General features: G+C 49.7%; 4 protein-coding genes across 7 annotated transcripts in view; all 4 read left to right on the top strand.

Moving 5' to 3' along the window:
- The window catches only part of LOC137447765 (myosin-1B-like), a 23220-nt gene extending 15359 nt beyond the window's left edge, over window positions 1–7861 (top strand). Inside the window, exons 21-38 of the mRNA XM_068151640.1 lie at window positions 490–732; window positions 837–1013; window positions 1099–1244; window positions 1332–1422; window positions 1511–1900; window positions 2016–2142; window positions 2298–2416; window positions 2729–2925; window positions 3343–3526; window positions 3613–3778; window positions 3948–4072; window positions 4328–4636; window positions 4780–4983; window positions 6170–6295; window positions 6391–6561; window positions 6651–6755; window positions 6995–7090; window positions 7608–7861. Coding sequence (XP_068007741.1) covers window positions 490–732; window positions 837–1013; window positions 1099–1244; window positions 1332–1422; window positions 1511–1900; window positions 2016–2142; window positions 2298–2416; window positions 2729–2925; window positions 3343–3526; window positions 3613–3778; window positions 3948–4072; window positions 4328–4636; window positions 4780–4983; window positions 6170–6295; window positions 6391–6561; window positions 6651–6755; window positions 6995–7090; window positions 7608–7760 — 3129 coding nt within the window. The 3' untranslated portion in view covers window positions 7761–7861. The remainder of the gene's footprint in view (window positions 1–489; window positions 733–836; window positions 1014–1098; window positions 1245–1331; window positions 1423–1510; window positions 1901–2015; window positions 2143–2297; window positions 2417–2728; window positions 2926–3342; window positions 3527–3612; window positions 3779–3947; window positions 4073–4327; window positions 4637–4779; window positions 4984–6169; window positions 6296–6390; window positions 6562–6650; window positions 6756–6994; window positions 7091–7607) is intronic.
- A 16170-nt stretch (window positions 7862–24031) lies between these two features.
- On the top strand, window positions 24032–44920 carry LOC137447761 (myosin-1B). The gene is made up of 38 exons (XM_068151635.1): window positions 24032–24250; window positions 24342–24485; window positions 24814–24970; window positions 25533–25560; window positions 25659–25776; window positions 25857–25949; window positions 26063–26126; window positions 26208–26306; window positions 26410–26513; window positions 26590–26728; window positions 26950–27068; window positions 27166–27315; window positions 27946–28116; window positions 28786–29095; window positions 30134–30207; window positions 30498–30585; window positions 30672–30789; window positions 31596–31719; window positions 31805–31941; window positions 32214–32469; window positions 34405–34647; window positions 34755–34931; window positions 35017–35162; window positions 35250–35340; window positions 35429–35818; window positions 36431–36557; window positions 37294–37412; window positions 37738–37934; window positions 38228–38411; window positions 38498–38663; window positions 38842–38966; window positions 39161–39469; window positions 39571–39774; window positions 42963–43088; window positions 43184–43354; window positions 43444–43548; window positions 43829–43924; window positions 44634–44920. The coding sequence occupies exons 1-38, from the start codon at window positions 24047–24049 to the stop codon at window positions 44787–44789; spliced, it is 5829 nt and encodes a 1942-aa protein (XP_068007736.1). The 5' UTR covers window positions 24032–24046; the 3' UTR covers window positions 44790–44920.
- Window positions 44921–68654: 23734 nt separating this feature from the next.
- On the top strand, window positions 68655–104175 carry LOC137447756 (myosin-1B-like). The gene is made up of 40 exons (XM_068151631.1): window positions 68655–68703; window positions 71014–71228; window positions 71326–71469; window positions 71562–71718; window positions 72221–72248; window positions 72339–72450; window positions 75520–75612; window positions 75704–75767; window positions 75857–75955; window positions 76027–76130; window positions 76273–76411; window positions 76812–76930; window positions 77022–77171; window positions 77253–77423; window positions 78153–78462; window positions 79363–79436; window positions 79967–80054; window positions 82692–82809; window positions 84433–84556; window positions 85377–85513; window positions 85838–86093; window positions 86825–87067; window positions 88082–88258; window positions 90144–90289; window positions 90376–90466; window positions 91900–92289; window positions 92382–92508; window positions 92914–93032; window positions 93760–93956; window positions 94639–94822; window positions 95681–95846; window positions 96601–96725; window positions 98512–98820; window positions 98907–99110; window positions 99195–99320; window positions 100368–100538; window positions 102000–102104; window positions 102185–102280; window positions 102730–102864; window positions 103992–104175. Exons 2-40 carry the CDS (start codon window positions 71025–71027, stop codon window positions 104004–104006), a joined length of 5817 nt encoding a protein of 1938 aa, XP_068007732.1. The 5' UTR covers window positions 68655–68703; window positions 71014–71024; the 3' UTR covers window positions 104007–104175.
- A 23675-nt stretch (window positions 104176–127850) lies between these two features.
- On the top strand, window positions 127851–269848 carry GAS7 (growth arrest specific 7). Of its 4 annotated transcripts, none has more exons than XM_068151629.1 (14): window positions 127851–128167; window positions 182716–182839; window positions 216147–216218; window positions 218882–218934; window positions 222005–222058; window positions 232246–232335; window positions 235769–235884; window positions 244753–244827; window positions 249054–249132; window positions 255806–255934; window positions 257803–257926; window positions 258555–258634; window positions 260863–260961; window positions 262346–269848. In XM_068151629.1, the coding sequence occupies exons 1-14, from the start codon at window positions 127985–127987 to the stop codon at window positions 262406–262408; spliced, it is 1341 nt and encodes a 446-aa protein (XP_068007730.1). In that variant the 5' UTR covers window positions 127851–127984; the 3' UTR covers window positions 262409–269848. The 4 variants fall into 4 exon arrangements, with proteins under 4 accessions (XP_068007730.1, XP_068007729.1, XP_068007728.1 ...); XM_068151628.1 differs by having other exon boundaries at window positions 127855–128167; window positions 182719–182839; window positions 262342–269848; XM_068151627.1 differs by having other exon boundaries at window positions 127855–128167; window positions 262342–269848.
- Window positions 269849–282775: the final 12927 nt, after the last annotated feature.

Raw genomic sequence — 282775 nt, 5'->3', positions numbered from 1 at the left:
TGAAAATCTTTCAGAGGGGTAAAGCAGAAGTGCATCATCATATTCAGTTGTTAAAATTCAGGGAAAGGATTAAAACATTTTATTAGAAATGTATTTTTTAAAAAATAATAATGAATCTTATCTAAATATATAACACAAGAGAGAACACTTGAGGAGACTTAAAAATTACACAGCATAAAATCAAACTCTATTTCTCTCCCCCAGGGAAGCACAAAACAGTAATTCCATGGTGTTACCTTTGGGGACACTTTCCTTTGGTTTGTGTCTGTGGTTTGTAGGCAAAAAATATTTTTTTTTTTTCTACTTAGCTTTGTCTAAGAATTAAGATAAGATTTCAAACCTGCATGAAGAGGGACAGCGCAAGCGAGAGTAGTAGGAACTGTCCCTGCCTATAGAATCAGGGTTGGAACTCCATGATCATTAGAGTCCCTTCCAACTCAAACCATTCTGTGACTCTTTGATTAGCAAACAAAACTGTTTCTCTAACAGGAAGCTGATGCTTTGGCTGATGCTGAGGAGAGGTGTGACCAGCTCATCAAAACCAAAATCCAGCTGGAAGCCAAAATTAAAGAGGTGACTGAAAGGGCTGAGGATGAGGAGGAAATTAATGCTGAGCTGACAGCCAAGAAGAGAAAACTGGAGGATGAGTGCTCAGAGCTCAAGAAAGATATTGATGACCTGGAGTTAACACTGGCCAAGGTGGAGAAGGAAAAGCATGCCACTGAGAACAAGGTATGAGGCAGGAGCAGTCACTCACAACTCAGCAAAGAACACTCTGCTCTTCCAGGGCTCCTGTACTGCCTTCCTTTATTCACACCTCTCCCTTCTTCTCAAAGGTGAAAAACCTGACAGAGGAGATGGCAGCCCTGGACGAGACCATTGCCAAGCTGACAAAAGAGAAGAAAGCTCTCCAAGAGGCTCATCAGCAGACACTGGATGACCTGCAGGCAGAGGAGGACAAAGTCAACACTCTGACCAAAGCTAAAACCAAGCTGGAGCAGCAAGTGGATGATGTAAGCAGCCAGGCAAAGAGCAAGAAGAGGACAGGTGTGGAATTGGAGCTGTGTGGCAGAGCACTGATGGCCTTCTTGTCTTTAGCTGGAAGGGTCCCTGGAGCAAGAGAAGAAACTGCGCATGGACCTGGAGAGAGCCAAGAGGAAACTGGAAGGAGACCTGAAGATGAACCAGGATTCCATCATGGATTTGGAAAATGATAAGCAGCAGCTGGATGAGAAACTGAAGAAGTAAGTGAGGCTGTGGGGCAGCTGAGCACTCTGCTGCTGAACTTGTCTGTTTCCTTTGGGCTCTAATATGGTTTGCTTTGCCCAAAGGAAAGACTTTGAGATCAGCCAGATCCAGGGCAAGATTGAGGATGAACAAGCCCTGGGCATGCAATTGCAGAAGAAGATCAAGGAGCTGCAGGCAAGTCTCTGTTGCTTCCTCTCTTTCACCTAGACTCAGGTCAGGCAGGAGAAGGCCGTGGGTGTGAAGGGTCTCTCGTGTTCCCCAGGCTCGCATTGAGGAGCTGGAGGAGGAAATTGAGGCCGAGCGAACCTCTCGGGCAAAAGCAGAGAAGCATCGAGCTGACCTCTCCCGGGAGCTGGAGGAGATCAGTGAGCGCCTGGAAGAGGCAGGAGGAGCTACATCAGCTCAGATTGAGATGAACAAGAAGCGTGAGGCAGAGTTCCAGAAGATGCGTCGGGACCTGGAGGAGGCCACGCTGCAGCACGAGGCCACGGCTGCCGCCCTGCGGAAGAAGCACGCGGACAGCACCGCTGAGCTTGGGGAGCAGATCGACAACCTGCAGAGGGTGAAGCAGAAGCTGGAGAAGGAGAAGAGTGAGCTGAAGATGGAGATTGACGACCTGGCCAGTAACATGGAGTCTGTCTCCAAAGCCAAGGTACACAAATACCTTACGGGCTCATTGACCCCATGGAGCCCGACACAAACTCCTGTACCTGCTATCATTAAGAGTGTGGCCAATAACTTCTCTCCTTCTGTTTGTTGACTCCCAGGCAAACCTGGAGAAGATGTGTCGCACCCTGGAAGATCAGCTGAGCGAGATCAAGACAAAGGAAGAAGAACATCAGCGCATGATCAATGACCTCAATGCTCAGAGAGCTCGTCTGCAAACAGAGTCAGGTGAGACATGGACAGCTCTGATGTGCAAACGGGAAATGCATGAGATGAGATCACAAAGTTCTGCAGGCTCTGCAGACTCTGTGGTTTTACAGCCTGAGTGTCGCCCCTCCTGTCCCCCATGGCACTCAAGGCTGTGTGTCTGCCAACTCTCCCAGGTGAATATTCACGCCAGGTGGAGGAGAAGGATGCTTTGGTTTCTCAGCTATCAAGAGGCAAGCAGGCATTCACCCAGCAGATTGAGGAACTCAAGAGGCACCTGGAGGAAGAGATCAAGGTGAGAAGGCTTTCCAAATTTCATAGTATCCATTGGATTCCTGCTGTCAAGGAGGAGCTTCAGAAACAACTGAAATTACAGAGCCAACAAGATGAGAACCACGCTGGCAATGCAGCAGAGGACTTCCCACACTGCCTTTGGTGACCCTTACATGCAGCCTGTTGATGACTACTTCTGCTGCTTCCTGCCTCTTCCTTTCCCACTCAGGAACTTGCCATCTTTCTCAGAGAAGAATGATCCAGTGTCTGTCAGCATTCCACTCAGCACATTTCCCAGGGTATCTCCATTCCCTCTTGCACTATTTCCCCTCAGGCCAAGAACGCCCTGGCCCACGCCCTGCAGTCTGCTCGCCACGACTGTGACTTGCTCCGGGAACAATATGAGGAGGAGCAGGAGGCCAAGGGGGAGCTGCAGCGAGCCCTGTCCAAGGCCAACAGTGAAGTGGCTCAGTGGAGAACCAAATACGAGACGGACGCCATTCAGCGCACGGAGGAGCTGGAGGAGGCCAAGTAGGTGGTGTCAGGGTGTGAGGAAGCTGACAGGGGGAAGGCGGAGTAGGCTGGTAGGGGCCAAGAATGGAAACTTGAGGAGACCACGGGGATGTTGTCAGGAAGAAGTCAATATTCTGCTTTGGGGTGTGGTACCAGGAAGAGAAAATGTAACTGAGAGCAGGGATGAAAAGGGAAAGGCAGAAGCAGCAAAGATTTTCAGAAACATAACAGTAGAGAGAGCCCTGTGTGTGCAGCACAGTGCTCATGAAGGCCTGGGGCCAGGCACAGAAATGCAGTGGCTGGCTGGGAGACATCCTGCACTTCTATGCAAACAGTCACCACATGCAGCTAGGCAGCTAAGGGCACTCTTCTGAAAAACATACTGGCTACAGACACTTTTGCCTTCTCACCTGGAACTCTGCTCACCACCCACAGGAAGAAGCTGGCACAGCGCCTGCAGGATGCAGAGGAACATGTTGAAGCTGTCAATGCCAAATGTGCCTCCCTGGAAAAGACAAAGCAGAGGCTGCAGAATGAAGTGGAGGACCTGATGATTGACGTGGAGAGATCAAATGCTGCCTGTGCAGCTCTGGACAAGAAGCAGAAGAACTTTGACAAGGTCTTTTGGGCTCCAGTCCCAGGGTTCCAGGGCAGAGCATGTCCTCCTCACCAGCACAGCCGTACTCACATCCCATTTCTCTTCAGATCCTGGCAGAATGGAAGCAGAAGTATGAGGAAACGCAGGCTGAGCTGGAAGCCTCCCAGAAGGAGTCTCGCTCTCTCAGCACAGAGCTGTTCAAGATGAAGAATGCCTATGAGGAGTCCTTGGACCACCTGGAAACGCTCAAGCGGGAGAACAAGAACTTGCAGCGTAAGTGCCTGGCCCTCTGCTCCTGGAGGGGCTTCCTTGCCATCCACCACCCTACTGCTCCACCTGGCTGTGTGCCTGCAGGTGACCAAGGTGGCTGTCAGGTTGGTGTGGCAGGGCCCTTGCCATGCTGCTCTGTGCCTGCCCCTGCCATTGGTCTTTGCTCCCACAGAGGAGATTTCTGACCTGACGGAGCAGATTGCTGAGGGAGGAAAGGCAATTCATGAGCTGGAGAAGGTCAAGAAGCAGGTTGAGCAGGAGAAATCTGAAATCCAGGCTGCTCTGGAGGAAGCTGAGGTACAGTCTTATTTTCACAATTGTTAACTTACAACTCAGTTTAGTGTATCAGAAACCACTTACGGAATCATGCATGTTGTGGACAAACTCCAGGCACAGGAAGCATCGCACACATGTATCTTGGGATACACAGCAATACTTTTTTCCCCTTTTCTGAAATCTCAGACCTCATGCTGTAAATTATTATTCAAGGCAATATTTCATGTGAAGTTACTGATAATATTTATATAATTAACTATTGTTTTACTTTTTTAGGCTTCCTTAGAACATGAAGAGGGGAAGATCCTACGCCTCCAGCTTGAGCTCAACCAGGTGAAGTCTGAGATTGACAGGAAGATAGCAGAGAAAGATGAGGAGATCGACCAGATGAAGAGAAACCATCTCCGAGTGGTGGAGTCCATGCAGAGCACCCTGGATGCTGAGATCAGGAGCAGGAATGAAGCCCTGAGGCTGAAGAAGAAGATGGAAGGAGACCTGAATGAAATGGAGATCCAGCTGAGCCATGCTAACCGCCAGGCTGCAGATGCACAGAAGAACTTGAGGAACACACAGGGAGTGCTCAAGGTATGCCAAAACTAAGCATGTGCTGGCTGTTTGCTGGCACCACTGAAAATTCTCCACTTTTACAATTCTATCAGTTCTGTACTGATGTGAAAAGAAGAAATAGGAAAAAGGCACCTCATGATCTGTTTGGTGTCTCTTTCCAGGATACTCAGATACACTTGGACGATGCTGTCCGAGCACAGGAGGACCTGAAGGAGCAGGTGGCCATGGTGGAGCGCAGAGCAAACCTGCTGCAGGCTGAAGTTGAGGAGCTCCGGGCAGCCCTAGAGCAAACAGAGCGTTCGAGGAAATTGGCTGAGCAGGAGCTTCTGGATGCCAGTGAACGTGTGCAGCTGCTCCATACACAGGTTAGTGTGGAATGCCTTGAGTACTGTGTCCACTTCTGGGCCCCTCAGTTTAGGAAGGATGTTGACTTGCTGGAACGTGTCCAGAGAGAGGCAACAAAGTTGGTGAGGGGTTTGGAACACAAGCCCTGTGAGGAGAGACTGAGGGAGCTGGGGTTGCTTAGCCTGGAGAGGAGGATACTCAGGGGTAACCTTATTGCTCTCCACATCTACCTTAAGGGAGGTTGTAGCCAGGTGGGGGTTGGTATCTTCTCCCAGGCAACCAGCACCAGAACAAGAGGACACAGTCCCAAGATGCGCCAGGGGAGGTTTAGCCGCTATGTTAGGAAGAAGTTCTACACAGAGAGAGTGATTGCCCATTGGGATGGGCTCCCCGGAGGCACCATTGGAGGTGCTCAGGAGGAGACTTGATAGGATGCTTGTTTGCATGGTTTAGTTGATTAGGTGGTGTTCGATGATAGGTTGGATGTGATGATCTTGAAGGTCTCTTCCAACCTGGTCTGGTCTGGTCTGGTCTGGTCTGGTCTGGTCTATTCTATTCTATTCTATTCTATTCTATTCTATTCTATTCTATTCTATTCATACTTCTCCCTGCAGAGAAACAAATGACGATTGGCTGAAACATAACCATGTTTCCTTAAATGCATTGTAATTTTCACAGTATTGCTAACAAATATTCAATGACTTCTCAGCTGCAGGTATAGTGTGAATTTCACTAGACTCTGATCCAGAGGGGTGTGTGAGTTTGTTAGTCTACAATTTGAGTTCAGCAACTTTCACATTGACATTTGAGATATGAATTCAAACTTAGGCTGATCATTAGCAAAACAGGAATTCACTAATAACTGTCATTAACACAATTAAGAATGTAATTTTCAGTATTCTGTAGCACCATTTACAATTTTTACTGTCACTAGATTGGAAATTACCTTTTGTTCTCTAAAAGTCTAAGTTCCTTCTCTGTTCATCAAGAAACATTTTGGTGAGGAATGTGAGGAATCCCTTTACACTAAAAACTAAAACACTTTCCATCTGTAAGACTAAGAGCTGCCACAGCAACTCCAGTGGAGCAGAATCCCATGTGACCTCATTGCACCATTTGTAGTAAACCCCAACATTTCTGTAATGTTCTTGACAGGATGTTGCAAGCTAACAAAACAAACATTGTGACAATGATGCTTTTCTACAGAACACCAGCTTGATCAACACCAAGAAGAAGCTGGAAACAGACATTGCCCAAATCCAGGGAGAAATGGAGGATACCATCCAGGAAGCCAGAAACGCTGAAGAGAAGGCCAAGAAGGCCATCACTGATGTGAGTTGGGGACTCCTTTTGGTGCTGGTTGTGGATGAATTCTGACCCAAAGTGTCTCCAGCACCAAAATGGCTTTGACCCTTTGCTCACCTCAGGCAGCCATGATGGCAGAAGAGCTAAAAAAGGAGCAGGACACCAGTGCCCACCTGGAGAGGATGAAGAAGAACCTGGACCAGACGGTGAAGGACCTGCAGCACCGTCTGGATGAGGCTGAGCAGCTGGCCCTGAAGGGAGGCAAGAAGCAAATCCAGAAGCTGGAGGCCAGAGTACGTAGTAGGGCTGGGATTGGTGTGTGAGTGAGGAGATCCCTTGGAGAGGTGTGAGGGAAGCTGCAAAGTTGGGCTTGTCTTTGCAGGTGCGAGAGCTGGAAGGGGAGGTGGATGCTGAGCAGAAGCGCAGCGCTGAAGCCGTGAAGGGTGTGCGCAAGTACGAGAGGAGGGTGAAGGAGCTGACCTACCAGGTAAGGCAGCAGGTTTCTTGGTGTTGACGTGCTCTTTATCCTGGAAGTCAAAATGTTGGCACATTGCTCTCCAGAGGGATTTTTTTGTCTCACATAGGCAGTGGCACAGTTAATAGGATTTTTCTTCTGTCTTTCTGGACAGCAGTGCTCCATAATGGATGTTACTGCCTCTGTTTCACATTTATGAAGTTCAGAGGAAGAGGCAAACAAAGATTTCTTTTGCTTGCTGTTCTCTATAGTCTGAGGAAGATCGGAAGAATGTTCTCAGGCTCCAAGATCTTGTGGACAAGCTGCAAATGAAAGTGAAGTCCTACAAGAGGCAAGCTGAGGAGGCTGTAAGTACCATTTTGACCAAGGCCAATTTTCTTTCTGGTGGAACTGGAATCCTGTGTTGCTGTATTCTTCTGTCCAGCTTTTGGAAACTGACTGCTTTGATGCATTTGTTGCTACCAGACAATAGGAAATGTAAGAGTAAGAATTGTTGGTTTGGGAGGAGCTACACTTCTCCAGCTCTGTGTTTTGCTCTCAGCCTCATCTCTTGCCTGTTTCTTTATTCCTATCCTATCCTTGGTGTCAGAAGCAACTGCTAGTCTCTCTAATCAAGACATTGCCATGAACTCTGCTTAGACAGAATCACAGGGGCTGGAAGGGACCTTAAAAGACCATCTTTGTGTAATGTGGCCATGGCCTTATTGACACTGATGTTCTTTCCTGGCACACTTAACACCCTGAGTAGCCTCTTAGCTTGGTTTTGAACCTGCCCTGCTTGCCCAGTTGTGGCATTTTTGTGTGCCCAGTTTGCTGATTGTCCACATGCTGCCTCTTTTTTCACAACTCCCTCTCTCCGCACAGGAGGAGCTGTCCAACGTCAACCTCTCCAAGTTCCGCAAGATCCAGCACGAGCTGGAGGAAGCCGAGGAGAGAGCTGACATTGCAGAGTCGCAGGTCAACAAGCTCCGGACCAAGAGCCGCGAGTTCCAGAAGAAAGCAGAAGAGGAGGAATGAGCATCCCATGGCTAAAAAGTCACCAGAGGCTTGCATAAAATGTAAATCTCTGTGTCACTTTCTTCTGTAATAATCATTTCTGTCTAGGTAATAAAGTCTGTAGAGGCATTTGCATATGAACAGTGGTGAGCAGACTTACTTATTGTGGTGTTCATTACCTGGGAACACACACACAGAGTTCAAGTTCACATCGAGAAGGGCATTAAACTGCAACAACTTTTTACACTGACGTCCTTAAAGATGCGTGAGGAATAACGACGATGACATGGATTCACCATTCATCTCGCAATGAGAAGTATGCCTTTCTTTGATAGATTAAGATCATACTGGTCTAAGTTATTTCATTAATCTTTAGGCAAAACAAAAAAAAAAAGGAAAAGTGATTCCTGCAGTTTTATTTCATTTTGGTTTTTTAACTATGTATTATTTTTATTAAATGAAAACTGCTTCTTATTTGGTTAGGCCTAAGGGTGCAAGAAATTCTGAATCAGTCTGATGGTTTGACCTTTAACTGGAGTTTAAAAGCTCAAATGATAACATATTGAGAATTCCTCCCCTCCTGCCCCCAACTCCATTTCCCTAGTAAGGAAAGGGAAAGAAAAAGGGAAAAAGGAAAAAAAAAAGTGTAGGGAAAAAGGAAGGAGATAAATCTATGAAAGAAATAGTCTAGAATTGGTGGAAGTAGAAGTACATTTTTTAACAAAAAATAGATATAGCAATAACAAGGAGGGTTCACAAGGGTAAGGGATAAGGATAAAATAGGAAAATAAACAAAACCAAGCCTGGATGGCCTTGCATTTCCCTGGATGTGAGTGGATTCAAGTCCTTGGAGAGCGTGGATGCAGTGGTGAGAGAGAACCAGGCCCAACCATGTGGACAGGACAGGAAACCAGCAGCAGCAGCTGATGTTCTTCCAAGCAGGCGATGCAAGAAGAAAAGCAACAGCATCCAATGTCCCCCTTTTTCCAGGCTTGCTGGACAGGAAGGGGGGATAGTATAGCTCACCTTTGACCCAGGGCACCCCTCCTCCTGGGAGAGGGAAAACCAAGTCCTTCTCTGCCCACCTGGATCAAGTTTCTTTCGTTCTCCTGGGGGGCTGGGTTCTTTCAGCCCCCACCCAGGGTGGGTGTAACCCAGCACAGTCAGGATACTGAAATCACTTACTTCATGACAGCCAGTTTTGAGACATAGCAAGACTTTAAATCCCTACCCCCAAGACCCCTCCTCACTAATTTTGGGGAGGGGGTTGTAAGTAATTTTTCAATGTTTCCCAATGCTTCACATAGGGAATTGATTCGCTCCCGCCTAAAGGCGGTCACTCCATCAATGGCAAGTACAACAATGCTTTGTCAGTCAAGTAATGCTTAAGTGGGCAGAGTTTAGAGTGTGTCACAAAGTTCCTTATCGTCACAGATCTAGACGTGTGGCCACAGGTGGTACTGCAAGTGAATTCCCATTCACTTCAATGGGAGCTCACTAGCGCCCCCTGGGTGTCATGCATCACAAAGTGGCTGGTGACATTATATAGCCACTTACTTCGTGACAGCTGGTTTCAAGACACCATAAGACTTTAAAAACCCCACCCCAAGACCCCCTCCCCACCAATTTTTGGGGAAGGGGTTGTAAGTCGTTGGACAACACTTGAAAAATTACATATATACTGGCCACTTCATTCACTTGCAGTACCACTTGTGGCCACACGTCTAGAGCTGTGATGATAAGGAACTTCGTGACACTCTCTTTATGTGGAGCTCCTTTGTTTCACACATAGCACAGGGTAGCTCATCCAAAGATAGGGAGAGTGATGAGAACTCAGAGTTAAAAGAGTACAGAAGAAATAATAGCTAAGGCTGCAGATTCCTGGACATAAGTAAGGCAGAATATTTGATGGACAACTGAAAGATAATTGCACTTATACACAGAAGGAGACTCCACAACCTCTCTGGGCAGCCTGTTCCAGTGCTCTGTGACCCTCACAATAAGAAATTCCTCCTCAAATTGAGGTGGAACCACCTGTGCTGTAGTTTATATCCATTGCCCCTTGTCCTTTCACAGAATGCAACTGAGCAGAGCCTGTCCCCTCCCTCCTGTCACCCAGCCCACAGATACTTATAAACATTTATTAAATCTCCTCTCAGAATTCTAGCCAGACAAAGGCAGCAGGGTGCTTTTTTCCTTGTAGATGCAATACAATGTAAAGAAGTAACATCATAGGTAAAAAGAACAAGTTTAAGAGAAAGTAACGTTGAGGAACACTGAAATTGCTTCCACTGAGGTACTAGTGAGGTATGATGAAAATCTGTTGCATTTATCAGAGATTGGATTTGACTATGGATAGGTATTTTTGTATCACAAAAAGACATAAATAATTATGGAAATGGTATTCTCATGCTGACTTCCCTCACACAGACTGAAAATCAAACATGATTGAGGGCTTCTCTATTTCCCCAGCAAGCTGTTTGTGAAAGATGAGGTCACAATCTACCATTGGTTTTGCTAAGCAGCAGTACTAGAAGCAAATATTAATTACAATAAGTACAATAAGTAAGTAAGAGTCTACTTATATCATCTTTTTAGAGAGAAAGGAAGCTTTTTAACATAAAAAGTGATGGACAGAAAAATTTGGAATATAAGAGGTGCAACAGCTCTCAAGAGTGGTTGGAGATCTTTTGCTGCTGTTGATGTACTTATATTAAAAAGCTGCCTTCTGATGAAATCCACACCCCGAATGAGATTCAACTCTCATGTTCTGATGCAGAGAAGACTTCTAGCAAAGAACTGATGATGTCGCTATTTCATTTCTCTATTTCCAGTACGTGTGTTTGCTGCAGAGAGACCTGCAAAAGTCTCTGTGACATTAAAAGACACTTGGATGAGGTGCTCGGGTACATGGTCTAACAGTTGTGCACAGGGTGATGTTAGGCTATGGTTGCACTCAATCCTAAGCTCTTTTCCAATCAGGTGATTCTATGACTCTACGATTCTACAAGCAAAAATATTCCTCAAGGTTTTCTATATTTTCTTCATTCTGTTGTGGAAAGTAGGAGGAGTGAAGGACTATCTGCTTCTCCTGCAGGAGCAGGATGAAGAGAAGGAAGTGCTATACTAGAAGAAGGAGTTCTTGAAGAAAGATGCCCTGTGGAAATGAAAGGAAGATAAACCAGATCTTCCCTGACACATAGAGCCCAGTCAGACACTGTTCCATGCAGCAGGCCTGGAGGAAGATGGGCTGTTAGGTGCAGAATACTTCTTTCCATCTAGTAGTAAAGGAGAGAGATCAGTCACACATCCACTTCAATCTTTATGGGTCTAAATCTTGGGAAGGGTCCTGTGGTCAGAAAGACTGTAAGAGATGTCCTTCAGTGAGATCCTCAAAAACATTAACAATTCCCAAATACAATGATGTGAGGAAACCAAAGGAAGCTGCATCTGAACACATTCAGATTGGATATAAGACAAAGTTCTTTACTGACAGAGTGTCTGTCTGGGAATGGGCTTCCTAGGGAACTGGTCATGGCACCAAGCATGTCAGAGGTCAAGGAGTAGACAACAGTCAGCTATATGGTTTAGTTTCAGGTAGTCCTAGGTTTCTGAGGAGGCCAAAGGCAGCTCTTCTGAAGTCGAGGGTTTCAAGCTTGCTGAGTGCCACACCCCCATGCTCATGCCCACACACCCACACCCCCCACTCCCAACCCCCACCCTTCTTTGTTGCCCTGAGGATCTTAAACTCCACCATCTCATGGTTACTGCATGGCTGCTCCTGAGATTCACATTTTCCACCAGCCCCTCCCTGTGGGTGACTAAAAAGTCAAACATTTCTCTCCAAGTGATGTCAGGCTGGTTAAAGTGCCCCACAAGGACCATGGCGTGTGTCAGAAGAGGAAGGTACAGGAGGGATTCTTAGGAACACATGCCAGCCAAGCAGGTTGGCTCTGTCAGATCTAGTGTCATTGTCGTATTACACAGGTTGCTGCTATCTTGCATATAACAATCTCCAGGCCTGGGAACCTCTCATCTGGGCAGCTGCTTTAAAATTTTAGTTCTGTTTGCTGAATGATTAAGGCAACACCTTGACACCAGATGGAAGGAGTCTGTGCTCATTATCGTAAGTGGTCAGCTAAGGCCAGCTCTGCGGCTAAATGTGCCATGCTGTAAGAACTGTTGGACTTGCAGCCATCCATAAGAAATCAGTGAGAAGGGGATGGTGCTTTCATTAACCCCATAGCAATTAAAGGAGGCTGCTGCACTACACCAAGATCCTCAATGAGCAAAATGAGCTGACCTTTTACTCAGCCCAAGAGCCCACTTCAAGTCTTGGGCCTACTTAGGTGCACCAACTCTCCTGCCTTCTGCCCCCCCTCATCTGTTCACTACTTCTGCTCATTTTCCTCTATCCACAAGCTACTCTCCACATATAGAATCTGTTTACTTTCCTAAAAAAAGATTGTCAGCACCTAACACAATATTTCACTTTAAACTGAACTAGATATGCAACATTTACATGTGGGTTGCAAATGTAATATTAGTCTAGCACTGAGTGTATGGTGTCGAACTACTGATCACACTTTACAGGTGGGTAAACAAATCAGATGGTTGGGGAATGCATTCAATGCTTCTGAGGGCTCTGGTGAAATAGAAGTGAAGCTGTATAGGACCTCCTATTACTTCTAAACACATTTAGTTTTCGTCAAGCCACAGAGAAAGAGAGATTGATTCAATTGGTATTTTTGGCATATGTGACAAGATTTAGCAGCTACCTCAAACCTGCTGTTTATTTAAAGCAGGTGCTCAAGATCTTTGGCCATCCTGCCAGAATTGTCAATCCCTATCTGACCTTCACACGTCCTTCATGTGCCTTTTCTAATCCTCCAGCTAGCCTTCAAGTGCTGTAAAAATACACCTTCATATGCTAAGGGATCTTAACAAAGTATGTAAATAACATTTAGGCAGCAGAAGACAGCTGGAATTAGGAAGGGACACTGCTCTGCTGTCCTAGTTTTGAGCCAAGAGCTGCCCAGGGCAAAAGGACAGGACAGATCTTGTACCCCTTCCCAAGGAGGACAATTCAAATGCTCCACACTGGGCTGGCAGTTCAAATGGAAATTCTGTTTACAAATATATACAAAAGGTGTTCAGGTAAAAGGAAGACATTCATGAGTTAAGCTCAGTTCTTCACCTAGGCCTACCTGGCCAAAACCTTCCAGAGCCTTCCAGAAACCTCCACCCCCCTCAGCCTCAGCAGCCCAGGAGCAGCCACACTGCCCCCCCCCAACCCCAGCCCCACCTAGACCCAGGCCTGCCGCAGGCTTCCCCAGGCCCTGTGGCGAAGCTGGAAACTCACTGCCAGCCAAGGCCTGGGGAAAGCCTCTCCCCCACACACCATAAGATATCAGCACAGGGCCCAAGACGGAGAGAGGAGACAGAGCTTTGGCTGTGCACTGCCTTAACTGAGAGAGACAGGAAAATGGAATAGAATAACAGATGGCAATATCCTGGAATGAGCTGCCTGACCCCCTGGGGCTCTCTAGGCTCTGGAGGACTTTTCTGTGTGGTTATACCAATGAACTCCTGCTTGCCCTTAATCTGCAACATTCATCCATTGTAGAAATGGTTGCCTAAGGTCCTCCATAGCTGAGCACCTCTGATGATCTCAGTGCCCCCTTGAGCCCTTTGGGTTACTGTGGTGGCCTTTGTATGAGCAGCACCTCTTCTCCCCGTGGCACTGGTAGTGCAGGAGGCAGCATGGCCCATGGCAGGGTCTGGAAGTGTGCTAGGATGCACCCTGCTGTTGTAAGGATTTGTCAGAGACCTGCATTAATACATCACACACAGTTTTCCCTGCCAGGCACATTTCAGCAAGGAAGGCAGGAGGTGAACAAGCTGTGCTGCTAATGCACTTAGCCCTTTGGCCATGCACCAGCAGAGATCATTGTTATTTCACCCTGAGCTGCTCACCTACATCCAGCTTCTCTACCACTAAAGCAGGGCACAGGAGAGCAGTGGGAGGCAGCTGATGGTCGAGTGCAGCAGGAGGCAGACAGAAAGCCTTCATGAATGCATCATCTGCTCTCTTCTGTGGGGCAGTGGCCACTACCATGGCTGGCTGGTGAGGGCAGGGGCCCTGACAAAGGAAGTGTGCAGATGGGGGAGGTCAGTGAGCTCCAGCTAGGAGCTGGTTTTAAAGCCCTTCCCATAGTTTGTCAGCTCTTGGGAATTTCACCAGTTCCCTTTTGCTTGTTACTGCTTTTTCAGCCTCAGGCACCCAGCACTGTGCCCCAATGCCTCACACCCAGCCTTGCCTGAGCCCCAGTCCTGTCTCCTTACCTATGGCACAGGCTGCCGCATGCCTGGGCAGGGTGAGGGCCCCCTGGCCTGCTCAGACCCACTCTCTTTGTGGCAGTGGTGCACAGCAGCACAGAAGCTGCTCACACTGCTGGAGCCCCATAGGCTGTCCACATTGCATCTCCTGCCTCTGGGGTCTTCTACTTAGCTATGATGCCCAACCAGGTTGGCTGCAGCCTCTGCATCAGAGCAGCAGAAGCAGGGATGGGAGCATGGGGTGAGCCTGTCAGAGGTAGGAGATGAAGTAAAACATTGTGGCATGACGACACTTACTTCGTCCTTCCTCCTACCAGTCAGATTGCCTAAGTAGTGATGATAGATGGGAAAGTATCAATAACAGCAGCAGACACCCAGACAGCTTCTGGAGTATGCCTAAAATGGGACATCATTTATTTTGTCCCCTGGAAGCAATTATTCTTTTTTTCTGAACTACATCATATATAAACTGGGCTTTATGCCCTTTCACTTTGGAGGGGTTTGTTTAGTCGATATCCAACAGCAACCAGGTGCAATTGCTCTCTGCCTGACATTTACCAGTGATTAAAAACAATCATTGTTAACTTACTGGGAAGCTGCATTGTTAGCCCAGGCTGAACATGTTACAAAGGTAGGGCATGAACTAGTTACAATACAAAGAGAGAAACCTCTGTTGGGATTGGTTTTGCCATTATGCCAATAAGCAAAACTTGTCCTTTGTAAGTGCCTCCGACATTTTCCTTGTGAACAAGCCATCCTTTTCCAAAGGTCTGAGAGCTGCCTGAAGACAAGTTCAAAAGTCAGTTTCCATTTCACTGCAGCCTCTCTAGAAGGATTTATAGGTTGCTCTGTGCTCAGACAGCTGCTGCTCCCCCTTTCTCAAGCAGCAGTGCAGTAATTTTAGCTTCAGTAACTGTTGCCAGGACACCCTCAGAATGGATAAAGGGGGCTCAATGAGACAGAACTGGACACAAAGAGAGAGGACTTTCAGTGATGGATGGATGTGCCAGTGCTCAGTTTGGGTTTGTAAATGTGTGGGTGAGATTCAATTCCAAACTCAAATACCTACACTCTGTCATCTTCATGCCTGATGGATATGTAGGTGAGTGACATGAATGCCAAAACTCCCATTGCAGACACAACTGTTGGAGTCATGCAAAGGTTTCAGTTCCCTCTAAGGTAGGCACATTAGAGCAACTGAATCACTCTCCAGGCCCTATCAAGCTCAAGTTCAATAATCATAATGGAAGCTCATAGATCTAGCTCACAGGTATAAGACTACATGTGCATATAGTTGGCTGTGAAGGGTTGTTGTTGATGGGAAACTGGAGTAAATGGGGAGTGCATGCATACAGTATCCTGCAGCTATGGGATCTTGGGACCATGGAGTGGCTTGAGTTGGAAGGGATCTTAAAAGATCATCTTGCTCCTACCTCCCTCACCACGGAAAGGGACACCTTCACTACAGCAGGATGCTTAAAGCCTCATCCAGCCTGGCCTTGAACACTTCCAGGGATGAGACATCCACAGCTTCTCTGGGCAGGCTGTTCCAGTTTCTCACCAGCCTCATAGTAAAGAACTTCCTCATGTCCAATCTAAACCTACCCTGCTCTGGATTCAAGCCATTGCCCCTTGTCCTATTGTTACAGCCCTCTTAAGCCACTGGAAGGCTGTTCTACAATCTTCCCAGAGCCTTGTCCTCTCAAGACTGAACAGCCACAACTCTCTCAGCCTGTCCAGAGGTGTGCCAGCCCTCTGAACATCGTTGTGGCCCTCCTGGGGACCCTCTCTGACAGATTTGTGTCAGTAGTAGGAGGGAGTTGCAGTAGATGTGGTAGAGAAGAGGAAGTCCTGAGAGAATATTATAGTTGGGGGAAAAAAAATTCTGAGATGCTTTTTCTGAAAGGCTGTGAAAACTTGTGGCTGTTTGTATTCTAATGGATTTAAACCAAACTCTTCTGTTACTGCAAAGGATTTCCTAATATTTTAGAGGATAAAAAGCTTGCATTTTGTGTGAGGGACCACAATGAATTATTCTGACTAATTTTCTTTCTCAATCAAAGGTAGTAACAAGGTGCCCTGGAGGCCAAGAGAGCCAAAGGGATCCTGGGGTGCAGCAGGCAAAGTGTGGCCAGCAGGGCCAGGGAGGTTCTGCTCCCCCTCTGCTCTGCTGAGACCACAGCTGCAATCCTGTGTCCAGTTTTGGGCTCCCCAGTTCAAGAGAGACAGAGACCTGCTGGAGAGAGTCCAACAGAGAGCCACAAGGATGAGTAGGAGACTTGAGCATTTTCCCTGTGAAGAGAGGCTGAGAGCCCTGGGGCTATTTAGTCTGGAGAAGAGAAGGCTGAGATGGATCTGATCAATGTCTATCAATATCTGAGGGGTGGGGGTCAAGGGGAGGGGGCCAAGCTCTTTTGGGTGGTGCACAGCAATAAGCCAAGGAACAATGGACACAAACTTCAACAGAGAAGGTTTCAGCTCAACATGAGGAGAAACTTCTTTACAGTGATGGTGCCAGAGCCCTGGAGCAGGCTGCCTGAGGGGGTTGTGGAATCTCCTTCTCTGGAGACTTTCCAACCCCACCTGGATGCATTCCTGTGCAGACTGCCCTGGGTGATGCTGCTCTGGCAGGGGGTTGGACTGGATGAGCTCTGGAGCTCCCTTCCAAGCTCTAATATACTGTGATACTGTGGTATCAAAATTAATTATACACAAGGCTGAATCCCCACATTTTTATTGACCTTCAGATTTTATTTCTCTGTGTTTTTTTGTTTTTCCATTTCAGAAACTCATAAATCCAGTTTTCCATTGACAGCTACAGATTATTTTTTCCACATTAAGAAAATTTCCCTCCTAAGATGATAAAAAGGAAAAAGCCAAAGTGAGAATAAGCACAGATAGAAAACCCGAGCCATGCTGTATTCTGGTATATTGGCTGGCAACTTAAATAGCAACTGGAGCAAGGGGGAAATGTTAGTGAAAAGAGGCTAAAGGAAATGTTACAGGTTGTGAAAATGTTCCATTTCTATTGTAATCTTCAAAAATACTTGGAAAAAATGAGTCTTTGAAAAGTGGCACCCAAAGCAGGGCTGCCAGCAGAGCCAGAGAGGTGATTCTGACTCTTTGCTGAGACCTCACCCGGAGAACTGTGTGCAGGTCTGGAGCCCTCAGTATAGGAAGGACCTGCACCTGATGGAGAGGGTCCAGAGGAGGCCACAAAAATGGTCAGGGGGTTGGAGCACCTCTGCTATGAGGACAGGCTGAGGGAGCTGGGGGTGCTCTGCCTAGAGAAGAGAAGGCTCCAGGGAGACCTAATAGCAGCCTGCAAGTACCTGAAGGGGGTTAAAAGAAGGATGGAGAGAGACTGTTTGCAAAGGCCTGCAGGGACAGGGTGAGGGACAATGACTTTAAGCTGGAGAAGGGCAGATTTAGACTGGATATCAGGAAGTAGTTCTTCACTATGAGGGTGGGGGAACACTGGAACAGGTTGCCCAGGAAGGCAGCTGTGGCCCCTTTCCTGAAGATATTTAAGATGAAGCTCGATGAGGTCCTGGGCAACCTGATCTAGTCGGGAATGTCCCTGCTGAGTGCAGGGAGGATGGACTGGATGACCTTTGGAGGTCCCTTCTGGCCCAGACCATTCTATGAGTCTATGATTCCATGATTCTTTTTTTTGTTTGCCAGTATTACAAAGGACTGAGGGGAAACCATCAGTTTGGGTTATTGTGGGTTTTTTTTTGTGTGTGTAGCCAGTTTGACTCCAGGTCAAAACACACCATGAGACAACAGTCAGTCACTGAATTACCTGAAATCCCAGTTCGTAGTGAATCCCAGTTCAGGGAATCCCAGTGAATCCCAGTGAATCTGAGCGACTCCCAGTTCTTAGGCAATGTAATTGCATAAAAGGCATGAAAGAAGTTTTGCTTTATACTCAGGTGAGAACGTAGCCATCAGGGTTAAATCATAGGTCTCAGTCTCATTCTTCACTGTGAATTTACTCCAAATGTGAAGCTGCCCTCTGCCAATTTCCTCCCCACCCCCAGGATTGCAGTGCCACCGCAGAGACATGGTCAGCTGAGAGAAGAGGAGGAAAGAATTTCCTCACTTTCTCATCCAGACCTCTGAGTAGGTGATGCCAAGAGGGAGTGGAGCACAACAGGTGCTGCAAGTGGGGAGGCAGTTTGCTGTGGGATCAGGTGAAGCTGCTGAGATGTGATTTGGTTCAGATTGCCTTGATTTGGTTCAAATTGCCTTGTTTGCTGCAAGGGACTGTTGTTTAGAAAGTGAAGATCAATACATTGAAAAAACAAACAAACACCCCCACCCCCTCCAAACCCACAAATGTAGATCTTTGCATGAGGATGAAACTGTTTTTCAGTAAAGGGCTGCACTGCCCTCTTCACCACCCTCCCTCTTTGTGCTGCTGCAGGAATGTGTAATCCTCTCCTTAATCTGGGTGGGCAACTCCCCAGGAATCAGAGCAATAGATTGGTTTGTTTTCACAAACTAGCATGGGGTTCACTTCCTTTCTTCCAGACTAGCACAGAACACGACTGTTTCTCTTCTAAAGGATGTAATTAAGTGACTCTTTCCTTTCCATCTAGCACACAAAAATATTGCTGAATCGTATCCCCATGTGAGATAACATCTACTGCTGCTTCCAGTGGGATACATGTCTTAAACTCACTGCAACAGCTCTATGGTCCTGTTCATATGACATTTGAAAGCCTCCATCCCTGGAAACAAGAGCTGGATCTCTATGCCTTTCCTCTGGGACCAAACTCATAGACTTCAGTCTTAGGGACTTCTGTCTTTAACTCTAGACATCACTTGTTTTGTCCTTTCATTGGTCCTTGTGTCCATGGTACACTCAGAATCACCCCCCCTATTGACTTTCTCTCCCTTACCCTACCTCCAGACTCATCCTTCCTCCCCTTCTGTTGCTTTGGTCCATTTCAATATTGGGTCATTCATATCATGCCTCAGTTCTCATTCCTATGACTTCTGTTCCTATTCAGATGCTTCCCTTTGCAATGAGATTCCTTCCCTCTAACAATGACTCTGCATGTCAGCAGAAACCCCTCATGCTTTTCCATACTGAACAGTCAGAGCATTTGTAGCACAGGACCCTGTGCCTCCTCTCCATCCCTACATGTTTCCTACTACAATACTCTGTCTCTTACTCTTCACTTTCTCTGCTTGAGTCAGAGTCTGAAGGATTACAGTCCCAGTGTAGCCCCTTTCATCTCCTCTAGCACACCCTCCTGCTTCTCCCCCTTCTCAGGCTCTCTTGTCAAATTATTTATAGGAGATTGATTCACAGACCTGTTATGTCTAATTATATCCATTCACTTCTAATATGAATGGCAATTCTGCTAGGAGTTAAGATTACCAAAAATGTTTTGACCTAAGAAAGAAGAGGTGGTGGCTACGTATGCAGCTCGGACCCTATAAAAGTACCCTGGGATCAGTGTGTCTTGTGCTTCCTCAGAAATCTCTAAGGTAAGAATGTCAGAGACTTTGGACTGGGGAGTTGGGGGATGAGGGGGAGCTGGCCTTGAATTCCAGCAGCACCAGTGCATTCCTACAGACTCGCACATTCATTCAGTGGGGTACTGCCAGTGTCAGCTGGGATTTTCAGTCTGCTTTCAAGGCATCCACATGTTTCCTGTCCATAACACTCCTCTGGAATTCTGTGCAGCAGTAAGAAGGGCTAATTCTAGTTTACAATACTGACCAACTTCTAGTCTGCAAGCCATTCACCTTTGTCTCACAAAAGGTAAGATCTTGATTTATTTACTCTTTAGGGACAGACAGAGCTGCTTTAAGGTAGGATTTCTACACAGCTGTGTTGGCAATCCCTGTATTCCTCATATTTTTGTCCACTGCATAATTACAGCATGAGAGTAGAGCTGGACTGCTGGTATCTTTGCCAAAATAGTCTCAAAGACAATGGTCTTAAAAGTACTGATCAGTGCTGCATTGCCTGCATCCTCCCTGAGATACTTCTGAAGAGAGCAGTTTCCTACATGGACAGATATTAAGGTCAAAGCTTAGGAGAAACAAATTGTCCTAAGAAGGGGGAAAAAAAAAAAATATCAGCAAGTAGTTTCCACTTTCTTGTCCCTAAATTAAATATATTCTTGAAGCAATTCTTAGGTTCTGGGGATTTTGTTTTTCATTTACCTTGAACACCCAGGGGCACTGATGCTGGGAAGCAACAGAAAAAGGCAAATGTATTTAAATAGAAATATTGTCCTTTTTTTTTTTGTTTTCACAGAGAAGCTTGGGGACTGGGGTTAGAATATTGTGTGTCAACATCCCAGGGCTAAAAGGAAGCACTGCCCAAACCTCCTTATGAGAGTGCTCGTGCCTCGGAAAATATTGCAGCTAAGCAAATAAGAATAATCACAGGGAGACGAAGGCAGGAGGAGACCTACTAGAGGGAGATGCAACAGCACTTCAATTGGAAGTTTTAAGTATTTGCATGCAGGCACATGAACTGCTCAGTTTTACTTTTGTACATTAATTTATGTTACCTTTGTCAAATATTCTCGGTGGAATATATGCCTCAAAATTACAAAGTGTTGAGAAGCTATGGTCTAGGTAGAATATATAACTAGCAGGACCTACAAAGAATACAGAAGTAGCATGATCTAGATAGAATACATAGCCAGCATGATGTGTATAGAATATACAACTAGCATCATCTGTGCAGAATACATAACTAGCATGATGTATATAGAATATATAACTAGCATCATGTGTATAGAATATATAACCAGCAGAACCTATAAAGAATACAGAAGTAGCATGATCTAGATAGAATACATAGCCAGCATGATCTATATGGAATATATAACTAGCATCATGTGTATAGAATACACAACCAGCATGATGTATATAGAATATGCAACTAGCATCATCTGTGCAGAATACATAACTAGCATGATGTATATAGAATATATAACTAGCATCACGTGTATAGAATACATAACCAGCAGAACCTATAAAGAATACAGAAGTAGCATGATCTAGATAGAATACATAGCCAGCATGATCTATATAGAATATATAACTAGCATCATCTGTACAGAATACATAACCAGCATGATCTATATAGAATATACAACTAGCATCACCTGTATAGAATATATACCTAGCATCACCTGTATAGAATATATAACTAGCATCACCTCTATAGAATACATAACTAGCATGATGTACATAAAATATGTAACTAGCATGATCTAGATAGAATACATAACTAGCATGCTTTGAATAAATAGAGGAGAGTTAGCATAGCAGTGATTTCAAGAAAACCCCTGTAAACAATTCAAAATAGTGATCTGTGGTGTGTTGAAATTACCCCCCAAGTAATTTGGAGAAAACTATCCCCAAAACAAATTGGCAGACCAGCTCAGTCTGGGATGGAAGCAAATGAAGCTGTATTTACAAACAAACTGAAATCTAGACATTTGAAATGCAGTGACTGTGTGCAGAATATTCAATCCATGTACAATATCAATACATTTACAATTTATAAACAACACAGAAACTCCTCACACCCCCTGGATGGATCCAGGGGATCGTTCACCTACTCCCCACTCCCCCTCCTTCCCACTATCTCACACAGTAGTCAAAACAGAGATACCCCTGGCAAGGCCACAGGAGAGAGAGAGAAGTTTCAAGCAGAAGCAACAGAAGAAAAAAGACAGAACTGTTTATGCCTCTGCTCTACATCCCATTAGCAATCCAATGAATTCTATAGGAATGGGCTGCCCAGGGAGGTGGTGGAGTTGTCATTGTCAGGGGTGTTTAGGAGGAGACTTGATGGGGTACTTGGTGCCATGGTTTAGTTGATTAGATGGTGTTGGATGATGGGTTGGATGCGATGATCTTGAAGGTCTCTTCCAACCTGGTTTATTCTATTCTATGCTGTTCTATTCTATTCTATTCTATTCTATTCTATTCTATTCTATTCTATTCTATTCTACTCTACTCTACTCTACTCTGTTCTGTTCTGTTATTTTACTTCTGTATCCAATGGTAATTTATTTCACTTTCAGTCTTTGCAGTCAGGGACTAGGCTAACATTCCCCCTTCAAACTGTAACATCATCAAATACTTCAAAAAGGCAGTCTAAACATCCTAATATAGGATGTTATCACAATGGGGACTAATCTGCTAGATCTGCTAGATCTACTCTATCTACTGTACATTGTAATATCAAGAAGATATATTACAATTATAGCCTACAATACCTATACAAAAATGCAATATACAATCTGCATTGTACCTGATGTACACTACTGTACTATAGTGATTCTATATGCTAACAGAGCATATCTTAACATATATAACACCCTGGTATTATTCTTCTAATGAACCTTGTTAAGAAAATGTGAGATATCCCAGGTAAATCACTAGATAAAACTGCTGGTGTAAGGCTGGGGCCATTTCACAGCCTTATGTAATTGTTTTGTTAGATGGTTTTGTTTGACCAATAGCACTTTGAGGAAGGGGATAATCATTTAGTTAGAAACAGAACTTCAGTCAGGGGATCGGTCCCAGGCATCTGAAATGATAACACCAAGTCATGGCATCAATGACATGCCCAATACCAGCACAAGGGGCAATGGTGGAAGTTGAGGCATAGGAAGTTCCATGAGGAAAAATGTTTTCACTGTGAGGGTGACAGAACCCTGGAACAGGCTGCCCAGTGGGGCTGTGGAATCTCCGTCTCTGGAGATATTCAAAACCTGCCTGAATGTGTTCCTGTGTGGTCTGCTCTAGGGGATCCTGCTCTGGCAGGGGGGGGTCAAGGTCATTTCCAGCCCCTAACATTCTGTAATCGTGATTGCGTCTGCTGGCTGAAAAGGCAAAGCAGATTTGTTCCCATGTAAGCAATGTGATGAGTTTTCTAATGCACAGAAACAACATCAGGCTGACCATGCTGCAACAGTGCGGCTGCAAAAGGGCTCAGAAAGGATCAAACTATCTTCCCTGGAATAAAGGTGAAACTGTTCTGAAGGAAAAGTTGACCAGTTACCTGATTTCCACCTAGAGGCCTGCCATAGGTGAAAGTATTGATAGGAGCTTCTAAACTGATTATAAAAAGCTATTCAACATCCAAATTGCAGGTGATGAGCCCAGATGAATTTAGGCTAAAAAAATACAATTAAAAAATGGGTAAGTTTGGAGCAGTATTAATTCTGGAACAACACATCTGAATTCCAGCTTCACCACTGCATGGAAGCTTTCACTCAAGACAGTTGTTTGGCAATAGCAAACAGAGTTACTGACCCAATATATCTTTACACAGTAGTGGCTGAATGCAAGTGGCACAGTTCCTGTTAGGAAAAAAAGATCAAAGCAGAGAATATCAGCTTTGTTTGCTAGCAGATGGATCTGTGGAATAGTTGAAATACTTGACAACTTGGACTGTTTTACCCCAAGGGAATGTCTTTAATGAGAAGTGCTAATAATATCATCTTTTCTCATAGCCAGTGCAGTCTGCCTCTGCCAGGGCTTTATTGGAAACACATCTCATAGTCTGAAAGGTGCTAAACAAAAAAGACATGAGAGGCCTTCCAAAGTTTCAAAATTGGGAATATCTTGTGAGGGCAGTGCTTGCAGCCTTGGAAAGCATCTGTGTATTCAACAAACAAGTTAATTCAACAAACAAGTGGGGAAAAAAACACAGAAAGCATTCCTTTGGAGTCATTCCATAAGCCTAGGGATCTGACTACATCAAACAGAAATTAAGGGAAGAAAATGATAGAACAGAGCTCTGAATGAGCAAAAAACTGGAAGATCCAACTCAGTTGGTTCATACACAGAGCAGAGCACCAACTAATCCACTGTGCTGGGGAGCTGTCCTTTCATCATGCACTACCGTAATGTATTTTCTACCCTCACAGGTACTTCTTGTACTACCCCTAGTGAAGGGAAAGCAAACAGCAGCCATGTCGTCAGACGCTGATATGGCCATCTTTGGGGAGGCTGCTCCTTACCTCCGCAAGTCAGAGAAGGAGAGGATCGAGGCCCAGAACAAGCCCTTTGATGCCAAGTCATCTGTCTTCGTGGTGCATGCAAAGGAGTCCTATGTGAAAAGCACAATCCAGAGTAAAGAGGCAGGAAAGGTCACGGTCAAGACCGAAGGTGGAGAAGTGAGTAAAAAATCCCCAAACAACACTTAAGAATGCAATCTAATCCTACTGTGGGCTTTTAGATGGCAAATATCTCTCCTGTCTTTGTCAGACGCTGACTGTGAAGGATGATCAAATCTTCTCCATGAACCCTCCCAAGTACGATAAGATCGAGGACATGGCCATGATGACCCACCTGCACGAACCCGCGGTGCTGTACAACCTCAAAGAGCGTTATGCAGCCTGGATGATCTACGTAAGTAGCAGCAGCAGGAGAAGGTTCTTGCTTTTGAGGAGCTGAAGACATCTGTCCATCTCTCCAAAGATCTTCCTGATTTCTTGCCTTCTTTTCTCCTCATTTATCTATTTCTCCTTTCTTTCTTGAATGTTTTCCTCCTCTCCCTTTTCTCCACATTTTTACCTTTTTTGCTCCTGTGCTATATGTTAGCCATACTCTGACAGGTCATTCCTCCACTTTGTGTTCTCTTACTATCCTAGTCTCCCCAGAACATTATTCACCTTTGCCTTATCTGTCAACTCTCCTCAGCTTTCCAAAACTAGCATCATGTTCCCCTTCCCCACAGACCTACTCGGGTCTCTTCTGTGTCACTGTCAACCCCTACAAGTGGCTGCCGGTGTACAACCCGGAGGTGGTGTTGGCCTACCGAGGCAAGAAGCGCCAGGAGGCTCCTCCACACATCTTCTCCATCTCAGACAACGCCTATCAGTTCATGCTGACTGGTGAGTCCTTGACATCCCTCACAGCAATCTAAACCCAGAAACCTCACTGATCTCCCTGGAGCATGTGACAAGCCAGCTACAAACATCACTGAGATGTTTGTCTGAGAAACTGATTGAGTTATGCAGGAATTAATTTGCAGTGAAACTGACCCAGAAGCTTGCCTGGGCTCAGCACTGTGTCTTGTTTGCACTTTATTGCATGAAACCCTACACTCTGCACTGCACAAACATTATCTGACTGCGACATTTTGCACTGAGAAGAACTGCAATTCCATATAACCTCTTCTTCAACACAGGTAGGCAGCTGGGCTAGATTTCTTGCTGAGAACTGTGCGAAGGGCAGGTGGGCATAGAGCTTGTGTGAGGACTACTCTACACATAGTTGTCAAATTATGCTGTCTACTGTTGGTAACTGGAAGGGAATAAGGTAGTCCCCAATTATTAACTACTTGGACTACTACTCATGGACTTTTTAGAAGAATCCCCAACTTACATTTACAGCTGTATTTCTTGTTCAGCTTAGGACAACTGCTAACAGTCTCTGTGTTTCTGCCTCTCACAGATCGGGAGAACCAGTCCATCCTGATCACGTAGGTACCCTCCCTGCTTGGGTCCCTGCGGGGCTGCCTGGTGCCAGGGGACCTCCTGCCTGACCCCAGGCTCTCTGCTTCTCCCTTTGCTTTGGCAGTGGAGAATCCGGTGCAGGCAAGACTGTCAACACCAAGCGTGTCATCCAGTACTTTGCAACAATTGCAGCCAGTGGGGACAAGAAGAAGGAGGAGCAGCAGCCAACAGGCAAGATGCAGGTGAGGTTCTATGCGTAGGAACCTGCACCTGTCAGACTGATCTGTGAGCTCTATCATGACATTAAGATTTCTATTTTAAGGGGACACTTGAAGATCAAATCATCAGTGCCAACCCACTGCTGGAGGCCTTTGGCAATGCCAAGACCGTGAGGAATGACAACTCCTCTCGCTTTGTAAGTTGTGGCCTGGCACAAAACAATTTCTTTCCTGTCAGCACGCTGCCTCCAATATTCTTGCAGTCAGGACTGCCACAAGAGACCTCCACTGACTTTTCTGCTCCTCTCAGGGTAAATTCATCAGAATCCATTTTGGTGCCACGGGAAAACTGGCTTCTGCTGACATTGAAACCTGTAAGTGACCATCCTGATCTGGCTCTTTCCTTTCCAGCCTTCCTTGGGTCTTTGCTAACTCACTCCTACCTTCCTTGCCAGATCTGCTGGAGAAGTCCAGAGTCACTTTCCAGCTCAAGGCAGAAAGAAGCTACCACATCTTCTACCAGATCATGTCCAACAAGAAGCCAGAGCTAATTGGTAGGAAAGATCACAAAGTGCTCCAGTCAAGGTCAGGGGACAGCACTGCATTCCGTTATGAGGCACTTACATTTGAGCTGTTGGTGTTTTGTCTGCCTTGCAGAGATGTTACTGATCACCACCAACCCATATGACTACCTGTATGTGAGTCAAGGTGAGATCACAGTTCCCAGCATCAACGACCAGGAAGAGCTGATGGCCACAGATGTAAGTATCACACAGAAGCTTTCCTTGGTGGACTCTCACCTCTAACAGGCACTTACCCAAGTGACTCTTTTGGCAGAGTGCCATTGACATCCTGGGCTTCACTCCTGATGAGAAGACAGCCATCTACAAGCTGACAGGGGCTGTCATGCACTACGGGAACCTGAAGTTCAAGCAGAAGCAGCGTGAGGAGCAGGCAGAGCCGGATGGCACAGAAGGTACCAGCAATGCCTGTTCAATAGAGTGCAGGTTACACCAAACCCTTCCTGCTCCAAGCAGTAACTCAGGCTCAGAACCCTGCCCTCAGCCTGCTCCTCTGCCCAGGTGCTGCTGCTGCAGAGCAGCAGCGTGTCCTAACCAGCGGACCTGGCAGGGAGAGCACAGCTCAGTGGAAGAAGCAGAGCTAATATTTGATCCTGCTTTATGCTTACATCCTTAGTTGCTGACAAGGCTGCCTACCTGATGGGTCTGAACTCAGCAGACCTGCTCAAGGCCCTCTGCTACCCTCGAGTCAAGGTTGGCAATGAATATGTGACCAAGGGTCAAACTGTGCAGCAGGTAAGTAACAAGTGATGATAGAAAACAGATGCCATGAATAAAAACCTGAATTTTCTCATGCCTCTGATGGGAACTTTTTTCTTTTTTCTTTTTTTAGGTATACAATTCAGTTGGTGCCTTGGCTAAATCTGTCTTTGAGAAGATGTTCCTCTGGATGGTTGTCCGCATCAACCAGCAGCTGGACACCAAGCAGCCCAGGCAGTACTTCATTGGTGTGCTGGACATTGCTGGCTTCGAGATCTTTGATGTAAGAGGAGGACCTTCACAGAACTTTCCTCAAACAGGCATTAAGAAACTGCAGTAGTTTGGGTTTGATATTTAATTATTTTGTAAAATATACTCTTCTTTTACATTGTGGATTGTTTTTATTTATTGGATCATCCTGGCATTCCTGTAGGAATGGCACTCTTTTCCTTCTCATAATCTGCATTGTCCCTCAAGGGCTGCAGATTTTTAGAGATATTTATTGTTGCATGCAGAAGTTAAAATTGCAGTGAAAACAAACACAGAAATGTTGGACAACTGACAGGTAATAGCAGAATGAGATTTTTGAGGAAGGTAAAATAAGCCACTGTGAAGGAACATTTTGTTGACGGTGAAGCCAGATACCCTCTGACTTCTTGAGAACAGACTGGCAGTGCAGACAATTTGAAGCAGATGAAAAGATGTGCTTAGACTAAGCTCTGAAACTCCTTTCAGAGCTCAGAAATATGTTGAGACCCAGCAAAAGTATAGGATGAGGCTGTCCAGTCCTGTGACTAAAAATTCAGGATCCCAGTCAGGGAGATATTAATGGGTTGGAAATCAAGCCTATTGGAATCTGGCAAGTGTTTCTGAAACTGAACTGTACCAGTAATTAAATCTCTGCATTCTGCAGTTCAACAGCCTGGAGCAGCTGTGCATCAACTTCACCAACGAGAAACTGCAACAGTTCTTCAACCACCACATGTTCGTGCTGGAGCAGGAGGAGTACAAGAAGGAAGGCATTGAGTGGGAGTTCATTGACTTTGGCATGGACCTGGCTGCCTGCATCGAGCTCATTGAGAAGGTTCTTGAACCCTACACATTTAATAGTTTTCCAGATGTAAAATGCAAAAGAAATCTTCTATGCTCAAATTAGATCACTCCAATGTGTAGCATTCACACTTAACACATCACATAATATTAGTTTTTTCTGGGCTCCAATATTTCACATTCATTTTTGTTTGCTTGTTACTTGACTGCCTGTGGGATCCTGTGACATAGTCCATACAATTTACATAGGACAAAAAGGCCTAGTCACTCTTCTGGAGATCCTACTCAAACACAGGTACTTTGAGAGAGCATAGTGAGTGAGGAGATACACTGAGTGACTCCTGGTTTAATGTGTTTAAAGACATTGTCTTTCTTGTTTCCTGAAAAAATCATCTAGGAAGTGTAACATCATCTTTACATCTGAATGCTACTGATGTCACTCATTTTGCTTTCCATCTTCAGCTAATAAGCAAACAGTAAATGTGCTAAATCTTTATTGCATCTCAGCCTTGAAACCTACATTTGAGTTTGTTTTCATATGACTGATGGCACATCCACAATGCGTGGAAAATTCTACAGAACCAAGAGCAGGCATTCTGAGGAAGGGCTTTTGCATAATTTTTGTCTTCAGCTTCTGTCTCATATACATTTTCTCTGCTTCTCACTTTGACACTGTCCTATCACATGTTCCTATTTCTCCCAGCCCATGGGCATCTTCTCCATCCTGGAAGAGGAGTGCATGTTCCCCAAGGCAACTGACACCTCTTTCAAGAACAAGCTCTATGACCAGCATCTGGGCAAGTCCAACAACTTCCAGAAGCCTAAACCTGGCAAAGGCAAGGCTGAGGCTCACTTCTCCCTGGTGCACTATGCTGGCACTGTGGACTACAACATCACTGGCTGGCTGGAGAAGAACAAGGACCCTCTGAATGAAACTGTTGTGGGGCTGTACCAGAAATCATCCCTGAAGACACTGGCCTTGCTCTTTGCCTCTGTTGGTGGGGCAGAAGCAGGTGATTACTTTGAAGTTACTTCTACTATAATTTACAGGGCAAATATTATTTACATTGCAAAAATTAAACTCCCAAAAGTTCATCTGCTTTTTGGAACTTGTTCACTCTGTTCCCTAGAGACCTTAACTACATCTGTAGGGTTGAAGGCTGGTACCACAGTGACACAGGCTGGTTGTCAAACAACATTTCTGCAAGATGGGGCACTCCCAAACACTTCAGAGAATGCAATGCAATGCTACAATTATGCATACCTTTAGGTGTCAAGATATATAAAGGCTGCATTTGATGTGCTAACTAGCTATTTATTTAATTACAACAGCACCAAAAAGCATAGGAAATACCAAATCCATAGTCTACCTTGGCCACGCTACCCAAACCTCACACACACCCCCCCCCCCCAAAACAGGCCTCAAAATCCCAGGCCTGCATGCCCTCCTCCTCTGTCCCATACCTCCCTAACCAGACCCAAATGATGCAGTGAAAATTAGCTTGCCCAAGGCTAGGGCCAGGCTGCAAACCTCCTCCACACAGCCAGAGATAAGGCCTTGCAAGTACAGGAGATCAGAGTGTGAGGGGAAAAAAAAGGCAGAACCAAGAGAAATGCCCAATTTTTATAGAGATGCAGGACTTACAGCATTGAAATAGCAAAAGATTACAGCTTCCAGTGCACCTCTGGAGTCTCTAGTCACATCTGGAGGTCCTCAACTCTGTGGCTCTTAAAGGCATCCAGCTTTAAAACCACAACACTTACTATACCACAGTTTTATTTCTTGTTTGCATTTTCTTAATTTCAGCTGGAAGCCATTTTGCTATCATCTGAAAAAAATCAGGTCTCAGGTTGTAACTTTAAACACTGTATGCATTGGGCAGTTCTGACCATGTTATTGCATTTCTTCTGTTAGGATGAACACACAATTTTTTTTTCAGATTCTAACCAGGTACTCCTGTTGTTTCTTCCTTTCTTGTGTTTTTTGTTTGTGTGTTTGTTTGTTTTGCTGTTGTTGTTGTTTGTTTTGTTTTGTTTTAATTATTGTTTAGAGAGCGGAGGCGGTGGCAAAAAGGGTGCCAAGAAGAAGGGTTCCTCTTTCCAGACTGTCTCAGCTCTTTTCCGGGTACTGTCAAATAATCATCATAAATTTTACTGGAGAGCTATACAGCAAATTCAGTTCAGTTTAGATTGATCTAATACACAAAATCCTTGGGTGGGGAAAGGCTAAAGGCTTGTGCCTCTTAGTAAAAAAGGTTTCACTTTGCATCCTTGGAAGTATTCTTCCATAAGTGCCTGAAAGTTCTGTAAAAAAACCCAACTGATGATGGACTTATTGCAGTGGTTTTATTCCATCTAACACTGGGGTTGTCTAAGTGACATTTTGAAACCCACGTCTTTGCTTTTGCTCTTAAGGAAAATTTAAACAAGTTGATGAGCAACCTGCGAAGCACACACCCCCACTTTGTGCGATGCCTCATTCCTAATGAAACAAAAACACCTGGTAAGTTGTTCAGATTCAAAGGTGCGGTAAATCAGCTCTCCTCTGTGCAGTACAGTGAAGTAGCAACTCATGACGTAATCTCTTAGGTGCCATGGAGCACGAGCTGGTGCTGCACCAGCTGCGTTGTAACGGCGTGCTGGAAGGGATCCGCATCTGCAGGAAGGGATTCCCCAGCAGAATCCTCTATGCTGACTTCAAACAGAGGTCAGATTCTGTGTCATCCATCCTCCATAACATCCATCAATGCTGAATAATTTGCATTTCCATGTTTTCTAACTGCTGTGGGAGCTATGGGAGGGATTCACTGTACTTACCTTTAGATATATTAAGACCAGTTGCCCAAGTTAGTCACACAATTTCTTCCTATTGCTGACCAGAATAACAGACATTTTCAAGGGGCAATTACTCATTTCTGTCCTTGATTCATATTCTTGTACGAGATAAAGCATTTTTTAAGTGACTGTCCAGAAATACAGTTGACTAGCTTAGACTTGATTACATCCTGGGTGGCAAAGTAAGATGACTTGTAGCCATCAGCAGAGAAATGTGAATAAAGAAACTAGAGGATATTCTAGGCTAACAAAAAGACTAACAAAACAAATGAAACAAAAAGATCTTGTTGCTAGTTCTGTGTGAGCTGGAAACTATTTAGTATGTACTGCCACGACTGGGAGTGAAGGATTACTTCTCCTCTCCATGTATTTTGTTCTTGCATGTAAAGTTCTTATTTGGAAACAAGGCATTAGATAACAGGATATGTGAGATACATCAGCACTTGCACATGGAAGTAAGTACTCACTCTGTCTTAAGAATTCTGGGACTAAAGAAAGTGCAAGTTTTTTCCTAAAACCATATTTCCCCATGAAAATGTGATTTCTGAAACAATAGAACAGAGCTCAGGCTCATTCACTTCTCTTCCACCTTCAGGGAATCTCAACAATGGTAGTAGTTAGGAGGAGTTTGATGAAGTTTTCAGGAATCTGACCTTCATACTCTACTTCCTCCCACAGATACAAGGTGCTGAATGCCAGTGCCATCCCAGAGGGACAGTTCATTGACAGCAAGAAGGCTTCTGAGAAGCTCCTTGGGTCAATCGATGTGGACCACACCCAGTACAAATTTGGCCACACCAAGGTACAAACCCTCCTTGACTCACTCTTTGTGTGCCTGTGCTGCGCTCTGCCTGGCAGTCAGGTGCTTCAATGTTCTCTTTCTCAAGGTGTTCTTCAAAGCTGGGCTGCTGGGGCTCCTGGAGGAGATGAGGGATGAGAAGCTGGCACAGCTCATCACCCGCACACAGGCCATGTGCAGAGGTTACCTGATGAGAGTGGAGTTCAAGAAAATGATGGAGAGGAGGTAGGTAATTATTTTGCCTGCTAGGCCAATCCTCATGAGGTTACAAAGACATTAATTAATTTCAGCTTCTGGAGGTGTTCCTTTTCTTTTACCATGAAATGGAACCAACCATCTGGACTTCAAAACTGTCCATGGAGTGTTTATATACAGAGGGACCAGACTAGAGCTATACAATATTATATGTAGAGCTTCATGTTATCCATATGAATGTATGCAGCTAAATACATCTTATAAATTTAAAAATATGTAGCATCTCTTTTATTACCCTGCAGGGAGTCCATCTTCTGCATCCAGTACAACGTTAGGGCCTTCATGAACGTCAAGCACTGGCCCTGGATGAAGCTCTTCTTCAAGATCAAGCCCTTGCTGAAGAGTGCAGAGTCTGAGAAGGAGATGGCCAACATGAAGGAGGAGTTTGAGAAAACCAAGGAAGAGCTTGCAAAATCTGAGGCCAAGAGGAAGGAGCTGGAGGAGAAAATGGTGGCCCTGCTGCAAGAGAAAAATGATCTGCAGCTGCAAGTGCAGGCTGTGAGTATTGCTAACGTTTTGTAATGTCCTGTGCAAAAGGTAAAGGAACAGACACATTACCCCCAAACAGTAAATACTTTAAAAATATACACATCCTTTATGAAACAGGAAGGAAAATCACAAAGAAGATTTAAGCTGAAATCTACAAATATTACTAAATCTGTGATGTATCATTGCACTTTTAAATCAAGAGAGAAGTAAGCAGTTTCTGCTTCCTAAATATTACCATTAGCAGCAAGACCCTTCCAAATCACAAAGGGCAACTTCCAGCAGCAATTTTCATCTCTTTGTAAAATTGTATTTGTTACATAAATTTTGATATCACCTGGTAAATGAAGTTGAGATTTGGAGAATCAAGTGGATTCAGGTGGAGTAGGAGGGGCTGAGAGTGTCAGGCATTTCTCCCTCCTCTGTGTCTCTGCAGGACAAACACTGATGAAAGTGGAAGTGAGGTCCTCCTCTTTTCCCCTAGAAATAAAAAAAGTAACCACAATAATCCCCTTAATTTTTTTTTACCACTAATGATCAGAATTAATGTAACACCATTCTGATGTCTAAAGGGCAGAAGTCTGCATCTGAGCCAGCAGTCTCAGGTTTTATTTATCTTTGCCAATAAGACATTCATTTGCTGAGAGCATGATGCAAGTTATCCACTAGCGTACATGTTTTTGGCTGAATGGACTGCAGTGTGATACCCTGACAGACTTTGAAATCTACATGAGGCAAACTCCAGCCTAGCTTTCTCACTGAGCTATAAAAAGTCTTCTTCCTGGATGGTGTTCATAGGATCCCAGGATGTTAGGGGTTGGAAGGGACCTCTGGAGGTCTTCCAGTCCAACTTCCCTGCCAGAGCAGGACACACAGGAACACATCTAGACAAGGCTTGGAAGTCTCTAGAGAAGGAGACTCCACAACCTCTCTGGGGAGCCTGTTCCAGTGCTCTGTGACCCTCACGGTAAGGAAGTTCTTCCTCATGTTGAGGTAGAGCCTCTGTGCTATAGTTTCCATCCATTGCTCCTAGTGCTAACTCAGGCCACGAGTGAGCAGAGGCTGTCCCTGTCCCTTCCTGCCTGAGCCCCAGTCCTCAGATATTGATAGACTTTGATCAGATCCCTCTCAGTCTTCTCTCCAGACTGCACACCCTCAGGTCTCCCAGCCTTTCCTCACCAGGCAGTGCTCCAGTCCCTTCACCATTCTAGTAGCCCTCCCTAGGACTCTCTCCAGCAGATCCCTGTCCCTCCTGAACTGTGGATCCCAAAACTGGATGCAGCTCCTCAGTAGAGCAAAGACAAAAAGAACAAGCAATATGTAGAAAATGAAGATTACTTCTTAGTAACTTGCACCTTAGAATGCAGGCCAGCTCAGGGATTGAGACTGCCCTGGTTGAAGCCAGCCTCCCTTCCAAACAATTCTTGACCACAAAGACTACAAAAATGTCTGATGCTGCCTTGGGGATTGTGATCTTATCACAGAATTTTGCCAAAAATAAATACTAAATTCCTACTCAGTAAATATATTTGGGAGAGTTGCAATAAGATTTTCTCAGCTGGATATTGGAGATTTTAGCATTCCAGCTTTAAACAGGACATGCTTAAAAATCTGCCTGCATGGTTCTCTCAGTAGCACTACAATGCCAGCTTCCAGGCCAATCAAATGCAATATAAATAAAATTATTTTAAGATACAAGGCAGATACCTGATTTCAGGCTCTGACTTCAAATTAATGTTGGAGTTGCATGAGCAATTAATAAGCTCTTTAAAAAAATGCTCAGAGCCTGTATTTTCAGCTGGAGGCAGCCCAAGGCAGAGAGATGTAGTTACTGAAGTTTAAAAAAGAAGGATATTGCAAAGCTGTTTTGAAAAATAATAACCACATGTTTGAAATAAGAGAAAGTAATTCTTTGAAAATTCTTCTGTTCAAATGATTCACATCTAGGAAGCTGATGCTTTGGCTGATGCTGAGGAGAGGTGTGACCAGCTCATCAAAACCAAAATCCAGCTGGAAGCCAAAATTAAGGAGCTGACAGAGAGAGCAGAAGATGAAGAAGAACTCAATGCTGAGCTGACAGCCAAGAAGAGGAAACTGGAGGATGAATGCTCAGAGCTGAAGAAAGATATTGATGACCTGGAGTTAACACTGGCCAAGGTGGAGAAGGAAAAGCATGCCACTGAGAACAAGGTATGAGGCAGGAGCTGTCACTCACAACTCAGCAAAGAACACTCTGCTCTTCCAGGACTCCTGTACTTTATACTTCCTTTATTCACACCTCTCCCTTCTTCTCAAAGGTGAAAAACCTGACAGAGGAGATGGCAGCCCTGGACGAGACCATTGCCAAGCTGACAAAAGAGAAGAAAGCTCTCCAAGAGGCTCATCAGCAGACACTGGATGACCTGCAGGCAGAGGAGGACAAAGTCAACACTCTGACCAAAGCTAAAACCAAGCTGGAGCAGCAAGTGGATGATGTAAGCACCCAGGCAAAGAGCAAGAAGAGGACAGGTGTGGAGTTGGAGCTGTGTGGCAGAGCACTGATGGCCTTCTTGTCTTTAGCTGGAAGGGTCCCTGGAGCAAGAGAAGAAACTGCGCATGGACCTGGAGAGAGCCAAGAGGAAACTGGAAGGAGACCTGAAGATGAACCAGGATTCCATCATGGATCTGGAAAATGATAAGCAGCAGCTGGAGGAGAAACTGAAGAAGTAAGTGAGGCTGTAGGGCAGCTGAGCACTGTGCTGCTGAACTTGTCTCTTTCCTTTGAGTTCTAACATGGTTTGCTTTGCTCAAAGGAAAGACTTTGAGATCAGCCAGATCCAGGGCAAGATTGAGGATGAACAAGCCCTGGGCATGCAATTGCAGAAGAAGATCAAGGAGCTGCAGGCAAGTCTCTGTTGCTTCCTCTCTTTCACCTAGACTCAGGTCAGGCAGGAGAAGGCCATGGGTGTGAAGGGTCTCTTGTGTTCCCCAGGCTCGCATTGAGGAGCTGGAGGAGGAAATTGAGGCCGAGCGAACCTCTCGGGCAAAAGCAGAGAAGCATCGAGCTGACCTCTCCCGGGAGCTGGAGGAGATCAGTGAGCGCCTGGAAGAGGCAGGAGGGGCTACAGCAGCTCAGATTGAGATGAACAAGAAGCGTGAGGCAGAGTTCCAGAAGATGCGTCGGGACCTGGAGGAGGCCACGCTGCAGCACGAGGCCACGGCTGCCGCCCTGCGGAAGAAGCACGCGGACAGCACCGCTGAGCTTGGGGAGCAGATTGACAACCTGCAGAGGGTGAAGCAGAAGCTGGAGAAGGAGAAGAGTGAGCTGAAGATGGAGATTGATGACCTGGCCAGTAACATGGAGTCTGTCACGAAAGCCAAGGTACTACTTCATAGTAATTTGAACTTAGTGAACTACTCATAGTTTAACATAGAGATTTGAGTTACTCTTACTTTAACATAAATACTTGCAATTTACAATTAACGTACTTTATTTTGACATTGGCATAATAAGATATTTCATCCTTAAGATGATAACTAAAACATCTCACCTGAAGCACTTAATCTAAGAAACTGTATGGTCTCATTGCTTGGTTCAGAACATTGTGATGGTGAAATGAAAGACACTGATCAGTCCTTTAGTTTCTTCTAAAGTGTAAATTACTCCTCCCATTCTCTGCCCTTTTTATTTCTGTTTGAGTTCTCTTCCCTTAACTAATGCAATGACAAAACCACTAAGAACCCACCAGAAAATTACATTAATTCCTCATATCAGTGTCCCATCGTTCTTCTTGGCCATTGAAAATGTGGAGGCACATTGATAAATGATACAGGTGTTGGAACTGGGGATGCACACTTCAGAGGAAGATTCAGCAGATGATACACTTTGGTCTTACTTCTAAGTTAATGGCTTCTTTTCTGCCATTTCTGAAACTTCAGGTTCTCAGTAATTACATTTTAAACTCTCAATCATTTTCCTTCTCCCTGCACACAGGCAAACCTGGAGAAGATGTGTCGCTCCCTAGAAGATCAGCTGAGTGAAATTAAGACAAAGGAGGAGGAACAGCAGCGCACAATTAACGACCTCAGTACTCAGAGAGCTCGGCTGCAAACAGAATCTGGTAAGACATTTCTGTTTTTTAAGGGAGCAGTGCCTATAACCTGGGTTTTAAAATGAAAGGTCAAAATGGCCTGGCGGTCTTGCTGGAAACTAAAGCTGAATATGAGCCAAAAATGTGCTGTGGCAGTGCTAGGCTCCTCAGTATGAGACAGATTTGGACAGCCTGGAGCAGGGCCAGTAACATATTAAAGGGGCTGAACAACCAGTCATGGGAATAACCTCTCCAGGAGAGTGGTAGAGTCTCCACCACTGGAGCTTTCAAAGACACAACTGGATGGAGTAGCAATCTCATCTAGGAGCCATTCCCATGAAAGGTGGAACAAGATGATCTTCTGAGGTTCCTTGCAACCCGCACTATTCTGATTCAAAGAAGAGATTATACATCCCATGACTGAGACTCCACTCTTCTGCTTCCCAGGAGACACTAAGCAGAGATCAGTGATACACCTGGTTGCATACATGATGCAACACTTGTTCTGTAAGCTTAAGGCTTAAAGTGACCACTGGACTTAGCGCAAACTTCCAGTGAGGCTGTTCAGATGTTGGAGAAGGGGGCATCATGTATCTCACTTCTTGCATGTAAGATCAATTGTTTGCATACTTAGAAATGTGGATAGGTCTCAGTGACTAGGATTCCAGGAAAGGGAAAAGAATGCTTTATGTGCATTTTAATTATCAAGATTAACACTTTTAAATAAGCCATTAAAAGATTCTTTTACTCATCTGAACTCTCCCAGGTGAATATTCACGCCAGGTGGAGGAGAAAGATACTCTGATTTCTCAGCTGTCAAGAGGCAAGCAGGCATTCACCCAGCAGATTGAGGAACTCAAGAGGCACCTGGAGGAAGAGATCAAGGTGAGAAGGATTTCCAAATTTCAAAGTATCCATTGGATTCCTTCTGTTAAGGAGGAGCTTCAGAAACAACTGAAATTACAGAGCCAACAAGATGAGAGGGACTAAAATGAACCACGTGGGCAATGCAGCACAGGACTTCCCACACTGCCTTTGGTGACCCTTACATGCAGTCTGTCCATGATGACTTCTGCTGCTTCCTGCCTCTTCCTTTCCCACTCAGGAACTTGCCATCTTTCTCAGAGAAGAATGATCCAGTGTCTGTCAGCATTCCACTCAGCACATTTCCCAGGGTATCTCCATTCCCTCTTGCACTATTTCCCCTCAGGCCAAGAACGCCCTGGCCCACGCCCTGCAGTCTGCTCGCCACGACTGTGACTTGCTCCGGGAACAATATGAGGAGGAGCAGGAGGCCAAGGGGGAGCTGCAGCGAGCCCTGTCCAAGGCCAACAGTGAAGTGGCTCAGTGGAGAACCAAATATGAGACGGACGCCATTCAGCGCACGGAGGAGCTGGAGGAGGCCAAGTACGTGGTGTCAGGGTGTGAGGAAGCCAAGGGAGACTCAAAGGCAATGTTGAAAGAGACACAGCCAGACACTCCAGAGAATAAGTCATGGATTTGATTGAGGAAGGGTAACAGAGATGGGGAATCTTATCCTGTACAAAGTTGAGTGACTTAGTAAAGGCAAATGCAGAGGACAGGATGAGTTAAAGCCTTCACTCTGTGTGACTGCACACTTCAAAACAGTTAAGGTTGCTCTGATGAAAACCACAATGATTCCTCTGTGCTAACTCTGAGCTGTGCTTATCTCCCCCCAGGAAGAAGCTGGCACAGCGCCTGCAGGAGGCAGAGGAACATGTTGAAGCTGTCAATGCCAAATGTGCCTCTCTGGAAAAGACAAAGCAGAGGCTGCAGAATGAAGTGGAGGATCTGATGATTGATGTGGAGAGATCAAATGCTGCCTGTGCAGCTCTGGACAAGAAGCAGAAGAACTTTGACAAGGTCTTTTGGGCTCAAGCCCTGGGGTTCCAGGGTAGAGCATGTCCTCCTGACCAGCACAGCCATACTCACATCCCATTTCTCTTCAGATCCTGGCAGAATGGAAGCAGAAGTATGAGGAAACGCAGGCTGAGCTGGAAGCCTCCCAGAAGGAGTCTCGCTCTCTCAGCACAGAGCTGTTCAAGATGAAGAATGCCTATGAGGAGTCCTTGGACCACCTGGAAACGCTCAAGCGGGAGAACAAGAACTTGCAGCGTAAGTGCCTGGCCCTCTGCTCCTGGAGGGGCTTCCTTGCCATCCACCAATCCCCCACATACACTGCTCCACCTGGCTGTGTGCCTGCAGGTGACCAAGGTGGCTGTCAGGTTGGTGTGGCAGGGCCCTTGCCATGCTGCTCTGTGCCTGCCCCTTCCATTGGTCTTTGCTCCCACAGAGGAGATTTCCGACCTGACGGAGCAGATTGCCGAGGGAGGAAAGGCAATTCATGAGCTGGAGAAGGTCAAGAAGCAGGTTGAGCAGGAGAAATCTGAAATCCAGGCTGCTCTGGAGGAAGCTGAGGTACAGAAGGATTATTTATTGCTGGTTTACACATCTTGTATCTCATTATAAGCACTGTGAAGTCATTCCCAGACAGAAAAGTAAGCGTATTTCTATAAAAGTGTAGAGATACTATCTAAACATGTCTTCCCTTTCTACTCAGAGCTTCAGGTTCATAATTTCTCACTTAAGTATTCCAATTTATTCTTGTCCAGGCCTCCCTGGAACATGAAGAGGGGAAGATCCTGCGCCTCCAGCTTGAGCTCAACCAGGTGAAGGCTGAGGTTGACAGGAAGATAGCAGAGAAGGATGAGGAGATCGACCAGCTGAAGAGAAGCCATCTCCGAGTGGTGGAGTCCATGCAGAGCACCCTGGATGCTGAGATCAGGAGCAGGAATGAAGCCCTGAGGCTGAAGAAGAAAATGGAAGGAGACCTGAATGAAATAGAGATCCAGCTGAGCCATGCCAACCGCCAGGCTGCAGAGGCACAGAAGAACCTGAGGAACACTCAGGGAGTGCTGAAGGTCCATTGAACATAAGTTGCTGACTGATAAATGTCTTAGCTGGTACTTTCAGTGCCAAACACTTCTGAATCTTCTTACACTTTCTTTCAATGGCTCTGCAGGATACTCAGATCCATCTGGATGATGCTCTCAGAACACAAGAGGACCTGAAGGAGCAGGTGGCCATGGTGGAGCGCAGAGCAAACCTGCTGCAGGCTGAAATTGAGGAGCTACGAGCAGCCCTGGAGCAAACTGAGAGATGCAGAAAGGTAGCTGAGCAGGAACTGATGGATGCAAGTGAGCGTGTGCAGCTCCTCCACAGCCAGGTGAGTGCAGCTGGTGAGAAGTTACATTCTTGGTAATAGGGCAACACTTGTAAGCTTTATTCCAGTCACCACTGGAGGCTCAACTTTGAAGACAAGAGTTAGTGTTTCTGAAATATCCACCACAATCACACACACAACCACACAGAATGCATCAGGTTGGAAGGGACAACCCATTCCAGTGTCTCAGCATCTTCATAGTAAAGAAATTCTCCCTAATCTTCAGCCTAAGTCTACCTTGCCCTACTTTCAAATCATTGTCCCTTCTCCTATCATCACAGGCCCTTCTAAATAGTCCCTCCCCAGCCTTTCTGTAGGACCACTTCAGATATTGAAATATAGCTATAAGGTCTCCCTGGAGATTCCTCTTCTCCAGGCCAAACAGCCCCAGTTCCCTCAGCCTGTCCTTGTAGGAGAGCTGCTCCAGCCCTCTGGTCATCTTTATGGTCCTATTCTGGAGCTGCTCCATGTCCTTATGTAAAAAGCCCCAGAGCTGGACAGAGCATTGCAGGTGAAGTCTCAGCAGAGCAGAGCAGAGCAGAGGGGCAGGATCCACTCTCTCCACCCACTGGCTACATTTCTTTTGGTGCAGCCCAGGCTGCCATTGGCCTTCTGGGCAGCACTAATATGATACTCCAATGGTACTGGTAAGATGATGATACTAACAGGGGAATGACAGATCTTTGCTCAAAAAGTGTGTACATTGCCTGTGGTTGTGTTTGATGAAACCCATGCTGTCACATTCTCTGCATCTTAACCCCCAGAGGGCAGACACTTAGTCACAGGTACCATATATTTTTTTAGTTACACATGCCAAATGATTTTCCATTGTAGCAGTCAGGGGCTGAAACTGAGACTACAGCAACATTCATTCCTTACACGGCTGAAATGTCACACCAGGGGATCCTCATAGACTTGCAAAAATCTGCTGGTTCACTCTAGCAAGAAACTTGGGATGAACTGCTTGGCTAGGATGTAGCCCATGTCAAGTAGACTTTGACATGAGCAATGTATCACAGCAGTCACCCAGCAGGCAAGTGTTGAAACCTATGGAGTATGCCCAGCCAACATGGATTTAGGAGGGGCAGGTCCTGCCTCTCCAACCTGATCTCCTTCTATGATCAGGTGACCCACCTGGTGGATGTGGGGAGGCCTGTGGATGTGGTCTACCTGGGCTTCAGCAAGGCCTTTGACACCGTCCCCCACAGTAAACTGCTGGCTAAGCTGTAAGCTCATGGCTTGCACCGCAACACTCTGTGCTGGGTTGGGGACTGGCTGGAGGGCCGAGCCCAGAGAGTGGTGGTGAATGGTGCCACATCCAGCTGGCAGCCAGGCACCAGTGGCATCCCCCAGGGATCAGTGCTGGGCCCCATCCTGTTCAATATCTTCATTGATGAAAAGGGGTTCTTGTATAACTAATGTGTTTTAAAAGGCATCTGAAGAAAGGAAAGGAAAGCAGTGGTGGAACAAATGCAGTAGAGACCCTAAATACAAGGACTAATGTGGATGCATGATGGCATAAAGTGTGAGAATAGGTAGTTCTGAGGGTCAGACAGAAAGATGGTGCTATGAAGAAAGGCTGAGAGCATTGGAGTTGTTCAGCCTGGAACAGAGAAAGCTCTGTGGAGACCTTATTGGGGCCTTCAGTAATTAAAAGGGGCCTGTAAGAAAGATGGGGTGGTCTTTTCATCAAGGCATGTTCTGACAGGGCAAGGGGTAATAGTTTTAAAATAAAAATGTGGCTCAGTTGGTAGTGCATAAGACCCTTAATGGGAAGGTCATGAGTTCAAGCCTGCAGTGGGCAGTAGTGTCCTCCCTACTCTAGTCATGAGGTCTGTGGTGACAGGTTGGACTTGATGATCTTTGAGGTCTCTTCCAACCTTAGTGATACTGAATACTGAATACTGAATAGATGATCTGGATGAGGGGATTGAGACAGTCATCAGCAAATTGGCAGATGACACCAAGTTGGGAGCAGATGTTGGTCAGTCAGAGGGCAGAAGGGCTCTGCAGAGGGGCCTCAACAGACTGGACAGATGGGCAGAGGCCAACAGGATGGAATTTAACAAGTCCAAGTGCCAGGTGCTGCACTTTGGCCACGGCAACCCCAGGCAGAGCTACAGGCTGGGGTCGGAGTGGCTGAGAGCTGCCAAACAGAGAAGGACCTGGGGGTGCTGATTGACAGCCGCCTAAACATGAGCCAGCAGTGTGCCCAGGTGGCCAAGAAGGTCAATGGCATCCTGGCCTGCATTAGGAATAGTGTGGCCAGCAGGAGCAGGGAAGTCATTGTGCCCCTGTGCTCAGCACTGCTTAGGCCACACCTTGAGTCCTGTGTCCAGTTCTGGGCCCCTCAGTTTAGGAAGGACATCGAAACACTTGAATGTGTCCAGAGAAGGGCAACAAGGCTGGGGAGAGGCCCTGAGCACAGCCCTGTGAGGAGAGGCTGAGGGAGCTGGGATTGTTTAGCCTGGAGAAGAGGAGGCTCAGGGGTGACCTCACTGCTCTCTACAACTATCTGAAAGGTGGTTGTAGCCAGGAAGGGATTGGTCTCTTCTCCCAGGCAATCAACACCAGAACAAGAGGACACAGTCTCAAGCTGTGCCAGGGGAAGTTTAGGCTGGAGGTGAGGAGAAAGTTCTTCACCGAGAGAGTCATTCGTCATTGGAACGGGCTGCCCAGGGAGGTGGTGGAGTCCCCATCCCTGGAGGTGTTCAAGAGGGGATTGGATGTGGCACTTGGTGCCATGGTCTAGTCATGAGGTCTGTGGTGACAGGTTGGACTTGATGATCTTTGAGGTCTTTTCCAACCTTGGTAATACTGTGATACTGTGATGTCTAGTTTCAAATACTAAATGTTTCCCCTCTTTCCAGTCAGTATAACTGGATTTCCTTTTCCTAATTATGTTGAAAAGGAGGCATTTTGCTGTCTTCAGTCCATTTTTATTACTTCCCTGTGCCAGACATGGTGGATAAGATGTAGCACAGATCATACTTCTATGTACTCCTTTTCAAATGAATAAATTAATTGTTGGATTAACAAAGGACATTGTTCTGCAGTGACAAGAAATGTTGCAGAAAAACCTGCAGTAATGACTTCTCACAGAATGATGTCTGAAAAGATTCAAAATGCTGGAATGTCCTTGATTTGAAATAATGAGCTTGCAAAAACAAACCTCTGATGTTTCTCTGCAGAACACCAGCTTGATCAACACCAAGAAGAAGCTGGAAACAGACATTGCCCAAATCCAGGGAGAAATGGAGGATACCATCCAGGAAGCCAGAAACGCTGAAGAGAAGGCCAAGAAGGCCATCACTGATGTGAGCTGGGGACTCCTTTTGGTGCTGGTTGTGGATGAATTCTGCCCCAAAGTGTCTCCAGCACCAAAATGGCTTTGACCCTTTGCTCTACTCAGGCAGCCATGATGGCAGAAGAGCTGAAGAAGGAGCAGGACACCAGTGCCCACCTGGAGAGGATGAAGAAGAACCTGGACCAGATGGTGAAGGACCTGCAGCACCGTCTGGATGAGGCTGAGCAGCTGGCCCTGAAGGGAGGCAAGAAGCAAATCCAGAAGCTGGAGGCCAGAGTGCGTAGTAGGGCTGGGATTGGTGTGTGAGTGAGGAGATCCCTTGGAGAGGTGTGAGGGAAGCTGCAAAGTTGGGCTTGTCCTTGCAGGTGCGAGAGCTGGAAGGGGAGGTGGATGCTGAGCAGAAGCGCAGCGCTGAAGCCGTGAAGGGTGTGCGCAAGTACGAGAGGAGGGTGAAGGAGCTGACCTACCAGGTAAGGCAGGAGACACAGCCGGCCTGACAGATCCTTCTTGCAGGAAGCCAATATGTAGCCCTTAGGGAATTCTTTCTGTCCCAAATCACAAAGTTAAAAAGGAGAAGACTGAAGATCAGAAGAAATCCTCTTTCTGCTCACATTAGGAAGGCCTGGGCTATCAGCTTTGTCCTACCGGACAGCAGTGGCCGACAAGCAGAGTTACTTTCTGTTTCACATAAAGGGCATTCAAAAAGGAGGGGTAATAAAGGTGCTTCACTCTCTTGTCCTTCTCTTTAAGTCTGAAGAAGACAGGAAGAATGTTCTCAGGCTTCAGGATCTGGTGGACAAGCTCCAAACAAAGGTGAAATCCTACAAGAGACAAGCAGAGGAGGCTGTAAGTATAGCTCTGTGCAGTCAGTCCCCACCCAGGTAGAGGCAGAATTCTGTGCTGCTGCTTTTCTCTGCACAACTGCTCAAATGTTTAACTTTTTTTGTTTTTCTCTTTGCACACTCTGGAAGGAACAGCTGAGCTGTTCTGGCTGAAGGCCTCATAGGTCTAGAGGGCTGTAAAATACAGTGTCTATGAGCAGTACTGTAGCACAAACAGCAGCAAAGGCTCAGATTAGAACCATGGGAGTAGATCTCTGTTTCCTTTCACCATATTTATTCCATGTTTCTGCTTCTCAGGGAAAAAAAAAAAACCTTACAAAATGTAATACATTCTTTTATAGCAGTAAATAAATGATGAGTGGAAATATTGATATATGGAATGGAAACAACTGCAATTAGATGTAATTATTCAAACAGCCCAGTGTGCATTAGCACAGAGATCCTGCTTCAAAAGGAACTGGACAAATTGATCTCTAGAGATCTATTCCATCCCCTAATATTCTGTGACTCTGTGAGTCATTCTGTTCCTTTGGACTCCCCAGCTTCACCAGCGACAATGACACATCACAATCTGCTTTATTTTATGTTTTTAATTTTCCACTATGTAATGGCAAATCACCAAGGCATGCCCAGTGCAGTGCTGCAGTAGGAACATTATTAAAGCATTTTAAACCCTACTTTCTCTCTCTCTCTCTCTCCTTCTCCCCATACAGGAGGAGCTGTCCAATGTCAACCTCTCCAAGTTCCGCAAGATCCAGCACGAGCTGGAGGAAGCCGAGGAGAGAGCTGACATTGCAGAGTCGCAGGTCAACAAGCTCCGCGCCAAGAGCCGCGAGTTCCAAGGCAAGAAGGCAGAAGGTGAAGAGTGAATGCCTCCAGTGGTGCAAAGTGAGAGGACTGCACACAATGTGAAGTTCTGTCACTCTGATTTTGCAGTCGCTGCCTAGTCCTTCAGCAGTCTCTAGCTAATCAATGCCTAGACAATAAAAATCGTAGCGCTTTTCCCATGGAAACAATTTGAAGTTCGTTGCTGTATTTTAGTTATTATCCTGAATTCTTACAACTTTACATTTTCCCTTATTGAAATGCATTCAGTTAAAATTTTTGCTTCAGGTATTTTCAAAATGTTTCAAGCAGGGAAGTCATTCTGCCCTGTACCCTGCACTGGTTAGGCCACACCTTGAGTCCTGTGTCCAGTTCTGGGCCCCTCAGTTTAAGAAGGACATTGAGACACTTGAAGGTGTCCAGAGAAGGGCAACAAGGCTGGGGAGAGGCCTTGAGCACAGCCCTGTGAGGAGAGGCTGAGGGAGCTGGGATTGTTTAGCCTGGAGAAGAGGAGGCTCAGGGGTGACCTCATTGCCCTCTACAACTCCCTGAAAGGTGGTTGTAGCCAGGAAGGGGTTGGTCTCTTCTCTCAGGCAACCAGCACCAGAACAAGGGGACACAGTCTCAAGCTGCGCCAGGGGAAGTTTAGGCTCAAGGTGAGGAGAAAGTTCTTCACCGAGCGAGTCATTCGTCATTGGGATGTGCTGCCCAGGGAGGTGGTGGAGTCACCGTCCCTGGAGGTGTTCAAGAGGGGATTGGATGTGGCACTTGGTGCCATGGTCTAGTCATGAGGTCTGTGGTGACAGGTTGGACTCGATGATCCTCGAGGTCTCTTCCAACCTTAGTGATGATACTGTGATACTGTAAAGTGATCAAAGCAGACATCCTGCTTCAGCCTGCCCACGGAATGCCATTTCAGATTTACTTAAGGGAGAAAATGATTCTCTCTGTGCAGCAGAAAGTAATAAACCTGCAAAAATTCTGCTTCAGGAACACAACAAATTTTAAACCAAAGGCTCTGCCCATAGAATAAGAATTTATTGCATCTTCTGCTGACCCAATCCAATAATTGATTATTCTGTTCAATCATATCTGTGATTTGCAAGAGGTTTGTGGGTTTTTTAGGGTAAACCTTCAAACCACTTTGAACATTTAGGACATCAGAAGGTAGAGGACATTTAAGCTTAAACTGAGGTCTGCTTTTAACTCTCTTCATGAAAGTGATGCACAAACCAACATTCCAAGAGTAGCACAACCAGCTACAGGCATTCATTGTCTGTATTATGTTCTCAGAAGTCCCCTGGACCTTCTAAAGCAGTCAGGCAGCCACTTAGCTTCTATTTAGTCACCTGGGCAACCCAGATGACTTTGCCTCACATTGCCTTTGCCTCACTTAGAATGTGGATTTTCATTCATTGTAGACATCAGCATACATCAGCGAATCCATGGTCACCTCTTTGAATACAAGGAGAAATTGCTGTCACTTTCCCTGTCACAATCTAATAGTTAGGGCCCAGCCTGAAGGGACTTCACCCACTGATGTTGTCTCGTGATTGTGTCATATTCCCCCTGGAAATAAGATAACTGGAGAAGTCAAATCAATCATTCCTGTTGAAGATCTTCTGCTGTGCCTTCTTCAGGAATGAAAAAAATAATAATAATGTGCAATAAGAATGCCCAAATGGTCTCTGTGGAGTCACAGAGAATAGACTCATCCTGGAGAAGACTAACTGCACTTTACAGACCCAGCAGCACTATTCAGTGGCTGGCATAGTGTAGCATAGGCCTGTCCAAGTCCGTTGTTGACTGGCATGATGAACCTGACAACTTGTCAGAGTTTTCAAGCAGTAAGTAAATTCAATCATCTTAATTTTGATTAGGGCTATACCCAAAATCTTCCTTCCTTATCTCTCCTGTCTGCTCAGGACTCATATCCTCTTCTTTTCATACACCAGTGTCAACTGGGCACTGAGGCTCTGGTGCTGTCTGCTGTGTTTTGAAGAAGTCCAGCGATATGATGAACAGCACAGTGTAGATGCTTTCCTCACAGCAAGCTTCTGTTTGTAGTTTCTTCATTTGTCTTCTACTGAGTAATCTAGCCCTTAATGCACCTACTGTTTTGGCACTGAGCTGCCACTGTTTCAGACCAACTTTACTGCCATTGTACTTACAGAATTCTACAATCATGGAATCATCTAAGTTGTTAGACACTTCAGATCACTGAGTCCAACCCAGCACTGCCAAGTCCACCACTAAACTATGTCACTAACCACCACACTTCTGCGTCAATTAAATCCCTCCAGTGATGGTGACTCTACCCCTGCCTTGGGCAGCTTGATCTAGTGCTTCTTAAACATTTTGGTGAAGAATTTTTCCTAATGTCCAACTTAAACTTCACTTGGTGCAACTTGAGGACATTTCTTCCTGTCCTATCACCTATTAGCTGGGAGGCCAATCTGCACCTTGCTCCAACCTCCTTTCAGGTAGTTGTAGAGAGCAATGAGGTCTCCCCTCAGACTCCTTTTTTCCAGGCTAAACTAGCCCAGTTCCCTCAGCTGCTCTTTATATGACCTATTCTACAGACCCTTCACCAGCTTCATCACTATTCTTTAGATATGCTTCAAGATCTCAGTGTCCTTTTTGTAGTGAGGGAGCCAAAACTTGGTGCAATATTCCAAGTGTGGCCTCATCAGTGCCATGTACAGAGAAAAGATCACTCACTGCCTTAGTCCTGCTGGCCACGCTGTTGTTGGTGCAGGTCAGGATGCTGTTGGTCTTCTTGGCCACCTGAGCACATGCTGGCTAATGTGCCTACCCTCAGCTGTCACAGGGAGTTTGTAAGCCCACAAGCAGGAGCAGGTAAGACTGTTCCTGTGGGAAAGCCAACACCTCACTGTCCATGGACATGAGCTGGCGTGGTCACAGGGCTGTGCAATGCTGTGGCAGGCACAGCAAACCTCTTTTGGCTGCAGGTCATATGTACACTTCATCTGTGTCTAACAGGGTGACTGTGAGGAGTTAAACCCTGAAGAAGAGGCTGAGCAATAGCTTCTCCCTCTCTTTGCTAGGCTGCCACACGTTGCAAACACTGCAGACTATGCCAACAGAAGGGCTGCAACAGGTCTGCTCCTTTCAGGTTCTGGACATTAAATGACACCACCAGCACCAGAAAAAAAAATATGAAAGCTGTCAGCAAGCCCTATCTGGCACCACAACATTCACAAATGGCACAACAACAGGTTGATGAGGTCCCAGACATTTTGCTAATACCACTAAGAACATCAAGCTTGACTCTTTCTGCTTCCCCTCTAAGTGCATCTGAGACTTACCCCACCTGGATGTGTCCCACATCTGTGTGATCATGCCACAGCTGTGTGTTAGCAGCCCTGCTCTCATCTCCTTGCCTCATGCTTGCTCACACTCTGTGTTCGCAAAGCAGCACTACCAAGCATCTGCACCCCATCAGCCCAGTTCTGCCTTCCACACACCAGAGGCAGTCTGGAGGGGAACACTGCCTAGTACCTGCCAAGGAGACCCTTGCAGTGCCAGACTATGCCCATTACAAAGCAGTGCCTTGAAGCCAAGCCTTAAAGCAGAACAGCAAACATTTCCAACAACGAGCATTAAACAGCTACAACTATTCACTCACAACCATCCTGCCGCAGCTACACCTGAAGGGAAGCAAAAGCAGTAAGGGAACAGCTCAGTCCTACAAATGCTGTTATAGAAAGAAGAAAATAAGCCTTTGGTTCAGCCATGACTCTGCCTTGCTGACTTCTGCTGAACCTCTTCAGGGTATGTTGTGGTAGGCTGTACAGAGTGGGACTGACAGAAAAGCTGATCCCACGCCTGGAACAGCTGACACCAGCAAATTCTTGAAGCAGAACAGGCACAGGAATGAAACCCAAAACATCACAAAAGACCTGGGTGTATGCCTCAAGGTGTTTCTTCCACCTCCTATTGCAGATGCCACACTGTTTCCACAGAGGCAGCCCAGCTAGCATGCAGGCAGCATCTGAGCCACCTGTGTTAGGATTTGTGATTAAAACTTGTCTGCACGCCCACAAAGCAGCACCAAGACAACGGTGGCATGTGCCTGCTGGGAATACATCTGCAGCCTTGGCACTGGCAGGACCTGAGGGCATGGAGCTGCAGCAGCCCTGCCATTCTCAGACTATCACATCCAGCCTGTTCTCTTCAAAACTCCTGGGCTTGCTGTCACAGAACACCCCAGCATTTCCTCAAACAGCTTCAGCTGGGAAGAAGGGTAAGGGAGCTGGAAGGAGTTGCTGAACGGTCTTCCCTGTTACATATGGAAGGAAAGGGCAATAGAATTTGTTTTGTCTGTTTTAAAAACCAGAGAATCACAGCACATTTCACAAATGCCACTGTCCCTACAGCCTTCCTCCCAGATATTTTCATAGTCAGAAGTGCTTGAGGGAGCTGGATTCAGAGGTCTCAGAGAGCAGTTTCAAATTGGTTGGCTGGCCAGGTAGTGCTGAGTTGCCACAAGAAGAGCAGGCCCCTGAGGTCAGCCCAGTGACCTGTGCAGCTGTGCAGCTGCCCAGGCATGAGGAACAGGAGTGCAATAGAGAACAGCACTCATGACTCTGTCAGGAAGTCACTTCTCCACTCTTTACTGCTGACTTTGAATAGCAAAGCATAATGCTGATGTTTCAGACTGTGGCAGCTTAGGCTGGGTGCCTTTAGAAAGAACCACAGATTTGAGACCTCCAGTGTCCAGTGGGTGGACACAGGCAATAGTGCATTTCTTCCCATAAATCCTGCATCCCTATAAAGCTGGCTGAGAAACCAGTTTCTTTCTCTCTTTCTTCCCTCTCTTCTCCCATGGGAGACACCTTTTTTATCATTTTTTACAGTGCAATAATGGCCTAGACATGGGGTGGTAGTGCAGCCCTAATGGGCCTCGGGAGAGAAACAAGGAGGGACAGTTCAGATCTGGCCAACTTGAACCAGCCTAGCAATGTGGGGAGGAAGAAAGAGGCCTGGGGCTGGGGCTTATGGTAAACTCCAGGTGGGGGAAGAAAGAGCACTGAGGTTTTGGTCTGAAGTGGCTGGCCTGGTGTAAAGGGAGATTTGTGTAAAGCTTCAGCTTAATAAGCTTGTGTGTTAACCCTAGACTGTGGATTTCTTGTGTATTTTATATGCTTTGCTACACTCACCACTATGTAACTGTAGCTCTGTAGGTTTGTGGATAGCCTTTCCATGCAAACTTTCCATCACTATCCAATCCTTTGTGAGAGTGTTATTCTTTTGCCCCTTTTGGAGCAATAAACTGTCTTCTTATTAAACCACGACACAGATGTAGCAGATACTTTACAAAAGAGCATCAGAGTCCTTAGCAATAGGCAAGCTCTTTCTGACATCCTGGTTATCCTTACTCAGTACATTAGTGATTTTAAATAATGATAGCTGTTTCATAACCTGCCAGTAGCTCTATGAAGAAGGATCACAAGGGTATATGGGACATGACTTAGGAGGGGTGTGAGGTTACACAAGCAGTGTGAGGACATGAGACCTGTTGAGGCAGGGCTGAAGGGCTCTGCTGGGCACTCAGAGACCATCCCCAGGGACACTCATATGTCTGCAGCAATGATTAGCCCTCTCAGAACTCTCTCATATAACAACTTATAACACTGAACTTCTTGAAGAAAGGTGATACATCTTCTCACATGGCTTCTTGATACTCATTAAGGCAATACCAGCTGCTTTTCCCACCTATTTATGATTCTTCTCTAGGCTCTGGGATACCATTTCCCTTTACAAATGTGCTTTCTCTAGGCATATTATACACACCAGTGTGGCCTCAAATTCTACTCCTTGGCAGCTTCTACTTTTTTCCCCAGCACAGACACCAGGTTTACTCTGACACAGTTACCTGCAACACTTTTGAACGCTTAGCATTCTACTAGACAGCTTCCAGGTCTCCAAAAGTCAGGCACTTTCAGTAATTGCTCACACTCCAGAATTAATAGTTCCACTGCTGGAACTCTTTGGAAATCTTGTGTAAATCCCAGGCAGTCCCAGCCACTTGTTACTATTCATTTTGCCTTTGGTAACAAGGAGAATGTGCAAGTGTTTTACCAGCTGAACAGCTGTGGCACAGAAATCCAAGTTGGTTTATTCCCAACACCACTTTTTTCTCTGCTTCTACTAGATAGCATCCCAAACAAGCAACAGAATTTGCTCTTGTACCAAGAAAAGAGACAGGTGTGAGACCAGATCTAGGTGGGAGCAAAGAATCCGTATTATTTCAGTTGCTCCTGCCTCTATCTCTGCCTTTGCAGTCAGAATTGCCTTGGACAAAAGTGATTTGTTGCCTTCACAATGCCAAGGGACAAATGATGGCCTAGTAATTAATTGCTTTACAGTTTGGATGCCCCAGGAAGGGCAGAAGGAAGTAAGAAGACCTGCCCCAAAGTACACAGGGTAACAGATAGCTCTGGTCAGTAACTTGCTCAGAATATGGATTGCTGCCTGTGGCAGTTTTAGGTCAATGGTTACAAAATCTTCCACAGAGTTGAGTAGAATGAGGTAGAATGAAAATAAATTACCGTCAGGTGCAAAAGAAAAATAATGATAAAGTCTAACTAATCCCATTGGTCTGATAACTAACATTAAGTTACTAGTACAAACTAACTTTCTCTCTTTTCAGCTTCTTTGCTCTAGCAGATACCAGCTCTTTGCTTCTGCTGGCTGTTGCTGACCTTGGCTGCATTCTTCTTGTGGCTAAGTACTAACAACTACTGTTTTTCACAGTCTCACAGTATCACCAAGGTTGGAAGAGACCTCGAGGATCATCGAGTCCAACCTGTCACCACAGACCTCATGACTAGACCAGGACACCAAGTGCCACATCCAATCTCCTCTTGAACACCTCCAGGGACGGTGACTCCACCACCTCCCTGGGCAGCACATTCCAATGACGAATGACTCGCTCGGTGAAGAACTTTCTCCTCACCTCCAGCCTAAACCTCCCCTGGCACAGCTTGAGACTGTGTCCTCTTGTTCTGCTGCTGGTTGCCTGAGAGAAGAGACCAACCCCTTCCTGGCTACAACCACCTTTCAGGTAGTTGTAGAGGGCAATGAAGTCACCCCTGAGCCTCCTCTTCTCCAGGCTAAACAACCCCAGCTCCCTCAGCCTCTCCTCACAGGGCTGTGCTCAAGGCCTCTCCCCAGCCTTGTTGCCCTTCTCTGGACACGTTCAAGTGTCTCAATGTCCTTCTTAAACTGAGGGGCCCAGAACTGGACACAGGACTCAAGGTGTGGCCTAACCAATGCAGAGTACAGGGGCACAATGACTTCCCTGCTCCTGCTGGTCACATTATTCCTAATGCAGGCCAGGATGCCCTCTTGGCCACCTGGGCACACTGCTGGCTCATGTTTAGGCAGCTGTCAATCAGCACCCCCAGGTCCCTCTCTGTTTGGCAGCTCTCAGCCACTCTGACCCCAGCCTGTAGCTCTGCATGCGGTTGCTGTGGCCAAAGTGCAGCACCCGGCACTTGGACTTGTTAAATGTCATCCCATCTCTCCCTTTCCCTTGTACAAGGGAGGGGGAAGGGAGCAGAGAGAGGGAAGCTGTTGGTAATCCCCTGGTTTTGTGCAGAGGGGGGTTCTTGTGCTGTTTATAGATTGTAAATACCTGTAAATATTGTCTATTTTGATCATAGTCATTGCTTTTCATATTTGTAGATTGTAGTTCTGTTTGTAAATAGAGCTTCATTTACTTTCCAACTGAGCTGGTCTGCCAACTTTTATTGGGGGTTAATTTCAACCCACCACACTGTCAAATTACAACTGCTGAGACAATCTGAAGATCATACAATCAACTAGGTTTGAAGAAACCTTCAAGATCATCCAGTCCAACCTACCACCCAGCCCTATCCAATCCACTAGACCATGGCAGTAAGTGCCTCATCCAGGCTTTCCTTGAAGATCTCCAGGGATGGTGACTCCACCACCTCCCTGGGCAGCACATTCCAATGTGCTCTCTCTCTCTCTCTCTGTGAAGAGCTTCTTCCTAACATTCAGCCTGAACCTCCCTGGGCACAACTTGAGACTGTGTCCCCTCATTCTGTTGCTGGTTGCCTGGGATATTATCATATCCCAGCTTTGTGCTGGGGAAAAAAGAGGGGAAAAAAAAACCAACAAGCAAGCAACCAAAAACACACAAAACCCCCTGAATAAATTTAGGATAGTGGTCACCTTTCCCCCAAAATACACAAGATACATCAGTGAGCATTTTGCAGTGTTCAGTAGTTAAGCAAAAGACATCTTCAGAGCCCATGTTCCAGTATTGCCACAGATGCTCTCCTAGAGCTGTGAGGAAAAAAAAAAGCTTGGAAATATATTTTTAGAAAGGAATTCCTCAAAGATTAGCAATAACTCTCTTTGGCGTTGGAGCAGTCTGAAACGCATGCTCAGCAATGCAGAAATCAGCATGTAGTGTCATCCTTTAGACAAGGTTAGATTAGCTTTCTGCTCCCATTACAGAAGTTCTCTTCCACCTTTCATTAGCTAAGTGTCACGTAAAGGCAGGCTGAGAAGAATTTCAAGCCCATATTTCCAAATCTGAACACATTTGTTTCCATTAAATGCAAGAATGTTTGCTGAGTTCAAAAGCATGTTTGAAGATATGACTGTGCATTTATTCTGCCTTCACTGATCAGCTGTGCCTAAAACTCATTCTGCCTAACCTGAGAAGAGCTATGGAGGAATTCTCACTCTTCTGCCCATGGATTAGGAGACCATATGCCAAATAGCTTTCAACTATGACATTATGAAATGAAGCTGTAGGGTTACCATGGCATTAAATTGCAGTGCGTCACGCCATGGTTTTAAGCCTTGTGGGGGGTGGTTTTATTCCTACTTACCTCCAGAACTAGTCCCGCAGAACATTGCAAACGCAGCAGTGTCTGCACAGGGAACAGGCTTTATCCCATAATAGGTTAGGGAGGCTCTACAGAGGGACTTGGGTAGATTGGATCAATGGCCAACATTACCAGGAGGAGCTTCAACAAGGCCAAATACCAGGTCCTGCACTTGGGTCACAAGAACCCCAAGCAATACAGGGGTTGGGGCAGTGTGGTGGGAAAGCTGCTACAGAAAGGGACCTGGGGTTCTAATGGGCAAGAAGCTGAATAGAAGCCAGCAGTGCCCAGATGGCCAAGAGAGCCGAAGGCATCCTGGCTGGGATCAGCAATGCTGTGTCCAGCAGAAGCAGGAAGGTGATTGATTGTCCCCTGGGACTCAGCTCTGGTGAGGTGACACCTCAGTGTTGTGTTCTGGTTTGGATACCTCAATACAAGAGAGATGTGGAGGTGCTGGAGCCAGTGCAGAGCAAGGCAAGGAAGCTGGGAAGGGCCTGGAGAATAAATCTGATGAAGCAACTGCAGGAGCTGGGGATGGTTAGTTTGGAAAAGGGGAGGCTGAGGGGAGACCTCATTGTTGTCTACAGATACCTGAAAGGAGGTTGTGGAGAGGTTGGTGCTGGTCTCTTCTCACAGGTAATTAGTGACAGAACAAGAGGGAATGGCCTCAAGCTGCCACTGGACAGGTTTAGACTGGACAGTAGGAAACATTTTTTCCAGCAAGAGTGGTCAGGGATGGGGATGTGCTGCCCAGGGAGGTGGGGGAGTCACCATCCCTGGATGTGTTTCAAGGTGGTTTGGATGTGGTGCTTGGGGATAAGGTTTAGGGGTGACCCTTGTACGGTTCTGGGTTGGACTTGGTGATACTGAGGGTCTTTTCCAACCTGACTGTTTCTGTGACTCTATGATAATGCACATTAACAATGCCTATGGTTGAGTATCTTTGGGGCTTTCAGAGACCTCCACAAACCGTTAAGGATACAGTCCAAACTTAGAGAATTACCAGTGCAGACTAAAGATCCTAAAGCCCAGGCAACCTTTCATCACTGAAGATGCAGTGGAAGATTCCTACATGAAGCCTAAAGCCCCAACAGATTCTATTTCCCAAATCTGTTTAAATTAAAGAATTCAGCTGCCTTTCTTCTCTCAGTCCTCCTGCATCAGGAACAGTGTGGCCAGCAGGAGCAGGGAGGTGATTCTCCCCCTGTACGATGCACTGGTTAGGCCACACCTTGAGTCCTGTGTCCAGTTCTGGGCCACTCAGTTTAGGAAGGAGGTTGACTTGCTGGAAGGTGCCCAGAGAAGGGCAACGAAGCTGGTGAGGGGTTTGGAACAGAAGCCCTATGAGGAGAGGCTGAGGGAGCTGGGGTTGCTTAGCCTGGAGAAGAGGAGACTCAGGGGTGACCTTATTGCTCTCTACAACTACCTTAAGGGAGGTTGTAGACAGGCAGATGTTGGTCTCTTCTCCCAGTCAGCCAGCACCGGAACAAGAGGACACAGTCTCAAGCTGTGCCAGGGGAAGTTTAGGCTGGAGGTGAGGAGAAAGTTCTTCACTGAGAGAGTCATTCGTCATTGGAATGTGCTGCCCGGGGAGGTGGTGGAGTCCCCATCCCTGGAGGTGTTAAGGAGGAGACTTGATGGGGTGCTTGGTGCCATGGTTTAATTGATTAGGTGGTGTTGGATTAGTTGATAGGTTGGACGCAATAATCCTGAAGGTCTCTTCCAACCTGGTTAATTCTATTCTATTCTATTCTATTCTATTCTATTCTATTCTATTCTATTCTATTCTATTCTATTCTATTCTATTCTATCCTATCCTATCCTATCCTGTCCTATTCTATTCTCCTGCACTGCAACAACATCAGCATAATAACTTGTTAAGATGAACTGATAAAAAGTCTGGGGGGTGGATGGTAAGAGGCACAAATATGTGTCTGCCTAAAGGCCTAGGAAAAGGGAGTTGGTTATGAAAGACAAGCACAGCTACACTACTTCAGAGCAAAATGTCCATCTGTCCCAATGCTGTCAGACAGAGGCAGATATAGCAACTTGCCAATTAGTGGTTTGGAGGCTTGGTAGAGGCAGGCTCACTTCACTGGACACTCGGAGTATGAATTTTATCTCTTCCTTAGCACCCAATGGAAAAGATACTGGGTGATAGTAACAGGATCCAAGCTATTTAGTGCCAGGAACAGGTGTGGTGCTGCACCCCTCACCAAACTGAGGAGTCCTGCCAGAAGCACATGAACAGAGAAAACAAACATTATTTATCCATACAGAGCAGAGAATGTCTAAGATGCACTGATTTTACTGGCTGTGCTTTGCATGTTATCTAACCTTTTGGCTACCAAGGCAGGCTTACATTTACATTTTATGTATTCTTTGACAAAGTCAGAGATATAAAAACTCCTGAAGACATTGTCTGTGTGTGGTGATGCCTTGGTGGATCATCCTATGTAACCAGCAGAATCTGATGAAACAGCAGAAGTTACAGGAATGATGCAGATGAGTCAGCTGGTACCACACATTGACAAATGGTGTAGGCTAAGGGCAATCAAGAGTTCATGAAGGCTTTCTGTCTGCCTGCTGCTGCTCTCCACCATCAGCTGCCTCCCACTGCTCTCCTGTGCCCTGCTTTAGTGGTAGAGAAGCTGGATGTAGGTGAGCAGCTCAGGGTGAAATAACAATGATCTCTGCTGGTGCATGGCCAAAGAGCTAAGTGCAATAGCAGCACAGCTTGTTCACCTCCTGCCTTCCTTGCTGAAATGTGCCTGGCAGGGAAAACTGTGTGTGATGTATTAATGCAGGTCTCTGACAAATCCTTACAACAGCAGGGTGCATCCTAGCACACTTCCAGACCCTGCCATGGGCCATGCTGCCTCCTGCACTACCAGTGCCACGGGGAGAAGAGGTGCTGCTCATACAAAGGCCACCACAGTAACCCAAAGGGCTCAGGGGGCACTGAGATCATCAGAGGTGCTCAGCTATGGAGGACCTTAGGCAACCATTTCTACAATGGATGAATGTTGCAGATTAAGGGCAAGCAGGAGTTCATTGGTATAACCACACAGAAAAGTCCTCCAGAGCCTAGAGAGCCCCAGGGGGTCAGGCAGTTCATCCCAGGATATTGTCATCTGTTATTCTATTCCATTTTCCTGTCTCTCTCCAGTTAAGGCAGTGCACAGCCAAACCTCTGTCTCCTCTCTCTGTCTCGGACCCTGTGCTGACATCTTATGGTGTGTAGGGGAGAGGCTTTCCCCAGGCCTTGGCTGGCAGTGAGTTTCCAGCTACGCCACAGGGCCTGGGGAAGCCTGCGGCAGGCCTGGGTCTAGGTGGGGCTGGGCTTGTGGGGGGGCAGTGTGGCTGCTCCTGGGCTGCTGAGGCTGAGGGGGGTGGAGGTTTCTGGAAGGCTCTGGGAGGTTTTGGCCTGGTAGGCCCAGGTGAAGAACTGAGCCTAACTCATGGATGTTTTCCTTTTACCTGAATCCCTTTTGTATATATTTGTAAACAGAATTTCCATTTGAACTGCCAGCCCAGTGTGGAGCATTTGAATTGTCCTCCTTGGGAAGGGGTACAAGATCTGTCCTGTCCTTTTGCCCTGGGCAGCTCCTGGCTCAACACTAGGATAACAAACTGACACAACATGTGTGCAGCACTTCTCTTGATAGACAAATTACTGCAAAAGACTCCAGACACAGTTCTGGCCTTGCTGAATTCACATCTGCCTCTATCAGGTGAAAAAAAAGTAATATGAACACCACCGCATCGGTCAAGATGGACAGCAGACTAATCACATCAATACCAGGGGAAGTTTAGGCTCGAGGTGAGGAGAAAGTTCTTCACCGAGCGAGTCGTTCGTCATTGGCACGGGCTGCCCAGGGAGGTGGTTGAGTCATCGACCCTGGAGGCGTTCAAGAGGAGATTGGACGTGGCACTTGGTGCCATGGTCTAGTCATGGGGTCTGTGTTGATAGGTTGGACTCGATGATCCTCGAGGTCCTTTCCAACCTAAGTGATACTGTGATACTGTGATACCTTTCCCTGCATGGATATAAACAGTGCCTCTGGAACTTTCCTGGGGTGTTTACCTGAACTGACTTTAAATGTGCTTTCAGCAAATCCTCCTGGAATATGACATTGGGGTTGCCCAGGGAGGTGGTGGAAGCCTCATCCCTGGAGGGTTTTAAGGCCAGGCTGGATGTGGCTGTGAGCAACCTGATGCAGTGTGGGGTATCCCTGCCCATGGCAGAGGGGTTGGAACTGGATGACCCTTGAGGTCCCTTCCAACCCTGACAGTTCTGTGATCTTCTGAATCTTTACATGCTGCCCACTTGGTTGATGGGTTTTTTCCTTTTTTTCAACTTAAATAAACTTTGAAGGCTCAGTGTACCCATCTTGGCCACAAGAGAAGTAGTCTTTGGAACCTCATTTGTGCAAAGGAGCAATGATTCTTGAAATCTTGGGTAAAGCCCAGAGCCAGGGAATAAATTGAAATTCTATAAATACCATCAATGTTGGTACCATAACAGAGTTGTAAATAACAGATGAATCAGATGGATGTCATTTGAGGTAAACACCAGATATGCCAAACTAAATACATGTGCTGTCTTTTGGAGGTAGCTTAAACTACATTGATATTGATCAGTTTGTACACTTGTATCACAGAATGATAGATAAGTTTGGGATAGAATGGTTCGGATTGAATGAAGGTATCTCCAAAGGTCAACTCCCATTGGCTAGTCCAACTCCCCTGCAGTCAGCAGGGACAATCTCAACTAGATCAGGTTGCTCAGAGCCCTGTCAAGCTCCACCTTGAATATCTCCAGGGATGGGGCCTCAAACACCTCTCTGGGCAACCTGTTCCAGTATTCCACCACTCTCATAGTGCAGAACTTACTCCTAACATCCAATTTAAATCTGCTCTTCTTTCATTTCAAACCATTGCCCCTTGTCCTATCATCACAGGCCTTTGCAAACAGTCTTGTAGCCCCTTTCAGGTACTGGAAGGTCTCTGTTACACCCCCATGGAGCCTCCTCTTCTCCAGGCTGAACACACCCAGCTCCTTCATCCTGGCCTCATCGCAGAGGTGCTCCACACCCCTGATCATTTTTGTGGCCCTCCTCTGGACCCTCTCCACCAGGTCTGTGTCCTTCCTGTATTGAGGGCTCCAGAGATGGATGCAGTGATCCAGGTGAGGTCTCAGCAGAGCAGAGGGGCAGGATCCCCTCTCTCCATTGGCCTTCTGGGCTGCAAGCCCCCATTGGTGGCTGTGATAAAGGCACCATATGCACAGAATTATGCCCCAGATATGAGAAATCTGTCCCAGCATGTTTGGCCACATACCCACTTCCACCCTCCTTTCCAGAGTGGGTACTCAGTCCAGAGCTCAGGGGGACAAAGGTCCAGGCACCAGCCAGACAGCATAAACAACCCCAACCTGCCTTCTAAGGGGCAAACAACTACATGCACCCATTGCATGGGATGCTTATGCTACTGCCAAGTAAGGGCATAATTCTATAGGCTAAAGCTACCTGTTTACGAGAGTGCCCACTGGCCAAACCCAGCTTCAAGAAACTTACAAGTATTACCCCAACTTGTAAACAAGGAACTCTCTCTTTGCCCGAGCTCTGTAAGCTTGTTGCCTTTGTGCTTAAGCTCCTTGCTATTGCTTCTGTCAAGCTCTGCTGGCAAGCAGACTATCTGCCTCTGTAATCCGGAGAAGAAGCCAGATGGCAAAGGTCTGTTGAGCCTCTATTTACCCTGAGAAATCTGCAAAGGAGGGTCCCCCACTGGTTGTATGGCCAGCCCCACTGGTTGGACCTTGTCTTCAAGAGGACTGGACCCCCAAGGGTAAGACTGCCCGAGCTGATGGGGAGACACGCCCGGCCCAAACTTGGCTGTCCAGATATCTGCTATAGCTATGAGCAGCAGATGGCAAGCCGCATGACACTGTGAGTGCTAAAGCAGGAACAGCACCCAGCTGTCCCTGTGTGACCCTGCTCTGTTCACAGGAGCTAGAGGGAGACGCTCATTCTGCCGCTCCACACCCTGTAAATGCCAGGGGAACTCAAAACCAGGACCACTCCATGAGGGTCCTGCCCGCTCCTTCAAGCCAAGTGAAGGACTGCCTCATAACCTTAAATGGGAAAGCAGTCACCAAGAATCGGCATCACTCAGTCCCTTGAACTAAGCAAGAGGAAGCCACCTCTCCGTGCAGCTGCGCTCCTTTCCCGGGGCCACTCGTGCTGGCCCTGGAGCCCCTGCAGTACAGGCTGACCTCAGAAGAGCCTGTCACCACAGGGCCAACACCAAAGGGTCCAGCCCCACTTGCTGCAGTGAGGATTTGTAACATCTGAGCCCACCCACCAGGAACTGATGGCCTGCCCTAGCATGCAGGCCGACTCTGTGAGAGCTGACCCTGTCCAGGAACCAGCTCCTGGCAGCCACTCCATGCCACCCTCTCCACTCCCAAGCAGCAGCTCTAGGAGGGACCGCCAGCCTCCAGCCCGGGCCGGATTGCTGGGAGCCAGAGCCTGAGCCCTGCTAAGGGGGACCTGCTGACTGTCTAGCCTACACTTTGCCCCCTCCCCACCACTGTGGGAAGGAGAAGGAAAGCCACTGTCACCATCTGGAGGGGGCCCCCCCAAAAATGGACCAGCCCAGGGGCCAGGCCTGCCAGCCCCTGGCAACAGCAGCCTGCTACAGCCTAGCAGCTAACAAGGACACAGTGTATCTGCCACATGCTTTGCACTCACTAATATTCAGTTTAAAGCACCTGCAGTTAGCAGCATGACATTTCTGGCCTTTGCTTAGATATGAAACCAGTTATGGGATGTATTTCACAATTGTGCACTAGAATCTGTGTATAAAATAGTGATTAATCAGTTACGAATAATGTTATCATTAATAAGATTTAATTTTCATAATTCATATCTCATATTCATCAATTAATAACCTCTTGGTCTCATTGTGGTACAGCAAGCAGGGTGCATAGAAGTGAAATATTTTCCTAACTCAAGGTACAAAATTACAGCTCCAGACTTGGAGTGGGCAAAACGAAATTGCAAAAATCCAGAGGTGATTTTTGCAAAGCTAAGTGAATCCAGCAGCGAACACGCTGTCCTGATGGCATCTTGCATCATACAGATGCCAGAGGAAATCAACATTTTTGATCAAAAGGTTTTTCAATTGGAAAAGGAACTGTCAGAGGCACAGAGCCACAGACTCCATGATTTATTTGAGCTGCACATAAAAGAAACCTTCAAGGCACAATGGCAACCAAATGCTACCCTCAAAGTATCCAGGGTAGGTGATCTGCCAGAGCAAGATTCTCCCATTCTGCTTGATCAAACTGACAAGAGCCCAGCTGATCTAAATTCAGCTCACACAGCATCCCAGCAAGGGAACTCAGCATGATCTTAAAAACACAGGGAGCACCATGTCAGGCTCATATTCCGGATGCGGTTCTAGCCCACAGCATTGCCACAAACCACAGAAAAGCCAAGTTGCAACAGAAAACAACAAGGCTACACCCAGCAGCAGCCCAAGAGGAAAGCCCTGGGGAAAAGCTGTGAATGCCAAGCTCGAGAAAGTCCCCAACAGGGACAAACGCCAGCACACACTGCCAGCCATAAAGCAACACCACATGGCTAGAGAAGGGAAGAGCAACACTCTCAAGCATCCCCTTCCACCAGCCTGGGCTTAAGCCTCTGCTTGAATAGCCTCTGATGCATTCTAACATTCTCTGTATATAGGTAAGCAGCTGCAGTGTCTTGTCGCATCACCATCTGGTAAACAAGTGGCAGAATTGCACCCTTCATTCCTTTAATTGACATTAGTTATGTAAATATTCCAGTTGGGTTCAAATTGTACATACAAAACCAGTTATGGGATGTATTTCACAATTGTGCACTAGAATCTGTATATAAAATAGTCATTAATTAGTTATTAATAATTTTTAATAATTGATTGTCCCAGGTTGAAGCAGATCCTCTCTTGCCTCCCACTGGGGCAGAAAATAAATGAGACCCACACAAACGGATTGCAGAAGTGATGGAAAGTGTAAATGGAAAAGCAGTGAGTGTTTTACAGAGAGCTACAAGTGCATTAACAAAAAGGATCCCAAAGGATACAGAGTCCCTTGCAGCACATCCAGAAGCATCCCAACATTTCCCTTCTCCCTACCTGAGGGTAATACCCTAAGTCCCCAGGGCACTTTCTTCCCCTGCCCCTCCCCCTCCCCCCATTAAGATAATCTCAGCTGGCCAGATCTGAGATTGCCCTTCCCCCTTCTCCTCCTGGCATTAGGCAGCTAAGGTGTCGTAGTTTGGGCTGGGTGCCCTCTGCTACAGGGGTGTTTCCTGTGTCCAGAAGTCCAGCCCAGTGGGTGGACGCAGAAAATTAGGTTATTTCCTACCATGATCCCTTGCACCACTATAAGTTTCACGGCGGGGTCTGGCACTTCCTCTTTCCTTCCTCTCTGCCACCTGGTAACTGGGGGAGAGATCTCCTGGCCATGGGCCTGGTTAGGCCCATCCCTTGGGCCACGGGGGGATGGGCAGTCTCAGATCTGGCCAGCTGAGAGTAGCCTAGCAGTGGGGTGGGAAGGAGGAGCCCTGGAGGTTTTGGGTGCACCCTGAGGTGGGGATGGGATCTTTCTGGGTCTGTTTTGGGGTTCTTCTTGTCACTGTCTCTCTAGTTCTTTGCAGGCACTCACTGCTCTTTATTTAAACTTTCCATCACTTTTGCAATCTGTTTGTCTGAGTCGTTATTTCTGCACGTGGTGGGAAGAGGGGTCTGCCCCAACCCATTACACGTAGCCAGGCCCAATTGGCCGTGAGATAACTCCCCTTCCATTACCAGATAGGGAGCAACTCTCACAGGAGCAGTGATGGAAGAAAGAGGAAATGTGAGATCTTGCTGATGGATTTATAGGGAGCAGGACATTATGGGAATGAAATAGGCTATTTCCTGTGTCCACCCACTGGGCTGGACACTTGGGGCACCAGAGATGTAACTGATGTGGCAGCAGCAGGAGGCACTTAGCCTAAACTGCCACATTAATAAAAATTAATTTTCATAATTAACATTTCATGCTCCTAAATTAATAACCTCTTCATCACAGTGGCTCACATTCAGCTTTTTGTCCAGCAGAACCCCCAAGCCCCTTTTCTCAGGCTGCTTTCTAACACTTCATTCCCCAGTCTGTATTGATAGTGAGGTGCAGGACCAGGTGCCCAAGTGCAGGACCCTGCACTTGCTCTTGTTGAAGTTCATGAGGTTCACCTGTGCCCACCTCTTCAGCCTGTCCATGCCCCTCTGGATGCCATCCTGTTCCTCTGGCATATCAACAGCACCACTCAGCCTGGTGTCACCTGCAGACTTGCTGATGGTTCCTCGATCCCACTGTCAATAACAGTGATAAAAACACTAAACAGTACAGGTCCCAGTACAGACCTCTGAGGGACAGTGTTGAGGATTGGCTTAGGGCAAAAGGACATGGGTCTCAGCAACATCTGCGCAATTTAGGCCTTGAAGGACTTTCTGTTGAAAATATAGCAATGGAGTAGGAGTTGTGGAAAAGTGCTGATTGCCTGGTATGCTGAGGTCAAGCTGCCCCTGAGAAGAGACAAACAAGGTAAGGAGGAGGTGAGATCTGGGAAAGAAGAGCAATTAGACTGAGTAGAAAAAAAACACAGAGGAGTGAAATAATGATGTAACCTTTTAGAGATAAACCAATAGTATGTGTTAAATTAGAATAGAATTAACTATGTATAAGATAAGACTATAAATAATGAAGCATGGAACAATACAGTTGGATGATTTCTATCACTCATATTGCGTCGTGTCGTCCCTGTCTCCGTTCCCGTCAGGACAGCACTTCTTGTTACAAGTGATACTAATGGCATAAAGATCTGTCACTGGTCTTCAGTTGCATGCATTTTGGTAAGCCAGAGCAGCACACATTGCACAGATTAAAAATGGCCTGACAGGTGTCAAAATGATTCTGCATGTGCTTCCAGTCCTCTGATCAGACTCCTGGCCATTCTCTGGACACTTTCCAGCCTCTCTGCATCTTTTTTGTACAGCAGGGATCAAAACTGCAGGAAGTGTTCCGGGTGTGGGCTGACCAGCACTGAGTGGGACAATGACTTCTATATCTCTGCTGGTGATGCCCTTGATGCAGCCCAGCATCCTGTTGGCTTTCTTTGCCCCTGCAGCTCACTGCACACTAATATTGAGCTTGTTGTCCAGCAAGACTCACAGGTCCCTTTCCACAGGGCTGCTTTCCAGCTAGATGGATCCCAGGCTGAGCTGCACTCCTGGGTTATGTGTTCACAGGTGCAAGACCCTACATTTGCCCTGCTGTTCTTCATAAGATTCTTTTTATCCCAGTCATTCAACCTGTCCTTGACACTCCTACTCTCCCTTCTGGAGTGCCAACCTCCCCGCTCATCTTGGTGTCATCTGCAGACTTCATGAGGGTGCTCTTAATCCCAGTGTCCAGATCGCTCATGAGGATATTAAACAGTGTTGGGCCCAATGCTGATCCATGGGGGACCAAGCTTGTCACTGGCTGCCAGGCTGAGAAGGAACCACTGACTGCCACCCTCTGGGTAGGGCCTGGGAGGCAGTTCCCCACCCACACTACAGACTACTTGTCTAGGCTGTAAAGAGTCAGTTTCTTTATGAGGAGGTTATGGGGGACTGTGTCAAAAGCCTTGGAGAAGTCAAGGTAAACAATGTCCACTGCTCACCCTGTGTAAAGTCAGCAAGTCACTCTGTCAGAGAAGGTGATTAGATTTGTCAAGTAGGACCTGCCCCTGGTGAATCCATGTTGGCTTTGCCCAGTTGACTTGTTTGCTTCAGTTGACTTGTGACAATGCCCAGGAGGATTGGTTCCATAACTTTCCCAAGGATGAAGTAACAACATCAGCCATCCCTCTTAGCACCCTTGGGAGGAGGGCATCTGAACCCATTGGTAAGATGTCTCTTGGTGAGGCCACACCTTAAATCCTGGGTTCAGTTTTGGGGCCTTCACTCCAAGAAGGACATTGAGGTTCTGGATCATGTGCAGAGAAGGGCAACAAAGCTTGGGAAGGGTCTGGAGAACAGGGCTGGTGAGTAGCAGCTGAGGGACCTGAGGATGTTTAACGTGGAGAAGTGGAGGCTGATGGAGACCTCATTGTTCTCTACAGTTCCCTGAAAGGAGGCTGGAGCCAGGTGGGGGTTGGGCTCTTCTCCCTAGTAACAAGCAACAGGATGAGATAAAAAGGCTGCACCAGGGAAGGTTTAAGTTGGACATTAGAAGAAACTTCCTTACTGAAAGGGAGTTAAAGGTGGAGAGGCTTTGGAGGGTGTGGTATGAGTATATAGTCTGTGCAAAGGAAAAAGGAAGTTCAGTCAATACAGGAACCAAAACTTCAGAGACAATGATAGCATTGAACCAAGCATACAAACTTTCACTTTCTACCTCAGAGGGACACCCTCAGTGAGGAAGATGCAGTGGTGATACTACTTGTCCAGTGGTGTGTGCTGCAGTGAAAAGTGGTTACAGTGGCTCAAGAGGTCAAGGATGCAGTGAAAGGGTGATGGTGAGCTCCCACTGGTGATACCTTACTGGTACAGGTGGTGAACTGAGAGGTTCCCCCAGCAGTGACATAGCCACATCTGAGGGGCACACAGTGCTTATGTGGGGACATTCCTCCATCTGTGACAGTGGAATTTCCTCCTCTACACTCATGACTTGGCAGACAGCACATCCTCAACTCAAAAGCCAGAAAGGTTTTTTTGTGAATGAGGTCTTCACCTATACACTCCTAACACAAGGACCTGGTATCCAGCAGGGCTCTAGCAAGTTTCCCACACCTCCCAGAATTATTACACTCCCATGATGAAGCACTCTATGTGATGCTAGAATGCACAGCCACCTCCTCAAGCCAGTCCAGGTATTAATCCTGCCTGGTTGCTGGAGCCTAGCCAGGTCCCCAGGGATCTGGTGTCTCTGCCACTTTCCCATTTGTGGGCTTCACAGGATCACAAAACATTAAGGGTTGGAAGGGACCTCAAAGACCATCTGGTCCAAACCCCATGCCAGGTCAGGGTCAGCTAGAGTAAGTCACACAGGAACCTGTCCATGTGGGTTTTGAATATCTCCACAACCTCTCTGGGCAGCCTGCTCCAGGGCTCTGCCACCCTCACAGTGAAAAAGTTTTTGCTGACATTCCTGTGGCACCTCCACTGCCCCTTGTCCTGTCACTGGACACAGCTGAGCAGAGTCTGCCTCCAGCCTCCCAACACTGCCCTGCACATCTTTATCACCATGAACGAGGTCACCATTAGCAAAGCTGAGTGCATGTCCCAGAGACACACACGAGAGGATCCTGACATAGGTGGTCACAGACTGCCACAGCCAAGCTGTGGCCATCAACAGCACCCACACAGGGTGGCATCAACAGGACCCACGTGACCTGAGCATGGAGAGATGCCCTCCAGATCTGGGCTTGGCAGAGACAGGTGACTGGTGCAAGCACACGCTCCCAGATCACACCAGTGCAGACTCCCATTAGCAACTCCCTCCAGCCCAGCACAGCCTCTGTGTTCCCCACTGCCCCAGCTCAGACCCCAGCCCTCTGACCTGTGCCACACTCACCTGTTTGCTGGCTCATCCAGCTTGATGCTGGCAAACACACAGCACTCACACTCATCCCACAGGCACCCCACATTCACAAGTCCCCCTGGGAATATCAACACAGACCCCTGCCTGCCTGATGGCCCAGTCTGGATGAGGCCCTGCTGTGGCTGAATGCAGCTGCAAACCACACCAGGGCTGAGGAAAACACAGATGCTCAGTTCAGCCCAGCAGCCAGCACCAGGCACATGGGCTGCTAATTCTGGTCCCACTTCAACCACCAGCATTGAGCCACTCACTCACTCTGGTGTCCTCCTCTGGCTGGTTTTAAAACAGGTATCACTCCCATCCAAGTGGCTGGAAACTAAAACCACCCTCGCTGCTGTAGCTGATGCTGAGATCTCACTGGCTCCAGCAGCTGGCAGCACAAACCAGGGATGCCACCAGTCTGACTCCAGTGGCTGGTACCAATTTTTGCTCACACAGAGAGGCCTCACCAGTAGCTAGCACTTGGTCTGTGCATGCACACACATATGTATGACATAAAGTGAGAATACACAGAGAGACAGCTCCCAAGAGGGTTCATAAGATGAAGCCAGGACAGACTGGTGACCAGGTGCAGGGCTCAGACAGACAGTGACTGGCTCCATTTTACATGCAGCTGGTCCCTCTTACACTTCTTCTGTTTATCTGCCTCTCTGTTCCTCTCTGCTGCCCCTTCCCCTGCATGTCCCCTCATGGGTTTGTACAGCTCTGTCAGTTTCTGCACCCACCCCAACCCTGTCTGAGATCTCCTCTGGTTCATGATTTTTTAAATCATGAAGTCCTGGGAGTGGCAGCTGTAGCTTCCTAACAGCCCATGAATCATCACTGCTGAAATTTCTTTCTTCTCATTGTCTCCATGTTTGCTTTATCAGGACTGTGTCTCTCTCTTCTGGCTCCCTCTTTTACCTTAGTTTCCCTGACAGGGTGCCTTGTCTGGTAACTTTGCTGGAATAAATACTTTCACACTCTCACAGGCCCTCATCAAGCAGTGTGAGTGACCATCTTTGGTTCCCATCATTTCCTCCCTTACCACTCGTCAGTCAAGTTTACATCTCAGTATGTTCTTGTTCACAGCTACCTCCCTTTCTTCTTAAAGGAACAGACACTCTCCTTCCACATACCCTCCAGAAGAGCAAATCAAAGTTATCCTGAATCTATGAGGCATCCTCCACAGGACACTGGGATGGCACAGAAGCCAGGCTCCTTCCTGCAGGCTGACACCTTGAGTATACACACAGGCCTAGACCTTGTAGACCTAGAGGCCAGGACTGCAAGTCTATCTTGTGGTCCATGGGCTGGTAACTGCTTTACTTTGTCCTAAGCTTGAGACTGGTTTCAGGCTTGCCAGCAGCCCACCCATTACTATAAAGAGATTTCATGAAAGAAAAGTTCTGCCTCACTAAGCCTTCCTCCTTCTCTATAAGCATATGTTGGCAGACAGAGAGGATAGGATGGGATCCATTAAAATCATCATCCCTAAGGATCTAACTGTGCACATGGAGAAAACCCCATCCGGGTGGTTAAAGCAAGCTTTTGAAGCTGGGAGACAAGTGTTGCCTTATTTGGCATTATCAGAGCTGCCTTGGGATTCCTCCATCCTGGCACAGAGCGATGTGAAAAGAACAGGTCAGTGCAGCTGACTCCATACAACCTTAAACCAATCCTGAGTAATTAGCAGAGAGATCAGAGCTTCAACACGTTTACAACTAAAGAGTAAATTATTATTGACCAAAAATAGAGCACTTGAATGCTGTGTGGGCAGGAGGTTACATATAAAGAGCCACCGCTGAAGGCAACCTCATTCTTTGTTCCCTCAGCATCTCACGGTAAGTCCTGCCTGCTTTACACTCTGACCTGACCAGGACATCTCCACAGCTCTGGGGAGAGGTGGAATACGTGCAGGCATTTTCTTCTCGTTCCCCACTTCTGATGTTCCAGGTTAAGCCTTGTGTGCAGCATCAAGGTTATACAACCCAAACCACGCCAGTGTGGTGGCACAAGCAAAAGTAGCAGAGCAGTGCTGTTCCTTGGAGGGGCCTTCTGCAAACCTTGCTACCTTTAAGTCAGAGTAAAACCACAAGAAAACTAACCCTGAAGGCAGCTGAAACTGCCTGGGGAAATGCATGCGACATAGCTGATCTTTTCCCAGATGTTAGATTTGTTTTCAGCAGAAACCAGCAATGTGGGGAGGAACACAAGATATTCTGTGGGCTTTGGTCATAGCTCAGGAGTTGTAAGGCTCTCTGTACAGGTCAGCTCTTGGGAAAGACTACACAAGGTGTAAAAATGTTTGATAACAGTGAACTGTTTTTGATTTAACTCTCTCTGTCCTTTCTTTAACCATTCCACAGAGATACTGAAAGCAGATTTCCTCCTGGGCTCTCTCTGAAGGTAAGGGCTTAACAAATAGCATCCAGGTTTGCTAAGTGATCCTGAGCAATGAGTAAACCTTCCCCAGACAATGGCAAGGGCAGGTGGCAAAAGCCTTTGTTGCAGAACCAGGTTCACTGGAAAGGATATGTGCTGCTTTAAGCAATGTTCACAGCTCTTGACAGAAAAGACTCAATTTATTAGGAAAGAAAAGTGACAGATACTCAAGCCTAGGCAAGAGGACATGAGAGACAGTGACAATGATGTCTTTTTGTGGTGTAACCTGCGATTCTGGGATCTATAGATGATTACAATTCAGCCCCTGCCATCTGCACAATTGAGGCTGTGTTCAGAGAGGAGGCTCAAAGTATGATTCAAGAAGGGTCTAAGCTGTTCCTGCATTGTTAGTTCCCTCTAGGGTAAGGTGCAGAACACTATATGCTGACTTTAGCTTATCACACAAGTGCTGAAACCAGAACAAAGTTCAGGGTGATCTTGCCTCCCATCTGAGAGACAGATCTGTTTATGCACAGAGTCACCCCACAGAACCTAATAGACAGGCACCATTCCCTTTGAGGCTTTCAGGGGTAGGTTTAGTGATTGACTGGAAGAGTTCATCTGAGCAACAGAAAGAACACTCCACATGTGTCTTCCATCCTAACAGCAAAAACATGGTCAAATTGGAGCTCAAAAGGATGGAAGTACAGGTTGTGCTCCCAGAGAATGCATTCCTTGTTCATGAATATGCAAAGACCTACATTTGACACCATTTCCTATCAAGGACATGCAGTACTTTAACAGACTGTCTCCCTTAAGACATTTTCTGACAAGCTGTCGGCCTTTTTTGATGCTCTGTTTAACCTTTTCATGGACACTGGGAAATAATTTCTCTAATTCTTTCATCTTGCTTCCCTTGAGCTACTCAGAGGCAGGGTCATGTAGGCATAAGTGCTGGGCTCTGGGTACATAGTGTAATACTTACAAAGCAAGGTAAAAGGATTCTGTGCTTTGAAATTCCTGGGTATTAAAGGCTCTTGAGAGATGCTGCCCCTCAAAGCCCTGCAAGGTTCACATCCTACAGCAAAGAGTTTTTGCTGAGAGAGAGATCAGCACTCATACAGCAGCGAGCCCAAAGGCAGCATTACAAATGCCTTCAGACTCCTTTCTGTGTTGATGGTTTCAGTACTGGGATGCCTTGGAAGTATGCATCTGGGGTTTCAGTTCTGTGCCTAACATTCTTCAGTGAAACTGTGCATCAGACAGGCCATGAAAGAGCAGGAGCTGGGAATGATTTCTTTTTCTAGACTGTACAGTTAGTTTGTCTGGGGAAGAACATTCTGTTTATGCTAGTTCCTGCCTATGTTATTTCTGCCTGTGCTACTCTCAGACGCTCTTGACCTGTCCCTGCCAGTCCTTCTGACTGCAGCAGCCAACAACATCTCTCTGTGTGGAAGGATTTTTACTAGATATCGCTAAAAATGTAAAATAAAACTGAGCATAAAGTAGTTTTCTGAACTATTTCTCCCAGAATGAAATGAATGTGTGGCACATATTGGTACACAGTGTCTTTTAATCTGTTTATGTTAATATCATAGCTGTTATTAATATAGAGAATATGTTAAAGCTAAAAGGTGCTCTGGAAATGAAATGTTTTGAGATGTTAGAGCAAGTACTTATTTACCTAGCTCATACTGTGCTATTAATTATTGCCTTCACCAGACATTATATTTCTTTGTTAGCTAACTGTGGCATGGATCTGAAAAGACCTTTTAGATTTGGTTCACACAATAAACAGATTAAGTTTTAGATAGGTGGTGACTGACCCTCACGATCTGTTCCGCTGCTTAACATAGACAGAAACTACTTGAACTTCTCATGCTTGATATTAAAACATGGAAAACAGAAGGGTGCCAGAAATGCCTCCACTGAGAAATTGTGAGAGCCAACCCGCTTAACTTATGGATCCTACATGGGTCTAAGTTTTTAGCTGCCTAATGAAACAATCTGTGTGTATCTGGCTTTGAGAAGGATGTGGCTGTGCAGCTGTGTGAATAGCAGGTGAAGACAAATGAGAGGGTTTGAAGGCTCAGCTTGATATTCTCTCTGCCCTCCTTTGGGCAGACAGGCATCCAGTTTAAGTGGGATGTCTCCAAACACAACGCACCTCTCTCTATGAAAGGCACTCTATTATGACTTCTTCAGTGGATGCTTAAAACTGCAGCAGAAGTTAAGTGCCTGATGCTGATTAATCCTCTTCTTCCTTTTAGTCAGTGAGCATGAGCACTTTCTGGATAGATCTGTGTTACAACTCTACTCTCTGAATTCCCCCAGCACTCCCAGCCATGAGCTCGGACGCAGAGATGGCAATCTTTGGAGAAGCTGCTCCCTACTTACGGAAGTCTGAGAAGGAGAGAATCGAAGCCCAGAATCGCCCGTTCGATGCCAAGGCAGCCTGCTTTGTGGTGGATGAAAAGCAGATGTATGTGAAAGGCACCATACAGAGCAGGGAGGGAGGCAAAGTCACAGTTAAAACACATGACGATACAGTGAGTAACGCCAGCTCTCACGCATCTATGGTCATCCAGTTCAGGCTCTTCCCTGAATTAGATTTCTAATCCTCTTGTTCCCTTCTGGTTTTGTCAGACTGTGACTGTAAAGGATGATGAAGTCTTCCCCATGAACCCTCCCAAATTTGATAAGATTGAGGACATGGCCATGATGACCCACCTGCACGAACCCGCGGTGCTGTACAACCTCAAAGAGCGTTATGCAGCCTGGATGATCTACGTAAGTAGCAGCAGCAGTCTGCCTTTGGGTGCCAGCTGCATCTGCTGTGCCAGGCTGAGGGGAAGCCAACCTGCTGTCTCCCTTCCCCACAGACCTACTCGGGTCTCTTCTGTGTCACTGTCAACCCCTACAAGTGGCTGCCGGTGTACAACCCAGAGGTGGTGGCTGGCTACCGAGGCAAGAAGCGCCAGGAGGCTCCTCCACACATCTTCTCCATCTCTGACAACGCCTATCAGTCCATGCTGACTGGTGAGTCATTTGGCAAGAATGGGAAACCCTGACATGAACAGGGCTGGTGCTTGGTCAAGAAATAATTCACAGTTCAGAGGTCTTAGCTGCTGTTCTACTCAGTGCCTGATTGCTACAGCTACCACAGTTCTGCAGCACAACTCATCTTAATGACCTCTGTGCTGTCAGATAATGAAGGAGAGGCAGTAATTTGTGCCCACCCCTCAAGTAAGGAATTTAAAGAAAGAGCAAAGGAAGAGTACAGCAAGTATCTGATTCTGATTAAACAATATTTAAGCCAAGGCTCATATAAACAACAGCCACTTGCAGTTAGTCTTTGGGCTGCTCCACCCCTCTGTACACAGGAAAATCCACACACAGACTAAAGTAGAGTTTATCTGCTTGCAAAGTGATAAATCCAGCTGCAGGATCATTTCTGCCCTTGAGGTCAGATAGTTAAGTGTGAGGAAGAGAAGGTCTCCACATCTCACTTGAACAGCTCTTTCTGTGACTTTGTTTTCAGATCGTAACAATCAGTCCATCCTTATCACGTGAGTACATTCCCCTTGGTGTGACAAAGCTGACAGAGAAGCACGAAGGTTCCCTGTTTGCTGCCACAATCCATCTTTTCATTTCAACAGCGGAGAATCCGGCGCAGGGAAGACTGTGAACACCAAGAGAGTCATCCAGTACTTTGCAACAATTGCAGTCACTGGTGAGAAGAAGAAAGACCAACAGCCTGGCAAATTGCAGGTATGACACTGGCTCCCCCTCCTAGTGTTTGGCCAAGGCTGTGTCTGCAGAGTGCGTGGTTTTGGGCTGCATTAGTATCAAAAGGCAGAAAGTGTAGGGCAGTTGAGGAGACAGTCAGGATTCAGTCCTAGCACATCTGTGCTTGTCTACCCCTGCTGCCTGGCCTCCATACCTCTGAACTCTAAAGAAATTCCTCTTAAAGAACCATTTTCTTAATGGAGGAAAGGCCCAAGCTTCAGTTTCCCCCCAGTCTCCAATTACACATAGGAATTCTTCATCAGAGAGAGGAGGATACTGCAAGACTCTCTGTCCATGTAGCTATCCATTATTGCCCTATGAGACCGGACACATCTGTAGCACCTAACTGGTGTGGCCAGTTCCCACTGGCACAGGATTGTGCCATTCTTGTTACTTGGTTCATTCTGATGGACAGGACCTCTGGACTCCTGTGGTGGTGCTGAAGTTAAGATTCATTTCAGTCGTGTCAGGCAGTAGTTTCCATGGGCTCATTCTCCTGACTGTGGTCACAGAATCACAGTATCACCAAGGTTGGAAGAGACCTCAAAGATCATCAAGCCCACCCTGTCACCACAGACCTCTTGACTAAACCATGACACCAAGTGCCACATCCAATCCCCTCTTGAACACCTCCAGGGATGGGGACTCCACCACCTCCCTGGGCAGCCCTAACAGCCCTGAGGAGCACATAAGAAAAGGGACAGCTGGAACCACTTGCCCGGAAGTTAGAAAGCAGCCTCCGAAAGGGTCCTGCCATGGCAGAGAGCACATGCTCTGGTGCTCCTTTCTGCTCAGCAGCCCAGCTGCTGTGAACTGAGGCCACCGGGGTATTTGCAAGGCATCCCCTAGGACAGAGCAAGCAACAAACATCCTTGTGGCATGAGTGTGTGCCAGCAGGGGCTGTGAGCTGGTATGTGCAGCAGAGCTGGTGACACGTGTCAGCCTGTTATTTGAGTACTCAAGGGCACACTGGAACCTAAGGAGATTCCAAGGCTGCATATTCTCTTCATGCTGAGAGGCAGGTGCCTGTGATTGATAGGTTGTTATGGCCAAGGCAAGTTCATCACAACCCCTCTTTCCATCAGCACCACTTCAGAATCCCCTGGGCTCAGTTTTCATCAGCTGCTCACTAAGATGGATTTGATCTCAGAAAATCTTTTAGACAGCTGAGAGAAGTCCTGACTATGTTTGATATAAGGAGAATCACCTGGCTTTCAGATGATCACCCTCCTGTTTTGCTCTTTTCTTGTTTATTCATAGAATACTCCATGATTTTAGTAACACTCACATGTGCCTCTTCACAAGAACGTGCAATAGAACTCTCAGATTGTAGTTCTGTTTAGCTCAACATCCTATCTCAGAGGCAGGCTGAAATCAGATGCCAGGCAAGAGTATGTGAACCAGGGGAGCATGTATCAGCATTTCCCCAGAATACTCTCTCAGCCTCCACCACTTTCTCACTCTGTCTGTAGACTGGACTCCAGAATGAACTCATGTAAAGAGCTGCCATGCCCTCTTCTGTGCTGTTTTCCATGCAGAGCATTTGCTTGTGAGTTTTTAGGGAAAAGCTCTTTCCAGCGAGGGTGGCTGAGCACTGGAACAGGTTGCCCAGGAAGGCTGTGGATGTCCCCTCCCTGGAGATGTTCAAGGCCAGGTTGAGGTGGTTGAGGCCCCATCCCTAGAGGTATTCAAGGTGAGGCTCAACAAGACCCTGGGTGATCTGCTCTAGTTGAGGACGTCCCTGCTCACTGCAGGGGGGTTGGACTGGATGACCTTTAGAGGTCCCTTCCAGCCCAGGTGACTTTATGATTCTATGGTGACAGCTATGCACTGAAGAAAGTTTGGTGTTGCTCAGCTGCACTGACACAGACATTTCTTCTCATAAACAAGGCAGTTAATTTAGAATGCTGAAAGACACATGTGCCAGGGCATTGAGCTAGGGCTTGGGGATTTATTTTTTTTATATATATATATAAAAAATAATAATAATAGAGATGATGTGCTACCGCGTTGCCTGAATTTTATACAGTCCACCTTCATGGTGGGCTGAGAGAAACTAATTCAAAGCAGTTGTGCCACCTGCAGACAGTGCTGGGAACGGCACTCCCTCGCCAGTGCAGGCTGTTGGAGGCTGCACTGGACACCAACCACCTGAGCTGTGCTGCTCGGCTTTCACCCGCATAAAAACTGAGGCTCGGTCTTTGTTGTCCATCTCTGCTTTGGAAATTATCCCTGGAAACACTTTCATGTCGTGGCTACTGTAGGGATCAATCATGATTTTGCCTTGAGAAAAGCTTTCCACTATCATTCCCCCAAAAAAGCAGAGTGACTGCTTCCTGGAGCATATGGCACAGAAAAGAGGAGACACGATTGTCACAGAAGTTTCTTTGCCCTCATATTGATGCAGCTAACAAGAGTGATACAACAAAAGATCAGAACTTTACATGTTGACCATTCCTCCTCCAGTCCAGCAGAAAAAAGAAAAGCTCAAAAGGGTTTCTGTTCTCTGCTCTTTTGTTCCTTGAGTCTCATGCTCTGCCCATGAATAGCTTTGCTTTTTGACCCACATCTGGAGATGTACTCCTGCGTTCCTGAATGGCATTGCAAAGCTTTACATTCTCCCTTGCTAGGTGTTTCCTGCTGAAGGCTGTACCTTTCTCTGAGTCCTGGGCTCAAGTAACCTCCAGAGGGGAGGAAAAAATCACTTATTTTTAAATGTCATGTTCATTGTGAATGGGAATGTGGAAGCCTCTCTCTCATACAGATTTCAAATTCCCTGAGCCCCACTCTACTGACTAAATATATGGTAACAGGTAATAAAAAAAAGGGGTGGGTGGGTGTGTATGGCTACAGATCTGCCTTGCAGCACTCTTCCCTTTGGAAGTAATGACAATATTCTTGAGTGATGGCTGATGAGTGCTTAGAAACTGCTAGATTTTAGGATAAGATCAAGTATGAAGTGCAAGAATCACCAATTCTAGTATCTCATTTGCCACATTTGCTATTAACTAGTAGTGAAGGCTGGTAAGAAGCATTTTCTCCTCTAACTAGGGGACTCTGGAGGATCAAATCATTCAGGCCAACCCGCTGCTAGAGGCCTTTGGCAATGCCAAGACTGTGAGGAACGACAACTCCTCGCGCTTTGTGAGTTCATTTCATACTTGCTGGAATGCAAACATTTGACACATCTTAGTCACTGATGGCTACAGATGGGCTGATCTGTACTGCTTGGCAGGGGAAATTCATCCGGATTCACTTCGGAACCACTGGCAAGCTGGCCTCTGCAGACATCGAAACCTGTGAGTTGGAGCAAGGCAGAGCATGCAGAACTTGAGCATTTATGAACTCAAGTTCACCAGGAAACAAATGGCATCTCTCTTTTGGTTAGATCTGCTGGAAAAATCCAGGGTGACCTTCCAGCTGGCCAGTGAAAGGAGCTATCATATTTTTTACCAGATAATGTCCAACAAGAAGCCAGAGCTCATCGGTGAGTGCCGGCAGGTCTGGGCTTAGCTCGGCCTGCCGCGATGCCATCCAAGGTTCTCTGTATACTTGCAGATCTCCTGCTTATCTCCACCAACCCCTACGACTTCCCCTACGTCAGCCAAGGAGAAGTCACTGTTGCCAGTATCGACGACAGCGAGGAGCTGCTGGCGACAGACGTGAGTGCGGCGGCGCCGCTGGGCGTCGGGCTGGGTGCGGCCGGGGAGAAGCCGCACGGCAGCACAGGGGGCTGCTAACAGCACCTTGTGCTCCTGCCCTGCTGCTTCTCTGACCTTCCCCGACCCGCCTGTGCCTCTGCAGAGCGCCGTGGACATCTTGGGCTTCAGCCCCGACGAGAAGGTGGGGATGTACAAGCTGACCGGCGCCGTCATGCACTACGGGAACATGAAGTTCAAGCAGAAGCAGCGGGAGGAGCAGGCGGAGCCGGACAGCACGGAAGGTAGCGCTGACCGCAGAGTCGGCTTGTGAGCTGCGCCAGGAAGCAAGCTAGCAGCCCTGCCCACACAGTGCCCGACGCTGTGGTGTTCCCTTCCAGAAACTAGGGGTTGTATTTTGAGCTTCATCCACAAACTCATAGATTTAATTGCTCCACAAGAAAACAAAAAGACATAAAGGAAATGCTGATGGAAGCCCTGCAGGCATGGAACCGGGGTCTGCTGCAGCTGAGATGCTGCCTGTCTTGCGAGAAAATACTCTCCATGAGACTGGAGAGGAGCTTGGCTTGACAATAGGGGCATTTGAGTAGCACCTAAAGTAGGATCCTTGTAACAAAAACACCCTAGATGACCAGGACACCTTTCCTTATCTCTTTTGAACTCATTTGCTGTCTCTGATCCTAGTGGCTGACAAAGCTGCCTACCTGATGGGTCTGAATTCTGCTGATCTGCTCAAGGCTTTGTGCTATCCCAGGGTGAAAGTCGGGAATGAATATGTAACTAAAGGACAAAATGTCCAACAGGTATTAGAGAGCTGATCAGCTTTTCATTTTGCTCAGAGAGGTCTTTAAAGCTAACTCCACTCCATTGCTGCCATGGCTACATTTCTTGCAGGTGTACAATTCAGTTGGTGCCTTGGCTAAATCAGTCTATGAGAAGATGTTCCTCTGGATGGTTATCCGAATCAACCAGCAGCTGGACACCAAGCAGCCCAGGCAGCACTTCATTGGTGTCCTGGACATTGCTGGCTTCGAGATCTTTGATGTGAGTTACTGTAGGCTTGCCTGGCCCTTGATGGCTTTTCATAACTAACTAGGTATTTTTCTTTATATTTTGAATTTGCAGTTCAACAGCCTGGAGCAGCTCTGCATCAACTTCACCAACGAGAAACTGCAACAGTTCTTCAACCACCACATGTTCGTGCTGGAGCAGGAGGAGTACAAGAAGGAAGGCATTGAGTGGGAGTTCATTGACTTTGGGATGGACCTGGCTGCCTGCATCGAGCTCATTGAGAAGGTAGAGGAAATCTTTTCATTTTAGGGGAGCACATTTATTTCATGGTCATTTATTTTTGTCCAGTCATTCGTAATAAATTGGCACATTGCTGCTAAGTAAGCCCTCAGGAAAGAAGAGGCAGTTAATAAAATGAAGAGTTTGGAATGCCAGGCTGCCTCTGCACAGTCAATAACTTCCTGAATAGCATGGCTGGGTTGGGAGGCAGAGGGAATACACAATGTCAATTTGGTGCCTTTACAAGACTGCCTTTAGTTGTAAGGCAAACCTCAACTCCTTACAGCAATGGATAAAGTTCTTGGTTTTAGCAACACAACTCTTAACTCTTTCTGGCCCCCCCTGCTGCATTCCAGGCCAGTGTCCAGCACTCACACATCCTGTATAAGTCCCTGTGTACACATACCCAAACATATTCCTCCTCAGGGGTATCCAGGTGTCTGCTCCCAGCAGTATCATCCATGCCTGGTGCCCAGGGACTCAATCAGCCACCCCCCATGCATGTTCACTGCTTAATATTCATCCCCACAGGTTGTGTCTTTGCTCACATGAGCTCCACATTCCTTGCTGACTTCCCACACGTCCCACCACGTAGCAGCACCTACAGGCAGTGCCACCCTTCACAGCCAGTGCCAGTTGATCTTGATGTATTTAGCATCCCAATGCAAGGTGACATTTTATTTGCTTTTCCTCTCCCCACCACTTACTTTCTTCATGTATTCCTATTTCTCCCAGCCCATGGGCATCTTCTCCATCCTGGAAGAGGAGTGCATGTTCCCCAAGGCAACTGACACCTCTTTCAAGAACAAGCTCTATGACCAGCATCTGGGCAAGTCCAACAACTTCCAGAAGCCCAAACCTGTCAAAGGCAAGGCTGAGGCTCACTTCTCCCTGGTGCACTATGCTGGCACTGTGGACTACAACATCTCAGGCTGGCTGGACAAGAACAAGGATCCCTTGAATGAAACTGTTGTGGGGCTGTACCAGAAATCATCCTTGAAGCTGCTGTCCTTCCTGTTCTCCAACTATGCTGGTGCAGAAACAGGTTAGTGCTTTTACAATGATGAGAGATAAGGCAAGAATCCCCTAAAGTCTACTATTGCTTCTCCTCCTTGTGGATACTCTAGACTCTTTAGCATCCCCTAATGTGACCTTATGCTTGTGAGCACCCAGATATGCCATAACTAGGATGCAGGACAGCTGAAAACACCTCATTCATGTCATGAAATAAAACTCAGCAAGTCCAAAACAGAATCACAGCAGTTCTGTTCCCTGACTTACTGTGTTGTGAGTCATGTGCATGCTTACTCATCCTCTAGACAGGTGCCAGATACACATGCAAAGTTGCAAGCACTTCATAGTCTTTGAGGACACAGTTGTGTTACTTGAGGTGAACTGGAAGAACTAAGAGACCATGGATCTATTTCATATGCAGCTGAGCAGTCCTGGTGTTAAAAAGGAAAATGAGAGAGACAGGTAATATAATTTAGACATTCTCCAAAGGCATCACTTCAAACTCTTTCCCTTTTCTGTGTCTGAAGGACCATCCAGTGGGCAGTCAGTAGTCTGCCCTACCAAAAATGGTCACACAGCTTTCTACCAAACCTCCCAACATTGTGGCATCCTGGCCACTAGGCAAAAGGAACAGGCAATGTATAGCAGTAGGAACCAACAGGCATATGGACAGCAGGGTTTGAGGCTCAAGAGGAATTTCCTGCAGTTCAGTCTGAGCAATCTCCTAGGAAATACAGGGCATGAGCCAGCTCATACCATGCCCTGATCAACAGCCAGCTTGTAGCAGTTCCCTAAAACTCTCATGGAGCAGTGGATTAGTACTACAATTTAAAATTAAGTATTTTTTTGGGCCATGACCAAAGAAAGGAAGGTAAGGCTACGAAATATATTGCTTAATCTAACTGTTCACCTCCTGTCTGCTTCTTCCAAGGTGACAGTGGTGGTGGCAAGAAAGGTGCTAAGAAGAAGGGGGGCTCTTTCCAGACTGTGTCTGCTGTGTTCAGGGTATGTGACTTCTCTTTTAAATGAAGCATGCTCCAGAGGGCTGGAGCACCTCTCAAAGGAAAGAAGGCTGAGAGAGTTGGGGTTGTTCACCCTGGAGAAGAGAAGGCTCCAGGGAGAGTTTATAGTGGCCTTTCAGTGTCTGAAGGGAGCTGATCAGAAAAAATGGAGAGGCACTAAGGGCTGTAGTGACAGGACAAGGAGCAATGGTTTAAAACTGGAAGAGGGCAGGCTAAGAGTGGGCATAAGGAAGATATTTTTTACAATAAGGGTGGCAAAAAGCTTGATCAAATTGCCTAGAGAAGCTGTGGAAGCCCCATTACTGGAAGTGTTCAATGTCAGATTGTACAGGGCTTGGAGTAACCTGTCCAGTGAAAGCTGTCCCTGCCCATGGCAGTGGTGTTGGACTCAAAGATCCTCAAAGGCCTGTTCCAGTCCAAACCCTTCTGTGATTCTATAACTCCTTGACATTTGAATAAGAATGCAAAAGCTTGGCAGCTCAAAGCTCAAACCCATGTTTTGTTCTGCCACAGGAAAATCTGAACAAGTTGATGACTAACCTGAGGAGTACTCATCCTCACTTTGTGCGCTGCCTGATTCCTAACGAGACCAAGACACCTGGTAAGGTCATCTTTGTACTCTGAAGACCTGGGATTGATGGCAGTTGGCCTGCTTAGCTTTCACATCAGCTTCTTCCCTTTGTAGATGAAGATTTTGTGGGGAACAGTGCCCAAGCAAACCTTCTTGTATTGCTTACTGTGACTGTAAAGTATTGAGCATTACATAGTCCACAACAGTTACTCATCTTTGCTTGGTGTGTGGACAGAGCTGGAAGGACTGATGACAGCTGATGAAATTGTCTGCTGTGGGCAACAGCATTAGACAATCCCTGACAAATGCCTAGTTTTAAGGACCAGTGTCATTCAGAACTGTTGGATTCAGCACAAGACCACTTACCAAATTACTAAATATTCAGTGTTAGATCTGATTCACTGAGCTGGAGGACTGTCAGAGAAAGCACATCACTTGTGGAATTCATACAAGCTGCTGGTGCTGCTGGCACTTGGAAAGCATTCTGATGCATTCTGATGACAAGTTATTACTCTTTTTCCCTTTAATTAGATGTGAATTTAGACCCTCTAGGGTTTAGAGCAGTCAGTTTGTGTGTATTTTCATGTGGCCATCAAACTAACATACCTGGGAAAAGATTTGCCTGTGTGGGGTTTAGGAGTCTAGTGATGAGGTCTGATACTGGTGGAATGATAAGGTAGATACTGGTAGAATGTAGTGGATGTACCAGGATGCAGGAGCTTAGCATCTGTTTAGTCTGCTCAGGAACCAAAAGACCAATTTCAGAACATTTCTTACTTTTCTTGTTCACGTCTCTCTGTGGAAACCTGAATACCTGAAGCAGGATTTAAATAACACACATCACATGGCAGTCACATTTCAGCCATTCATCTACCCCCCTGTTACATTCAGTGGGGAGAAGCTGGCATTAGTAGGTATTACTCATCTGGCCCTTTTTACAGATCTGTCTTAAGATGAGATGAATCACATGCAAGAAGAAAGTGCATCACTCCACCAACTATAAATGAAGCCCAAATGGAAATTTCCACCATTGGTATCAGATTAATATTCTAAAGTGAAGAAAGAGAAACCCATTGGGGATACTGACAGTTGAGAAGGTGCAAGGGAGGGGTTAAGGAAACCTAGTAAACCAAAAAAATGATTGTGTCAGATGTGTCTGTCATTTCATGCTCACTTGGTTGGTTTGACAGAGGTGACTCAGAGGGAATAATGACTTTTGCCCTTTAAGAACAAGTAGTTCTGTGAAGAAGTAGCTGGACATGTGATTTTTAGCTGGGTTTGGCTGCTTACACTTAGCTATTCTAACAATTCCTTTGGGTGCACCTGTATTGATTAGGCTTGAGAAGATGACGTTAAGGGTATAGACCACTCTGTATTAATTAATGTCTCTATCAGCTGATGGAAATTTCTGCATGACAAAGTGATCCCAAGAGGGTTTTACTCTACCATTTTCACTGTCTTTGTAGTACTTGGGAATAAGACTTAGAAATACAGCTGATTATTATATCCAACAGGTATTTTAGGAGGAGAAAGACAACCCTTCCAATTGTAATCAGCTGTCCTCTTCAGGCAGACTGAGAGCTTTAATCAATCTATTTATCCACCCCTGTGGTGGAGTATACCTGGCAAACAAATTAGTTGAGTTTGAGATGAACCAACACTTGCATGGCAGATGCAAGGTAAAATGCTACATAACATGAAAAGCTGGTATTCCACATGCCAACACACTCTACATTGCACCACCTTTCCCTACATCCAGAGGTGGTGCTAATGCTAAGATCTTTCAGCTGGTCTCCTAGAGCACCCTCCTGCTGGTTTTGAGGAATGTGGCCTCATGCCCTGTTGTAGGCTAAGGGCAAGCAGGAGTTCATTGGTATAACCACACAGAAAAGTCCTTCAGAGCCTAGAGAGCCCCAGGGGGTCAGGCAGTTCATCCCAGGGTATTGCCATCTGTTATTCTATTCCATTTTCCTGTCTCTCTCTAGTTAAGGCAGTGCACAGCCAAAGCTCTGTCTCCTCTCTCTGTCTCGGACCCTGTGCTGTTATCTTATGGTGTGTGGGGGAGAGGCTTTCCCCAGGCCTTGGCTGGCAGTGAGTTTCCAGCTATGCCACAGGGCCTGGGGAAGCCTGCGGCAGGCCTGGGTCTAGGTGGGGCTGGGGGGAGCAAAGTGTGGCTGCTCCTGGGCTGCTGAGGCTGAGGGGGGTGGAGGTTTCTGGAAGGCTCTGGGAGGTTTTGGCCAGGTAGGCCTAGGTGAAGAACTGAGCCTAATTCATGAATGTCTTCCTTTTACCTGAACACCTTTTGTATATATTTGTAAACAGAATTTCCATTTGAACTGCCAGCCCAGTGTGGAGCATTTGAATTTTCCCCCTTGGGAAGGGGTACAAGATCTGTCCTGTCCTTTTGCCCTGGGCAGCTCCTGGCTCAGAACCAGGACATGCCCTTTGCCCGTTGGCAGCTCACAAGCACTGCCATTTGTAGGAAAGCTCAGCCACTGAGCACCTCTCTGCAGCCTGTGTGCACTGGAAGCATTTCTGCCTTCGCTTGCTGCATCTTTAAGCAGGAATTGGTTGAGTTTTATAAAACAAAAAAGCCACTCTGGAATGCTGATACATATGGAGAGTCTTAGAAAGAAGGAGAGTGATGCTGGGTGTCTTTTGCCTAAGGTGAGATGGACCATTACCTGGTGATGCATCAGCTGCGCTGCAATGGGGTTCTGGAGGGCATTCGCATCTGCAGGAAGGGGTTTCCCAGCAGGATCCTTTATGCAGACTTCAAGCAACGGTAGGTCTTCAGTTATCACTGTCAGTGAGGATGAGACCTCAGTGAAGCCACAACTCAGGTGACAAGCCTGGTGACACTATGGAGAGACACCCTTGGAATCAGACTAGATCAGTGGCACTTGAGGGAACCAAGTCATCAACACTGTCTTAGGTCACTCCAGTCTTTCCTTCTTTGATCCGGCCAGAGATTTCCTGAGGCATCACAACTAATACAATTCCTAAAATGTAGTCACTGCCCAGTGATTGAAAGAGAAGCAAATGCTTGTGGAGTAATGAATGAAGTGGCATTATGTAGAGTGCTCTTTGTGAATCTCCCAGGGCATAGAGACCAAAGCAGTACAGCTCAGTGCACTGCCACCGAGCCTTTGCTGCTGCTCTGTCCCTGGCCTGCATCCTGTGCCTTGTTTTCCTCATCTTTAAAACTGAGACAATTCAATTAGTTTATGAGAGGTCAGTTTCTACAATGTGCTGAATCAAAACTGACTGCTGTTATCACTAAGTGTAACAGTAGCATCTTCTATGCTGAACTGATGTGAACAAGACCCAAGGCCTCTCTGAAATCTGTTGTTCAGTAAGGCATTAGCTGGCCTCAACTGTCAAGTCACAATCTGATGTGGCAGGTGAGGGAATCTGTCCTTATTGTCCGAAACCACAAAGTGCTTTGTAGTTCAAAGGAAATGTGCTGAAGTTTAGAAGGAACTCCACTGGAAGTCTTAAACTGAGAATTAAAGGCTCAAGGTGAGGAGAAAGTTCTTCACTGAGAGAGTCGTTCATCATTGGAATGTGCTGCCCAGGGAGGTGGTGGAGTCACCGTCCCTGGAGGTGTTCGAGAGGGGATTGGATGTGGCACTTGGTGCCATGGTCTAGTCATGAGGTCTGTGGTGACAGGTTGGACTCGATGATCTTTGAGGTGATACTGTGACACTGTAAATTCACTGCACCATTATCAACTGTCTTGCTTTTACAAATTCTCTTGCAAGGTAAACTTGAGAATAAGATGTGCTGCAGTGTGCTGTTGTGCATCTTCATGGATGTATCTGAAGAAACCCTGTTAAAAGGATTAGGTGATCCTGTCCATGACACAAGATTACCTTAACCATTAAGTTACCTTGCAAAATGCTGAGAGTGCTGTTAGCACTTACAGAATAATACCATGGCATTTTCTTTCCAAAGTGGAGGATTCAGTGGTGCAACTTGTAGAGACTGAGAGCTGTGCAAGATCTGCTCTCCCTTCCGAATACAGCTGATTTTTATTGTTTACTTTAGTAGTTTCATCTTCAGCTTGAATTTGAGTAGCATTCCTCTGGTCAATGAAACAAGATGAGAAGAGGTTGGCATGCTCTCACCATGTTCTTCCTAATTCCTGGACCTGCAGACACTGCAAAGCATGCCCATTAATTTTGTATGTAATCAGATAGTGTGTTGTTACACAGCCAACAGATTCCTCTGAAGAGTGGCTGTGTCCCCTTGTCACCACCTTCTGTACGGCCAAGACTCTGCAGGTTTCACATGGCACATTCAGCTGCTTTCAGACAGTTCAGCTTCCATACAGTTTATGACATACAATGCAACCTATTTTCCTCATCCTGTTTGCAACCAGTCCTTGCAACCTCTCTGACCACAGGTACAAGATTCTGAATGCCTCGGCCATTCCAGAAGGCCAATTCATCGACAGCAAGAAGGCTTCAGAAAAGCTTCTTTCCTCCATTGATGTTGATCACAACCAGTACAGATTTGGCCACACTAAGGTAAAGCTCTTGTGGAAAAGTGGGGAGAGTTAATGGGGGGGGCAGAAGAAAAATGGTTTATTGAAAGTATTCCTTGCATATGAAACCAACCTCCACAATGATTAGAAACAAAGCGCACCACTGGCAAGGAGGAGTACGGAAAACTTGTCCATTTCTGAGGTGTGTGTGAGGGGAAGCATGGTCAACCCTGGGAACACCACTACCAGCCTGGCTGCAGCTAGTGCTGCCCCTTCCTCCTCTCAAACCCATTTATACCACTGCATGTTAGACAGGCTCAGACAAGTCTGGACAGTCAGACTTTTCAGGGGATTTAGGCACATATAGAGGTTTAACTTACATAGCCAGAGCACTGTTAGGTGAGACCTTGACTCTCTGATCAGCACAGCCAGGACAGCACTGTCTCTGAAGAAAACCCCAATCACCTCCAGCACTGAGCAGACTTTCTCATGCATTGCTTCTCAAGCCATCCCTGAGTCAGTTTACAGGGCAAACCTTGAGCCTGACATGGAAGGGTAATGCACAGTGAAGAGAGAGCAGGATATGGTACAAAGTGCAAAGCTAACCCTTCCTTTTAAAAGCTACTGAGGAGCAGCTAGATCTTTCACAACCTGTGCTGGAGCAGGTATCAGACACCACAATGCTGTGATTAGATCCTTAGTGACTTGTCATGAGTTACCAGAGCACTGGCACAAATTTTCTCTAGCTGTTAAACCTTCCCCCTGCAGACATTTTTCCAGTGCTGCCTTGTAATACCCTGCACCAGCTGCTGACTTTTGTGCATCTGCCTAAGCCTCACACTATTTGACCCCTCGTGTTCTAGGTGTTCTTCAAGGCAGGCCTGCTGGGACTCCTAGAAGAGATGAGAGATGAGAAGCTTGTGAGCCTCATCACTCACACACAAGCTATGTGCAGAGGGTTCCTCATGAGAACAGAATTTAAAAAGATGAATGCCAGAAGGTAAGACAAAAAAATCCTCACAATGATGCTGCAGCAGACTGAGGTCCTGCAGGGCGGCAGAGAGACTCAGGCAGGAAACTGTCCTCAGGAAAGCCCCACAGAAAACCATGGGGAGACTGCCTGCACAGACTAATAGTTCCCTGGTTACAGCCTTCCAGACTGTGGCAATGGTGATTTAGCATCCATGGTATTTAGGATTTAACACTCTCTGCACAGCTGACAGTAAACTTGAGACAAAGGCAGTTGCTGTGTGGCCACTAATTAGAGTCTGTTTCTAGCCCAAGTCTCCCCATCCTCACAAACTCTGCTCTCCTGTGCTTTCAGAGAATCCATCTATATCATTCAGTACAATGTTAGAGCATTCATGAATGTCAAGCACTGGCCCTGGATGAAGCTGTACTTCAAGATGAAGCCCTTGCTGAAGAGTGCAGAATCTGAGAAGGAAATGGCCAACATGAAGGAGGAGTTTGAGAAAACCAAGGAAGAGCTTGCAAAGTCTGAGGCTAAAAGGAAAGAGCTGGAGGAGAAAATGGTGACCCTGCTGCAAGAGAAAAATGACCTGCAGCTGCAGGTTCAGACTGTGAGTAACCTCCTTTGTCAGATTCACCTCACCTGCTTCCTCTCATTCTGCTGCTCTTTCCCTTTTCTTTTCCACTGTCCTTCATAAACAGACATGTACCCAGGCCAGATTCTCCACTGATTTCTACCTGATCTTGTCATTTACAATTAAGCAGAGTACAAAGCACACATGAAACATTGCCACCAGTAGAAACAAAAGAAATTCTGACTGGGCTCCTGTGCAGATTTCCCATTTCACTATTAAACAATCATAGAAACAGAGAATTGTCAGGGTTGGAAAGGACCTCAAGGATTATCCAGTTTCAACCCCCGTGTCATGGGCAGGGACACCTCACACTAGGTCAGGTTGCTCACAGCCACATCCAACCTGGCCTCCAAAACCTCCAGGGATGAGGCTTCCACCACCTCCCTGGGCAAACTGTGCCAGAGTCTCACCAACCTCATGAATCTCCCCACTTCTAGTTTTGCTCCACTCCCCCTCCCTGGGGGTAATTCTCCCGTTTCGTTGGGGGATAATTTCAAGTCCCCACACTGCCATAAGACTGTGGTCCACTTTCCCAGCCACCACTGAGCAGGACAATTTTCTCATGATCACATTGTGTGCATTAATTGTGATTTGTATGGGGAATTCTGCCCTGAGTTGTGTAATAAGGTGCCTGGAGATGGGGTTTGAACAACACGTGTTGCCTTCTGACACTTGGATGATAATCTGCCTTCCATGTGTTCTGACAGGAGAGTGAAAACCTAGCTGATGCTGAGGAGAGATGTGAAGGACTCATCAAAAGTAAAATCCAGCTGGAAGCAAAAATTAAAGAACTAAGTGAAAGAATGGAAGATGAAGAAGAGATGAACGCTGAACTGACAGCAAAGAAGAGGAAGCTTGAAGATGAGTGCTCTGAGCTGAAGAAAGATATTGATGATCTTGAGCTAACTCTGGCCAAAGTGGAAAAGGAGAAGCATGCAACAGAGAATAAGGTGATATAGACATCAGGAAATTATTCTTCCCCTGACAGTTTTCAGATCTGTGGAAAGTTGAGGTGATTTCTAAGTGCTCTGAATGGAAATAGTGCGTGCCCAAGACATGGCAGATGGGGATTGCCACTCGACCAGGTGTGACAGGATGGGCTTGGTTAAAACTGTAACTTCCCCATAGGAAAACCACATTTTCTGTGACAGTTCAAAAAGAGTTAAGAGGTTGTTCAAGTGCTTGATAGAGAATTTCCATACTTGGCTATTTGCAGTCATAAGGATCTGGTGGAATTCTGCCTCTGTGGATGAAGAGGAGCAGTATGCTTGTGAGTGGCTCAGCACAGAGCAGCTCTGCTGAGGCTTTCTCACATGCCAGAGCAGAACTGGTCTTGCAGATGTCAAATGTTTTCTTAAAATTCTCTCATATTTAAGAAGCTCAGGTCTCCCCTAGGACAGGCATCATTTCCTGCCATTGACTTGGCAAGAAGATGAGAGTTCTTCCTGACTTCTCAGGTGGTGGAACACTGCAACAGGTTGCCCAGGGAGGTGGTGGATGCCCCATCCCTGGAGACATTAAAGGTCAGGCTTGACACATCTAGTTGGGGATGGCCCTGCTACTGCAGGCACATTGGACTAGATGACTTCTAGAGGTCCCTTCCAAACCTAACACATTCTATGATTCTATGTCCCACTACATAATTAAGTTGGGTAGGGCAGGCAGCTAGGAAAAACAAAAAGAAAAGGGGAAAAAGAATAAAAGGAAAATAAAAGAGAAAAGGAAAGAAAAAAAAAAGAATATAAAAGAAAACACAAACAAACAAAACCCCCAAAACCTACATCAAGAATTCCTACCAGGGCAATGTAGCTGTTTGACACAACCCTTGTTACTACCCTCATCATGCAGACTGTCTGTGGAGAGCATTTTGGCTACAGCCATGTGAAGTTTTGCAAGGCTGCACTCACTCTGTTCTCAGTCTGCTCTTTCCTCCCCTCATAGTATGGATGTTGGCTGTCTTACAGGTCAAGAACCTTACTGAAGAGATGGCAGCTCTGGATGAAAACATTTCTAAACTCACTAAGGAGAAAAAGGCCCTCCAGGAAGCCCACCAGCAGACCCTGGATGACCTGCAAGTTGAGGGAGACAAAGTCAGCACATTGACCAAAACCAAGACCAAACTGGAGCAGCAAGTAGATGATGTAAGAAAGAGTTTTTGGGGTCTGTAAGTGAATCCATCCAATTCTATGGATTAGAAGAGACTAGAAATCTGTAGCTGGAGTATAAGCAATACCTAGAGCTAACAGATCATTGCCAAGTGGACAAGAAAGAGCAGAATCCAGCGCATCAGTTAGTAGGTCGAGAGAGGTTCTTATTCCCCTCTACTCTGCCACATCCAGAGTATTGTGTCCAGTTCTGGGCCCCTCAGTTCAAGAAGTTCTCTCAAAGAACTGCTTGAGAGAGTCCAGCACAGAGCTACAAAAATGACTAGGGGAGTGGAACATCTTCCTTAGGAGGAAAGACTGAGGGAGCTGAGGGCTCTGTAGCTGGGAGAAGAAGAGACTGAGAGTTGACCTCATTCATGTTGATAAAGATGTGCAGGGTGGAGCCAGGCTGTGCTGGGTGATGCCCAATGCCAGCACAAGGGGCAGTGCTGGAAGCTGAGGTGTAGGAAGTTCCATGGAAACAGGAGGAAAATGTTTTCCCTGTGGGGGTGACAGAGCCCTGGAACAGGCTGCCCAGGGGGTTGTGGAGTCTCCCTCTCTGGAGAGATTCACAACCCACCTGGCTGTGTTCCTGTATGACCTGCTCTAGGTGCTCCTGCTCTGACAGGGGGGTTGGACTGGATGAGTTTTCAAGGTCCCTTCCAGCTCCCAACATTCTGTGATTCTGTGACTCTGTGCTTTCCCTGTGTTCAGCACTGGTTATTTTAGCACCACAGACTCCTGTGCCCTGCTTTAACCATTAGCAACTGCAGCAGTACAGGTTAGGAGGAGATCTGCTGGAGAGCAGCCTGTGGAGAAGGACCTGGGAGTCCTGGTGGACAACAAGTCCACCAGGGGACAGCAATGTGCCCTGGTGGCCAAGAAGGCTAATGGGGTCCAGGGAGACATTAAGAGTGTGTCCAGCAGATCCAGGGAGGTTCTCCTCCCCCTCTACTCTGCCCTGGTGAGACCTCACCTGGAATATTGCATCCAGCTCTGGGTTCCTCAGCTCAAGAGGAACAGGGATCTGCTGGAGAGAGTCCAAGGGAGGGCTCCAAGGATGCTGAAGGGACTGCAGCACTGCCTGGGGAGGAGAGGCTGAGAGCCCTGGGGCTGTTTAGTCTGGAGAGGAGAAGACTGAGAGGGGATCTGATCAGTGTCTATCAATAGCTGAGGGCTGGGGGTCAAGAGGGAGGGGATAGGCTCTGCTGACTTGTGCCCTGGGATAGGCCAAAGGGCAATGGATAAAAACTCCAGCACAGGTGGTTCTACCTCAACATGAGGAGGAACTTCTTCACTGTGAGGGTCACAGAGCCCTGGAGCAGGCTGCCCAGAGAGGTTGTGGAGTCTCCTTCTCTGGAGCCTTTTAAGCCTCATCTGGATGTGTTCCTGTGTGACCTGTGCTGGATTCTATGATCCTGCTGTGGCAGGGGGTGTTGGACTCGATGATCTTTGAAGGTCCCTTCCAACCCCTCACATCCTCTGATCCTGTGATTAGCAGGTGCAATAAATTGGCGGCAGAGTCCTCTGAGGTCCCTTGCTGTGCAAGGTGAGTGGATCTCACTGGACATACTCCAGGAAGCTATGCACAGAGCGAGTTTGCCAATATCTTGTAGTCTGTCTGTTAGGACCTGCAGCCAGTGGCACATTTTGATGTCTGTATTTTTCAAAAGCTTGCATTTGAGCTGTGGGCAGCTGAGCTGTGGGCAATCAGCATGGCCCTTATGGGCTCACAGTGAGACTGCAGCACATGTGGAGATGAGGAGATACAGGATCTGTTTTCTCTGCTCATCAATTTCCAAGTCCAACTGGATTTCAGAATCAAGAGTAGTTACTTTCAAAGTATGACTACATCTGTCAGAGTATGTTTCCTGTGTTTTAGCTTGAAGGAACTCTGGAACAAGAGAAGAAGCTGCGAATGGACCTTGAGAGAGCGAAGAGAAAACTGGAGGGAGACCTGAAAATGTCTCAGGACTCCATCATGGATCTGGAAAACGATAAGCAACAGATGGATGAGCGGCTAAAGAAGTATTGCACTCGCTTCTTCTGCTCTGAGTTCTAACATTCAGATTTTATCTTAACCCTGCTGAATTTGCATTCTTGTTATTTAACAGGAAGGATTTTGAAATTAGCCAGTTTCAAACTAAAATTGAAGATGAGCAGGCTCAGAGTTCTCAGCTGCAAAAGAAAATTAAGGAGCTTCAGGTAAAGCCTAAGAGTTGTGGCTATATTTTAGTAGCTGAGCAGAAGTTCCTTTGAATTAATTTGTATTTATTCTTACACTGTGGCACAAAAATATTTTCCTACACATGAGCAAAACAACTAATATGGACTCTGGGTGCTGTTCCCATCTCAGAGCATCTTTAGAGGAACTCTGGCCTCTAATCTTACCTAACTCTGTAAGGTATTTCTTCAGTGAAGCTTGCAGCAGGCTTTGACAATGGATCTGGTACTCAGCTGCAATAGTAGTGAAGCCACTAAGCATTGCTTTCTGAAATAATAGAAGGTAACATAGCCTGGCATCATCAGGACAGGTCTCCTCTTAAATGCAGAGCCAGGAAGACAGTTCTGCTCACTGCTGTTAGTCCATGGCTGCTCATCTCTGTCCTGCTGAGACTACACCTGGAATATTGTGTCCAGTTTTGGGCTCCCCAGTTCAAGAGAGACAGAGACCTGCTGGAGAAAGTCCAACAGAGAGCCACGAGGATGATTAGGGGACTTGAGCATCTCCCCTGTGAAGAGAGACTGAGAGCCCTGGGGCTGTTTAGTCTGGAGAAGAGAAGGCTAAGAGGGATCTGATCAATGTCTATCAATATCTGAGGGGTGGGTGTCAAGGGGAGGGGGCCAAGCTCTTTTCAGTGGTGCACGGCAATAAGCCAAAGACCAATGGATACAAACTTGAACAGAGAAGGTTTCAGCTCAACATGAGGAGAAACTTCTTTACAGTGATGGTGCCAGAGCCCTGGAGCAGGCTGCCCAGTGGGGTTGTGGAATCTCCTTCTCTGGAGCCCTTCCAACCCCACCTGGATGCATTCCTGTGCAGACTGCCCTGGGTGATGCTGCTCTGGCAGGGGGTTGGACTGGGTGAGCTCTGGAGGTCCCTTCTAACCTCTAATGTTCTGTGATTCTGTGATCTCAAGATTCCTCCCATCCTGGTTGCAGATGGAGAGAGGCCTGCCCTTTGGGGACTTTCTAACCTAACGCCCATTCTTTTACATTTTCCAGTGACACATCTCCTGGTTCTTCAGAAAAGTGCAGTGCTGGATCTTTCATAACTCAATAAATCCATTCTGAGCTATAACACAAAGTGAAATAGCAGATCCAAGGTCAGGCTTGATGGGGCTCTGAGCAGCCTGATCTTCTTGGGGCTGTCCCTGCTTACTGTAGTGGGGGCTGGACTATATGAACTCTAGAGGTCCCTTCCAGCCAGTGCACTGATTCTGTGACTCTGTGGTCTCACATTCACTGTTGCTCCAAAACTGAGTATTGCATGTCCTGGAACACGGTTCAGTCAAATTTCTAGTGCTGCTCCACTGTATGATGGTATAAATGGATGTGAATATTTTCACTTCTGTACTTAAAAGTAATTTCAAATCTGTCTGCTCAGAAGTCCTCATTTCACCAATTCCCTTTCACAGGCTCGAATAGAGGAATTGGAGGAAGAGATTGAAGCTGAACGAGCAATCCGTGCAAAGACTGAAAAGCAGCGAGCTGACCTCTCCCGGGAGCTGGAGGAGATCAGTGAGCGCCTGGAAGAGGCAGGAGGAGCTACATCAGCTCAGATTGAGATGAACAAGAAGCGTGAGGCAGAGTTCCAGAAGATGCGTCGGGACCTGGAGGAGGCCACGCTGCAGCACGAGGCCACGGCTGCCGCCCTGCGGAAGAAGCACGCGGACAGCACCGCTGAGCTCGGGGAGCAGATCGACAACCTGCAGAGGGTGAAGCAGAAGCTGGAGAAGGAGAAGAGTGAGCTGAAGATGGAGATTGACGACCTGGCCAGTAACATGGAGTCTGTCTCCAAAGCCAAGGTTGTTGCGCAGGAACAAGAGTTTCTTATCACTGCCACGGTGCTTCTGACCAATGAGATCAGCTGAAGGCTCTGCTTTGTGTCCCCTAACAGAGCAATCTGGAAAGGATGTGCCGAGCTCTCGAGGACCAGTTCAGTGAAGTCAGAAGCAAAGAAGATGAACATGTGAGGCTAATTAACGACCTGAACACGCAGAAAACACGCCTGCAGACTGAGAATGGTGTGTGCCTAGAGGGACTGTAACACTCTTGTGCCAAGTGCTGCCATCCCCTGCCCAAATATCAGTGTGTTTGGTCATCTGCCCATCCCTGGGTATTCTGAGCAAAGCTCAGTCACAGTTTCCTCATGGGGGCAGTCTTAGAAACTACACCAAGGAAACAAAACCAAATCAAAAGCAGCACTGTCAATCAAATGAGTTTGTGAGTTTGTGATCAGCTCATCTCCTTTCCCTTGATACCAGCAAATTTGTTGGGTAATTTTTTCCTACTGGTAGGAATAAAATGGCTACTTGGCCTTTATTTTACCACATTGTATCTCATAATCACTTTTTATATGGTTAACTCTTCTCAGTCTTATTTTTTTATGTCTTGTACCTCTATCTAACAAAAATACCTTTGCTCATTAGGTGAACTTAGTCGGCAGCTTGAGGAGAAGGAGTCCTTGATTTCTCAGTTGACTCGAGGCAAACATGCTTTCACTCAGCAGACTGAAGAGCTGAAGAGGCAGCTAGAGGAAGAAAATAAGGTGACTTCTTTTAATTTGTACCAAGACAGTATAAAATAAATACATAAGCTAAAATAACACATGAGATTTCTCCTCAGAGAAAGATGGAGACATTGGAAAAGTGAAACTGTTGAACTGCCTTGGAGCATAACACAGGGACATTAGAAATTAAATAAGGAAGACAGTTTAAGTCCTTCTCATCCTGCTTTCTGAAGCTCAGAGCCATGAGAGTAGCTTTGTGTGCAGAGAAAATCCCTAAGGCAAAGGAAACAGCAGCAGTCAAAAAAAGGAAGGAGAGCAAGAATGCAGATGTACCTGGGGCTAGATATGGCAAAAGAGTCTAAAGCTTCTCCCTTCAGACAAGCACCAATTTCTACCTGAAAAGCTTACAGGGGAACTTCTTGAGAGATAATTCCCACCTTATCTCTTGCTGGGTTTCTTGTGTGTTTGCCTGAAGCACTTGGTGCAGGTGTGTTTGAGAGGCAGAAACCCAGACAAGATGGACAAGAGGCAGACCTTAGAGTCATAGAAGAATGTTGGGGGTTGGAAGGGACCTCTAGAGATTGTCTAGTCCAACCCCCCACACTTTTTTAACAAGTGTGAAACCCAGAGCCCCCCTTTGCTCCTTGTTACTCTAACAACTGTTGTTCTTGGGTGGTGAGAGGTGGAGTTTTTCTCAAAACAGAGTAAAAGAACCCAGTCACCAATTGTTCACATTTTGATGATTTGTCTCATTTTAACTACCAAGGCCAAGAACGCCCTGGCCCACGCCCTGCAGTCTGCTCGCCACGACTGTGACTTGCTCCGGGAACAATATGAGGAGGAGCAGGAGGCCAAGGGGGAGCTGCAGCGAGCCCTGTCCAAGGCCAACAGTGAAGTGGCTCAGTGGAGAACCAAATACGAGACGGACGCCATTCAGCGCACGGAGGAGCTGGAGGAGGCCAAGTAGGTGGTATCAGGGTGTGAGGAAGCCAAGGGAGACAGATTCAAAGGTGATGTTGAAAGAGACACAGCCACACACTCTGGGGAATAAGTCATGGATTTGATTGAGGAAGGGTAACAGAGATGGGGAATCTTATCCTGTACAAAGTTGAGTGGCTTAGTAAAGGCAAATGCAGAGGACAGGATGAGTTAAACCAAGTGGAAGAATATTTCAGTATAAATGTGAGAAGGAGCTGAAGGAAACCAGGACATGCTTGCAGAGGCAATATGCAGAGCAGTGTGCTTTTGGATCTGTTAGTTGAGGAAAGGGGAGTAAGGAGAGGTTTAAAGTAGAAGAAGCAAAGGCTTGGGAGTGTCGACAGAAGGAAGAATTTCAGTGCATGAACTACAGAGATAATTATAGTAGTTAAAAAGTCTCATTGTTTACACTGCCAGTATGAAAGCATGTTCCTGGTTCCCCTCCAGACTGGTATAGTCTACCCCCTGGGTAGGTCTTCTCTCAGCCTGTGCACCACTCTAGTGTGCTGTGTCATCCCAGGCCCTTACGGATGCTCTCTGTTCATGCCATCACACCTCCCTATGTTACTGTCTCTGCCCATCTCTCCCATGCCAAACTCCATTCCTATCCATCTTCTGGGAACATCAGAACTTCCCTTCCCTCAGCACTGATTGTCTCATCCTGCAGGAAGAAGCTTGCTCAGCGCCTTCAGGACTCAGAGGAGCAGATTGAAGCTGTCAACTCCAAGTGTGCTTCACTGGAGAAGACAAAGCAGAGGCTGCAGGGGGAAGTGGATGACCTCATGATTGATGTGGAGAGGTCCAACGCAGCTTGTGCAGCTTTTGACAAAAAGCAGAAGAATTTTGACAAGGTTCATTCAAAGAGCCTGCCAGAGCTGAACATGGGTAGACATTAGATAGGCCAGGCCAAATTCTGAACTGGTGAATGTTCTGCATTCTCAGTAAGATAACCTGCATTTTATCCAAAGCAAAGCCACAGCAAGGAGCACAAGACACAGTAATGACAGTGTCAGGGTGGGAGTAACCCCAGACTGACCACGCCAAGCAATAAAGCACCTTTCTGATAGCTTTACAAAGCATGAAGTCTTTACACAGTGCATTGGGAGGATCCATCCCTAGTCTTTAATCAAGCAGACTGAGCAAGTGCTCACATGCAAGCTGACAAGCCCTGACTTTTTGTCTGGTGCCTTGTATTCAGGTTAGGCAGAGCCTCAGACTCATTTACACAGTTCCAGCCTGCACTGCTTTTAACACAAAGAACCAACACTGACCAAGTGATGCTGCACAGCCCTGTGCCTTGGCCCAGCCTTGTGTGAGTCACTTAGGTCATTGTGCTAAAAAGAAGGCCTCACTGTGGTGTCCAGCTCAGGAGATAATCAACAGAACATGACCTTTGTTGGTAAACTGTGTGCAAGACCACTAACTCCTGCAGTAATGAGAAGGCTGATCCAGCTTCATCCAGAATAACCACATTGTGTCCAGGCTGGTGCCAGACCAAACTCCTACCTGAGAGCCTGGGGTTGTGCTTTGTGCTGGCTGAGGAGGATAATTTAGGTAGCTTCCAGCAAACCAGCCAGAGTGTGTGTCACTGTGAGCTGACTGCCAGCAGGCAGAGAACAATCCAAAGCCCCTCTAGGTTTCTTGCCCTGCAAACAAGCAAAGACAAAAGTGTTGGAGAATGGGTCATTCTTGTGCTCCTGTCACTCCAGGTCCTGGCTGAATGGAAGCAGAAGTACCAGGAGAGTCAGGCTGAGCTGGAAGCTGCCCAGAAGGAGTCTCGCTCCCTCAGCACTGAGATCTTCCGCATGAAGAATGCCTACGAAGAGATTCTGGACCAGGCCGAGACCGTCAGGAGGGAGAATAAGAACCTCCAGCGTAAGTCCAGGTCTCCATCCTGCTTCCATGCTTCTAGGCCACCAGAGCACTGCCTCCTTCCCAGGATATTGTTCTTTATGATTTTCCCACACAGCTCAGGTTAGGCAACTTTCTTTCCTACTCAGCTGCTCACAGTCACCTGTCAGCACATGCCTCCAGCATCCTGCTTCCTCATGCTGTTCTCCTCCTTTACACCATCATAACCCCCTTCAGGGATTGTTAACAGGAGTCATTAGCTGAGTGGACAGAGATAATGATCACATCAGATACTAATATTTTTTTTTCAGATTATGTCAGTCACTGCCATTAGAAAAGAAACTCTGGAGGGTTATTGTCTGTCTCCTGTTGACTGGAGGACCACGCAGCTGTGGCCCAAAGGATTGCCATTCACTAAGCAGTTAGTTAAGTGTATAAAGCAAACACAACTCACTTCTTTTTGGTGAACTGAACGATCCCCTGGGGAGTAGCTACGGGTACAGAGAGCAATCAAACAGGGCTGTCTCGGGTGATAGAATTTCTCTACACAATAGACTCTGAGCTCAATCCAGTTGGTTCCTCTCACTTTCAAATTGCACACTGAACAGGAGACAGCAGGTAATCAGAAATAAAGATTGCACATGGGGCAAGACCTATTATTTCTCCTCAGTGCTGTATCACATTGCATTGTTATCTGTTCCCCCTGTCAAACAGCAATTGCAGGTGCTATTGACAATGTTATCTAAGATGAGCTGAGTGTCTGCTTCCTGTGTTGCAGAGGAAATTTCTGATCTGACTGAACAGATTGCTGAATCTGGGAAAGCTAACCATGGGCTGGAGAAAGCAAAGAAACAAATTGAGCAAGAAAAGTGTGACCTTCAAGCAGCATTAGAAGAAGCAGAGGCAAGTGTCCTCAGTAAGGGGGCTTGGTTTAGAGAGATCATGACAGGAGACAGTGTGGGGATGATGTGTTCTTGTTTATCCTGATACTGTCCCAAAGGTGCAGTATGAGAGCACAAGCAGACCAAACAGCAGAGGGACTGCTTCTCCCCCAGAGCAATGTGGCCTCCTTTGCTGTGCTGTTGTGCACAAAACAGCCCCAGATGGAGCCTGAGCTCATTTTCCACCACCTGTTTGAGTTTGCTCCTGAATCTGGCTGAAGAAAGGTCACTTGTGTTTCAAAACTCTCACAATTCTTTACTAGTCAAATTACTTCAGGATGTTTTCAGAGCAGGTCTAATACGTACTTCTAAGTCTTCTCAACATCATCTCCTATTCAGAGAAAGCTGAATAGCTGGGGCTCTTTAGTTTGAAAAAGAGGAGGCTGAGGGGAGACCTCATTGCTGTCTACAACGACCTGAAAGGAGATTGTGGAGAGGTTGGTGCTGAGCAGTCAGATACTGGAATTGTGCTGCCCAGAGATGTGGTGGAGTCACCAACCCTGTTGGTGTTTAAAGGTGGTTTGGATGTGGTGCCTGGGGATATGGTTTAGGGGTGAACCCTGAGAGTAGGGTTAATGGTTGGACTTGGTGATCTTTTCCAACCTGAATGTTTCTGTGATTCTGTGAATGTTGAAGAAAATTAAGATTATATTTCTTCAGTTCCTCCACTTCCAATGAATGGGAGTCAGTAAGACATCCAAAGAGAAGTCAGCTCACAGAACATGGGTCTAGATGAACATGGAGAGGTTGCTGGGGATCAGCTGAAACTTGGAGGTGCCACTGGTACACTGACATGCTTTCCTGACAAATGCTGCATACCAGGTCCCACCAGGTCCCGTATCAGTTCCATGATTTCTCAGTCTTCCTCCCTGTCTGTGGCTATGTCTAGACCTTTATAACTTTAAATATAACTTTTTTTCCCCCCCCAATCTGTAACAGATCTCAGCTCCTACAGTTCACTCTTGTCTGGGTTCTGCCTTTTGTTCCCTGTCTGCCCTGACTGTCTCTTGGAAAAGTTTTTATTACTTCTTTATGACTATATCTGATGATCCACAAAAAGTCTTTGAAAGCCTTTTGTGGAGCTGCCCATGTCATACCTGGGGCATAGCTCAAACACAGAGGCACAATTAACTTAGGTTGGAAAGGATCTCTGGGTGTCTTTTGTCCAACCTCCAGCTCAAAGCAGGGCCAACTTCAAAGTTCACAGAATCACAGAACATTAGAGGTTGGAAGGGACCTCAAAAGGTCATCCAGTCCAACCCCCCTGCCAGAGCAGGCTCATCCAGGGCAGGTCACAAAGGAATGCATCCAGGCAGGTTTTGAAAGCCTCCAGAGAAGGAGAGTCCACAACCCCCCCTGGGCAGCCTGCTCCAGTGTTTTGCCACCCTCACAGTGAAAAAGTTTTTCCTTATGTTGACATGGAAGCTTTTATGCTCCAGCTTGCCCCTATCATTGGGCACATCTGAGAAGAGCAAATCCATCTGCTCTAGTTTATGTATGAAAATGTCGTCAGTCACCTGAATTCCCCTGCATTTTACTCAGGAATCTTATTCCTAAATCACTGATTAGTATCAGGCTGAGGTATACCAGCCTGGTGTACAAGAATTGCTTCTCTGGTCCCAGGCCCTTCTGACAGGTCCGCAGTGAGGCAGTATCTCGTTATTGGGTGCAAAGCCTCAACATCCTGCTTGGGCATTTCCCAGCAATGGACACTGCAGAGACTAATGAGATTATTTCAACCCTCCCAGGGCTCTTTAGAACATGAAGAAGGGAAAATCTTGCGTGTGCAGCTGGAGCTGAACCAAATGAAGTCAGATATTGATAGAAGGATTGCAGAGAAAGATGAAGAAATTCAACAGCTGAAGAGAAATCACCAGAGGGTATTAGAGTCTATGCAGACCACACTGGATGCTGAGATCAGAAGCAGAAATGATGCTTTGAGGCTGAAAAAGAAGATGGAGGGAGATCTGAATGACATGGAAATACAGCTGAGCCTTGCCAACTGCCAGGTGGCAGAGACACAGAAGCACCTCAAAGCCGTGCAAGGGCAACTCAAGGTAGGGACCGCAGGGGCTGCTGTCCTGCAGGTCTTTCCCACTCCCTCTGCTTGCATCTGCATCTCATGGTGCTTTCACCTTCAAAGGATTCCCAGCTCCATTTGGATGATGCTTTGAGAGAGAATGATGACCTGAAGGAGCAGCTTGCTATGGTAGAGCGTAGGAACAATCTGATGACAACAGAAATGGAGGAGATGAGAGCTGCCATGGAGCAGACAGAGCGAGCCAGGAAGGTGTCAGAGCAGGAGCTGACTGACGCCAGCGAGCGAGTGCAGCTCCTCCACTCCCAGGTACTTGGGGTCTGCTTTCTCCTGGGCATGTGGCAGTGGCATGAAGCAGGGTGGGAATGACCTCGATTGGGGCTGTCTCAACAGAACACAAGCCTCCTCAACACTAAGAAGAGACTGGAAGTGGACATTACTCACTTACAGAGTGAAGTGGAAGACAGCATTCAGGAAGCCAGAAATGCAGAGGAGAAAGCAAAGAAAGCCATCACAGACGTGAGTCCTCTTGTTCGTTTTACACTGCTGCGAGCACTTTCACACTTTAGAAAGGCAGCAAACAGGTGGAGGAGAACCAATTCCTCAACACAGGAACAGAATAATCCCTCCCACATGGGCCTCACACAGCCTCTGCTCTACTGCTTGCCACTGAAACCCCCTTCAGTCAGGTCCTATACTCCTGTTCTGCTAGCAGTCTGCATGGAGGAGGCATCCTGTCTCCCTTTCCTCACATTCACGTCTGCTTCCAGGATAAATGTAATACACAGGACAGAACAGAGGGGGGCAAAATTGCCATAGGAAATAGTAGTCTGAGCCAAGTTCTCTTTAGATAGCACTGAAAAGCAGAAATTGAGGCTAGAATCATCCCTGCTTCTATACAAATGCTAGACATGGAAGAAATAAAACCAGAATCAAAACATTTCATTTAGACAAGGTAACAGTTCCACAGCATCAGAAGAAACAAAGCTATCTAGGAAAGGTAGGTGAAAATGAAACAGAAAATGGTTACAGCAAGTCCTGGTGCACCTGGGCCTGAAGTGCTGTGTCTAGCTCTGCCTGCCTGCCAGCAGCAGTGCTGCAGGTTTCTCTCTGCCCACTGGTGATAGATCTCCATCCCAGGTCCTGAAGATCTCAGCAGGCTCAAGCTTTTCATTCCAGTTCAGGACACTGGAGTCTTCAGCAAATTTAAGCACCAAAGGGCTGGATATTGAAAATCATCTGGGAGCCCAGAGATGCAGAGTGCTAGCTGGTGTTACTTCAAGATGCCCCTGATTTCCACTGACTTGAAAAATGAGGCATTTGCATACCTTGATGATTTTGTTGTTGCCAGCAAGCCTGCCTGTTTTCCAAGGCAGAGTTTTAGAAATACAGATAGAGAGGAAGAGGGATCCTCTGTGTATGACAGAGCCTCAGCACTGCCAGGGCACTGGCTGAGAAGGTGGAGAACCATACACCAGCGTGAAGCTGGGCACTGCTGCCAGGGAAAGCACAGAACTGCCAGGGACAAGGAGGCATATTTGTAACATATCTGTGCACTACATCCAGGCAGCCATGATGGCAGAAGAACTGAAGAAGGAGCAGGACACCAGTGCCCACCTGGAGAGGATGAAGAGGAATCTGGAACAGACAGTAAAGGACCTGCAGCACCGTCTGGATGAGGCTGAGCAGCTGGCCCTGAAGGGTGGAAAGAAGCAGCTCCAGAAACTGGAGGCGAGGGTATGATAGAGACTAGGAGGGGGCTGTGGTCCTAAAGCAGGCATTGGTTGCTGGGACCTCTTAGGAAGGTTGCAACAGGAACTGAGCAGATGCATGTTGTACTGTGTGAAGAACTCGAGAATGACCTCATAAAAACAGAGTGGGCATATTGGTGGCACATGAACACCCTGGTAGAGGTAGGTGTTTAACTTAGCTAGGCAAAAATACATACTGGTTTGGGGACATACTTACTTGGGGATGAATTTGGAACTGGCAATTACAGCTCAGCCAGGCAATCCCTGTCTCATCTATGACAGGCCTCAGAAACTTGCTTGCAAAATCTCAAAAGAGGAACAAAGTTTGGCTTCATTAGGAAAAGTGCTGAGAACCAAGACAGAGAGCATCACTTGCACTATATTAAATGTACCATGTGCAGTTCTGGTCTGTGCAACTCCAGAAGGACTTGACAGTTAGAGAAGTATTCAGGGAATGGCAGCTGAGTAGGTGAAGCCTTATGAGAAGAGACAAACAATGCCAGGACTCTTTGTTTTGGAGAGGAGATGGCTGAGGGGGAGGAGATCAGAGTTTACAGAATCATGGCAGCAGTGACCAAGAAGCATACTGGATGGTCATTCATCAGCATGCACAACATGACAGGTAAGGACACACCATGCAGATCAGGACATCTGCACCTGGGGATCAGTTAAGATAAAAAGAAGTACAAGAGTGAGGAGTGAAATCCTGGAACCTGATGCTTGGGAGCCTGTAGAGGCACCTGGTAGGATGTTCAAAAAGGGGTTAGAAAGCAGCAGGTGTATAGACATACACAAAGGAACAGGCACAGATTTGCCCCTTTCCATCTCTAATCTAATGCCTGTGTGGGGAGCAGATAGCAGCCAGGTTCCCATGCTCAAGAGTGGCTGCTGCTGCCCTAGAGGGACCATTTGCCTGACCCACTTACTGTGCTCTTCAGCTGTTCCTGGTCCAAATTACAGCACAATTGACTGGAGTTAGGTGCTCTTGGGTTCAGAAGGAAATTTCCTCACAGAAATAAACCCATCAGTTTGAGTGTAAGTCAATAAATCATAAGACATACGCTGCAGAAGAGGCATGGAGCTATGGGAGGTGGTTAAGGTCAAATAAAAGGTTTTTCCACATACTGGTGAATGTTGATGGCATCCTCCCTTCCCTGCTACAATTTCTGTCTTCTCTGACAAATTTAAGCCTCATTTTGATTATCAATGCTGCAGTTCTGCACATCTAAGTCCAAACCTACTACAAATAATTATGGATTTCTATGCTGTGTCACAACTCACACAGCATGCTGGGAAGCCCCTAGCTACACTAGCCCCCAGAAGCTGCAGAAAGCTGCCCTGCACTGCCACTTTCTCTGCAGCCTTAGTCTGGAGAACCCTGGTTCGCAGGGTTCTCCCTACAGCAGGGCCAGCAGCTGGCTGTCTTCACCATGACACTGTCTTTCAGATTAATGAGCTGGAAAATGAGCTTCATGCTGAGCAGAAACGAGGAATCGAGTCTCTGAAAGGTGTTCGCAAGTACGAGCGAAGGCTGAAGGAGCTCACTTACCAGGTACCCCAGACCCTCTGTCCTCTCAAGGAGCACCACCTCAGCCCATCTTCCAAGACTGACTTGATTTCCACTTCCCACAGTCTGAAGAGGACAAAAAAAACATTCTCCGGCTCCAGGACCTGGTAGACAAGCTGCAGCTAAAAGTGAAAGCATACAAGAAACAGGCTGAGGAAGCTGTGAGTGCAGGACTCCTTTCAAATCTCTGTGGTCCAGGGTGGAACTTTCCAAAAGGTCTAGGCTCCCAAGTTCATTAAAACAATAGAATGTTTGCTTTGGTTGGGCAGCTATGTCCACTGCCTTGGAATATTCCTGACCTCGTAAAGACTCATGGCTTAGAAGAGAGTAGGCACAGCAGTAATTACCCTAAACTTGGGGCGTTTGGGGGGCCACGGGAGCCAATTAGCCCAGCTGGACATGAGCAGGACCAATTGCTCTGCCCCCAGCTGAGTGCTCACATCGTTGGAGCACCAGAAAGAAGCTCAGGAGTGCTGGCAGTGCAGGGGTGTAGGTGTGAGGCCCAGCAGTAAGTGATGGGGCAGAGGTGCACCCTGCAGGTGTTGGGTTAGTGGTGAGAGGGCAGTGTCAGTCTGTGCCCATGGCAGTGATGGCACTGCTTGGCTTTCAGGAGGAACAGGCCAACACCCACCTCTCCCGATGCCGCAAGGCCCAGCACGAGCTGGAGGAGGCTGAGGAGCGCGCAGACATTGCTGAGTGCCAGGTGAACAAGCTGCGAGCCAAGAGCCGCGACATCGGAGGCCAGGTGAGCTGGGAAGCTGCAGGGAAGGAGCACTCCTGTGCAGCATGTGGCAGAAAGAGCTCTGCCCACAGACCTGGCAGCCACAGCTGCGTTCCACCCACACATCCCCAGGACTGTCCTTGCAAAGGAAGGCCAGAAATTGGCACTTACTCAAAACTGGCAGGTTTTAGAAAGTCCTTTTGGTGCCTCCCAAGAGACAGACCAGGTATGAGGTTTAACAAAGCCAAGTGCCAGGTCCTGCACTTCGGTCACAGCAACCCCATGAAGGCTCCAGGCTTCAGACAGATTGGCTGGAAACAGCCCAGCAGAAAAGAACCTGGGGGTGCAGGTTGACAGCATCTGAAGACAAGCCAGGGTGTACCCAGGTAGCCAAAAAGGCTACCAGCCTGGATCAGGCACAGTGTGGCCAGCAGGAGCAGGGCAGGGATTGTGCCTCTCTACTGGGCACTGGAGAGGCCACACCTCAAATCCTAGGTTCAGTTTTGGGCCCCTCACTCCAAGAAGGACATTGAGGGGTTGGAGCAGGTCCAGAGAAGAGCAACAAAGCTGGGGAAGGGTCTAGAGATCAGGGTGGTGAGGAGCAACGGAGGGAACTGGGGGTGTTTAGCCTTGAGGAGGCTGAGGGGAGACCTCATTGCTCTCTACAAGCCCCTGAAAGGAGGTTGCAGTAAGGTGGGGGTTGGGGTCTTCTCCCTAGTCTCAGGTGACAGAACAAGACAAACTGTCCTGAAATTGTGCCAGGGAAGGTTTGGGTTGGATATTAGGAAAATGTCTGCTGCAAAAGTGGTCAGGGATTGGAAGTGGCTGCCCAGGGAGGTGGTGGAATCCCCATCTCTGAAGGTGTTCAAGAAACCTGTGGCCATGGCACCTGGGGAAATGGTTTAATGGCCCTGGTGGTGTTTTGTCAGTGGTTGGACTGGATGATCTCATAGGGCTTTTCCAGCCCAAACAATTCCATGATTCTGTGGTTCTGTGATTAAGAATCCAGGCCTTTCAGCAGACTTGGGAGATACTGGTTCTTCACCAGTAACATGGCACAACATTTGCAAAACCGCTGGCCTGAGGTGACCCCACAAATAGCTCAGTTGCTCTGGTAACCTCTCCATCATCTTCCCTTTTTTAATATGTAGAAATCAGAGGAATGAGCTCCCTGACCAGAGCTGCAGCAGCTGCCCTTACAACAGAGACTTTTGTGCATCTAACAGAGATACTCATCACTTGCTTCAAGGAACTGGGTGTGTGTGTGTGTAACTGATCTTTGACCTGGTTATATTTATCCAACCCTGAGTAGAAGGTGTGAGATACTAAAATAAAGCTGGGTGATGATCTGATGACTGTGAGGTCTGTTGATTCATTAGGAGTGACAGTGGGTGTCTGTGAATGGTGCATGTGTGTGCATGTGCCAGATCTGCTCCATGCAGTGTGGGAAGGGGGATCTGCTCCATGCAGTGTGGGACAGTGAATCTGTTCCATGTGGTGTGCGGTAAGGTGGATCTGCTCCATGCACTGCGTGGGAAGGTGAATCTGCTCCGCGCAGTGCTGGGGGTAGAAGCACGGCGAGGCGCCCTGGTCTGTTTGAGAGGGGGTGGATCTGCACAGCCCCGGGGGCCGCAGCGCAGGACCGCCCGGCCCGTCCGCGGCCCCCCGGGATGCCGCCAGCTCCGCGGGGCCTCAGGGCGTCGGCAGGGGCTCTCGGGAGCAGTGACCGAGACTGCAGGCCACAGCGGCCGGGGCTCCAGAAGGGCAGTGGCAGAGGTCGCAGGGGCCGGCGCCAGAGAGACAGCGACCAGGGCTCCAGGGGCACGGCGACCGAGCCTCCCCGCGGCGAGCTGGCTGCCTCTGAACTGCTCCGGGAGGGTCGGCAGAGGGCGCTGCGGGGCTGAGGCGCCAGCGTGGCTGCTGGGTGCCGGTGCCCGCGGGCAGATCCGCTTCCTCCGCCTGTCCCGAGGGGATGTCGGGGACCCCCGGGCCTGGCCCATCTTTGCCGGCTCCGGGTTTCTGCCCTCTGAGGGACCGGAGTTCGGGCTCCTGCCCCGAGTGCGGCTGCAGTCCATGTTCCAGAGGTCTCCCCGTGAGCAGGGCTCTGTATGCCAAGACAGGGAACGCTCCGGCTCCATCACCTGGCACAGCGCTGGCTCCATGTCTCAGCTCAGCTCTTCAGTCATCAAGAAGAGGACACAGTCTCAAGCTGTGCCAGGGGAGGTTTAGGCTGGATGTTAGGAAGAAATTCTTCAAAGACAGAGTGATTGGCCATTGGGATGTGCTGCCTGGAGAGGTGGTGGAGTCTCATTTTAGAATGTCTGGAAGTCTGCAGTCTCTAGGAGCTCAGCTTTGCTGGGTGGTCATGTCCAGCCTGGTGGTTGTGTCCCCATTCACAACCAGCATCTCTGGCCATTGTATTCAGTCTCATTTTTGTTTTTAGAGTACATAGAATACATAGAATAGACCAGGTTGGAAGAGACCTTCAAGATCATTGTGTCCAACCCATCAACCAATCCAACACCACCTAAACAGCTAACCCATGGCACCAAGCACCCCAGCAAGTCTCCTCCTGAACACCTCCAATGATGGTGACTCCACCACCTCCTTGGGCAGCCCATTCCAATGGGCAATCACTCTCTCTGTATAGAACTGTAGAACTTCTTCCTAACATCCAGCCTAAACCTCCCCTGGTGCAGCCTGAGATTGTGTCCTCTTGTTATGGTACTGGCTGCCTGGGAGAAGAGACCAACCTCTGCCTGTCTACAACCTCCCTTCAGGTAGTTGTGGAGAGCAATAAGGTCACCCCTGAGTCTCCTCTTCTCCAGGCTGAGCAACCCCAGCTCCCTCAGCCTCTCCTCATAGGGCTTGTTTCCCAAACCTCTCACTAACTTTGTTGCCCTTCTCTGGACTCGTTCCAGCAAGTCAACCTCCTTCCTAAACTGAGGGGCCCAGAACTGGACACAGGACTCGAGGTGCAGCCTCACCAGTGCAGTGTACAGGGGCAGAATGACCTCCCTGCTCCTGCCGGCCACACTGTTCCTGATGCAGGCCAGGATACCATTGGCCCTCCTGGCTGCCTGGGCACACTGCAGGCTCATGTTCAGCCTGCCATCGACCAGTATGCCCAGATCACTCTCTACCTGGCTGCTCTCCAGCCACTCTGACCCCAGCCTGTAGCTCTGCCTGGGGTTGTTAGGCCAAGGGCCACCACCACACATCAGCTGGGAACCTCTGTTCCTGCCTCCTCCCCTCTAGTTCAGTACTCAGTAGCCTGCTGTTGGCTTGCTCCTTCTTTCCACAGTGTTCCTTTCTCCTCTTGTGTGTTCATCTGTCAGTTGCTCTCATACATTGTGTTCCATCTGAGTTTTTGTCAGCCGCCTTCTCTTTTTTCTACCCTGCCATCACTGCTGGCTGTAGCCCCTGTGCCTCCTGACTGACTGGTCACCCTCCCATCCGCATTCAGCGTTCTTTGTGCCAGTCATAGCTCTCTGATGTTTTGTCTGCTAATGCCCCATCAGATGGTGACACTGCCTGTCAAGCTCACAAAAATCAACTTAGTGTTTCCTTTCCCCTTTTTCATGGCTGTTTGCCATCCTAGCTTGCACGTTCCTCAGCATGGCATTTTCTGTTGTTGGAGATGGATGTGGACAGCCCAGTCACAAACACAGCAGTCTGTGACTTGAGCTGTCATTGTGTGCAACACCCCCAAACTGCCAGGTCCTGCCCACACTCTCACATGATGTGGTTTTCATTCCACAGCTGTGCACATTAGGGCCACGTCTGCCCCAGCCAACAAACAGTGCTGTGATAAGCACAATGCTAGCAGACAAATCAGTAGATTAGCAGGATTTACTGTGTTGTTAAATACAAACCTGTTCCCAACACTCTTATTTGCACAGAAAGGAAGGAAAAAGGGAAAGAATGAGAAACAGCTCCTGCATGGGAGTTTGTTCTTCAGGAGAGCTTTTTAAAGCTATTTTTGATTTCCTGTCATGATGGCTGCAAACATAAAGCTGAAAGCAAAGCCTTTGTCTGACAGTTTGCACTCTCAGAAGCTTCTAGGTGTGCTTTGTAGTTGTCATGAGGTCTGTAGAGAACTCTTATTCCCAGTATGCCAGTAAGTGAGAGGCAATGGAGTGAAGAGTTGCATGTGCCTAACCAGCACTGCCACTTTCTTGGCATGCTGTGCTGTTTTAACACAGTCTGCACTCACAAGCAAGCCCACACACACAGACATGAGGGAAAGTAACACAACCTCCCCCTGCCTGTGAGAAGGAGTTGAATGAGATGCTGCAATGGGCATGTCCCTTGAGCTGTTTTGCAGAAGCAGAAGCACCAGCAGAAGCCAGCAACAGAACGAAGCCCCCAAGCCCACAGGCAGCCCAACACCCCAGAACTGGAAACTGGAAGCAGCAACCCAAACAGGAAACCTCTCATGTTCCAATCTGAACTACAAGCCCCATGGTGCTTTGCTCCAGCCAGCACTTCCACTGCAAAACTGGCATGATGTGATCATGGCAGCAAATGCTCCTCATCAGACTCAGTTGGCTGAACCCAGGACACAGTGACCAGCAGGAGGAAGGATCGTTTTGTGTGCTCACCTGCAGAAACCACAGGAGTATTTCAGTAAAGCATCCTGTTCGGTGCTTAGGCCATGCATGAGCATCACTGCCTTCCTTTTCTGACCACAGAACAGACCCATAGACTCACAGAATGGTTTGGGTTGGAAGGGACCTTAAAGATCATCTAGTTCCAACCCCTCTGCAGGGCCATCCTCCAACAGACTCAGGATGCTCAAGGGCTCATCCATCCTGGAGGGTTTTCTGTCAGTTGGTCTGCTGGTGGTTTGTGGTGGCAACCAAGTGAAAATAATTGAGCTGATGCACCTGGCTGGGAAATTCTTGCTGGAGGTGTGACCAACATTGTCCCAGGTATGTCCCACTCCCACAGTTACAGCAGTTCCTGCATATCCCAACTGTTTGCCCAAAGGATTTGCATCAGGGCCCTTCCCAAAACATTTCTTGTGTCAGTGCTGGGAGGCTGAGGCAGTGCAGCACTGCATCAGACTGTGGAAATGATGGCTTGGCAGGAGGCTCTAGTGCTAACATCCCCCAACAGAGTGCCCTTTATTTACCTGGTGCTGAATATGCCCTCAACTCAACATGTCTGATTACAATCCTTTGTCCTCAGCAACAGGAAGTGACCTTGCTCAGTCGAGACAGCTCTGGAAGAAAGGCAAAAGGAACAGAAGAAAAGCAGAGTGACAGCTAAAGACTCTGTTCCAATTCATGCTGTTTGCCACCTCTGTGTAGGGGCAGAGGGCACTGTCCAAGCTGATGGCCAAAGGTTTGCATTGCTCTTAGTTTGATGAAAAAGGAACTTGCCTGGAAAAGTGAAAACAGCAGCAAACATCCATGTCACCTGCTCTACAAAAACGACTCCCTGTTCAGAGGGAGGCTGGGAAGACAGGAGGGAGGCATTAAGACTCCAGAGGCTGTCAAGAACCTGAACACAGGTCTGTGCTGAGCAGTTCCAGTGGGGAACTCTAAACTCTTCCCAGCTCAGAGGGTTTTGTATTTCTCTAGTTCTCTTAGTTCTTGCCACTAAATTTATAGGATATGCAGGTGCCATTCTGAGGAGAAGCAAATGGTTTCTGAAAGACAGGAGAGAGGCTGAGGGGACAAAAAGGGAACGCTCCTGAAGAAAACCAACTAAACAGCCAAACAAATCAAAAGAAACAACCCCCCCAAAAAAAAAACCAAACAAACTACAACAAAAAACCCACAACAACAACAAACCAAGAGACAGACAAAAAAGACCCAAACCCCAACCAACCAACCAGGAAGCTGGAAGGAAATGGGAAGAGGATAATGCTAGGTTTTCAAAAGAAGCTTCATTTATTTCTGTAGGAACAGCAAAGGTTCCACTTTGCATTTGGATGAACCAGAGGTAACATGAGATATACTCAGGAAATAAACCCCACTTCTTCTTTTAGAAGAGTAACAAATAAGCTTATTAAGAAATCTGGAGCTGTGTCACACCTCAATGTATACTAAAAATAGTTCTTAGTAGTTTGCCTGTCTGTGAAGTCCAAAGGAGGATTAAAGTACTGATTTAAAACCACACCATGCACACACCAAGCTCACCCCTTCTAGGCATGGTGCCTGCTCCTTCTGTGAGCTCCTGGGGAATGGATAGCAGTGGGATTCATTCCAGTGGCCTACAAGATTCTCTTTCAATCTTGCAGGGCCTTTAGCTAGAAAAAGGGTAAACTGTGCTGAGAGTTGCAGTCCCTTTGCTTGTGCCTGTGACCAGCATCACACCTTGTACAGCAAAAAAATCTGTTTGAGATTTCTCAGGTATGAAACTGGGCTCCCATAGAATCACACAGGCACAGAATTATTGAGGCTGGAAAAGATCTTCTGAGATCATCAAGTCCAGCCTATGACCTAACACCACCACATCAGCTTATCCCTGCCACCAAGTGCCACATCCAATCTTTCCTTAAACACCTCCAGGCATGGTGACTCCACCACCTCCCTGGGCAGTCCATCCCAGAGCCTAAGCAGCCTCTCTGTGAGGAAGTGCTTCCTGATATCCAACCTAAACCTCCCCTGGCACAGCTTCAGGCCATGCCCTCTTGTTCTGTCATGAGTAGCCTGGGAGAGAAGCCTGACCCCCACCTGACTACAACTTCCCTTCAGGTAGTTGTAGAGAGTGATAAGGTCCTCTCTAAGTCTCCTCTTCTCCAGGCTGAGTACCCCCAGCTCCCTCAGCCTCTCCTCATCAGACTTTCCCTCCAACCCCTCCCCAGTCTGGTTGCTCTCCTCTGGACCTGCTCCAGCACTTCAAGATCCTTCCTGAAGTGAGTGGCCCAGAGCTGCACACAGTGCTCGAGGTGAGGCTCACTAGTGCCCAGTACATCCCTGCTCCTGCTGGCCACACTGTTCCTGATGCAGGCCAGGATGCTATAGGCCTTCCATGCCCCCTGGGCACACTGCTGGCTCAGTTCAGCTGCTGTCACCCAGCACTGCCAGGTCCCTCTCTGCCAGGCTGCTCTTCAGCCACTCTGACCCCAGTCTGTAGCCTGTATGGGGTTATTGTGGCCAAAGTGCAGGACCCTGCCCTTGGCCTCGTTGAATCTCATCCCACTGGCCTCAGCCCATTGACCCAGCCTGGCCAGGCCCCTCTGCAGCATCCTCCCTACCCTCCAGAAGATCCACTCTGCCTTCCAACTTGGAGTCATCTGCAAATGTATTAACAGTTGGCTCCATGTCCCACCAAGGCTCCTTGCTTGTGTTAGCAGGCAGACTAAGCACGAGAAGTCTCAGGGGCTCGACCCTCTTCCATGACATTTGCTCCAGTTCATCTCACACTTCTCTTTTTTTATCCTAACACTGTGAAATAATAAATCCTCTTTATGTTTTCAACCTGGAACAAAACAACTCCATGGTTCACTGTGGACTGGGGACTGACTGCTAGGGTGCAGTCCTGCAGAGAATGCCCTTGGGATTCTGGCAGCAAACAAGTTGGACCTGTGTCAGCAGTGCTCCCTTGCAGCAGTGCTGCTAACCAGTGAAGGGATTGCATTAGGGTGGTAGTTTAAGGACTTCAGGAAAAGCCACAAAGCTGTAGTCCTCCAGGGGCTAGACAGTCCAGGAGGTGGACCCAGAAAATTGTAATTTTGTTATTCACAGGATCAGAGGATCACAAGATGTCAGGGGTTGGGAGGGAACTCTGGAGATCTTCCAGTCCAAGCCTCCTGCCAGAGCAGGAGCATAGAATCCAGCACAGGTCACGCAGGAACACATCCAGGCAGGGCTGGAAAGTCTCCAGAGAAGGAGAATCCACAACCTCTCTGGGCAGCCTGCTCCAGTGCTCTGGGACCCTCACAGTAAAGAAGTTCTTCCTCAGATTTGTGACCATCTGAAGAACCTGAAAGTGAGGAGAAAGTTCTTCACAGAGAGAGTTGTTAGCCATTGGAATGTGCTGCCCAGGGAGTCACCGTTCCTGGAGGTGTTCAAGAGGGGATTGGACGTGGCACTTGGTGCCATGGCTTAGTAGTCATGAAGTATTAGGTGACAGGTTGGACTTGATGATCTTTTAGGTCTTTTCCAACCTTGTTGATTCTATGATTCTGTGTGTTTAAGTCCAATGGACCCGATGGGATACACCCACGGAGGTTGCTAAACTACTCTCTATTATATTTCAAAAGTCCTGGCAGTCCGGGGAGGTCCTCACTGAGTGGAAAAGGGGAAACATAACCTCCATTTTCAAAAAGGGAAAGAGGGATGACCCAGGGAACTATAGGCCAGGCAGTGTCACCTCTGTGCCCGGTTAGATCATGGAGCAGATCCTCCTGGAGGCACTGCTGAGGCAAAAGAGTAATGAAGAGGTGATTGGGCACGATCAGCATGGCTTCACCAAGGGCAAATCCTGCCTGACAAACCTGGTGGCCTTCTATGACAAGGTCACAACATTAACAGATGAAGGTTGAGCAACTGACATAATTTACCTGGAGCTGAGCAAAGCCTTCGACACTGTCCCGCACCACATCCTGGTCTCCAAGCTGGTGCAGTGTGGGTTCCATGGATGGGCCATTCAGTGGATACAGAACTGGCTTGATGGCTGCACCCAAAGGGTGGTTATCAATGGTCCGTGGCCAACTGGAGGCCAGTGACAAGTGAAGTCCCTCAGGGGTCAGCACTGAGACCAGTCTTGTTCAACATCTTTGTTGGCCTCATGATTCTATGATCTTTGTGTCTCTGTGCTGGACTCTCTCAAGCAGTTCCCTGAGGCTCTTCTTGAAATTAGATTTTCTTCACTTGTGGCCATGTGGGATTTTCTGATAAAATTGGAGGTTTCCTTCCTTTCAGCTATTTCTTAAATACACACATTGTGCTAGATATATGATGTGAGGATTGCTGTGGGTTTGGGATACTAGTATAGTCCCTACTGCCAACTTCACAGCCTTTTAGGCAACTCCATGTCCAGGTGTAGCTTTCATTGTGCTGGGAAGAGTGACCTTGCTTCTTACCAATCACCCACAGCAGCTGGCAGAGATGCAGAGTAGCCTGGAAATAGAAGGGGAAGGGCTAGAGAGAGTCATATGTGAGGTCTGAGAAGAGCGTGGGGGATGGAAATGTGGATCCTCCTTTGAAAATGGAGTGAGGAAAGGTCTGGCCACAGTGAGCAGTGCCGTGCTGAGTCTTGGTCAGAAGCAAGTGGTGGTCTTGCAGTGACCACTGGCAGAGTGAGCTTCCTGCCAACCTGTTGTTTGCAAATGCATGGCAGCAGCAGCAGCAGATCTTGGGGACTAAAGTTGTCAAGGAAAAATGAATGCTGAGTTTCCAAGAGTTTCTGGGATTGAATCCTCATCTTCAATACTACTCAGGATGAATATAGTTCTTGCCTAATTCTTAGAGACTTTCCTGTATGAGTCATTGTTCACAAGAGAATAGCAGCTTTATACACAGATGGTTGCAGAACAGAGACACCATTGAGAGGAAAACACTGAGACAGCTATGTCCTGCAGATACAGGCACACACATACACACAGATCAACAGCTTTATCCACAGAAAGCAGTCAGTCCTGCTCAGTGTGTTCAGGCAAGGTCTCTGCTCGTTCATGACACAAGAAATCCCTGATGGAATTCAAGTAATGAGCAATTTATGCTGAAGAGGGAAGCTTAGTGTCAGTGAAATATCAGTGTCCAAGAGAGCACAGCCAGAGGGAGTATGGCTGGAGGACTGCTTAGCTGGATTGCTCTTCTTAGCTGGCCACAGGCCCAGTTCTCCACAGGATCAAAAGAAAAGATCAGATGCTCTGGGACCCAGCAAGCTGTTGTAGATGATCTGCAAGTCCAAATCATACCACTAAGACTGACAATAGGTCAGAAAGAAGCAGGTTTGAAGCAAGATTTTGGTTCTTTCATCAGAGTCCTTTTGAAATGTTTTCCTGCTTTTCTAGTGCCTCTCCATGTGATTTGGGACAAGTCCCTCAAGGCTCTTAAAGTAAGTGATTCATGGCCACATCTCCACATGCAGGCACCTTCCAGGCCAATGGTTCAGGTTTGGACACCAGTACATAACAGCATAAAGGTCACTGCTGGCACATTGTGCTCATGGCTGTGGGCCAGCATTGTCTCAGATGAAAGAGACAAGGGTCAGGTTCCAAAACATGGTGCCTGCACTGGAACCCTTTGCTACAGAATGTTATGGATGCCAGAAGTTTGCATTGACTTCAAGAACAAGTGTCCTAGGTAATGGAAATGAGCTCTTAAATACAAGATACTTTTTAGGGTTTCAGGTAGTGATAGGACTGGGGGGAATGGAACAAAAATAGGAATGGGTAGATTCAGATTGGATGTTAGGAAGAAGTTGTTCCCCATGAGGGTGGTGAGAGCCTGGCACAGGTTGCCCAGGGAGGTGGTGGAAGCCTCCTGACCGGAGGTGTTTGCAGCCAGGCTGGATGTGGCTGTGAGCAAGCTGCTGTAGTGTGAGGTGTCCCTGGCCATGGCTGGGGGGTTGGGACTGGATGATCCCTGAGGTCTCTTCCAACCCTGACAATTCTGTGATTCTATGAGATACCCCTCTGAGTGGGGTAGACCTGAGCTATCATTTGCTGGGAATCAAGAGGATGCTCTGCAGAAACAGCTCTCTGCACCAGCCCTTTGTGCTGGACTGCTGCTATTAGATATTGCTGGAAGTGGGATGATAAACCAGACAGATCTGTGGGCTAATCCAAAAGTATTTGTTTCTTATGTTGCTCTAGAACTCCTAGAGGTTGAAACCCAAATGGCCACAGCTTGCTTGTTACTGACACCAAATATGGATAATGCCTTTCTTTCTTTCTCTCCATGGCTTTTCCATTTAGCATGAAATAGTTAAACATTCAACAACTAAAATTGTATGACCCAGAGCTGGAAGAGAGGACAAAGCTACCTTATCTGCTCTAATGAATACCAGTGCTTAGGGGTCATGGAGGTGAAGTAGAGTCAGGCCTGTCCTCTTTATGAGCATCCTGACCTCCAGGAAAGGCCCTGGATATGACCTGCATGTTTACTTTGCCCCAAGAGGAACACCAGTGAGAAATCCTGAAATTCTGTAGCCAGCTGATTGCAGCACATTATTGTGGCTTAGGCTTTGCAGAGCCCCCAGGAAGAAAGCAATCAGCACTGAACTGCTGCAGACAAGGCAGGGCAGCACCACATCCAGCAAGGGGGTTGTGACTACAGCCTGCTGTTGACACCCCACTCCAAGGCAGAGTCAGAGTGGTGACTCACATTTGTATGACCAAATACATGCCTGTCCTGTGTCAGGGTGGGACCTGCCCTGCCTGTCAGTAGGAAATATGTTGACTGGAAGTATGCTGATGTTATCAGAACAGTTTGTTATTCTGTCTGCTTCCAAGAAAGGAATGAATGGAAGCAATCAGCTCTCCAGGTGAATTATCCTGGCAGGCAAATCCAGTTTAGTCTCAGGTAAATCACCACAAGCTGTTTGTTCATGTCAGATCAGTGTCCATTTATAGGCAGAGACTACATTTGTTTATGTCTGACTCTAAAACTGTAGGTGCAGCTCTGGGCACTGCTGCGACAAAAATGACTAAACCTGTCCTGGAAGAGCAGAGTGGCCACAGCCAGGCAGGGCACTGCATGTCTGATCTCATTTTCAGAACTGATCTTGCAGAAGGAGAGTTCTAAGGTGAGCAGAGCCACAAGAAACATTGCTAAAGGCAGAGATCAGAGGTAAAGCCAACCTGTAGCATTAAGGGATTTTTTTCATCTGTGTTTGAATCACATATTTGATCACAGGAACATGAGTCAACTCTGAGTCCTCTCCTTGGAACGTTTGAGGTCCTGGATGCATAAACTTCTGAGGGTGATGCTGAAGAAATCTGGCTTAGAAACCCCTAAACTGCAGTTGGGTGGACGGGGGGGGGAGTGTTCAAGGCAAGTACTGCTACCTTGTGTTTCACTCCACCCTTTGCAGTCTCTTGGAGTTCTGTCAGGAAGAAGTCTGGAGACTGGATGAAATTTCCTTCTGAACTTCTCTGTCTGTTTTTGTCTTGGCTGTTCAAAGCATTGAGAACAGCCCCTTCCAGCAAAAGATGTGGCTGTTCAGCACTGTAACAACTGGAAGTATCTTTTGTGTACAGGCTCAGAACATTCCTCTCCTTTATGTTACTCATTTGGATTTCAAAGGTCATTTAACGATCCACTGCTGCCTGTGGTTTCTTTTTATTCTCTTTCTTTCCAGGGTCTTGGATTCAGGAGATCTCCTGGTGTTGCTGTGTCTTGCAAACAGGTATGGCCAATCAATTATCCACGTGAAACTCCAGTCCATCATGACTAGAAAGCTCTCCCATGCCCTTTTGCATTTAGAGCTCTGCAGGAGCTTTTCAGTGAAGGCAGCAGGAGGAATTTAGCTCCTTTCCATGGGCTAGGCAGATGTTGCTTTAAACAAGCAAAATATTGACCATGCTGCTTCTACAGCCCTCAGGTGTCAACTTTCTCCTGTTGTTCCCAAGATGTTCTTAGGTCCCTCAACCACCCCATAGAGCAGCATAGGTTGGGGACTGACCTGCTGGACATCAGTGAAGGGGAAAAGGACCTAGGGGTCCTAGTGGACGCAAGGTTGACCATGAGCCAGCAATGTGCTCTGGTGGCCAAGAAGGTCAATGCCATTCTTAGTGGATTAGAGGGGCTGTGGTCAGTAGGTCGAGAGAGGTTCTCCTCCCCCTCTACTCTGTCCATATCTGGAATATTGTGTCCAGTTCTGGGCTCCTCAGTTCAAGAAGAACCTCAGGAAACTGCTTGAAAGAGTCCAGCACAGAGCCACAACGATGCTGAAGGCAGTGAAACCTTTTCCTTAGGAGGAGAGCCTGAGGGAGCTGAGGGCTCTGTAGCTTGGAGAGGAGGAGCCTGAGAGGTGAACTCATTCATGTTGCTAAAGCTGTGCAGGGTGAGTGCCCAGAGACTGGAGCCAGGCTCTGCTGGGGGATGCCCAATGCCAGCACAAGGGGCAGTGGTGGAAGCTGAGGCAGAGGAAGTTTCATGGAAACAGGAGGAAAAATTTTTCCCTGTGAGGGTGCCAGAGCCCTGGAGCAGGCTGCCCAGGGGGGTTGTGGAGTCTCCCTCTCTGGAGATATTCAAACCCCACCTGGATGTGCTCCTGTGTGACCTGCTCTAGGTGACCCTGCTCTGGCAGGGGGTGTGGACTGGATGAGCTTTTGGGGTCCCTTCCAGCCCCTATCATTCTGTGATTCAGGGAATCTGCTCATCCATATAGGGCTTGTTTCAGTGGTGTCATTTTAAGCTCCAGGTACAATCTGTAAAATCATGGAATAAGTGATCTCTGCCTGGATAACCATAGCTGGGGCTCTTCTGCAGTGCTGCACGGAGCTGGGTCTCCTCATTCACAGGCAGCATTTCAGTGACACTAAGGTTTATGGGAAAGTTGAAGGTCTTGAACTGAGGTTTTCACCCTAAACTCTTTGGTAGGAGAAAGGGGGGGAAAGGTCCTTTGGTGGTGAGATTCATGTCGCCCTAACACAGAGTATGTTCATGTGACACTAATTTTAGCATTGATTTCCCATTGCTAAGTGGAACACCCTCCTAGAACACATGACAGAGTGGGTGTGACAGCTGTGATGGCTCAGGAAGTAAATTCTGGGAGATCTTACAGCCAGAAGGATTGTTTTGATCGCTGAGTCAGACCTGCAGAGTACTGGCCAGAGAACACCTGCATCCAGCCAAGATGCTTTAGCTGAGCTGGAACAGATGAGCAAAAACAAGGCTGAGATTGAAAGCTGACCAATTCTTTCCACAGCCTGGTACCCTTGAGCCTGAAAATCTGCAGGTTTCTGGGATTGCAGCTTCTGTAGCTTCCATCCTGTGACTCTGGCTCCAATATCTTACAGTACATTAAAAATAAACCAACAAACTTTCTATGCTCATAAATAATTTTCCTCCTAGACAGGAATCATGAAACCTCTTAGCATCTTTCATGGTACAGGCAATACATGCTGCAGAGGCAAGCAGAGGTCTAAGCCTTCAGTAGGAGCTGCTCTCTGTGCAAGAAGGAGAAGCTGAGGAGCAGGACCAGATCTCTACCTTGTAATTATCTGCCAGACAATAAATCAGAGACAAATATTGAATTATTCTGGCAACATTACACAGAATCAGAGAATGTGGGACCTCGAAAGCTCATCCAATCCAACCCCCCTGCCAGAGCAGCATGACCTAGAGCACATCACACAGGAATGCATCCAGGCTGGTTTTGAATATCTCCAGAGAGGGAGACTCCACAACCCCCTGGGCAGCCTGCTCCAGGGCTCTGGCACCCTCACAAGGAAAACATTTTCCTCCTGTTTCCATGAAACTTCCTCTGCCTCAGCTTCCACCACTGCCCCTTGTGCTGGCATTGGGCATCCCCCAGCAGAGCCTGGCTCCAGCCTCTGGGCACTCACCCTGCACATCTTTATCAACAGCAATGAGGTCACCTCTCAGGCTCCTCTTAAACATAAGACAAGTAACATTTAGTGTAAAATTCCTTGCTGAACATGAAAGCTTGAGCTTAGGATCTGTGTTCTATCCTAGACAAATCTGGGTTTGTATATGCTGAAGAAAAATATAGGTGGTTTGGTTTGATTTCAGTTCTTGCTGTCTATAAATGGCACTGCTAGAGAAGACTGCTGGGACATGTCCCTGAACGTGTGCCATGGTGTCAAGTCCATTGCTTTTTGCCAGGCAAGGCGCAGCTGGTGTGATAATAGCACATAATGGATCATAGTTCAATAGTCATCAGCTTAAATGCTTATCAAAAGGGGATGATTTTAGGCAATTTACCACAAATTCAGAGAATCAAAAATGAAAGTGTGGAAAGGAATCCAAAAGTTGTTGGAAGGATCCTAAGGAAAAAAAAACCCAAAGAGCTCCTCTCAGATTGCTGCTCAGCTTGTCTGAATGAGGGACAGCTACAGCCAAAGTCACCTTCTGAAATCCTTGGGAGAAAGATTTCAGGTCAGGTCAGGTACCTGACCAGTCACTTTAAAGACAAAGCTATTGCAAATGTGTCAAGCTCCAGGAAAAGAGAGGTAAAAAAGTACTTAATAGAGTGCCCCAGGCCAGGGGACACACACATGGTGTGGTACTTTATGGGCACAGAAGGTTATTCTGAACTTGCTCCTCACTCCTGGTTGCAAAGCAAGAGCAGCACAAAAGGAAAACAGGAGGCTCTTCCTTCATGAATAAAAAAAGACATCGAAGAGAAAGGAATCTGAATCGTAGAAACAAGAGAGCCCATATGGGAGTTAGTGTTCAGCTGGGGTCTGGGAGAAGGACTGAACTCACTCAAACCTTGGGAGTGACTCACAGGAGCACCCATGACCTTTCCTCTGGAACAGAAGTTGATGCACATGCCTGAAAGTGCAGAACTCACCCCAGCACCTGCCCCCTGAATGGAGCTGCTGAAGCAGGAGGCTGTGCACACCCACAGACAGGTGGCACTCCTGCCTTGCTCCTGCTGTGGTAGGTGATGGACACACACCCATAAGCCAAGGGAGTTAGAAACAGGCAAGGAGCATCACAGGCAGGCTGCAGCCAGACGAACACCTGCATGCCCAAAAGTGCAGCACAGCAGAAGGGACTCTCCTAGAGCAGGTGTGGCACACAACTGACAGCCCAGGGGAGTTCATGACTGGAATATGGCTTTGCAATACATGCAGGGGGGAAGCACATAGCCTGGGCCAGCTCTCCTGCTCTCTGGAGCAGCATGCATGAGCTCAAACTGTGGATAGTAGAGCTGCACACTGTTTCAAACCTCTCTGAGTGAAGGACCTCAGCACACCACAGAGAAATGCAGTGAATGCTGCTGCTGTGCAGACACTGAGTCCGGTGGGTTGCAGAGACTGAGAGTGTGCACCACAGCTGTGGTGGAGTGTGGCACACACTGAGGGGACTGATGTGTACAGCCAGCCACCCACCACGAGTGTTCTGGAGCCAGTCACTCCCTCTGTGTGCCTCTCCTGCAGGCCAGCAAGGCTCTCAGGTGCCTGCACACCCAGTCAGCGCTCACACATTGCACACCCCTAAGGCTCTCACAAATGCCCTGGAGGTGAATGTGTGTCCTCCTGCTCACCCAGAGTGCTCAGGAGGCAATCAAGTGAGCATGGGTGGAAATGTGGATGTGTCTCTTGGGCACATCTGACTGCCACGGGGCAGTGGGGGGAAGGACCCTCTCATGCCACCAATGTCTGAATACAGCAGCAGGTTTGTGTGCTCCTTCCCCTCTCCCTGCCTGCCTGTTAAAGGTGGCAGGATTGGATCCAGCTCTTCTGGCTTCACCCCTTGCACACCACCCTGGTGTGAACCTGACACGTGCAGAGGTGAGCCTCTCCTCTGCTTCGTGTGCCACCTGTGCTGCTGATGGATGCCACAGCACACAGTTTGCCAGCCAGCCTGTGGCACAGACACAGATCAGGCTGCTGTACGCACTGGTGCAGTGTCACATGTGTCACCAATCCCTCCAGGCACTGTGCAGTGACTCTCTGGTGCGTGGGCACATGGAGACATGCACAGAGCCTGCCTTGGCACTGACACACAAACAGATGTCAGAACAGTGTCCCAGAAGCACACCTACAGGTCAGGCTCCTGGAGTCAGACTCAGCTGAGTGCCACCCATTCAGGGGCAGCCATCATACAAATGCAGGGGTGTGACACAGAGCTGAAGGGGAGTGCTCACACACCTCCTGGGAGGGCATGCTCACAGCTCAGCCTCTCATGCTCACAGCTATCTCTTGTGCAAGCAGGGCTGGGTTCTCAGACATGGCTGTGGGACAGCCACACACAAACACCTGGTGCAGAGTCTCTTGAGGATGCTGCCTTTCAGGACATGTCAAGAGCTCTGTGTGAGCTTTGGACACACACCCCCTGCACACACCCATGCCTGGCTTCCATGTGCACCCCCACAGCACTGCCTGTGCCCATACAGCAGCTGTGTTACCTGTCTGCAGCGAGCCAGCTGTGCACAGCTGGACAGACACACCCTCACAGGCACCTGCACAGACAAGGTACTGGAGTCACACACAGGGGAGCCTCATGCATGCTGCAGAGCAAGTCAGGCACACACCCGAGAGCAGGCATCCAAACACACACAGGGGGTGTCACACACAGCTGCAGGAGGGTGACACGGACCTGGCATCACACACACAGTGTAGCTCTTACAGACACAGAGCTGTCACACAGATCAGGTGTCACACAGAGTGCAGCCCTGGGCCCCTCAAGTCAAGAAAGATGCTGAGTTGCACAAACATGTCCAGAGAAGGGCAACAAAGCTGGGGAGGGGTCTGGAGCACAGCCCTGTGAGGAGAGGCTGAGGGAGCTGGGGGTGTTTAGCTCAGGGGAGACCTTACTGCTCTCTACAGCTACCTGAAGGGAGGCTGTAGCCAGGTGGGGGTTGGTCTCTTCTCCCAGGCAAGCAGCACCAGACTGAGAGGACACAGTCTCAAGCTGTGCCAGGGGAAGTTTAGGCTGATGCTAGAAAGTTCTTCCCAGAAAGAGATACTGCCCTTTGGAACAGGCTGCCCAGGGAGGTGATGGGGTTGGCAACCCTGGGGGTGTTTAAGAGCCTGGATGAGGCACTCAGTGCCATGGTCTGGTTGATTAGTTAGGGTTGGGTGATTGGTTGGACTTGATGATCTTGGCGGTCTCTTCCAACCTGGCTGATTCTGTGACACAGAGGTGTCAGATCAGTTGTCACACACAGGGTGCAGCTCTTACACAGAGATGTCACACAGATGGGGCTCACAGGTACAGGTGGCACACGTGTGACTCACGCTCGCTGCAGTCGGATGCCCGCATGGAGCAAGTTGTGCCCCATGACAGTGCTGCAGACACAGGCCCTGGGGCTGTGTCACACAGGTGTTTCACAGCTGCTTGGCTGTGTCACACAATGTCTTTCAGCAAAGTGGATCCCCCACACTTGGCTGTGTCACACACACACACACACGCTATGGCAGGCATGTGTCCCTCACACAGGAGTGTTCCCTAGCACACAGGTGGCGTGTGACACGCTCCCACAGACATATGTTGAACACACGCAGGGTGTCTCACACGCGGGGTGTCTCACACGCGGGGTGTCTCACACACAGTGTCTCACACACAGAGTCTCACACGCAGGGTGTCTCACACGCAGGGTGTCTCACACACAGTGTCTCACACGCAGTGTCTCACACGCAGGGTGTCTCACACACAGTGTCTCACACACAGTGTCTCACACGCAGTGTCTCACACGCAGGGTGTCTCACACGCAGTGTCTCACACTCAGGGTGTCTCACACGCAGTGTCTCACACGCAGTGTCTCACACACAGTGTCTCACACGCAGGGTGTCTCACACGCAGTGTCTCACACGCAGTGTCTCACACACAGTGTCTCACACGCAGGGTGTCTCACACGCAGTGTCTCACACGCAGTGTCTCACACACAGTGTCTCACACACAGAGTCTCACACGCAGGGTGTCTCACACGCAGGGTGTCTCACACACAGTGTCTCACATGCAGTGTCTCACACGCAGGGTGTCTCACACACAGTGTCTCACACACAGTGTCTCACACGCAGTGTCTCACACGCAGGGTGTCTCACACGCAGTGTCTCACACACAGTGTCTCACACGCAGTGTCTCACACGCAGGGTGTCTCACACGCAGTGTCTCACACGCAGTGTCTCACACACAGTGTCTCACACGCAGGGTGTCTCACACGCAGTGTCTCACACGCAGTGTCTCACACACAGTGTCTCACACGCAGGGTGTCTCACACGCAGTGTCTCACACGCAGGGTGTCTCACACGCAGTGTCTCACACGCAGGGTGTCTCACACGCAGTGTCTCACACGCAGTGTCTCACACACAGTGTCTCACACGCAGGGTGTCTCACACGCAGTGTCTCACACGCAGTGTCTCACACACAGTGTCTCACACGCAGGGTGTCTCACACGCAGTGTCTCACACGCAGTGTCTCACACACAGTGTCTCACACACAGTGTCTCACACGCAGGGTGTCTCACACGCAGGGTGTCTCACACAGTGTCTCACACGCAGTGTCTCACACGCAGGGTGTCTCACACGCAGTGTCTCACACACAGTGTCTCACACGCAGTGTCTCACACGCGGGGTGTCTCACACACAGAGTCTCACACGCAGGGTGTCTCACACGCAGGGTGTCTCACACGCAGGGTGTCTCACACACAGTGTCTCACACGCAGTGTCTCACACGCAGGGTGTCTCACACACAGTGTCTCACACGCAGTGTCTCACACGCAGTGTCTCACACACAGTGTCTCACACGCAGGGTGTCTCACACAGTGTCTCACACGCAGTGTCTCACACGCAGGGTGTCTCACATGCAGTGTCTCACACACAGTGTCTCACACGCGGGGTGTCTCACACACAGTGTCTCACACGCAGGGTGTCTCACACGCAGGGTGTCTCACACACAGTGTCTCACACGCAGGGTGTCTCACACGCAGGGTGTCTCACACACAGTGTCTCACACACAGTGTCTCACACGCAGGGTGTCTCACACGCGGGGTGTCTCACACACAGTGTCTCACACACAGAGTCTCACACGCAGGGTGTCTCACACGCAGGGTGTCTCACACGCAGGGTGTCTCACACACAGTGTCTCACACGCAGTGTCTCACACGCAGGGTGTCTCACACACAGTGTCTCACACGCAGTGTCTCACACGCAGTGTCTCACACACAGTGTCTCACACGCAGTGTCTCACACGCAGGGTGTCTCACACGCAGTGTCTCACACGCAGTGTCTCACACGCAGGGTGTCTCACACGCAGTGTCTCACACGCAGTGTCTCACACACAGTGTCTCACACGCAGGGTGTCTCACACGCAGTGTCTCACACGCAGTGTCTCACACACAGTGTCTCACACGCAGGGTGTCTCACACGCAGGGTGTCTCACACAGTGTCTCACACGCAGTGTCTCACACGCAGGGTGTCTCACACGCAGTGTCTCACACACAGTGTCTCACACGCAGTGTCTCACACGCGGGGTGTCTCACACACAGAGTCTCACACGCAGGGTGTCTCACACGCAGGGTGTCTCACACGCAGGGTGTCTCACACACAGTGTCTCACACGCAGTGTCTCACACCAGGGTGTCTCACACACAGTGTCTCACACGCAGTGTCTCACACGCAGTGTCTCACACACAGTGTCTCACACGCAGGGTGTCTCACACAGTGTCTCACACACAGTGTCTCACACGCAGGGTGTCTCACACGCAGTGTCTCACACACAGTGTCTCACACGCAGTGTCTCACACGCGGGGTGTCTCACACACAGAGTCTCACACGCAGGGTGTCTCACACAGTGTCTCACACGCAGTGTCTCACACGCAGGGTGTCTCACACGCAGTGTCTCACACACAGTGTCTCACACGCAGTGTCTCACACGCGGGGTGTCTCACACACAGAGTCTCACACGCAGGGTGTCTCACACGCAGGGTGTCTCACACGCAGGGTGTCTCACACACAGTGTCTCACACGCAGTGTCTCACACCAGGGTGTCTCACACACAGTGTCTCACACGCAGTGTCTCACACGCAGTGTCTCACACACAGTGTCTCACACGCAGGGTGTCTCACACAGTGTCTCACACGCAGTGTCTCACACGCAGGGTGTCTCACATGCAGTGTCTCACACACAGTGTCTCACACGCGGGGTGTCTCACACACAGTGTCTCACACGCAGGGTGTCTCACACACAGTGTCTCACACACAGTGTCTCACACGCAGTGTCTCACACGCAGGGTGTCTCACACACAGTGTCTCACACGCAGTGTCTCACACACAGTGTCTCACACACAGTGTCTCACACAGTGTCTCACACGCGGGGTGTCTCACACGCAGGGTGTCTCACATGCAGTGTCTCACACGCAGGGTGTCTCACACGCAGGGTGTCTCACACACAGTGTCTCACACACAGTGTCTCACACGCAGGGTGTCTCACACACAGTGTCTCACACGCAGTGTCTCACACGCAGTGTCTCACACGCAGGGTGTCTCACATGCAGTGTCTCACACGCAGGGTGTCTCACACGCAGGGTGTCTCACACACAGTGTCTCACACGCAGTGTCTCACACACAGTGTCTCACACACAGTGTCTCACACAGTGTCTCACACGCGGGGTGTCTCACACGCAGGGTGTCTCACATGCAGTGTCTCACACGCAGGGTGTCTCACACGCAGGGTGTCTCACACACAGTGTCTCACACACAGTGTCTCACACGCAGGGTGTCTCACACACAGTGTCTCACACGCAGTGTCTCACACGCAGGGTGTCTCACATGCAGTGTCTCACACGCAGGGTGTCTCACACGCAGGGTGTCTCACACACAGTGTCTCACACGCAGTGTCTCACACACAGTGTCTCACACGCAGTGTCTCACACGCAGGGTGTCTCACACGCAGGGTGTCTCACACACAGTGTCTCACACGCAGTGTCTCACACACAGTGTCTCACACGCAGGGTGTCTCACACAGTGTCTCACACGCAGTGTCTCACACGCAGGGTGTCTCACACGCAGGGTGTCTCACACACAGTGTCGCACACAGTGTCTCACACGCGGGGTGTCTCACACGCAGGGTGTCTCACACACAGAGTCTCACACGCAGTGTGTCTCACACGCGGGGTGTCTCACACACAGTGTCTCACACACAGTGTATCACACACAGAGTCTCACACGCAGTGTCTCACACGCAGGGTGTCTCACACACAGAGTCTCACACGCAGGGTGTCTCACACGCAGTGTGTCTCACACGCGGGGTGTCTCACACACAGTGTCTCACACACAGTGTCTCACACGCAGGGTGTCTCACACGCGGGGTGTCTCACACACAGAGTCTCACACGCAGGGTGTCTCACACGCAGTGTGTCTCACACGCGGGGTGTCTCACACACAGTGTCTCACACACAGTGTCTCACACACAGAGTCTCACACGCAGTGTGTCTCACACGCAGGGTGTCTCACACGCGGGGTGTCTCACACACAGTGTCTCACACACAGTGTCTCACACGCAGGGCGTCTCACACGCGGGGTGTCTCACACGCAGTGTCTCACACGCAGTGTCTCACACGCAGGGTGTCTCACACAGAGTCTCACACACAGTGTCTCACACACAGTGTCTCACACGCAGGGTGTCTCACACACAGTGTCTCACACACAGTGTCTCACACGCAGGGTGTCTCACACGCAGGGTGTCTCACACACAGAGTCTCACACGCAGGGTGTCTCACACGCGGGGTGTCTCACACACAGTGTCTCACACGCAGGGTGTCTCACACGCGGGGTGTCTCACACACAGAGTCTCACACGCAGGGTGTCTCACACGCGGGGTGTCTCACACACAGTGTCTCACACGCAGGGTGTCTCACACGCGGGGTGTCTCACACACAGAGTCTCACACGCAGGGTGTCTCACACGCAGTGTCTCACACGCAGGGTGTCTCACACACAGTGTCTCACACACAGTGTCTCACACGCAGGGTGTCTCACACACAGTGTCTCACACGCAGGGTGTCTCACACACAGTGTCTCACACACAGTGTCTCACACGCAGGGTGTCTCACACACAGTGTCTCACACGCAGGGTGTCTCACACACAGAGTCTCACACACAGAGTCTCACACGCAGGGTGTCTCACACGCGGGGTGTCTCACACACAGTGTCTCACACGCAGGGTGTCTCACACGCGGGGTGTCTCACACACAGAGTCTCACACGCAGGGTGTCTCACACGCAGTGTCTCACACGCAGGGTGTCTCACACACAGTGTCTCACACACAGTGTCTCACACGCAGGGTGTCTCACACGCAGGGTGTCTCACACGCAGGGTGTCTCACACACAGTGTCTCACACGCAGGGTGTCTCACACACAGTGTCTCACACACAGTGTCTCACACGCAGGGTGTCTCACACGCAGGGTGTCTCACACGCGGGGTGTCTCACACACAGAGTCTCACACGCAGGGTGTCTCACACGCGGGGTGTCTCACACACAGTGTCTCACACGCAGGGTGTCTCACACGCGGGGTGTCTCACACACAGAGTCTCACACGCAGGGTGTCTCACACGCGGGGTGTCTCACACACAGTGTCTCACACGCAGGGTGTCTCACACGCGGGGTGTCTCACACACAGAGTCTCACACGCAGGGTGTCTCACACGCAGTGTCTCACACGCAGGGTGTCTCACACACAGTGTCTCACACACAGTGTCTCACACGCAGGGTGTCTCACACACAGTGTCTCACACGCAGGGTGTCTCACACACAGTGTCTCACACACAGTGTCTCACACGCAGGGTGTCTCACACGCAGGGTGTCTCACATGCAGGGTGTCTCACACGCGGGGTGTCTCACACACAGAGTCTCACACGCAGGGTGTCTCACACGCAGTGTCTCACACGCAGGGTGTCTCACACACAGTGTCTCACACACAGTGTCTCACACGCAGGGTGTCTCACACATAGTGTCTCACACGCAGGGTGTCTCACACACAGTGTCTCACACACAGTGTCTCACACGCAGGGTGTCTCACACGCAGGGTGTCTCACATGCAGGGGTGTCTCACACGCTTCAGATGCATTTGCAGGATCACAGGATCAGAGGATGTGAGGGGTTGGAAGGGACCTCTGGAGATTATTGATTCCAACCCCCCTGCCAGATCAGGACCATAGAATCTAGCACAGGTCAGACAGGAACACATCCAGGTGGGTCTTGAAAGTCTCCAGAGAAGGAGACTCCACAACTTCCCTGGGCAGCCTGTTCATTCAGTGTCACTCTGTCACCTTTCATGGACCCACTGGTGTCTTGGAGTCACAGACACGGTCACTCCTCTTGTGTGCCGACACGGGTGCCTCTAACAAGCACACACATGACACTGACACAAGGTGTCAGTCCCCAGCTTGTGGTGTCTCTCATACACAAGCTTGTGGAGCACACAAGTGTGACACCTGGTGTCTCTTGGGCACACGGTGTCTGTCACACACGCAATGCCTCACACACAGGTTGTGAGCATGTTGGTGTCACATACAGTATCTCTTGGACACACAGTGTCACACACAGGGTGTCTCTCCCTTCCCCTCACAAACACACCTGGTGTCATTCAGGCTTACACTTGGTCTGTCCCGTTCTGTCACACTCAGTGTCCCATTCTGTCACACTTGGTCTGTCCTGTTCTGTCACACTCGGTCTGTCCCATTCTGTCACACTCGGTCTGTCCCATTCTGTCACACGCAGTGTCACTCAGGGTCACTCTTGGTCTTTCCTGTTCTGTCACACTCGGTCTGTCCCATTCTGTCACACACTGATGTCTTTCAGGTCACACTTGGTCCTTCCCATTTTGTCACACTCAGTCTGTCCCGTTCCGTCACTCTCAGTGTCCCGTTCTGTCACACCCGGTGTCCCGTTCTGTCGCACGTGGGTGTCTCTGGGGTCACACCCGGTGTCCCGTTCTGTCTCACGTCGGTGTCTCTGGGGTCACACTCGGTGTCCCGTTCTGTCGCACGTGGGTGTCTCTGGGGTCACACCCGGTGTCCCGTTCTGTCGCACGTGGGTGTCTCTGGGGCCACACCCGGTGTCCCGTTCTGTCGCACGTGGGTGTCTCCGGGGTCACACCCGGTGTCCCGTTCTGTCGCACGTGGGTGTCTCTGGGGTCACACCCGGTGTCCCGTTCTGCCCCAGGCGGTGTCCCGCCGACACGCCACCCAGCACGGGCTCTTCTCGTCCCTCCCCGGGCCGCCCCTCCCCGCCTCTCGCCTCCTCGCTCCCCGCCGCATTCCCAGCCCCGCCTCTCCCCCGCCCCGAGCCGCGGTGCCCGTGGGCGCCCGGCGCCGGGGCTCCTGCGTTCCCGCCGCGCCCCCGGAGCCGAGCCGAGCCGAGTCAGGTCGAGGCGAGCGCTGCCGATCCAGGCCGAGCCTCGGCGAGCGGGGCGGGCTCGGGGCGAGGCCAAGCGGCCCCTCCCGCAGCCCTGCGCGCCGTGGGGCGGGCAGCGGCGCCCCGGGCGGGCGCGGAGGGGCCGGCGAGGCCGGGGCGGCTGCGGGCGGAGCGCGGCCCGCGGCAGCATGTCGGGCGCTCGCTGCCAGACGCTGTACCCCTTCTCCGGGGAGCGGCACCGGCAGGGACTGCGCTTCGCCGCGGGGGAGCTGATCACGGTGCTGCAGGTGCCAGACGGCGGCTGGTGGGAAGGGCAGAAGGAGGACGGTCTGCGCGGCTGGTTCCCGGCCAGCTACGTGCAGCTCCTGGAGGTAGGAGCCGGCCGGGGCCGCGCCGAGCGGGCGGGCCGGGGTGTTCGGAGAGAGGGGCGGGAGTCGCTCGGCAGCAGAGCCGCGCCGGGGGAAGGAGCCGCGCCGGGGGAAGGAAGGAGCCGTCCCGCAGCGCCCCGAGACCGGACAGTCCCGGGGCCGATCCGCGACCGGCAGTCGCGATTCCTTAGCGGCTGCAGACCGACGTGGCTGTCGGGACCGGCTTCGGCATCGCTCTGTCCCGTGGCAGGGCAGGGGAGGGGCTCCGGCCGCCCAGGTGCTGGGCGCTCGGAGCGAGCACAGCCAGCCCGGCCCCGCTCCGGCAGCTGCAGCCGCTGGGATCTTCGGCTGGAGTGGCAGGGTTCGGGTGTGTGGCTCTGCACACTTTGTGTCCTCACAGTTGTGAAACAGCAGCAGGAGGTAGCGGCTGAGGAGGTGCAGCTCCTTCCAGCCGTGCCTGTGAGCCAGATGCTGGGCAAGCGCCTCTCCCTCTCCTCTCCATCGTGTCTCCTTTCACTGAACATCTCTTGGCTCGATGTTGTGGAAGATGTAATTCAGATACGTCCCTTCTGCTGCAGCAGTTCCCCAGCTGGCTGGACACATTCTGCTGTTGTGTTTGTGGCACTGTCCCAGAGAGCCCCAGCAGAGTTAGAGTCAGTTGCCCAGACTCAAAGGTCATGGAGCCTCATCAGGTTGCTGAAGCTGTTGTAGCTTCAGTTACCTTCAGGACTTCGATAGCCAGGGTAACCGTTGTATTCCCACCCCAGGACTGCTTGTGTCTGAACCTGTTCATTACTTTCTCTCCTGTACAAACAAATGTACAATATATGTTCATGAAGAGTGCTCTCACAAGCTCTGCTTTAATGGAAGTAGAGTCTGAAACATCTCCTGTGCCAAAACAAGAACCTGTCATGAACCTGTCAGTCCTGCTCTTGCTGGTTGTGCCCTGTTGTCATTTGGAACTTAACCCAGGTTGTGGCTATGCAGTGGTCTTCTGAAGCAGTGCATCTGTAGTGCCTGGGCTGAAGTGGTTAGCAGGAGAATATTTCTTGGGTCAGTCTCTGGTTATCCTCTAGGTTTCTAAGGGGAATCAGATGGCCTTGTACTACCTGCAGCAGGTTTTCCATACCCTCTGGGGAATCCAGCGGCAGGAAGCACAGCCCTGGGCAGAACTGGACACACCAGATACGTGCACAGCAGCATGCTGGGAGCAAAAGGTTCTGTGTAAAGGGCATTTTGCCCATAGATTTGGCATTGCCTTTTGGTTTCTCTAGTCCAAATGAATTTAAAAATCTGTGATGTTTCCATTGAGCTTCTGTTTCTCATTCTTACCTGGAAATAAAGGAAAGCAGAAGCAAAATTGCCCCACTCAGTGCCACAAGAGTGAGGCCAGGGACTTTTCTGTGCCACTGCACTTGGCATTTTGCTTTTGTTAGCTTAAGAATGTAGGAGTCCTTTTGTTTGTCAGTTTTGCCTCCTACAAAATCATTTACTGAGATATGTGAATGTTTGTGGTTTCACAAATTTCTAAATGTTTACTCATCTAAAGAAGAACTTAGGAATTGTTTGAGGCAAGATGTATCATGAGATGAGATAATCTCTGCTCCGAGGAGGCAGTGGGAAGTCAGTTCTGTGTACACAGTAACTTTGCTTTCCTATCATCCCCCTCTTGGAAACTCTTAGTTTCCTATTTAAGTCTAAGCAAGCTCCACTGTGCTCAGATCGGTGCTTGCAGCCCTCCAGATGTGCCTTTCTGACCTTTGGCTCAGGTACCACTGAAAGGTTGCAGCAGACCAGCTGCCCACACAACCTGGGCTCTTTTCTCCTGGGCAAAGCTTTGAGAAGAAGGTAAGAAAGGTAGTAGGTGCTGGGTGATGTTCACTCTGGCACGTGTTCCTTTTCTCCAGAGATGGTGCCTGGCAAGGATTTAAGGAATATGTCAGTAACCAAATTAACCAAATGTTAGGACCACAGGTACTTGGCATATATTAGAGTAGGTTGGATGTGTGAGGAGTGGAAATTTCCCTATGTGTCTCTCATGGCTCCGTGGAGGCAGCCTTTCCCTGTGTGCAGGTGTGCAGGTAGCATGCTCAGGGACCCAGCCTAACTGAAAGACACCACAGAGGAAATATTCTCCCTCTCTGTCCTCTGATCCAAGCCCCTGTTCAACCACATTGGCACTGGAGCAGGTGTCAGGGAGGTGATGATAATGCATAGCCAGATGGGGCCATGAACTGCTCGTATTGGCTTTGGGTGGCTGTGGCCCTGCAGCTTTTGGTAAGGTTTGGTGTTCTGAGCTGAACTTAACCACAACCACACGCTGTTACTGGAAGAGGAAGATGCTTTTCCTGCCCTCTGTCCTGCTCTCACTTCCCCAATGCCCAATTCACTCCAGCAGCTGCCTGTGCTTCTCTCTCCAGAGCCCTGCACCTGTCTGGCTGGCTGCATTTTCTGCCACAGCAGTGACTGAACGTGGCATCATCCAAGGCATGCCAGGATGCACTCTTTCTCCTTGCAGCAGTATCTGTCAGGTGGTCGGGTGCTATCAAAAGGAGATGGCCTTCTGAACTTAGTAACTTTTTAGTTTGCCCCACTGAGTATAGAGAGGCAGGCTGGATTTTCCCTTCTGTACAAGTTCATGTTTACCAACACTGAAATCTCCTCTGACCATGCTGCTATAAAGTCTGCACTGAGTTTTGGTCCTGAGCTGAAAGAAGAAAGAAGAGAGGTGTGAATGGCAGCATCTGAGAGAGGTCTTTTCCACCTTTAGCAGTCTGCAGTGTGCTGGTTCCTTCTGGATGAAAGAAGAGAAGTGACAGTTCTGGTGCTATGTCTGGCTCGGGAGGAACCATGCTGCACCCACAACAACTGCTTCTCCTCACAGGCAGGCAGCCTGTGGAGCTGCCAGTGCTGATCATCTGCGTGCCACAGGGCTCTAGCTGACTTGCCCAGGAGCTGAGGACAATGCAGGTGCTTTCTCCTCCTGTCTTCTCAGGGGTGGTAGTTCTTGGCTCCTGCACAGTGAGTTAGGTATCCATGGCTGGTGGGTCACCAGAATGGATCTGAGTGGCAAGCATGGAGCTGGACAGCTCGGAGAAAACCATGAGTGTGGCTTGTGGGAAATGAACTTTAGAGCTAGGGATGAGTGTCCTGAGGGATTGCTGCCTTTGCCTCCTGAGTTCTCTTGCCAGCAAAAGTGGTTTTCAATTCATTCATCACAGAAGATGGATCAAACCTGTAGTAAATGTGGGACAAAAGAGACACAGGGAGGTAAAGAAGTTTGGCATCATTTGGTCCCTGCTCTTGTGATTGCTGCAAGCCCACAATGTTAGAACAAAAAAAAAGGCTGAATGTTCTGCTCAGGGCAGTGATGGAAACAATGAGAGCTGGAGGTGGACTGGGGGAGTGTGTGGTAGGCATAAGCCAGAAACAGAATGTTTCTGTGAGCTCTGGAGAGGATCCAGTTGTCAGAGAGCAAAAGGGATAGCATAAACCAAAAGACTGTTGAAAGCAGAAAGCAAGGTGAGCAAGAGAGAGTATTAGCTCTGTGATGGGGTTCCAGGTAAGATCCCTGAGACCAGGCTGGTTGGCAGCAGTCAGGAGGTTGGCAGAGTCAGGGAGGTTGTAGACAGGCGGATGATGGTCTCTTCTCCCAGGCACCCAGTACCAGAACAAGAGGACACAGTCTCAGGCTGCACCAGGGGAGGTTCAGGTTGGATGTTAGGAAGAAGTTCTATACAGAGAGAGTGATTGCCTATTGGAATGGGCTGCCCAAGGAGGTGGTGGAGTCGCCATCATTGAAGGTGTTCAGGAGGAGACTTGCTGGGGTGCTTGGTGCCATGGGTTAGCTGTTTAGGTGGGTTGGATTGGTTGATGGGTTGGACACGATGATCTTGAAGGTCTCTTCCAACCTGGTTTGGTTTATTCTAATAAAGGTTTATTCTAATAAAGGAGGCTGCTGTGGTCATATTCACAGAATGGCTGAATTGGGAGGCACCTCTGGAGTTCAGCTGGTCCAGCTTCCCTGGCCGTGTCTGGGCAGGTTTTGCATGGATGCAAGGATCAAGCCTCCCCAGCCTTTCTGGGCAATCTGTTCCAGTGTGTGACTGTGGTCACCCTTCTTGTATTTTGTTGCAGCTTGTGCCCATTGCTCATCCATCCTTTCACCGTGTGTCACTGGCTCTGCTTTTCTCACTGCACCTCCCATAGCTTTTTATGCACATTGGAAACATCCCTCTTGAGCCTTCTTGTCTTGGTGCTGAACAGTCCCAGTTCATTCAGCGTTTCCATGACAGATGTTCCAAGCTCTTACTCATCACTGTGGCCCACTGCTGGACTTTCTCCAGTTTGTCCTTGTCTTCCTCGTGCCGAGGAGCTAAGTGCTGTTTCTTACTCTCTGGTGCTCCTGAGGATGTGCTCATGGAGACACAAAGGAGGGATGTGGTTGCTTGTGATCCATATCCCACTGAGTAGATAGATCATCAGTTTCAACCTTTGCCCCTCTAGTGATTTATTGCTGTGCTGACCATGAGACCAGGAAGCTGGGGACTAGCAGTTGCATCTTCTGAACATTCTCTCCCTCATGCATACTTTTATGGTTTTGCCTGATCTTTTCACCAGTTGAGCAGAGCCATGCAGGGACCCTCTGTACCAGGCTGTTACAGTCCCAGGTTAAGCAATTGCCCTTCCCAGCCATGTGCAGACAGAGTGCCGTGGTGGACACAGGTGTGGAGCAAATGGAATGTGGTATGTAAGGTATTTCTTAACAGCTGAGGGCAACAAAATGTTTCCTACTCAGAGGCCAAGTGCCTCCTCACCCCACCTGCATCAGAGACACTTGAGGTGATGATATGTCTGGAATCATAGAGTCATAGAATGGGCTGGGCTGGAAGAGACTTCCAAAGCTCATCCAGTCTGACCTTCCTGCAGTCAGCAGGGACATCCCCAACTAGATCAGGCTACCCAGGGCCCTGTCCAGCCTCACCTTGAATATCTCCAGGGATGGAGCCACAACCACCTCCCTGGGCAACCTGTTCCAGTGTTCCACCACCCTCATGGGGCAGACTGCTTCCTAACATCCAACCTCAATCTTCTCTGCTCTAGTTTGAAGCCATTGGCCCTGGTCCTGTCCCTGCAGGCCTTTGCAAACAGTCCCTCTCCAGTCTTCTTGCTGCCCCCTCCAGGTACTGGCAGGCTGCTATTAGGTCTCCCTGGAGCCTTCTCTTCTCCAGCCTGAACACCCCTAGCTCCCTCAGCCTGTCCTCATAGCAGGTGTGCTCCAACCCCCTGGTCATTTTCATTGCTTTCATCTGGACCCTCTCCATCAGGTCCATGTCCTTTCTATACCAAGGGCTCCAGACACCATACTTGGTGAGGTCTCAGCAGAGCCAAGTGGCAGAATCTCCTCTCTGGACCTGCTGGCAACACTGCTGTGGATGCAGCCCAGGCTGCCATTGGCCTTCTGTGCTGCAAGCTCACACTGGCTGCTCCTGTCCAGCTTCTCATCCATCAGCACCCCCAAGTCCTTTCCCTCAAGACTGCATTCTATCTCCTCCTTCCCCAGCCTGTATTGACAGTGAGGATTGTTCCTGCCCAGGTGCAGAACCCTGCACTTGCTCTTGTTGAACCTCGAGAGGTTCACCTGGGCACCACCTCTCCAGCCTGCCCAGGTCCCGCTGTGTGATGTCCTGTCCCTCTGGTGTATCAGCAATAGAAGGATATACACAGCTCCAGACCTGAGAGCAACTTAGGACAGGTCTCAGGTTTATCACAACCTTGATGGCGCAGGGCAGCACAGATGCCAAGTGGGAGAGGTGGTGTCAGACCTCTGGGGTGTGTACTCCAGGAGATGCTTCGTGTGACCCTCAGGAAACAGTGGCTGTTGGGTCTGCCTTTTGCAGAGAAGTGGTTTTCAGAGGTGTGGGGAGCTGTGTTGTTCAGCCCCCCTCACAGGCAGTTTGTTTGAAATCTATTTTGGGCACTGCTTTTGTGTTTGTGGTTGGCCAGCAATCAGTTACATAAGCAGCAGCAGCAGCATATGCAAATCTGCTGGAAATTGTCAGCACTTTTTATAGCTTCAGTCATCCCACAGCTGGAAGTCCCTGTACGAAGCACAGTGTGTGCTTCCAGCAGGGATGGAGGTGGCTCTGGAATCTGACTGAGCAAGCTGGACTGAGGAGGACAGAGAGCTGATCTTGTCTGCACTTCCACAGCTTTGATTTACCGGAGCCAGGAGGCACTTTGGAGCGCAGGAACCACACACCTCTCCCTCACATGTGGTGCACAAGCAGGCACCAAGCGGTGTGGAACATTCCTTCCACTGCTGTGTAGTACTAGAGTAGGGCAACTCACCTCTCCCAACCCAACCAGCGCTACCTGCCACATGGGCATGGAGGTGTGCAGACACTCGAGCCTGGAGGTTGCAGCACATTGAGCTGCAGGAGCCACGGAGTGAGCTGCTTCCTTCTTTGTGCCCAGGGAGTCAGAGAGAAAAAGGATAAAGGGAATCTATGGACATGGGAACACCTCTATTTAGTTCATCATAGCAGAGAATATGTAGAGGATTTCTGTGCCAAAATGTATGTTGTAAGCTGATAAGATCCCAGGAGACAGTCTGCATAAGGAGAAAGCAGACCCTGCCAGCTGATGAGCAAGGGGAGCTCCATTTCATAGCAAGATCCAACTTCTGAGCACTTATGTCAAACAGTATTGGGATGAAATCCCTGTTTTAATATTAGTGATGGAGTCATTTTCATGTCAGTGCTGGAGTGATGTTCATGACAGTGATGGGGCCAAGGTAAACCCCAAAACATTTTGTCAGGAAATCTCCAGGAATGAGCATTGTGTAGCCAGTGCTGTGCTGTGTGCTGTCACAGCAAAGGAGCTACAGCATCTGTACCACACACTTGGAAGAGAGGAGATGTTGGCACCTACTGCAGAAGGGATTTTCCTGGTGGCTGTACAAAGGAGGTTGTGTCTGGAGAGTACCTGGCTGGCTGTGAGCACTGAGACCTGAGCTGTTTGTATGTGGTATTGGGACCTTCTGCATGCAGCAGTGGTGCTTTGCATCCCTGGAGTTTGTCATCTCACACACTCCTGTTCCTCTGTCTCCACACTCAAAAATCTGTATGGAGAGCACGAAGGACCGAGGGGATGTGTGGTACAGACATGTCTGGTACCACTGCTTTCCCTAGATGTGCCCCAGGGAACAGGTCCTGCTCCAGGATGTAGTCTGGTGTGATGGGAGAAGAGTCTGGGCATTAATCCAGTGTGATAAGGCTGTGGGTGCTGATCCCTTCTGTGGTTTGTAAGTGACCAGGGAGTGTGCTCAAGGGGCCTGTAGGATGTTCAGCTGCTGATGCCACAAGCTTAGCAGTTAGGCTACTTGGCTGAGCAACTGCTAGAACTGATGGCCCCATCCCCTGTTGGCCCTGCCCGGGGATGCCTGTAGGCATTCTGGCTCCTCTGCTGCCACTGAGAGTTGGTGCTGGAGAGGAGCAGCAGTCGTGGCTGAAGAGGGGATGGCATCTCCTGGTGTAGGATGATGTTGGTTTCCCTGGTGCAGGGAGGACTCCCTGTAGTTGGTAAGGCTGCAGATGGGGGCTGAAATGGGTGTTGTCTCAAGGGGAAGGGCTGAGTGCTCCCAGCTGCTGAAGCTGGTATGCTTTGTGTGCCTCCAGCACAAGCCCTACGAGGAGAGGCTGAGGGAGCTGGGGTTGTTTAGCCTGGAGAAGAGGAGGCTCAGGGGAGACCTTATTGCTGTCTTCAACTACCTGAATGGTGGTTGTAGCCAGGAGGGGGTCGGTCTCTTCTCCCAGGCAACCAGCAATAGAACAAGAGGACACAGTCTCAAGCTGCACCAGAGGAGGTTTAGACTCGAGGTGAGGAGAAAGTTCTTCACTGAGAGAGTTGTTAACTGTTGGAATGTGCTGCCCAGGGAGGTGGTGGAGTTACCATCCCTGGAGGTGTTCAAGAGGGGATTAGAAGTGGCACTTGGTGCCATGGTTTAATAGTCAGGAGGTGTTGGGTGAGAGGTTGGACTTGATGATCTTTGAGGTCTTTTCCAACCTTATTTATTCTATAATTCTATGATCTATGTCCAGTTCTGGGCTCCTCAATTTATGAAGGACATTGAGACACTTGAAGATGTCCAGAGAAGGGCAACAAGGCTGGGGAGGGGTCTGGAGCACAGCCCTGTGAGGAGAGGCTGAGGGAGCTGGGGTTGCTTGGCCTGGAGAAGAGGAGGCTCAGGAGAGACCTTCTTGCTCTCTCCAACTACCTGAAAGGTGGTTGTAGCCAGGTGGGGGTTGGGCTCTTCTCCCAGGCAACCAGCAATAGAACAAGAGGACACAGTCTCAAGCTGCACCAGGGGAGGTTTAGGTTGGGTGTTAGGAAGAAATTCTTCCCAGCAAGAGACTGGCCATTGGAATGGGCTGCCCAGGGAGGTGGTGGTGTCACCATCACTGTAGATGTTTAGGAGGAGACTGGATGTGGTACTTGGAGCCATGGTTTAGTTGTCAGGAAGTGTTAGGTAGTAGGTAACAGGTTGGACTTGATGATCTCTGAGGTCTTTTCCAACCTGACTGATTCTATGATTCTGTGATCCAACAGCAAACCTTTGCCCAGAGTGGGGCATTTGTGGGACAGGAGTGACAGTGAGAGTGTGAGAGTTGTGTGCTATTGCTTTGCAGTTTAGTTTCAAACTGTTGTTTTTTGCATCTGTAATTTTCTGCATCTGTATCTTTTCAGACTTGAAAAGTCCACTGACTCTTCTGGAAAATGTGAGCAGTGCTAAATAATCTATTGTCTCATATTGAAAGGCTGAGGAAATTAGGGTTTGCTGCCAAAGGTTTTGCTGACCAAGGTTTCTGAGGGGTTTTAAAGCCCCATGAGAATGTGGGGAGATGTGCTGCTGCAGCTCAGTGCCTTGCTCTGAAGCACTCTGTCATGGATCTGGTGTGGTCTTGGACTGCTGAAGTTAGAGGTAGAATTTCAAAACTGAATAGTATGCTAAATACCAAACATCTGTGAAAGGGGTGGGGTGTGGCAAAACCTGAGCTCCTGAATGCAGCACCACTGAATCACAGGATGCATCCAGCTGGAAGAGACCTCCAGGCTCATCCAGTCCAACCCTTGACCAGCACTGAAAGGTCAACACTAAACCATGTCCCCAAGTGCCAGATCCACAGCTGCTTAAACACCCCCATGGATGGTGACTGCAGCACTGCCCTGGGCAGACCATTCCAATGTGTGAGAATCCTTCCAGTGCAGAAATATTTCCCGAGATCCAGCCTGAACCTCTCCTGGTGCAGCTTGGAGCCATTTCCTCTGGTTCTGTCACTTGCCACCAAGGAGCAGAGGCTGCCCCCTCCTCACTCCAATCTCTAGGGAGTTGTAGAGAGCAATGGGGTCTCCCCTCAGCTCTCCCCTCCTCTTCTCCAGCTTGAACACCCCCAGCTCCCTCAGCCCCTACTCATAGCCCAGGTGCTCCAGGCCCTTCTCCTGCTTTGTTGCCCTTCTCTAGAGAGGCTCCAGCCCCTCAATGTCCTTCCCATGGTGAGAGGCCAAGAACTGAACCCAGCGCTCGAGGTGTGGCCTCCCCAGTGCTGAGCAGGGGGAGGTCACCTCCTGCCCCTGCTGCCCAGCCTGTCTCTAACACAGGCCAGGATGCCACTGGCTTTCTTGGCCGCCTGGGCACTGCTGGGTCATGTTCAGTGGCTGTCAACCAACACACCCAGGTCCCTCTCTGAGTTGCAGCTTTCCAACCACACATCCCCACATCTGTAGCTCACCATGGAGCTGTTGTGACCCAGCTGCAGGACCTGGTACTTGGCCTTGTTGAACTTCATACAATTAGCCTTGGCCCATGGGTCTAACCAGTGGCAGGTGGCCTTGCAGAAATTTCACAAGACAGAGCTCTGAAGATGTTCTTCTTTGTCCTTAGCTAAAAGATGAAAACAGGAGGTTTTATCTCGAAAGGTTCTGCCCATGGATGCCAAAGAGACTCTAAAAATGATCTCCCAGGAGATGTCAGCCTTGTAGATGTTGAGGATTAAATGAGCTGCCAGGCTCTTGTGTGTGAAGGGCAGACACACAGGGAGATCAGAAGTGCAGATCAGTTAAAGGCTCACCTGAAGATCTCTTAGTTCTCATCTGTACTGAGCTCTGAATGGAGCATGCATCCCATGGACAACCATCAGGGTGATTCCTGCACTGGTAGTCCCAGAGCACTCTGAAGCAGTCTCACTTCCCACCTTGGGTGCAAAATGCACCTTCAGTGTCTGGGTGCAGCACATGGTGCTGGGTGCAGCACATGGTGCTTTGTGCTGAAGGTAGGGTAAAAAGCACAGGCTAGGAATAATGAGGAGATGCCAGATGTGCAGTATGCTCTAAAAAAGTGCTGTATTTTGATGTCCAAAGTGGAAAATGTAGCTCTGGAACCAAGTCCAGAAGGTTCTGGCGGTGTTGGTGGGGTTTGGTTTTCTCTGCTTCTTTCATTTTTTCCCTGGGAAGATAAATTACCAGGTGGAATTAACTTGTCACTTAAATAACCAAAGTAAACTTTAGCTTTGTTCTCCATGATTCCTTACCTTCCATGGTTGCTTTTGCCCCACAGAGCACATCAGCAGTTGTGCAGACTGGCTCTGCATTACCAGAGGGTCTGAGCGTTGCTCAGGACTTGGCTGTCATTGTTTCGCTGACTGCTGGCCCCCAGGGCAGCCCCAAGGACAGGACATTCTTCAGTGCTGGAGAAGTCCCATGAGAACTGAAGCAAGTCCATGGAGCTGCAGAGAGATTCTGTCTTTGGACTGTTGGGGTTGGTTTTGCTGTGGCTAGGCTTCAGCTCAGGGCAGCAAGGGTGGCATTTGTTATGTGCACAGAATCACACAAACAGTCAGGTTGGAAGTGACCTCAGGATCACCAAGTCCAACCATTAACCCTACTCTGCAAGGGTCACCCCTAAACCATAGCCCCAAGCACCACATCCAAACCACCTTTAAACACTTCCAGGGTTGGTGACTTTATCACCTCCCTGGGCAGCACATTCCAATCCCTGACCACTCTCTCTACTGTCCAGCTGCCCAGTGGCAGCTTGATGTCATTCCCTCTTGTTCTGTCACTAATTGCCTGTGAGAAGAGACCAGCACCAACCTCTCCACAACCTCCTTTCAGGGAGCTGCAGAGAGCAGTGAGGTCTCCCCTCAGCCTCCTCTGTTTCACACTAACCATCCCCAGCTCCTTCAGTCTCTTGTCATCAGATTTATTCTCCAGTCCCTTCCCAGCTTCCTTGCCCTGCTCTGCCCTGGCTCCAGCACCTCCACAGCTCTCTGGTACTGAGGTGCCCAGAACTGAAGGCAGCACTCCACATGTGGCCTCCCCAGAGCTGAGTCCCAGTGGACAATCCCCTCCCTGCTGCTGCTGGACACAGCATTGCTGATCCCAGCCAGGAGGCCTTTGGCTTTCTTGGCCACCTGGGCACTGCTGGCTCCTGTTCAGCTGCTTGTCCATCAGCACCCCCAGGTCCCTTTCTGCCAGACAGCTTTCCAGCCACACTGCCCCAGGCCTGTAGCATTGCTTGGGGTTGTTGTGCAGGACCTGGCACTTGGCCTTGTTGAAGCTCATCCTGTTATGTTGGGAGGGTTCATCCTATTCACAGCACAGGCAGGGCACAGGCAGCACAGCAGCAGCACCACTGATGTGTGTGTTGGGGTACCTGACATGACACCCAGATTTCTGTCTTTGATGTTTCAAGGCAGCACCCCTTCTGCACAGCTCCTCCACAGCCCAGGCTCAGGGATGTGCCTCCCTTGCTGCCAGTGCATGGAGAAAGTTTGCTGGGAGCCTCCCAAAAGCTTGGGCCATGCCATGGTGGCTGCTTCCTGCTGTGCACAGGTCCAGTGACTCTGTGTGGCTCCACATCTGCAGGCAGGGAAGGAGGACCTGGGGAAATTTGAACGAGGCATCAAGGATTTAAAGGTCCCCACTTTCTGCTTTGCACACTGCCATCCATTTCCATCAGTTTCAAGTGTCATTGGCTGCATTCAATGAAGTGTCACACCCCCTTGTAGTGCTGTGATCCACCTGGAGTGCAGGGGTGAAACGAGGTAAGCCAAGGCCTCTTGGGACTGAGCCTGGAGTGGGATGTCAAGGCCAGCAGGAGAGGTTTCTTCAAGTATATTGGAGGCAAAAGGAAAACTAGAGGAGATGTGGGCCCAGTGTTGAATCAGACAGCTGCCATGGTGACAGAGGATGCAGTGAAAGCAGAGATGCTGAATGCTGCATTGGCTTCAGTCTTTACTGGTCAGGAGGGCTGGACAAATGGTTTTGTAAGAGGCTGAGCAAGTACCAGAGATCAGTTTAGTTCATTTCACTGGCTCTGCAAATTTCTATGTAGTGTAGGAACACAGAGTGTTTTCTCTCTCTTTGCTGTTGCTTACTTGCTTGTTTCTACCTCTGTTTTCTCTGACCTTAATTGCTTGGCTTGATCATTCTTGTTTAGCCTATGGTAAGAGCTGACTGAGGTGGGGTAGAGGTAACTTGTTAGCTGGAGCAGCAGCTCTCTGGGCTGCCCAGGGGGGTGTGAGTTTGTACAAGGGCTATTCTGGTGGTGTTGAACTGTAACTATATGTAAATATACCTTGTGTATGTTTATTGCCTTTTATACTTGGACATTTTAGTCCAGTTTTGTAAATATAGTTTCATTTTGCTGCCAAAATTTACTCCTGGGGTAAATTGCCAATTTGTTGGGGTGCAAATCATAAAATCATAGAATTGTCAGGGTTGGAAGGGACCTCAAGGCTCAGCCAGTTCCAACGCCCCTGCCATGGGCAGGGACACCTCACACTGCAGCAGGTTGCTCACAGCCACAGCCAGCCTGGCTGCAAACACCTCCAGGCAGGAGGCTTCCACCACCTCCCTGGGCAACCTGTGCCAGGCTCTCACCACCCTCATGGGGAACAACTTCGTGCTAACATCCAACCTCAATCTACCCATATCTATTTTCCCTCCATCCCCCCCAGTCCTGTCCCTCCCTGACACCCTCAAAAGTCCCTCCCCAGCTTTCTTGTAGGCCCCTTCAGATACTGGAAATCCAACCGACAACATGGGCTCTCAGGAGTCCCTGACTTTGGAGATAACAGAAAAAAGCCTGAAGGAAGGCAGACATGGCCCTGGTTGAGGAGGTGAAGTTAGAGATCAGTTAAGTACAGTGGATATCCACCAGTTCCTGGGTCCTGATGGGATGCACCCACGAGTGCTGAGGGAGCAGGCAGAAGTCCTTCAGGGCCACTCTCTGTCATCTTTGAAAGGTCCTGGAGGACAGGGGAGGTCCCTGTGGACTGGAGAAAAAACAATGTCACTCCAGTCCTCAAAAAGGGCCAGAGGGAAGACCCAGGAAATTACAGGCCAGTCAGCCTCACCTGCATGCCCAGGAGCCAGCAATGTGCCCTTGTGGCCAGGAAGGCCAATGGCATCCTGGGGTGCATCAGGAGGAGTGTGGCCAGCAGGCTGAGGGATGTTCTCCTCCCACTCTGCTCTGCCCTGGTGAGGCCTCATCTGGAGCACTGTGTCCAGTTCTGAGCTCCAGAGCTCAAGAAGAACAGGGAAGTGCTTGAGAGGGTACGGCAGGAGGCTGTGCAGATCATCAGGGGACATCTGCCTTGTGAAGAAAGGCTGAGGGCCTTTGGGCTTTCTAGCCTGGAGAAGACTGGGGGGGAGATCTCATCAGTGCTTACAAACACTTCAGGGGTGGGGGTCAGGAGGATGGAGCCAATCTTCTTTCACTGGTGCCCAGTGACAGGACAAGGGGTGATGGGCACATAGGAGAAACTTCTTTACTTCGAGGATGGCAGAGCACTGGAACAGGCTGCCCAGAGAGGTGATGAAGTCATTCAGAGCCCACCTGAATGCCCTCCTGTGCAACCTGCCCTAGGTGAGCCTGCTCTGGTGGGGGTGTTGGACTACCTGATGTGCATCAGTCCCCTCCACTCCCCACCACTGTGTCACTCTGTGATTCTGTAACAGTGAGCAATCAAAGCCAGCACGTTGTTCAGCCACTCTCATTCAAGAAGAGAGTTCTTCAGCACTGGTTTGTCTTCAAGCACACTGGAGTGCAGTTGGAATTTTTCGCCACACTACTTTGTCAAACATTACCTATTAAGAGGACCTCGTGTAAAGGGCTGGAATGTGGCAGGAAGCCCGGGCTGTCAGCTCAACAGAGTGGCAGGGAGGGCAGTGCCAGCCAGAGCCCCTGGCACGTCTGCCATGCCAGCAGGCGGGCAGGGGGGAAACAGGCTGCCCTCCATGGGCTGGAGACCAGCTGTGTCCCCTGCCTGCTGGGGGGCTTGTCCTGGCAAGCTCACCTTTTGCAGGTGTCTGTAAGAGCAGAGAATGGTTTTGCTGGGGTTGCTAATCCAGTTTTCCACAGGGCCCTGTCAGATTAGCTTTGGCATTAGCCTCCTCTGTTTGGGCTTGGCTCCTTCGCCGGCGCATTCCAGGAGGACGCCGTCAGTTACTCAGGAGCTGCCATTCTGCTTTCTGTAGAGCAGACATCTAGCAGTGGAACAGACCAGTGTCTGTTCAAAGAGATCTTTTTCAGCATTGGGGAGCACTCTCCACAGGACTCAGCAGTTGGTAAGGGATACTTTGGAGTGAATTTAGGCTGAGTGACAAATGACTTTGGTCACTGAGCTTTGAACTCCTACACAAGGGACACCAAGCTGAGTGGTGGTGCTGATACACCAGAGGGACAGGATGGCATCCAGAGGGGCTTGGACAGGCTGGAGAGGTGGTGCCCAGGTGACTCTCAGGATGTTCAACAAGAGCAAGTGCAGCTTTCTGCACCTGGGCAGGAACAATCCTCACTATCAATACAGGCTGAGGGATGAGAAAGCAGCCCTGTGGAAAAGGACTTGGGGTGCTGATGGATGAGAAGCTGGACAGGAGCAGACTGTGAGAGTGCAGCACAGAAGGCAAATCACATCCTGGGCTGCATCCAAAGATGTGTGGCCAGCAGAGCCAGAGTGGTGATTCTGACACTTTGCTCTGCTCTGGTGAGACCTCACCTGGAGTACTTTGTGTCTGGAGCACTCAGTATAGGAAGGACATGGAGCTGATGGAGAGGGTCCAGAGGAGGGACATGAAAATGATCAGAGGGGTGGAGCTGCTCTGCTACAAGGACAGGCTGAGGGAGCTGAGGGTGTTCAGCCTGGAGAAGAGGCTTCAGAGAGACCTAACAGCAGCCAGTACCTGAAGGGAGCTGCAAGAAGGCTACAGAGAGACTGTTTGCAAAGGCCTGCAGGGACAGGACCAAGGGCAATGGCTTTAAGCTGGAGAAGAGCACATTTAGATTGGATGTTAGGAAGGAGTTCTGCACCATGAGGCTAATGGAACAGGTTGCCCAGGGAGGTGGTTGAGGCTCCATCCCTGGAGATACTCAAGGTGGGGTTCAACAGGGCAACCTGATCTAGTGGGGGATATCCCTGCTGACTGCAGAGGGGGGTTGGACTGGATGACCTTTGGAGGTCCCTTCTGGCCTGGACCATTCTGTGATTCTATAAGTGCAGACCCAAAGGTTAAAAATGGTCCTTGAACATCATTTGAGAAATGTCTGGCACTTCTTCCTACACCCCTCATCGGTGAGAGTCCTGTGCAGGCTGTTCTTGAGCCACAGGCATTCCCACTGTGATGCTGGCTGCAAAAGCACCCTGGTCTTCCAGTGCTGGTCTAAGCACCAAGTCTGTTTGCTGCACAGATCTCCCAGGGCTTCCCCAGCTCTGTGGCAGCTTGCCATTGCCTTGGGCACCTCTGCAGCTCCAGTCTGCAGGATGTGTGCTAGGTACAAAATTATTTCAACAGTAACTGTTTCATCCCTCTTGATGAGTTCTGTGCTCTGCTCATCTATCCTCTCAGTTGATCTTCCACTGGAGGAAGAAAAGTGCTCAGCAAAAGGTAATTAAAAATCAGAAGTCTTGTGAAGCCCCTGGATGCTTCTGTCTCACCTGGGGCTGTGCAGTGTACAGCTGAGAGGGGATCTTATAAATGGTTATAGATACCTGAGAGGTGGTGTCAAGAAGAAGGGGCCAGGCTCTGTTCAGTGGCATCCTGTGATAGGACAAGGGGCAATGAACACAAACTGGATCCCAGGAAGTTCCACCTCAACATGAGAAAAAACTTCTTTGTTGTGAGGGTGCTGGAGCCCTGGGGCAGGCTGCCCAGAGAGGCTGTGGAGTTTCCTCCTCTGGAGACTTTCAAGGCCTGTCTGGATGCATTCCTGTGTGACCTGCCCTAGGCTGGACTGGCTGATCTCCAGAGGTCCCTTCCAGCCCCTCCCATTCTGTGATCCTGTGCTGGTCTGGCAGTCAGGGCAGGGGCAGCACTGCAGAGCTTTCACAGGTGACACAGAGAGAAAGGAGCTGGCTCTGGGCTGGATATGCAGCCTGCAGTTGTCAGTCATAGTCTTTGAAATGCTCTCTGACACTCAGCAAGTCAAGGAATGTGTAAAAGGGGGAAAGGTGTGAGAGTGAGGAGGGAGCAGAGGCACATCACAAGATAATTCAAAGGCCCAAGCTGGTCATTTTATTTTCCCATGTTTGCCTGTGTCTTTTCCTTCAATCCCCTGTAGAATCTTCATGTTCAGAGGCAGTTCTGTGAGCTCAGAGTTAAACCTAATCTCTTACTGAACCTGCAGGTTGCCTTCTGGGCCCTTCAGCATGGTCTCAGCCTTCTCACACCCATTCAGGTACAGTCAAAGAGCCCTGAGATTTGAGGGAAAATACAGTAGCTAAATGGGGAGTGTGGAAGGGCTCAAATGAAGTATCTCCTCTCTCCTGAGAGCTGCCTGAGTTGCCAAAGGACCAGCTTTGGGGGAAGACAGAAAAGGAACAAGGATGTCTGAGCTGATGGAAAATAGATGAAGGATTGCAGTTACTCTCTCCACCTGTAATGGTTTGCATTATCACCACTGCCATGTGTTGGCTGTGAGGTCACCAGTTCCCTGCAGCCTCTGCTGAAGCTCTTCAGGCTTTTGCCTCACTTAAGAGATGACTTTTAACTCACAGATGTTTAAAACACTTGTGGCTCTCCTTTTCTTGAGCTGCCTGAGTTGTGGTTGACTTTTGACTTGAGGAAGACTCTTTGTTTCTTCTTGCTCTCTGCCTGATTGATTTCTGTTCTATTTCATTTGCACAGTAGATTTTTGATCACTCCTTGTCTGCTGCTTCTCTTCTGAAAGCCTTCACAGAAAGGAGTTTATGTTTTCACAAGCTGCTTGTGCTAGAAGGTATCAGCACTCCCAGGAGTACCTGACATACACCGATGCCATCATGGCTGTGATGCTGCTGGTGAGTGTACTCTGGCACTCTGCTTTCCCCCCATCCTCCCCCTCTGCTAATCTAGAAGCACTTTCAGAATGTTCTTTTAGACTGGCTGGCAGGCTCTGCTTTGTCTTCCTAATCCTGCCTAATTCACTTATTTAGCACTTTAGTCATGTTTCCTGAACCAAAGCCCACGTTGCTGTGTGCCCACGTGCTCTTCCTTGAGCCATGTGCCACAAAGCCACAAAGCTGGACCTGCTGTGACAGGCTGCTGCATGACAAGGGCAGTTTCAGCTGCTGCAGAAGTGAGGCTTGGTCAGAGAATCATAGAATCAGAGAATTGTCAGGGTTGGAAGGGACCTCGAGGCTCAGCCAGCTCCAACCCCCCTGCCATGGCCAGGGACACCTCACACTGCAGTAGGTTGCTCACAGCCACATCCAGCCTGGCTGTAAACACCTCCAGGAAAGAGGCTTCCACCACCTCCCTGGACAACCTGTGCCAGGCTCTCACCACCCTCCTGGGGTGGGAAAATGCTGAGCTCAGAAGGGAATAACCAGAAACTGGACTGCTGAGTGCTGGGTGTTTTGCAGTCCCAGAGAAGTGTGTGTATTGTCTGCAGCCTGCAGTTTGACAGTCCTGCTGAGGGCTGTGTGTGTGGCACATGGCTGAGCAGTTCCAGCCCTGCCCATGGAGTGAGCTGCCTGAGCAGCAGATTTGCTTCTCCTGTGCCAGCTGCTCTATAATGGGACTAATTCATTACCCAAGGCCAAGCAATCACTCTCAATAGCAAGACTTAGAGGAGAGCCTGTGACTTGTCTCATTGAGATGTGAACTGCTGATTATCAGAGTGATGACTGGCACCCAATGAAGCATGGCATGGAGCCTCAGTCTGTTGTGGGATGTAGAACTTCAGGTATTTCCAGAAAGAAATTCTGTTTAAGTTATCTGTGAGTCCCTTCTGCAAAAGAAACTTGAAATGGAACTGAGTCAGTGAGCCCTGTGCCCAGCTCCTGTCTCAGCTGCATTGCCCCAGGGCTTGCTGGACTCCCTCATTCCTGCCCCCTCCTCTGCTCTTGGGGAGCACAGTTTACCAAGTGTGAATATGGATCTCTGGTGGGGCACAAAGCTTTCTCTCAGTGCTGGCCACAGAGATTTTCCTGAGCTCCAGTTCAGTGCAGGGATGAGGCTATGGCAAATCCTTCTGATGTGCATCTTGCTGACTGTGCTCAAAGTGGTGGAAGTATGTCCAGAGAAGGGCCATGAGGATGATCAGGGGGCTGGAGCTCCTCTGCTATGGAGACAGATTGAGAGAGCTGAGGCTGTTCAGTCTGAAAAAGAGAAGGCTCTGAGGAGATCTTCTTGTGTAGGGAGCTCCAAGAAAGCTGGGGAGGGACTTTTGAGGGTGTCAGGGAGTGATAGGACTGGGGGGGGATGGAGCAAAACTAGAAATAGGGAGATTCAGATTGGATGTGAGGAAGAAGTTGTTCCCCATGAGGGTGGTGAGAGCCTGGCAGAGGTTGCCCAGGGAGGTGGTGGAAGCCTCCTGCCTGGAGGTGTTTGCAGCCAGGCTGGATGTGGCTGTGAGCAACCTGCTGTAGTGTGAGGTGTCCCTGCCCATGGCAGGGGGGTTGGGACTGGCTGAGCCTTGAGGTCCCTTCCAACCCTGAGAATTCCAGGAGGAGAGCTGGTGCATTTCCCAGCAGTGTGGTCACTGTGGTTGGTGCCTTGTGCTGCCCAGTGTGCACCAGGCAGGGTGCTGCCTGTCCCATCACTGTCGGATGCATCTTCCAGCATATCTCTGCTTAAAGATCCCTTGCTGCTGGAGCATCACAGGAGATCTTCTGGCTACCTTGGAGCTCCAAGGACAGGTAACCCACAGATCAATACCACCAGTCCCAAGCAGCACAAGAGAGAGGAAGGAAGCTGAGGGCTGCTGCCCTCGATGTGAAGCAGAGAACTGAATGCTACAGCTCAGCTGCATGTGTTACTGGATTAGTTTGGAGAACTTGATCACAGCTCCACCCAGTGATGCCCAGCAGGTTCCTTATAGCAGCCTTATAGGTTTGCACTCATGCACCACTCATTGGGGAGGACCACTCCAGTCTGATTTGGGATGTACAGGGACTGCCACCTCCCTTGTGACTATGAACCTGTTCCCTTTCCTGAGGAGCCTCCCTGTCCAGGCCAAGAATTGCTTCACCCCTATGTTCTGGGTTGAGAGGCTGCTAGTTTGCAACCAAGTGCAGATCATTTCAGATACAAAAGTCACCTCATTAAATCATTTGCATGGATGTCACACGGGAAGCTGGCCACATCCTGGCACTCCTGGGCTGGCAGGCTGCTGGCTTCCCTGCTGGGTTGCATGGAGTGCTGGGCTGGCCCACAGCTGTGATGCCTCAGCTGCACAAAGTTCTTGGAAAGGACTCTTCCTCACCATTTTTCTTTCAGTTGACCTCAGTGGATTTTGCATTAGGCTCAGTCTCAGCAGTCAATGGGTCTCATCCCTTCCTCTGAGCTGACCATGAACACCCTTGTTCTTATTCTTTCAGCATCTCAGCAGGACTGGGGCAGGTTCCCTTCCCCTTCCCCTTCCCCTTCCCCTTCCCCTTCCCCTTCCCCTTCCCCTTCCCCTTCCCCTTCCCCTTCCCCTTCCCCTTCCCCTTCCCCTTCCCCTTCCCCTTCCCCTTCCCCTTCCCCTTCCCCTTCCCCTTCCCCTTCCCCTTCCCCTTCCCCTTCCCCTTCCCCTTCCCCTTCCCTCACTTGGTGGTGAGGCTTTTCCTCATGCAGGCTTCTGCTGCTGTGTTCTTACCTCAGAGGTTTCATGCTTTAACCTCTGTGCCCCTTCATTCTCTCTGGCACACACCACCAATGGAACAATCAAAATCAACCTGAGCCAGGAGTCCCTTTAGTGGAGGTAAGGACGATGCTGCCCCTTGGCCTTGCTCACACTGATGGAAGCCCTCTGGGTTCTTGCATTGTTTAACAGTCCAGCTCCCAGCACCTTGGTGCTACCTGCCTGGGCCTCACACCTGTGGCCTGTGGAGAAATGCACCATCAGTATTGTCAGGACTGTGTGGTTTGGATGGAACAGACAACTGTCCTGAGTGGCTCTGCCTGCCAGGGAGGGCACACAGCAAATGTTTTTAGGTTCATGGTTGTCATTGTCTCCTTTGAAGGACAGATGTCATAGAATCACAGAATGCTCTGGGTTGGAAGGGGCCTCCAAAGCTCATCCAGTCCAATGCTCTGCAGTCAGCAGGGACATCCTCCACTAGATCAGGCTGCTCAGAGCCCTGTTGAGCCTCACCTTGAATGTCTACAGGGATGGGGCCACAGTCACTTCCCTGGGCAACCTGTCCTCAAGCTTATTCTGGTTTGAAATGAGATGCAGCTGAAACACTTAAAGACACTTCCTTTTATTTTAACAAATGAGGTTACCTCTTGGCCTCTGCTAGAGGCTTTACACCCAAGATGTCTTCTGCTCCGTGGGCAATGGCAGTTGTCCTACTGTGCCATGTAATGTGTGACTGCCTCCCTTGCCTCACCAGAACACTTCTGAGTAATAGAATTGAGTTGCTGATCTTTCCAATGTAGGACACTATTTTTCCTTCTGTTGTAAGCTTTTTCCTTTATTTATGATGTTGTCTTCCTAGGCAGCTTCCACGTTTTATTCTCAAGGTGAGGGATTGATAAGTAAATAAAAGACATCCATTTATAGATTCTTTGGTGTTGGCTCATTTCCTCCTCTGTCTGCTGGGCTTCAGCTCCAGCAGGAGGAAAGGCTCCAATCTCTTCAGTCAAAGGAGTTAAATATATCACCCCAGAAAAGAGCAAGCCAGAGCTGAAAGCTGTTCCTGCAACACTCGTTTTGATCTCAGCCCTGCTTCCTCTCTGAAGACTTTTTCAGTGGAGACCATGAAATGTCACATTCATTACTTTTGCTCACAGCATGCTGAGAAAATGGCTTTCAGCTCCAGAGTGTCCTTCTCTCATGAGCATGGGCAACCAGGAGTTACAGCAGGGTTGCAGCTCTCTATATTTGAAAACAATATTGCTCTGAAGAACACTGATGTGTGATGTGTTGCCATGGTGTAGTAGCATATGATTAATTAGACTCAGATCCAGGGCATGCAAGATGACTACTAGAATTGGGCCAAGCCCAGGGTTACCTTCCAGATTTCCCTCAGATGAAGCAGGGTCTGGGTTTTTTTCACATAGTGAGGTCCTGCAGCTGTGCAGGATTCACCAGGGAAATGCCTGATGAATTGTCCTCCTATAATCCAGTCACAGAATCACAGAATGTTAGGGGCTGGAAGGGACCTTGAAAGCTCATCCAGTCCAACCCTCCTGCCAGAGCAGGGTCACCTAGAGCAGGTCACATAGGAATACATCCAGGCAGGTTTTGAATGTCTCCAGAGAAGGAAACTCCACAACCCCTTGGGCAACCTGCTCCAGGGCTCTGTCGCCCCCACAGGTTCTTCCTCCTGTTTCCATGGCACTTCCTCTGCCTCAGCTTCCACCACTGCCCCTTGTGCTGGCATTGGGCATCACCCAGCAGAGCCTGGCTCCAGCCTCTGGGCACTCACCCTGCACATCTTTATCAACATGATCACAGGAACCAGATCTCCAGGGATGCTGACCATGTCCCTTGCCTCTCTGGGACTGGTGTGGCTGGGGTGAGCACACAGATCACAGGGTGTTACACCAGCTGGTCACTGACCTGTAGGTGTGCTGCTCAGGCATGCCAGCTCCACCATCTCAGGCAGCATCCAGCCCTTATGGACGGCTAATGGTTTCTCCAAACCAACTGCTGTTGGTTTATGCTTAGCAGGAGCTGCCCAAAGCTCACTGCTGGGAAGGGCCAAGTCCTGGGGATGGTGTGAGGAAGGTTTGCGCCTGACAGCTGCAGTTCCTGATGGGTGCCTGTGCTGGGGGTTGTGCATGATGTCCACTGACTCCTTAGAAGCTGTGGGGAGCAGAGGCTGTTAACCACCAACCTCCTGCAGCTCAAATGCAGGAAATGGGAGCTGGGCCTTCAACTCCCTCTTGCTCTCTAGTCAGGTGTGCATTTCTCCATTCCTTGGGGGGTGTGTCAGCTGCCAGGCTGTGCAGGGACTCTCCTGCCCCTGGAGAGGCTGCCTATGGCCAGCCAGTGGGAAGGACAGCAAGCATGGGATGCCTGGGTTTCAGAACTGAAAGTTCTAACCACAGAGTCGAGGTTCTCCAAAGGGACTAGAGACTGTGGGGAGTGACCAGGAAATGTTACTTTGTTATTTAATCCAATCATTCTGTCATCTGTTATCTATTTGAGCTGGCGTCAAGGCCAGCACTTCCTCTTTTCTTCCCTCCCTTCTCCCTGGATACAGTGAGCTGTCTTGTCTGCTGTGTGTGTGGGAAGAACAGAGCAGTGGGGAATGGGGGCACTGAGGTCTGGCACAAGGAGGTTATGCTCTGAAAAATGCACAGTCAGGGCATTTGAGAATTAATATGACACTCTATAGCTTGAATTGTGGTTTAAGGTAATCATTTATATATATATATATGCACATATATACAGAGAGAGAGAGAGAGAGAGAGAGAGTAAGGTTCTGTATAGGTTTTGACAGGCTCCCAGTGTGGCAGCTTTAGGCTGATGCCTTGGAAATTTTCCACAAATTTTGAGTAAAAATGGTAGAATGTAAACAAATGTCCACTGGATGCAAAAGCAAAATGTTGCTAAGGCCTAACTAACCTCGCTGGTCTGATAACTAACATAAAGTTAGTTGTATAAACTCTTTCTCTTTTTGGCTTCTTCACTCTAGCAGATAGTAGCTGGTAGCTTTTGCTTGGCTGTTCCTGACCTTGGCTGCATTCTCGTTGTGGCTAAGTACTAACAAGTTACTCCCTGCTCTGCTCTCTCTCTCTTCCCTTGCACAGGGTGGGGAAGGGAGCAGTTGGTAACCCCCTGGTTTTGGCCAGGGGGTTCTTGTGTTGTTTATAAGTTGTAAATACCTGTGACTATTGTATATTTTGTACCTATCCATTGCATTTCTAGGTTGCAGTTTTGCTTCTAAATACAGCTTCATTTGCTTCCCCTGAGCAATTTTTATTTTGGGGGGGGAGGTAAGTTCAACCTACCACACACAGGGCGTTAGGGGTTGGAAAGGAGCTCCAGAGATCATTGAGTCCAATGGCACCAACCAGTAGCTATGGATAGCATTTCCATTTCATCTTCCCTTATATGCTGGGTTGAAGATAATTGCAGCCAGATTATCCTGGCAGCAATAACTGCACACCTGAAGGATGGCCAAGGGCTCAGGCCCAGCCAGCATGGATTTAGGAGGGGCAGGTCCTGCCTGACCAACCTGATCTCCTCCTATGATCAGGTGACTGTCTGGTGGACGTGGGCAGGCTGTGGATGTGGTCTACTTGGACTTCAGCAAGGCCTTTGACACCGTCCCCCACAGCGAACTGCTGTCTAAGCTGTCAACCCCTGGCTTGGACAGCAACACTCTGTGCTGGGTTAGGAACTGGCTGGAGGGCCGGGCCCAGAGAGTGGTGGTGAATGGTGCCACAGCCAGCTGGCAGCCAGGCACCAGTGGTGTGCCCCAGGGATCAGTGCTGGGCCCTGTGCTCTTTAACATCTTCATTGATGATCTGGATGAGGGGAATGAGGCAGTCATCAGCAAGTTTGCAGATGACACCAAGTTAGGAACAGAGGGACCTCGACCGACTGGACAGATGGGCAGAGTCCAACAGGATGGCATTCAACAAGTCCAAGTGCCAGGTGCTGCACTTTGGCCACGGCAATCCCATGCAGAGCTACAGGCTGGGGTCAGAGTGGCTGAGAGCTGCCAAACAGAGAGGGACCTGGGGGTGCTGATTGACAGCTGCCTAAACATGAGCCAGCAGTGTGCCCAGGTGGCCAAGAAGGCCAATGGCATCCTGGCCTGCATTAGGAATAGTGTGGCCAGCAGGAGCAAGGAAGTCATTGTACCCCTGTACTCTGCATTGGTTACACTGCACCTTGAGTCCTGTGTCCAGTTCTGGGCCCCTCAGTTTAAGAAGGACATCGAAACACTTGAAGGTGTCCAGAGAAGGGCAACAAGGCTGGGGAGAGGCCTTGAGCACAGCCCTGTGAGGAGAGGCTGAGGGAGCTGGGGTTGCTTAGCCTGGAGGAGAGGAGGCTCAGGGGAGACCTCATTGCTCTCTGCAACTCCCTGAAGGGAGGTTGTAGCCAGGTGGGGATTGGTCTCTTCTGCCAGGCACCCAGCACCAGAACAAGAGGACACATTCTCAAGCTGTGCCAGGGGAGGTTCAGGCTGGGTATTAGGAGGAAGTTCTTCACAGAGAGAGACTGGCCCTGGGGATGTGCTGCCCAGGGAGGTGGTGGAGTCCCCATCCCTGGAGGTGTTTAAGAAGAGCCTGGAGGAGGAGCTGCACTGAGGTGTAGCTCTCATGCCTTGCCAAACTGTTCCTCCTATTGCTAACTCAGAGGGCAGGAGCCTGGGGGTGTTGTTATCAATCTGGGATTTGAATTCAGCATCTGTTCTGTTTCCTCCTGCCTCTTCCTGAGGCATAAGGCCAGGGTGGTGCTGGGTGTCCAGGAGGAGGTGGGACCTGCCTGCAAAGGCAAGGCTGTGCTGGTGTTCCCCTCCCCCCTGCACAGACAGGGCAGTTGCAGCAGGAAGGTGCAGATCCATTTTTAACAAGCCAGAAAGTGGATCTTGGGTTTGAACACTAAAATAATTTTCTTAGAACTAGATGCTTTCTTTCCCTGCCTCTTTCTCTCTGAATCCAGTGTAGGCAGCTGGGTGCAGCCCCACAGATGTCATGGAGAGGTTGGCCTGTGGACTTTCAGGAGGGAAGTGGCACAGCCAGTGGGGAACCCAGAGCAGGGCAACCTCCTGCCAGAGGGTACCTTTTAGAAGCATGGGACTTGGATACTTTCAAGAGGATGTTTCCATGGCTCCTAGATTAGCTGTACCAAAACTTGGGCTGCAGTACTCCTCTGTTTTTAATGCTCTCCAAAGGGTAGCAGATTGTTACTAGGAAACTTCTGACTGTTTATTTTTACATCAAGCCTAGATTAAAAATAGAAATCTACCTTTTCCACCAAAACACATGAATTAAAAATCCCATGGCCTTAAAAATCCTTAAAAGTCTCAATTAGAGGGATATAATTGGCAGGCTCAACAGAACTTTCCTGCTTTGCCTAGGTTTAGGGGGGGTTTGCATTTCTGGACATCCAAATATCTGCAGACACTACTGTGGTTCTGTAGTGGTTTGAGCCTTAACTGAGAGTTAAAAGCTCAAATGGGGAAAAGGCTGAGAATCTCTTCCCCACTCCCCCCCCCCCCCACCTCCTCCCTCCAAACAGGGAGGGGAAAAAAAAAAAGGGTAAGGAGCAAATCCACTAAGCAACAATCTGGAGTCAGCTTGGAAGTAGAGAGGCAAAGAATTTTTTTTCTTCAAATTATATATGTAACAATAACAGGGAAAAAGAAATGGATGGGAGGGGGACAGGAAAGAATAATACAAAACCAGTCTTTCTCTGAGGAGGCGCTGAGGCAGCAGGGAAAAGGATCAGGTCTGGCCACGTGGCTGAGGATCAGGAGGGCAGCTGCAGTAGCTCTCATCCAGCAGAGGCAGGAGCCAAAAAGGAGATCCAACATCTATGATGTCCTGCTTTTTATACCTTAGCTGGGCAGGGAGGGGGGAGTGGAACAGACTCAGCTTTCCCAGGGGGGAAACGCCCTTCAGGGAGTGTAAAGTACCCACAAGCCCTCCACCCTGCTTTCTTCTTTTGTTTGCAGAAAAAGGCGTTAACCCGCCACAGGTTCACATGCAGAAGTTCACAGTGATTCATGTGGAGAGGGTTAATAGCCTAGGAATTAATTCTTTGTGCCCCTTTGAGGTGGTGATGTCCAGGTAATGACACATGAGACCAGAGGCAGTGCCACACACTGAGAATAGGAGAGTGATGCCCTGCACCCAGTGCTGGGCTTCCCAGTTCATGAGGGACAGGGATCTGCTGGAGAGAGTCCAAGGGAGGGCTCCAAGGCTGCTGAAGGGACTGCAGCACTGCCTGGGGAGGAGAGGCTGAGAGCCCTGGGACTGTTCAGTCTGGAGAGGAGAAGACTGAGAGGGATCTGATCAATGTCTATCAATAGCTGAGGGCTGGGGGTCAGAAAGGAAGGGACAGGGACAGCCTCTGCTTACTGTGCTCCTCAACTGGAGGAAGAACTTCTTCCCTGTGAGGGTCCCAGAGCACTGGAACAGGCTGCCCAGAGAGGTTGTGGAGTCTCCTTCTCTGGAGCCTTTCCATCCCTGTCTGGATGTGCTGGATTCTATGGTCCTGCTCTGGCAGGGGAGTTGGACTTGATCTCCAGAGGTCCCTTCCAACCCCTAACATCCTCTGATCCTGTGATGCTGTGATCCTCTGATCCTGTGATGTGAGAGTGCAGGGCTGCAGGGTGGCACCTTGGCTGGGCTGCTGGGCCATGTTTCAGCCTCTCACAGAAACCCTCAGATGTTGCAAGCATGTGTGTGCTGCAGTACCTGGGGGCTTTGGCAGAGACCACTCAACCCAACATACTTAGTATGAGTCCCAGGTCACTGATCCACAGAAGCCTTTGATAATACAGCAGAGGCTGGGGTCTGCCCTCCTGTCACCCTCCATCTGAGTTTTACCAGGTCTTTTCAAAAGCAGTGACCTTGTGTGTTTGTCAGTCAAGCACATTCATCTTCACTGACATTTGTGAAGGCTGTTTGGCTTCGTGTTTCAGAATGGGTTGGAAAAGTCCTCTTCCATTTGTCATACGGATGGAGGATTTCCTGAACAGAGGGGAACCAATTAACAGAACTGAGCTAAGGCCTTCTGTGGCAGCCCCTGTTCTGAGGGCAGCTGCTGGCTGCCCTGAGCTGCATAGAGCTCCTTAGAGTCATTCACCATGGGAATGGGCTGCCCAGGGAGGTGGTGGAGTCCCCATCCCTGGAGGTGTTCAAGAGGGGATTGGATGTGGCACTTGGTGCCATGGTCTGGTCATGAGGTCTGTGGTGACAGGTTGGACTCGATGATCCTTGAGGTCTCTTCCAACCTTGGTGATACTGTGAGACTGTGAATTCCTTAGGTGCCTAGAGCAAAACAATCACACTCTATGTGTGCCAGGGACAACAGCCTCACCTTGGCACCCTTGGACTGGAACATGCTGCAGAAGCCACCTCCTTGACATGCTGGCACCTCTCATTGGGAAAAGTTTTCAGCATATAGATGTGGTTGGGTTTTACTGGGTAAGGAAATTGATAACAAAGGGTATTAAAAATAGCCACTCTGATCAATAGTGACCTTCATTTAAGGCCTTAGGTTAGGAACAGCTTGGGAGGTTTAGGGCTGCTAGGGACTTCTGCTTCTGTTAGCTACTTCTGACAAGGGCTCTGGGATGTTGCTAGGGATGTGCTGAGGACTCTCTTAGCTGCTGTGTCTGTTAAGGGCCTCTGGGACTTCTGCTGTTAAGGACACTCTGAGACTCTGTAATGCTGGGGATTCTACAACACAGCAATAAAGGACTTCTGGGAGGACTTCTGAGCTTCTCTGCGCTCTGCCTGTCTGGAATCCGGTTCATCTGTGGCAGTGGGGTTTGTGCCTTCATTCATAAGCCAGTGGGCCCTGAACTGGGGAGGAGCAACAGCCTTCCACACCCCTTTGGAAACAGCCTGGTTTGTGTGTCTGCAAGGTTTGGTTAATAGTAGCTGAATGACTTCTATTTGTTCTTAACTGTCAGGATCAAGGAGAGGTGAAACAGTGATCTCCAAGGCCTTATTGCCAGTTGCTGCCAGTCCAAACCCTTGCTCATAGACTCATAAAATTGTTTTGGTTGGAAGAGACCTTTGAGTGCAACCATAGTCATGCTCTGACAGATGAGTCCCTTACTCTCAGAAGAAATTCCCCCCCACAGGAGAGAGATGAAGCAGATTTGAGCAAGATTTTCCTTAATGAGAGAGCTCCAGCAGCAGAGGCCTGTGGAAGAAAAGGATTTGTGATAATATTATTAAAGATTGCAGGGTGAATGCCAGCAGAAACACTGCAGAGGCCCCACCCCAGTTCTGCCAGCCTCAAGGGTTGACCTTTTCTAAGTAGCATTTTCTCAGATTAGGTTTTGTTTTCCTTTTAATACATGATGGCCTACTTTAAATAACATTTCCATTTTCATACCAAGCTCATCTATTCCAAGGCACCTCAGGGAGTGTTGGCTTAGTGTGATCTTAGACAACAACTACCCACATTACATCCATGGATCTGATACTATAGTCATAGGCTCACTCCTCTGCTCCCAGGAAGGCTCAACAATTCTTCCTTTATCTGCTCTTTTCTTAATCATAGAATCACAGAACTGTCAGGGTTGGAAGGGACCTCAAGGTTAATCTAGCTCCAACCCCCCTGCCATGGCCAGGGACACCTCACACTACAGCAGGTTGCTCACAGCCACATCCAGCCTGGCTGCAAAAACCTCCAGGCAGGAGGCTTCCACCACCTCCCTGGGCAACCTGTGCCAGTCTCTCACCACCGTCATGGGGAGCAACTTCTTCCTCACAGCCAATCTCAGGCTATCCATTTCCAGTTTTGTTCCATCCCCCCCAGTCCTGTCACTCCCTGACACCCTCAGAAGTCCCTCCCCAGCTTTCTTGTAGCCCCTTCAGATACTGGAAAGCCACAAGAAGTTCTCCTTGGAGCCTTCTCCTCTCCAGACTGAGCAACCCCAACTCTCTCAGCCTGTCTCATAGGAGAGTAACTCCAGCCCTCTGCTCATCCTCGTGGCCCTTCTCTGGACACCTTCCAGCACTTCTTAAGGAAGTCCAAGCTACTATGACTTCTACATCACCTCAGTTCCCGACATTCCTTCCTGCAATTTAAAACCATTTTTATCCCACCTGTGATGGATGGGAAAATCCTAGAATCAAAGAATGGTCTGGGTTGGAAGGAACTTCCAAAGCTCATCCAGTCCAAGCCCTCTGCACTCAGCAGGGACATCCCCAACTAGATCAGCTTGCCCAGAGCCCTGTCCAGCCTTACCTTGAATATCTATAGGCATGGGACCTCAACCACCTCCCTGGGCAACCTGTGCCAGTGTTCCACCACCCTCATGGTGCAGAACTTGTTCCTAACATCCAATCTAAATCTGCTCTGCTCTAGTTTGAAACCATTGCCCCTTATCCTATCACCACAGGCCTTTGGAAACTATCTTTTATTTGGGCAGCTTGATGATGTTTCTGAGACACTCTGCTCATCCCTGCTCTGCACTAATAAATGTTCTTGTTTCCTTTCAGGGATTTTTCTCTAGCTCTCTGGTTTTCACTCTCTCTGGACTAGCCAGCTTGTTCATGTCTTAAAGACTGAACCTCAACATTTGACCACAGCTCCACCTGAGCTCTTACCTCATCACGTCTCTCAGGCTGCTCTCTTGTTCTCCTTCCCAGGAAGATGTTTCTCTCTCCAGGAGAGTGTACCACTGCTGGCACCTCTGTGGCCTCACTCCCACCCTGGGGCTGGTGTTCAGTCACCTGGAGATGATCAGATTGGTTCAACAGATCTCTCCATGACAAAATGCTGTAGGCTCTTTGTTATATTCTTATCTGCTCAGGGTCCTCAAAACATTGCTACATAATTTATGGAATTCTTTTTCTGGGAGCTGGAGTTCAGGTGTCTGCTCCACAACTCCATTTCCTTCGCTTCCCATTTCTCCAATTCTGCCTCTTCTGTCCTGCCCCCTCCCTTCCTTTCCATAAGTGCTGGCAGTTGCTCTGAGACTCATGAGCCAGTTCTTCAGAAGTCTGAGGATGAATTTCTCAGTCTCAGGGTTCCCCAAATTACTCCTTCCCTACTGCAGGCTGGAATTTTAATCCTTTGTTCCTAGTCAGAGTGTGGCAGCCACTTGGTCATGGATCACTTCTTTATTAACAGATGACTCTTTGTTGCAGATACTGAACCCTGGGCAGCTCTCCTTATCTGCTGCGCTGCATCTGCCTCCCCTGCTTGGTCTTCCCCTTAACACTGCTGCATTTATAGAACATTTCCTGTTACTGTTGATGCTTCTCTGCTGATTTTATCTGCTTCTGTGCCTGCCTACACTTCTGTCACAAGAGTAACTGGCAGCTTATTTTTCGTTTAAAATCAATATAAAATGTTTCTTTCCTTACACACAGTGCCAGGCACAAAGGGTTCCCAGGCCCAGTGACTTCTGATGATTCCATAGTATAATTATCCAAATTCACTGCTGCAGTCAGAGTGATTATATCCTGTGGAGCCAAGAGCAAGATGTATATTGAAATGCTGAATTTAATAAACAAGATTAACCTACTGGATGTAGAACAACCAAGCAGACAAGAGTTTCTGTTTCTGCTTTGAGGGACATGGCTTGGTGATGAATCTTGAGCAGGTCACAGATATCCTCATTGCAGGGGAGTCACAGAATCACAGAATCACAAAATATTGGAGGTTGGAAGGGAGCTCCAGAGCTCATCCAGTCCAACCCCCTGCCAGAGCAGCATCACCCAGGGCAGTCTGCACAGGAATGCATCCAGGTGGGGTTGGAAAGGCTCCAGAGAAGGAGACTCCACAACCCCCCTGGGCAGCCTGCTCCAGGGCTCTGGCACCCTCACTGGAAAGAAGTTTCTCCTCATGTTGAGCTGAAACCTTCTCTGTTCAAGTTTGTATCCATTGGTCCTTGGCTTATTGCTGTGCACCACTGAAAAGAGCTTGCCCCCCTCCACTTGCCCCCCGCCCCTCAGGTACTGATAGACATTGATCAGATCCCTCTCAGCCTTCTCTTCTCCAGACTAAACAGCCCCAGGGCTCTCAGTCTCTCTTCACAGGGGAGATGCTGAAGTCCCCTACTCATCCTCATGGCTCTCTGTTGGACTCTCTCCATCAGGCCTCTGTCTCTCTTGAACTAGGAGCCCAAAACTGGACACAGTATTGCAGCTGTGGTCTCAGCAGGGCAGAGTAGAGGGGGAGAAGAGCCTCCCTAGACCTGCTGGACACACTATTTTCTTGCTGCACTGTGGTGGTGAGAGAAGGTTCAGTTCTCCCTCCCCCACAAAGAAAGAAACCACAGCTAGCTCAGTCGGAGAAGCAAAGGATATGCCGTATTTACAAGCAGGATGAAATGCAAATCTCTCTATACACAATATATACAGTATTTACAATATATGTAGAAATACCCAGGAATGAAGGGGTCAGCTTTCCTCCCAAGGAGCACATTCAGTTCTCACTTCTGCAATAAGCTTTATCTGTGATGGTCATTAAGTCATACAGGCTTGGTGCCTCTGGCTCTCTTCATATAGCTGCAGTAACTCAAAGCCAAAATTCCCTTTCTACTGGGTTGTTGTGGCAATAGGCAACTGCTGTGCTTGCTCATTCTGTAGGCAGCAGACTTAGGCTGAAGCTTACTTCTCTTGGAACAGCAAAAGTTGTGAATTGCATGGAAATAATGATGTTTGGGGGTGAGTTCAGCAATGAATTCTGTACCTCATAGAATCAGAATTGTCAGGGTTGGAAGGACCCTCAGGGATCATCAAGTTCCAACTCCCCTGCCATGGGCAGGGACACCTCACACTACAGCAGGTTCCTGAGAGCCACATCCAGCCTAGCTGCAAAAACCTCCAGGGATGAGGCTTCCACCACCTCTCTGGGCATCCTGTGCCTGTCTCTCACCACCCTCATGGGGAAGAACTTCTTCCTAACATCCAATCTGAATCTCCCCACTTATAGTTTTGCTCCATTCCCCCCAGTCCTATTCCCTGACACCCTCAAAAGTCCCTCCCCAGCTTTCTTGTAGCCCCTTCAGATACTGCAAGGCCACAAGAAGGTCTCATGGGAGCATTTTCTCCAGATTGAACAACCCCAACTCTTTCAGTCTGTCTCCATAGGAGATGAGCTCCACCCCTCTGCTCATCCTCGTGGCCCTTCTCTGGACACCTTCCAGCACCTCCAGATCCTTCCTGTAATAGAGGCTCCAGAACTGGCCCCAGAGCACCAGCTCTGGTCTCAGCAGAGTGGAGTAGAGGGGCAGAATCCCCTCCCTGCTGGCTCTGCTTCTCTTGCTGCAGCCCAGGCTCTGCTTGGCTCTCTGGGCTGCAAGTGCTCCCTGCTGGCTCCTATTGAGCTTCTCCTCCCCCAGCACCCCCAAGGCCTTTTCTCCAGGGACACTCTCTGTATTCCTCTCGGGATGCTCAGTTACTGCCTGGGGCGAATTCAAATTCACCAATCACTGTTTCCAGGGATTTCCCTCCTGCTGGCTGCTTTTTGGGCTGTTTTCCTCTACTTGCATTTTTTCCAGGCTGAATATCGACTTGATGTTTCCTGTGAGTGTTTCTGCGGCTCCCCTGCGCTGCGTGTCTGTGTCCTGGCTGCAGCTGATCACCTCCAGCTGAGGAGGATCGCTGTCCTGGACCTGCCTGCCTGTGCTGCCTGCTGGCACTTCTGCTGAGGCCTGCCTTTGTCTCTGCACTCCTTTCCACCACCTCTAGCGTGCTGGCTTCGTTGCTCTTCTTGCATCTGGGCCATCCCAGGACTACCTGAATTTTACTGCCCAAATGTGGTGATCTGGATGCCCTGCTGAGCTGCAGTGTTTGTGTGGTGCAGGTTCATTAAAAGGAAATGAACTGGGCAAATGAGATCTGAGGAGGGCTAGGAGCAGTAGCTCTGTGGACATGAAACTCGTGTTTTTGAGATGCTCAAAGGTATGCCACTAATTAGAAAGCAAACATGAACAGACTCTTTCATGTCAGCAGTGGGATGATGAGGCATCCCTGTTGCCAAGGACTGGCCTGGTGAAATGACTGCTCACTTACACTCCTGGGTAGGTGGCATGTGGGAGAGAGACATGAGTGTCCTCTGCAGATGTTCTCCTCCAAACCAGAAAGGCCAGAAAAAGGAGTGGAGTCTCTGTGCAGGAGTGCCAGAGAGGGGACAGCAGCTACAGAGAGCACTTTGTGCTGCCAGGGTTGATGTGAACCAGCTCAGTCCTTCCTGGGAGCAGCAGAAGCTGCAGAAGTGACAGGAGAGAATATGGCTCTGGCACAGCAGAGGAGATCCTCTGCTGCCCTGCCTACCAAGGGTCTTTTTCAGAAGCAGCTGGGGGTGCTGCATTACCTGTGTGTTGCATTTGCACTTTTTTCCATTCCTGTAATGGGAAGAAGCTTGTAAACAAATATAGGACACTCTGGTGCCAGCAGGCAGCTGCTGGGGATGTCCAGACCTTCCTGTGGGAGGCAGTCAAAGCAGCCAGGCAGAGATGCATGTGGTCATGCTCAGCATGTCCTGCTTGAGCAACCACAGTGTTGTCAAGGCTGCTGAGAAGGCTGATTTTCTGCAGTGACATCTCAGTCCTCCATCAGGGTACAGAGGTAGTTTCCTGCTTTGCATTTTCAGAGCAGGGACCACTGAAAAAACCCTGCAAGTTCAGCAGGCACTGATGCCAGCAGGGAGGCACCAGCTGAGCCTGGCAGGAGACCTGGGCCCCAGCACCACAGAGCCCAGGAGCTCCCAGCCAGCCCTTTGCCACCTTGCGTCCCCTGCTGGAATGGGTACGTGGGCTGGCACTTGCCATCCCACCAGCCCTGCTCCCAGCCCAGCTCCCACTCCTGCTCCAGCAGGGGCTGCCTGTCTGTGTGGGCACAGCCATGGGCAGGCAGGGTCTGGGGTGAGCCAGGGATCTATGTGGGAAAGGCTTGTGGGCTGGCCCTTTGTTTTTTGTTTGCCCCTTTGCCAGGCATCCATCGCAGCAGCAGCAGCAGCAAGCCAGGCGCAGGCTGGGCTGCGTGCGCCCGAGCGCAGGGAGGGTTACAGCAGCAGCAGCCACATTCCCTGCGCCTGAGAGGGATCAGGAGGGAGGGCGCAGGAATGTGCATCTGGCAGCACTTTGTGTCTTGGACATTGCATTGTTTTCTCTGCATCTGAGGTTCCCGAAGTTTAGGTTGTGCAGGGCCATTGAATCCAGGCAGCAGCAGGTCGGGGCTGCGTAGCAGATTTCCTGTGCAGGGAAACACCACTCAGGAGGAACTTGAGGACAGTTGTGAGTAAAAAGTCCCCATCCAGGCTACCTGCTAGGAGCTTTGTCTGGGGGTCCTGCCCTGCCACAGCAACAGAGGGAAGGAAATCTCATCTTAAAGTGCAGGGACATGTAGCTGTAATGTGCCAGAATGTTAATAGCTTTGGTTAAGCCTGGGGCTGGGAGCAGAATCTGAATGAGCAAGCCCAAGTTTATTGTAATTTCATCGATTTGGAGATCACATTTAGGATAAAAGTATCTTAGTAGAAATGTAGATTGTTAATGTAAGGTTCTCTGGGACCCAGTCCCAACATCCTTCCTAAAAGAGATCAGACATTTAAAGTCTTTTCAAGGGTAATTAAAGATAAACACAGAACAGATTATCCTTTGGACAGTCTCAGAATATTCTTTCTTTAACTTCTCTTGAGAAGGATCAGAGGATCACAGCATCACAGGATCAGAGGATGTTAGGGGTCGGAAGGCACCTCTGGAGATCTTCCAGTCCTACCCCCTGCCAGAGCAGGAGCATAGAATCCAGCACAGGTCACACAGGAACACATCCAGACAGGGATGGAAAGGCTCCAGAGAAGGAGACTCCACAACCTCTCTGGGCAGCCTGCTCCAGGGCTCTGTGAGCCTTACAGTGAAGAAGTTCCTCCTCATGTTGAGGTGGAACCTCCTGTGCTGCAGTTTCCATCCATTGCCCCTTGTCCTATCCCCAGGGTACAAGTGAGCTCAGGCTGTCCCTGTCCCTTCCTTCCTGACCCCCAGCCCTCAGCTATTGATAGACATTGATCAGATCCCTCTCAGTCTTCTCTCCAGACTAAGCAGCCCCAGGGCTCTCAGCCTCTCCTCCCCAGGCAGTGCTGCAGTCCCTTCAGCATCCTTGGAGCCTCCCTTGGACTCTCTCCAGCAGATCCCTGTCCCTCCTGAACTGGGGAGTCCAGGTGGGACTTCACCAGGGCAGAGTAGGAGAACACAGCAGCCCTGAGGTTTGATCAGCAGCTCTTCCATGATGCTTTACTTGTTTTTCTAACTTACAAATATTCTCTCCACTTGCTCCCTAACGTTTTTGCAAGCAGAGCCTTGGGAGGTGCCAGCAGCAGAGGTGGAGGTTGCTGTGCCGGAGCTTTGCAGCGCACGCTCGTGTGTGCACATGGGAGAGAGTCTCTGTAACTGAAGAGAGAATCTCTTCCTTCCTCGAGCAGGCCCTGATTGTGAGCTGTTGTGGTTGGATTGTATCTGGGAAGCTGCAGAGCACAGCAGTAGAATCCTGCTTGTTAAAAAACCTTAAGGATGTGTGCCCAGGGATGCAAGGAAGGGCATGTCCTGGCATGGCCCCTGGCAGCTGGTGCTTCTTTCTGAAGGTATGGTGCAGAGGCACACTGCACCCTGGAGGGAAAAAATCTCTTTCATAGTGATTTGTATCTTTGTCATGTTATTTTTATTCATATCTTACTCTTTTCACACCTTGTGCATTGCTGGAGCAGAGAAGTGTCCCAGTTCCATCTACACCACCAAAGCAAGTGAGTGTTTCCAGCTGTTCCACATCATCCCTGGGTGAATCCCTGGATAGCTGAAATCCTGCCTGGAGCAGGGATTTTGCTGCTGGAGGGTGTTCTTCCTGCATCTCACTGCTGTGGCTGACACTGGGGCTTGTTTACCTGGCTGCTGTGCTCTGGGCCAGGCGGTGTGCTCAGAAGATGCCTGCACTTCCTGGGGGCTGTGGGGCAGGCTGGAGGCAGACAGGCTGCCAGGCTGCTGTGGCAGAGCTGGTGGAGGGGTCAGGAAACAGGTGGGCAGCCCATGGGCAGCCAAGAGTCCCCTGCCCATGTCTGAGGGCCCAGGAAGGGTGATGCAAAGTGTGGTGCAAGGCAGCAGTCCCAGTCTGTGCATGTGGTCAGGAGCAGCACTGAAAGAGCCCCACAGTGAGCAAGGCACAGGTTTGCTTCTCTCAGTTATATAACATCTATAGTACATTATGTAACCAATATATATTACATAAGGTTTTCCTGTTGAAGCAGTTACTTCACAGAGTAGAATACAGAATTAACCAGGTTGGAAAAGACCTCAGAGATCATCAAGTTCAACCTCTCCCCCAGCACCATCTGATCAACTAACCCATGGCACCAAGTGCCTCATGCAGGCTCTTCCTAAACACCTCCAGTGAAGGGGACTCCACCACCTCCCTGGGCATCACATCCCCAGGGCCAATCTCACTTGCTGGGAAGAATTTCTTCCTAACATCCAGCCTAAACCTCCCCTGGCACAGCCTGAGACTGTGTCCTCTTGTTCTGGTGCTGGGTGCCTGGCAGAAGAGACCAACCCCCACCTGGCTACAACCTCTCTTCAGGGAGTTGGAGAGAGCAAGAAGGTCTCCTCTGAGCCTCCTCTTCTCCAGGCTAAGCAACCCCAGCTCCCTCAGCCTCTCCTCACAGGGCTGTGCTCCAGACCCCTCCCCAGCTTTGTTGCCCTTCTCTGGACACCTTCCAGCATCTCATCATCTTTCCTAAACTGAGGGTCCCAGAACTGGACACAGGACTCAAGGTGTGGCCTAACCAGTGCTGAGCACAGGACACAAGGACTTCCCTGCTCCTGCTGGCTACACTGTTCCTGATGCAGGCCAGGATGCCACTGGCCTTCTTGGCCACCTGGGCACACTGCTGGCTCATGTTCAGCCACATTTGTCTTCAAGTGAAACCCTTGGCATGTGTAGGGTTGGCCCTGGCAGGAAGGGGGATGGCAGCTGCCCACAAAGGCTGGAGTGGCTTGGGGCTCCCTCCCAGTTCTTGCATTCAGCAGCTTGCTGCAAGCAGAGTGAAGGATCCAATCCTGCCACTGCATCCACTCCTGTGAAGTTCTCAGTGCTCCTGGGCCCTGGCTGGAGGGAGGACATTCCCACAAGAGCTCTGTCCCGGGCTGCTGAGGTTGTGTTGTGTCAGTGTGGACAGGAGGCAGTGCTCAGGCAGGCTGAGCTTTGCTGCAGCACACAGGCTGGAGGCCCCATCCACCACCACTTGGCAACACTCCCAGAGGTTCCATTTCTCCACAGCCAGCTGCACTCAGAAGGCCTTAAGAGCACAGCATCAGCCATGCTGCCCTACAGCCTGCTGTGGGTGACTTCTCTGCCCCCTTGTTCCGTGCAGCAGCCTGGGGAGAGGGCTCAGACTGCACATTTAGGTGGCTGTGGGGAGTTTCTATTTTTAACTGCTTCCAGTGCAGAGCACCTGGGACGAGCAGCTCCCTGGCTGCCTCTTTGACCTGTGCCCATCTAGCTGGTGAGCCATGCTTTGCAGCCACTCAGAGGGGGATGTGTCCCCACACTGTGGCATTTCAAACTGCAGACAAGCAGTAATGCTGCAGCTGGCCTGACCTGGCCTTGTGACTCTTTGGGCCTATGTGGGTGACTCTTACAGTACAAGGTTTGCTCCACAATAGCTCTGTTGTCCCTGGCTGCTCAGGACAACAAAGCCCTTCAGAGCTCTTGGCCCTGCTGCTTGGCCCTTCGTACCAGATGCTGATGTCAGAGATGGAGCGACACATCCCTCCTGATGCCAGGGCTCCTGCCTCCTCCTGGGCTGCCCTGGCACAGGCACATCCAGCCCCCGAGTGCTGGCACAGGCTTTTGCCTTCTTCAGCCCTTTCTCACTCTACCAACCCATAGTGTGATAACTCACTCCTGGGGAAGTCATAGGATCCAGGAGAGCCAGACTGTGGCAAAGCTCCAGGCATCAATTCCCCTTGAGAGGATGGATCTGGAACTCAGGTAGCCCATGCCAGACTTTGTTGTACCCTAGTGAGGTGAGGTGTACCCTAGGCAGCAGTGTGCAGAGCTTGGGGACAGAAACATGAAACTGTGCTGCCATCAGCTCTGGATCTCAAGAAGTCATCTTTGGCCTCACCCTGCTATTTCCAGACACCAAGACTTCATTTCCTAGTAAGAGAAAGGTATGAGGGCAGAGCACTCATTGTGCTGCTTGCTGGTGACCCAAGCTGGCTGTGTTAGTGGGAGATGAAACATTCCCAGCCCTCCACAGCCTGTGCTGTCTCTGCTAGTTAGCAAATTAGGTGCCAGATGTTAACTCTAAGGAGCAGGAAACAATGATGCTGGGAGGAACACATGAGGAATGGGAGAGGGATAACTTCTTCCTGCCATCCCTGGAGACATTCAAGCTCAAACTTGATGTGGCCCTGAGCAGCCTGCTGTAGTTGGAGGTGTCCCTGCAGACTGCAGGGGGGTTGGACAAGATGCCTTTGAGGGTCCCTTCTAACCCAGTGCATTCTGTGGTCTGTGATTCTGTAGTTCTCTTTGGGAAGGAGCAGTGTGGCAGGCATTCCAGAGAAACTCCTCCACTGCTGCAGCCACACAGACTGCTGGGAGGGATTGCTCCATGCTGGGCAGCACAGCTCACCTGGGAATGAGTGAGAGGAACCAGCCTCTCAGCTTCTGTATGGTGCCTATGCCGACTGCCCACCAGGGGCTCCAAGGTCACCTGTTGATGCTGAGGTCTGCCTCTTTTCAGTTCAGTACCCCATCCCTTAGATCTGAGGCAGCTGTGATGTGTTACTATGTTGTTCACACCAGTGCTGCAGAGCTGAGCTTCTGCACAAAGGCAGAATGCTGCCCATTGCCCCAGGGCTGTGAGAGGGGACAGGCACCTGTGAAGTCTCTCATTGCTTAGCTTTGTTTTGGACTGGGATTATTCCACCTCAGCTGATTGTGCTCCATGACAGCACCTGAAAAGATGAATACCAAGGGCTGAGGAGCATAGAATCATAGAATCATGAAATGGTCTGGGTTGGAAGGGACCTCCAAAGCTCATCTAGTCAGCAGGGACATCCTCTGCTAGATCAGGTTACCCAGAGCCTGTTGAACCTCACCTTGAATATCTCCAGGGATGAGGCCCCAACCACCTCCATGGGCAACCTGTTCCAGTGTTCTCCACCCTCATGGTGCAGAGCTTGTTCCTAGCATTCCATCTAAATCTGCTCTGCTCTAGTTTGAAGCCATTGCCCCTTGTCCTATCACCACAGGCTTTTGTAAACAGTCTTTCTCCAAGTGGATGTGCACCATGTTAGGGGCTGCTGAATCAGGAAGCCCACTACAGGCAGGGCTGCCACAGCTCCATCTCTCCATATAGACAGCAGTGAGACTAAGCTTATGTTCCCAATATGCATCTGAGACATGGGCAGCCACAGGTCAGCACAGACAGAAGCATTCAGCACTCAGAAATGGCACCTGCAGCCTCATCCTCTCTAGCTGAAACATGATGAAGCTCCATCAGTGGGGAATGCAAAAGTGTGCCATGGAGAGCACTCCAGTCACAAGCCTGAGAGTGTCCAGGAGCTGGCTTTGCATCCCAGGCTCCCCAGTTGCCTGCACCTGGAAGATTCTCCCAGTGACTGGATGAAGATTCCCTGTCTACCTGGCAGATGAGCTATGGATCCTTCTACCTGACACACAGAGACTCATGTAAGCTCCCAACAGCCACAACTCAGGGCCCCTACATTAGTTGGCTCTGGTCTCCAGGATCTGCAGTAGCTGCTCAAACACCCTCTGGTTTCTCCAGCATGTGGCCCAGACTTGATGTCTGTTTCTGTATCTGCTTAGTCCAGCTCGATCAGCACCCCCATGGCACACCAGTGCTGCAGTCTCTGCAGCTGCTGGCCCTGCAAACACACCAGCCCCTGTGACTTGTGGTCCCCAACTGCAGTGGCTGGCACTAGTTAGATCTCCATGCATGCACATCCATGCTGGATGGAGAGGCCCTTACCCAGCAAAACTGTCAGAACTGGATTTGAAGAAGGCGGTGATCAGACTCGGGGCAGGAGCAGACAAATGTGATGACCACCTGCCTGTTTACATACAACTGGTTCCTTTCATCCCCATACCCTTCTGTTTTCCCACAGTGGTTTTCCCTCTTCCCCCACCTTTGTTTCTTCCTCTAATCATTGCTTGTCCTGTATAATCCCAAGATGCTCCTTGCCTGCATCCAGTAATGAGTACCATACCCTAGGGACAGTGTTCCTCTGTAAGATGATCTCGAGAGCCTTTCCCTTGACTCATTGTGATGGTTTCCACCTCAGACAGGGGGGCTGATTGCTCTCATGCACAGGGGAGGCCCCAAGCAGAGTGCTCTGTTTGTTAGATTAGAATCAGAGAATCAGAGAATGGTCTGGGCTGAAAGGGACCTCTAAAGTTCATCCAGTCTGACCTCCCCACAGTCAGCAGGGACATCCTCCACTAGATCAGGTTGCTCAGAGCCTCATCAAGTCTTACCTTGAACATCTCCAAGGATGGAGCCTCAACCACTTCCCTGGGCAACCTGTTCCAGTGTTCCACCACCCTCATGGTGCAGAACTTGCTCCTAACATCCACTCTAAATCTGCTCTGCTCTAGTTGGAAGCCATTGGCCCTGCTCCTGTCCCTGCAGGCCTTTGCAAACAGTCTCTCTCCATCCTTCCTGCAGCCCCCTTCAGGTACTGGCAGGCTGCTATTAAGACTCCCCAGAGCCTTCTCTTCTCCAGACTGAACATTCCCAGCTCCCTCAGCCTGTCTTTGTAGCAGAGGTGCTCCACCCCCCTGATCATTTTCATGGCCCTCCTCTGGACCTTCTCCATCAGCTCCATGTCCTTCCTATATTGAGGGCTCCAGACCTGCACACAGTACTCCAGGTGAGGTCTCACCAAAGTATCAGAGTCACCTCTCTGGCTCTGCTGGCCACACATCTTTTGATGCAGCCCAGGATGCGATTTGCCTTCTGTGCTGCAAGCTCACACTGCCTGCTCCTGTCCAACTTCCCATCCATCTGCACCCCCAAGTCCTTTTCCTCAGGGCTGCTTAGGTGCCTTGCTTCTCCACCTATCATTGTCCCTCTGTGTTATTGTTCCTCTGCTCCACTGTGGCTGGAGCTGAGCCCTTCATCACAGCAGTCTGCTTGATTGACCCTTCCATGGCCTTCCCAGGTCACTTGGGAGAGCTTTTCTTGTCAATGCCAGACCTTTGCAGCTGCCCATCCAGTCTCTCTGGCCATCACCTTTGCATGCATAGCTGGGCTGGGTGACACCAGCTGGGAAGGGCTGCTCCAAGGGAGTGGGACAGATTTGTCCATTCAGTGGCATCTGGTCCATTAGCACAGAAAGGAAAACCAGCCCTGTGTTGTCCAGGAGGTGATTGCTGAGCTCCCTGTGGCTGGAGAGGCATTAGTCTTGCAGGGATACATGTGTGCATGTAGCCATGGCCACCAGCACAGGCTTCCTCAGAGCAGACCCCACACCCACCTGGCTCCTCATGGTTTTTGGCACCTGCTCTGAGGGTGGCACTTTGCATCCCATTTCTTGGCTGGCAATTCAGTGCCAGGACTCTACACCCTTGTCAGTGCTAAATGCTGTCCCAGGGCAGCACTCCCCCTGGCTGTGGGCAGGCTGGAAAGGGAGCTTAGGAAGGTGATGGAGAGCTCAGGCAGAGCAAGAGGCAAGGAAGCCACAGCCAGGCTGCCCTCTGCAAACTGCACTCACCCTGCACCACACCTGCTGCTCCAACACCAAAAGCTGTCACAGCTGTTTGCTCTCTTTCTTGCTAACCACCCTCCCCAGAGCAGGGCTCCCACAATGAGTCTCACCCCTCCCCATCTTTCTTATCCACCATCCTTACACCTGCCTGGCTTCCCTCTCCTCAGCCAAGACAATAGCCATTGTGAAGCATCTCCCTGCCCTGCTGATTTCCCAGGAAGTGAACAGCATCTGCAGCAAGATCTGGACCAGACCTGGTGCCATGGGTCCTATGAGACCACCACAGCTCAGCTGCAGCTCACTGCTGTGGCTTCTCCCAGTCTGAGCCCTGCTGTGGCTCTATGCACCAGGCTCGTGTGGAGAAGGGAGAGGACTGAACTGCACTGGTGCTGCTTGGGTATTTCACCTCTGGCTTGACAGCCTCTCTTTTGAAGGAGTCTGGGCAAGATTCCTGGATCAGAGCATTTCTCTTCCAACCCATTTTAGTCTCTCACACAGAACTGTGCCAGGAAACATCACCCAGTCTGTCTCCCTGGGTCAAGGATCCTTCAGAAACAGTTTGGTTTTCCCCAGCTTAAGGTACTGCCAGAGAAATGTTTACCAGTCCCAGAAGGATGATTCTCTGCACACACACAGTGCTGTTCATGGCTGTTACCTTGGAGCAAAGTCCTGGGCACATGCCTGCACCACAGCCAGGGACCTGGGTGGGAGAGGAGGGAGGATTTTGGCAGCTGTGGATCTGGCTGGGAGAGCAGCCCCCCGTGGGGACAGGAAAGCTGGGTGGGAAGCATACCCACTGCAGTTCAGAGCCAGAGGGGAAACAGAGGGGTGTGGAGCTGCAGCAGGGCTGGGGGGCACCAGGGCACACACCCACACACTAGGGTCACCTGGTCCTCCTCCCAGTCACAGCTGTGGGGGCTTGGTAGGAGGGTGACAGAGATGGCATCCAAGGAAACAGCAGCTGCACGGTGATGCTAGATTTGGTTAGGAGGAAGAAGAGGTGAGGAATACTTTGATGTGGCATGGAGGAGACTTATTAGAGCAGGGAGACTTTTAAGAGTGGGAGAAATGAGAGCTGTCCTGCTGGATTGGCATGTGGGGTATGTGCTGGGCATAGATCAGCACATGGCTCTAACCTGGCAGCACAAGTGGCGCTCCGAGGTGCCCTGAGCCGTGGCACAGGCTGAAGGGCTGCGTGGTGCTGAGTGCTGCGTGGTGCTGAGGGCTGCGTGGTGCTGAGGGCTGCATGGTGCTGAAGGCTGCTGTTACAGAGGGTGGCCAGGCACGAGGCCCAGAGAAAAGGAATGGCGCTGGCTGGACTGGGGGCGCTGGAGGGGCAGTGGCTTTGGCAGCGTCTGGCTGTGCTTCTGCTGCAGAGGCGGTGCCCACAGGGCCACCCAGGGAGGGCAACTTGTCCCCAGCCACCATGTGGCATCAGTCTGAGCAGAATGGGAGCTGTGCTGGTTGCCATGGCAACTGAACAGGGCATATGACCCGTTCCACTTTCTAAATATAAATGTGTTTCACACAGTGTATGTGGCTCCATGGAAACCAAATGTTGAGCAAGAAAGATTGCATAAAAATGAACAAAACACAGAATGACTCAAAGCACTGGAGAGAGAGAGAGAGCCTGTGGGTGATGCCAGAGGGGTTCAGAAGTGCCCCAAGCATCCCCCTTCACCAGGACGTGCCCATTCCCAGCCTGGGGAGGGCCTTTGGGGCACTTCTCAGTGCTGGGATCTTCATGCCAACCTTGGGATGAATGTCAGTAGTGGTGTAGGCATCCCTGCCACCCAGGGGCTTCTGTGGACTTCTCTCCCTAGCAACTCCTATTTGCAGCACCAGCTGTGTTCAGATACAGACCCCAGGTCTTTGACTGTACCCTGTGTCCCTTACTTCTGCCTCATACCCTTGGGCTGACTGACACCTCTGCCAGGTGAGGCATTTGCAGGTATTTGTGAGAGCTGCAGATAGACAGAAATGTAGGCTCAGGGATGTCAGCATGGAGCAAGCTGTTTCCCAGGGGGATGATGTGCTGGTTCCAGTTCTGTGTCCTTGCATTGCCTCTTGCAAAGAGCTTCCCCTGCATATCTTATCCAGCTTTCTGCCACCAGTAATCCTCCAGCACTGGGCAGGATGCTGCAGGGGAGATGCTTAGGGGGACTCTGTAGCCTTTCTTTGTGCTGTTTGGTGTGCAGCAGATATGCAGTGGCAGCACCTGGGAAGGGTAATGACACTGCTCTTACCTCAAACCTGTCCCACAGCTAGAGGCATCCTCCTAAGTTGCTCCAAGGATGAATACCCTGTTGAAGTAAGAGCATAAATTCATAGAATAATTATAATTGGAAGGCACTTCTGAAGGTCTCTGGTCCAACCCTGTGTTTATAGAATCACAGAATTGTCAGGGTTGGCAGGGACCTCAAGGCTCAGCCAGTTCCAATCCCCCTGCCATGGGCAGGGACACCTCACACTGCAGCAGGTTGCATCCAGCCTGGCTGCAAAAGCCTCCAGGCAGGAGGCTTCCACCACCTCCCTGGGCAACCTGTGCCAGGCTCTCACCACCCTCATGGGGAACAACTTCTTCCTCATATCCAAGCTGAATCTACCTGTTTCTAGTTTTGCTCCATTCCCTCTAGTCCTATCACTCCTTGACACCCTCAAAAGTCCCTTCCCAGCTTTCTTGGAGCCCCCTTCAGATCCTGGAAGGCCACAATTAGGTCTCCTTGTAGCCTACTCTTCTCCAGACTGTACAACTCCAACTCTCCCAGTCTCTCTCCATAGCAGAGCAGCTCCAGCCCCCTGCTCATCCTTGTGGCCCTTCTCTGGACACCTTTCAGCACCTCCAGATCCTTCCTGGCACAGAGGCTCCAGAACTGGACACAGTGCTCCAGGTGTGGTCTCAGCAGAGTGGAGCAGAAGGGGAGAATCAGCTCCCTTCAGTGGAGTTAGATCAGGTAGCTCAGGGCCTGTGTTTGTAGTTTTGCTTTAGCTCGGTTGTGTGTCCAGGAGCCCCCTGAGCTGCAGTCTGCTGCAGCACAGTGTGAGCTAACACCGTCAGGGAGCTGAGGCTTTTAAGTGCACAGATGTTTCCTCCCTGGGATCCCTCTTTGAAGGGGAATGGGGATTTCCTGCAGTTTGAAAATGGGAAGTGATTTTCCTCTATTGAGCAAGGCTGGACTGGTCTCAGAGGGTCAGTCGTCATGGGACGGACTGATGTGTGTGGGCTCTTCACTCTCTGTTGCTTCACTTTGCTCTGTGAAACCCCTTTTGACTTGCTTTTCTTTTCCCCCATCACTGGGAGTGCATCATGTTGCCAGTGGTCTTTCAAAGGAACAGGATGAGTTGGACTGCTGCTAAGTTGATCAGGAAGAGCAAGAGAGGAAAACAAAACAGAAAGTCAGAAGAGGTGGAGGCAGCGGCGGTGCCTGCGGGCTGGACACGCTGCCCTCTTCTGAGCTGGCTCAGCAGGGCAGCAAGTGCCAGGGCTTCAATGTGCAGCCCTCAGCTGCTGCTCTTTTCCACATGGAGCACCCAGGATGTCTGACACAGTTAGCACTCTCTTCAGACATGCTTCTAGGTAACCTGTCCTTAACAACACACAGGGGCTGTTCAGATTGCAAAAGAGGAGGCTGAGGGGAGACCTCATTGCTGTCTACCTGAAAGGAGGTTGTGGAGAGGCTGCTGCTGGTCTCTTCTCACAGGTCATTAGTGACAGAACAAGAGGGAATGGCCTCAAGCTGCCCCTGGGGAGGTTTAGACTGGACAGAAGGAAAAAAGATTTTCCCATCAAGAGTGGTCAGGGATTGGAATGTGCTGCCCAGGGAGGTGGTGGAGTCACCAACCCTGGATGTGTTTAAAGGTGGTTTGGATGTGGTGCTTGGGGGTCTGGTGCAGGGGTGACCCTTGCAGAGTAGGGGTAATGGTTGGACTTGGTGACCCTGAGGGTCTTTTCTAGTCTGAATATTTCTGTGAGTGTGAGATGAAAGATTGTTCACTGGTCAAGTGTGTTGCCTCTGGGTAGCCTGTGATGCTGTGGGGTGGCTGCCCTGGCTGCAGTGCTTGTCCTCCTCTCCCTGACACTCCTAACTCCGTGCCTGTGGATCTGGAAGTAATGGACCGCAGGTAACGGCCAGGTTCATTGCTCTGCCTTCAAAAGCACATCCCTGTGCCTCTTCTCAGTGCTGCTGTCAGGACTGGGTGAGTTAACCCCACAGACTCTCTTAGTTCATCTGTTCACTTTTGCCAGCCCTCTGGTGGCTGGTTTGGTGCTGCCCCCTCTGCTTTGAGATGCCTTTAGCACAAGAACCTGAGTTCCTTTCTGCTGTGCATTCTGCAGGGAATCCTGTCCCTGTCTTTCTGCAAACAGCAAAAGAAAACCATTGCTTGCCATGGAGAACGAGGCCAGGCTGGTGCCTGGCTCTTCTTTGCCCCTGCCCACCCCTGCCCCATGGACCTTTGATCCTAGCAAGCCCCTTAGGAGGGAAGTGCTTGTGTTGCTGGGTTTTAGTGCTCTGAGAGATACTTTGATCCCTTTTCCAGGCAGCAAATACAGATGCAGGAGGGTTTCACGAGGGTCACATGTCCTCTGCTCTGCTCACATTCTGCAGATTTCCTGTTTCCTCAATGGTGTGTTGCAGACATCCTTTTGAGGTCCAGATTTGCCTGTCCAGCAGCATGCAGCAGCTGGTGACACTCCCAGAAGTGACAGTGAGGGGAGTGGTGTTTCCCTCAGCGCAAAGGCTCTGCAGGAGCTGCAGGATTTGGAAGCCTGAGCTTCTGCACCTCCAGGCCAGGGGCTTCAGGGTGCCATCTCTTTATCTGATTGGAATAGAAGAGACCTTCTAGAAAGAGGCATTTCATCTTGATGGAGAAACTACAAGAAGTGCACAGCCCCCTGGTAAGCCATTCCACTCAGTGCTTGTCCTCAGGCCTCACAGTTTCAACTTCCAGCCCTGTCTTGCTGCTCTGCCTTCGCTGGCTCCCGATGCTCTCTGCTGACAGGGAGCTCTGCTCTGCACGCCGAGGCCTCCTCTGTGATTTACCTGCTGACAAACTGTCCCGGCAACAGTTCTCCTAAAAATAGGAACGAGAGATCAAAGTAACAGCAGAGTCTTGCCAAGCTGTCTAGGAAGGAGGTGTGCCAGCAGAAGTGCCTCCCTTTGCTGGTGACATGTGGCTGGGCACAGGGTGTGTCCCGGGTAGGGCTTGGGGCAAGGTTTGAAGCCTGCTTGGCGGCGCCCTGCCGGCTGCGGAGCTGAGCTCCTGACCACCATCTGCTGGTCGCTGCCCAGCTCGGTGCTGTCTCGGCAGAGCGCTGCCCATCGCTCCCTGTCAGCCGAGCCCAGGCTCCCCGGCTCGGCTGTGCAAACGCCGCTCCAGTTTGCCTGGGCCGGTGCTAGATGGAGGGGCTGCAGAGGGGCTGCCTGGGACAGGGGGGGTGCTGCCAGGAAAAGGAGAGCAGAAATCTCTCCTGTTTCGGCAGAGAAGGGATGATGTGCTGCCACTGTGGTCTCTGAGGCACTCTCCCTCCTGAAAGGATGCTGAGTGTGACAGAACTGTGAGGCACTTAATTCGTGGTGCAGTACAGAGCCCAGCACTCTGCCCCACGCCTTCTATCCCAGAGCTTCCAGGGAGGCCAGTGAGGAGTAGAGGATGAAGCCAGGTTTCATTTCCCTTCCATTCCTCTCCTATGACATTTTCCGTTCAAGTGGGAGTGGGAGTGGGTTGCACTGGGGCTAGTTAGCAGCTCCAGGTGGTCCCAGCTTCCAGAGGATCTTCCTTTGCAGTTCGCCAGGGGGGATAAAACCCTGCCCAATAGTGAGCTGCTGTTTAGGATCACATAGCTCTCTAGAGCAGAAGGAGGAGATCCATACATCCATACTCAACACACAGCCAGGCAAACCATTGTCCCATTGCTTACAAGATCCTCTGTAGCTGGCAGTGCTGTGGTCTCCCTTCTATGCAGTCCTCTTGACCCTCATTGCTGTGCTCACAAAATCAGAAGCAAAGGTGGAAGTATTAGAAATTCCAAACCAGGAATAGTGACTGCACAACAGAGGACTTGTATGCTGTTTGGAAGTGAAATGCATTTTGTCAGGCACTATAGCTAAAGCTTCACCTTGGTCTTTATTTCCATCCAACATCTGCTGCTGTCTCCTCTGTACTGTCCACGCCTTTCTCTTGGCGTAGCCATACAACTGTGTACAAGACCTCTGCTTTTCCTGCAGTCCATCAGGCAGGCCTGAAGCAACACTGAAAATGTGACTCAAAGACTGCTGGGGCAATTTCAGAGCTTCCTTTAAGCAAATCAGCAGGATCTGTCCTGGCAGGGTACTGGTGCTGACTCTGTGAAATGAAGTAATACCAAGGGCTGAGGCTAGTGTGGTGATCTGCTTGGTTCATGGGACCATGACAGGACACTATTAAGAAAGAGGGGTAGTGGAAATGGATTCATTCAGATTGGATGTTAGGAAGAAGTTGTTCCCCAGGCGGGTGGTGAGAGCCTGGCACAGGTTGCCCAGGGAGGTGGTGGCAGCCTCCTGCCTGGAGGTGTTTGCAGCCAGGCTGGATGTGGCTGTGAGCAATCTGCTGCAGTGTGAGGTGTCCCTGCCCATGGCAGTGGGGTTGGAGATGGCTGAGCCTTGAGGTCCCTTCCAACCTTGACAATTCTATGATTCTGTGATTCAGTTCCAGAAGGAAAAGAAGGTGTTAAGGATAGGAATGGCAAGTGTGGAGTTAAAATGTGTGCAGTCCTGTACCTTCTAGATACTGGAACAGAACCTAGTGTTGGACTGTCCCAGATTCTTCTCCCTGGGATGCCCATGCACAGCATGTAATCTTCAAGGACAGAGATGTGTGCAGTGAATCTAAGGGACCCAGACTGCTGCCAAACTCTTCACAAGCTGGTGCACTGCTGCACTGTGCAGTTTGGTTCTTCTTCATTGTGCTTTTGCAGCAGCAGGGGGAGGAGGGGAGGGGACACTAACCCTCTGATGGGGTTGCTCAGGGGCTATTGTAATATGTGAAGTGATTCTTTCGACAGCTGGGGATGATGAAGCAGCAGACAGGATGAGTTCCACTCTCTTTTCAGACTGGTAGGCTGAGGGAGCTGGGGTTATTCAGCCTGGAGAAGAGCAAGCTCTGGGGAGACTAATAATGACCTTCCAGTGCCTGAGGGGGGCTACAAGAAGGATGGAGAGAGACTGTTTGCAAAGGCCTGCAGGGACAGGAAAAGGGGCAATGGCTTTAGACTAGAGCAGAGCAGATTTAGATTGGATGTTAGGAACAAGTTCTTTACTATGAGGGTGGTGGAACACTGGCACAGGTTGCCCAGGGAAGTGGTTGAGGCTCCATCCCTGGAGATATTCAAAGCGAGGCTCAATGAGGCCCTGGGCAACCTGATCTGGTTGGGGATGTCCCTGCTGAGTGCAGAGGGGGTTGGACTGAGTGAGCTTTGGAGGTCCTTTCCAACCCAAGCCATACTGTGATTCATCCCTGATATGCTGAGGGAGACTGGTATTAAAGTTCAAAAAATAGCTTAGGGCTTTTCTGCTTTTTTCCTGATCTGACCTTCCCTGCACATGCTACTTGTTCCTGAAGCTCTGCATGGTCTTTAGCCCTGGCTTTCTCCTCAGACCCACCTGCTTTGGACAAGGACTGTGTATGGGCAAGGTGCAAGGGCAGTACCTCGGGAGGCAGTCCTGGAAGCAGAAATCAACCTGACTCGTCTTGGTTGCTATTACAGTCTCTGGGGTGACTGCACCGTAAGACTTACTCTCTCCAAGAGTTCTTTTCTTCCCAATGTTTCATTCCACCAGATGAAAGTGTAGAGAGGGCTGTCTGACAGAGATGTGAGAGAAAGGCTCCTCTGACGGCAGGTCACTGAAGCTGAACAGGACCAGAAGGATGCTTGTGCAAAGCAGCTTTTATTTGCAAGGTCCATGTGATAAAAGGATGAGTCAGTGCCACACACCAGGCCACTGGTTAGCATCATCTGCACAAGCAGTGAGCAGCTTCCAGAGATGTCCAACCTGGGGAGCCTCCAGGGAGTTATTTTCAGGCTTGACTGAGCGTAAAAGCAAACAGAAGTATGGTGCTGGGCATTAGGGCCAGACTGCAGGTGTCAGGGCTGTGAGAGCAAGTTTCTGGTGGTGCCAGCATGTTGCTGTACAAAGCTGGAAATGCTTAGATGGCTGTTGGAGCTGTGTTAGAAGTGGCATTGCAGGGAGAAACAAGGCACTTCCTAAAACTCCTTATCACAGGATCACAGAGCCACAGAACTGTTAAGGTTGCTAAGCCACTGCCACTAAACCACGTCCCTCAGCACCACATCCATGCAGCTTTTAAACCCCTCCAGTGATGGTGACTGCACCACCTCCCTGGGCAGCACTTCCCAATGGCCAATTACTCTTTCTGTTCCAGGCCCCCTGAGTGATTTTTTTTTCCCCTATATCCAACCTGACCCTCCCCTGGCACAACTTGAGCCTCTTTCCTCTTGTCCTGTCACTTGCTGTATGTGACAAGAGACCCAACCTTAGTTTTCTCCAACCTCCTTTGAGGTAGTTGTAGAGGGTGTGAAGAAATCAGAGAAGCCAGAGGTAAAACCAGGATAGTTTCATGTTTCTGTCACATTCATGAGGTTTAATGTTTTCCTTAGCAGGATCCAAAGCTTTCCCAGGGAGGTGTGTCAGAGGGATGCATGGGGAGGTCCTGCCCCTGTGATCAAAGGACAGGCAGGGCTGTGCTAGTTTCACTGAGACAGGAACTTCACCCAGTGCATTTCCAAGCAATAGAATGTCACTAATGGTGATGGGCAGGCAGCAGCCTGTAAGAGAAGTTTTCACTTGCATCCAAAGCTGAGATCATGGCAGGAAAATAAAGTCAAATAATAACATAAACTGTGAAAGCTTTCTCATATGTGCAGCAGACAGAATGGAAGTGGGAACTGGTTCAGTTGATCCTTAGAGAGCAGAGGCAGAGGAATAGATGATGGAGATGCTACTGACTGTTTCTGCCTGCTAGGCACAGGCATGCAGAGCCTGAGGTGTGAGACACAGAGTCCTAGAATTGTTTGGGTTGGAAAAGACCTTGAAGATCATTGAGTCCAACCATTCCCTGACTCTACCCAGGCTGGGGCTAAACCATGGCCCTCAGCACCACATCTCTGTCTCTTTGAAACACTTCCAGGGATGGGGATTCAACCACCTCCCTGGGGAGTCCGTTGCAGTGTTTGAGAACCCTTTCAGTGAAGAAGTTTCTTCTAATCTCCAACCTAAACCTCCCCTGGGGCAACTTGAGGCCATTTCCTCTCCTATCACTAGGTACCAATCCCACCTCTCTCCAGCCTCCTTTCAGGGAGTAGTAGAGAGACAGAAAGTTCCCCCTGAGTCTCCTTTTCTCCAGGCGAAACACCCCCAGCTCCCTCAGCTGCTCCTCCCCAGCCCTGTTCTCCAGACCCTTCCCCAGCTTTGTTGCCCTTCTCTGGACCTACTCCAGCCTCTCACTGTCCTTCTTGGAGCAAGGGCCCAAAACTTAGCCCAGTACTCAAGGTAGTGTGTGCAGAGTGACAACTACTTCCCTGCTCCTGCTGGCCACACTGTCCCTGATACAGACCAGGATGCTGGTGCCCTTCTTGGCCACCTGGGCACATGCTTATATGCTCATGTTTAGCCAGCTGTCAACCAGCACCCAGAGGTCTTTCTGTGCTGGGCAGTTTCCAGCCACTCTTCCCCAAGCCTGCAGTGTTCATGGGATTGTTGTGACCCCAGGGCAGGACCATGAGCATCCAGCTTCTCCAGGAAGATGCTGTAGGACACCATGGCAAATGCTAAAGTCCAGGTGAAAAGCATCCACAGTCTTTCCCTCATCACCTTGTTGTAGAAGGAGATCAGGTCCCTCAAGCAAGAGAGCACCTGGTAGAGTCTCTTTGTATGCCCTGAGCTAATCTGTTCAGTTGCTGGGCCAGCTGGGTCTCCTGGTCTGTATTTCTGCTGCTAAAACCTGAGCCAGCACAGGCTCCATCTGTGCTGCAGTGGTGGGACAGTATCCATCTCTTTGGGTCCTTATGGCTGCTGTGCAGCCTGTGACCTGTCCATGTGAGTCTGCTGGATGAGGCAGGGATGCAAGAGCATTCCTGAGGTCAGTGCCTCTTGAAAGCTCTTGCAGTCAGGGATTGCTGATACTGAAGAGACGCAGAGACCTTGGGCTCCCAAACCAGCAACTGTCTCTTTAATTCTGGCTTGGAGCAGAGCTGGAATTTCACTCAGAGTCTGACTGTGTAGGAGCAGGACACATGTGTTCCTGTCTGAGGGCACTGCTCATATGACTGTCAACGTTTCAATGTTCAGTGCAGCCAGAGCCTGAAACTCTGCTGGTCCCCTGGATGCTTCTGGCTCCAGTGCAGTCACTCCACACCTGTCCCCCAGCTGCTGGAAGCATTTCTTGGCTAGAGCCTAGCTTCCATGGGATGGAAGATTCCATGTCACACTTTTTCCCTTGTTCTGTTGTACTTCTTCCTTTGAATGCCATGTAAACAAACAAAGCCTGAGTGCATTGCCTGCCTGCTTTGCCTTAGGGGATGTGGAAAGGCAAAGTGGAGCTCTCTGGATGTGAGCCAGGAAGAGGCTGTTGGGTTCCTATCTGCAGCTTTGTAGGCTGTGACAATTTTGGGCATGCATCTTACCTTTTGCCTTATTCACTGCTACTGGTTAGAGGGACCAGATGGGGTTCATGCCTCCTTTGGACTGAAGCCCTCTTTGCAGGTCTCCCATCAAGCAGCTTAAGCTATGAAGGAAGCACCAGGGGCTACCTGGCAGAAAGAAGTAACCCAGGTGATTCGGTGTAGTACAGACAACAGCTGGCGCTTCAGCTCCACAGCTTGCAACCAGGAACCTCCACTGAGGCTTGCAGCTGAGCTGGTAGAGAGAAGTGCAGCTGAGGTGGGACTTGAACCCTGAGAGCAGTGCTGTGTGTGCCTGGAGAGCCATGCTCACCTGCTGTTCCTGAGAATCTGGATCACTCCCAGTAATCACAGAGCTGTCAGGGTTGGAAGGGACCTCAAGGCTCAGCCAGTTCCAACCCCCCTGCCATGGGCAGGGACACCTCACACTGCAGCAGGTTGCTTACAGCCACATCCAGCCTGGCTGCAAACACCTCCAGGCAGGAGGCTTCCACCACCTCCCTGGGCAACCTGTGCCAGGCTCTCACCACCCTCCTGGGGAACAACTTCTTCCTAACATCCAATCTGAATCTACCCACTCCAAGTTTTGCTTCATTCCCCCCCAGTCCTATCACTCCCTGACACCCTCAAAAGTCCCTCCCCAGCTTTCTTGGAGCCCCCTTCAGATACTGCAAGGCCACAAGAAGGTCTCCTGGGAGCATTCTCTCCAGATTGAACAGCTCCAAATCCCTCAGTCTGCCTCCATAGGAGATGAGCTCCAGCCCTCTGCTCATTCTCATGGCCCTTCTGTGGACACCTTCCAGCACCTCCAGATCCTTCCTGGCACAGAGGCTCCAGAATTGGGACAGAGCTCCAGCTGTGGTCTCAGCAGAGTGGAGCAGAGGGGCAGAATCCCCTCCCTGGCCCTGCTGGCCACACTTCTCTTGCTGTAGCCCAGGCTCTGCTTGGCTCTCTGGGCTGCAAGTGCTCACTGCTGGCTCCTGTCATCTTTTCTCCAGGGCTGCTGTCAAGCCAGTCCCTGCCCAGCCTGTATCAGTGCTTAAGATTGCCCTGACCCAGCTGCAGGACCTTGCACTTGGTCTTGTTGAACCTCATGAGGTTGGCTTGGGCCCAGCTCTGCAGCCTGTGCAGGTCCCTCTGGATGGATCCTTCCCTCCAGCTGTTTGATGCACCACACAGCTTGGTGTCATCAGCAAACCTGCTGAGGGTGCACTCAATGCCACTGTCTGAGTCACCAACACAGATGTTAAACAATCCTGGTCCCAGGACTGATCCCTGAGGGGCTCCACTTGTCAGTGGCCTCCACTGGGACATGGAGCCATTGACAGCCACTCTTTGGGTGCAGCCAGTTCTTTACCCACCAAATGGTCCATCCACCAAGCCATCCATCTGGATGCTAATGATCCTGGATCTGTACATTGTGGATTCAGACTACATCTAGATGCTGCATGAATGCATTGTACATGCATTGCTAATTGCATGCATTATTAGGCTAATAATCAGCACACTGATCAATTTGCTTTGGCACCCTACAGGCCATATGGCTCTGGAGGATTTCCTTCTGAACCTGGCTGAAGTGCTGCTGTAAATCCAATTGGGCAGCACCTCCATGCCCACTGCTTTGCCCCACCATGTACCCACACAAAGGCAACATAGTGCCAGCTGTGTGCCTTCCTTTCTCAAACACTTGGTTGTGTTATGCTTTGCCTTTTCCTGCTTAATGAGAGCAATTTTCTTGGACAGGTCCAGATGCTCTTGGGACATCAAATACAGAGGGGTTTCATTGCTCTCCCAGAGGATGTTGTGTGGAGCCAGTGCTCCAAGGGAAGTTTGCTTCATGGTCTGGATGAAGCTGGAGCAGATGAAGGGAGAAATGGACTGAAAGTCTTTGATGCATTGCAGTCTCCTGAATGACAAATCACTTGGTCCTTTTCCAGATGGGTGTCTGCTTAGACTTCACTTTATCTTGGGACTGACTTAATAGGTTTTGTTGCTTTTGTTTTGTGTTTTTTTCTCAGCAGAAACCCAGAAAGGCAACTCCTCAGACAGGAGAAGACACCTTGAATGGCCATCTCCCCCCTGGCTGGCAGAGCTATATGTCCCCCCAGGGCCGAAGGTACTACGTGAACACCTTCACAAATGGTAAGTGGAGACATTGGCTCCAGTAAATGTCCCCCTAGCAGTACAGAGCTGATGCAGAAAATTGTCCTCCAAGTTGATTTTAATGACAAAGTAGGCCTAGCATCAAAGGACTTAATGTGACCTTCCCACCATATGAAAGAAAATAATCATAAGAAGGTTTAGTTTTCTGTCCTCATAATTCTGACTGTTGCAGAATCCCAGCATGGTGAGGGTTGGAAGGGACCTCTGGAGATCATCCAGTCCAAGCCCTTGCTCAGGCAGGGCACCCACAGCAGCTTGCCCAGGATCACAATGGCCAAGGGAGGTTTGGAAGCTCTCCAGACTATGACTGACAACTGCAGGCTGCATATCCAGCCCAGAGCCAGTTCCTTTCTCTCTGTGTCACCTGTGAAAGCTCTGCAGTGCTGCCCCTGCCCTGACTGCCAGACCAGCACAGGATCACAGAATGGTAGGGGCTGGAAGGGACCTCTGGAGATCAGCCAGTCCAGCCTAGGGCAGGTCACACAGGAATGCATCCAGACAGGCCTTGAAATTAATCTCCAGACAAGGAGACTCCACAACCTCTCTGGGCAGCCTGCTCCAGGCCTCCAGCACCCTCACAACAAACAACTTTCTCCTCCTGCTCAGGTGGAACCTCCTGGGTTCCAGTCTGTGCCCATTGCCCCTTGTGCTGTCCCTGGGCACCACTGAGCAGAGCCTGGCCCCAGCCTCTTGCCCCCCACGGCTCCTTTAGCTCTTGCTGAGCAGTGCTCAGCTCCCCTCTGGGGCTGCTCTTCTCCAGGCTCAACAGCCCCAGGGCTCTCAGCCTTTGCTCCTCCCAGAGCTGTTCCAGGCCCCTCAGCAGCTTCGCAGCCTCCTCCAGTAGCTGTTGTCCTTTGAACTGGGAAGCCCAGAACTGGACCCAGTAGTCCAGCTGTAGCTTCAGTAAGGCAGAGTAGAGGGAGAGGAGAGCTTCTGCCCAGCTGCTGGCCACACTCTTCATTAGGAGACATCTGAAGTTTTTACAGAGCCCAGGGAATGCAAAGTAGAACTGCCCCGCAGTACATGATTTGGAGCATAAACCACTCCTAAGGGTACCATTTTTCCCACATGCCTTATTTCCTTTCCCTTTAGCTGGAAATGCTTCTGTCTGTCTGTCTGTCTGTCTGTCTGTCTGTGTACCTGTATGCAGAGCAGTTTGGTGGGTGCCAGGCATCACCAAGGCACCATAAGGGGAAGGCAGAAATTAGGCACTGAGAAGTTGCTCATGTCAGAGTCAGCTTGCCCCTGGAGGAAAAGGAAGGAAGGCACATGGAAGGGGGCATCAAAGACCCAGCTGTCAGCCTGGGCTTGTGTGGTTTTTCACTCCCATGCTAGTAGAGAAGCAAACTTAACTCTCAGCCTTATCAGCTGCTCCAGACCTGTCAGACTTGCACCACCTGCAGGTCACCTAAGGCTGTGTGTGCCTGACCTGGTCCTGAGCTCACAACAGGGTTGCCAAACAGGGGCTTGCTGCCAGCAGCCCAGGTTTGTGTAGCAGAAAGAATGACAGAGTGAGAAGAAAGGGGAGGCCAGCAGGAGTGCATCTTGTTCACAACCGAGCCAAAGCCATCAGGACTCACCACTGGCATTCCTCTTTCTGACTCACTGTGAGTGCAAGGAGAGCCATGCACTGTCACAATGTGTGGTCCATTCAGGGACTGATGTGTTTTATTCCAGAAGCCTTTGGCCTGGAACTTGGTCAGGTCATTGTTTACGTGAGCTTCGTGCACTGAGGTCTCATAGCAGCCTCCAGAAGGCACAGTGCCACAAAGCTTGCCTTCACTTCCAGAGAATCTGGGAATTGGTTCAGCTTGGAGGAGCTTCACCTTCAGGATCAGCTTGGAGTACTGTGCCCAGGTCTGGAGCCCTCAGTACACGAAGGACCTGATGGAGGAGGGCCACAAAAATGCTCAGGGGGTTGGAGCAGCTCTGCTGTGAGGACAGGCTGAGGGAGCTGGGGGTGCTCAGCCTGGAGAGGAGAAGGCTCCAGGGAGACCTAATAGCAACCTTCCAGTACCTGAAAGGAACCTGCAAGAATGCTGGAGAGAGACTGTTCGCAAAGGCCTGCAGGGACAGGACCAGGGCCAATGGCTTCAAACTAGAGCAGAGCAGATTGAGATTGGATGTTAGGAACAGGTTCATCACTACAAGGGTGGTGGAACAGATTGCCCAGGGAGGTGGTTGTGGCCCCATCCATGGAGACAGTCAAGGTGAGGCTCAACAAGGCCCTGGGCAGCCTGATCTAGTTGGGGATGTCCCTCTGACTGCAGAGGGGCTTGGACTGGATGCCCTTCGGAGGTCCCTTCCAACCCAGACCATTCTAGGATTCTGTGATTCCATGATCAAGTTCAACCAGATCCATCTGCAGAGCCTTCCTACCTTCATGTAGAGCTGACAGTTGCACATGATGATCCTAGAGCTCTTTTCCAACCAAAACAATTCTGTGGTTATGTGACTCTGTTAAGCAGGCCTTGGTTTCTGGGGGAGGGCAAGAAGGGCAGGCAGGTACCCACAGCTTTTATGCACCATGGCATAGATGTGTGCAGCACTGTTGGAAGAGCTGTGCCTTATCATTGATGTTTCATTACAGAGGACAATTTTTGGGCTGCAGGTCCAGAAAAGGGCAGGGAAGCAGATGAAGGCTCTGGAGAACAGGGGTGGTGAGGAGCAGCAGCTGAGGGAACTGAGATTGTTCAGCCTGGAGAAGAGGAGGCTGAGGGGAGACCTCATTGCGCTCCACAGCTCCCTGAAAGGAGGTTGGCTTGAGGTGAGGGTCAGTCTTCCCCAGCTAACAAGTGATAGGAAAAGAGGAAATGGCTTCAAGTTGCATCAGGGGAGGTTTAGATTAGATACTAGGAAAGATTTCCTCGCCTCTGCACCACAGTAGTCCTAAACCCAGCTGGTTTTGAAGTCAGGTTTGCTCTTGTTTCTTGTGCTGGACTCCAGAATGATGCATTTCTGAGCCTCCTTCACCTTCCATCAGGGCTGCAGCCTTTTGAGGAGCTAGAGGATTCTCCTGCAGCACCTGCAAGGACACTCTGGTTCCACCACTTCTCCACCTTAGCTGCTGTGCTCCTGCCATGTTCAGTGTCTCTCAGCCTGCTCAGTTGGAATCCTGCTTTTTACTAGGGTATTGGTTTGATGCTGCTGCTTGGGAGTATTTTTGCTCTAGCTGGGCTCTTTTGCATTGTCAGATTCACATCCCAAATGCCTGTGCTTCCTCAGAATGAGTTCTGTGCCACAGAAGTGTCACCTGGGATGTCTTCTAGGCATCAGACAAAGCATAACCTCCAGGCCTTCCTGCTGCACTGTGTGTTGGAGCCTCATCCAGCCCTGGCACTAGCAGCTGGCTGGACAGTGTTTTGATTTAATCTGACTAATTGCCTCTGACCTTTGTCCCTGCACAACTGGTGGTGCAGGACTGTCCACAGGCAGATTGTGCAGCCTCCTGTTGGATGTGCACTAAGGCACCTTCCTCCTTGACTGTTCTGCAGAGCTGGACCTGCGGAGCCACACACTCACCAGAAAGTCCTGTTTGGTATGCAAGGCTTGCTGCCCAGCAGGGAGCTGACAGCTTGCCCCTCAGGAAGCATTGTTGGGCTTTGAGCTGTGTGATAAGTCAGAGGTGATGTGCTCCAAACCTGCAGCCCTGCCGTGGTGTGGGTGATGCTTATGGCAAGGCTCATGGGCTGGGCAGCTCCTTGAGGCACCTGCTAGCCTCCCTTCTCCTCTCATTGCTGCAGCTGCTGCTGGCAAGATCAAAACAAGCACTGGCAGTGCCTGTCCCAGGACCCTGGTGCCAGCACACATCTCTGTCACAGGGCTTCACAGGCCTCGTCCCTGCTCTGCTTCCCTAGCAGCATGGTTTCAGCAGCAGCAGCACCTCGGGCTCTTTTCTGTCAAGGTTTTATTTGCATCCTCCTGGGTTACAGAATCACAGAATTAACCAGGTTGGAAAATACCTTTGAGATCATCAAGTCCAACCTATCACCCAACACCATCTAATCAACTAAATCATGGCACCAAGGGCCTCATCCAGGGTGCTTTTAAACAATTCCAGGCAGGGTGTCTCCACCACCTCCCTGGGCAGTCACTGTCTGTGAAGATTTTTTTCTCACATCCAGCCTAAAGCTCCCCTGGCACAGCTTGAGACTGTGTCCTCTTGTTCTGGTGCTGGGTGCCTGGGAGAAGAGACCAACTCCCACCTGGCTACCACCTCTCTTCAGGGAGTTGTAGAGAGCAAGAAGGTCTCCTCTGAGCCTCCTCTTCTCCAGGCTAAACAACCCCAGCTCCCTCAGCCTCTCCCTGTAGGGCTTGTGCTGCAGACCCCTCCCCAGCCTTGTTGCCCTTCTCTGGACACCTTGCTCTGGCTGCTTTCTCTTTGTCATTGCTGTCACCAGATGACAATAGAGCTATCACTGTGCAGTGCACACACATGGGAACTCAGCTAGCTGGTTGGCCTTCAGTCTGATCCATGTGGTTAAAGCTCTTCTGCTCACCATTACCCACCAACAGCAGCTGATGCAAAACTCTTGTTTCATAGGGTCAGAAGCATTTCTTCCATCTCCCAGGCACCAGCCATCTCTTTACTGAGATGATGATCAGAAAGTGTTTCAGGATCTCCTCCACACTCTGCACAAATCTTCTCAGTTCTATTTTTTCCCTGCCATGGGGAGGTCTGGGTGTTCAGCAGCTCTCACACAGTGACTCACCAAGTGGCTGGCTGACTGCATGTTGACTCATGGTAAAACCACTGGAGGGGTGACAGCCTTTGCTAGAATGTACATCTGGTCTCAGCTGAAAGAGAAGGGACATGGCCAACCCATCAGGAAATGCTGCAGACCCTGGGCACATTGCTTTCCCATGGTCTTTCCCCTCTGGTTCCACAGCTGAGACAGACTCAAGTGATGATTTTTCTCATGTCCCACACATGCAGGCTGGAGAGGTCAAGGAACACTGCTCTGGGTGCAGTTAGAGCCCCCCAGTACATGAGCACTTCTCTTGCAGGGACACAGCAGATGCTGACAAAGCATATTGATAACTTCTCCTTGCTGAAGAGAGGTCCAGTTCCAGTGGGGCTGATGAAATGTAGACTCTTCTAGAATATAGCACAGCATGAGGAGCAACTGCTCTGGGATCCTGATCATGCAGCCCAGCAGAACCTGCATGTGAAGTTACTCTGGGGGGGAAAAGATGTCAGAGATGACCTTCCAGCTGCTCTTGTGCCTTGTCTCAGGCAAATGCCAGCAATATTCTGCTGCTGAGGTTGGAAGAGACCTTTGAGATCATCAAGTCCAGCTGCTCACCTAGAGCTCACAATCCTACCACTGCTGCTAAGCTACTGCCCCAAAACATGACCCTAAGCACCACATCCAAATTTGCTGACGACACCAAGCTGGGGGCAGGAGTTGATCTGCTGGAGGGTAGAGAGGCTCTGCAGAGGGACCTCGACAGGCTGGGCAGATGGGCAGAGTCCAACAGCATGAGATTGAACACATCCAAGTGCCAGGTTCTGCACATTGGCCACAACAACCCCATGCAGTGCTACAGGCTGGGGTCAGAGTGGCTGAGAGCAGCAAGGCAGAGAGGGACCTGGGGGTGCTGGTTGATGGTAGGCTGAACATGAGCCTGCAGTGTGCCCAGGTGGCCAGGAGGGCCAGTGGCATCCTGGCCTGCATCAAGAACAGTGTGGCCAGCAGGAGCAGGGAGGTCATTCTGCCCCTGTACACTGCACTGGTTAGGCCACACCTCGAGTATTGTGTCCAGTTCTGGGACCCTCAGTTTAGGAAGGAGGTTGACTTGCTGGAACGAGTCCAGAGAAGGGCAACGAAGTTGGTGAGGGGTTTGGAACACAGCCCTGTGAGGAGAGGCTGAGGGAGCTGGGGTTGCTTAGCCTGGAGAAGAGGAGACTCAGGGGTGACCTTATTGCTCTCTACAACTACCTGAAGGGGGGTTGTAGACAGGCAGAGGTTGGTCTCTTCTCCCAGGCCCCCAGCACAAGAACAAGAGGACACAGTCTCAGGCTGCGCCAGGGGAGGTTTAGGCTGGAGGTCAGGAGGAAGTTTTACACAGAGAGAGTGATTGCCCATTGGAATGTGCTGCCTGGGGAGGTGGTGGAATCACCATCACTGGAGGTGTTCAGGAGGAGACTTGACAGGGTGCTTGGTTACATGAGTTAGTTGATTAGGTGGTGTTGGATGATAGGTTGGACTCAATGATCTTGAAGGTCTCTTCCAACCTGGTTTATTCTATGTAATATTCTATGTAATACCTCAGGAGATGGTGACTCCACCACCTCCCTGGGCAGCCTGTCCCAGTGCCTGGGAGCCCCTTCTGGGAAGGCACCTCACCATTGCCTCCTGCCTGCTGCACTAAACTTTTTCAAACAGTGCTGTATTTAAGGTGTGAATATGCCAGCCTGAGGCAGAATGATGTCAAAATCCCATTGTGTATAGCTTGGTTTCAGCCTACTCGATGTCTTCCAGTGGCAGGGGAAGCACTCACTGCAGACTGCTTGGCAGAAGAAATTGATTGACTTTCTGACTGACATTCTTCAATTTTCTTCAAATTCTCACTGAATCCACACAGGTCCTGAAGCTCAGGCTACATTCTGTTCTTGCACTTTAATTGGATGGTCCAGGCCAGGTGGGACCTCCAGAGCTCATCCAGTCCAACTCCCTCTGCACTCAGCAGGGACATCCCCAACCAGATCAGATTGCTCAGGGCCCTGTCAATTCTCACCTTGAATATCTCCAGGGATGAGGCCTCAACCACCTCCCTGGGCAACCTGTGCCAGTGTTCCACCATCCTCATGGTGCAGAACTTCCTCCTGATATCCAATCTAAATCTGCTCTGCTCTAGTTAGAAGCCATTGACCCTGGTCCTGTCCCTGCAGGCCTTTGTAAACAGACTCTCTCCATCCTTCTTGCAGCCCCCTTCGGGTACTGGCAGGCTGCTATTAGGTCTCCCTGGAGGCTTCTCCACTCCAGGCTCCCCAGCCTGTCCTCATAGCAGAGCTCCTCCACCCCCCTGATCATTTTTGTGGCCTCCTCTGGACCCTCTCCATCAGGTCCATGTCTTTCCTGTACTGAGGGCTCCAGACCTGCACACAGTACTCCAGGTGAGGTCTCAGCAAAGTGTCAGAATCACCTCTCTGGCTCTGCTGGCAATGATGCAGCCCAGGCTGCCATTGGCCTTCTGTGCTGCAAGCTCTGCCTGCTTCTGTCCAGCTTCTCACCCACCAGCACCCCTAAGTCCTTTTCCACAGGGTTGATTTCTATCCCCTCATCTCTCCTTAGTCCAAGTGTCTCCATAAACCCTGCTGCAAGCTTCTGCCTTTGCCAGGCCAGGACCCCAGGCTGTAACTAGCATTCATCCCAAGTGGGTGGGTGCAGCAAGTGCCCTTGCTAAGGTGCAGACCATCACTCCGTACGAGATGCATTTCATAGCTAAAGATGCCAGGGAGTGGCTGGAGGGAAGAAAGGGAACTTCCCAAGGCAACAAAGTGTTAGTGAGCCAAGGAGAGTAAGTCCCACAATCTGAGCCCTGCATCTCCAAGGGAGTGAGGCAGTCTGTGCTTTAATGAAGACAAATGGCCAAACTGTCTCCTGGAGAAGGAATAAGTACTGTAAGATTCAGAGTGAAAGATTAAATCTGTCTGAGGCCCCTTCAAAGGGCTTAAGAAAGAGTCTTCCTCATGGGGGAGCCTCCCAGAGCTGTCCAAGGCTACAAACTTTCTGTGCTTAAGAGCTGCAGCAAAGCATGAGGTATGCTTGGAGAGGGAAGCTGTGTGTAGCACCCTGCCAGAAGAGGAGAGGGCTCCAGAGTGATAAGGGAATGGGGAAGAACCTTCTGGTTATTTTCAGTCTAAGTGGTTTCATTGTGCTTCCCTCTCCTTTTTTCCTTTCTTTTTGGGGGGGTTGTTTCGTTTTCCTTTCATTGCTGTCTTTTACAAAGCCTCTGCACTTGCTTTGCTGAACCTACAGGTTGTGAATCAAGTATTTCATTAGAGTTGTACAGAAACATAGCTGCACTGGCAGGTGAGTTGAAGGCAACTTGGGTCACAGCAAAGCACCATACACTGAAGGTCATGGTACATGTTTCAGCTGGGGTGAACCTTCAGCCAAGCACTCTGTCTGCTCAGCCCTCCCAGGGCCTCCTGCTGCATTGTGGAGCAAAGGGAGAGCTGGCACCAGAGGGACAGACCCTCTGACAGGCAGCAAAACACTAGGACATATACTTACTGTAAGGGTTTCCAGGGACCTTGTCACACTGGGCTACAAGGAAACCCAAGCTTTTCTTCTCCTCCTTTTGGAACCTTCTGTCAGAAAGGCCTTCTGTTTTCAGTCCACATGTGGAAACAGGCTCTGGCTTCAGAGAGGTTTAGGCAAGTCCCCTGAGTATGTCTCCTGTCACCTACTTTCAGGCACTACAAAGTTTCCTATTCAACAGGAAGAAACATGAACTGGTCCTGGAAAGGCTCTGCTGGCTGTCATTGACCACAGGTAGATTCCCTCCCAGGCTCCTCTGAAATGCTTTGCAGAACTTCCTTCCATTTCCAGGTGCAGAATCTGGATGGTGATCAGAATCACAAAGCCAGAGAATCACAGAACTGTCAGGGTTGGAAGGGACCTCAAGGCTCAGCCAGTCCCAACCCCTGTGCAATGGCCAGGGACACCTCACACTGCAGCAGGTTGCTCACAGCCACATCCAGCCTGGCTGCAAACACCTCCAGGCAGGAGGCTTCCACCATCTCCCTGGGAAACCTGTGCCAGGCTCTCACCACCCTCCTGGAGAACAACTTCTTCCTCACATCCAATCTGAATCTACCCATTTCTAGTTTTGTTCTATCCCCCCCAGTCCTATCCCTCCCTGACACCCTAAGAAGTCCCTCCCCAGCTTTCTTGTTGCCCCCTTCAGATCCTGGAAGGCCAGACCAAGGGTATCTTAGTGCTGAAGCATCCAGTTGTCCACAGGGCCTGTGCAAGCTCAGCTTTGTTGCAGTGCTTTGTATTTTATGTAGCTTTCTTTTTCTTCCTTGAAATTTTGAAATCCAAGGAGAGATTTTTGTATCTCAAGCATGGTCTGAGCTGTGCTCTTTGGGAGAACAAATGGTTTGAGAGAGAATAAAAATTGTTGGTTATTCTTCCAGTTCACAACAGGCCTCTGGCTGCTGTGGAGATTGGGGTTTAGGCATTTTGCTCTCTCTTACTTTGAATATGCTTCCTATCAAAGCTTTTCTGTATTATGTGCTCTGTAATTCTCCCACCCACTGAGGCTGAGCCTGGTGCAGAGCTGAAGCAGAAGCAAGAGGCTCAAGTATGCAGGAATTTGAGAGCAGAAACTACTACTTACTAGAGTCCAGAGCTGTTCAGTGGCCAGCATGGGAGGTGGCAGTGCTCTTTCTTAGGCAGTGAGTGATATGGGGGAGAAAGTAACCAGAAGAAAGGAAGGGTAGGCTCCTCTCTGTGCCACAGCACATCCAGGAGCATCCTCAGCACTCCACAGCTGGAGCCCTGCTCGCAGTTCCTTCAGCTCTGCCTTGCCCATGTGTCTGGATGCACCCTGGGGACCCTGTTGTCCAGTTGGCAGCAAAGCTCCCCATGGCTGCTTGCTCATCCCTTCCTTCCTCCCCCTTACACCCCACAGGATGGGGAGGAGAATTGGAAGGAAAAGGTAACAGCTTGTAAGGTGAGGTAAGGACAGTTGAGCAGGACAGCACCAGGAGAGAAGTGGCAATCCCAGGAACACTGATGAGGGGATCTGGAAAGTGAGGGCTGCCCAGTTGCTCACCACCTTCCTGAGCCATGATCCCCCAGTTCATAGACTCATAGACTCACAGAATCAATAAGGTTGGAAAAGACCTCAGAGGTCATCAAGTCCAACCTGTCACCCAACACCTCCTGACTAACTAAACCATGGCTCCAAGTGCCACATCCAGTCCCCTCTTGAACACCTTCTGGGATGGGGACTCCACCACCTCCCTGGGCAGCACTTCCCAATGGCCAATTACTCTTTCTGGGAAGAACTTTCTCCTCAATTGTATACAGAGCATGATGCCACATGGTATCCCTGGCTAGCTCAGGTCAGCTGTCACCCTTCACAGCTTCCTGTGGGGATGAACCATGCCTCAGCCAAGCCCAGGACACCTTTCCAGCTGCTTCTAGCCACAATGCAGCTGCTGAGCTCCTGCCAAGGACATACTGCTGTAGGAGCTGTCTCTGATCCCACCTCCTCCATAGCCCAGAGGTAGCCAGACTTGGCAGGTCTAGTGCTTATTGCTGGAGAGGGACATTGTGGCTGTCCCTTCAGGCCTGGTGCTGTGCAGCAGATGTAGCACTGTGCTTCCAATTAATGGTGCCCTGCTGGCTCCCCTGCAGCTGGAAGCCCACAGATCCATGCTCTTGCTTATCTTTGATAGAAACAGCACATCCCTTAGGGGCTGATATTTTGCACCCTCCCTCTGGCTGTCCCTTCCATCATATGTCTCTCATGCATGAAGTAGAGGACAGTCACTTATCTAAGCCATATGCTGAGCTTCCAAGGCAGCTGCAGGCACTGGGCTCCCTGTCTGCTCTTTGAAATGTTGTATTTGGACATCCTCTCAGTGACATGTCCTTCCCTTCCAGCACTGCAGCTATTCTGTGTGCCCAGCCAGCTGCCTTCTCAGTTAGTGGGAGGCATAGCCCAGAGCAGGGTAGGGGAATGCACCAAGCTCAGGGCTGTGGCTGAGCCCTGGGTCAGGTAAGAGCACAGCAAAACATCCCCTCCCCATCTCCCCCCAGCCCTGTTCTAGCACCTAGCACTCACTGCCTTTCTGGACCACTTTGCTCTGGTGAGACCTCACCTGGAGTACTGTGTGCAGGTCTGGAGCCCTCAATATAGGAAGGACCTGCACCTGATGGAGCCACAAAAATGATCAGGGGGTTGGAGCAGCTCTGCCATGAGGACATGCTGAGGGAACTAGGGGTGTTCAGCCTGGAGTAGAGAAGGCTTTGGGGAGACCTAATAGCAGCCTGCCAGTACCTGAAGGGGGCTGCAAGAAGGATGGAGAGAAACTGTTTGCAAAGGCCTGCAGGGACAGGACCAGGGTCAATGGCTTCTAACTAGAGCAGAGCAGATTTAGATTGGATGTTAGGAACAAGTTCTGCACCATGAGGGTGGTGGAACACTGGAACAGGTTGCCCAGGGAGGTGGTTGAGGCCTCATCCCTGGAGATATTCTAGGTGAGGCTTGACAGAGCTCTGGGCACCCTGATCTGGTTGGGGATGTCCCTGCTGAGTGCAGAGGGGGTTGGACTGGATGAGCTCTGGAGGTCCCTTCCGCCCTGAAGCATTCCATGATTCTGGTCTGTGTAAGAGCAAGGCTTTCCTGACAGGCTCAGGGCAGTTTTAGCACTTCCAACCTCACCAAGGAGTGATGAGAGGGGGTACAAGCCCTCTCGTGTGGTGGAATTGTGGCTAAACCTTTACACAGCCTCCAGGCGGGACACATCTGTGAGCAGAACCCCTGGGTGCAGGAAAGGCAGCTCAGGCAGGTCTTAGGCAAGAGGGGTTTGAAAGCTGGGAAAGAGGGAAAACAAACTGAAGGGAAAAGCAACCACTCTGGAAGTACAGAAAGTGCAGAACTGCTTGGCAGGTCATACTGGGGGCACAGTAATCAATGGTCCCTTGTTAAAGGGAAGTTTGCAGTGAAGGAATCCTGCAGGGATCTGCCTGAGGCTTCCTTCTGGTCAGTGCTCCCAGTCAGGAATGGTATGTTGCCATTGAGAGCTCTTACTCAAATGTTGACTGTGGCTGAAGCTGGGAGAGAACAGGGTGTGCTGTACAGAGCAACCTCAGCACCCAGAGTCATCCTGCAGCTGAGGGCACTGCTGGAAGAGCTCAGTAAAGATGCATTGGAGATTGGAGATTTCATCAGAAATAACTAAGGGGCAAAGAGAGGCAATGAAGCAGTTTACAGACAAAGAAGCTCTGGGGCCACTGGAGCTGAGTGTGAGCCAGCAGTGCTGTGCTCGTACAAAACCAGGCAGCATTTTCCACTGGGTAAGTAGGAATGTTGTCTGGGAGGTATGAAGTAAGCCTCCAGCTTTACAAGGAAATCCTAAAGCCTCAGCTGGAATATTTTATCTTGTCTGGACTCTATGCTTCAGCAAAGATGTGAGCCAGCTGGAGAAAGTCCAGAGGAAGGTATCAAGAGTGATGGGAGGGCCAGAAATGGCCTGGGGGCAAGTGTAAGAGATGGATGCGGCCTGCCCTAAGCAAGCAAAGATGGGGATGGGGATGGGGATGGGGATGGGGATGGGGATGGGGATGGGGATGGGGATGGGGATGGGGAGGTGAAAGTAGGCTTCACGTGCAGGACATGCTGGTGCAGGAAGCCTGCTGGCAGAGCCTGCCAACACTAAGACACAGTAACACTCAGCTGCCACAAGCACAGCTCCAACTCCTGGCTCTCCAAGATTGCACAGTGTGGGAGGAGGGAGTAGCCTGGGAGTTTGTATCACTGAAGGTCTCTGAAAGCAGCTTGCTCCAAAGCCTCTTGGCCTTGTCTGGGGCACAGCAGCTGAAGTGGCTTCCTGAAGTCCCTGCTAGGCCTGTTTGTTCAGTCTGTAAAGCCTACCCTGTGTGAGGAATGTTTATCAGTGCAGAGGATGACAAAAGCCTGGGACTCGCAGGGGAGTTTTCTTTGTTTGCTATCTTTGTGTGTCCCCAATCTTTACAGGCAGCATAGCTAAGGAGGCTGCTGCCCCTCACCTCCTGCTTTGCTTTTGCATTTAGTCTGAGGCAAAGAATCAGAGTCCTGCCCTCCTGCTTCCCTGGGAAAGGCAGGACCAGCCAGCAGGGCAGCAGCAGCCCACGGGAATCAGTCAGCGGAGATGGCTGCAAGGCTGGGAGCAGGGTGGGGACACGGCCTTTGGGGAAGGTCAGCAAGGAAAAACTGTGCAGGCTGTGGTGTGGTGGGGCTCTGCTGCTCCCCAGCTGAACCCTGGGGGGAGTTTTGCTCCCTCCTCCTGAAAACAGATGGTGAGTGCCTGGGCCATGCAATGAATTAGAAATGGGTAGATTGAGATTGGATGTGAGGAAGAAGTCCTTCCCCAGGAGGGTGATGAGAGCCTGGCACAGGTTGTCCAGGGAGGTGGTGGAGTCCCCATCCCTGGAGGTGTTTGCAGCCAGGCTGGATGTGGCTGTGAGCAACCTGCTGCAGTGTGAGGTGTCCCTGCCCATGGCAGGGGGGTTGGAACTGGCTGAGCCTTGAGGTCCCTTCCAACCCTGACAGCTCTGTGATTCTGTGAATTACCTTTCTGAACGTGTCTGGCACTGCTTCCTTCTCTGCTTCCTTCCTCACATGGCACAGAAGCCATTATTATAATTATTAATTATCATAACTGTTGTTATTATTGCCATTACTACTGCTACTACTACTAGCAGTAGTTACTTAGTATTTAGGTGTGATTATTATTATTTTGGTGCTTGAACTATTCAGAGATGGGGACTCAAATACACAGTTACATTCCTGAGGAGGAAAAAGGGGATTTTTAGGGACAAGTAACATCCTGATTCTTCTGAGACTTCCAAACACAACAGAACTCTCCTCCCTCGTGAGCCATTAATGTTATTTTGAGCTGTTTGCAGTGGTCAGTGTCCTTCCACACTGTGGCTATCTGCCTGTGCTATCCATACATCTCACCTGACCATTATAGTGTTTCATAGTATCATAGAATCAGTCAGGGTTGGAAAGGACCACAAGGATCATCTAGTTCCAACCCCCCTGCCATGGGCAGAGACACCCCACACTAGATCAGGCTGCCCAGAGCCTCATCCAGCCTGGCCTTAAACACCCCCAGGGATGGGGCCTCAACCACCTCCCTGGACAACCCATTCCAGGGCTTCACCACTCTCATGGGGAAGAACTTCCTCCGCACCTCCAGCCTGAATCTCCCCACCTCCAGCTTCATTCCATTCCCCCTAGTCCTATCACTCCCTGAGATCCTGAGCAGTCCCTCCCCAGCCTTCCTGTAGCCCCCTTCAGATACTGGAAGGCCACAATGAGGTCACCTCAGAGCCTTCTCTTCTCCAGACTGAACAGCCCCAACTCCTTCAGTCTGTCCTCATAGGAGAGGTGCTCCAGCCCTCTGATCATCCTCCTGGCCCTGCTCTGGACACCTTCCAGCACCTCCACATCCCTCTTGTAATAGGGGCTCCAGAGCTGGAGGCAGTACTCCAGGTGGGGTCTCCCCAGAGCTGAGCAGAGGGGGAGGATCACGTCCCTTGCCCTGCTGGCCACACTTCTCCTGATGCAGCCCAGGATCTGATTGGCTTTGCAGGCTGCAAGTGCACACTGAGAGCTCCTGGTGAGCTTCTTGTCCACCAGCACCCCCAAGGCTCTCTCCTCAGGGCTGCTTTCCAGCCAGTCCCTGCCCAGCCTGGATTTGTGCCTGGGATTGCCTCCACCCAGCTGCAGGACCCTGCCCTTGGTCTTGTTGAACCTCCTGAGGTTGGCTTGTGCCCACCTCTCCAGCCTGTCAAGGTCCCTCTGGATGGATCCCTTCCCTCCAGCTGTCTGCTGCACCACACAGCTTGGTGTCATCAGCAAACCTGCTGAGGGTGCACTCAATGCCACTGTCCATGGCACCCACAGAGATGTTGAACAAGCCTGGTCCCAGGACTGATCCCTGAGGGACTCTGCTTGTCCCTGGCCTCCACTGGGACATGGAGCCATTGACAGCCACTCTTTGGGTGCAGCCATCAAGCCAGTTCTTTAACCATCTAGTGGTCCACCACATTTGATGTTGTGTGGTCTGATTTTCATTGCCTTTACATGAAAAACACAAAGAAATTGATTCTTGACTGGAAAGAAATTGAGTTTCATGAGACAGTGTCCTTATGTGGCAAAAAAAAAAGATGTTAGAAGAATCAGCTGTGAAAGAATTGGGGTGACTTTAGATGGAGCAAACAGATTTTGCAGGGGTAAAGCAGCCAGCACATCTCTGCCCATCTCCACTTGAAGGCCCAACCACATAAACCCTCCACATTTATCATCCTTTGGAACTGCTTGCTCTCAATCCCAAAACCATTTTAAAGGCCTCTGACCTGTAAAAGGTCTACAGGGCAAAGCCCAAGAGAATGTATTGGTACCTAACATTTGTGTTCTCAGTGTGGCTTGCTGTAGGAAGGTTGAGTCTGCACCAGTTACATTACAGTCAGGATGCTTGGTGTCTGTCTTGTGCAACATCTAAAGGCACCCAAACTTGTCATGTCAAAACATAAGAAAGAGGAGGGAGATGGCAAGCCACTTTAAAATGCCTAGAGACCATTCTCTGTAGCAGCCATGGTCCTTGTTTTGCATCATTAACTCTGCAGGGAGTCCTGTGCTGTCTGGAATGAGCCAGGATACCTGTCCTGAAATCTGGAGGGTTATGTTCCTGCTCTCTTTTTAGAACCAGGACACCAGCAAGCAATGATGATAAACTAGAAAGGAGTGTGTGCAGAGGAGGGCAAGGCTGTCAGGGGAGGACATGGCTGTCAGAGGAGTGCAAGGCTGTCAGAGGAGGATGTGGCTGTCAGAGGAGTGCAAGGCTGTCAGAGGAGGATGTGGCTGTCAAAGGAGGGCATGGCAGTCAGAGCAGGGCATGGCTGTCAGAGGAGGGCATGGCAGTCAGGCTGCCACCCACTAGAGCCCACAGCACTGACTGCCCTCCAGGACACTCCCTCCTGTGCTCTTGGATAGGTTCCAGCATCCCTATCACCACCTGAGCAGGGCAGAGTTTGATTTGCCTGACAAGGTACAATCTGCAGGGTGGACAATTTCATTTGAATGGAATCTGCCAGGCTCACCACTTGTCCACTGAAACCACTGAACTGGCTGACATTAGCTACACCCTCTAAGTGCCAGTTTCTCTTCATTGGCTCTAAGAGGAGCTCCTGTGGCAATACTGACTCCACAGACTGAAGTCACAAGCTGGCCATAGTGAGTCTCACTGGGAGCCTAGAACTGAAGGGGAACTTAAAAAGTGTCCTCAGTTCCCTAGCATGGGATCATTGCCCCTTCTTACTCCTAGAGCAGCCATGGTAGTGCCAGCAGGCCCAGAGAGGGCTGCACAGTGAAGCAGTCTGTGTCCATGAGGTGATTTGGTCAGCACACCTCCCCTCACCTCACAGCTTTCTTCCCCTGCAGTATGCAGGACCTGAGATGTTAGTTCAAGGCTGTGCCTCACTTGGTTCCTGCAGCAAACACTCAGAGCTGTTCAGCCATGCACACAAACACCCCACAGAGACAGCTCTTGGGGGAGATTCAGCATCTGCAGAGCTGCAGTACTCCTGGCAGCAGAATAACAGGGGTTGGAAGGCCAAGCCAAAAGCTCTGCAGATCAAACCATGGCAAAAGTATTTATCAAGGGGCAGGAAGCCTTGACAGGTTTAGCAAACAGCACAACTCTGGGAAATACAACCTGGGGAAAGAAAGAGAGAAACCTTGGAGGCCAGCTGGGCTCTGGCAGTGGAACAGAATGGCTGCAATTGCAGCTTCAGGGATGTCTCAGGGAGAACACCTTGTCCAGAGCACAGGGCTCCTTCAAGGTGGCTACAGCACATGACTTCAGACTGGCCTGAGCTGTAAGCCCCAAAGCAAGCCAGAAACTGCTAGGTCTGAGCTGAACAAACCTGCATTTGTGTGTGCAGGACTCAGGTCTGAGTCAGCAGATGGGGGAGGAATACTTAACTGCCTTTGGGGCAATGAATGGGAGTCCAGTCGTTACTCTGACAAGTCTGTGAGGGTGAGAAGGTCCTTCCCAGCCTCCCAGGACTGGCCATTCCTCAGCACTCTGTCCTGCTGCCCTCCATCACCACCACTCTTTGGGCCTGGCCATCAGCCAGTTTTTTACCCAGCCAAGTGTCCACCTGTCCAGGCCATGAGCAGCCAGTTTCTCCAGGAGGATGCTGTGGGAAACAGTGTCAAAGGCTCTCCTAAAATTCAGGTAAACAACATCCACAGCCTTTCCTTCATCCAGTAACTGAGTCACCTTGTCATAGAAGGAGAACAAGTTCATCAAGCAGGACTTGCCCTCTATGTCCCACACCCACCAGGTGTGCCAAGGGAAGAGGATTTAGCAGTTTGAAGTCCATAAGCAGCTCAAACCCCTTGTCCATGTCTCCTGGAGCTCCTGCTGCCCTGCAGAGGAAGTCTGGGTTGGAGCTATGGTTCTTGTGACTCTGGATGGGGAAGAGCCTGCTGTTCAACCCAGCCCTCTCTGGCTTGGTCCTTCCCAGTGGCCAACAGGGGTTTGTAGGGGTGGATGCTTCACATCCCGGGGATGGGGTGGGGTGTTGGCAGCTGGAAGTGATGGCAGCTGAGGGGCTGAGGGAGAAGGAGGTCTGTATATCCCAAGATGAATGGGTTTAGTGGTCCTGTTTGCAGGCAAGGGGAGAGAAAAGTGAAGGAGGACTGGAGAGAGGGTAAAACACCCATGTGCACAGCTTCCATGATTCTGAGCCAGCCTGACTGCCCATCCACTGCCCTTGGTTGCTTCACAAAGAGTGCCAACACAGGCTTTCTGATGGGTATTCCTTACCAGCACTGTGTCACCCTTTCTGTTGGTTTTATCTCATCAAACAGTGGTCAGGCCATCCCTTAGGGCCAACTGTCCATCTGCACTCTGCTTGGGCTCATAGATCAACTCTGGTGCTGACCTACTTGGAGAAACATGAAATGAGGTCTCCAGAAACTGCCACTTACCTTCTGGCCTTCATATTTCAAGTGAGCTGGCTCAAGCCCCAGCTTGATCAATGTCCCAGAGCTTTACTCAAAGACTTCCGTCTCTGTGACTCAGGTGAGGGCTTGCTGTGTGTGGCCTGACTGAAGACAAGCCTGTGAATTCTTTCTGTGGAATGCTGCAGACCTCTGTTGCCCCCCCAGGGCCTCTGTCCATTTCACCATCCAGCTGAGGTTGCCTGTCCCTGAGAGGTACCACTGCAGCCAGGCAGGGGGAAGCTGTTGCTCTGCTGGAATTTCAGGAAACAAATGCCCCCAGGATGCTCTGTGTTGCAAAATCCCTATGTGCCAAGCTTCCAAAACCTTTCATGTGTGTGAGCTGGCTGTTAATGGGAAGCAAACCTGTCTGGGAAAGAGGACAAACAGGCAGAGGGCTGCCATTTACTCTGAACTCTGAGCACACCTGCACAACCCTAGGATCCTTCAGAGGCAGGTGCAAGCAAGAGTTCTGGCCTGGGTATCTCCTGCCTGACAGTCCCTGTGAAATTACTGTTTATTTACTTGCTGCTGGCTTGTACTGCTCTGCCCTGCCTGCATCTCTTTGCAGTGCTTTATATAAGACTCAGGACTGTTGGCAACTTCCTGCATCACAGAAGCATAGAATCATTGTTAGGGTTGGAAGGGATCTCAAGGATCATCCAGTTCCAACCCCCCTGCCATGGGCAGGGACCATCCTATTAGTGCTGAGCCTCTCCCAGGACTACACTGGCATCACTTGAAACAAGTGTGTGTTCCTGAAGGAACGTGGTGTGGCATTTTCTTAGCAACAATAATTACAGTTACACATTGGGATTGCAAATGAGAGGTGTGGGGGATTGAAATTACCCCCAAACGAACTTGGAGAATTACCCCCAAACCAAAATTACCAGAGCAGCTCAGTTTGGATGCAATCACAATCTAGAACTAGGCAATGCACTGACTATGTGCAGAATATTCAATCTGTGTACAATCTCTACATATTTACAATGCATAAACAACACAGAAACTCCTCAGCCCTCCCTGGACGGATCCAGGGGATCGGTCACCTCCTCCCCCACTCCCTCCCTCCTTCCCATTATCTCACACAGTAGTCAAGACAGAGATACCCCTGGCAAGGCCATGGAAGAGAGAAAGGAGTTGCAAGGAAAAGAGGGAAAGAACTGTTAATGCCTCTGCTCTATATCCCATTAGCCATCCAATGAATTCTATAGACCTTATCATTATTTTCTTTTATATCCAATGGCAATTTACTTTCCTTTCAGGCTTTGCAGTCAGGGACTAGGCTAAAGTTCCCCCTTCAAACTGTAACAAGAGGAGACATCAGTCTGGGAGCAAGTGGTGGGGGAAGGATGTAAAGACCTAGTGTAGGAGAGGTAAATGAAGGGGCAGAGGAGGTGAGAAGCAGAGTGGGAGGGTGGCAATGCTGTACATCTCTGAAAGATGTAAAGAACAGAACAGAATAGAATAGAATAGAATAGAATAGAATAGAATAGAATAGAATAGAATAGAATAGAATGGAATGGAATGGAATAGAATAGAATAGAATAGAATAGAATAAACCAGGTTGGAAGAGACCTTCAAGATCATCGTGTCCAAGCCATCAACCAATCCAACACCACCTAAACAACTAACCCATGGCACCAATCACCCCATCAAGTCTCCTCCTGAACACCTCCAGTGATGGGGACTCCACCACCTCCCCAGGCAGCCCATTCCAATGGGCAATCACTCTCTCTGTGTAGAACTTCTTCCTAACATCCAGCCTAAACCTCCCCTGGTGCAGCCTGAGACTGTGTCCTCTTGTTCTGGTGCTGGCTGCCTGGGAGAAGAGACCAACCTCTGCCTGTCTACAAGCTCCCTTAAGGTAGTTGTAGAGAGCAATAAAGTCACCCCTGAGTCTCCTCTTCTCCAGGCTAAGCAACCCCAGCTCCCTCAGCCTCTCCTCATAGGCCTTGTGTTCCAAACCCCTCACCAACTTCATTGCCCTTCTCTGGACTCATTCCAGCAAGTCAACCTTCTTCCTAAACTGAGGGGCCCAGAACTGGACACAGGACTCAAGGTGCAGCCTAACCAGTGCAGTGTACAGGGGCAGAATGACCTCCCTGCTCCTGCTGGCCACACTGTTCCTGATGCAGGCCAGGATGCCATTGGCTCTCCTGGCTGCCTGGGCACACTGCAGGCTCATGTTCAGCCTACCATCAACCAGTACCCCCAGGTCCCTTTCTGCCTGGCTGCTCTCCAGCCACTCTGACCCCAGCCTGTAGCACTGCCTGGGGTTGTTGTGGCCAATGTGCAGCACCTGGCACTTGGATGTGTTCAATCTCCTGCCTTTGGACTCTGCCCATCTGTCCAGCCTGTCGAGGTCTCTCTGCAGAGCCTCTCTACCCTCCAGCAGATCAACTCCTGCCCCCAGCTTGGTGTCATCAGCAAATTGACTGCTGATGGACTCAATGCCCTCATCCAGATCATCACTAAAGATGTTAAAGAGCACAGGGCCCAGCAATGATCCTTGGGGCACACCACTAGTGACTGGCTGCCAGCTGGATGTGCGCTTCACATAGCCTCTTAAACCCATCCTCTGTGCAGGGACAGGACTTACCTATCTGTTAGAAAACTGGGCTGAGCATTCTCTTCTGCTCTGACACCCCATGAATCTTCTTTTCAAACATGGCTGTTGTAAGCCATTGACTGGATGGATGGTGCTGGCAGAGATGCTGCTGCTGCACATAACCTGAGCATTGAGAACGTGGAAGAGTTTCCAGGCTGCTTGCACGGGTGGCTGTGGTGTGTTTTCACAGGATCATAGAATGGTCTGGGTTAGAAGGGGCCTCCAAAGCTCATGCAGTCCAATCCCCTCTGCACTCAGCAGGGACATCCCCAACTAGATCAGGCTGCTCAGAGCTCTGTTGAGCCTCACCCAGAATATCTCCAGGGATTTGGCCTCAACCACCTCCCTGGGCAACCTGCTCCAGTGTTCCACCACCCTCATGCTGCAGAACTTGTTCCTAACATCCTAATCTAAATCTGCTCTGCACTAGTTTGAAGCCATTGCCCCTTGTTCTGTCACCACAGGCCCTTGCAAACAGTCTCCCTCCATCCTGCCCCTAGGCCCCCTTTAGGTACTGGCAGGCTGCTGTTAGGTCTCCCTGGAGCCTTCTCTTGTCCAAGCTGAACACCCCCAGCTCCCTCAGCTTGTCCTTGGAGCAAAGATGCTCCAACCCCCTGATCATTTTCATGGCTCTCCTCTGGACCTCCTCCATCAGGTGCATATTTTTCCTGTGTTGAAGGCTCCAGAGCTGGATGCAGTACTGCCCCTCTGGAAGGGGAGCCCTGGGATCATGCTGCCATGTTCAGAGTAGCCTGTGCCCAGAACGCAGAGCCTGTGTGGGTAACTGTACGGTCACTTACCGTCCTTGGGAGTGGTTTACAACTGTGTGTGGGTGGTAGATTCAGCAGGAAAATATTTGATTATGCTGAAGAAATTTTCTGATGTGCTGCAGCTGTAACACCTCCTGCATTAGTCAAACAATAGGAGTTTTCCTTGAGCACCAGTTGCCTTGTCTGTCACACTTACATACTTGCAGTACAAGTGTGGCTTGCTGCCATCTGCATTCTCAGCTGAGGTCAGCCTTACATACTGTGTCCTTATTTCCAGGCTTTCCTTGTCTGTGCTGTTATGCCCTTCCCCTTTACTGCTAAGCAGCTTTCTGTCTCTTGGAAAGCAGGAGATCTGTTTTCACCTTGATCCTAATGAAGTTCCAAACATTCTCATTGTCACAAACACCATCAGTAAAGCACCACCTGGACAGCAAGTTCTGGCACCTGGACTTTTAGGTAGTGATCACTGCCTTGAGAGGAATCTCAAGTCCAGATTTTTAGGAAAAAAAGTCTAGATATGCCTGAAAAAAATCTGTATGACTTTAGTATCCTGCTGGTGCCTCCAGCCAGCTGTTGTCTCTGTCCTCCTGGACACCCTTTCCTGCTTGTCTTGGTTTACCTTTCTCTTTTCTTCCACCGGAGTTCCTGACTCTATGCAAGCCTCTGATCCAGCTGTGCAAGCACAGCACACTCCACTTGTGCAGCCTGCCCACAGACCCCAGGAAGAGCAGACACAACAGATGCTGCTTTTCTGGCCAGTGACCAAGCAGCAGCTGAGCAGCCAGTGCCATGAAGGCATTGCCTTCCACTCCCAAACATGGAGCTTCAGGACCATACCAACCCCATGGCTAGTGAGCAGCTGGGTCCTTTCACCCAGCATGGTGCTGTCTTTCTCTTGCAAGTGCATTTCCCAGGGCACCAAATCACTAACTGCTAAAACATCCCAGTCTGAGTGGTGAAGTGCTGATATGTCTAAGCTCCATTGTGTCCAGTTCTGGGCTCCCCAGTTCAGGAGGAACAGGGATCTGGTGGAGAGAGTCCAAGGGAGGGCTCCAAGGATGCTGAAGGGACTGCAGCACTGCCTGGGGAGGAGAGGCTGAGAGCCCTGGGGCTGTTCAGTCTGGAGAGGAGAAGATTGAGAGGGGATCTGATCAATGTCTATCAATATTTGAGGGCTGGGGGTCAGGAGGCAGGGGCCAGGCTCTGCTCAGTTGCACCCTGGGATAGAACAAGAGGCAATGGATAGAAACTCCAGCACAGGAAGTTCCACCTCAACAGGAGGGAGAACTTCTTCCCTGTGAGGGTCCCAGAGCACTGGAACAGGCTGCCCAGAGAGGTTGTGGAGTCTCCTTCTCTGGAGGCTTTCCAGCCCCATCTGGATGTGTTCCTGAGTGACCTGTGCTGGATTCTATGGTCCTGCTCTGGCAGGGGGTTGGACTTGAAGATCTCTAGAGGTCCCTTCCATCATCCTCTGATCCTCTTGGAATCCCCACCCATCTTCATCCTCCTTGTCCCTGTGGTCATGATCAGTGGCTCACACCACATGGCTGGATAAGAGATGGTGACAGTGGTTGTGGTCATCTTGTATGTCACACTTTTGTCATTAAGACACTCATTGGGTCAGGGAATATGCACAGCAACTCAGAGGCACTTGTGTGTGTGTGCTGAGGTCCTCCATCTTAAACCATCTCTCTCACTACATTTATGTCTCACGGCTTTTATGCAATGGCAGAGAGTGCTGTAACCTTAGTGTGTCCCAAGCTCAACTCTTCTTCCCTAAGTCACAGCGTTGTTAAGCATTGTAAGCACATAAATACAGTTCCATTAGGAAGCACCAGGTGCAAAGAAAACCTCCCTATTGCACCACTGTAAGCTGGACCTCAGTCAAGAAGATGAAAGCCCTTTGAATACTGCTGCATTTCACTGGGTGTTGGGAGGATGACAACAACACTAAGTAGGAGAACTTCCTACTACATGATCATGTGGAGGTATTTGCATTTTCACTGCTGCTGTGTGTGGGTGAACACAGAGAGTGGCCACTTCTCCAGTGCACACAAGATCTGTCCTGGCAGCCTGAGCACAGCCTGGAATGAGTCTGCCTAAGAGTGGCCCTGAGGCTATTGCAAACAGTTGGCTGTGGCCAATCCCTACCAAATCTTGAACTCTTTATTTTCAGAGACTAAACAAGATTTATTTTACCTTTCCTTGGTTAGAAGGCTGAAAGCATGCCATTTATTTGAGGGAGGTGACCCAGTAGCTTGGCTAGACTGGCATGGTCCTGGAGCTCCTGCCCAGCACACCTTGTCACAGCCTGGCAGCCAGACTGGGGCTCACCAAGGCCAGATGCATTAGGGGGGCTCTGTCCTTGAAGACAACCAGTACTGCAGTGCTGGCTAGCAGGAGGTTTACCATTTGCAGACAATTCTTGCCCCTTCTGAAGTACCTGCTAGACCTGAAGTGAGGCCCCAGTGGATAGAAGGAATGTAAAAACAGAATCACAGAATGACAGAATGGCTTAGGCTGAAAGAGACCTTAGAGGTCATCTAATCCAACCTCCCTGCCATGGGTAGGGACACCTCTCAACTAGGCCAGGTTAAGCCCCAACCTACTACAACCACAATCTCTTCCAGTTCTTCCTCTGCCTGGTATTTTTCCATCTCTCTGAATCAGTTACAGAGCTTGGAAAGATTTAGTCTGTGGGTGAGGTTTTTCTTTCATATCTCACCAGCTACAGTCAACATCTTCTCTAACTCTGCTTACAATGCACACAAAGTCATCTGTGGAGACACCTAAGAGATGTCCCAAGACACCTAAGAGATGCAAGGACTTTTATTAAATGGGGTTTTTTCCTCATACAGATAAAACCTCTTGAGGACAGTTTCCCTCTGATACAGCATGCCCAAGCTGAACAGTGGTGCAGAAACCTGCCCTGCTAAAGTGCCCTAAAAGAGAAGAGCAAACTGTGTTCTCAGAAGCTGCTGGGAGTGGCACTGTTCTCACTCTTGTCACTGCTAAGCCTGTGGTGAAGGGCTCACTTTTGATGCATGCTGTTGGCCAAAGGAGGGATGTGGTCCAGGTCCCAGTGCTCACTTTGAAAGCTCAAGTAAGGAGTACTGTCAGCAGCTTTTCCCATGCTGTTGAGGTGGTGAGAAGCACCTCTTCCCTCAACATATGGTCAGAAGATTTCAGGAACTCTTGGAAGGTGCCTGTCTCTGTAGCACTGTTTGGGGTCTGAGGGTAAAAGCTGTGTGGCATCCTCATACTCTTTTTTCACTGAACTGCCTGTGGGATGGAGCTGGATCTCAGCTCTGGCCCTGCAGCTCCTGCTGAGCTAGTTCATGCTGCACGGTGCTCTGTGCTCTGCACTTGTTAGGTTGAATGTCATATTCTGTGCATGTGCAGAGATTTGTAGCTCTCACTTCTGCCTGCTTTTGTTATCTCTTGTCAATAGGGATGAGGATAGAAGTAAAGCTCAAGGTCCTGGGAGATCCATGGAAAAGTGTGACCTCCCAATGCAATGTGAGGACACTGTGCCGTTCAGAGGCTCATCCATGGGCTGGTTGGTTTGGCCTTTTGAGCTGACCTGTATTGGGTTTGGTGCTGCAGGGCTCCCTCAGCCAAAACATTGGAGCACAAGGACAAAAGAGCTGTGGTGCTGAATCAGGAGAGTTCTCAGATTCTGGTCTGCAAGAGGTCAGGAGGGGAGAGCCAGGATGGTTCTTCCTGGCCTGGAGATATTTCTTGTGACTCAATGCAGAGTTGAGACCTTCTAATTCCAATGAAACAAAATCTGCTTGTGCTACATGTCCTCTGTGGAATAGGAGGAAAACATCTGCATTGTATCCTCATTCACCCACTCCTGCTTCTCAAATTTGGAATGGTTCACTCCAGTCTTGGGGTACCGCAAGTGATTTCCCTCCTTGCTTGGCCAAACATACACACTCCCCCTGCCACTCCTTTGGGCTCCTTTCTCCCACACACAGCATAAGGAAATGAAGGGCTGTGAAACCCTTTCTGATTCATCACAAATGTGGGGAGCATCTGAAGTCAGAAGGGGAGAGAAGGTGCAAGATGGAACTTTGCTGGTAAGGTTTGCTACCAGCCAAGGCAGCTGCAGCATGGTGGCTTCAAGCAGCCTGCAGGTGAGGACTGGGGAGTGCAATACTGTGCTGTTAAAAGAAACCTCCTTCCAGAGCAGGGCTGTTTGCATTCGCTTCCACTTGCAGGTCCAACTAATCTTTGCTCTTTGTGATCCATGGACAGGCTGCAAACCTCACTGAAAGCCTATGGAGGTCCAGGGGAGCAGCAAAGGAAGAAGGCTAGGAGGTTTGCACACTGTCTCCACACACAGGGGATTTCTACCTGCCTTTTGGCAAGAACAAAGTGAATCCAAAAATGCCAAAGTGAGACTGTTCCATGCTACTGCAAACAGCATTTCTAACTTTGCATGTTTTCAGGAACAGCTTGGGAGAAGCCCTGGAGGTCTTTAAGGCCAGGCTGGATGTGGCTGCGAGCAACCTGCTGCAGTGTGAGGTGTCCCTGCCCATGGCAGGGGGGTTGAGACTGGCTGATCCTTGAGGTCCCTTCCAACCCTGACAAATCTCTGATTCTAAGCTAGCAGGGTGTCTTCATGTGACATTGAGGAAGGACCTAGTGTGGTGGTGTTCTTCATCCATGTCAGAGTGGTCTGTGCAGCATGCACAGCTTCATCTTGTTCAGGGCAGAAATTGGATTTGGAGCTGCTCAGCACTACAGATTAGCTGTTAAATCCCAAACAAGCTAAATCTATTTGTGAACATGTGAGAGAGCACCAGCAGGTGAGTTACACAGAATCACAGAATGTTAGGGGCTGGAAAGGACCTCAAAAGCTCATCCAGTCCAACCCCACTGCCAGAGCAGGATCACCTAGAGCAGGTCACACAGGAACACATCCAGGTGGGGTTTGAATATCTCCAGAGAGGGAGACTCCACAACCCCCCTGGGCAGCCTGCTCCAGGGCTCTGGCACCCTCACAGGGAAAAAATATTCTTTCATGTTTCCATGGCACTTCCTCTGCCTCAACTTCCACCACTGCCCCTTGTGCTGGCATTGGGCATCCCCCAGCAGAGCCTGGCTCCAGCCTCTGGGCACTCACCCTACACATCTTTATCCACATGAATGAGGCCACCTCTCAAGCTCCTCTCCAAGCTACAGAGCCCTCAGCTCCCTCAGGCTCTCCTCATAAGGAAGATATTCCACTCCCCTGATCATTTCTGTGGCTCTGCACTGGACTCTCTTGTAGCTGCTACAGATCCTTAAGACCAAGGACAGTTTCTGCACAGCAAGCAGACCTAGAGCTCCTCTGGCTTCCTCTGTCTGGTTCTTGTAGGTGGCTGCAAATGAAACTATGAAGCATTTAATCCATAAAATAGAGAAGAAGTACTAAACCCATTTCTGAAAGCAGTACCAGCACACTCTGCCAGACCTTAAAACCTGATGCTTGGCTGCTGTTGTATGTGCAGATTGGAAAGCAGCTGCAGTGACCTCAGAGCAATACCAGATTCATGGAGAAGAGACAGAAAACTTCTTCAGCTGCTTCACTTTGGTCACAAAATCATCTGCACTGAGACCTCCTCAGAAGCTGGTTCTTGACTCAGATGATGTCCCAGTGTGTGGCTCTCTGCAGGCCTGACACATCATGTCATTTCTCATCCTGTCAGAGATGCAAACTGAACTTTCTTCCCCCAAACCACTGGTTTCTGCTTTCCTTGGGGAGGAAATGTTTAACCACATCTGTGAAAAACCTCTTTGCTTCTCTTGGCACAGGCAGCTTGGGTCTTGTAACTGGTTTTCCTCTCACTGCATCATTTCAGTTAGAACAAGTGCCCAATAACTAATTTCCAAGTATCTCCCAGACCTACAGGACTTCTTTCTCTCCACAGCCCTCCTTCACAGTCCAAAGAGTGACAAGGAAGCTACTGCTTAGTCCTTCTTCTAATTGGTTAATGGAATAATTAGCATGTGGCTGGTAAGGAAGGACAGGCCTTGTCAGTGTTGGTCTGCCACGGCTAACTTACACCATCTCAGGGTGAGAAGTGGTAGCTTGACTCCATCATCCTCTCTGAATAATTGGATGGGATATAAAAGCTTGTCCAATGTTGAGTCTGTTCCTACTAGCAGTTACAAGGCGTCTTTGGGCTTTCCACAGCCACATAGAAAAGGCTTGCATTTGGTACTCCAAGACCACACTCTGTCTTGGCCACATCAGACAGGGTGTTCTCTCACCAAGCCTTTTCTATGTGGCTGTGGAAAAAAATATCACCACCCCACCCCCTCCTCCCCCTTCGCTTGTAACCATGAGTAAGCTGCAGAGGAATCGTTGCAGTGCTCCCTTGGGACATGGAGCTGCTTCCAGCAGATGGCATTAGCAGTGCAGTCCTGATCGAAGTTAGTTCCTATCCCTGCTTGTGAAGCCAGAGCAATCCCTCTCTTACTCTGTGTGCAGCACTGGATTTCAGTATTCCTAAGGTTGGAAGAGGCTTCAAAGATCATCGAGTCCAACCTGTCACCACAGACCTCATGACTAGAGTAAGGGAGGACACTACTGCCCACTGCAGGCTTGAACTTGGACCGCAACACTCTGTGCTGGGTTAGGAACTGGCTGGAGGGCTGGGCCCAGAGAGTGGTAGAGAATGGTGCCACAGCCAGCTGGCAGCCAGGCACCAGTGGTGTGCCCCAGGGATCAGTGCTGGGCCCCATCCTCTTCAACATCTTCATTGATGATCTGGATGAGGCGGTTGAGTCAGTCATCAGCAAGTTTGCAGATGACACCAAGTTAGGGGCAGGTGTTAGTCAGTTAGAGGGTAGAAAGGCTCTGCAGAGGGACCTCAACCGACTGGACAGATGGGCAGAGTCCAATGGGATGGCATTCAACAAGTCCAAGTGCCAGGTGCTGCACTTTGGCCACGGCAATCCCATGCAGAGCTACAGGCTGGGGTCAGAGTGGCTGAGAGCTCCCAAACAGAGAGGGACCTGGGGGTGCTGATCGACAGCCACCTGAATATGAGCCAGCAGTGTGCCCAGGTGGCCAGGAGGGCCAATAGCATCCTGGCCTGCATTAGGAATAGTGTGGCCAGCAGGAGCAGGGAATTCATTGTGCCCCTGTACTCTGCTTTGGTTAGGCCACACCTTGAGTCCTGTGTCCAGTTCTGGGCCCCTCAGTTTAAGAAGGACATCGAAACACTTGAAGGTGTCCAGAGAAGGGCAACAAGGCTGGGGAGAGGCCTTGAGCACAGCCCTGTGAGGAGAGGCTGAGGGAGCTGGGGTTGTTTAGCCTGGAGAAGAGGAGGCTCAGGGGAGACCTCATTGCCCTCTACAACTACCTGAGGGGTGGTTGTGGCCGGGAAGGGGTTGGTCTCTTCTCCCAGGCAACCAGCACCAGAACAAGAGGACACAGTCTCAAGCTGTGCCAGGGGAGGTTTAGACTCGAGGTGAGGAGGAAGTTCTTCACCAAGCGAGTCATTCGTCATTGGGATGTGCTGCCCAGGGAGGTGGTGGAGTCCCCATCCCTGGAGGTGTTCAAGAGGGGATTGGATGTGGCACTTGGTGCCATGGTCTAGTCATGGGGTCTGTGTTGATAGGTTGGACTCGATGATTCTCGAGGTCCTTTCCAACCTTAGTTATACTGTGATACTGTGAACTCACAACCTTCCCATTAAGGGTCTGATGTGCTACCAACTGAGCCACCTGAGGGGGTACTTAATTTATTTCCCTCCAGGCACTCAAAATAAATGGGCTTAAAACTGTTCATTTTCATTTGGTTTATTTTTCACTGTGCATAGCCCCACAGTCACCTGATTTGAGAAAAGTTGTCTAGATCCTCAGTGTGTTTCAGGATGCATTCTCAGATATGCCAACACTGGGCGCTGCTTTTTCATGTACAGAATATGTGTCTTCAGGTTATGCATCTGGGCTTTCTGTAGGGCAGAGGAGAAGATCAGCAGCACCACAGCAGCTAGCAGGCAGAGCAGAGACCAGTGACAAGAAGCAGCTGGTATTCCATTCACAAATATTTGTAGGGGCTTAGCTGCATTCCTCTGTGTGGTATCACACAGGCAAAAATCATAGAATCATAGAACTGTTAGGGTTGGAAGGGACCTCAAGGCTCAGCCAGTTCCAACCTCCCTGCCATGGGCAGGGACACCTCACACTACAGCAGGTTGCTCACAGCCACATCCAGCCTGGCTGCAAAAACCTCCAGGCAGGAGGCTTCCACCACCTCCCTGGGCAACCTCTGCCAGGCTCTCACCACCCTCCTGGGGAACAACTTCTTCCTAACATCCAATCTCAATCTACCCATTTCGTCTATATCAGGTTCCTGAGAGCCACATCCAGCCTGACCTTCAAAACCTCCAGGCATGAGGCTTCCACCACCTCCCTGGGCAACCTGTGCCAGTCTCTCGCCACCCTCATGGGGAAAATATTATGGATAAAGATGTCTGCAGAAAAAAAAACCCAGCCAGATATGAAGGGAATTGTTTCTACAGTCAGTTCTGACACAAGCAGTGATTGCATTGGGGCATAGCATGAGTGGGCATCATGAACCCTCCACAGAGACCTCCAAAGCCACTCTTTCAAATGCTTGTCTTAAGCCAACTCACATTTTTTATTCATTGACAATTTGCATTAGAAAAGAAAACTGGACCAGAAGTGTGGGTAGCACCTTCTGTGGTTTACAGAATCACAGATTTGTCAGTGTTGGAAGGGACCCCAAGGATCATGCAGTTCCAACCCCCCTGCCTTGGACAGGGACATCTCACACTACAGCAGGTTGCCCAGAGCCTCATCCAGCCTGGCCTTAAAAAACTCCAGAGATGAGGCTACCACCACCTCCCTGGGCAACCTGTGCCAGTCTCTCACTATCCTTGTGGTGAAGAACTTGTCTAGCTTGGATCCATCCCCCCCAGTCCTATCACTCCCTGACACCCTGTAAAATCCCTCCCCAGCTTTCCTGTAGCCCCCTTCAGATAGTGGAAGGCCACAAGAAGGTCTTCTGGGAGCCTGCTCTTCTCCAGACTGAACAACCCCAACTCTCTCAGCCTGTCCTCATAGGAGAGGTGTTCCAGCCCTTTGCATCCCAGTAACTGCAAATTAGAATTTGCCTTTATTGCATCCATTTGTGTATTTTAAGCCAAGCCAAGCTGACTCATAAAAGACAACTCTTAGCATTTCATTTTCCTTCTGTTCAGTTAAAACACATTCCAATTCTTCCTCATTCACCCAGCATGGAATTTATTCACTTGCTACTCAATTCACAAAAAGTTGAGTACAATTGAAATATTTTGCTGTGATTCATCAAAGCTTCCAATCCTCCAGGTTCTGCACTTGAAAGGAAAACATAAAGCAAAACAAAAAGCAACAGAAAACCTCCAAGCATTTTTCTTTGCAAGCAAAAGCATGCTGTGGCTGGGAGAGAGGGGGAAGCAGGGCGCACATCCCAAGGATTTAGTTCTCCCACGTGTGGTGGTTGGCCCCTGCCAGCATTTGGGATCTGTAATCCCAAAACCATTCCTGAAATAAGGAACTGAACACAACCCTTTGAGGGCATCTGTATGTGTGCATGGATGTATGTGCAAGGGTAGATCAAACAGCAGTCTCCTCTTTATCCAACAGAGCTCTCGTGGCTCTTGAAGCATGTCAGCATTCCTGCTTCTTGCTCACAGCAGCACTCACTGAGGATCATAGAATGGTAGAATTGTCAGGCTTGGAAGGGACCTCAAGGATCAGCCAGTCCCAACCCCCCTGCCATGGGCAGGGACACCTCACACTGCAGCAGGTTGCTCACAGCCACATCCAGCCTGGCCTTAAAGACCTCCAGGGCTTCTCCCAAGCTGTTCCTGAAAACATGCAAAGTTAGAAATGCTGTTTGCAGTAGCATGGAACAGTCTCACTTGGGCATTCTTGGATTCACTTTGTTCTTGCCAAAAGGCAGGTAGGAATCCCCTCTATGTGGAGACAGTGTGCAAACCTCCTAGCCTTCTTCCTTTGCTGCTCCCCTGGGTCTCCATAGGCTTTCAGTGAGGTTTGCAGCCTGTCCATGGATCACCAAGAGCAAAGATTGGTTGGACCTGCAAGTGGAAGGGAATGCAAACAGCCCTGCTCTGGAAGGAGGTTTCTTTTAACAGCACAGTATTGAGGTCTTATAGAATACAGAATACAGAATACAGAATTAACCAGGTTGGAAAAGAACTCAGAGATCATAGAGTCCAACCTATAACCCAACACCATTTAATCAACTAAACCATGGCACAAAGTGCCCCATCAAGTCTCTTCCTCCAGTGATGGTGACTCCACCACCTCCCTGGGCAGCACATTCCAATGGTCAGTCACTCTTTCTGTGAAGAACTTCCTAACATCCAGCCTAAACCTCCCCTGTCACAGCTTGAGACTGTATGCTCTCATTCTGGTGCTGGCTGCCTGGGAAAAGAGACCAACCCCCACCTGGCTACAACCTCCCTTCAGGGAGTTGTAGACAGCAATAAGGTATGTGCCCTGATGGCACTGCCGGCTGCCAGCCCTAAACTGTTCCACCCAAGGGCTCTCTCAGCTTCTCCTGTTCCATTACCACTTCACCATGCTCATGCAGAACCCTGAGGGAGATGCAGGGTTCCAGGCTTTGGCAGGGTTAGGTGGCTGTTGGTTGGGATTTTGGAATAAGAGCTTCAAACAGAGTTGCCAGAGTCGTCCTGTGACTTAATTACACTGAGCTGCTGAGTTCCTGATTTGATATTGGCAGCAGGCAGCGTTTGAGATTAGGGTTGACACCACTCTGTGTATTCAAAAGGAATGATGGCTTGGGCTTTCTAGCTAGACTTCTGCAGAACTCACTGTTCCAAATCCACTGTCTGCTGTTTGCGTCCTCTACAGAATCCTGCAATTAAATCTGCTGTATTTAGCATGTGGGCAAAAATCACTTCCCGTTCACTGGGAACATGAGCACAATGGAAACTGAGAGGGGGGAAGCAGCAGCACTCTTTTGAGTATCAAAACTAATCACAGAATCACACAATGCTTTGGGTTGGGAGGGAAGGGACCATGCCATGAGCAGAGACACCTCCCACCAGCCCAGGCTGCTCAAGGCCTCATCCAGCCTGGCCTTCAGGGAGGGAGCAGCCACTATTTTCCTGGGCAACCTGTTCCAGTGTCTCACCACCCCCACCCTCAAGAATTTCTTTCTAGTATCTGGTCTAAATCTACCCTCCTCAAGCTTCAATCCATTCCCTCTTGTCCCATCACTCCCAGCCCTTGTCAAAAGTCCCTCTCCAGCTTTCTTGTAGCCCCCTTCAGGTACTGGAAGACTGCTCTAAGGTCTCCCCAGAGCCTTCTCTATTCCAGGATGAACAGTCCCAGCTCTCTCAGCCTGTCCTCATCATCTGATCATCTTTGTGACGTCCTCTGACCCTCTCCAACAGTTCCATGTCCTTCTTGTGTTGGGGACAGCAGGACTGGATGCAGAGCTCCAGGTGGGGTCATATGACCTGTCTGGAAAACAGTACATTTGCTAGAGAAACAGCTTTTTTGAGGGGAAAAATACATTACAGTCTGTGCCTATGTCACCAGAGCCATCCACAGCAGCCATTCAAGCAGAGAGCGGGGGCAAAGACACTGCCAGCACCTGGTCCTTGTGCCTAGGGTAAAGACCAGGACTGGGAGTGCCAGGCAGGTCTCCATGCCTGCAGTGGGCTGCGAGTGAGACTCTGGGTTGGGCTTGATTAAAGCACACCTAGAAAGGTTGACTGGGCAGGCAGCCAGTGAGCTGTGCTCTAGCTGTGTCCCTGCTTCCTCACTGAGCACAGCCCTGGGGCAGAGCTGCACTGGAAGAACCAGGGATGCAACTCCCACTCTGCTCTGTTTCCACCCATCCCAGCTGGCTGCCAAAGGAGTCAGGGCTGGGGAGTGACAGCAGAAAACACTGGGACAGAATGGGAAGTGCAGGGAGGTGCTGACACCTTCCTCAGAGGGCAAGAAGCTGGTTCAGAGAACACTGAGAGTCAGATTCATTTGCATGTGGGTAATGGGTACAAATGGTGGGTAATGGGAACAGCTCTGGTGTGTAATGGGCACAACTCTGCTGTATGAGCAAGGCCTCCATCACCCTTACATCGACATTTCCCTCCAACAGAAACGACCTGGGAGCGTCCAAGCAGTGTTCCTGGGACCCCCAAGAGCCCTGTGTCACAGAAGAGCTCTGCAGGTACTGTTTGATGCTGTGCCTGATGCTATGCCTGACTGCTCCATTGCATGACTGCTGCTCTGCCCCTTGCCAGAGCAAAGGAGAGTGCTGTGCTTGTTTGGGATGGATGGGAGTGTAGCAGAGTAAACATGGAGCTTTCTCTCCTGACACAGCTCCTTGCCCATTGTTTCCCAGGGATGCAGCTTTTGCCTGGCAGTCTGAAGTGTCTGCTCAGAGCAGAGAGGGCTCCTTCCTTGGAGCACAGAGGCAGATGGTGGCTGAGTGAGCCAGCAGGGCTGATAGCTCTGGGGGAGGACCCGCTGCCTTTCCCAGCCCTGCTCTGCCAGGGCAAGGAAGCAAAAAGCTGCAGAGATGTGGGCAGAGCCCAGCTGCACAATGCAATGTTTCAGCATGTGGTGGCTCCAGGACTGACCACTTCACTTCTCACCTGACTTGAAGTTGCAGGAAATCAAGTGCCAGAGTATCAGCTGCAGAAGTGTACCGAAAAGTTTCAGGTATTGCAGAAAGACAAAGCAAAGCAAACATTCTCTGGAATAAGAAGTGCTAAATGTTAAAGCCACTGCTGCCAGCTGACTGTCAGTAATGCAGTCCAGAGGATGTTTGTCACGGAATCTTTTCAATCTGATGCCCCTCTATCAGCAGAGCTGAGTGGGAGGGGTGCTGCAGTGCTGCAGGTTTTGGTGTGGCCAAAGGATTTGTAATCTTGCCTGAACCCTGCCTTGAGCATTGTTCTTTGTTTTGCCTGTTCCAAAATTAAAGCCACCTACAGCTGTGTAGATGAGCCATGACCATCTCACAAGGCTTGCTTCCCTGCCATGAAACATGTACCCAGGTTTTCACATCTGTGGTGGCTTGACCCTGGCTGGATGCCGGGTGCCCGCCAAAGCCATTTTATCACTCCTCTCCCTCAGCTGGACAGGGGAGAGGAAATACAGTGAAAAGCTCAGGGGTAGAGATAGTTCCTGCCATGGGTAAAACAGATTCAACATGGGGAAAAAATAAATTATTACCAATCAGATTAGAGGATAACCAGAGACTAACAGAACTCTTAAGAAACACCTTCTCTCCATCTCTCCCTTCTCCCCACACTTGACTTTACTCCTGATTTTCTCTAGCTCCTCCTCCTGAGGGTCACAGGAGGACAGGGAATGGGGGCTTTGATCAGTTCATCAAACACCACCTCTGCCACTCCTTCATCGGGGGGCGAACTCCTTGCACTATTCCCCTGCTCCAGCACAGGGTCCCTCCCATAGCAGTTCTCCACAAGTCCTTCCCACAGGCTGTAGTTCCTCATGAACTGCTCCAGTGTGGATCCAATCCTCAGGGCAGAATCCTTCAGGATCAGAATGCTCCAGTGTGAGTGCCCCCCATGGTGTCACAGGTCCTGACAGTGCACTTGCTCCAGTGTGGGGTCACAGATCGTGCCAGAAGCCTGTGCCAGCCACTGGGTCATAGCCACCTTTGGGCATCCACCTGCTCTGGCCTGGGGTCCTTCATGGGCTGCAGGGTGGACATCTGCTCCACTGTTAAGCTTTATGGGCTGTAGGAGGACAACCTGTGTCACCAAGGGTCTTCACCACAGGCTGCAGGACAATCACTGGTCCAGTGCCTGGAGCACCTCCTCCCACTTCTTCACTGGCCTTGGTGTCTATGGAGTTGTTTGATGTATTCTCACTCCTGACTTGACTGCTGCTGGTGTTGTGCAGGGCTTTTATTTCCTTTTCTGAAGTCTGTTATCACCTAAGTGCTACCACCACCATTGATAAGCTTGGCCTTGGCCAGCAGCAGGTCCATCTTAGAGCCAGTTGGTATTGGCTGTGTTGGACATAGGGGAAGCTTCTAGCAGATTCTCACAGAAGCCAGTCCTGTAGCCCCCCACTACCAGAATCTTGCCATGTAAACTCAACACAACAAACCTGACTTCTTCAAAAGTTAACATTCTGTCACACAGTGCTGTGGCAGCTGTTTTGAGCTTAGGAGTCTTTTTCTTGGCTCTTTCCAGCTCAGTAATCATAGTATCATAGTATCATTCAGGGTTGGAAGGGACCACAAGGATCATCTAGTTCCAACCCCCCTGCCACGGGCAGGGACACCCCACACTAGATCAGGCTGGCCAGAGCCTCATCCAGCCTGGGCTTAAACACCTCCAGGGATGGGGCTCCAACCACCTCCCTGGACAACCCATTCCAGGGTTTCACCACTCTCATGGTGAAGAACCTCCTCCTCACATCTAGCCTGAATCTCCCCACCTCCAGCTTCATTCCATTGCCCCTAGTCCTATCACTACCTGAGATCCTGAGAAGTCCCTCCCCAGCCTTCCTGTAGGCCCCCTTCAGATACTGGAAGGCCACAATGAGGTCACCTTGGAGCTTCTAACTCCTGGTAAGACCTTGCTGCAGGATCCTGAGTGAGCTCTTGGGCTGAGCTTCAAGAGTCCAGTTGTAGAGTCTCTGTGGCTCAGAGCTAATACAACATATAGCCACACAGCCTGTTGGGATGGGGAGAAGCATCCATGGTTTCTTAGCCTGGAGGCAGTGAACGCTGGTGGCTCCTAAAAGGCACTGTGATTTGTATCTGTGTGTGCTGATCAGGGTTTTAAATGTGCAAATGTATTTCACTGTCCACCAGCAGCAAGCCTGCTAACTCTGCCTCTGTTCTTACAGTGAATGGCTACCACATCTCTGGAACTCCAGTGCACCAGCTCGACTCTGGCCATGTAAGTCTCCAAAAAGTCAGTGGGGACCCCCAGGTACATTTTGGGGGAAAGCCAACCAGTGGTGTCCAAGAACAAATGGGTCTGGACAGAAGTAGTTTGGGAATCCACCCAGAGCGGGAGGTCAGAAGCATTTTCTGTCAGAAACTGTCAGATCAGATTTGTTGCATCTAGAACAGATCATCTTTGTGTCCAACTGGTGAAACAGTACCCAAATGCCAAGATCCTTTGGATGTTTTTGTTCTGTTGCTCCTTTCTGAAAGCTCCACCAGACCACTTCAGTCACTGTGAACAACCCTACAAACTGCCCTGCCACTCCCGCCTGAAGCCTGGGCCTGTCTCCAGCACAGTCTCTCTAGGCTCACCCATCTGCCCCTGTCTGTATCTCATTGTATTTCCTTGCAGCTCCAGCTTTCCCTCCCAAAGACAGTATTCACAAAGAATTTGTCTGAAGCTTTTTTCTCAATTACTTCATCCTTTCCTGCCTGCCTTTTCACAGGCCCTGCTCTGTGCCTTACGCAGCCTGTGCCTCACCCATCTCATCACCCTGGGCAACCATTCAAGATGCTGACCCGTGGACAGCCAGTCTCCCCTCCCCAAAGTTTTGATACATATCCCTGCACTTTTTCTTGCACCATTTCATGTCCCTGGGAGAGTCTTCCCTGCAGGTCTGCAGATGCAGCACAAGGCCCTGTTCCAGCTCCTCCCATGAAGCTCTTAGCTCCCTGCCAAAACAGCAACAGTTGAATAGCTGGTGGATTGCACTCCCACTGGGCAGTGCTTCCCTGCCAGATGGCATTTTTCCCCAGTGGTGGTGGACCTGAGTTCACTCTTTCTTTCTGCATGAACTGGTCAGTTCTTCTGCAGTGCAGCTCCTCCAGGACTCGCAGTGCAATGCAAGTTTGGTTGGTGTGCTGCTACCCCCACGCTGACCTGGCTTGCCTGTTGCTCACAGTGTCCCTCTGAGGTATCCTATTTCTTGGTCTAAATCTTGTGTTGTTTGCCAACTCTCCCACTTTTCTTAATCCATTTTCTCACTCACTGCCTCCTTGGTAGTGGCCTTCAGCCTTGCCTTCTCGTGTGCCGTTTTCAGCTAAGCCAGCAGTTCTGATTTGCTTCCCCACCAGCTGATTCATGATACAGTCCAGCACTTTGGACTCCCTGTTCCTTCCACATCAAACATCTTGCATGTAACTGCCCATGCTGCTGCTTCCCTGAGCAGCTTGCACAGGCTGGAGGCAGAGCATGTGGGCACCTAAAGTAGGTCAAAAGCATTTTAGGAACTGATTTAGCGCATTACCAGACACCCCTGTCCACACGTCTGCTGTGACTCCCTCAGAGAACCTGAATAAACTTGCAGGCTGTGACTTCCTTTAAAGAAGGCCACGTTAAACCTTGTGCAAAAAAAATTTCCTTTCTCAAGGTATCTGATTCACAATGTTTTGCTCTTAGCTTGGTACACAAGTCAGCTTAACCAGCTCCTCCAGAACTCCTTTTGTAACATTTGGCACTTTCCATTTTTACGCTGCTGAGGCTGACTCAGGTTTTCAGCCACCTTTGTGGTCAAATTCACATGAGAGATACATGGGGAGCTCCTGCACTGGTTTGCTCAGCTGACTCTGCTATCAGACTGACTAATATCCCCTTCATGACTTTTCTCATTAAACAGTCTCCATGATACTGTCTTTCCATTACCCCCTTATTACAAGTTTTACAAACTGAAGCCCTGGCTTCACTCTTGCTCTGAATCTGAACTATGACTAGTTTGGAATCTATTGCTCTAATTCTAAGAGCAGCTTAAGTCCACACCCGCTTGGGAGCCTTCTCTTCCTGGGAGCTGTGACCACTCTTGCAGAAGAGTCCTTAGCAAGTAAAACATCTGACCATAAACTGTTGATTGCAAGAAGCTGTTCTCTGCACCCTCATCTCTCATACACTTTGTCTGCCAGTTCCTCTCCTATTTGCCTGTCTTGAGCCTTCCCCTCGACTGCCTCCCTGTCTGTCCGTGGCACAGGCAGGCTCCTGCTGCAGAGCAGCTTCCAGGCATTCTCCAGGACGCTTTCTTAGACCTGGGCAGCAGCCATCATGCCAACAAACGCTGGCAAAATCCCTCCGGCAAGCTCAGCCACATTTCTTGGAAACAGGTTAAGGAGGAAAAAGCCACAAGTGAGAACAACAGGGAGCTGCGCTGTGCTGGGCGCAGGGCCAGGCCTTGTTTACGGCTTCCTGTGGAGCGGCTGAATGCCGCCCGTCCGGGTTGGCACCGCAGCCGCAGAGGAGCAGCGGCACGGCACAGGACGGCGCGGCCCGGCGGCGAGCGCGGGGGGCCCTGGGCGTGCGGGCTGGGCGCGCTGCTCCGCGGCTTCAGCTGGAGGCCGAGTTCCAGGCTGTACCCCCAGGGACATCCAGTTCTGGAGCGCGACGTGAGCTCCGCGCCCCGTCCCACCGCTGGCCGTGCTGCAGGCGTGGTGCCGGGGCAGGGACACGGGGCTGGGACGCAGGAGGCACAGCCCAGCGGCGCTGCCAGCAGCCGACTCGCACGTTGCAGATAGGCGTCGAGGGCGTCCGGGACAGGAGCGCGGCACATCCCCGGCAAACGCGACTCGGTCCGGCCGCCCCCCGCTACCCGGCGCGGCGGAGGCGAGAGGCGGGGCGGCGGGGCGGTGCCGCTCCGAGAGATCGGCCAGCACCGAGGGGGCGGTGGCTCGCTGAGCCCGGCTGGGAGCGGCCTCCACCGCCCGGCCCGGCCCGGCATTGGCCGCGCGGGAGGGGAGGTAGCCGGGCCGGTGGCACTGCCCTCGCCTTCCCCCGAGCTGCGCTGTGCTGAACCGAGCCTTGCTGAGCTGAGCTGAGCTGAACTGAGTCGAGCCGTGCCGTGCCGTGCCGTGCCGTGCCGTGCCGTGCCGTGCCGTGCCGTGCCGTGCCGAGCCGTGCCGTGCCGAGCCGTGCCGAGCCGAGCCGAGCCGAGCCGAGCCGAGCCGCCCAGCCATGGGCTCCGCGTAGCGCCCGGCCCGCGCCCGCCATGCTGTGCTCCGAGAGCGGCCGTGACGATGTGCCCCGCTTGTCTCCACAGAGCCCGGGGTCCCCGGCGGCGCCGCGGCGGCAGAGCAAGGAGAGCAGCCTGACGGTGAGTGCGGCGGGGCGGGCTCCGCGCTGGGCACTGGCAGGCGCCCAGCCGGGATGGCTGGGGGAGCGCGGGCGGGCAGAGCCTCGGCCGCGGGCAGCTTAAGGTGGGGGGGTCCAGGGAGGCTTTTGGGATCCCCGGCCTGGGCAGGGTCCCAGAATCATTTTCCCTCGGATTCCGATGGCTCTGGGATGAGCAGGGTGGTGCGGACAGGCCGGCGAGGGGAACACTCGTGCTCCATCGATGCTGACTGAACCAGGTGTCCTGGCAAAACTTCCTCAGCTAGAATACAGCTTGCATTTCTGGACTCCTCCGTGCAGAACAGATGTTTGAAAAACGGGAAGGAAATAAAAATAGATTAATGAAAGTGGCCGAGAATAGAAAGGTTTATTTAAACGGAAATAATAGGGAAGATAAGAAAGCAGATAAACGAATTGCAGTGTGATAAGGAGCTTATAAACGCGCCTGTAGCTGCAAGCAGTGGCACGGTATAAAATCCAAGAGGACAAAAGGAATGATTTAATGTTATACATCACTACTGATACAAGAGGAGGAGGTTGCTGTCTGCATTATCACACAATCCCCTGCATGTCTGGAAACAGGGAGGAGGGTTCCAAAGGAGCATGTCCAGGTGCCTCTGCAGGGCAGGTCAGTGCCACATAGGTGCAGCTTTCTGGGGAAAAATTACTGAATCAGTAGTTTACTTAGTTGTCAAAAACAGTCATTATGACTAAAGGACGTGATGATACTATTAATTAGTGTCTTGAGAGAGTGGTATGTCATGAAAGAAGTGTAAATCTGTTGGGCAGATTTGAGGCCTTCCTGGAGAATCAGCTGCAGGGTCTCCACGGCTATGGTGCCTGGGGCTGGAATCATGTCTGAGCTGCTTACTGCAGCCCCCTGCTCACCCAGCTCCCAAGGGGCAGGAGCAAACCACGGACTGGACATCTCCAGAGGGACCAGACATTGTCCCGAGGTTGGCTGCACTGAACTGCAGGGAGCAGCACAAGAGAGTCGGTGCTTGTGTGCCTGAAATACTCACAGCTTACAGGGGTGAGGGCTCAGGCTGTTCACTGATGGTGTTTTTCACGCTCCTGTTTTCTGGCCCATGTGCCATCTGGTAGCATCTGCAAAGTAAGAAAGTGTTGTGTGTTATGTCAGGGTCACTGGTTGTGCGTTTCTCCAGCAGAAGTCCAAAGCTTTCAAGTCCGATGCATCAGGCAGACAAAAACAAGCTAATTTTAACAGCTGCTTGCTCCAAGCCATTGCCCGCATCAGGAAAGCATTGTGATAAACAACATTCTCATACGGAGTGTAAACTGTAAGGCAATGTAATTTCCCCCCCCTGTCTCCTAGGAGGTTATATTTGTTCAGTGCCACTCAAGCTGACGTTGGGATGCTCTGGTTAACAGAGCTGCAGGGCATGTCCTTAGCTTGCTCAGATGGTTTCTCCTGGTCTGTAGCAGGGCTCAAGCAGAATGTCTTCTTGCAGAGAGGAATGTTGGGATTAACTTTCAGGCTCTCAGTCCAGCAAACCTCCTCCCAAACAGAAATCCTGTCATATGCAAACCATGGATGTCAGTTGATGTCCAGCCCAGCCAGCAGCTGCAGCCTAGCTTTCAGCATAAGGGTGGGAGTTGGTTCCCATCTTCCTAGGAATGCATCTGCCTCCTGTCCATCCAAACAGCCACTTGAGAGCATGGAGCCTGGAAGTCTTGAAGACAGGTGGGAGCTGGAACATTTCTTCATCTCTGTGAACCCAAGAAGAAGAGGAGTAGGATGATTTCTCTTTGGTAGATCAGTGTTACTGGCACTGTGTAAATCTGTGTGCTCTGGAAGGGAAAACCCTGCTGGGTTACATCAGAGGCTGTTATGAAACCACCGCTTGCACGAATTATTGATGCTCACTTGGGAAGCAGCAGTGCAAGTCTGCAGACTGTCTTGAGTTTGCCCTGAGTTTCAAGGTGCTCACTCATTTTCAGCTGAATGCTTTGCTGTCTGCCTTGGCTGGACTTTTCTGCAGAGACCCAATAGAGAGGGCTCCTAAAGGCTTTTTTGGGCTGAATCTGCCCTGTGAAACAGGAAGGGTAGCAGTTCAGTTTGTCAGAACTTTGGCCAGAACTTCAGTTTTCTGTTCCCCCCTTCTGTTGTACTGTAGCTGCAGCATCATCACCCTGCCAGTGCTAACTCTACCTGCAAGCTCACGGAGTTGAGGCTGCCTAGACACAGTCTGGGCATTACTGGGCTTCCCTGTCTGGGTAGAGTTAAAGCTTCCCAAGCCTTTGTGCCTAAGCTCTTCTGAGGTCTCTGCCCTTTGTTGTTTTGCCCAAGCAGGCCCATTTGGCAGCTGAGCTCAATTGTGTCTGGTGGTGTTGGCCATTGTATATTTTGGGCCTCAGCTGAAATTTAAAGCAAATACTGAAGTCAGGCAGTCTGGCACAGTTGTGCTGTGTTTAAGGTGCTGTGTGTATGCAGAAATTAGGAAAATTCATTCCATTTTTAAGTTGAGGAAATGAGCAAGAACATTGCCCTGCTTTAGTCACTGGAGCACAGCACAGTAAGCTCACCCACTGTCTGCTCATTTATTTATACAGTGCCTTATGTAATAGGCTTGTAGTTGATTATCTAAGCCTTGATCAAATTATTCTCGTTTTATTCACGTTGCTTGGTGATGTCTCATTTATGGGTGAGTGCTGGTGGCAACTTCAAAGCCTGCAGAGAACTTTGAAATCCATGCAGTGAACGTGCATGTCTAACCCACCAAGCTTCTTGTTCCTGTGTGCAGTGCTCTGTGCAAATATTGTGGACTTTTCTCTGTCACCCTTCTCAGACACAATCAAGAGTCACCTACCACATGAGCAGCTCATTTTGCTCATGTGAAATAGCAGCTGGATTATTTGCCTGCTTAGAGCCTTTGCACATGGTCAGTATACAGGTTGAAGTGTTTTAATCTGTTTAACTTTGGTACTGTCATGGTTTGGGCAAGGTTTTGGTGGGGGGTCCATGTATCCTGTATTAGGTGTTTCAGGATTCATGCATTCTGTATTTTCCTGTCTGTTTTTGAATACAGTTTCTGTATTTCTCTCTATGAAATGTGGAGGTTCAGGCTGGATGTTAGGAAAAATACCTTCCCAGAAGGAGAGAGGTGGTGAGGGTGAGGTGGTGGAGTCACCATTACTGGAGGTGTTTGAAAAGAGTCTGGAAGAGGCACTGAGTGCTATGGTTTAGTTGGTTAGATGGTGTTGGGTGATAGGTTGGACTTGATGATCTCAAAGGTCTTTTCCAGCCTGGTTAATTCAGTATTCTGTATTTCTGTCTGCTCTCTAAACCAAGACAGGTACACAGCAGGCTTGTCAAGACAGAGTGCATCAGTTTGTGTTACTTGTCTGGTCATATTTGCCCCTACCCTGATCTATGTTGTCACCACATTTTTCACAGCATGTCTTTTCAGACTGTGTACCACCTCCTAGCCTCAGTGGTCTGGTGGCTCTCACACAGGTTTTATGGTGCCACTCATCACTGTGGCAGCTGGAAGGGCAGGCTGCTGTCTTCTGGCATGTTGGCTTAGCTTAGACGTGGAGAAAACTTGCTGGTGTCCTCTCATGAATTTTGCTTTGTTGCAAGCTGACATCAGCCATTATTTTTATTAGCAAAGTGGCTGGATGAGGGCTTAGTATCATAGTAAGGCTGATTATCACCTTCACCTGCCCCAGTGGACCACGTGCAGATGTAATGCAGGTCACACCACCTCATTTGTTCTTCATGTTCTCCGACTCCATCCTTAGCTGAGGTAGATGTTTTATGGCAATTACAGCTGCCATGGCTTCTGCAGGCTTTTGTTCAGGACTTGCTGGCTGGTCAGCATTGTTGAAAGAGATTAGCACTGCCCTGGTCTGTTCTGCTGTTTGAGTTTGGACCTTGCACACAGCCTGGGCTGCTAGCTGGCTGCGATCAGCCTGAGCGAGAAGGGACCCTAGCTGCCTGCAGGACTGAGAGAGCACATCAGGCTGCCATCGTGAGGTGCTTTGGCTCTCTTTAGCATCAGTGGGACTAAGCTGGCAAAGGAAAGTGTGTTTTTTTTTTCAGCTATCTTTGATTTTCAGAAAGAAGAAAAGAAGCATTTCAGAGGGAGGTCTGTGGGAGCAGTGAAATGTGGTCACTCCGCCGCTGGCGTGTGGCCACGTCCTGCTCAGTGCTAGCCCCGGTGTTCCCATCCCTGCTGGGAAACTCTCAGAGGTTTTAGAAATGGTCAGAAATACAGCCCCAGGAGCTTTTGTTTGAGCAGAGGAAATCTGCAGTGGCAAAAGTTAAGAAAGAGTCAGAGCCTTTCCTACAAAGTTGTATGAAAAGTTGTAGTAATGTTTCTAGAGTTTTGAGAGCGGTTTGTGCCCTCTCTGGAGCTTTGTGTAGAAAACCCTAAGTTCTGTTTGCTACACAAATAATCTTTCTTTCCTTCTTTTTTTTTTTGTTTTAAAATTGCAAAAACTTCTCTTTTTTCCTTCTTTTTTTTTTTTTTTCCTTTTCATTCTGACACCAATTTCCCTTTAAATGTGACCTAAATGGCCTCAAGACTTTTCCCAGACAGTTCAGCATTGTTTCTGGACAATTAAGTGTGAGCTTCTGAGAAGCAAAGAATGTTTGATTTGTTCATAAAGCTTTGATGATAGTTTTGGAGAAAACCATGGAGATTAACCCTGCCTTCCTCACCTGCTGGTATGAGTCCTCACTGTTTCTCTTCCTGCTGCATGCATGGACATGGTATAGTATGTAGGATCGTCGCAGTGGGACACCTTCACCAGTCTGAGTGTGGGCATTTTGAGTGACTGTGCCTTTTGCTTCTGGACAGTAGTGATGTAACAGACCCCACCTGGAATATTGCATCCAGTGCTGGGCTCCCCAGTTCAGGAGGGACAGGGATCTGCTGGAGAGAATCCAAGGGAGGGCTCCAAGGATGCTGAAGGGACTGCAGCACTGCCTGGGGAGGACAGGCTGAGAGCCCTGGGGCTCATTAGTCTGGAGAGAAGACTGAGAGAGGATCTGATCAATGTCTAACAATAGCTGAGGGCTGGGGGGCAGGAAGGAAGGGACAGGGCCAGGCTCTGCTCAGTTGCACCCTGGGATAGGACAAGGGGCAATGGATGGAAACTCCAGCACAGGAGGTTCCATCTCAGCATGAGAGAGAACTTCTTCACTGTGAGGGTCACAGAGGACTGGAGCAGGCTGCCCAGAGAGGCTGTGAAGTCTCCTTCTCAGGAGATGAAATTTCCATCCCTGTCTGGATGTATTCCTGTGTGACCTGTGCTGGATTCTATGGACATGCTCTGGCAAGGGAGTTGGACAGGAAAATCTCCAGAAGTCCCTTCCACCCCCTAGCATCCTGTGACCCTGTGAACAGAGAGTCTCAAAGCTAATAAGCAGCTCCCAGCTGTTAACAGATTTCATTTTCTGTTGAACAGCTGCTGATTTTAGCAAAGAATATAAATCTCCCTTGCAGTTTCCCACTTCAGGTTTTTAAGCTGCAGGGCACAACTCGTGTGCCACCGTACATGTTCCCTGCAGTGCGTCCCCTCCCTCTCCTGGTTCACAGTGTGGTGATGCCTAGTCTGCTGGTAAAGGCTGTAAAATACATGTAGGAGGTATCTGTTTCCCCCCTTCTTGTTATCCAGCGTGAAAATGTTTGCCCTAGAAATCAGCCTTGAAAACATTGCTGTCTTAATGGGAAACATTTGGACCTTGCTCAGTTGAAATGTCATCCTGGCCAACACAAAGCTGCCCTCAGCAGTGTGCTTCCTTAGGGGATCTCCTACTCCTTCTTTACAAGATCACCAGTAAGAGGGTAGGTGGCAATCAGAATGGCTTCTCCTTTCACCACTGTGGTTTTGGCACTTCTCATGTGGAGATCTGAATCCTTTCCAGCATCCCTAATTCTCCTGTGCAACCACTTTACCTCTTTTGTACTCTGGTTTTTATTTGAGCTAAGTCTCAAGTTCTGTAGCTTGGCAGTCTGCTGTCAACAGGCAGCACCTTGTCCTGTATATCCCATGGAGTGTGCTGTGTAAGCACACACGGCAGCTGTGCACAGGGCAGTGTTTTGTGCAGGCTGCCAGGCTGGGGTTGCTGCAGGGTTTGGAGATGTAGAGATTGGAGGTGCTGGAGAGGCTGCAGGGCCTGGAAGGGTTGGCGTCTTAGTGACCTGTGGTACTCACCCAAGTTTTTACTCAGTGTGAAATGCAGCATCAAAGTCAGACAACCTCAAAGCCAGAAGCTGTTTAAACCTCTCTTCAAGCTTCAGATATAGTCACCTCTAACACTGTCATTGCTGAGAGTCCTTTGTTTCCCATTATCTGCCCTGCCCTGGGAGGATCAGCTGCAGCGTTGCTCAGTCATGGGAAGCTGTCAGCCTGCCATGATACATGGCAGAGCAATTGTGTGCAGGTTCTGAGGCCATCCCTTTACAGTTAGGAGCCATGGCTCCATGTCCCAAGTAGAGACCAGTGCCAAGCAGTGTCCCTAGGGGGTTGATTCTGGGACAGGCACTGATCACATCTTTGTCAGGGTCGTCGCCAGTGGGATTGAGGGACCCTGAGCAGGTTTGTCAGCGACACCAAGATGAGTGGTGTGGCTGACACACAGGAGGGAAGGGATGCCAGGGGGACCTTGACATGCTGCAGAAGCACAAGGTCCTTCATCTGGCTTGGGTCAGTCCCAAGCACAAGCACATGCTGGGTGACGAATGGACTGAGAGCAGCCCTGTGGAGCAGGACTTGAGGATGTCAGCTGCACTGAAGCTCAGCCTGACCCAACAGTGCTAACTTGCAGCCTAGAACGACAACTGTGTCCTGGGCTGCATCCAAAACAGTGTTCCAAGGGAAGGGTTTCTTCCCCTCTACTCTTGTGAGATCCCAGCTGTGTTCTGCTCTGGGGTTGCCAGCGTAAGAAGGGTGTGGACCTGTTGGAGAGGGTCCAGAGGAGGGCCATGAGGATGATCAGAGGGCTGGAATCCCTGTGCTGTGAGGACAGGCTGAGAGAGTTGGGGCTGTGCAGACTGGAGAAGGGAAGGCTCTGGGGAGACCTTTAGAGGAGCCTTCCAGTGCATAGAGGGGGCCTGCAGGAAAGCTGGGGACAGACTTTTTGCACGGACTTCTTGTTGTAGGGCAAGAGGTGATGGCATTGAACTGAAAGAGGAGAAATTTAGATGTTGGGACTGAGTTCTTCACTGTGAGCATGGTGAGACATTGGCAGAGGTTGCCCAGGGAGGTTGTGGATGCTTCCTCCCTGGAGGTGTTGAAGGCCAGGCTGGATGAGGCCTTGAGCAACCTGGGCTGGTGGGAGGTGTCCCTGCCCATGGAACTGGATGATCTTCAAGGTTCCTTCCAACTCAAACCACTCTGATACTGACTTATTTGAGAAAAAAGCTGTGTCTGTGACAGCATGGAGGCAAGTCCATGTCCGTGGGGGTCTGTGAGGCAGAGCAGAGCCTGTTCTCTGCCTGCCCCGTGCACTGCGCTGGTCCTTCACTGGCCCAGGGTGGTGGTGCTGGTTGGGCACTGTTGGAAAGTAGAGCTTTGGCTGAAGGCTCCTGGCCAGGATTTTTAAGGCATTTGAGCTGGTGAGTTGAGAAGCTTCCCAGCCGGACTGAGAGGAGTCTCCTAGCAGGGTGCTGAGCCAGTGTGCACTGGCAGCCTCCCGTGTGGGAGCTACGCAGTGCCCAGCAGCAGCTCTGCATAGCCCTGCTTGTGCTGGCTGCACCTGGAGGAGAGGTGCCAGCTCCTCTCCTGTGGCTGGGCTCCAGTGGATGGCAGGATCTGCTCACAGGCTTTTACATCTGGTGATCTTTCAATGGAGAAGGGGAAGTAGCCCTACCTAGCTAACAATAAAACCAAGGCCAGATGGGCTTGTGGTGCTGTCCCGAGATAACTGAGCTGACAGGGAAGAGGCAGGAGAGAACTTTAGCAAAGACAGAAGATATCTTCAGTGAAATGGCCCTCATGGAGGGGCTTTGTGTTGGAGGCTGTGGTGGTGACAGGTGAGTGCTCTGTCATGTGCCTGTCCTGCTCTCAGCTGAGCTGATGTTTCATAACTCCGATGTGTGGCATTTCTGATGGGGATGGTGCAAAGGGCTTTCAGCAGCTCCCTCTGTCTGGTTTTGGGACCATGTGGCTGCTGGAGGCTGGCTCTGGCTGGAGATGCAGACTCAACAGGCTGCTGCCTGCAAAGTGATAGTGAAGTGGTCTCCAGCCTACTGCAGATCAGATTGAAGCCTGATGGAAGCTGGGAGAGGACACCGGGGAGAAGTTGCATGGTGTAGTATCTAGCTGAGGTGACAAGCAAGGACACCATAGGTACAGGGTCCTCAGCCTGCTCTGGCAAGCTCTGGACAGGGTGATTTTTGTGGAGGGGGGGATGGTGGAGGAAGCTCTTGCTTTGCACCCAGGACAGCCTCTGGAAGTTCAGCCCAGGCAGACAGCAGCAGGGTCAGCGCCTGTTGGTAGGAACAGCACTGGATCAGCTAAAGGCTTTGTCTGCAGTGCTCCAGCCCGGGGGCTTTACACGGTGTCAGCACTCTGCAGCATGTTTCTGTGTCCTTTTTGATCCTCTCTGAATAGCCCAAAGGCAGGTTCAAGGCCTGCACTACCTTTAGGACTGCTTGTGCAACTGTGCTGACCCTGCCCACAGTGGTGGGGTTGGATTTTCTGTGAACATTAACTGATCCAAACCCCTCACCCAGACCCATACAGTTGCACTTCCAACCCTGCCAGCTCCAGTTTCTGTTGGCTTCTTAATTAATACCTAGAGACTCTTAGAACCCAGTGAAGCTGTGGGTATGCTGAGAGGGGCTGCTGGTGGGGTGCCTGCCCAGCAGAAATTGTAGCTGAGCATCCTGTGCTGGCAGCAAGCTCAGACTCTTGCCAGTGCAGCCCCTGAAGGGCTTCACTGTGTTCAGAGTTCTTCTGCAGGACATTTGGCAGTGACTGTCACACTCTTCAATTCCACCCTGCTTTTATCAGGCTATTTTCTCCTGTGATAACTTAATGAGCAATTGTGCTTTTTTTCTGCCTCTGTGTAATGCCTGTGACGAGTGCTGCTCACAAATGCCCGAGGCTTTTGCACACTGAAGGCTAGCTGACTTCAGAGACCATCCTGCCCTTTTTGCAGGGAACATAACTTGCGTCAGAAAAGGGAGGGATGGGAGGGCACTGAAAAATTACCTCTTTTTAGGTTGTTTTTGTTGTGGGTGGTGGTAATCCTGTACGAGACTAAGACAGGCAGGGGATGCAGAGGAGATGTGTCATGGAATCAGAGAATTGATAGGGCTGGGAGGGACCTCAAGGATCAGCCAGATCCAACCTCCCTGCCATGGGCAGGGACACCTCACATTGCACCAGGTTGCTCACAGCCACATCCAGCCTGGCTGCAAAAACCTCCAGGCACGAGGCTTCCACCACCTCCCTGAACAACCTGTGCCAGTCTCTCACCACCCTCATGGGAAACTTCTTTCCAACATCCAATCTGAATCTCCCCATTTCTAGTTTTGATCCATTCCCCCCAGTCCTGTCCCTCCCTGACCCCCTCAAAAGTCCCTCCCCAGCTTTCTTGGAGCCCCCTGCAGATACTGCAAGGCCCCCAGAAGGTCTCCTCAGAGCCTTCTCTTCTCCAGACTGAACAACCCCAACTCTCTCAGTCTGTCCTCACAGCAGAGCAGCTCCAGCCCTCTGCTCCTCCTCCTGGCCCTTCTCTGGACACCTTCCAGCCCCTCCAGATCTTTCCTGGCACAGAGGCTCCAGAACTGGACCCAGAGCTTCAGCTGTGGTCTCAGCAGAGTGGAGTAGAGTCCATAGTGCCCTCAGTGTTCCCTGCCACTCCTGGTATTTCCTGTGTTCAGCCATGCTCAGGGTGCTTCACATCAGGACTTTTGTCATGGTCTGTTGTAGATCCAGAACTCCCTGGATGGCTCTTTCCCAGTGCAGCAGGTTTTCCTGTGGAGTGGGGAGTTCCTTTTCTGAGACCCCTGCTTGCTCAGAGGAGCTTCCTGGGAGTACTTAGCTGCTGTTTCCATGCAACAACCAATTGGTCTTCACTGTTGTGCATTCTGTGTGGATTTTCTGGTTGTACATAACCTCTCATTTGCATACTTCTCATCAACAGCTAAATTCCTTTGCCTTCTGACTCTCTTTATCTTCTTTTTGCAGATCAACTGTGTAACTTTCCCCCACCCTGACGTAATGCCAGAGCAGCAGTTGCTGAAGCCTTCAGAGTGGAGCTACTGTGATTATTTCTGGGTAAGTAGGCAGCCAGCCACATGTCTTAGTGCAGTCCCTAAGCTTCCAGTACAAGTGGAACAAAGAGTTTGATTCGGGGAACAAGGTAAAGGAGATTTGGGGCTGAAATGAGCTGGACATGAGCAGGCAGTGTGAGCTTGCAGCCCAGAAGGAAAAACACATCCTGGGCTGCATCCAAAGCAGTGCTGCCAGCAGATCCAGAGGGGAGATTCTGACACTGTGCTCTGCTGAGACCTCACCTGGAGTACTGTGTGCAGGTCTGGAGCCCTCAATATAGGAAGGACATGGAGCTGATGGGAGGGTCCAGAGGAGGGCACAAAAATGATCAGGGGCTTGAGCAGCTCTGCTACAAGGACAGGCTGAGGGAGCTGGGGGTGTTCAGCCTGGAGAAGAGAAGGCTCCAGGGAGACCTAATAACAGCCTGCCAGTACCTGAAGGGGGCTGCAAGAAGGCTGGAGAGAGACTGTTTGCAAAGGCCTGCAGGGACAGAACAAGGGGCAATGACTTTAAGGTGGAGAAGATTAGATTGGATGTTAGGAACAAGTTCTGCACCATGAGGGTGGTGGAACACAGGAACATTTTGCCCAGGGAGGTGGTTGAGGCTCCATCCCTGGAGATATTCAAGGTGAGGCTTGACAGAGCTCTGGGCAACCAGAGGGGGATGGAGCAAAACTAGAAGTGGGTAGATTCATATTGGATGTCCCTGCTGACTGCAGGGAGGTCAGACTGGATGACCTTTGGAGGTCCCTTCCAGCCCAGACCATTCCATGATTGTATGATTCTATGAAATACAAATGTGTTAGGGCAGCACCAGAGAGACTGAGGACACCTGTGAGGATCAGATGGAAACCATTTAACTGGTGTCAGATGCATCATAAAATCCCAGAATTGCTCATTTGTGTGGGCAGTCACCAGAAGAGTGTCCAGAAGGCCAAGGTCAGCTGTCTGGAGATGGTTTAGTCAGGAAATGGGGATGATGTAGGACAAAGTACACAGCTCAGAATCCCTCAGTCAAAGGGGCTGTGCAGCAGGAGGTGGCTGACAGGGAGTAGCATTTCAGTATTTTTCCAGATCATGAGGGACAGGGATGCATCACATTTAAAATCAACAGATATGATGGTGATATGTTGGAGGGTAGGAGGGCCCTGCAGAGTGACCTTGACAGGCTGGATGGGTGGGCAGAGGCCAGTGGGATGAGATTGAACAAGGCTAAGTGCAGGGTTCTACACTTTGGCCACAACAACCCCAGGCAGTGCTATAGGCTGGGGTCAGAGTGGCTGAGAGCAGCCAGGCAGAGAGGGACCTGGGGGTACTGGTTGACAGCTGCCTAAACATGAGCCAGCAGTGTGCCCAGGGGGCCAAGAAGGCCAATGGCATCCTGGCCTGCATCAGGAACAGTGTGGCCAGCAGGAGCAGGGAAGTCATTGTGCCCTGTGCTCAGCACTGGTTAGGCTGCACCTTGAGTCCTGTGTCCAGTTCTGGGCCCCTCAGGTCAAGAAGGACATTGAGAGACTTGAAGGTGTCCAGAGAAGGGCAAGAAAGCTGGGGAGGGGTCTGGAGCACAGCCCTGTGAGGAGAGGCTGAGGGAGCTGGGGTTGCTTAGCCTGGAGAAGAGGAGGCTCAGGGGAGACCTTCTTGCTCTCTGCAACTCCCTGAAGGGAGGTTGTAGCCAGGTGGGGGTTGGTCTCTTCCCCCAGGCAGGCACCCAGCACCAGAACAAGAGGACACAGTCTCATGCTGTGCCAGGGGAGGTTCAGGCTGGATATTAGGAGGAAGCTCTTCACAGAGAGAGATTGGCCATTGGGATGTGCTGCCCAGGGAGGTGGTGGAGTCACCATCCCTGGAGATCTTCAAGAAAAGCCTGGATGAGGCACACAGTGCCATGGTCTAGTTGATTGGATAGGGCTGGGTGATTGGTTGGACTGGATGATCTTGAAAGTCTCTTCTAACCTGCTTGACTCTATGATTCTATGAATTTTGTGTTAAGTTGTAAGATTCACAGCTGTCACATGGGAGATGATAAATGACTTGTCTAAAGGATGAGACTTGTGAGGGAGAGGCCCATTAGTCGCTCTTAAATTGAGTAATTCAGTGCAGCCTTCAGCACAGGAAGCCTCCAGTGGCTGTGTTTCTGTGTGTGCCCTCTCTTGCTTGGCTCTGCCTTCAGGATCCTGAATTAGGTTAGATGGATCCAGGAGTCCTTGGCGCTGACAGAAAAATTCCTCCATGGACAACTGTTTTTGGGGGGGTGGGAATGATGCTACCTCAGCAGTGAAAGTTCCATGGATTTCCCATGGATTTTCAGTTATGACTCACTGAAGTATTTCCATTTTTGACAAAAAAGGAGTCTCACTGACTGAAAGGTGCAGCTGCTGGAGGCCCAGCAGCATTTCCCTTTGTGTGTGCTCAGTGCTGCTGTGAGGACTAGCAGCAGCAGCTTGCTGATCTGTGCTGACACTTGCAAATGGTCATGTTCCCATACCATCAGATTTCCTTGGTTAATTCCAGTCTCCTGATCCCAAGGAGCAATAAACCATTAATGGTCTAGAGGCCTGAGGTTTGCCTGTGGGTTACAGAAGTTGCTTCCCTTCCTCAGTCCTTTCCCTTTGGCCTTGGTCACTGCTTGGCTGCTTGGGTTTGGTCACATTTTGCTCTCAGTAACTAACCCCACTTAAATCTGCCTTTCTTCTGCAAACTTCTATCCTGCCATTGCTCCACTCCCAGGACTTTCCTCTCATTTGGCCTTTTCATCTCTGGTCGGGCTGTGACTCGTCCTCCTCCTTTGATCAGCTCCACTCCTCCTGTTGTCTAAGCTGCCTGGTGCCTAGCCTGGCATCCTACAGGTCTCACACTTTGGTTCATGTGGCATTTTCCTGTGCAGATGTGCAGCACCCAGGGTATTGGAGCAGAACCTGTAGTACCCAGGGAAGTGTTCTTTGGGTCTGTTTGTTAGAAGCAGGTGGGAAATTAAATTCTGCATTAGGGAGAAACAGAGGAGAGAGAGAGAAAAGAGCAGAGAGAAGGCTGTGCCGGTCCTTGGGGCGACAGTAGAGTCAGTGGAGCAGAGGGCTGTGCAGGAAGCAGTGAAAGGTGAGCTGTGTGGCAGCAATCTGCCCAGCCAGCTGCTGGTTTGCCCTGCTTTGCAGCAGGTCTGTGCAGACTGGCTGTGTTTAGCCGAGTGCAAATCAGGGTTGGTCTTGACAGTCCATTAAGAGTCGTTCAGGGCTCTGTTCCCCCTGGCAGTGTCCTCCCCTCCTCTCCCCCAGCAGGTCCCATGTGCTGGCTTCCCTATGCAGGGTGAGCCCTCAGGGTGTTACCAGGTGTGAAAGGCTGTGGGCAGAAGGGAAGGCTGGGCTGCTGCTTCCACACCAGCTCACTCTCTGGTTTGGATCTCCACATCATTTTGTTGAACCTCCTTTTTTTGTCTTTCCAGGCTGACAAGAAGGACTCCCAAGGGAACAACACAGTGTCAGGATTTGAAATCCTGCTTCAAAAGCAACTTAAAGGGAAACAAATGCAGAAAGAAATGGCAGAGTTTGTTCGAGAAAGGTAATTAGAGTTTTCCTCTCAAATGACCTGGGGGCTGCAGTGCTGTCCTCAGTGGTGTGCAGCCTACCAGTTCCTGAAGAACATTCTCTGTTCCTTTAGTATCTGTCCACACTCTCAGCTCTCTCCTGCTGTGCCTGTCTCAGTCCTGCTGCACACAGACTGTCCATTTGGACAGAGGCAGCCAGGAAGGCTTTAAGCTGCTGTGGTAGCTTTAGGCTATGCCTTTAAAACATTTCCACAGCAAATGTGTGCTGGTGGAAGAGGCAAATGTGTGCTGGGAATTGCCTAGGAGCCCAGGTGGGAGTTTAGGCTATGCCTTTAAAAATTTTCCACAGGTCTTAAAGAGAAAATGATAGAATGTAAATAAGTCACTGTTGGTGTGAAAAGGAAAATGGTGATAGCTCTAAGGAGTCCCACTGGAGCAGATAACAGACTTAAACTAGTTGTACCAAACCAAAGAGTGGCTGTCAATGGTCCATGTCCCAGTGGAGGCCACTGACAAGTGGAGCCCCTCAGGGATCAGTCCTGGGACCAGGCTTGTTTAACTTCTGTGTTGGTGACACAGACAGTGGCATTGAGTGCACCCTCAGCAGGTTTGCTGATGACACCAAGCTGTGTGGTGCAGCAGACAGGCTGGAGGGAAGGATCCATCCAGAGAGACCTGCACAGGCTGCAGAGTTGGGCCCAGGACAACCTCATGAGGTTCAACAAGACCAAGGGCAAGGTCCTGCAGCTGGGTCAGGGCAATCCCAGGCACTGATACAGGCTCGGCAGGGACTGGCTGGAGAGCAGCCCTGGAGAAAAGGCCTTGGGGGTGCTGGGGGAGGAGAAGCTCAGCAGGAGCCAGCAGGGAGCACTTGCAGCCCAGAGAGCCAAGCAGAGCCTGGGCTGCAGCAAGAGAAGTGTGGCCAGCAGGGCCAGGGAGGGGATTCTGCCCCTCTGCTCCACTCTGCTGAGACCACAGCTGCAGCTCTGGGGCCAGTTCTGGAGCCTCTGTGTCAGGAAGGATCTGGAGGTGCTGGAAGGTGTCCAGAGAAGGGCCAGGAGGAGGAGCAGAGGGCTGGAGCTGCTCTGCTGTGAGGACAGACTGAGGGAGTTGGGGTTGTTCAATCTGGAGAAGAAAAGGCTCTGAGGAGACCTAATTGTGGCCTTGCAGGATCTGCAGGGGGCTCCAAGAAAGCTGGGGAGGGACTTCTGAGGGTGTCAGGGAGTGATAGGACTGGGGGGATGGAGCAAAACTAGGAGTGGGGAGATTCAGATTGGATGTTAGGAAGAAGTTGTTGCCCATGAGGGTGGTGAGAGCCTGGCACAGGCTGCCCAGGGAGGTGGTGGAAGCCTCCTGCCTGGAGGTGTTTGCAGCCAGGCTGGATGTGGCTGTGAGCAACCTGCTGCAGTGTGAGGTGTCCCTGCCCATGGCAGGGGGGTTGGGACTAGATGAGCTTTGGGGTCCCTTCCAGCCCTGACAGTTCTCTGATTCTATGAATCTCTTTTTGCTTCTTCACTCTGGGAGGGACTAACTTGCTTCTGCTTGACCTTGGCTGCACTGCTTTGTTGTGACTGCTGTTAAGAACACTTTCTCTCTGCTCTCTTTTCTCTTGTCCCTTTCTATGTACAGAGGGGTAAGGAGGGGGCATGGAGTGGAGATGCTGTTGCAGGTCCTCTGGTCTTTGGCCAGGGGGGTTCTTGTACTGTTTATTTATTGTAAATACTTGTAAATATTGTAAATCCTGGATATTTTATACATCTTTATTGCATTCCATCGTAGATTGTAGTTCTGCTTGTAAGTACAGCTTTCATTTGCTTCCAGCTGAGCGGGTCTGGCAAATCTAATGTTGAGGGGAATTTTACAACCCACCACAGCTATAGATTCAAGGGGAGTACGTGGACATGGGAAAAACAGAGGTGATGCTTAGAAAGGAATAGAATAGAATAGAATAGAATAGAATAGAATAGAATAGAATAGAATAGAATAGAATAGAACAGAAATAATAGACCAGGTTGGAAAAGACCTTTGAGATCATCAAGCCCAACCTCTCACCCCACACCATCCAATCAACTAGACCATGGCACTGTGTGCCTCATCCAGGCTTTTCTTGAAGATCTCCAGGGATGGTGACTCCACCACCTCCCTGGGCAGCACATCCCAATGGCCAATCTCTCTCTGTGGAGAGCTTCCTCCTAATATCCATCCTGAACCTCCCCTGGCACAGCTTGAGACTGTGTCCTCTTGTTCTGGTGCTGGCTGCCTGCCTGGGAGAAGATCCCAACCCCCACCTGGCTACATCTTCCCTTCAGGGAGTTGCAGAGAGCAAGAAGGTCTCTCCTGAGCCTCCTCTTCTGCAGGCTAAGCAACCCCAGCTCCCTCAGCCTCTCCTCACAGGGCTGTGCTCCAGACCCCTCCCCAGCTTTGTTGCCCTTCTCTGGACACCTTCCAGCAGCTCAACATCTTTCCTAACCTGAGGAGCCCAGAACTGGACACAGGACTTAAAGTGTGGCCTAACCAGTGCAAATAGAGAAGGAATTCCTTGACATGGAGCACAGGCACAGCTTCCTAGAGGAAGATGTAAAAAGGCATCACTTGGGACTTAAGCTGGTTATGGAGCTAAAGATACTTAGAGTGAGCCCCAAGTCATAACTGCAGAGCAAGTGCTGTTAGTGATGTGGAATGGCACTGACTCCAAACTAGCAGCTCATGTACAGGAGATGCTGTGACATCATTACTCATAGGTAGTGTCACATCAGATTGCTTGAACCATGCCCAAGGCAGTGGAAATCATCTTGAGAAGGACTCTCAAAGCTTGAGAATGGCCCATAGGGAAGGAGCAGTGCTTACTCTCAGGGGGAGGGCAGAGCACTCCTGATGGATGTTGCCTCCTGGAGGTAATTGCACCAGTTGGAGGAGCTGCTTTCCTCTGGTACTGTCTCTGTGTTGGTGCTTGCTGCTGAGCTGGCATTGCCTTCCTGCTCCACTGCTGCAGACACAGCAATTGTGGTGGAAGCAATGAACAGGGCAATAAACAGGCCCCTGTGCTGGTGTTTGGGGGGCATTTCAATCAAGCAGAACTTGCAGACAATTGCTTCCATTTGGGGTTGGTTTTCTTTCCCCATTTTGCCTTTTTTAGAGTATTAAGATATGGCAGCATTGGAGAAATGCAAAGTATAGCACAGGCAGTAAACACAGCCTGACAGAAGAGGTACAGAGTGCCCAGCATCTGTGTGTGGTTCCTACTGCCTCTGGCATAAGACAGTTGCCTCTGTGATCCATGAAAAAGGGTGACCAGAAAATGTAGATAGAAGAAGGGACCAGCTGCAAAGGAAAAACACAGCTGAGAAATAGTCTTGCAAAGCTAGAAGATAAGGAGAGGGCAAGCAGAGCTGTGATATCCTTGACCAGGGAAAAGAGGAGGAAAGCTACTGCAGAGAAAGATAAATGTAATGAAATTTGACAGAACCTGAAGAAAGGAGCATTCAAGAGGGAGATAAAGTTGGCAGGAAATGAGAGAGAGCAAGGAGGGAGCAGCTCTGACCCTGGGAAGAGGCAGGTTTGTGTCCTCAACAGAGCAAAAAGATGAATGTGGTTTTCTTCTGTTCAGGCCAAATGATTCAAGACTGCTGTGTGGAAAAGGAGGAAGGCAGTGTTGAGCTGGGCAGGTTACTCATGGAAATGAGAGCTCAGGCCATCAGGAGAACTTTGGCAGTTCCAGCTGAGAGGGAAAGAATACTTACAAGAATTCCATGATGAGCATCAGGTGTCTCAGGGCATGCAGACCCTCTTTAACTAGGGGTTTGCATGGCCAGAGAGCCTCTCCATCTGTACAACCAGCCTCCTGGAGGGGAAGGCAGCTAATGAAAGGAGCTGGGGTGAGACACAGTAACCAGATTTCTTGAACAGCTAACCAGCAAGAGGCATTACTGACTGAAACTTAGTAGATATTGTTAGAGGAGCTACTTGTAAATAGTAATCCTAGGCCGAGCAATTCTGTCTTCATTCAGTTCTCATAGACAAAGCTAGGCTTGTGATAAAGACTCTGAATTTTAATCAGACCTCAAGAAAGGGAGGGGAATCATTAGTAAATGGAACTGAAAGATCAAGAGTGTGGGTGGGAAAGAAGGGGAGAATTACTTTACACCAGAAGTGAAAATGTGGTCCAGCATTTTTGTTCAAGTAAAGCACTCCCAAACGGCCAGGAAAAGCCTTCAGAGTGCCCTGAACAGCATTGGGCTCCCTGAGCATGAGGAGCAGTGTGCAGTTTGGGAGAGGAACACTGTCTTAGGCTTTGGGCACTCACTTGTAAACTGAGCTGGGCTATGCTTGGAAAGTTTAAAATAATTAGGAGATTGCTTAGCTCCATGAAAGGAAAGACAAGCAGGGGCTACAGGAAAGGAAAGACAAGCAGGGGCTACATGAAAGGAAAGACAAGCAGGGGCATGGCTGCAGTGAAGCTGCTGAAGGGCTCTCTCTAGCCCACTGAGGTGCATCTGACCCTGGTGGTACATCAGAGGAAAAGAGCCTGTGAGTCTCCTTCCTAGAAGCTTGGGGATTGCCAGAGCCAGAGTTTGCCTGAGGTCTGCCATGCTCAGCAGATCCTTGTAAACATCTTCCACTGTTTGCCTAAACCTTTGGAACCTTTTAACGTTTTTGACCACTGCAGGGATCCGTGGGAGACTTCTGCCGGTCAGGCACTGCAGTAGCTCTGTCTGAGCATTTCAGTCTTGCCTCTTAATTTGGAGAAACAGTGTACAAAGGCTCACCCTGTCCTCACACAGTGACAGCCATGCAGATGTCTGTCAGATAGCCTCTATCACCTTTTCTCCATGTCCCTGTGTTGTCTTCATCTATTTAGTTTCTTCCTGCATGGCAGTCACATCAGATCATCTTTGCCTCCCTTTGTAGCTCTCTGGTTTTACTTCATCCCTTGTAACCTGTCATGAGTGAAGCTGTTGGAGTGTGGGCACACAAAGTGCTTTATCAGAAAACAAAAAAGCCACTTGCAAGAGGACAGGGAATGAGCACCCAAAGAGCAGCTACAGCTAAGGCAGTCAAGGCAATGTGGGACAAACTGCACTTGCAGACTGCAGTGCTTCTGACTGCACAGGGAGGGAAGCTCTGGAAGCTCTCCAACAAGTTCAGGTTTCTTTAGCGTGGAGGTAGAGTAACTGCACAGCAGCCATGTGGAGCTCTGGAGGTGGGCTCACAAGGCTCAGGGGTGCCTGTGTACAGATTGGTTGGTGTTTCAGTCACCACAGACAGAGTCTGCAGGAGGTTTGTGTTGGCCCCAGCCAGGAGGCATTATTGGTCATTATTGAGGTGTGTCTTCATCTTGGGTTTTACCTCCTTTCACTTGTTCCAGGTGTTTTGGCCACAGGTGGTGACAGGACACCAGGCTGAGGCTGAACCATGTATGCCTTTTAGTTGGGCTGTGGTGGGCTGGACATTCCCCCCAGCATTAAATTTGCCAGAGCAGCTCAGCTGGGAGCAAATGAAGGCTGTATTTACAAGCAGAATGACAACCTACAGTGAAATGCAATAAATATGTGCAAAATGTCCAGGATTTACAATACAGGGATTTGCAATTAATAAACAGCACAAGAACCCCCCTGGGCAAAGACCAGGGGAAGCTACTAGCTTCTGCTTCCCTGCCCCCACTGTACATAGCAGGAACATGAGAAAGGAGCAGAGGGATGTTAGACTTAGCCAAAACAATGCAGCCAAGGTCAAGCAGAAGCAGGTTAGTATGACCCAGAGCAAAGAGGCAAGAGAAGAGAGATTGTTGTGGTGCAACTAGTTTAAGTCCCCTATGTCTCCAAAGGGATTGTTTAGAGCTATCATTGTTTTCCTTTTTACACCCAATAGTGATTTGTTTACATTTTACAACTTTCTGTTAAAGGTCTGTGAAAAATATTTAAAGGCATAGCTTGAAGCTCCCACATGGGCTCCTAAGCAATGCCCAGTACACATTTGCTTCTTATTTTTCAGTTTAATTCCTCCTGGCCAGGCAGTCAGCCCTGCCAGTCCACATCTGGGTCGGGGCAATCCCAGGCACTGATCCAGGCTGGGCAGGGACTGGCTTGAGAGCAGCCCTGAAGAAAAGGCCTTGGGGGTGCTGGGGGAGGAGAAGCTCAACAGGAGCCAGCAGGGAGCACTTGCAGCCCAGAGAGCCAAGCAGAGCCTGGGCTGCAGCAAGAGAAGTGTGGCCAGCAGGGCCAGGGAGGGGATTCTGCTCCTCTGCTCCACTCTGCTGAGACCACAGCTGGAGCTCTGTGTCCAGTTCTGGAGCCTCTATGCCAGGAAGGATCTGGAGGTGCTGGAAGGTGTCCAGAGAAGGGCCAGGAGGAGGAGCAGAGGGCTGGAGCTGCTCTGCTGTGAGGACAGACTGAGGGAGTTGGGGTTGTGCAGGCTGGAGAGGAGAAGGCTCTGAGGAGACCTAATTGTGGCCTTGCAGGATCTGCAGGGGGCTCCAAGAAAGCTGGGGAGGGACTTCTGAGGGTGTCAGGGAGGGATAGGACTGGGGGGGATGGAGCAAAACTAGAAGTGGGGAGATTCAGATTGGCTGTGAGGAAGAAGTTGTTCCCCATGAGGGTGGTGAGAGCCTGGCACAGGTTGCCCAGGGAGGTGGTGGAAGCCTCCTGCCTGGAGGTTTTTGCAGCCAGGCTGGAGGTGGCTGTGAGCAACCTGCTGTAGTGTAAGGTGTCCCTGCCCATGGCAGGGGGGTTGGAAGTGGCTGAGCCTTGAGGTCCCTTCCAACCCTGACAATTCTATGGTTAGTAGTGCCACCATTTGCAGTGCTAGTAGCACTTGCAATCCAAGGGTTTGGGCCAAATCTGGGACCAGTGGGGAGCACTTCCATCAAAGTCAGCTGCTATGTATGTAGGGCACTCTGTTTGGGACAGGCACTGGTGGCAGCAGAGAGTGTCTCAAATGTGTGAAAATCCTGAGTCTTGCTTTTGCCTTGTGTGCAATACTTCAATACTTGATACAGCTACAGCACTATCAAGAAAGAGCTTCACAGGGCTTCAAATTCATTATTTTCACAGCCAGCCTTTATGATGGAAGTTGTTTATTCCTCTGTTCATGAGGCACAGGACCAAGACACAAATTCTGTGAGGCTCTGTCTGTAGGGGTAGCTGAGAACAGTCAGCAGAGCAGCTAGCAGCTTTGCCCACATTCACAAGTAAACCACTCAAAGACATGCAAAATTAATCAGGAGTAAACTTGCATGGTGAAGGATGTAGACTGGAGCTGTGGTTGGAGACTCCTGGTAACTGAGGGCAAAGCAGTGAGCCCTGGCTTGTGCTGGACATTGGGTATTTATCTCAGCTACCTTTAGGCATTTGCATCTTTATTACAGTTGCCTGTGCTCCTGGAGCTAACACCTCTGAGACAAGGTTAGCCTCACCCTGAGGGCTAATTTAAAGGAGGTAAGGTGAGATGTCCCTGGATTAGTGCTTTTCATAGTGAGGTGCTAACCAGAGTGTGGCCCTTGGTGCTGGGCAGCTGTGTTTGTTGCTCTAGGTACAACAGATGTGGGGAGCTGCCTGGTTTTGCTCTCATGGCAGAAGGAAGACAACCTCCACATGCTGAGTGAGGACTGCAGTTGTACTGTGCCTTACCAAGCTGGCTGTCACCTTGGGCCTCACCCAGCTGCAGCCCACAGAGTGACTTCAGATCATACTTTCAGTAGCCCAGAATATCAAACCCCTCTTGGCTGGCTCAAGGAACCCTTCTGTCTCAAACAGACAATGCACAAGAGTGCTTGCTCAGCTTGGTACTGCAAATGGGTGTGCCAGAGCTGTCACACCTTCTGTCTTCTCACTGCAAGGGGATAGAGTTCAAACCAGGTTTTTCTTCAGCTCCTACATCCTTAGCACAGAATCAGGAGCTGCTCCACCTGGGTGCCACTCAGTTGTCTCTGGGAGATGCACTGTTGAGCAAGCTGGAGGAAAAGCAGTGAGCAGCTGGTTGTTTGCCCCAGCTGGGATGGAGTACCATACAAATGTTTCAAATGTTTCACTAGGAGATGAACTCAAGGGAGATACAGATGAGTTTCAGGTGTGATGCACATCACCTCTGAGCCAGCAGCTGCTCCTTCCCTCTCTGCAGTCAGCATTTCCCTTGTCCCCTTGCTCCACAGCTACACTTTTGTCTTTCTCCTTGCAGCCATTGCCGTGCTGGTTGTGTGCCAAAGGCTTCCCTCTTCTGCACCTCCACTACTGGCAAGCTCATATCATGTTCCTGCTGTGGTGCTGAGTGGACAGAAGGACAGGGCAGTGGCTGGGAAGGGTGAAGGGCAGAGGCTGCACCCCCATGTGTCAGTGACTGGGAAAGGTGAAGGGCAGAGGCTGCATCTCCACGTGTCAGTGACAGGAGCTCCTGACACATCTTCACCAGCTCTCTGCCCTGTACTGGGGATCAGGAAGCGTTCAGTGTCCCTAGGAAATGAGCAGCCCAGCACCCTAAAGCTCATTTGGATTTCTGCTGGATCCCTGCATGCCTTCCTCCTTGCTTCAAGGACGAACCATCTCCTGGTTAGCAGCAGACTGAAACATGTTCCTCAAGTGTTCTGCCGACAGTCTGTGCTGCACAGCAGAAACACTTTGTCCTTGTTATTTGCTCCTCAGAACTGTAGCTTTTCCTTCTAATTTTATCACACATGCTGTCCTCCATATATCCCTGCTCTTGCCACTGCATTTTCAACATATGGAGGGGAGAAACTGGTGCTGCCAAGCCCTGGAGACTGAAAGGAAAATTCCTGTGGCAAGAGCTGTTAAAATGCAGAGGATTTCTTTGAATTATATGTGTGGGTTTCTGCCTTAAAGCTTCCTTACTGCTGTCTTTATTTTTTTTCCTCTCTGTGTGTGTGAGTGTAGGATAAAGATTGAGGAGGAATATGCTAAGAACCTGTCCAAGCTGTCTCAGAATTCCTTGGCTGCTCAGGAGGAAGGGTAAGTGTGTGTCTCTGTGGCTGCTGCAGACAAGAACCTGAACACAGGAGGCGTTCCTCCCACACAGGTACCTGCACCTGTCCTGAGCTCTCCCATTGAGCAGAGGTTTGTTCAGCTTAGCAGCCTGGGTGTGTTGGGGAAGGTTGCTCTGCATCTTTTGAAGAATGTTCATGCTAAACTTTCAGGAATCTGTGTCTAAAACATTGTGTTTCCAGGAGGGTGTTTGTGCTGTCCTTGTTCTAGCCAGCACTAATTCCCTTGGGGTTTAGCTTGTGGAAGTGCTGAGTTGCTTTGAATAGGGAAGAATATTTGGGATATGTAGTGTTGAAAGCAGATCTACAAGGCCAGGCCAGTAGAGTTGGAGCAGCACAGGCAGAGGCAGGATGAAATCTCTCATTGTGGGTCTGGCCCTCCAAGAACAGCAGCAGGTTGTCCCTAATTTCCAGCATGTTTACACTTTGTATGTTACTAAGAAGGCATTGGGCAGTGCACCTCAGACTAGATTGCAGTTCCTCAGTGTTAATGGAAAGACACAGCTCCTGAAGGAGTAGAAGTTGTTAGCTCTGTTCCAGCACTGGAATCCAAGGCTGGAAATGGCTGTCCTCACCCTGGTTCTGACACTGCGTGCCTGCTAGCAGTGAAGCTCCACAGGATGCTTGCTCATCCTCCAGTGGGCAAGGACAGAAATGGCAAGAGACTAACTAGGCTGTTACTTCTCTATGCACCTGCACTGACAGTGGTTTCTGTTCTTCTTTCCCCTTTAGGAGTGGGTGTTAGCCTGCTCCTGGCAAAGCTAAACCCACTTTCTTCCACATTCTCTTCCAGCTTTCTCCTGTCGTAAATAGGAGAAGGGAGGAGTGCCTGAAAAAACGAAGCAGGGTGGAAACTAGGGGAGGGTAGAGAATGAGGATTGAGGCATAGGAGATGTTGAGGTAGGCAACTGAAGGGAACATGGAGCATAGCATAGGGAGCTAGGAACACTGCCTGCCCAGTGGTGCTCTTCTTGGGGGGGCAGCATGGTGAGGAAATGGTGAGGCTAATGAGAAGATCCTGGGAAGTGGTGAGGCTCAGAAAAGGGAACATTTCCATTTTAAAAAGTGAGGGAAGATTTGGGGAGCCAAAAGTGGGACTGCAGCCTAGCACACTCAAAGTACACATTAGTTAGGGTCTTCCTCTCATTCCTGAGAAGGTGTGAGTGGGGAACCCCATGAGCTGCTCTGTGAACCCACCAGTTAGTGCTGCTGGTCTCACAGTCCACAGAGCATATTCCACCTTTGCTGGCTAGCAGCCTTTGGGACTGACACAGTGTAGGCTGACCCTCCTCTGCTTTGCCCTCCTCTGGTGGCACCATCATGCATGTGAGTGGGACACCCAGATGGGCTGGTTTGTGGTATTGAGATGGTTCTGTCAGAGCTGCAGTGAGTGCAGTGCTGCACATACACAGGAGGTCACACAATCCATGGGCACTGAAGTCATTGTAGTTGGAGAAGAGATGCAGAAGTTGCTTAGCAGGCTGAAATGCCTTCTTTACATCAGATAAAATAGTGCCAGTGAGAACTGGGCTGTGGGGGGGGACCTTGAGGTGGAACTAGGGAAGGGGAAGAGCTGGAAGCAGGTAGGTGAAACAACCTCAGGTTGTTTAGCTGTGATGAACACCATGCTTGAGGGTTCAACTCACTGGAGCAGTGCCAGGGATTAGAGAGCCTTACTTTGAAAGTGCAGCTGACAGGCAGTTTCTCAGGCTGTTGAGAAGGGGCAAATATAACTGTCTTTAAAAAGGGGTGTAGGAGAGAGAGTAGGAGCCAGGAAAACAACCTCTGCAATAACAGAATAAACCATCAAGCTTTCTTAGAAGCACTTGGTGTACAACTGAGGTGAGGAGAAATGATTGTGAATTCATACAGAACAAGCAATGTCAAACCAGCCTAAATTCCTCTGGTGATGAAATAACACAAATTTAGGTTTTTGCAATGTGAGGTTCTTAGGGGCAGGCAAAAGATCACAGGATCAGAGGAAGTTAGGGGTTGAAAGGGACCTCTGGAGATCTTCCGGTCCAGCCCCGCTGCCAGGCCAAAGGATCCAGCACAGGTCACACAGGAACACATCCAGACAGGGCTGGAAAGGCTCCAGAGGAGACTCCACAACCTCTCTGGGCAGCCTGCTCCAGGGCTCTGGGACCCTCACAGGGAAGTTGTTCTTCCTCATGTTGAGCTGGAACCTCCTGTGCTGGAGTTTATATCCAAATGAGATGTGGCCTAGGTAAAGCCTAAGGTGCAGAACTAGGTAAGAAATCAAACCCACTGCTAACAGACAGTGCAGAAAACAGCTGTGTAGAGAGAGCTCCTTAGAGTTGTCCCCAGTGCAGAGTGTTTGTAATGGTTTTGTTAATGGCCTATGGTAGGCTAAAGAACAGGTTTGCTGTGCCCAGAGATGGTGCAGACCCCACTGGAGTGCCAAGAGTTACTGCTAAGGTTTGAGATAGCTGAGCACACCTTCCAGGGCCATGTCAGTGGCCACACAGATTTTTTCCTGCTGTGAGGGACACTGGGGCAGCAGGCCCAGCTTTCTTGTAGGCCCCCTTCAGATGGCATAGAGAATTTGAACAAAAGATTGCAGTTCAGAATTATGTTGCTGAACAGGAGAAATGAACTGGGGGGGAAGCAACACCAGCCTAAGATGCATTTCAGCGAGGACAAAAGAGCAGGGTTTATACTTTCCCAGGATGGGAAGGACCCAGTTACATAAGAGCCTGTGGGAGAAGGAGCTGGCTGTAGTGAATCACAAGCTTATTCATCAGCAGCTTCATGCTGCTGTCTAAAAAAGCAATCATCCTGAGATGTGTAGAAGACAGAGTGTCTGATACCAGATAATCTGTTACCAGTTTAGCAACTGGAAGACCTCCACTGCAAGGTGGGGTAGTTTTGGTTATGATGCTTTAAGAGGAATCTGAGCTGTGGGAGAGAGCCTAGAGGAGCTCACCTAAACTGTTGGCATCTGGAAAATGGTTTGTCTGAAGGGAATAGAAGATGGAGTAATTTTCAGCTGCTGGATGGCTCTTCTCAGGAGAAGCAGAATAATCTCTGCACTGAAGGCAGGCTGGGAAACAGAAGAGGCAATGAAAAAGGTGCATTGGCTGCAGATAGATTTTGGGGATAGGAAAGGAAAAGTTTGTTAGGGGAAGGATAAGATACTGAAGTATCTCCCTGCTGGAGACTGTGGCATCTCTGTAACTGGAGAGGGTTATGAAGGGTGCTGCATATCAATGCCAGCACTGACCTGCCTTGGTCACAGAGGCAAATCACCTCCTCGGGTCCCTGCCATCGCTTTCCCATGGTTGCAGGTGACACCAAGCTGGGTGGCTGTGTCGACTTGCTAGAGGGTAGGGAAGCTTTGCAGTGGGATCTGGACAAGTTAGATGGATGAGCCAAGGCTCATTGTGTGAAGTTCATCAAAGCCAAGTGCCAGGTCCTGCATCTGGGTCACAACAGTCCCATGGTGACTTGGGGGTGTGTGGCTGGAAAACTGTAACTTGGAGAGGGACCTGGGGGTGTTGGTTGGCAGTTGGTTGACTGAACTGAGTCAGCAGTGCCCAGGTGGCAAAGAAAGCCAATGGCATCCTGCCTTGGGTTAGAAACAGGCTGGGCAGCAGGGACAGGAGGTGACCATCCCGCTGTGCTCAGCACTGGGGAGGCCACACCTTGAGTGTTGTGTTCAGTTCTGGGCCCCTCAGTCCAGGAAGGACATTGAGGGGCTGGAGCTGTTCAGTCTGAAGAAGAGGAGGCTGAGGGGAGACCTAAATGTTCTCTACAACTCCCTGAAGGGAGGCTGGAGTGAGGAGGGGGCAGCCTCTTCTCCTTGGTGTCAAGTGCCAGGACCAGAAGAAATGGTTCCAAGCTGCACCAGGGGAGATTCAGGCTGGATCTCAGGAAATATTTCTGCACTAGAAGGATTCTCAAACATTGGAATGGTCTGCCCAGGGCAGTGCTGGAGTCACCATCCCTGGGGGTGTTTAAGCAGCTGTGGGCTTGGCACATGGGGACATGGTTTAGTGCTGACCCTTCAGTGCTGGTCAAGGGTTGGACTGGATGAGCTTGGAAGTCTCTTCCAGCTGGATGTATTTCGTGATGCCCTAAATGTGTGTGGTTTTGCTGAGCCTTATATGACACCCTCTGACATGTCTTGCCAGGAGGATGTGCACTGATCACTGTCACTCTGTGTTCTTTCAGGACTCTGGGAGAGGCTTGGGCTCAGCTAAAGAAGAGTCTGGCTGATGAAGCAGAAGTCCATCTCAAATTTTCTTCTAAGGTAAATAGTTCTTCCTTTTGCAAGGCTTTTTTGCCCTGTAATTGATGTGGCTCTCCCTCTCTTCAGTGCTTGTTAGTGGAGCGGATACACCTGCTTGTAGTACAAATAGAGAATTACTAATTTGGTGAACAAACTCGGTGAACCTCTCCATTCTTCCTGCCCAATTCAGAGTCTATTTAATCTGCCTGATGGCTGAGTTAAAACACAGCTAGCTTGAAGGGCTTTTTTTTCATCAAAAAGAAGGAAAAGTGATTGCAGAGGTTATCCTCTTAGGGCTCAAGTTCCAGCTCTCAGTGTGCACTTGCAGCCCGCAAAGCCAATCAGATCCTGGGCTGCATCAGGAGAAGTGTGGCCAGCAGGGCAAGGGAGATGATCCTCCCCCTCTACTCAGCTCTGGGGAGACCCCACCTGGAGTACTGTGTCCAGTTCTGGAGCCCCTATTACAAGAGGGATGTGGAGGTGCTGGAAGGTGTCCAGAGAAGGGCCACGAGGATGATCAGAGGGCTGGAGCACCTCTCCTGTGAGGACAGAGTGAAGGAGCTGGAGCTGTTCAGTCTGCAGAAGAGAAGGCTCCGAGGTGACCTCATTGTGGCCTTCCAGTATCTGAAGGGGGCCTACAGGAAGGCTGGGGAAGGACTTCTCAGGATCTCAGGTAGTGATAGGACTAGAGGGAATGGAATGAAGCTGGAGGTGAGGAGATTCAGGCTAGATGTGAGGAGGAGGTTCTTCACCCTGAGAGTGGTGAGACCCTGGAGTGGGTTGTCCAGGGAGGTGGTCGAGGCCCCGTCCCTGGGGGTGTTTAAGCCCAGGCTGGATGAGGCTGTGGCCAGCCTGATCTAGTGTGGGGTGTCCCTGCCCATGGCAGGGGGGTTGGAACTGGATGATCCTTGTGGTCCCTTCCAACCCTGAATGAAACTATGAAACTATGAAATCTACCTGGAGGTTATACAGACTCCTTCTGCAGGGCAAGAAAGGAAAAAGGCAGTATTTGGCTTCTCAGCAAGAATCTGCCTTGTCTGTCTGGGAGGAAGAGAAGCAGGACTCTGGCCTCATGTTGTCAGCCTTTCTGAATAGTGCACTGGGAACTTGCTGCCTCTTATTTTTCAGTCATCCTTCCAGTGATGCCCAGAGAGATTTCTTGTACAAATGCTGGTGTTTAGCTGGGTTTTTTTTTCCACCACGTGGCATACTCTTGCATCCTGTTACATTATGTTAACTTCTGTGGGTGATCAAGTTCAATACAGTGGCAGATAGCACAGCAGCCATGTTCTGAAGGAAAATTATAGCTCTGCACTATTTGTAAGTGATTATGCAGGGGTTACTCAGGCAACCAGCTGCTGCCTTGGTAACCTGCTGCACAGCTTCAAACTACTTCTTCTGGGCTGTAATTAGTGAATACTTTTTGCTCTCCATTGTCCTCCTGTATTGTCTTCTAAAAGAAAGAAATGCACCCTGGAGTGGGGGGGTGTGTGTGTGTGTGTGGGTAGGCAGTGTAGAGAGGCACTCAGTATTTTACAGCAGCTCTGCACAGAAACTCCTGTAGCATCACCTGAACTCTGGTGCCTGCTTTGGGGGTTCCTACTTCTGGCTTTCTTCTATCAACAGAATATCTTCTGAAGCATTTGGCTATTGCCATGACTTTCAAAAGAAGTTATTCTTAGAAGTAGCAATTACATAGATATTACTCTATAGATAGTACTGTATATTATATAGATAGTATTACATATTAGATAGTATATATTCTATAGATAGTATTACATATTCTATAGATAATACTATATGTTATGTAGATGATATTATATGTTAAATGTCAAACACAACCAGTCAGTGCTGGCACAAGCAGTCATAGAATCATAGAATCAACCAGCTTGGAAAAGACCTCAGAGATCATCAAGTCCAACCTTTTACCTACTACCTAACACCTCCTGACAACTAAACCATGGCTCCAAGTGCCACATCCAATCCCCTCTTGAACACCTCCAGGGACAGGGACTCCACCATCTCCCTGGGCAGCACATCCCAATGGCCACTCTCTCTTTCTGGGAAGAACTTTCTCCTCACCTCCAGCCCAAACTTCCCTCTGCACAGCTTGAGATTGTGTCCTCTTGTTCTGGTGCTGGGGGCCTGCCTGGGAGAAGAGACCAACCCCCAGCTGTCTACAAGCTCCCTTCAGGTAGTAGTAGACAGCAAGAAGGTCTCCCCAGAGCCTCCTCTTCTCCAGGCTAAGCAACCCCAGCTCCCTCAGCCTCTCCTCACAGGGCTGTGCTCCAGACCCCTCCCCAGCTTTGTTGCCCTTCTCTGGACATGTTCAAGTACCCAGGACACACCAAGAATGTTCAAACATAAACACCAGCCTTGAAGACACTGAGCAACTTCTGTGACAGTCCTTCACAGCACAACAGATCAGAGAAGGTGACACCACTCTTGCAGTACTTGGAGCATAAAGTGCTCTTGCACTGCTGAGGCCTGCCCAGGGCGGTGTGGCAGCTGTAGATACATGCACGTGGGGAAGCCTGCTAGAAGGCCATGGTGGCACTCAGTGGGCTGCAGGAGGTGAGAATATGCACTGGTGCTGTACTGGTTGAAGTCACTGTGAGCTGGCCTGGTTGTGATGGTGTGTTAGCAGCCATTCTTCACAGAATCACAGAAACATTCAGGTTGAAAAAGCCCCTCAGGATCACCAAGTCCAACCATTAACCCTACTCTGCACGGGTCACCTCTAAACCGTAGCCCCGAGCACCACATCCAATACACCTTTAAACACTCCCCCACCTCCCTGGGCAACACATTCCAACCCCTGACCACTCTTGCTGGGAAAGAATGTTTCCTACTGTCCAGTCTAAACCTGCCCAGTGGCAGCTTGAGGCCATTCCCTCTTGTTCTGTCACTAATTCCCTATGAGAAGAGACCAGCAGCAGCCTCTCCACAACCTCCTTTCAGGTAGCTGTAGACAGCCAGGAGGTCTCCCCTCAGCCTCCTCTGTTTCACACTAACCATCCCCAGCTCCTTCAGTTGCTCCTCATCAGATTTATTCTCCAGGCCCTTCCCAGCTTCCTTGCCCTGCTCTGCCCTGGCCCCAGCACCTCCACATCTCTCCTGGACTGAGGTGCCCAGAACAGAGCACAGCACTCAAGGCATGGCCTCCCCAGAGCTGAGTGTTGATGCAGCAAGGGCAAAAAAAAGAACAATAAAAAAACCACCCCAAAAGTACTTGTGAAATCAAAGAAGTTTTTGAAGTGTACTTTCTGCTAACCCATCTGTGTGCTTTCTCCAGCATCTAATGCAGTGCTTGACCTGCTTGTGCCACACTGGTATGGCACCCGGGGTGCCTGTCCTACACCTGATGAGCTGTAGCAAGGCTCTTGGTATTTCCAGTCCTTTGTCACATCTCATCTATTCAGTGGTGGGTAGGTTGGGGAGGTGTCAGAGTTGTCTGTACACACTTTAAATCTCTTCAGGGTGGGAAAGTAGATGATGTTGTTGTCATCTATTGCAAACATCTTTGCTTTCTATTAGCAAGTACAACTATGGGTGAATGCCCTTCTGGTTGGTGTGGCCCTGGCCATTTCTGGAAGGGTTTTCACAGCAGTGCCTACTTAGAATCCTAGAATTGTCAGGGTTGGAAGGGACCTCAAGGATCAGCCAGTTCCAACCCCCCTGCCATGCCCAGGGACACCTCACACTACAGCAGGTTGCTCACAGCCACTTCCGGCCTGGCTGCAAACACCTCCAGGCAGGAGGCTTCCACCACCTCCCTGGGCACCCTGTGCCAGTGTTACTTGTGTCATGTGAGTCAGGCTGCCTCTTCTTCCACTGAGGATAATTGACTCATATTTTGTTGTTGATGCAGATGAATGCATTTATTAAAGGAGCAGCCTAAAGGGCACACAGACTGTTCAGCTACTTCAAACTCAGCTGGACACAGACATCTCTGTCAGCTGTAATGTGTTGCCCCTGGAGTTGACTGAAGCCAGCCTGAACTTCACTCTGTTCCATTTCTTGTTTCATTTAGCATTGACAATGCTCCTGGCACAGCTGTTAGTTTGTACCTGTCTTAAGAGAGTTTCTGTAACCATGCTGGACCACACTGTTGTGAACAGGTCTTTATTTGCTTTCCTGGGGCCACACTGAGGAGATTGGCATCTAAACATTGTCTGGAATTTTCTGGTCCAACACCCCCAGTTAGAGCAGGGGATCTGTGTCACCCACAGGGGATCAACTCAGCCTTCTTTTTGTCTAGCTGGAATATCTCTAAAGACAGAGATTTGACAGCCTTTCTGGCCAGCCTGTTCCAGTGCCCAGCTGCCTTTCTGCTGATGTACTATTGTTTTAAACTACATTCAGCCTGAGCCTCCCAAAGCTGACTTCTCTGATGTAATATTGTGTGGCCCCATGAAGAGAAAATTGGCTTTGTGACCTATTGCACCTCACCTGCTGCCCAGGGAGGTGGTTGAGTCACCAGCCCTGGATGTGTTTAAAGGTTGGTTGGATGTGGTGCTTGGGCATATGGTTTAGAGGTGACCCTTGCAGAGTAGGGGTAATGGTTGGACTTGGTGATCCTGAGGGGCTTGTCTAACCTGAATGTTTCTGTGATTCTGTGATTCAGGTAGCTGTAGGATCACCATGGAGCCAGTCTTCATCTGCTCAAACAAAGCCCTGCTTTGGTTTTGTGTAACCTCTCTGGAATGTGTACTGTAAGGCCTTGCCTGACTTTGTAGCTTCTCTCCATTCCAAGGCTATACTAAGCTGGAATGAACTTTCCTTGTGCACTAAGACAGCACTGGAGAAAGGCCACAAATAGTTGCTGTCAGAGACTATTTGATACTGCTGCTCTGGGGGCCATGTTAGGTAGCTCCAGACCTGACTCACCTGTGCTGACAAAGTCCAGCATTCCCCTCTGGGGTGACAATAGAAGAGAAATACTTGATTTCTTCTGGATCATGAGATGTCTGTATCCCTTCAGAGCACATTCCCTAGATGTCAGCACTGTGCTCAGAAGGCCAAAGAGCCATGCCAGAAACTGCCAGAGTTGAGTATTACTGACTGTCAAGTCCTGCTTCTAAGAGATAAGTCACATGTGTCTGGTGCACCTCTTGTGAGTTCAACTCAGTGGTTTTGTGCCACTACTTAAAGAGTTTCAACTGAATACTCAGGCTTTTCTTTAGCCTCCCTCATACCTGACAGAAATAAATGAAGCTGTGATGAAACCGTGGGTGAAGAGGGAGCCTGTGCAGAGCCAGCAGAGCCAGTATGGAAGCTGTGGCACAATGCAGTGGATTGGATAAATAGAGAAAGCCTTGGTTTCTGGAACAGAAACACAGCCTCACCCCCAAACTGGGTGACAAAAAGACTGGATGCCATAGATACTGGGTAGTACAGAGGGATCCATTCCTGGAGATATTCAAGGTGAGGCTTGACAGGGCTCTGGGCAGCCTGCTCTGGTGGAGGATATCCCTGCTGACTGCAGGAGGTCCTTTGAAGGTCTCTTCCAACCCAGAGCATTCTGTGATTCTGTGAAACATGCCCTTACTGGATCTCTTTTCACTACACATGAAATGCAGATGTGTTACTGACTCACCTTGCTGCAGTCAGGGTTAGCAGCTTTGCTTTGTGTATTTTGGGGAAGTTTAAGCAAAGTTCCTCAGTATGGCCAAAATCAGAGCACCTGGATCCAGTGCTCTGGATATTGCCTGCAGTTTGATCTTATGTGTAAGAAAAGAGATCATAGGGTCACAGAATGTTAGGGGCTGGAAGGGACCTCAAAAGCTCATCCAGTCCACCCCCCCTGCCAGAGCAGGGTCACCTAGAGTAGGTCACACAGGAGCACATCCAGGTGGGGTTTGAATATCTCCAGAGAGGGAGACTCCACAACCCCCCTGGGCAGCCTGCTCCAGGGCTCTGTCACCCTCACAGGGAAAACACTTTCCTATTGTTTCCATGGCACTTCCTCTGCCTCAGCTTCCACCACTGTCCCTTGTACTGGCATTGGGCATCCCCCAGCAGAGCCTGGCTCCAGCCTCTGGGCACTCACCCTGCACATCTTCATCAACACGAAGGAGGCTACCCCTCAGGCTCCTCCTCTCCAAGCTAAAGAGCCCTCAGCTCCCTCAGGCTCTTCTTGCAAGCAAGATGTTCCACTGCCTTCAGTATTTTTGTGGCTCTGTGCTGGACTCTCTTAAGCAGTACCCTGAGGCCCTTCTTGAACTGAGGGGCTCAGAACTGGACACAATACTCCAGATGCAGCCTCACCAGGGCAGAGTAGAGTGGGAGGAGAACCTCCCTATGGACCTACTAACCACAGCCCTTCTAATCCACCCCAGAATGGCATGGGCCTTCTTGGCCAGCAGAGCACATTGCTGGCTCATGTTCAACCTCCCATCCCTTAGGACCCCCAGGTCCTTTTCCCCTTCACTGCTTTCCAACAGGAGGGGAGGAAGGCACGATTTCTGTCCTTTTGCTCTCACTAAATATTCCCTTGACAGCAAAGAGCTGATTTCTCCAGCAGCTTTGCTCAGAGCTCTCCTGGGGAGGAGCAGCAGCAGGGTGTGACATTGCCTTTGGCCTCGGCGTGTGTGTAGATTCCTCTCTGTCCTAAGCTCTGCTCAGCAGAGGAGCCAGGAATCACTGCCTGGCTCCTCATTGTTGCTGTTTCTTCCTTTGTTTTCACTACCAGCTTCAGAGTGAGGTAGAAAAGCCGCTGCTAAACTTCAGAGAGAACTTCAAGAAGGACATGAAGAAGTGTGACCACCACATCGCAGACTTACGGAAGCATCTGGCCAGCCGCTACGCTGCCGTCGAAAAGGTGAGAGCAGGCCCCGGGCTGGAGAGGCTTTGAGGTACTACTGGCTTTGACAGAAAAGCAGGTGCCTCCTGTAAAGTTTCTGTTCTGCCACAGAGAACCACAGAAGTTTCTGCTGAGTGCTTCCTGCTGTTAGTTTTGCTTTCCTGGGCCCCACGCAGCCTTTGCTGCTTCCCTGAAATTTGGGAAACGGAGGGGCTCCAGGCAGGGCTGGTGCATCACTGCTGAACTGGCTTCTTGTTGCATCCTCCCCTGCCCAGATCTGGATGGTATAGTTCTGATAGCTTTGGTGAAAATGCACCTTGCTGGTGTGCATCTGGAAGTTACATCTATTGCCCTCCAGGTCAAAAAAAGCCTTGCCCTAGAATAGCAGCAGGGTCAGACCGAAGTATTGCCTGGCTCAGTGTCCTCTCATGCAGTGGCCAAAAGCAGCTGGTTGAGGAAGGCAGCTCAAACCAGTCACAAACCCTCTCCCAGTTCCTACTTTCTGTGTCTCACAGCAAACTTCTCCTCCTGAAAACCCCACACAGCAACAGCAGCAGCACCCTGGTGTCAGGGCCTGTTCTAATGTGAACATCCAGCGGGGAGCTGAGGTTTTGAGTTGAGGAGACTTATGCCCACAAGAAACAGCTGGCAGGAAAGAGGTTACCTGTGCCTTGGCTGCCAAGCTGCTTGTGCTAAAGGGTATTCTGCTCTTGGGTGTAAGTTGGAAGGGAAAGTGTTGTTTTGGCTCAGTTGTTTTGGGTTTCATCAGTGTGTACATGAGAAAGTTTGCCAGGGGACAGAGTTGTGCAGGGCACAGAGGTTATCAGATGCACGTGTGTGGGGAAGGTAGTTTTCTGCAAAACCATGAGTTCCTCATGGCCATATTTGCAAAGAGACACAAATCTTAGCAGAAATGTTGGAAATAACTAATCAGCCTTGAAAATGAATAAAAATCCTGGCAAAGCCCTGCCAGCAGAGAGCCTGAGGAGGTGCACAGCTTCTGGTATCCCTTGGCCTGCAGCTCCCTCTTGTGCCCTGCTGAACCAAGCACAGGGGCTTGACAGCTGCTCATGGAAAGCTTCACAGCAGTGCCTCAGGAGCATAGAATAGAATAGAATAGAATAGAATAGAATAGAATAGAATAGAATAGAATAGAATAGAATAGAATAGAATAGACCAGGTTGGAAGAGACCTTCAAGATCATCACATCCAACCTGTGAACCAATCCAACACCACCTAATCAACTAAACCATGGCACCAAGCACCCCATCAGCTCTCCTCCTGAACACCTCCAATGATGGTGACTCCACCACCTCCCCAGGCAGCCCATTCCAATGGGCAATCATTCTCTCTGTATAGAACTTCTCCCTAACATCCAGCCTAAACCTCCCCTGGCACAGCCTGAGACTGTGTCCTCTTGTTCTGGTGCTGGCTGCCTGGGAGAAGAGACCAATCTCTGCCTGTCTACAACCTCCCTTCAGGTAGTTGTAGAGAGCAGTAAGGTCACCCCTGAGTCTCCTCTTCTCCAGGCTAAGCAACCCCAGCTCCCTCAGCCTCTCCTTGTGTTCCAAGCCCCTCACCAACTTTGTTGCCCCTGTCTGGACACGCTCCAGCAAGTCAGCCTCCCTCCTAAACTATCATGCCCTTTGTATTGTGCCTTCTAAGAACCTATCAAGAGTTCAGCTGCTTTTGTGATTTGTTGGTGACAGCTTCTGCAGGGTGGTAGGGCACACTTCTGAAGGCCTCATGGTGTCCTAAGGACTTGAATCCCACTTAAGACTCAGGTAGATGTTGAGGAACTCTTGTGAGCAGCAGTGCTAGATGGCTGGGAGCAGCTGGCAGCCCTTTCCCTCTGAAGCATTTGACTCTTCTTTCATTACTCCAAGGCCCGGAAAGCCTTGACAGAGAGACAGAAGGATCTGGAAATGAAAACACAGCAGCTAGAGGTGAAGCTCAGCAACAAGACAGAAGAGGAGATTAAGAAGGCAAGAAGGAAGTCCACTCAGGCAGGTGAGTACCTGTGTACAGTTCTGTGTCTGGCAGTAGTAGCTGAGTTGAGGTGCAAGTGTCCACACAGGTGTCTCTTGTTATTTAATACTGTGGCTGCAAAGGCAAAGTGAGCTGCTGGCAGTTCAAAGTAACCAGAAAAGTTAATACAGATAGACCTTGAAGTAGCACTAATCACTTAATATATCATTCATTTGTCAAAGGCACCCAGTGGAGGCCACTTTCAGTAGCCCCATCTGCAAATCCAAACAAGCAGGTGGACTTCTATTTGACCATACTTAGAGCAGCAGCCCCAGTGGAGCAGCAGTGCTGTGGGGAAAATAACATTATGTGGTAATGACCTGCTGGGAGCAAGGAGAGAGGGAGGAAAGGGTCAGGATAGCCTGTGCTGTCTGTTTCTACAGGGGAGGTGCAGGAATGATGGGAGGGAATCACAAAGATTGCACTTGCCTGATATCCAACTCTTCCTTGAACTACTCTGGTCCTTCTGGAGGGCTGTACTCTTATGGGCACCCATTCTTAAACCCACAACACCCTCGGAGTCTGTCTACAAAGTGTGAAGTGCAGTTTCCCTCTGAGCTCCAGAGCATTGGCTGGAGCAGGCCTCATGTGTTGCTGACTTGAATTTCAGGAGACGACCTGATGCGCTGTGTGGACCTTTACAATCAAGCCCAGTCCAAGTGGTTTGAGGAAATGGTGACCACCACCCTGGTATGTAACTCAGTCACACATCTGATGTTGTAACAGCCATCACTCACAGCTGCTGACAGCAAAGCAGGGGGCAAAACTGGGTGATAAATCTCCCCCTGCATTTCCCTGGCCCAGCTGTAAGCAAAACTCCTGGCAGCAGGGTTAGAAAGAAATGGTTTTCATTTTGCAGAAGGCACTAAACCAGTTCAGGGCTGCTTAGGGGCCAGGATGCTGGAGCTGTCCCCAGGAAGGATGAAGTAAAGCACATGAAGGACATGGGGAAATGTGATACATCACTGAATCATCAGTGAATTTTTGTATTCCATGAACTTACAATTTCTCCATGAGTGTTGCCAGCTCAGAAGAGCTCTAATTGCTTTTTGCTTTGCTTTCCGAAGGAAATACAGCTCACCAGATTCATCCCAAGGGCACATGTCTGCGGGGTTAGTCACCAGAATGCCAAGATACAGCCTTGGTGTGCTGTATTCCTTGAAATACCTGTCCTTTGGCTTCAGGGCTTCTCCCTCATGCCACTCTTGGATCCCTTCTGGACAGCAGGCAGTTGCTTTCAAAAGTGGGACATGAAAATACCATTTGTAGGTATTCGTCTCATTGGGCAAACACAAACCTGTAAACTCCCCCTGATCAGAAGCAGTGCAATAAATTGCTCAGCATTTGGAAGTGTGTCAGTGTAACATTTAAACAGCAGGGAGCAAAGACAAATGGGTGAGTGGCAAACCAGGAGGTGGGTGACTTCCCAAAAGCAGAGCAAGAGGGGAGAAGTTGGCTGTTCCTTCATGTGAAGGTGTTGGGTTTCCTGTCACCTGTACTGGTGGTTTCTCACTGATGCAGATGACACTGACCATCAGTGCCAGTGTGTCCAGCCATGGCCAGGTCTGTATGAGCTGCAAATTTCCACCTGGAGAAGTCTGACTCAGGAATGCACTGGTAGGAGTGCTCAAGAGGGATGTCAGAGCCTGCAGGCTGCACAGCAGGTTTGTCACTTGTGAAACTCAGGCTGAGAAGAATTTGAAGATAAGCTTTGGTACACAGGCTTTGAAAAGCAGGCTGCATCTGATCAGCCCAGAGACAGAGCACTGCATGTGCACTACAGACTTGAGAGAGTCCAGGTCTGAGAAGGGTTTCCTTGCACACCTTCCTCCCTGCAGTCTCTGAAGCAGATACAGCACAGGTGCTGTGTGGTGTGCTGAGTTCTGCCTGTGTGGTGCTTGCACACCTGAGCCCTGAGTAAAGGATTCCAAGTTCTGCTTGGCCATCAGCCAGCCACAGCAGCAGGAGCTCAGGCTGTTTCAGTCCTCTCCATACCATAAGTTTCCTTGCTCTTCTTCCTTCCCAGATAGGAATCTGCCACATAAGATTCCTGTGCTGGAGTGAAGGTTGTTTCCCAACAGACAGTTAATTGTAGCCAGCAGGGGGAAGGCAGAGTAGCAGCCTGCATCGTTATTCTCGGGTTGCAGTCCACTGTGATGTCCAGGATGTGGCCACCAGAAGTGCCCTCTGAAGGCAGGTTTGGCCCCACAGATGTGCCTGTGAAAACAGAGCTTTGTAGTGACACAGCAAAGCCCATCACAGAATGTCTTTGGAGGCAGACTTCATAGTGTGCTATTCCACTGCTGCTGCTCAGGTGGACATGAAGGACTAAATGCACATTTTGGGGTGAAATATCAGAATCCAGGAGAAGAGAGAAGCAGAAAATAACCAGGATGAAAGTTAGAATTCTGTCTTCTGCTTCTTCAAGTAGTGTCTGCATACTGCCAGCTGAGTGAGGTGGACATTTGTCCCAGCTCATTACCTGGTGCACAGCTGAAGTTGCTCTTGCAGGGTTCTGGTTGGACCAAGGGCACCCAGGCTCTGAGCTGTGCCCTCCAGGGTGGTCTCCTACTTTCCCAAGAAACCACTCAAACTTCTGGAGCTGCCAACAAGCATGCAAAGCTCCTTGCAGGAAACAGATTCCCTCTTGCTTGCAGCATCACTGAAGACAGTAGTTCCTCTCCCTGCCTTGGTTGTCTGAGTTTCAAAAAGGTTTTGAGCTTTTCTTTGTTAAGCTGAGTCTGAAGTGGTTTCTGTTGCTCACAAACCAGAGGGATGTGCAGCCACAAAGTCCAGCTCCAAAGCATGACCCTGAGGTAGTATTGCTCTGACTGGAAACCTGATGTGTGTCATTCTTTCTCTGGGCCTCCAGGCTCTTCACCTAAGAAAAATACAGACTTGTTTCCCTCTGTGTGCAGGAACTGGAGAGACTGGAAGTGGAAAGGGTAGAGATGATCCGGCAGCACCTGTGCCAGTACACACAGCTGCGTCACGAGACAGACATGTTCAACCAAAGTGTAAGTCTGCTTTAGGTCTCTCCTTTCCAGGCTTCACTGTACTGTAGCTGGGCAGAATGGTCCTTATTCTGACTGACCTGCATCAAAAGGAGTGTGTGTGGTCAGCTTGTTAGTGAGCAGCACTATGCTGCCACCCTGCAGTCTTGCTCTCCCAGGGCTTTCTGATCCTGGATCACAGCTTCTCGCTGAGGGACACATAATCAATTGAGTTATGTTGGGCCAGCTTCAGCAATCATTAGCTCTCCCAGCATGATGCACTGCCCCTTGGGGTCATCTAAGCTTGTAAGGAAGATGGTAAATAGTTTCACTGGTGAGGGAGGGAGTATGTATATTTTTCTTGCTAGAAAAGTGGCTGACTTTCAAACGCTAAGATGTGGAGGATGTGTGCTCACCTCAGTGCACGGTTGTACTTAGTGCAGGGAAGAGGTTGCAGGACAAAGATCAGAGACTGACTGGCCAGTGACTGACAGGCAAAGGAAGCCTGTCTCTGCTTGACATTAAAAGTTTCTGTCTCCTCTGCTTCCTACTGTGAGGCTTTACATTCAGACCTGGCTGTTGTCCCCTGGACCCCCCATATGTCTGCAGAAGCAACATAGCTGTGCCTATAGCTGCTCAGAGCAGTGACTCCCTGTCCTGGTTTGAGGCCAGGCATATCCTTTCTTGCCCCTGAGAGGGGCAAAAGAGTGACACTCATCACACAAATGGATTGTGAAGTGATGGAAAGTTCAAATGGAAAGCACTAAGTGTCTTATAGAAACTACAAGCACAGTGACAAAAGAGTTCCAGAGCACAAAGAGTCCTCTACAGCACACCCAAAGCCTCCCTCCCTTCTCCCCACCTGAGGGTATACCCAAACCCCCCAGGGCTCTTTTGTCCTGCCCCCCCTCTAGACTGGTCTCATGCTGGCCAGGTCTGAGACTGCCCCTCCCCCCTTCTCCTCCTGGCATTAGGCCCAGACAGGCTTAAGAGGCCTTGAGATCCTCCCCCAGTGTAACCTGATAGGGAGCATCTCCCATGGGAGCAGAGAGGGAGGGAAGAGGAAGACTTTGCAGATGGATTTATAGGGCACAGGATATTATGGGTATGAAGTACACAGCTCCCTGTGGCCACCTCCTGGGCTAGACCCTTGGGACACTGGAGGGGTTCAAGAGGGGATTGGATGTGGCACTTGGAGCCATGGTTTAGTTAGTCAGGAGGTGTTGGGTGACAGCTTGGACTTGAAGATCTCTGAGGTCTTTTCCAACCTATTGATTCTGTGATTCTGTGACACTGGAGACATAACTGATGTGGCAGGAGCAGGAGGCACCCAGCCTGAGCTGCCACACTCTCTCTGCCTGCAGTGCACCTTTGACATTCTGCTGCTTCTTGTGTTTGTTTCAGACAGTGGAGCTCGTGGATCAGCTGCTTCGGAAAGTGGATCCTGCCAAAGACAGGGAACTGTGGGTAAAGGAACACAAAACTGGAGACATCCGACCTGTGGACATGGAAATATAGACTGAGCTGGAGCTGTCTGGGAGGAGTCCACTCACTGAGCCCAGGCTAAGGTTTGGTGTTTAAGGGTCAGAGGAACATAGGGAAGAAGGTGGTTCCGCCAGCAGATCCCTTGTAATTTATGCCCGTAGGGGCTCTCTCTGTTCCATTTAGTCATTAAAATGGTCCTCATTGTGCTAAGCCTTAAGCACCAGACATTCCAGGGTGAAGAAACCAGGTGTGTGCTTCCCACCAGAGGTTCCCAATTGCACGCAGCTTCCAGAAGAAACCTGCTCTCTGGTACAGAGTGTGCTCTGGTCTTCAGTGACTTTGTGCTACATCCCTTGCATGACTATCTTTATACAGTATGTTAGAACAACCATGCAGTGAGCCTCTGGCCAGCAAGTACATAACTCTTTGAACATGATGCAGGAGGCAAGGAAGTCCTGATCATGAATCCCAGGTCTGTCACTGACTGCTTTACTGGCTGTAGGCAAGTCAATTAACTTCTCTGGCTCCCCCATCTATGAGACATGCATCTCTCAGCAGCGTTGTGCAAGTACTTTTGTATCTCAGAACACAGCTTCCCACCGTGGCAGGGAAGTGATGGCCCTTCTCCCAAAACCTATGGGGAAGACTCCTACTCTTCCTCTTTTATACTCCCTCTCAGGGATACATGAACCCATTGTCACCATGATTTCTGTTCTAGGCCAAACAACAAGGTTGGAAGTGTTGCCATCACTGTTGTTTATCAGGAAAGACTTGGTTGTGCTCTACCTACCTCATTAGCTGTCTGAGTGCCCTCAGTGACAGGAAGAGGTCATCCACCAAGGAATAAATTGAGATGTTAAAAACCTTTGCTGCTTTATGCAAGATGTTCTCGCAGTATCTCCTTAAACACAACTCCTCTTAACATTGTATTAGGGGTTCAGGTTTAAATTGCCCTTTGTTGGTTCCTCCAGGTGAATATCGCAGCCTTTAGGTACCTTCAGTTAGGAAGTTTGTCCAGCCACATTGTGGGGTTTATCTTTTTAGAGCCTGATTTCCAAAGGTGCCATGAATCTGTGATGCTGGGTTGCATTAAATGTAGATGTAGGTGCCCAGCACTTCTGCACCACTGCATTCTTACCCTTAGGTTTTTTTCCTTTGTTCCCCTTACTACAAGCTACCAAAAATTCCACACTGCTCTTGCTACTTAGTGTTGGGGACTGGTTTGGAAAAGCTCTTAGTTGTCCTCTCCTGCTCTTCTTTCTGACAGATTATTCACTATAGCTGTTGCAATTGGGTTTTTCAGCGTTCCACACAATGCTGAGTCACTTCACATCCAGCAGCAACCTTGATTCTCACCACTGTGGCCTTTACTCAGTGTTTACAGTGATGTTTTCTGCAGTTTCCCAAACCCTGCTTTTCCATTTGGTGCAGAGCTAGGCTCTGCTTTTCCTCATTGTCACCATCCTTCCTTCCCCAGCACCCAAACTGCATTTTACTCTTCTGGGCTTTTGTTCACCAGCCTCAGAGTGCTGTGGTTAGATCACTGAGAATTATTGTTCTTCCCCTCTACAAATGCAAAGTGAGACACAAAGAAATCTTCTCTGAAGCACACTTTGAATGTTGCTGCAGTGATTGGTTTTCTGGTTTGCTATTTCACACTGCATTCAGTTGCATTTTCTTATTGTTCCCTTCATCTCTTTACCAGTACAGATCCATTTCTGTCTTGTGAGTGCCTCCACAGCCCACTTCTCTGGTGTGTCCCTCACCCTGATGAACCTTTGCACCTTTACAGGGTGCAGTGCCATGACCACTGCCTGCTCAGGATCCCTGTTCCTGGTGTGACACCTCCCATACTGTGCTTCCATTACACACTGTGGAACTTGCAGCTGCTGTTTTGTTCTCCTGCATCCAGCACAGTGCTGTGTGAGTCCCTGAGAAGCTCCTGCAAAGACCATTGCAATACCAGTGAAACAGGATTTGCCTATGCATTGTGTAGTCCTGGGGCTCAGTGGGGTTGGCTGTGCTTCCCTAGCCTCCTGCTGCTCAAGCAGGGAAGATTCATGATGAGGTTTCATTTTCAGTCTTCCTATTTGTTCCCTCTCTATCCTATTCATTTCTTGGCATCCCAATGTATACTTCTCCAGTCTCTACCAGGCACTTTGAAGGACAGGCACTTTTTTAAAGCACAGATGCAGGGTGAGCTTTCAAAACTTCAGTGGCCAAAAAAACCCCTGGAGTGCTTAGGTGCTGCCTGTCAGGCCAGCCCCTGGGTTCTGAGCTGACTTGTGGATTAACATAAGCAATCCTGCCACACCTCACCACCTTCTGGTTCTGATGACAAAACTCAGCTCCTTGTGCACTTTATACAGAATTCTCCCTAGTAAATACCTGAGAGTATCAATTACAGTTTCTTTCCCCCCTTCTTTCAAGGTGTTTGTTGTTTTCTCTATTTTGGACTGAAACTGCTGTGTAGCAGCAGAGGTTTTCTCTGAGAACTGAGCTGTGTTTTGGCTCCTCTGTTGGTATGCATTTGAGCTGCTCTCAATTCTCAGTTGCATTCTGGTGGTTTCCCCACCCCAGCCCTCACCCCTTTTATTTCCAGACAGTTTTCCTACTTCTAGTTCTTGTTCCATTTGAAATGCTGCAGGAATGTGTGAGCTGCACAGAATGATCACTCCCTTGATGGAGTCTGTATCTCTCTCTTCTGTAACCTGAGGTGAGCACTTGTCCCTGGCTGTTACTCTTTACCATGATGTGGCTCTGCCATGGGTGAGAGGCTTCCTCTCCTTTCATCTGTAATCAGTGGAAGTGCTAGGAAAGGTTTGCTGTTGCTTGTAGACAGGTTCCAGCTTGTTTCTTGTTTCATCCCCTTGTGATACAATGCTGCAGACAATGGGGTCAGGGTTACCTGGCTCATTCTTCATGACATCCAATCTGAATCTCCCCATTTCTAGTTTTGCTCCATCCTCCCCAGTCCTATCACTACCTGGCACCCTCAAAAGTCCCTCCCCAGTTTTCTTGGAGCCCCCTTCAGATATTGGAAAGTCACAAGAAGGTCTCCTTGGAGCCTTCTCTTCTCCAGACTGAACAGCCCCAACTCTCTCCATCTGTCCTCACAGCAGAGCAGCTCCAGCCCTCTGCTCATCTTCGTGGCCCTTCTCTGGACACCTTCCAGCACCTCCAGATCCTTCTTGTAATAGAAGCTCCAGAACTGGCCCCAGAGCTCCAGCTGTGGTCTCAGCAGAGTGGAGCAGAGGGGCAGAATCCCCTCCCTGGCCCTGCTGGCCACACTTCTCTTGCTGCAGCCCAGGCTCTGCTTGGCTCTCTGGGCTGCAAGTGCACACTGGCAGCTCATTTCTGGGGGTGGTTTTTTTTTTGGGTTGGTTGGGTTTGGTTTTGTTTTGCTGACAGGATTTCTCTGTAAAGCACCCCCAGGAAAGATCCCTGCTCAGTAACAGCCATCATTTTACAGACCCCTTTAGGTTTGCCCCTGTTTTTAATGGCATTATTTAAATATCTGCTGCAGGCTAGACTCTTTATGTAGAAATGTGTACTCTTCACCTGCTCTTGGGGAGTACTCAACACTCAAAGTTACCTTGGAACACAACAGGGATCATGTAGGCAATAAGAGACTGAAAATCAGGCTAGGAAATTGCAATGCCTAAGCCTCTGTTTTCCTTAGTGGTTGAGTCCATGGACAAGGTAAACATTAAGAAGTGAGAACCGCAGGTACCTAAGACCTAGCTACCAGGCATGCAGATCTCAGCAGCTCCACAGGTGACCCTGTGTCAGGGTGTGGTAGGAGTGTAGCTCTAGAGCATGGGCCTGCAGCTCAGCTTCTGATGCAGCTGTCAAAAGCTAAATCCACAGCTGAGGTGAAGAAGTTGCTCTGCCCATGGATTTCTTCAGTCTCAGAGAAAAGGCACAGTGCTTACCCAGGTGGGTCCTTCACTATCAAGCACCTTAAGAAGTCCAGACCAGCACCTTGAAGGTCCCCCTGGAATGAGTAGAAGTGACTTCTTGGTGTGATCAGTTGATTCTATCCCTCCTGAATTAAAACCATGTTTGCTATCTCCTAGTAGCCATTGTGCTGCTCTGCCCCGCTGCAGCTTGCTGGCTCTTGTTCCTCAAGCTGGCAGTCATCAGGCCAAATCCTTACAACTTCCACTTGTGAGAACCAGGCCTTCAAAGGACAGTATCATAACAACAGTTTCCACTGAGCTTTCTTCATCACAGACACTTCTGGAAAGTCTGAAGGCTTTTTGCTACCCAGCATGTGTGCTGAAATAGGAGGATGAGGTCCCAGAGGTTGCCAAGGCCTGGCTGGGAATGGTTCTTGCTGCGCGCACATTCCTCCCGCTCCTGGTGGGTCCAGGCTCACCCCTCCTTGAGTTCTGCTGAGCACAAGAAAATCAGTCATGAAGTGTTAGTTTGAATCCCCCCCGGCTGTGGCAGTGGGAGGCCAGTACTTGGCAAGATCCCACTGGTGACTGCAGAGTGATTGCAGGTGCTTGGCAGGGCTGTGCTGTCCTGCAGCCTTGCTCCGAGCTGGCTGTACGTCAGAGGTGTGTGGAGCCTGGCATGCAGGTACTCAGCACTCTTCCTGATGCATAATGGTGATGAAGTCTTTCCTGTCAGCAGATCCCTGTCTTTTCCTGAGCAGCACTGATGGATGAACAACACTCCTTAGTCTTACAGTACACCTTACTCATATAAATGTGCATCTTTCAGTTCCTTTCCCTCTTCACTGTTGGTGCAGCCAGCCCTCCATCACTGGCAAAGGGCAGGTTGGGGCATCTGTAATTTGGAATGTCCATGGAGTGGCTCTGTGGCTTTCCTGTGCTGACCAAGCTTCATGCTTTTGGATGTGTTTTGAGAGTGGTGAATGCATGCTTTTGAGAGGGGTTCTTTTGGGTTTCTGTTCTGGATCTTGCTCATCAGCCCACCAGGCTTTGTAGTGCAATGACTTCTCTTTGTGAGAGTCACAGATTTCCTTTTATTTCCTGAACATTTTTTCTTCTGAAGGGACCAACACATAGCACAATTTGACTGAAATTTCTGATCCCCCACGTTCCTCAAGGCAGAAACCTTTTGTGCCTCGTGATGCATCTGATTCTAAGAATTACACATGGCTAAAATCTTTCACAGACCAAGAGAAAAATAAGTCTTAGGTTAACCACATAATAATCACAGGAAAAAATAAGACAAATTTGAAACATTCCAATTGAATTCCCTCAGCTTACATTAAGTTGAACTGTCTCAGGTGCATCAGAAAAGATAACTCAGTGGATATTCAGAACAAAAGCTTTGCAGCTGCTGTGTTCAGCTTCAGTGAGTTGACAAGACTTTAATTTTTAGTATATGCAGTCTTTCAGGGCTCCTGCTTTACCAGGCAACTGAGTCATGACTTCTCTCACAACCCTACTAGAATTCTACTTAGTGGTTCCCCTTGAAGTGCCTCTTTAAATTGTATCTGCAAGCACTTAAATGACACAGACCCACCCTACCCATTTCCAGAGCCAGTATGCACAGATCTGCACAGGATTCTCAGCCCTCCTCCTTGCTCTGCACTCTTTGAGGCCATCCACACATCCAGCAGGTCTGCCTTTGTCTCACTCATCGTTCACTGGCCAGCACATCACCCTGAATTTTCAAGTGCTGAAAACTGGGTAGGAAATGCCAGGCTCCAAAGCAGCTGCGCTGGAGGAGCGTTGCTGAGCTGATCTTCTGGCACATCCCTCAGTACAGAGCTCTCAGAATAAGCAGGGAGTTCTGCACTGAAATAGTTGAGGAAGTGGGGTGTGGGTCCCAACAGGGCTTTGTTGTGTAAAACAAAACAAAGCAAAGCAAAACCAAACCAACCAAACAACAAAGCAGAAATAAAAACACACAAACAAAACAAAAACCAAACCACACCAAACAAAGCAAAGAAGGAAACACAACCAACCAACCAAACCAGCAGCAACAAAACAGCCAATCAACCAACCAAACCAGCAGCAACAAAACAGCCAAGCAACCAACCAACCAACCAAACCAGCAGCAACAAAACAGCCAAGCAACCAACCAAACCAACAGCAACAAAACAGCCAGCCAACCAACCAAACCAACAGCAACAAAACAGCCAACCAACCAACCAAACCAGCAGCAACAAAACAGCCAACCAACCAACCAAACCAGCAGCAACAAAACAGCCAACCAACCAACCCCCTTTTATTTTTCAAAGCAGTTGCTGAGAAGAAATGTTCTGGTACTGGAAGTCTAGAGCTGCAGAGTGGGTTTGGGGATCTCCCATCTACATGACATGGCAGCCTCAGTCATTTGGGTTTGGCAGTGCTTGACCTGAAATCTCTTCTTCCTTTGGAGCTCTGTGATGTGTTGGCTGAGATTCTCAGAACAGCCTAAGGGATCTGGATGTCTCTTTACCGCTTTTTTCCTGCTCCAGCAGATCAAAAGCACTCCTTAGGGACAGCAACCTCTATCCATGATGACTAAAGCTGGTACCTCCTACTTCAGGACAGACCATCTGACAAAGGTCTGCAGGTCTGGGTGCCTCTGGGGTGGGCAGCCTGGGATGCCCACAGACATCTCTGCTGGCACAGTGAGACCTTCAAGGTCAAACCTGGTGGGGCCCAGAGCAGCTTGCTCTGGTTGGAGGTGTCTCTGCTGACTGCAGGGGGGTTGGACAAGATGACCTTGGAGGGTCCCTTCCAGCCCAGTGCATTCTGTGATTCTGTGACAAATACTTCCTTCCCTTCCTTGAATGGTTTTCTTTCTTTTAGTAGCCCAAGACAGCATGAAAAATCCACCCACCAGTGTTGCAGAGGTTTTACCAGCAGGGATTCAAAGGCAGGCCAGGTCACACCACTCACACACTAAACCTGAGGTTTCTACTCAAATCAAGTTGTGTATTTGGTCCTTTTTTTGGTGTAACTTTTGCTAAGTACTCCTGAGTTTCCAGGCAGGTTGTCTTTTACCACTACTAATGACTTCTTTTTAAAGATGTTTAACCAAAATTTTATAACTTCCCCTAAATTCTGACTGAATATTCCCCTTGAGTAGTGTATAGATCCTGCAGCCTCTGTCTGGGTAACCAGGAAATCTCGGCTCGTTGTGCATCGTACAGGATGGCTTTTGTTCCCTAAGGACACATGAAGGAATCACTTCAAGAGGACGTTGAATGCAGAAAAGATTTAAGGGGCAGATCTTCAGCTTGGGTAAACTGGCAGAGCTGGGTGGAAGCTACTTTATGTCAGCTGTGGATCTTGTCCTTCAGTGTTGAAGGCGTTTCCTATACATAATTTTTCTGTCTTACTGTAAAACAATTTCCTATGGTTAAACTGTATTTTCCTAGATTGTTCTGCAAGTTTATATGCACCAGAGTGCTCATCTCATCTCCTGTAAAATAAAGTGTACAGAGACACACTGAGTATGGAATTGCCTTGCCCTACTTGCTTTTCCTTCTACCAGAGCCACACAGCATTCCACTATGGGAGGTTGACTGCGAGCCAGCGATGTGCTCTGCTGGCCAAGAAGGCCAATGGCATCCTGGGGTGGATTAGAAGGACTTTTGTTAGCAGGTTGAGAGAAGTTATCCTCCCACTCTGCTCTGCCCTGGTGAGGCAGCATCTGGACTATAATGGCCAGTTCTGGGCCACTCAGGTCAAGAAGGGCCTCAGGGAACTGCTCGAGAGAGTCCAGTACAGAGCCACAAAGATGCTGTAGACAGTGGAACATCTTCCTTAGGAGGAGAGCCTGAGGGAGCTGAGGGCTCTGTAGCTTAGAGAGAAGCCTGAGAAGTGACCTCCTTGCTGTTGCTAAAGCTGTGCAGGGTGAGTGCCCAGAGGCTGGAGCCAGGCTCTGCTGGGGCATGCCCAATGCCAGCACAAGGGGCAGTGGTGGAAGCTGAGGCAGAGGAAGTGCCTTGGAAACATGAGAGAATTTTTTTTCCCTGTGAGGGTGACAGAACCCTGGAGCAGGCTGCCCAGGGGGGTTGTGGAGTCTCCTCTCTGGAAAACCCATCTGGATGTGTTCCTCTGTGATCTGCTCTAGATGACCTTTGCTCTGGCATGGGGGGGTTGGACTGGGTGAGCTTTTGAGGTCCCTTCCAGCCCCTAACATTCTGTGACCATCAAAACCAGTTGGGATGCTGTGTGCACAGTTACCTCTTTGTTGATACCCCTGTGCTGGGCCACACCATCCTGGGGGAGGGCTGCGGGAGCCCTGCCTCCCCAGGGGACAAAAGAAACCTGATCCAGGTGAACAGAGAGGGGCTTGGTTTCCCCCTCCCAGGAGGAGGGGTCCCCCAGGTTGAAGGTGGTCTATTCCACTCCCCCTGCCTGTCCAGCAAGCCTATAAAAAGGAAGACTCTGCAGCCCTTTGCTCTCTTTCCTCCTGCCTCGCCTGCTCGAGAGGACCAAGTGCTGGGTGCTGCACTTTGGCCACAGCAACCCCATGCAGAGCCACAGGCTGGGGTCAGAGTGGCTGAGAGCTGCCAAACAGAGAGGAACCTGGGGGTGCTGATTGACAGCTGCCTGAACATGAGCCAGCAGTGTGCCCAGGTGGCCAAGAAGGTCAATGGCATCCTGGCCTGCATCAGGAACAGTGTGGTCAGCAGGAGCAGGGAAGTCATTGTGCCCCTGTACTCTGCATTGGTTAGGCTGCACCTTGAGTCCTGTGTCCAGTTCTGGGCCCCTCAGTGTAAGAAGGACATTGAGAGACTTGAAGGTGTCCAGAGAAGGGCAACAAGGCTGGGGAGAGGCCTTGAGCACAGCCCTGTGAGGAGAGGCTGAGGGAGCTGGCATTGTTTAGCCTGGAGAAGAGGAGGCTCAGGGGTGACCTCATTGCCCTCTACAACTACCTGAAGGGAGGTTGTAGCCAGGAAGGGGTTGGTCTCTTCTCCCAGGCAACCAGCACCAGAACAAGAGGACACAGTCTCAAGCTGTGCCTGGGGAGGTTTAGACTGGAGGTGAGGAGAAAGTTCTTCACTGAGCGAGTCATTCGTCATTGGAATGTGCTGCCCAGGGAGGTGGTGGAGTCCCCATCCCTGGAGGTGTTCAGGAGGGGATTGGATGTGGCACTTGGTGCCATGGTCTAGTCATGAGGTCTGTGGTGACAGGCTGGACTCGATGATCCTCGAGTTCTCTTCCAACCTTGGTGATACTGTGGTACTGTGACCAACAGCTGCTGCTGGCCTCCTGGTTCTGCCATGTGGCCAGGCGTGGGCTTCTCCCTGCTGCATCCAGGCTTCCCTAAAGGACTGAAATCCACATCCATGGAGGGAGATACAAGGCCATCCACATTTGGGGTTGTATATTTTCCTGTCCATCCTTATTCCTTACCCTTGTGAACCCTCCCTGTTACTGCTCTCTCTATATATACATATTGTGTAAAAAGAAATTACTTCTACTTCCAAACCAGCTCCAAATTACCTGTTGGCAGATTTTCCTCCTTCCCCTTTTTCCTACCCCATTTTTTTGTCTTTTCCCCTTTTTCCTTTCCCTTTTTTTTCGTTATGGTGAAAAGGAAGGGGAAGCAGGGAGGACTTCTCAGTTTTCTACCATCTGAGCTCTCAAATTCCAGTTAAGGCTCAAACCACTACACCTCCTTAATGCAGCTTGAATTGGCAGCCACATCACTCAGGTGTAATCTGTTTGTACTTAATCTTTCCAGCTATTTCCATGGGATTTAGATGACTTCAGCCCCTGAAATTTCTTTTTTGTCAGGAAAATAATTCAAGAAGCAGCTGTAGTGAAGTGGGTTTGTTTCTCAAACAAGCAAGCAAGCTGCCTGTGGTCTGTCTGAAGGCAGCTGCCTGAGCTGAGCATACTTGACATCATCTCTAAGTCTTCTACACTACTGCAAGTTCCATGTGCTGTTGAAGAGCTGTAAAATGCTGCTGGTACTAAACTGTCCTACTCTGAGTATTGGAGTTACTGCCTGCTGACAGCTTTCCTGACAAGGTCCTTGTCAGCCTTACCCAAATCCTGTGTCATCCAACAGCTGACTCAGGAGCGAGCAGCATGGGCTAGTGCTGTAGAGCAGAGCTCAGAGCACGCCAGCACTGCAGTTCTGCAGAGCAGGAGCCTAGCTGCCTAGCACCGTGGGACTCGAGGTCCCTGGAGCTGATGCCATCATCCACACATCTCCTAGACCTCAGTGGAGCTCTCTTAACAATTTGGCTCTGAACTGCTGAAAAGTCAGTTTCTTCAACCACCTGCAGCATGGCATCCACCAGCTCTGTGGTGCTGGTGCACTGCTGGGGCAAGGTTGCAGAGGGATGCACTCACTTCTGGGAGAAGAAAGGTAAGATACTTGCAGAGCTCCAGGTGGAAGCTTTCACAGTTTTGTACCTTGTCCAAAGTAGCCCAAATCTGTCACAAGATCTGAGAGTGCTGCTTCAGATGTTGGTGCATGGAACAGACCAGCTTGGTGAATACTTGACAGTTCTCACCTGCTGTGGTACATTCAGCTGCAACTTGCCAGCAAACAGCATTTCTAGTGGTACAAAGAGGACTTCAATAGCACTCTGGCACCCAAGGTAGGGAGTTACTATGCAGGACAATTTGGTGTGCTCAGGAAAATAATGTGAAGGCTCAGAGCAGATGGTGGAAGCACCAAGTGATTGCTTTGTGGCCTGCCCCTTTCAAGATGCAAAGGGCAGGAGGTTTTGCTCCATTCTGCTTCACAACACCTGTGAAGAGGCTGCTCACTCCAACCTCCCTTCAGGGAGTTTTAGAGAGGCTCCAGCTCTGTTCTGTTTCTAGACAAGAAAGGCACCAGGTGCTTGGCAAAAGCATAGGTAAAAAGCTCAGTCACTCAGGCAAACAAAGAAGCAATCAGGATTTTCATCACACTACAAATATCTGCTGTGGATAGCACTGAAAATGGCTCTCCTGAGCCATCAGTTCTCCTGAGCACAGAACGGCTGCCTGCAGGTGTTTGTGTTTGAACTTTCAGAGATGATGTTATGGCAGACTTCCCTTTCCCACTTAGTTCTCTGTCCTCAGCTTGCTGGCACCCTCACCAGTGCCCTTTTCACACCCCTGCCATGTCAAGGCCATTTCTGCATCTCCCAAGGCAGCTTTGGGCATGCATCTCCCACTGGTGTAACAGCAGATGTCAGTGTGCCTCCCTTTTTGCTTCAAGCCAGGATGTGGTTGGAGAGCTGCAGCTGTCAGATGCAAACTGCAGGCTGTGTTACCAGCACTGGTGACTGACCCTGTGCAGGCCCAGGCCCAGACCCAGCAGCACAGCAAGACAGCCTCTCGGCCACAGATGTGGGAGCTGCCTGCCACCTGGCTTTGCTGCTGGGACTGACACATTCTTGCTCAGTGTCAACCTACAACGTCTCAATGTATCCCAGCCTGGAGCAGTACAAGGCAGAAGATGATGATGGGCTGTGGTCCATGTGATGTACTTCTAACTGCATCATTTTCTTTGTGTATAACCTTGATTTATGGCCAGCAGAGGACAACAGCACATCTGCAGCCACATTACTTACCTTACTTCAAGCATTACTGCTCCACCCTAATCTGAAAACTGGGGTGGGAAAAGCCTTGCACTTCAGGCACTTAAGGCATTCTTCTAGGGCAGAGCAGTGGTGGTGCAGCACAAGATGTCTTGCAGCTAGACAGAAGTGATGCTGAGCCTTTACACCATGGGGAGCTACAATCTTGGAAGGGCCAAGGCACCCAGCATCTGTACCTGCCAGGTGGATGGGAAGGTGTCAGGTTTGGAAAGGGCTCACAGTTCTCCCTGTGTCTTGGGTTAAGGGAGCAAGACAGTCTCTCTAATTCTTCTCAAAGGAATGAAAGAGAACTCCACACACAGGTCTGGATAGAAATATAGAATACATTGGAAGATTAAGTGAAAGTGCTTTTCATAACTACAAACGACAGTGCAAAGCATAACATACACCAAAATCCATAGTCTGGGCTTAATACAGAAGCCCATTGAGCCAAAAGCCTTCTCCAAACTTCCACTAACCGGGCCAAAAATCCAGGCCTCAAATGCACCCCCACCCCCATCACCTTTGCACCCCCATCACCTAACCCTTGGGACACAGTTAAAATTGGCTCTCCAGCTTCAGGCCTCTGCCCCCATGCAAAGCAAGAGAAGGAAGCAGCATTGGGAAGGGAGAGAGGGAAAGGGAAAAGGGGAGGGGAGAAGAGAAGGGAGCAGAGGCTGACTCTGCAGCCAGTTTGATACCGGAGGTGCAGGGCATTATAGGAATGAAATAACAACATTTCCTGTGGCCACCCACCAGGCTGAACTCCCTAGCCTCTTGTAAGACTTCTTTGGATTCTTCCAGACACCCAGTTCTCAAACCATGACACCCTGATACCTCCTAGGGGAGCTGCTGCTTGCATACTCTGGAGTTTCACATCAAACCTTCACAGTGCTGTTTCCTGACAGAGTGTGATGTCAGGAAGCAGCAAGGCACAAGGTTACTCCATGAGAGTGAAACCAGGACCTAAGTGACCACAACACTTGCAGAGCCCTCACTGATCAGGCACAGGTCTGGAAAGTGTGGGAAAAGCAGGGTGCTGGGGACAGGGTGCAGTGACATCCAGAGACAAGGGAAGGTGATGAGCCAGGATCATTCATGGAATTTTGTCAGTCAGGAGGAAATGAGGTAGACATGGGACTAAGAGACAAGGGCACAACAAAGGTCTGAGCTCTATCTAAGAGGCAAAGCTGGAGACAGCTGAACCTGTAATGTAGCATAGACACCTACAATGTAGTGCAGGCCTGGGCTTAAATGGTGCTTCTGGAACCAGCAGGGGGGTGGAAGCCCTAAGCCAGGCCAGTGAAGGCTGTTAAGTCCTGTGGTGCACTTTTGGGGCTGGCAGTGACATTCCTGCATCTGTGTTGGTCACAAAAGAGACAATTCTGCTTTGCAGGGCTTAGGGCTTGGGCACCCACGCTGCAGTGTTCTGTTCCAGGAGCAGCCTGTCGCGGCTGCTTGGATACAAAGAAAGGGCAGCAGAGAAGCATCTGTGTGAGACAAACTTCTGTGGCAACACAGCTTCCACACCCCCACCATGGGGATTCTGGGACTGAAATAAGTTAAGCCAGTTGCTTCAGCTTTGCACAGAGCTTTGCTTCTAAGGGCCTGCAGAAGGACACATGGCACAAGAACCTGTGAGGGTTCAAAACCATTTCCAGCTCATTCAGCCGGTAGAGTAAGTTTAACTTCTTCCTTTGACTCACAGCAGTACTGATGCTGACTGATGCTATTCACAGGCCTTGTGAGAGACCTTCCATGAGCAGCACAAGCTGCACTCTGCTTCTCTGCCCATCCTGAGCCCTGCAAAGCAGAACTGGCTCTTCTTGGTTTTGCACAGTGGCCAACACAGATGCAGCAGATGCACCCATCTCAGCCAGAAGCAGGCACACATTGTCCCTTACTCTGCCTTTTCCCACTGAGGCACTCCAAGAAGCTCTTCCTGTTGTCTAACACAGATTTAATTCTGAGGGCCAAGACTTCTTGTCCTCATTCCTGGTTTGCTGCACAGGTGCCAGCTCCCATTTTTCTCTCCCATGGTTTCATTAAATAGGAGGTCACTTGTGGAACTGATGATGGATCAAGATAAAACAGCCCCAGGAATCCTGTTTGCATTAAACTAACCTCAACACACAACCCCTTCAAGTTTCAGCAAACAGGATCTCCTGTCTTGACTCAAACCACAGAAATTCTGATGCCACATTTCTTACTCAAAAGCTCTTGCTTGTGTAAATTACTGTCTCTGGCCTTATACAAATGGGGAAAAAAATTACAAACACATCCCAGTGCATTTATTGTGGGGACAAACAGTCCAGCCCCACTGGCTGGTGCTGAATGCTCTGAATACAGAATACAGAAGAGGTGACACAAAATACAGAATACAGAATTAACCAGGTTGGAAAAGACCTTTGAGATCATCAAGACCAACCTGTCACCCAACACCAGCTAAACCATGGCACCAAGTGCCTCATCCAGGCTCTTCTTAAACACCTCCAGTGACGGTGACTCCACCACCTCCCTGGGCAGCACAATCCAATGGCCAATCTCTCTTTCTGGGAAGAACTTCTTCCTAACATCCAGCCTGAACTTGCCCTGGCACAGCTTGAGGCTGTGTCCTCTTGTTCTGGTGCTGGTTGCAGGGGGAGAAGAGACCAACCCCCACCTAGCTACAACCTCCCTGCAGAGAGTTGGAGAGAGCAAGAAGGTCTCCCCTGAGCCTCCTCTTCTCCAGGCTAAGCAACCCCAGCTCCCTCAGCCTCTCCTCACAGGGCTGTGCTCCAGACCCCTCCACAGCTTTGTTGCCCTTCTCTGGACACCTTCCAGCAGCTCAACATCTTTCCTAAACTGAGGAGCCCAGAACTGGACACAGGACTCAAGGTGTGGCCTAACCAGTGCTGAGCACAGGGCACAATGACCTCCCTGCTCCTGCTGGCCACACTGGTCCTGATGCAGGCCAGGATGCCATTGGCCTTCTTGGCTGCCTGGGCATTACAGGCTCCTGTTCAGCTGCTGTCAATCAGCACCCCCAGGTCCCTCTCTGCCTGGCTGCTCTCAGCCACTCTGACCCCAGCCTGTAGCACTGCCTGGGGTTGCTGTGGCCAAAGTGCAGAACCTGGCACTTGGATGTGTTCAATCTCCTGCCCTTGGCCTCTGCCCATCTGTCCAGCCTGGCAAGGTCCCTCTGCAGAGCTCTCCTGCCCTCTAACAGATCAACTCCTGCCCCCAGCTTGGTGTCTCCTGCAAATTTACTGATGATGGCACTGCATTTCTTTTTTTCATTCCCCACCCCCCTCCCCCCCCCCAAGGTCCTGAAAGCTGAGGATCAGAACATTTAGCTCTGATTTTATTCTGACTTCCTGTTTTAGAAAGCAGAAAACCAAACACTCAGTCTGCTGGAGCTGCAGCATAAGCTACAGGCCTTGTGTTTATACAGCTAGGATTTAGGGTTGGGGGGGGGGGAGGATTTGTTGCTTTGGGCTTTTGTTGTTGTTGTTGTTCATTTTTTGTTGGGTTTTTTGGGGGTTGACTTAGCAAATGCTTTGGGATTCTTCAATTTGTCTCTGCTTCTTTACTCCAGTGGACAATAACTCTCTTTTCAAAAATGATTGACACAAAAATGTTTAGGGGAGTGGAACTTCTCCCTTGCAAGGAGAGCCTGAGGGAGCTGAGGGCTCTGCAGCTTGGAGAGGAGGAGCCTGAGAGGTGACCTCATTCATATTGATAAAGCTGTGCAGGGTGAGTGCCCAGAGACTGGAGCCAGGCTCTGCTGGGGGATGCCCAATGCCAGCACAAGGGGCAGTGGTGGAAGCTGAGGCAGAGGAAGTTCCATGGAAATAGGAGGAAACACTGGAACAGTCTGCTCAGGGGGATGTGTGGAGTCTGCCTCTCCAGAGATATTCAAACCCACCTGGATGTGTTCCTGTGCGACCTGCTCTAGGTGACCCTGCTCTGGCAGGGGGGGTTGGACTGGATCAGCTTTTGAGGTCCCTTCCAGACCCTAACATTCTGTCATTCTGTGATTCTGTGAATCTGTGATCTCAGCTGCTTAGATGTCTTTAAGCTGACTTCTCCAACATGGTGCCCATGATGACTCTCTGCTCACAGGTCCAGGCTTCAGAAGCTCTTTCCCTGCCCTTTTTGTTTTGAAGCCAGGAAGGTTTCTGGAGAGTGCTGTGGTTAATGTGGAAAGGTGGAAGTCAAGTCAGGACTCACAATTCTCAGTGAACCTTTTGGTTCATATTACCATGCAAATGTCTGCAAACCTCTTGCAGTTGTATGGCAAAGAGCTTCACTAACTGCTGTGGTGCCTGCATACGCTGCCATGCACTGTGCCCAGGTTAGACTGTGAGCCCTGATGATCCCTGCTCAGGGACTCTCTTCCCCTTTGCTGGCAGCACTGCATTTAAACAGCCCTTGATAGATTTTGTTTTTCTTCAGTGAGCTGATTTTGGAACATTTAAACTTGCTGTAAACTTCCTGTTGTAGCAAACAGCTGCACAGCAGTGATGTCTGGGAGGAAACATCTCTTGCTTCTAACTGTCTGCACCTCTCCAGGTTGATTTATTGTTTTAGTTCTTGCATGGGAGGAGGCAGATTGCTTTCTGTAGTCAGATCCTGATCCAACAGCTTGCTCCTGTGTTCCTTCCCTCTTGTCCCAGTCATTTGTTGCTTGGGCTGAGCAGTTCTGATCCCCAAATCCTCCTCCTATGTGCCTGGCCTAGTTCTATCCACAGAGCAAGCACAGCAGAAATGATGAGGGCTCTCTGCCAGTGCAAAGGTACATTCAGCTGGCAAGCTCTTGCCTGCTGCTGAGCAGGACTTTGAGTATTGCAGCCCCTTTAGCATGAAATGTCCTCATTTCTTTTACCTCACAACTCCTTGAAAGGAGCTTTTATCAAGGTGAAGGTTGCTCTCTTTTCCCTGGTAACAAGTGATCAGCCAGGAGGAAATGGCCTCAAGTTGCACCAGGGGAGGTTTAGGTTGGATATTAGAAGAAACTTTACTGAAAAGGTTACCAAAGAGTGGAACAGGCTCCCCAGAGAGGTGGTTGAGTCCCCAGGGAGATGGTTGAATCCCATCCCTGAAGGTGTCTGAAAGAGGCAGAGATGTGGTGCTGAGAGTCATGGTTTAGCAGCAGCCTTGGTAGGGTTAGAGAATGGTTGGACTCAATGGTCTTAAGATCTTTTTGACCTGAAATGACTCTGTGATTCTGTGATTCTACTCTCTCCTCTGCAGGTGGGATGGACAGAACTACACAAGGTATTTAAGATGTCAGCCAGCTGAGGATTACCTCGTGCTGAGTGGCTGTTTCTCATGACCCATCACAAGTATTTGTGGTGCTTTTTCTCCTGACAGCTCCTGTGCTCCGCAGTTCCTTGCCTCAGAGTTAACAGGGAGCCTAGCCAACAGCTATAAGAAAGCAGTGGCTTGAATGTCTTGCACAGAGACTGCTCTGCAATGCTTATAGATGCTGTTAGCTAAAACAGTAACATGGGAATCTGGAGAAAGAGCTGTGTCTTCTAAATAAAGCTGAAAAGCAAACAGGCATAACCTCTGCTGACTTATAGAATCACAGAATTGTCAGGGCTGGAAGGGACCTCAAGGCTCAGCCACTTCCAACCCCCCTGCCATGGGCAGGGACACCTCACACTACAGCAGGTTGCTCACAGCCACATCCAGCCTGGCTGCAAACACCTCCAGGCAGGAGGCTTCCACCACCTCCCTGGGCATCCTGTGCCAGGCTCTCACCACCCTCATGGGGAATAACTTCTTCCTCACATCCTTGCTACAGGAACTGTGGAGTTTTGACACAAGCTAGCAGCAAAAGTCAGGTGGTTACAACAATGAAGTGTGAGGTGTTGCTGCCCATGGCAGGGGAGTTGCAACTGGGTGATCCTTGAGGTCCCTTCCAACCCTAACAATTCTATGATTCCATGGTAGTTTACAGAGTTTCTGCTGGGCTTGACATCAGAGCTGAGTCCAAAGAAGGCAAAGAAACAATCCGGGTGGAAAACAGGAAGAGTGAGAATCTGGCTGTGGTGGGAGAAAATCCTCATTGCAGTGTGATGAACATGATACACACAGGAGCTGAGCCTTCAGCCTTTGAGGCCTGCTTATGTGGCAGCCCCTAACTATTTCCTGGAGTTAATTGTAATGACATTTACAAGCAGCTGCTTCTCACTGTAGTTCTGTGTGGCTCCAGAAGTGACTGCAAAGATGCTTAAGCACAACATGACATTTAGCACAGCAGAGAGCTTGTGAGATTTGAAGGGCAGGCTGAAAAAATAACGAAAACCCAGAACTGTGGTTGCTATGAGAACTGAAATAGATTGTGTCAGCAAAAGCTTCTTGAGTAACAAACCTCCAGAAGTGCTCACATCAAGAGGAATTCTAACAGATCAAATTTTCTCCTACCAGTAGATGAAACATGGGGAAAGACAAGAAATTCCTGAGGCCAGTGAAAGAAAGAAGCTGAATGTCCAAAGGAAGGACAGCCCTACACAGCTGAGGCATGCATGCACCTGGAAGGAGTTCAGTTTGTCTCCCTCCAATTGCCTCAGCATTGTTTGCCTTCCCCATAGGTTTCACACCATCATCCAGGGAGACCACAAGCTCTGTGCCGAGACTGGGTCCCACTGGAAACAGGACTCACATCCTCACGTGTGCCTTCACACCATTGTCTCAGGAGGTTCCCAGGGAGGTGGTGGAAGCCTCATCCCTGGAGGTTTTGAAGGCCAGGCTGGATGTGGCTGTGAGCAACCTGATCCAGTGTGAGGTGTCCCTGGCCGTGGCAGGGGCTTGGAACTGGATGATCCCTGAGGTCCCTCCCAGCCCTGACAGTTCTATGATTCTGTGATTCTATGATTCTGTGATTCTGTGATTCTGTGATTCTCTGATTCTTATCTACAAGACCACAAACTCCATGCTGATAGCCAGTGGATGCTGGGACTCACTGGGACAAGTCTTCATGGACCTTCTCATGGACAGGACTCTCAAAAGGTTTCCCAAGGTGTTTTCACACCATTACCACATGCTCTGTGACACAGCAACTGATAACCAGACGAGGTCACAAGCTGTGCTCTCAGGAGCTGGCACAGTTAACTCCCGGTGGGAGCAGTGCCAGCCAGATGTGTTCAGCTGAATGGGGCAGTGTGACTGCCTGTGGGGCTGGAAAAGGTATAAAAGCCAAGAGGCAATAGGGAGAGTTTGGAGCTTCCACACCAATCAAGCAGTTAGGCCTCACCTGCTCTGTCATCTCAGCCTTTGCTGCTGTAAGCTTCCCCACCGTGGATCCAGCGCTTCAGGGAACATCCATGGCTTAGACAGCAGCACTCTGAGCTGGGTTAGGAACTGGCTGGATGGCTGAGCTCAGAGAGTGGTGGTGAATGGTGTCACATCCAGCTGGCAGCCAGTCAGTAGTGGAGTCCCCCAGGGATCAGTGCTGGGCCCCATCCTCTTTAACACCTTCATTGATGATCTGGATGAGGGCATTGAGTCCATCATCAGTAAATTTGCTGATGACACCAAGCTGGGGACAGGAGTTGATCTGCTAGAGGGTAGAGAGGCTCTGTAGAGAGACCTCGACAGGCTGGACAGATGGGCAGAGGCCAAGGGCAGGAGATTGAACACATCCAAGTGCCAGGTTCTGCACATTGGCCACAACAACCCCAGGCAGTGCTACAGGCTGGGGTCAGAGTGGCTGAGAGCAGCCAGGCAGAGAGGGACCTGGGGGTGCTGGTTGATGGTAGGATGAACATGAGCCTGCAGTGTGCCCAGGCAGCCAGGAGGGCCAATGGCATCCTGGCCTGCATCAGGAACAGTGTGGCCAGCAGGAGCAGGGAGGTCATTCTGCCCCTGTACACTGCACTGGTTAGGCCACACCTCGAGTACTGTGTCCAGTTCTGGGCCCTTCAGTTTAGGAAGGAGGTTGACTTGCTGGAACGAGTCCAGAGAAGGGCAACAAAGTTGGTGAGGGGCTTGGAACACAGCCCTGTGAGGAGAGGCTGAGGGAGCTGGGGTTGCTCAGCCTGGAGAGGAGGAGACTCAGGGGTGACCTTATTGCTCTCTACAACTACCTGAAGGGGGGTTGTAGACAGGCAGAGGTTGGTCTCTTCTCCCAGGCAGCCAGCACCAGAACAAGAGGACACAGTCTCAGGCTGCGCCAGGGCAAGTTCAGGCTGGAGGTCAGGAGGAAGTTCTACACAGAGAGAGTGATTGCCCATTGGGATGGGCTGCCTGGGGAGGTGGTGGAGTCACCGTCGCTGGAGGTGTTCAGGAGGAGACTTGATAGGGTGCTTGGTGCCATGGGTTAGTTGATTAGGTGGTGTTGGGTGATAGGTTGGACTTGATGATCTTGAAGGTCTCTGCCAACCTGGTTTATTCTATTCTATTCTATCTCCTGGATCCATGGTGGTAGTTCTCTTTTTGCATTGCTAGCCCTTGCTCCTTTCTTCCTCCTTTTCTAGATTTCTAACTTTTCCTCCTGCATATGTAAGCAAATACATTCAAGTGTTTTCTCCCAGCCAGCTGCTGGATTCCCTCGTGGTTTCATTTGGGGGATCCATAAAACAACTTCCCCTGCCACAAGCAAAGTGGATTGAGGCAGCACCGTGCCTCACAGCCTGCTGCCCTGGCCAAGTGAACACCAGCACATCAGTGGCAGATGGGGGTGCTGGGGTAGCTAGCAAAGGGAGGAGTTCTGTGGGAGACCCACAGATGATGCCAGCTGGTGAACTGGGGACACCACAAGTTCCTAAATCCATCTTCTGCCCTCAGGCTGTTGTAGAGGTGTCAGCAGAGAAGACTTTGCTCTTTCAGTGGGAGCCTCCAGCAACATCAGATGCTGGT

The sequence above is a fragment of the Melanerpes formicivorus genome, unplaced genomic scaffold (assembly GCF_026170545.1).
Source record: "Melanerpes formicivorus ecotype bairdi unplaced genomic scaffold, bMelFor1.0.p_v2 SCAF_21, whole genome shotgun sequence".
Classification (NCBI taxonomy): domain Eukaryota; kingdom Metazoa; phylum Chordata; class Aves; order Piciformes; family Picidae; genus Melanerpes; species Melanerpes formicivorus.
Note: the sequence above shows the minus strand (reverse complement) of the source record. Positions and strands in the feature narration are given on the sequence as shown.

Bases quoted from the DNA above. Each gene is read 5' to 3' on its own strand.
- LOC137447761 (XM_068151635.1), top strand. From the start codon at position 24,047: ATGTCGTCAGACGCTGATATGGCCATCTTTGGGGAGGCTGCTCCTTAC. The intron at 29,096-30,133 runs GTGATTACTTTG...ATTATTGTTTAG, and splicing joins TGTTGGTGGGGCAGAAGCAG to AGAGCGGAGGCGGTGGCAAA. The intron at 38,967-39,160 runs GTACAGAAGGAT...ATTCTTGTCCAG, and splicing joins CTGCTCTGGAGGAAGCTGAG to GCCTCCCTGGAACATGAAGA.
- LOC137447756 (XM_068151631.1), top strand. From the start codon at position 71,025: ATGAGCTCGGACGCAGAGATGGCAATCTTTGGAGAAGCTGCTCCCTAC. The intron at 79,437-79,966 runs GTATGTGACTTC...GTTCTGCCACAG, and splicing joins CTGTGTCTGCTGTGTTCAGG to GAAAATCTGAACAAGTTGAT. The intron at 90,290-90,375 runs GTATTGCACTCG...GTTATTTAACAG, and splicing joins ATGGATGAGCGGCTAAAGAA to GAAGGATTTTGAAATTAGCC.
- GAS7 (XM_068151627.1), top strand. From the start codon at position 127,985: ATGTCGGGCGCTCGCTGCCAGACGCTGTACCCCTTCTCCGGGGAGCGG. The intron at 222,059-232,245 runs GTGAGTGCGGCG...TTCTTTTTGCAG, and splicing joins GCAAGGAGAGCAGCCTGACG to ATCAACTGTGTAACTTTCCC. The intron at 258,635-260,862 runs GTATGTAACTCA...CTCTGTGTGCAG, and splicing joins AAATGGTGACCACCACCCTG to GAACTGGAGAGACTGGAAGT.